Here is a 233,490-nt window from a genome sequence, read left to right as displayed (position 1 = left end):
CTGTGTTGTACAATACATCCTTGAGCCTGTCGTACACCCAGTAGTTTACATCTCTCACTTCCCCACCCCTGTATTGCCCCCTCCTCCCCCTCCGCACTGGCAACCATTAGTTTGTTCTCTATATCGGTGACTCTCCTTCTTTTTTGTTATATTTATTCAATTGTTGTATGTTTTAGATTCCATATATAGGTGATATCCTACAGTGTTTCAGAGTTCAAAAGACTCTCACGACAGAAGCCAAAAGGTAAGAGCCACTTTACATTGATAAAAAGCATTTTAACTATGTAGAAGCAGAAAATGAAAAGAAAGAACTTTGCATTACATTTAATAAAAGCTTAGGGAGATCTTTGTGGTATATTAGTGAACTTATTTGTGGAAATTTAGCCATGTACATTGTGTTGGAGAGGCACCAAGAGTTCAAGGACTCTCACAATTTGAGTACACAATTGCCTTACTTGTAGGCATGGTGGCATCCATTTACATAACAATGATTTGGAGGATGTTGTGTTAGTCAGCTCTTGCTGTGATAATGCTTTGGAACAAATCGACCCAAAACTCAGTTCCATAAACAAGAATTTATTTTTCTTGGACCTATTGGCTAGCTGCAGTGGCTCTCTTTTAGACCTCTAGATGGCTGGTTTTGCTCCGTGTTTTGGGTCAGTTTGAGGTCTGTAACACACATGTTCCTCTGGAGCCCAACTGTGAGGCCGCAGCTCCCAGGCCCTGTCTTCTCACAGAGTTCACTGATACATAAGAGGTGAGCCCAACTGCACAAGCCCATTTAAGGCCTCTGCTGCTCATTGAAGGCCATCATGTCTGCTCACACTTCATTGGCCAAAACATGTCACAGATCTAAGCTGTATTTAGAATATGTGTATCTGTTTAAAGTTGGGTGCCCTCACAGAAGAATATTGCCTTTTGGACAGTGTCACCTTAGCATTTTCATTGGCATTTGCAAACGTGATAAACGCCGTGTGCACTTTTTCACCTTTGAGAACTTTCTGAAATTGTGGGACCATTTCTATTGGAAAAGAGGAAGGTACACTTTAGAACTCAACTCTAGTTATGGCATTGTTGGGAGAAGAATTATTGAGATAAGGTCAATACAAGTGAAAGATTTGGGATCACATTTTCATCATTAACATTAGCATTCTACAGAACATTCCTGGAGAATTGTGATGCTTGCTTTATGTGATTTCTATCATAAATCATTAGAATTTGACCAAGACACTTCAGTGAAACATACATCATACAGCACATCGCATTTTAGTTTTTCCTACCACTCCACAACTTATCATCAATACTTCACCATAACTCAGAAACAGAAACAGAAACTGAGTGAGTTCATTGTTAGCAGACGGGCTTCACAAGCAATACTAGTGGAAGTTCTTCAAATGATAGCAGACAGTTAACTCAAGCCATACAAACAAAACAAAGAATGCTGACTAGAGCAGTTGTGTAGGGAATTATAAAAGATACTGTAATTTCAAATTTCTTCTCCTTTCTTCTCTTAACTAATTTAAAAAGTAAGTGCCTAAACAATATGACTATATTTGGATTGTTCTCTATGTAAAATAAAAAAATATCATATATTTGATGATATGGCACAACGAAGGCAGTGAGAACAAAGCTGTGTTAGAATAAAAATGACAGTAGATCATAAGCTGAATCCGCAGGAAGAAAGGAAGAGAACCAGAAATGGTAAATAGATTAACCCGACAAACTCAAAAATATTTATTTGCTCAACTTTCTTCTCTAAGCTCTTTGAAAAAATAAGCTTCTGAGAAGTAATTATTATAATAATATGTTGTTAAGTATGTAAAATATATAAATGTAATAAAAACAAAAAAGAGGGGAAGGCATACAGCTCTATAAAAGTACAGTTTCTGTTTCTATCTGGAATGAACCTAGTAAAAATCTGAAGAGATTCTGAGATGTATTACATAAGCCCTAGTGCAGCCATTACTCAAACAATGTGGTTAAAAATCATTAAAGGAATTACATGTTACAGTAGAAAATATCTACTTACTATAAAAGGAAAACGGAGGAACAATAACAAAAAAGCAAAAACATGAGACATGTAGAAAACCAAAGGTAAAATGATAGACATAAATAAATCCTACCATATCAATAATAAAAACTAAATGTAAATGAATTAAACAGTACAATCAAAAGGCAGATATTGTCGAACTGGGTATTAAAAAATGTTTTCTATAGGAGACACTGCTTGGATTCAAAAGTCTAATGTGTACAAAGTAAAAGGATGAAAAAATATACATCATGCAAATAGCAACCGTAAGCATTGCTGAAGTGGCTATACTAATACCAGAAAAAATAGACTTTAAAACAAACAAAAAAGTTACTAGATATGAAAAGGGACATTTTATGATAAAGAGAGGGAAGATACAAAAATCTTTAACATATTTGCCCTGAATAAGGTAAAACCAAAATACACGAAGAAGAAAATACCAAAATCCATGAAGAATTGAAGGAAGAAATAGATAATTGCACAACATTAGGTAGAGGCTTCAGTACTCCACAGTCAATAATGGATAGAACAGTTAGGCAGAAGATCAACAACGATATAGAAGAGTTGGACGAGACTATGAATTAACAAGACCTAATAAATGTTTACAGAACACTCAACCAAACAGTAAAATACTCATCCTGCTCAACTACATGTGAAACGTTTTCCAGCATAGATGACATGCTAGGCTGTAAGAGAAGAGATTGAACCCCACATACATTGCTGGTGGGAATGTAAAATGGTGCGGCCATTTTACAAAACAGCTTGAGAGTTCCTGCAAGTGTTAAACATAGAGTTACCCTATGACCCAGCAGTTCCACTACTAAATATATACCTAAGAGAAATAAAAACTTATGTCTGCACAAAAGCTTGTACGTGCATGTTCATAGAAGCGTATTTCTAAAAACAAAAGGTGGAAATAATTCGAATGACAACTGGATAAATGAATAAACAAAATGTGGAATATCCATACAATAGAATAGCATTCAGCTATAGAAAGGAATGATCTATTGATCCATGTTACAACATGGACGAACCATGAAAGCATTATGTAAAGTAAAAGCAGCCACTCACAAAACATCACATATTGTACGGTCCCATTTATATGAAATGCCCAGAATAGCAAATCTGTAGAGACAGGAAGTAGATGAGTGGTTGCCTAGGGCTGAGAGGGTTGAGGAGATTGAAAAAAGCTTGTTAATGTGTAATGGGTTTTTTGTGGGGGGACAGAAATCTAAAATTGGATTGTTGTGATGCTTACACAAGTCTTTTAGTGGTTACACTGAGAACCACTGAATTGTATACATTAAAGTGTTGAAATTATGGTATGTAAATTCCATCCCAATAAAGCTGTTAAAATTATGATAATTTTATATTTATAAATTTGAAAATTCATCGAAAATGACAAGTTCTTTAAAAATGCAAGCTAACAAGACTAACCCAAGAAAGAAAAAATATCTCAAAAACCTATATCTACTGCAAAAGTTGTTTGTATAATTAAGTACCTTTACAGAAAATGATTTCCAGGGATAAATGGCTTTCAAGTAAATTGTTCCAAATATTTAGGGAAGAAATATTGGTAATCTTACATAAAAATCTTCCAGGAGACAGAAAAGTATATATTGCTCAAAATATTTATAAGGCCAACATAAGCTTCAGATCAAAACTAAAAAGAATATTACAAGAATAGAATCACAGGCCAGTTTCTCTTTTGAACATGCATGCAAAATGTGTAAACAGAAGCACAAACTGTATCCATGGTATGTAAAACAATCATATATCACAATCAAAGTAGCTTTATTCTAGTAGTGCAAGGTTGGTTTAATGTTCAAACATGAAACTGATCCCAGGAATGAATTAGAGTGGGGAAAAAGTCATTTAAAACAGAAGTCTTGGGACTTCCCTGGTGGTCCAGTGGTTAGAACTTGGCGCTTTCACTGCTGGGGCCCTAGGGTCTAATTTCTGGTCAGGGAACTAAGATCCTGCAAGCCATGAGGCAGCGCCCCCCCCCCCCCCAAATAAAAAAGAAGAAAAAGAAGACAACCAGGAGAAGCACAAGATCGAATAAACATAACAGATAACACCTTATGAAAAGTAGGTGAAGATTATGGAATATGCTAAAATTTTAAAACAAAAAGAAACATTTAAAGATTCAAGAGGATGTGACAAATATTGTACATAGGCAAAAAATAAAATAAAATAAAATATACGGATGATGGGAGCCCAAAAATCCAGATGCCCATGTCCTGTCTCTGAAGATTCCCATTCGATGGGTTATGGATTTCCTCTATGTTTAAAAACCTACAGGTGTTATAAAGCAGAAACTAACACACCATTGTAAAGCAATTATACTCCAATAAATATGTTAAAACACAACCAAACAAACCTACAGGTGATTCTGATATGATTCACAGACAATGTAAAGCTTCTGCTTTACAGGAAATAATACTTTTTATTATTTTGTTATTTTATAGTTATATTAACAGTTTGTACTATTGACCGGTAAGTCTGATGTCAAAATGCACTCCCCACTAGGGATATAAAAGGAACTAACAGTCTCTGCGGCTGCTTGGTGGCAGCATGCATGTATTGCCAGGGCAATTATTGTAGGAATCCAAATGAGTGGAACATTTTAGAATTGGAAGACTACATAGAGATCATCTAGTCAAGCTTCCAACTATTATAGTTGTGAAAACTAAGGCCCATATAAAAGAAATGATTTATCTCCAAAGAGCGTTAGTGAAAGAGTATGAAATTAAAAATATCTCTGAACTTTTAATTTAGTGCTGTTTTTATTAATCTCATGTATTAGCTTAAACTTCAGTGTGACAGATTTGGGATTGAATTCTTGCTCAGATTTACTGATTGCGTGCCTTTTAGTAAGTTACTAAAACATTTTTTAAAAAAAAGATTTATTTATTTATTTTTGGCTGCGTTGGCTCTTCCTTGCTATGCGCGGGCTTTCTCTAGTTGCGGTGAGCGGGGGCTACTCTCTGTTACGGTGCGCGGGCTTCTCATTGTGGTGGCTTCTCTTTGTTGCTGAGCGCGGGGTCTAGGTGTGTGGGCTTCAGTAGTTGTGGTTCACGGGCTCTAGAGTGCAGGCTCAGTAGTTGTGGCGCATGCTCTTAGTTGCTCCATGGCATGTGGGAGCTTCCCGGACCAGGGCTCAAACCCGCGTCCCCTGCACTGGCAGGCAGATTCTTAACCACTACGCCACCAGGGAAGCCCTACTAAAACACTTTTAACTTCACTTTTCACATATGTAAAATGGTGAGCCTTGGCTGATATAGAATATGAGATAACCTAGCACTGTTCTTAACACATACACGTAGTTAACATTTTTTGGCTCTCATCCCTCTTAAACAGCCTCTATCCTCTTAACAATGAAAGTGTGTTTCAGCTAGCAAAGCACCCCAGAGCTGACCACATTCTGGCAAGAGATATAGGATTCTTTTTCTTGCTGGTGGTTCTTTATACCTGATATTTGAACTGCACTGAAACATGAACATCTCTTGTTTATACTGTATTAATGGATTTGATAGATGAATTTTAAAAAGTAATATGCAGGAAAAAAAATAGTAATATGCAGGAATTGAGCTGCCTTACTCTCAAGAAATATAATTCGATAGTGGTGGCTAAAACAATAAACAGTGTTTGGACAGGGAGTCCATATTGGATGTGAACTACTTGTACTCCCATTCGTCTATTAAGAATAAATAGAATCCTTTCAAAATCTGTTTTAAAGCGCAGTTATTTCCTTCTGACTCATTTAAGTTACCTGCAAGAAAAAGACAATCTCCTGAATCCTTGCTTAAAAGGCTTGTAATATAAAGCAGATAATTTTTTGCAACGTTTCCCAAACTTTTCATTATCAAATTGGCTGAGGCTTCTCAACGATTATCATTTCACAACAATATCTCCCTTTTCACCTTTTTTAAAAGAGTTGGCCTCGTAGATGTGCCCTTAAAACAGAGCTTCACTCTCAACTTATTTTAAATTTTGTATTCAAACAGTATGAAGAAAACAGGATCAGGGAATTTAGCCATAGAAGTGAATGGATTACTGATACATGCTACATCATGGATGCAACTAAGTGAAAGAAGTCAGGCACGAAAGGCTCTATATTGTATGGTTCCATTTATATGAAATGTCCAGCAGTGGCAAATCCATACACACGGAAAATACTATACATTAGTGGTTTCCAGGGGTTTGGAAGAGAGGGAAATAGGGAATGACTCCTCAAAATGGGTGTATGTTTCCTCTTGGGGTGATGAAAATGTTTTGTAGTTGGACAGTGGTGATAGTTGCACAACATTGTGACAGTAGTAAATTCCACTGAATGGTACAGTGAATTGTAAAATGATCAAAATGGTGAATTTTGTGTTATGTTCATTTTACTACAATAAAAAGGAGAAAGAATTAGGGAAAGACTTAGAGTTTGGGAAACTAAGGTGAACTGGTCAAGAAAAAGACAGCTCTACTGTTCAGTGTTCTCTCAGCTCTCCCAGTGCATTAATCCTCAGCAAAAAGTAGCCTGAACTTGTCGATGATAGTCATTCAACACAGTCCAGGGAAAAGTAAATAAAATAAAACCCAACTGTTCTTCTTTAGCACATCTATGAAAGGTTAACTTGCTGCTCAGCCACGTGGACATTCATGAAGACGTTTCACTTTAGGTGTCCTCTACTTCAGTACTTTACTCACAGCTCATTCACACATGTAGGCAACAGCATTCATTAATTGGATGGAATCTGCAGTGCTGGTTGTGATGGGTCTCATGAAAAGAAAAGGGAAGGAGGAAAAAGCTTCCACATTGACTTGGTGGTCTTGACGAAATGGATGCAGAAGACAGCTTGAGTGTCAAACTGGAAACTGTTATTTTCCTTTTCCTTTTCTTTTTATCTTTCCTATCAGGTCGTCTGCCCACTTCCCACCCCCTTCTTTCAAACAGGAAAGACACTAATTAGCTGCTTTTTTGTGTTTTTGGTAAAACACCTATTGTTTTGCGTTTCTTGTTGTTCGGTGAACATTATTGTTTTTACTGCCAAATGAGCTTCAGTGGTTGATGTAGGGGGTCTCTTGGGAACTTAACTTTTTCCAGTTTAAGTGGAAAAGCTTTTTTGTTTGAATTGGCTTTTACTGGGTGCTTCAAGGTTTGCTCTTGGCTCTTTGAAGGGGGACTGAATAGCACTGTGTTTCCTTTGAGGTTCCAATGAATAAAGGATCCTATGTCCTGGGCACTTTTTGTTGATTTTGCTGTGTGTCCTCTCTAGTAGCCAGATGCAGATTCCAGGAAAATGACATATAAATGAATATAAGTAATCTAATATTTTTACAATTTGCATTAGCCATACTCCTGGTCTTATTCTACTTGTAGCAGATGGCTTTAAAGAGTATTAGCTATGTATATATTAAAAATAATATAAATATACCAATATTAAATATTATATTGATGTATAAGTGTAATATACTAATATTTATATTAGTGTATAACAATTATGTATTATATTAATATATATTTTTGCCTAGCATATATTATATACAAAATATATGAGTAATGAAATGTATTTCTATGGTTAATATGTTCATAATATTAATATGATATATCCTGTAATATTGATTATAAAACAATTATATCATAATATATAAATATATAATATTATTATCTGATATAATACACTATAGTTAATATATTCTATATAACAATATATAATGTATTAGTATAATTGTATTATATAATATAAATATAATACATATATAAAACTATATATCTTCTAGTTATACATTACACATACGAGCATGTATAGCTATTTATAATTTTATTGACATAGGAATCTGGTCATCATAACAATTGATGTAAAAATATGCAATATTTTCAATCAAATGGGCCTTAACCTCACTACCTACACATAAGTACTTTTAAAATCTTGAACCCTGTCTAACTCATGCTTCCATATCTCTCAACCCGCTTTTCTACACATGCACGTAGACACACATTTATACACGATATATATGTATACTACCAGTTTTCAGTTGAATGTATATAAATATATAATATATAATTATATTCCTGTGTATGTATACAAATATAAATCAAAGGTATGTGTATAGGTATGTATTTCATATGTTTCTATAAATATACAAATAATGTATGTGTATATAAATACATGACTGTATACATACATACACAGAAATATACTTATTTAAACAAAAGGGACCTAAATATAGTTCTTTAAGAATAAAAAGTTATGTCTCACTGTTTCAATAACAGTTTATAGTTTTCTACTGTATGTGCTTCTATAATTGTTATGAACATTTCGCATTTTTGTTGAATGTTGTTTTAATTTTTTGCCGTTTTTTGTTTTTTGTTTGTTTTTTTTTTGGTACGTAAGCCTCTCGCTGTTGCGGCCTCTCCCGTTGCGGAGCACAGGCTCCGGACGCACAGGCTCAGCGGCCATGGCTCACAGGCCGAGCCGCTCTGCGGCATATGGGACCTTCCCGGACCGGGGCACGAACCCGTGTCCCCTGCATCGGCAGGCGGACTCTCAACCACCGTGCCACCAGGTAAGCCCAGTTTTTTGCCATTATTAATGAAGTTCTGAAGAATACGGTGGGCAAGATTACTTGAAAAACTCTCCTAAAAGAAATGGGTTAGGTATGCTAGGTTAAATGTACACAACTTATTTTTAAGTGCGTGGTTGATTTTGGAAGTGTGCAGTCGAAATGTCCAGGACCCATGAAGGAAGGGTGGTCCATGTGTGAGAGTGATAGCTCTATTAAGAGTGGATTGAAGATCTTGACAGCTTAGAACAGAAGCTGGAAATCCTGTTTTTATGGAGCCAAATGGCAAATATTTTAGGCTTTGTAGACCAAAGAGGCAAAATTGAGGATATTATTTAGGTACTTAGGTAACCATTTAAAATTTAAAATGTTACCAGTTAAAACGTGAAAATTATTCATAGCTCATAGGCCATAAAAAATAGGCAGCTGTCTGGATTTGGAATACAGGCCGTAGTTGAATGACACACCTGGTATAGAGACTTGTTTTTAAATGGCCATGACCACATGGGAGGCAGGAGGTAAGACTCCATCCCTACTAGATGGGAAGTTAGAACTAAACCTACCTATCCCTGGCTTCACCTTGAATGAAAGGGTGTGCCAGGAGAAAAAAATATCTGCTGGCAAAGGGAGACTAAGAGCAAATTCTCTTGGCCTCTGCTCTGGGTAGGAAACAGGTAGGAAATCTTGAGAATTCTGAACCGAAGATCTGTGTTCACAGTGTTTGGGTTGCAAATTTATTTGCGGTCTTGCAAACAGAAGCTAAGAAATTAACTTAAAATGCTCCCAAATCGGTGGTATTCCAAACACAAAACTAAACCCTTTCTGGAGAGGTAGACCTTCAACACAGGCCTACAGCGTTCCCACAGATAAAGTTTAGCTAAATGTGAGCTCATGATCTAAATTTACACAATAATGAAGAAATCAGCTACAAGTGGAGAGAATCAGCAAAAACAATCAATACCAGAATTAAATTCCCAAGGCCATCCATCAGATGTTGGAATTATCAGGTGCCAGGCAGAAAATATACATAAAACTAGAACTGAAACAAGGAGCAAGGATGTTTTAAAAGACTGGGTAGGATCTTTCAAACATTTTTAAAGTACATGTCATTGATAAAGCTAAAAACTCGAAGGTCGTGTAATACAGCAGATTAATCGTGGAGAAGAGTGAAATTATGCTGTTTTTAAAAATATGGCAGATCAGATTTCCTGCCTAATTATATAAGTTGATTTATCTTAAAAAATACACAGTATTTTAAAGACTTATTGGCTGTAAAATAAGTTAAGGGTATTTCAAAGGGCTTCTCTGCAAAGAGAAGTGAGAAGTAGCAAAACACAGAAAGTCGAGGGGAAAAAATGTCAGTATATACATTGCTATAGGGTCAACTAAGCCTTAGGCCAGCAACTGTGAGGAGGAGCTGACCCTTAGATACGTGCAACTAAGCTGGAACCTTCAAAAAGTTCAACTATTTATAAGTAAAAAGATTTATTAAAATTAATAACCAAGTGTTTTAATTGACATCAGAAGAGTAAAACAATAAACCCTGAGAACATAGAAAAATAGACAATAAAGATATGAGCAGAACTTAATAAAACAGAAAGAAGTATAAAATTGAGGTGATTTAGTAAGTCAAAAGAATATTCTTTGAAAAGATTTAAAAAAACAAACTTTGATTAAGCAAAACAAAAATGTAAGTAAACAATATACAGAAAGAATCAGGACAGTGTTATAGCAGAGAGTACAAACAGAGAATATATGAAATGCCAGTAAATTTGAACATTTCTGTAAAGTGGACAATTTCCTAGCTCCTAAAGTTTACCAAAACTGACACAAGAGGAAATTTGTAGCTGGAGTTCTTGCACCAGTAAAGGAATTAAGTCAATAGTTTACAAGCTTTCACCAAGAAAATACCAGACCCGGCCAGATCGTTTGGGAGGTGAATTCTATCCAACTTCTGTTAAACAGATAACATCAATATTAACAAAGAAAAACTTCTAGGGAGTAGCAAAGGAAGAATGCTCCTTTATTCATCTTACGAAGTCTATATAATCCTAATACTGAAAATAGATTAGGACTGTAAGGAAAAAGAAATTTACAGGTCAAATTTACTTGTAAATATAAAAGGAAAAATTTTAAACTATGATATTAGCTACCCAAGTTCACTAGAGTAAGAAAAAGCACGAGCAAGTTAGGTCATCCAATGTAGTTTAATGTCAAGAATATATATCAATAGATTGAAATCACCACATTTTATTTCTTTCATGTGTCTCTTTAAAAAATTGCTATGTACTTATATTGATCTCTCTTGTACTAGGCACTGTGCTAAGTCACTTACATATTTACTCCTTTAAACCTTCTATCATCCCTGGGGGAAAGTTCTATTTTGCTTCCATTTCTTAGCTAAGACTCTAACCCCCAGGAAAGTAAAGCAGCATTTGTAAGTTTTTGTGGATGGTCAGTGACGGGACCAGTACAGGAACATCCAAAGTCTATGCTTGGAAACAGTGCCCCATGTTGACGCTCACATTACAGATGAAAGGAAAGGAACCATGCACTTACCATATAGATTAAATCTCACATTACAGGTTAAAGGAAAGGAACCATGCACTTACATTATAGATTAATACCCACATAACAGGTTAAAGGAAAAAGAAACATGTGCTTCTCTCAAAAGTTGTAAAGGAGGCATATCCATTTCTAAATATATTTCCCAATTTCTTTTGCTTGTTTTCTGACCTTTGTAGTGCATTTTGCCATGAGGAAAATTTTAATTCTTATATAATTAAATGTATCCTTTTTTCTTTGTATCTTAGAAAGGTATTCCTCATGAATAATTTATTTCAAGTCTCCCAGGTTTCTGATACTTTTACACTTTCATTATTTTTTCACTTTTAACTAGTTGCTGTGTCTAGAATTTAGTAATTCTATGATAGCCATATTTTCCCACTTTTGTTGAATAATTTTTGCTGCTGATCCAAAACGTGAATTTTATTTTAATCTCAATTCCCTTATGCTCTTGCATCTAATTTTAAGATGCTTCCTATTCCACTGGTTGTCTTGTCTATCTAAAACAAAATGCTACCTTAAAAATAATGTAATTATAATATAATAAATGTCATTAGTAAACATAATACAGTATATAATAAATAGCATAATATAAAATAACAAAATATAATTTACCATATAACAAGGTCAAAGGAGAGCAAAAGTATACAATCACTTGAAATATCCCCCAAAAGATATTTTATAAAATTCAATATTCATTTGTAATTTAAAAGAAAGAGTAAAATAGGGATTGATGAATGCTTCCAAAATAAGAAGAAATTATATGTCTAAAAGAGAAAGAGGTAAGTGATAGACTTTAGTAACACTGGCAATAAATGCAGGACAAGATGAGGATGCCTGATATAATGTTAAAGAAAAAGTATTATGTAACATTGTGTTTGCAGCACTGATGAGTTCAGTGAAAAGAGAATCTCATAGAAAAGAGTATCTCGTTCTTCTTAATGTATGTACACTTGTCCATTGCATGAACATAACAGCTTATTTAACCAATATGTTACTGATCTGCATCTGGATTTCTAGGTTTTCATGCAATTTTATTATGCACAGTTGTTTCAAACACTAGGACTTCCTCTTATGTTTATATCTTTTGAAAGAAACACTATCTCCACAGATGATTTATCTGTGCTGGCTGCTAGCTGACTTTGGGTACTTCTCAGTTCTTCCCTTTACCTTCCTAGTCAATATGAAAAGGGAAGGCAAGAAGGTCTCCTGTTTCGAGACTGTAAAGATAGGTCTTGGTGATAAAGTCTTGGTGGTAAAGGCTAAAAGTATTAACCCAGAACAAATGTTTTCCCAGCTGTAACTGTGTGTGATTCCCTTGGCTTGATTCCATAGAGGATGTAAGACAAGACTGTAGAACCTGCCCTCAAAGTGCTTCCAGTAGGATAAGCTAAGTCAAGTATGGTGGCATATCTAATTCAAGACAAAATATCACGTCTCCTTTTCTCTCCTGGCAAAACTTGGTGGAGTGAATGTAGAAGTCACTGTATGCTTTAAATTAAAGCAACACAATAAATCGTGTATTGGAAGGTGATTATTCTGGTCTCTTTGTGGAGACGAATTGGAAATTGTCTAGAAGAAGGAAAATTAGGTTAACCAAAGTTAAACTCATAAATAATTGAGCATTAATTAAATATCTGTGGTCTGTGTTTCTCTTTGATCATAATTTCTCCCAGTTTATAGACCTCTCTGATACCTGATTAATCCTTGTCAAAGATGCAGTTAACAATGATTATTACTGTGTATTAGGTTTTGCCTGGGCCCTGAAGAAACTATCCTAAATCACCAGCTATGATTGTCACTTGATTTCCTCACAGAGAACAATCAGAACTCCTTGTCTTACGTGGCTTGGGATGAGAAACTAGTTAGTCTCTTAGATACTGTTAGAGGACCCTACAGAGCCCATTGGTGAAAGTTTGGAAAACACTGGGCTTCTTAAAATTGATTCTTGTAGTGCTTCAGGAAAGATCACTGAACCAAAAGGATAACGGTGTTTCTGGTTCTGTTGTTAGTGTTCTCCATGGAAACATTGCTGAAGCTTCTGCACTCAATTTCCTTCCCCATGTGTGAATGTCACTGAAAATATCCAACTCCATTCTATCCCCATATAACTTCAGAAACAAAGCAAAATGAAGACTCAAAATTCATTTCAAATAATGAAATGAATATATAATGTAGAATGGAACTGGGAAAATACCTGGTTTAAATTCTGGAAAGTACCAACTATACAATTCTGGATAAGTTGCTTCATCTTGCTTAGTCTAATTTAATGCCCATCTCACAGGATGTTATGATGATTAATTTAATATCTTTGTATAACATACAGTGTTATGTAATTTCTTGTTTTTCTTGAGTAAATTCATATCCTTAAGCAACTCACTGTAAACAATAGTTACTTACTTGCTTAAATTACTCTTATCTTCTATTATCAGCTGAATTGTGTCCTGCTCAAGTTAATATGTGGAAGTCTTAACCCCCAATACCTCGTAATATGACTGTATTTGGAGATAAGGCCCTTAAGTAGGTAACTGAGGTCAAATGAGGTCAAATGGGTGGGCTCTAATCCAATATGACTGGTGTCCTTATAAAAAGAAAATATTAGGACACAGACATGCACAGAGAGAAGACCATGTGAAGACAAAAGGAAAACGTGGCATCTACAAACCAAGAAGGGATACTTGAGAAGAAATCAATCCTGCTGACACCTTATGTCAGCTTTCTAGCCTCTAGACCTGTGAGTGAGTAAATTTCTGTTGTTTAACCTCCTCAGTCTCTGGTACTTTGTCATGGCAGCTCTAGGAAATTCATACAACTTTTTATGGCCTCCTTGTCTCAAGTTGAAAGTTCAATATTTGGCATCATAGCTAGGAAACAAAAATATCATCTACATTCCTTGTTGTAGTCTTTCTTCCCCATTCTCATTGCTAGTAATTTCCATATTTGGGTCTGTTTTCTGTGCCTTGTAAACAGAGTGTTACGCTCATTTCTGCTCTTACTGCTAATATACAGTAAATGTGCAGATACCGAATAGATTTTGGAGAAGTGCAGCATATAGTTGGCACATGTGTGTATGTGTGTGTATTCATATAATTTATACTTTTTCTCTATTTTCTTCCTTTGGTGTGAGCTAAGATTCTCTGCTTTTGTGACGAGTACTCCTGAATACTAATCCCTGAATTTAATTCACCAAAAATTGCCAAAAATAATAATAATATGGGGAAAGAGAGAGTGATAGAGGGAGAAGAACAAACAATCAGGCAAGGGCAGTACTGTGAATTATTAGGGTCTTATTAATAAGATTATGTTAGTCTAGAGGAAATGACCGTAAATATCATCAGTGAGCCCAGTTGGTCTTTACTGACTGCTAGACACATCCCTGAGTTCTGTTCTTAGTCTCCAGCTGTATGATTACTACTGTCTGGAAGTATTATTTGAACAACTAAAGTCACTTAATGGAAAAGGAATATGTCTTTAGAGAATCAACAGTAAGTTTTCTATCTGATTAAAAAGGACTGTTGACTGTCTGGAAACCTCAGTCATATTTGTAAGCAGGAAAGCATTGGCTATTAAAAGTGGATGATGTAAAGAGATGAGCAGAAACTTGGGCGATAGGTTTACCTGGATTTAATTCTCACTTCTACCGCTTGGTAGCTGGATAGCCTTAGGCAGGTTTCATACCTCCCTGAAATTCACTTAATTCAGTCTGTAAAATGGCATAATAACTTATTATAGCATCCTTTTAGGAATTTTAAATCAATTCTTGAAATAAAAGTGCACAATATATAGACAAGTGTGGATTCCTCAATAGGTGTTTGACCTTTCATTTCTCCAGTATCCCACCCGCATCAAATAAAGAAAAATACTTTTTAAAATTTACGAATATTTCATTGTTGTAAAGTTAAAGCCATAAAAATAAGCAAATGGCCTACTATCATACCGTTAGAAGAAAAAAAAAAAAGGTGTTCATGAGAGTTCCATATTAGAATACAAGTTTTCCTTAGGCACCTGTTTATGTATGCTATTCTGCTCTTTACAATAAATAATTAAATTTAAAAGACTTAATTCCTCACTTTTAAGACCTTATTAGTTTACAAATTACATATTGACCTATGCTAAATTTTATACCGACCCATGCTAATGAATTCAGTACAGAAAACAAAAAACACTGCACTAAAGCAAATTATATATATATATATAAAATATATATATATATATATATATAATATATATATCTTAAATGCATTTATATCCTACCGTGTCTCATAAAGCATTGTGGTAACTCACTGGAATACAGACAATCAAATATAATGGCAAAAGCACTTAATATAAACAGTGCCAAGGAAACATAGAAGATGAAGAAAAGATGAGGGAAATGTGAACAGGAGGACATGTAGTTAATCGAGTTGTATGTTTTGACCTTAAGCTTCTCTGTGTGGGGACTTCCCTGGTGGCACAGTGGTTGGGAATCCTCCTGCCAGTGCAGGGGACATGGGTTCGGGCCCTGGTCTGGGAAGATCCCACATGCCGCGGAGCAACTAAGCCCGTGCGCCACAATTATTGAGCCTGTGCTCTAGGGCCAATGAGTCACAACTACTGAAGCCCACGTGCCACAACTACTGAAACCCCAGCTCCTAGAGCCCATGCTCTGCAACGAGAGAAGCCACAGCAATGAGGAGCCCGCACACCACAATGTAGAGTAGCCCCCACTCGCCCCAACTAGAGAAAGCCCATGTGCAGCAACAAAGACCCAACACAGCCAAAAATAAATAAATTTATTTAAAAAAGAAAAGATTCTCTGTGGATAAAACAACATGTAAATAATTGGTTACAAAGCCACATTATTTGAAGGTGCCAGACTGCACATTAACAGTCTGACACAAAGGGACAGCACAGGAAAACTATTCAAAGACAAAGATTTTTAAATCTTTGCAGTTTGAAACCTTTTAGAGCAAGTATAATGAGCTCGACACACATTTCAACACTCAACATGTTAATCGCATGTTCAAAGCATGTCTCAAAGTCATTGGAAATAGTTGCTGTCTCTGTCTCTGATATGTAAAACAGATCTGTGATGTGTAAAACTCAGGAGGTATTGATATCCACTTTTTGGCATCTGAACAGGGAACAAAGTTGTTTCGCAGTGATAATAAAGAATGAAGTAAATGCAACAGTCAAATAAAAGACAAAGTACTGAGGGAATGTATTAAGAAAACGAATCCAACTAAATTCTGGTGACCTGGGGCCTACGGTTGTACACACTGCATGGAAATACCCCAGCCTAAATACTGGCATAGGAGGAAGGGTACTGCTAAGCCCATCACAGTATAATCCTTTTAAATGTCCCTTTCAAGGTTGTCTCCACTCAACACTGAGTATAGGAAATCTTCCCATCAGGCAGAAACACTGGCTGCACAATGATTGACCAAGAAATTAACACACTAATGAATAAATGATGCTAATTTATTTCTATCTCTGACAACGGGAAACAGCACACACTCTGTGTCAATGATATGTCCTCTTTCCCACTTTTCTAAATGGTCAATTACGTTTTTCCCTTCATTGCTTTATATCATGTGTGGCAGGCATGATGGGAAATGGCTACCAATGGTTCTGTTATTGATTTCTACCTTCCTTTCACTGTGGCTAAAGAAGATACTTTGTATGATTTCAGTTTCTTAAAAATGTATTGGTACTTGTATTGTGGCGTAACATATGGTCTTTCCTGGAGAATGTTCCATGTGTACTTGAGAAAAATGTGTATTCTGCTGTTGTTGAGTGGAGTGATCTATATATGGCTGTTAGGTTTAGTTGGTTAAATGTGTTATTCAGTCCCCCTACCTCTCTACTGATCTTCTGTCTAGATGTGTTATCCATTATTGAAAGCAAGGTATTGATCTCCAACTGTTATTTTAGAACTATCTATTTCTTCCTTCAATTCTGTCAATGTCTGCTTCACATATTTGGGGGATGTTTGGTACATATATGTTTATAGTTGTTATATCTTCTTGATAGATTGAACTTGTTATCAACATATAGTGGCCTCCTTTTCCTCTTGTGATAGTTCTTGATTTAAAGTTTATTTTGTGTGATATTAATGTAGCCATCCCAGATCTATCTTCCTTCCTTCCTTCCTTCCTTTTTCTCTCTCTCTCTTTCTTTCTTTTTGTTACTATTTGCATGGGATATTTTATTCTGTGCTTTAACTTTCAACTAACTTGTGTCTCTTGAAATCAAGTGAGTTTTTTGCGGGCAGCATATACTTGGATTATGGATGTTTTTAAAGTCCATTCTGCCAATATTTATCTTTTTTTTTTTTTTTTTTTTTTTTTTTTTTTGTGGTACGCGGGCCTCTCACTGTTGTGGCCTCTCCCGTTGCGGAGCACAGGCTCCGGAATCGCAGGCTCAGCGGCCATGGCTCACGGGCCCAGCCGCTCCGCGGCATGTGGGATCCTCCACGAACCCGTGTCCCCTGCATCGGCAGGCGGACTCTCAACCACTGTGCCACCAGGGAAGCCCGCCAATTTTTATCTTTTTATTGGAGAGCTTAATCCACTTACTTTTTCAAAAATTACTGATGAGGAAGAACTTAATTCTGTCTGTTTCCTGGTTGTTTTCTGTATGTCTTATGCATTTTTTGCCCCTCATTTACTCCATTACTGACTTCTTCTGTGCTTAGCCGATTTTCTTGTAGTGAACTCCTGATTCCTTTTTCATTTCTTTTTGCATATAGTCTATTGATATTTTCTTTGTGGTTATCCAGAAGATTACATTTACCCTTCTAAAGTTCAACCAGTATCATTTGAATTGAAACCAACTTCAATAGCACACAGAAACTCTGTTCCTCTACAGTTCCATTCCTCCTCCTTACATTATTGTTGTCACAAAATTACACCTTTATACTTTGTGAGCCCAATAACATGGATTTATGATTATTTTATGCATTTGTTTTTTCAATCATGTAAGAAATAAAAAGTAGAGTTACAAGCCAGTAGCACAATACTGGCTTTAGTATCTGCCCATGTATTTATCTTTACTGGAGATTTCTATTTCCTTATACAGCTTCGAGTTGCTGGCTAGTGTCCTTTCATTTCAACCTGAAGGTTCAATTTAGCATTTGTCATAGGGCAGTGTTAGGAAGTTGTAAAACAAACGCCCTCAGCCTTTGTTCATCTGGGAATGTGTTAATTTCTCCCTAAGTTTTGAAACCAGTTTGGCCAAATATAGAATTCTTGGTGGACAGTTTTTTTCTTTCAGCACTTTAAATATGTCTGGCCTCTTGCCTCCATGGTTTCAGATAGGAAATTAGCTATGAATCTTTTTGAGGATCCCTGCTTTGTAACAAATTTGTTTTTTCTTTCTCCTTTGGGAGTAAAGATTCTTTCTCTGTCTTTTGGCATCTGAGAGTTTGATTATACTGTTTCTTGTTGTGGCGTTCCTTGAGTTTCTCTTAGTCCTGAAATCAGGCAAAGATTTACAGCAAGCAAACACATACTGAACCAGGGAAGAGGCAATTTGAAAATGGCAGGAAAGCTTTGTGGCATTTTTACTTGCCTTTGCCCCATCTACACTTAGTGTAGTGATGGTCTTAAAGTGGTGGGGTCTTAATGCAGTGATAGTCTTAAAGTAGCAGCAGACCATTCGTAGTATGGGGCCCTCAATCCTGCTTCAGGAGGGAGCAGAAGAGCCCATACTCTCGGATTATTATGTGTATCTGTTCTAACCTGTCTGGGAGCTACCTGAAGGACTGACACAAGATGCTTATCTCTGTCTTAGCTAACCTGGAACACAGTCTGGAAAAGCAGCGGTCATTGCTCAAAAAAAGTGCAAGGTGAACTGACAAAGCACAGATGGCTGGGGCAGAAGACTGTGCATTGAAATACAATAGACCACATAAGATGCAGGAGCAAAAGTTGGGGGAGATTCTTTGGGAACTTAGAACATACAAAAAGTACACATGTGTCCAGAGAAATTAAGAAAGCCACATGCATACTCAAGATAAGATGCATGCTCTGAAAACACCAGAGGAGTCTCTAAGCTTTTACCATGGGCTGAGCCCTGAACTCAGTGCAGGTCAGCTAAATGTTGAAGGAGTGATCCAGCAATCTGCACAATGGGGAGAGGTGTGTGGTTTTGAGTGTGCATGTGGATGTGCTTGTGTATATTTGTTTTTGTTTGTCTTAGGTGCAGGAATTCAAGGACATCTCTGTCAAAACAGTAGCTAAACATGAACTAAAGGAACAGAGACTTCAGTGCCTACATACGATAAGGAGTACACTCATTGCAAAACTAGTTTGGAAAGGTCCCTAAACAAACAGACTACTACAGCCTTCAACAATCCAAAGCCCAGAAAACCCTGGGAAAGTGGGAGAATCTGATTTCCATAGACACCACATTACAATATTTGAAAGCCAAATGTTCAACCAAAAAAATCACAAGGTATACAAAGACATGGAAAAGTATGGTCCATTTAAGAAAACAAATTAATTGATGAAACCATCCCTAAGGAAGCCCAGACTTTTCTCCATTGCATATTCTTGCCTCTTTTGTCATAGATTCATTGACCATAAGTGCATGGGTTTCTTTCTGGGCTCTCTATTCTGTTCCAGTGATGGATGTTTTTGTGCCGGTACCATACTGTTTTGATTACTGTAGGTTTGTAGCACAGTCTGAAGCCAGGGAGCATGATTCCTCCAGTTGTGTTCTTCTTTCTCAAGACTGTTTTAGCTATTCAGGATCTTTTGTGTTTCCATACAAATTTTAAAATTATTTGTTCTAGGTCTGTGGAAAATGCCCTTGATATGTTGATACAGACTGCATTGAATGCGTAGATTTCCTTGGGTATGATGGTCATTTTAACAATATTAATTCTTCCAATCCGTGACCATGGTATATCTTTCCAGCTGTTTGTGTCATCTTTCATTTCTTTTATGAGAGTCATATAGTTTCCTGGGTACAGGTCTTTTACCTCCTTAGGCAGGTTTATTCTTATGTATTTTATTCTTTTTTATGCGATTGTAAATGGGATTGTTTCCTTAATTTCTCTTTCTGATAGTTCACTGTGAGTGTATAAAAATACAAAATTTATATATAGAAATCTATTGTATCCTGCAAATTTACCAAGTTCATGTTTGAGCTCGAATAGTTTTTTGATGGTGTCTTTCAGATTTTCTATGTATCATGCCATCTGCAAACAGTGACAGTTTTACTTTTTCCTTTTCATTTTGGAGTCCTTTTATTTATTTATTTTTTCTTGTCTGATTGCTGTGGCTAGGACTTCCAAAACTCTGTTCAATAAAAGTGGTGAGAGTGGGCATCCTTGTCTTGTTCCTGATCTTAGGGGAAATGCTTTCAGCTTTTCACCATTGAGTATGTTAGCTGTGGGCTTGTCATATATGGCCTTTATTATGTTGAGGTATGTTCCCTCTGTGCCCACTTTCTGGAGAGTTTTTACCATGAATGGATATTGAATTTTTTCAAAAGCTTTTTCTGCACCTATTGAGATGATTGTATGGTTTTTAGTCTTCAGTTTGCTACTGTGATGATAAGAGACCTAAGACAGCTACAGAGGCTAAGTGACCTTTCCTTCCCTGAATGGGTAGGTATCCTTGTTCTGCCTTCTAATTGAGTTAGTATCTGAGTAAAGAACTGCCAGGTGTCATTTAGTTCACAATACACTGCTGTGGCAATATAGAAATGAATTTGCCTAAGTCATTTGGCTTTTCTCAATTATAGTAAATGAATATACTGAATGAATACTTCAACTTAAGGAAATGTTCTTAAAAATATATTAATGTAGGCAACTTCAGTGGAGAACTGAAATCAAAACAAAACATTCAGGTAAAGGGTTGAAATAAAAGTACACTCAGTTGTATCCAGTTTCCTCTTGTAAATCTCTCTTTTTAATTTGAGTGGACAGTCACTTGAGAATATCTGACTTGGGGCTAAGGAAATCTAAGCCTTCTTGGCCACACTGTATTCTCTTATGTCATTTACTAAAGACACCAGTTGGGTTGCTGAAAAAAGCGTGGGAAAAATCAATCCCTCACAACCAAAGGGTGGCTCTTGAAAATATGTGTGTTGTTGTAGTTATTTTGCTCTTCTGGCCTCAGAAGTTCTAATCTTAACCTTAGCCCCTCATGGAGAGAGACTTTGTAAACCAATTCCCACATGACTCATTATGTGACTGTTGAAAAAGAGAAACCTAGCTCTTTTCCTGTGCTTTCAACCAGTTATCTTCTTCAAAAATCTGTTTGGATTGTTATACCTTAATCTTGCCTGGCAAGGGACTTATGGGAAGGTTCTTATTGTTTGAAAGTTTGGTGCCAGTATCTGCAAAGAAAGAAGAAAGATGTGTTTATGAAACATCCCAATAGTGAAGGTGCGTGAAAGCAACTTTTGAAAAAGTTAATCTGTCAGAGTTTATCCGTATTATTACATTTTATTTTATTCATTGAAAATAAATAATTATCAATGAATCCTTTCTAGATTTTCTAGTTTCCCAAAGTTCCCTGTATTCACATTCTAAGAGGAAAAATGGTATTTTAAGTCACTGCTCTCCACCTTATATTATTTATAATCACTCCTCGTGACTCTTCCTTCCAAGAAACTTGATCCTGAGAAGTGTCCTTTGTTTGTCTTTGTGGAATAAGTGATGAGGATGCATCCTGGAGACCTGTGAGATGTTTAACTTGTGGCATAATGAAACTAGGATGGAGAGTTCTGGAAAGATCTGGAAAGGTGGCTGGTAGAGTGTGGCCAGATGTGGTGGGAGAAGAGAGACGTACAGAGAGAGGGAGAGGAAATTTTCAGAGGGAGAAAATGAAACAAAGAATTAAATAAGTTTTGTTGTGTGGTGTGGGACGCAAGCCTTTCTCTCCCCCTTTCCTTCACAATGTCTTTGTTAAAGACTGTGTTTTTCATTAGTTTTACTAAGATAGGATTTGCTGTTTTGTTTGGATACTGAGAATGGACCCATGGAAACAGTTACATTTGGGTTATCTCTGACTGTCTTTAATGAAGAACATAAATGTTGGCCACACTATCTATGCACATGCTATCACCATGCCTTTTTTGTTCTCTGTTCATATATCTAAGTCCTCTTCTTTCTTTAAGGTCAATCTCAAATCTCATCTGAAATGTACATTTATTGATAGATTCAACCCATAATGAACTGTCCCTTCTTTGTCCTCCTTAGGCTCTGATTATTTACAAAAACTCATTTTTGAACTTAGAAACTGTCCAATATGATATATTAGTTATTTCACCAGCATATGTTATATCCTCAACACAATTATACGCTTTTGTGGGGCTGGGATCATACATTCTGTAATTTTTCTCAGTACTTACACTTACTTTGATAAAAAGCGCATTCATTCATCTAAACATCATTTATTGGGTGTTAATTAAATATCTCAACTCAGTAAATATTGTTTGAATGAATGCATGCATGAATGAGGGAGTGTGCAATAGGTAGCCTAATGTACCGCCCAATGTGAGAAAACCAAAAACATAAACACAAAGGCAAGCCAAAAAGTGGACCAGGACTTTCTGTAAAATATCCTGCTTTTTGTTGGATGATGCCATGAAAATCAAGATGCTCCTGAAAGGTCTTAATAGCTGACCAAGAATAGTAAACAATTGAAATTCTCTCAGGCTTCTTCAACCCTATCACTGGACACATTTATACCTCTCAGGAGTGGTATTAAAAGAAGAGATTAATAAAGCTTTTATAGATGAGTTGATAAATCTCTAAAGATTTAAGTCTTCATTGCCTGCTAGGTTTTCTCTATTTTGGGTTTCCAAAAGATTTCAATAAACCACAGGATAATTAAAAATTAGACATTATCTTTCTTACCTTGATGTTTTTTGATGGTAAACACCTTTTTATTGTCTCCATAGTGCTGCCTAGTTTCCACCAGTACAGTACTTAAGTGAATTTTGCTCTGGATGTTGAATATTACTTAAATAACTAAAGTAACTTCCTCAGAATTATTATTCTATTCTGGTTAGGATACTATCTGCTCTGGTTTGTTAAAATTTCCCTTTAGAGTGGTTTTAATTTTGTTTCTGATAGGGTCCTAGGATTTATTGCCACACCCATCCTGCATCTGTTTTTCTTTGAATTACTCTCCTTGCAGTTTCTGATTCATACAGGGCCTTACAGGTTAGTGACAACCTGGCCATCACAACGCTGGGAAGGAGAGGCCTACTTTTCAGAGGTGTTGATGTTTTCTGTACCTGAAGGTTTTCAAGAGATATCAATCTTCCTCACCACCGCCCTTGGCCCTCTTAATGGACTAAGCAGTTCCTCATGAAATTTCTGTAGGATATCTGTACCAACTTCTCAATATTGTTCCATCCTGAGTCTATAAATTCCTGGCCTCAAGGTAATGTTAGATTTCTAGCTCCAGCCCCTATTTACATAAGGCCTATACTAAGGAACGGAACCCACAGACATCAGTCCGCTCTTCTTTCTCTGGATTTAATTTCTCTGTTACTTTCTGAAACATGCAGGTGTTCCTTTCTTTCTTTTAATCTCAGCTATGTCCTTTTAACTTTTTCAAAATTGACCCAGAATTTACGTGTGTCTCCAGTAAGAGTACATTAAATTGAGCTTAGTCTGCTATTCTACTGGCATATTTGAGATCCAGATAATTTGCTACTTCACTGGATTCAATGACCTGTATATTTCAGGCATCTAAAACTCACCATGTTCCACATTTCCCTCCTTATAGTTAGTAATTTTCTTGGGAATCTGGATGACATAAAATGGAATAAAGTTAGTGAGTGGCCCAGGAATGCCTGAAAGTTTGTTTGTCAGAGTGGCCAGGGAAAGTTAAGCAAGGAAGAAAAGCAAATGAAAAACAGAATCCCATTATTATGGCTGAGTTTACTCCCAGGATTCCATGCAGAGCTCTCTGTAGAGCTGGGTTGGGTTATAACTTATGCCAGAGCTCTACGTGGGGCTGACACCATCTCATGCCAAGCTCTCAGTTCTGGGCTCACGTCATCTCTGGTCCACTCTGTGGAGTGGAAACTTTGGAGGAATGGCCAATGTGTTCCGCGGCGTAGGAAGAGGGAAATTATGAATGTGACTTTCTAAATTGTGGAGGAACTAACCACTGTAAATGTGCCTTGAACTATGTTGTTTAATTTGACCAGTCAGATCAATGACTTTCCCCTTGAATGAAATGCTGCTACGTATATGAGCAGAAAAACAAAACTGGTATAAGGAATAGATAGCTAGTGGGAAGCTTCCGCATAGCACAGGGAGATGCGCTCGGTGCTTTGTGACCACCTAGAGGGGTGGGATAGGGAGGGTGGGAGGGAGGGAGATGCAAGAGGGAGGAGATATGGGGACATATGTATAACTGATTTACTTTGTTATAAAGCAGAAACTAACACACCATTGTAAAGCAGTTATACTCCGATAAAGATGTTACAAAAAAAACTGGTATAAGGAGATGGAGAGACTGGGAGTCTTATTTTCCCACCAATTAACTTTGCCTCTGACCATGACCTTCCCTTTGAGTCTCCTAGACCTTGGGGATGATCGCAGCCCCTTGGGTTGGGTGACGGCAACCCCATCTTCACTAGAACCTCTATAGTTAACTTTGATTTTTCCCACTCCGTCTATCCATCCCGTGTATGCAGTCAGACATTTGATCATGGACTTTTCCTGACAAAATATGCTTAAATATAACCATTTCTTTTCACTCCCACTGCTACTGCTCTTGTCACTGCCTTAACTAGGGCTTTATCTTTAAGTTCTTTATATAAATATATAAATATCTCTATATAAATACAATATACAAATAAATAAAATATAATATTAATTCTGATGATTTTAAAGTCTTTTCTTGATAAAGACTTTTCCTGATAAAGACACACAATATCTTATATAAATATTTTTGTATTATCTGTTCTTTTCTTAGAATTTTAGCCATATGATTCTATCTCTTGGTTTGTCTAGAACTTTTTGATTGAATGCTGGCTATTTTATTTGGCTTTTTTTGTTTTTCTCAGTGCAAACGTTGTTTTGCTTCAAAATATTTTATTCTACCTGGAAGTAGCAAATCTTCAAATTACAATTTTTTAAATGCTTTCAAATATCAATACTATAGGTGTCACAAAATCTAGAAAAATGACATTTAAAAATGAACTACTGCCAGATGTGTCTCTATAAACCTTTTCCCCCACTCTTTTAGCTATATATTCTTTAACTGCCTCCTCATACGACAGTTTATGTATTTTCGAAATAAAATTTTAAGAAATAAACTTTGTAGTTTTTAGACATAGATTTCTTGTAGCATGGTTGATTAGAATTTCCTTCTAGTTATTAATAGTTTAGAAAAGTTTATTTCAGCTTCACAATTTATTATTGATAATGTCACATTAATTTTCATTGTTAACTTTGAGAAAACCTCTATGGATTACTTCCTCATAAGTATTTACTATTATAAATGCATTACTGATTTCAGTACTGCTATAGGTTTGTGCATTACAGGGATTCTGATAAAATACTCATTCATACCATTCCATTACACACATTGTTGATGGAGTATATTCATTCATTCATTCATTCATTCATTTATTTATTTTTGGCTGTGTTGGGTCTTCGTTGCTCTGCGCAGGCTTTCTCTACTTGCAGGGACTGGGGGCTACTCTTCGTTGCGGTGCACAGGCTTCTCATTGCGGTGGCTTCTCTTGTTGCAGAGCACGGGCGCTAGGCACGGAGGCTTTAGTAGTTGTGGCTCGCAGGCTCAATAGTCGTGGCTCACGGGCTCTAGAGTGCAGGTTCCGTAGTTGTGGCACACCGGCTTAGTTGCTCCGTGACATGTGGGATCTTCCCGGACCAGGATTCGAACCCTTGTCCCCTGCATTGGCAGGTGGCTTCTTAACCACTGCGCCATCAGGGAAGCCCCTGGAGTATATTCTTGACAGAAGAAAATTTCCGTTTTGACTAAGCATTGATGAGAACTGAATCTTTGACTTATCTTTCACATGCCTGATGATTGAAATAATTTTCCACAGATTAGCTTCTGGTTTTGTACTTTTCAGTTCTTTTTTTCTTCTTCAAACGCACATGCTTTGCGAGCTGTGAAGTGCAAGACATGGCTATATTGTAAGGTGGTTTTTGTCCTTATGCTTCTGTGTCTTGTGCTAGGTTAAGTCAGTAGAGTAGTCAGTATGAGTACTGGAAGTTATTCCTGTAATGCGATAGTATATAGTCAATTACATATGGCGGTGTCTGAAAATCACATAATAGCCTCACTTAAAACATCTCCTTAGGGCTTCCCTGGTGGCGCAGTGGTTGAGAGTCCACCTGCCGACACAGGGGACACAGGTTCGTGTCCCGGTCCGGGAAGATCCCACATGCCGCGGAGCGGCTAGGCCCGTGAGCCATGGCCGCTGAGCCTGTGCGTCCAGAGCCTGTGCTCCACAACGGGAGAGGCCACAACAGTGAGAGGCCCGCGTACCACAGAAAAAAGAAAATCTCCTTAGCCAGATTTCAAAAAAGCCTGTGGCCATTCCAATATGATCCAACATAGCGGAATATGATAGAAGGAAAATTGGCAAAGAAAGAGACGCTGGTCTTACCTGATGGAAGTTAAAATATCTCACTTTTGACAATTTTGCAAAAACTTATAATTCCATGAACTTATTTCTAGGGTTCTTCATAGGACCTAAAAAGGAACCCATAGAGTTGTGGAACAACAATAGAAGCTGCTGTGATGAGAAGCCCAGGCACCGCAACAAAGAGTAGCCCCCGCTCGCCACAACTAGAGAAAGTCTGCACGCAGCATTGAAGACCCAACGCAGCCAAAATAAAAATAAACAAATAAAGATAAATTTAATTTTAAAAAAGTAATACTCAGGTTTGAGGCATGAGAAGTATGATGAGGAGAAATTAGCTAATCCTTTCAGAACTTTTAAAATATCAAACTCAGTCTCTAAGATTTTAGCATTATATACAACATTGGTTACTTATTAGTGGTTTGGGAAGGCCAATTTAAAATTTTCTGATCTTACTGTATTGAAATTCACGGCCCTAATGTTTTCCACATTGACTATATGAATGATGAAGTAAAGTCAATCATGTATTTCCTTTCCAACTGGACAGAAAACAAAATTTTAAAAAGTGTTTGGACTACTGACTTTTGATTTCTTCTAAGGCAAGTGTATAGGTAATTTTTATTCCCTGGTTAGGAGAAAAATGGTGGAAGAGGGCAGGGTTAAGAATTAAGATTTCAAGAGCGTGAGAGGTAGATGGCCAACCAGAGTTCCTAAGGTTCGGTGCCTGGAACTGTTGCCGCCGCTTAAGCCTGCCAAAGCAGTGGTATGGGTGCTGCCCTCGTATTTGCTACCTCTAGAAACATTCTTGCCAGTAGTGGCAGCAGCGGGACTCAATTACCCCCTTTTCTCACTCTCTCCAGAAGCTCCAGATGGCGTCTTCTGTGGGCAACGTGGCCGACAGCACAGAACCAACGAAACGTATGCTTTCCTTCCAAGGGTTAGCTGAGTTGGTACATCGAGAGTATCAGGCAGGAGATTTTGAGGCAGCTGAGAGACACTGCATGCAGCTGTGGAGACAAGAGCCAGACAATACTGGAGTACTTTTATTACTTTCATCTCTACACTTCCAGTGTCGAAGGCTGGACAGATCTGCCCACTTTAGTACTCTGGCAATTAAACAGAACCCTCTTCTGGCAGAAGCCTATTCGAATTTGGGGAATGTGTACAAGGAAAGAGGGCAGTTGCAGGAGGCAATTGAGCATTACCGGCAGGCATTGCATCTCAAACCAGATTTCATCGATGGTTATATTAACCTGGCAGCCGCTTTGGTAGCAGCAGGCGACATGGAAGGGGCAGTACAAGCTTACGTCTCTGCTCTTCAGTGCAATCCTGATTTGTACTGTGTTCGCAGTGACCTGGGGAACCTGCTCAAAGCCCTGGGTCGCTTGGAAGGAGCCAAGGCATGTTATTTGAAAGCAATGGAGACGCAACCGAACTTTGCAGTAGCTTGGAGTAATCTTGGCTGTGTTTTCAATGCACAAGGGGAGATTTGGCTTGCAATTCATCACTTTGAAAAGGCTGTCACCCTTGACCCCAATTTTCTGGATGCTTATATCAATTTAGGAAATGTCTTGAAAGAGGCACGGATTTTTGACAGAGCTGTGGCAGCTTACCTTTGTGCCCTAAGCTTGAGCCCAAATCATGCAGTGGTACATGCCAACCTGGCTTGTGTATACTATGAGCAAGGCCTGATGGATCTGGCAGTAGACACCTACAGGCGAGCTATTGAATTGCAACCACATTTCCCTGATGCTTACTGCAACCTAGCCAACGCTCTGGAAGAGAAGGGCAGTGTTGCCGAAGCAGAAGAGTGTTATAATACAGCTCTGCGGCTGTGTCCCACCCATGCAGACTCTCTGAATAACCTAGCCAATATCAAAGGAGACCAGGGAAACTTTGAAGAGGCAGTTCGCTTGTATTGTAAAGCATTAGAAGTCTTCCCAGAGTTTGCTGTTGCCCATTCAAATTTAGCAAGTGTATTGCAGCAGCAGGGAAAACTGCAGGAAGCTCTGATGCATTATAAGGAGGCTGTTCGAATCAGTCCTACCTTTGCTGATGCCTACTGTAACATGGGAGACACTCTAAAGGAGATGCAGGATGTTCAGGGAGCCTTGCAGTGTTATACTCGTGCCATTCAGATTAACCCTGCACTTGCGGATGCCCACAGCAATCTGGCTTCCATTCACAAGTATTCAGGGAATATTCCAGAAGCAATTGCTTCTTATCGCACTGCTCTGAAGCTTGAACCTGATTTTCCTGACGCTTATTGTGATTTGGCTCATTGCCTGCAGATTGTCTGTGATTGGACAGACTATGATGAGCGAATGAAGAAGTTGGTCAGCATTGTGGCTGACCAGCTGGAGAAGAATAGGTTGCCTTCTGTGCAGCCTCATCATAGTATGCTCTATCCTCTTTCTCATGTCTTCAGGAAGGCTATTGCTGAGAGCCATGGGAACCTCTGCTTGGATGAGATCAGTGTCCTTCATAAACCACCGTACGAACATCCAAAAGACTTGAAGCTCAGTGATGGTCGACTGCGTGTAGGATACGTGAGTTCTGACTTTGGGAATCATCCTACTTCTCATCTTATGCAGTCTATTCCAGGCATGCACAATCCTGATAAATTTGAGGTATTCTGTTATGCCCTGAGCCCAGATGATGGCACAAACTTCCGAGCAAAGGTGATGGCAGAAGCCCATCATTTCATTGATCTTTCTCAGATTCCATGCAATGGGAAAGCAGCTGATCGCATCCATCAAGATGGTATACACATCCTTGTAAATATGAATGGTTATACCAGGGGTGCTCGAAATGAACTCTTTGCTCTCAGGCCAGCTCCTATTCAGGCAATGTGGCTGGGCTACCCTGGGACCAGTGGCATGCTTTTCATGGATTATATCATCACTGATCAGGAAACTTCACCTGCTGAAGTTGCTGAGCAGTATTCTGAGAAACTGGCTTATATGCCCCATACTTTCTTTATTGGTGATCATGCTAATATGTTCCCTCACCTGAAGAAGAAGGCAGTCATCGATTTTAAGTCCAATGGGCACATTTATGACAATCGGATTGTGCTGAATGGCATCGACCTCAAAGCATTTCTTGATAGTCTCCCAGATGTGCAGATTGTCAAGATGAAATGTCCTGATGGAGGAGACAACGCAGACAGCAGTAATACGGCTCTTAATATGCCTGTCATTCCTATGAATACTATTGCAGAGGCAGTTATTGAAATGATTAACAGAGGACAAATTCAGATAACAATTAATGGATTCAGTCTTAGCAATGGACTGGCAACTACCCAGATCAACATTAAGGCTGCCGCTGGAGAGGAGGTTCCCCGTACCATTATTGTAACCACACGTTCTCAGTACGGGTTACCGGAAGATGCCATTGTGTACTGTAACTTCAATCAGTTATATAAAATTGACCCATCTACTTTGCAGATGTGGGCAAATATTCTGAAGCGTGTTCCCAATAGTGTACTGTGGCTGTTGCGTTTTCCAGCAGTAGGAGAACCTAATATTCAACAGTATGCACAAAATATGGGCCTTCCCCAGAACCGTATCATTTTTTCACCTGTTGCTCCTAAAGAGGAACATGTTCGGAGAGGCCAGCTGGCTGATGTCTGCTTGGACACTCCACTCTGTAATGGACACACCACAGGGATGGATGTCCTTTGGTCAGGGACACCCGTGGTGACTATGCCAGGAGAGACTCTTGCTTCCCGAGTTGCAGCTTCCCAGCTCACTTGTTTAGGCTGTCTTGAGCTTATTGCTCAAAATAGACAAGAATATGAAGACATAGCTGTGAAACTGGGAACTGATCTAGAATACCTGAAGAAAATTCGTGGCAAAGTCTGGAAGCAAAGAACATCTAGCCCTCTGTTCAACACCAAACAATACACAATGGACCTAGAGCGGCTCTATCTACAGATGTGGGAGCATTACGCAGCTGGCAACAAACCTGATCACATGATTAAGCCTGTTGAAGTCACTGAGTCGGCCTAAATAATGACAGTGTGCACAGGAGAATTACCCTGTACCTGAGCCTCAACCTTCTGGGGGAAAGGGAACTACTTTTTCCTTATCTGTACAATACCGTGCTGCAGATGGGTGACAGACAATGATAAGAAATAGCACAGCCAGACTTGCTTCCTGCATGATCATGATCACGATAGGGAGAGACACAAGAGATGGGAAACTGCTGTTCCACAAGGAGTCTCCATAGAATTTTGCAGCAGCCAGGTGTCTGGAAGGTCTGGAAGGTAAGTCTGGAAGGTCTGATCTCCCTTGGTCTTCCATGGGATGGATGGTTAGTGTGGAAGGGAGATAGAGGTTGCCCAGCCGTTTTGTGATTATCATGGATTGATTGAGTCTTCTGAATTAATATTTTTCTTTATATTTTGGGTATTGGAGCTTTTAAAAATGTTTGGTTTCAGGTATTTTTATTCATGTGAAGTGTGTATGATTCTCTTGAGATAAGCTTTTAAGCTAAAATATTCCTTGTTTTAGTTTCTGAACTCTACAGATAAATGGGGACTTTGCTGGTGTAGTCTTTTTATAGGTTTTGTAAACCACTTGAGCCTATATCAGTCATTTTAGTGTCTGACATAATGTTCGGAACTATCAGTGCTTTGTTGGTTTATAGATGATGGCTTAAATTCTTTTCCTGGTCCGTTTCCTTCTTCCCTTCCCCCCACTTTAAAAATTCTCCTGTAACTTGGCTAACAAAAAACCAAGTCTGATTCAAAACCTCCCAGAGTGTTTCTCTTAACCGCATCATCTGGTGCCAAATGAAGATTCTTAGGAGTGATTATTAATTCTGAAGGGCACAGTTGTGGTACTGTCACTGATGATAATAATAATGGATTTTTGGCCTAGAGTTTTGACCTATTTCACCAGTGTTTTACCGTTGACTGCCCCTCTATGCTGCTTCCAAAAGTCATAGTGTGTGTTAAGATTTTTACTTTCATTTCTAATGTTTGTTTGTTTGTTTTAGTGAGTCCTGTTCTACCTTTTTCTTTCAGCAGAAATGAAATCCCAGGTAAGTATAAGTATTCAAATATTTGATCAGTAAGTCACAGTTATCTCCAGTACATTAAATAACTTTCATCAAAAAACATGTTATAGGTAAAAAGCTCTGAAGGACCAGCTATGTATATGATAATTATGTTTCAGACCTTCTAGGGTATTATATATAATAACTTGTCTTCTGGACGTGGTCTTGAAGTCTTTATGGATTCAGTCTCAGTAGTAGCGAACTGCACTGCTACTTGGTTTGGAGTACAAATTAGACTTTAGCCCTCCTGGAGGTTGAGTTTTTGGTATTGAAAACCATAGGAATGAAATTATTGTATTTCAACAAAGGATCGAGGGCTTGAGGCTTAAACAAGGCAACATACGTGTGGGAAGCAGTCAGCCTTGAGGGCAGGTAAGGACATGCCAGGCATGCGGCCGCTGCTCGAAGGGACTGTCCCTACTTGTTCCCCTCCTTGTTCCATTCCATGGGAGATAAATCACCAGAGCCCAGAGATCAGAAAGAATGTAAAATGAGACAAGCAAAGCTGTCTCCCCCCTGCACATGCAGGTTATTTTTGATGCTTCTGGGTTTATGGGTTTCCTCCCAGGGAAGTTAACCTTGAGCCGAGACAGTCTGTAGATAATGTAAACCACCATCTGGCAACCTTCCGATTTCTAGTCTATATAATCTGCAACTGTAGCATAATAAAATTTGCCTTGCAACCATCAGTTGTCTTGGTCCTTCTGACCCCATCCGTCGGTGCTACTTCAGTTCCTTACCCCTTCCCTTCTGACCCTGGGCGGTGAGATCCTCTTTCTCCGGCTGGTCCGCGGCAAGTGGCACTCGAACAGGGACCTGAAGCGTGAAGGCAATTAAAAGAAAAAGAAAGTGCAGGTAAGAGAACCCTTATGCAAAATATGTGTGGCCACCAGTAAAAGTGAAACGAATAGAGGCATAAGGCAATAGTCAGAAGTAAAATAAGATGGGGCAAAAGGGCTCAAAGATGTATGAATTATTTGCTCAGGTTTTACTTTTGATGCTTAGAGCTCGGGGTAATAAAGTTTCTGAACTTTATTGTTGACTGAATTTTTACAGCATATCCATGGTGTATCTCCCTGGTTTCCTGATGGCGGCTCTGTTGACATAGAAATCTGGCAGAAAGTTGGAGAAGATTTAAAGAATTATTACGAGTCTCGAGGGCCTACTCATACTCCTGTTGTTACATATAGTTTGTGGAATCTGATAAAAATATGTTTAGATTCTTCTCATGATAGTGTTGATTTGAATGTAAAGTCAGAAAAACATAAGCCTCTGACAGAAGGAAAGACTGTATTATCAACTACTGTGTCGCCACTTCCTAAACCGAAAGAGCTAATTAATTTAAATATTTTAGATGAAGAGGAACATTTTGACTTAACAGATGAGGCTTGTAAACATAAAAGAGAGAAATATCCTGAGGATGATTTTCTAATGGCTGTGATAGGTAAGTCAGTGAAAAAGCTGCAGGTTAATAAGGACTGTCTTCCTCAAAAATCTACGTCTGTAAAAATGCTCAGTCCCTTGCAGCGCGCTGTACAAGGAGCAATAAAACGAGGAGAAGATCCTATTTTCTGTTGTCCCGTCATAGAAAAACCTGATCCTAATAATCCTCAACAAGCTACTAGGGGGCATCAGGCTCTCCCTTTGAAAGTTTTGAAAGATTGAAAATCTGCCTGTGCTCAATACGGGCCCACTGCTCCTTTTACTACTGCTGTGGTTGACAGGAGAAGCTCTTCCCCCCGCTGATTGGAAGTCTATTGCACGAGCTTGTTTAAATGGTGGAGATTATTTAATATGGAAGTTTGATTTTTATGAACGGGCTGCTGAACAAGCAGAAAAGAATGCTGCCCATAATATTCCAGTTGATTATCATATGCTGATTGGGGAAGGACAATATCTTTCTTTACAAGATCAATTAACTTATCCCTTTGTTGCTTATCCTCAAATAAATCATTTGGCATTACAAGCCTGGAGGAAATGTCCTTCTACACACAAAACTGAAGATCTTTCAAAACTTAGACGGGGACCTGATGAACCATATGCTGATTTTGTAGATAGGTTGTCACAGGCGGTGGGGAGACTCATTGTGGACGGACTCACTGGTACAATTGTAGTTAAGCAACTTGCTTTTGAAAATGCTAATAATGAGTGTCAGGCTGCGATTCGACCTTGGAGAAAACGGGGAACATTGGAGGATTATATTCACCTTTGTGCAGACATTGGGCCTACTTATATACAGGGTGCTGCTGTGGCTGCAGCATTAACTAAAGTGGGGTTTAAAAACAATCAAAAGAAAACAAAGACTTGTTTTAAATGCGGAAAGGCAGGTCCTTTTGCTAGAGAATGTAGGTCTTTTAATTCTAACCCTAGTCCTTCCTTCCCTACTCAGAAACCTCCAGATGGTCAGAAAATCCCTGGTTTATGCCCTAAATGCAATAGGGGAAAACATTGGGCACAAGATTGTTGCTCAGTGGCCCACAAGGATGGGCCACCACTGTCGGGAAACTCCTCCCGGGGCCTTCCCCGGCCCCAACAAATAATAAGGGCAATGTCTGTGTATCCTCCTCAAATTATCAATCAGACATTAACCAAAAACAAAAACATACAATATCCTCGCTCTCCAGAGCAACACCAGGAAGCGCAGGACTGGAGCTCAGTACCTCCGCCCGATATGTATTAACTCCTGAAATGGGTCCTCAGGCCCTCTCTACGGGCATCTGTGGACCTTTACCCAAGCGTTTGATGGGACTATTATTGGGAAGAAGTAGTGTCACCATGAAAGGTTTAACTGTTATGCCAGGAGTCACAGATTCTGACTACGAAGGAGAAATAAAAGTCATGGCACAAACTATTAAAAATATAATAACTATTTCTCCTGGTGATAAAATTGGACAATTGCTACTTTTGCCCTTTGTACCTCATGGACAAAGTTTACAACATCAAAAGAGAGAAACAAAGGCTTTTGGATCGTCTAATGCTGCCTACTGGATTCAGAAGATAGGGAAAGAACGTCCAGAAATGAAATGAACCATTAATGGAAAGGTTTTTTCAGGTTTGTTAGACACTGGAGCTGATGTCTCTGTTATGACGCAGATACACTGGCCTAAACGTTGGCCCATTAGTCCTACTATTACAGAACTTCACGGAATAGGACAAAGTTCTTCTCCTATGCAAAGTAGTCAGTTTTTTTTTATGGCAAGATAGTGAGGGCCATTCAGGATATTTCCAGCCTTATGTCTTGCCTGGGCTGCCTTTAAACCTCTGGGGCCGAGATATATTAAAAGAAATGGGAGTATTACTTTATAGTCCAAACTCTCAAGTCTCTAATATGATGTTGGATCAAGGATTTCTTCCCACAAAAGGGCTGGGAACAAATCAACAAGGAACTGTCTATCCTATTGATGTGAAAATAAAAAATGATAGACAAGGTTTGGGTTTTTCTTAGGGGCCTTGGATTCTCCACTCACTGCTGATCCAATTACTTGGCTGACTGATGACCCTGTATGGGTGGACCAATGGCCCCTCACAAAGGAGAAATGAGAAGCTGCAGAGCAATTAGTGCTGGAACAATTAGGGCATTTAGAAATTTCCAGTAGTCCTTGGAATACTCCTATTTTTATTATCAAGAAAAAATCTGGAAAATACAGGTTATTACAGGATCTAAGAGCTGTTAATAAAACTATGCTAATAATGGGAGCTCTTCAACCAGGCCTACCCTCTCCAACAGCCATACCACACAATTATCATCTTTTAGTTGTAGATTTAAAAGATTGTTTTTTCACTATTCCTTTGTTTCCTGAAGATAGAAAACATTTTGCTTTTAGCTTGCCTGCCTTAATTTTTAAGGAACCCATGAGGAGATTTCAATGGAAAGTATTGCCTCAGGGCATGGCAAATAGTCCTACATTATGCCAAAAATATGTGGCTCAGGCCTTGACTCCTGTGAGAAAAAGGTTTCCATCGTTATATCGCATACATTATATGGATGATATACTTTTAGCCACTGATAATATTTCTTTATTAGAGACTGCTTTTCAATTTTTACAACAGTCCTTACAATCATTTGGCTTGGTCATTGCCTCAAAAAAACTTCAAAGACAATCTCCATTTTTGTATTTGGGAAAATATATTGATTACACTACTATTAGGCCTCAAAAACTGCAAATTCGAGTTGATAATTTAAAAACATTAAATGCTTTTCAAAAATTACTTGGAGATATTAATTGGCTAAGGCCTTCCTTAAAACTTACTACTGCTCAATTACAGCCTTTGTTTGATATTCTTAAAGGTGACTCAGATCCTTCTGCTTCACGCTCTATGACTCCAGAAGGATTTCAAGCTTTACAAATAGTCAATAGATCTATCAGTTCTACACAATTAACTAGAATTCATACTCACCTTCCAATTTTCTTAATAATTTGTCCAACTCCTCATGTGCCTACTGCCGTCTTATGGCAAACTGTTGGAATTATTGAATAGATTCATATGAAATCTACACCCTCTAAAGTTATTAACCCTTATTATGAACTTATTAGTAATTTAATAATGCAAGGTAGAACTAGATGCTTACAACCTATAAGTATAGAACCTTCTCAAATTATTATCCCTGATTCAGTTAGTCCACAAAATTGGCTTTTTCAACATAGTAATGAATGGGGTCTTGCTCTTGCAGGATTTTCAGGTACCTTGGAATGCCATTACCCTGCTGATAAATTGATCCAATTCGGCAAACTTAACTCATATCTTTCCTTCTATAATTAGGCAACAGCCTGTACCTTTGGTTTTTACGGACGGTTCTTCTTCAGGAGTGGCTACTGTAATCATTGACGACGGAACAAACCTCGTTAAAGAAAATTCCTTGACTTCAGCTCAACGTGTTGAACTGTGTGCTGTTATTATGTCTTCTAAACATTTGCCTTCTATATCTTTTAATTTGTTTTCTGATAGTAAGTATCTTATTAGCTTGTGATTTCTTCTGGAGACTGCGAGCATAGGACATACTAATGACCCTGAATTACCATCCTCTTTTCGTTTGCTTCAACAGCTTATTCGTTCCCATGATGGTCCTGTTGCAGGTCTGTATATCCGTGCTCATTCTAACTTGCCTGGTCCATTGACTAAACTTAATGCGACTGCAGATGTTTTAACTCGATCTAAACGTGATCTTTATCCTGTACATTTTCCTCCCAAGAATAGAGTTGAAGTTACTCCTCCTCCTCAATCTCTTTTCCCTAAAGCAGGACATGTCCCAATTTACCGTACTCCTCCTTTCCGTTCGTCATGCTGTCAAGAATGGTTAATATACTGCATTCATTATCTCCATACTCTTGATACTCATGGTCCATGTCCTGGACACCCTCATATTATGGTAAGTTATGATCAAACTGCTTCACAAGCAGCACAGCAGTTGCACGCTTTACACCGTCAGTCAGCGGCTACATTACACACACAATTTTCCCTTACTGGTGAAGCCGCCCCACAAATTGTTAAGCAGTGCCCACAATGCTTACCTCACCTTCCTGTTCCACATTATGTTGTTAATCGTCGTGGATTATTACCTAGACATTTATGGCAAATGGATGTTACTCATATCCCGTCTTTTGGGAAATTACAGTTTGTTCATGTCACTATTGATACTTATTCTGGTTTCCTCTGTGCTACAGCACAGACCGGAGAAGCTACTAAACATGTTACCACTCATTTATTACACTGTTTTGCTTTCATGAACCTTCCCAAAATTATTAAAACAGATAATGGGCCCGCTGCTTTTGCAACATTTTGTAATTCATTACAAAATTACCCGTATTACAGGCATTCCATATAACCCTCAAGGACAAGGTATTATAGAATGTGCAAATAGATCTTTAAAGCTAACTATTGAAAAAATAAAAAGGGGGGAATTGTATAGAACAATGCCACATAACCTTATAAATGATGCTCTGTTTATTTTAAATGTTCTCACTGTTGACAAATTCGGCTGCTCTGCAGGGGGAAGGTTGGTGGCTGAGCCAGGATTGGCCTCTCAATCTCCGGAGGTCCTCTGGAAAGATCCGTTAACCAGCACTTGGCGTGGTCCTGATCCTGTGTTGATTTGGGGACGTGGTCACGTGTGTATCTTTCCCAGATCAGCGCCTGGACCTTGCTGGCTTCCTGAGCGCTTAGTCAAGCAAATAGATGGCTCGCCACAGCTCACCTAGTTCAGAAGATGAAGAAGCTCTGCACCTCTCCGGAAAATTTGACAGTGTTGATTGAGAAAAAGAAGAAGAAGGGGAGACCACTTGCCAGGACGACTCAAAGGAGTGATGTTCCAACTTGGGGACAAATTAAACAACTGGTTTCATGAGCTCAAGAGTCAGTGAAACAACAGAATAATCCTGTTACACCTGTAACTTTATTTTTGGTTATGTTGGCAACCATTTCATGTGTTCCCTCTGTTAATGCAGCAACTTACTGGGCCTATGTACCTTATCCTCCACTATTACAACCCATATCTTGGTCTGAAGCAGAGTTTCCTGTATTTTACAATGATAAGTGTTTATGGGCCTCTTATTGGGAATATAAAACAAATCAATATGTCTGTAAATTATACTAACTGGTTTAGTACCCATCCTGTCTGTCTTAGCCCATTGAATCTGGAAACGGGGTGTGTAAAGGCTATTAGTTATGAGCATACAGATGTTTATGAGGGAACGGATCAATCAATTAGTTTGTCAGGCTCTCCAGGCATCCTTCGTTTTACAGGAACCAACATTACTCTTACATGCCCGGCTACCAGCCGACGAGAGGATCTTAAGGATACCATCATTTGGTATAAAATGGGCAAGCTATTAATATTAGAGGTCAAGTCTCATACGCCTCACCACTTAGGGATTCCACTATTACTATAGCCAAGGTTACAGGTGAAGATTCAGGAAATTATTTCTGTATGAAGCATTTACCTGGAGGACAAGGGATATTTATAGCTGGACATAAGGTTACTATTCTTAACAGAAAATCAAAAAATCAATTTCCTCCTTTTATGACCGTTAACTTTCCTGGATCCACTTTTGAACGTTGCAATGCATCTTGGAATAATAACCAAATATGGTGTAGTATAGATTATACCAAGGTGTCAATTCTTATCTCTTCTTTTCCCATCATAGATAGGTTTATCACATTTCAAAAGAACTGGGATATATGGAAACTAGCTCTAACTTATTCCAATACACCTGTTATAACTTGTGTTGCTCCTCCATATACACGTTTGTGTGGTTCTATTAACATTGGTAATTCTTCCAAAGGAGGATAATATTAGCTGTGTTAATTGTATTTTTAGCAGTTGTATGTTCCCTTCTGCAGGAACGCAATCTGTGCTTATACTAAAGCAACCCATGTATGTTATGGTGCCTGTACATCTGAGAGAACCTTGGTATGAAGATACTGGAGTACAGGCATGGGTGGAAGTCTCTAAAGCCTTGCAGAGGAGACACTTTCTTGGGTGGCTAATAGTAAGTTTACTTGCGTCGGCTGCTCTGTCTGCTACTGTGGCTACTGCCGGTCTTGCTCTTTCACAGAGTATTAATCATGCTCACTTTGCTAATCAGTTATCTCAACATACCAGTCTTGCTTTATCTTTACAAAGTCACATATATTTACGGATTAAAAACAAGTTAGATGAATTTAAAAACGCAATTTTGGGGATTGGAGATCAGATGGCAGCATTAAAATTGAGGATGCGTTTAGCTTGTCATGCAAAGTATACATGGATGTGTGTTACTCCTTAAAGGTACAGTGACTGTATTTGGGAATGGGAAAAAGTAAAAATGCATCTGCTGAATGTTTGGTCAGATAATAATATTAGTCTTGATCTTAAGAAATTAAATGCTGAAATTCAGGATATACAAAATACACATCTTGATGATGTTTCGCCAGAAGATGTAATTCAAACTTTACTGGATCATTTAAAGTGGTTAAACCCTCAGTCTTGGATTACTGGAAGGTTGTCAGGATTTATTACCCTGGCCATAATTTGCCTATTATTGATAATAATCTTCTCATGTCTGTTTCGTATCCTCATGCAGCAGTACACTACTCTCGGCACTAAACTTCATGGAATTATTTTGCAGCAAAAGTTAAAAAATAAAAAAGGGGGACCTGTGGGAAGCAGTCAGCCTTGAGGGCAGGTAAGGACATGCCAGGCATGCCACCGCTGCTCGAAGGGACTGTCCCTACTTGTTCCCCTCCTTGTTCCATTCCATGGGAGATAAATTATCACCAGGGCCCAGAGATCAGAAAGAATGTAAAATGAGACAAGCAAAGCTGTCTTCCCCCTGCACATGCAGGTTATTTTTGATGCTTCTGGGTTTATGGGTTTCCTCCCAGGGAAGTTAACCTTGAGCCGAGACAGTCTGTAGATAATGTAAACCACCATCTGGCAACCTTCCTTTTTCTAGTCTAGATAATCTGCAACTGTAGTGCAATAAAATTTGCCTTGCAACCATCAATTGTCTTGGTCCTTCTGACCCCATCCGTCGGTGCTACTTCAGTTCCTTACCCCTTCCCTTCTGACCCTGGGCGGTGAAATCCTCTTTCTCCGGCTGGTCCGCGGCACACATGGATATATGTTTTTGTCTTGCTGTACTGCACCTGTGCTGTCTAGTAACAGATATTTTGTCTGCTAGTAGTGTTCTAGATTATGTCTTTCCAAAGCGCTGAGGCAGTGCACCTATTCTGTAGTTGCAGCTGATGCCTGAATGTAGCCTAGCTGACAAATTATTGATTAATAAGAACTTGAATTTCTCAAAGGTTTGTACTGTTAACCAAAATCTGAGCAAGGAGTCTCAAATGTAATTCTTAGCCAGAATTACATGCTAATGAACCATTTAACAGTGTGAATCAAGGAACATCAGTGTAAGGATTTCTTTTATTTTTTACCTGCTTGAAATATCAGTTAAAGTTTGCCAGCTTGGTTGCAGATGAACGGGCGTTTGAAGTTCACCAAACTACTTAATGTGGGATAGGATAATAGACTTCCAGCGCCCTCAAGGCTGTGACCTTGCAGCCATTTTACATAGCACATCCTCCTCCTATAGGAATGAACCTTTCCCTGGCCCGAAAAGTAGCAGCTCTGTTGAAGCTTTGCTTATTGTAACAGGCTTTTGTTTCCAGGTTACATGTCTGTGGAAGACTTAATTCTGAATAGAGATATAGATATTACTGGAAACTAATTGTTTTTTCTATTATACTCTGATTTATCAAAAAAGTAAAACATTTAAACTGTGCTACAGAAATTCAGAAGTTGTCTTGCAATCTTTAAACAATAAATGAATGAGTTGCCCTTAAAAAAAAAAAAGGATTAAGCAGTTAAGCTGTTGGTCCCACATCAGACAAATTTTCCTATACCTTCTGTCAATATTGTTAACAGAGACTGTTATTTTATTAATCCTTATGATCCCGTGATTCTTTCTTTCATGTTTCAGGGCACAGCAGGTGAGAGAGTGGATTTGTTAAGCTGGGTGGGTTTATCCTTCTTTTATGCGTTCATTCAATTTTATGTTCATTTACTTATTGTACACACATGGCAATAGAAGCTGCTAAAGCAATCATTGCTATTCTGCAAAACAACAAGGCACAGAAGCAGATGTCTTATTTCTGAGATTTCTCCCCCCAGGATTATTATGATTAAAGATCCTTTCCCCCCACTCCCTGGAGAGGACAAGGGGCTGCTCGCTGGAGGTTTTTTAATGACTTGGGGAAAGGCTCAAATATCCCCCCATTATGGTAATCCACCCCAGGGGCAAACCACACAAGAATATTATGAATTTATTTTATTTTTCTATCCTTGCAAAGGTAATACTCGGCTCATTAGAATATGAAAACTATACTGTCAAATTTCAGAATTACATGGATGAAGAAAATCACCAAAGTGGCATCATATCACGTGTGTTATAGTTGTATTTACTATATTGACTATATTAACTATGCTGTGTTAACAATATATTGTATAACTATATATTGAAAAGGCAAAATGCTGTAACTTATTTCAGAAAAAATAATTACGTTGGCAAACCCCAAATTGTACACTGTAGACAGGTCCTAGGAAAAGAAGATTTAATTCATAGTGGACAAGAGGTTAGCTTCTGTTTTCAGCCATGTGCTATTTCAAGAATTAAACGTCATGAATAATACAGGATATAAGAGGAATAGTCTAAAGACGGAAAAGCACATTTTGATTAGGAAAGAGAATTTAAGGCTTAAGTCTTTTTTTTTTTAAGGAAAACTGCCTTATTACTATGAGATAAGAAAATTGTTTCCTTCTTTTCTTCCTTGCTTTCTTCTTTTTCTTTTTTTTAACCTTTTTAATTTTGGATATTTGACCTCTAAGCTGAGATGACTGAAAATGCCTCCTCTGGGCATCAACCTTTTTGAAAGACTTTTTCCCCGTCCCTAAGGGCTATTTGTCTCTTGGAGGCATTGCCTGCATTACTCACCAAGAGGCAAGCATTTGTCCTTGTACTAAATGCTGACATCTCCTGATAAGAGGGAAGCTGCAAAGTAGAAGAATTGAAGGTCAATATGTTGATAGTGGTCTCAAGAGCATTGATGTACATTTGTGTATTGGGGAAGGGGAGAGAAGCTTGAGGGTGGGCCAGTGGGGAGGGGTAAATATTTTGTGATGCTGTCTACCTATGGGCTTATAAAGTTTACAGCTGCATTAGGAGGACAAGCATTACCATTAGCATGAAAAGTAGGGCAGACCTCAGTTGCAAAAGCTTCTAGCCATACACATAGGGCAATACGTAAATGATACACCTTATTGCATTCACCCATTCACCCTCCCCTGTTCATGCTAATTGGAAATTTCAGTCCATTTCAGAGAAGTAACACAACTATCGATCATTTTCCCTGGCACGAATCTTCCTAGAGCTCACGCACTAGCCCATGTGTCTTAGATTTAATATCTGATCACTAGCTGGATTGAAGCCAAGAGGTGGTTCCCAAAGTTGCTGCACATGAGAATCACCTGGGGAACTCTGAGACCTCCCTGTGCCCAGGCTCCTCCCTAGACCTACTGAATCAAAATCTCTGGGGCTGGGACCCAGACACCAATGTTTTTCTTAAAAGCTCTTTAGGTAATTCAAATGAGCAGCAAAGCTTGAGAAGCAGCCCAATAACGGGAACAAACTTATTTCACACAGATAAAGTGGGGCAATTCATATGTTAAAAGAACATGAATATATGTCCATGCCTCTCTCACGCTTTGTCACAGTTTACCCTTCCCCCTCCCCATATCCTCAAGTCCGTTCTCTAGTAAGTCTGTGTCTTTATTCCTGTTTTACCCCTAGGTTCTTCATGACATTTTTTTTCTTAAATTCTATATATATGTGTTAGCATACGGTATTTGTCTCTCTCTTTCTGACTGACTTCTACACTGTTGGTGGGGATGTAAATTGGTGCAACCACTATGGAAAACACTATGGCAGTTCCTCAAAAAGCTAAAAATAGAGCTACCATATGATCCAGCAATCTTACTCCTGGGCATATATCTGGACAAAACTATAATTCGAAAACATACATGCACCCCTATGTTCACAGCAGCACTATTTATAATAGCCAAGACATGCAAACAACCTAAATGTCCACTCACAGATGAATGGATAAAGAAGATGTGATATATATAAAATGGAATACTACTCAGCTATAAAAAAGAATGAAATAATGCCATTTGCAGCAACATGGCTGGACCTAGAGACTATTATACTAAATGAAGTAAGTGAGAAGGAGAAAGACAAATACCATATGATATCACTTATATGTGGAATCTAGAATATGATACAAATGAACTTATCCATGAAACAGAAACAGACTCACAGACATAGCACACAAACTTGTGGTTCCCGAGGGGAAGGGGGAGGTGGGGGAGTGATGGATTGGGAGTTTGGGATTAGCAGAGGTAACCTATTATATATATGATGGATAAACAACAAGGTCCTACTGTATAGTACAGGGAACTATAGTCAATGTCCTGTAATTAACCATAATGGAAAAGAATATGAAAAATTGTATATATGTATAACTGAATCACTTAGTTGTACAGCATAAACTAACACAACATTGTATATCAACTATACTTCAGTAAAATAAATTTTTAAAAAAAGGAAAAGAAACATGAATATATATATATATACATATATATATATATATATTTCTTTTTTTCCTCTTTATTCTGTTTGTGTTTCAAATAGGCTTTTTTTTTCCTTCTGCAAAAAGCGTTATTGTTTCCATTTGGTCCAAGGCTTGGGAGAGGGCTCCAGGGCGGTTACAAAGCTGCCTAGTAGCTGCAGAGTTCAGGCAGAAGCTCTGATGCCAGAGGGGCTCCTCAGAGGCCGCTGGACTTCAGAGACTCCTGTTTGTGCTCGAGGGTGAGCCTTTCAAAGAGATACTCGCCCAGCACAGCCTGCGGACCAGCCAGCCTGCGGAGGTTGGTCAGGTGGTCGCCCATCTTCTTGATGAGTTTCACCTGCTCCTCCAGGAAGCGGCTCTCCAGGAAGTCACAGAGGTGGGAGCCTGCGCGGGCGGAACCCAGGGCGCGCAGATCTGACAGTGCCTGGTGCAGGCTCTTCTCCCTAAGAATGGCGGCTTCCACAGCGTCCTGGGTTTTACCCCACTCATCTTGAGAAGGCTTCCGCGCATCCTGGAAGAGGGCGCGGCCACAGCAGTGGTTTTGCATTTTCAAGAGATGCTGGGCGCCCTCACACTTCTCCTCAGCCAGTTGGCGAAAAATGTGGCCCGCACTGTCCAGAGTCCCATTGTTGCTGTCGAAATAGAAGCTCAGAGAGAGGTAAGTGTCCCCAGATGCATGTTGAACAGGCGGTGGACGGCGGCCTCCACCTCGATGGAATAATTCTGACGAACCTGGGAACTCGTGGTTGATCAGTGAGAAGGAGCTAAGCTCAAAAAACGGTGTTGGCCTGTCCTGGAGGCTGAGGATAGCTGAGTGGCTGATTCCAAAGGTTGCGACAGGAAGAAAGGTTGGAGGGTGGTCGGGGGCTGGAGCAAGGAGCGTCCCTGGGTCTGTTCATTCCAAACACTGTTGAAGCAAAAGACAGAACTGCAGGACTGCCGAGCGCACTGCCTCAAATAGGCTTTGATATAAATGAACAAGAAGTCCAAGCAAGGACAAAACTTACCCTTCCCCCCACCAAAATAGCTGGCGATACTAGAATCTAGACCTGGGAAGGGATTCTTCCATTACCTTCTGAACATTCCAAGCCACTAGAGCAGTGGTTCTCAAAGTATGGTCACCTTGTAACCAAGCAGTACCCTATGGGGCCTTCCTAGGACAGACCCATCCCCCATATCCTCTGCTGTAGTTCCTCTCTGAAGTACTCAGATAATAGTATCTCAGGCATATTTCTTGAGTTTTCAGATGCTAAAAACCACCACCCAATGGAAGAAATTAACTCCTTGATGATCATGAGCACGTAGCCCCCAGACCTTCTGGTACCTAAGGATGGATAATGTTACCTGCCCTGTGGCCTCCACATCAACCAATCAGAGGATTGTGCACGAGCTGATCACATTCCCTGGGACGTCCCTCCCTCACCTGGCCTTTAAAAATGCTTTGCTGAAATCCTTTGGAGATTTCAGGGTGTTTTGGAACTCGGGCCACCCCTCTCCTTGCTCGATCCTTCAATAAACCTTTCTCTGCTCCAGACTCCAACCTTTAGGTTTGTTTGGCCTCACTGTGCTTCAGACACACGAACCTGCATTCGGTAACAACCTGACCAGTTTTACCAGCGTCCCCTGATAATGTGTCAGATATTCAAGTTTTAGGGCCCTGTCCCAGCCCTATGGAATCAGCAACTCTAGTGGGGCTCAGTGATCTCTGTTATAACAGGCCCTCCAGATGATTTTTATTCACCTTAAAGTTTGAAAATATCTGCATTGTCAGCTGGCCAAAGCGTCCACCAGCAGGTGAAGGGGAGTGGTGCCTGGAAAAGATAGGGACCAGCCAAGGCAAATACAGCAGCATTTGCCGTGGTAGTAATGGAGAATGCCTTTTCTCCACTGGTTGGCACAGACTAGGATCTGGGAGCAGTGGCAGGGTTATTTAGGATGCTTTACATTTCAATGTAGAGGGACCGCTGTCCTGGTTTACCAGGGACTTCCCCTGTGTGAGCACTTAAACTCTCATCCTGGCAAACCCCTTAGCCCTGGGTTTGAAAAACGTAGGGAATAACATGAAATTTAGGGGAAACATGATCTAGGTTTTGGGCGAGTCACAAGTGCTAATTAAAGCTAAGCAAGTATGGACAACACTAGCGTTCTTTAGCCCTTTGCGGGGAGGTAAATCTGATTGGGTGAAAGGACTTATTGTTAAGAGATCTTTGTAGAAACATCCCCTTCTGCTTAGTCCGCTGGTTCTCAGTTCTGGCTAGACATTGGCATCGTCTGAGGAGATTTAAAATGATTTTATTGGTCTACGATGACCAACCGTCAGTGTGAGGGTTTTTAAAAAGTGCTTCAGATGATTCTAATGCACAACCAAATTTAGGTGCCACTGCTTAAGCTTTTGAACCGCTGCTGCATATTTTCACCTCATCTTCCTATGAGAATATCCAACTGTACTTGAGGTTTGTTTTTTTTTCTTTTTCTTTTTTTAACTGTCTTATTATAAGATTTACTGTCTTAAATAAGGTTGAATGTACAGAAAATCTTGCTAGTCCATCTGGTATAGCTGGATACTTAGAATAATATAGTTAAGATATATACCATCTAAGTATTGTGACTGGCCTTTTTTTTGAAATTAACATATGCATTGAATTAGTATGTTCTCTTTTGAAGTTGTTCTGTTGGGGAGCTATACCTCTAATCTGCCATTGCTAAATATCTGGACACCTCTTATTAGGAATTGCTTTTAGAAATCTTTAGGGATTAAAACCAAGATTGCTGTATTATTTGTACTGGAACCACAAAAACCTCACAGAGTTCCCCCGCTGTACCTTCTACCCCCATCTCTAACCCTTGGCAACTTCTAATCTGTTCTCCATCTCCACGGTTTTGTTATTTTAAGAATAATATGTAAACATAATCATGAATTACTTAATCTTCGAAGATCGGCTTTTCAGAATTTTTCCCTCGGCATCATTCCCTTGAAGTTCATTTCAATTTTTGCATATATTAATAATTTGTTCCTTTTTGTTGCTCGGTAGTATTCTATCATAAGATTTTATCACAATTTGTTTCAACATTCATCCACTGAAAGACATTTGGGTAGTTGCCAGTTTTTGGCTATTATAAATAAAACTGCTATGAACATTTATGTGTAAGTTTCTGTGGGAACTTAATTAAGTTTTTGTTTCTTTTGGATAAATGCTCAAGAGTACAATTACTGCGTTGTAGGGTGAATCTACTTTTAGGATTAAAAGAGACTGTCAAGCTGTTGATCAGAGTGGCTAAACCATTTTATTTTCCCACCAGTGATGTGATATAATTTTTCTATGTACTCGCCAGCATTTGATGTTGTCACTATACTTTAATTTTAGTTACTCTCTGACATCTCATTATGGTCTTAATTTGCATTTCCCTAATGGCTAATGATGCTGAGCATCTTTTCATGTGCTCCTTTGCCGTGTGTATATTCTCTTCCATGAAATGTCTGTTCCTGTCTTCTGCCTATTTTCTAGTTGGATTTTTTTAAGTTGTTTGGAGAGTTCTTTGTATATTATAGATACAAGTCATTTGTCTCATATGGGATTTTCAAATATGTTTTCCTACTGTGTAATTTGAGTTTTCATCCACTTAAAAGGATCTTCTATGAAGCATTTTTAACTCATTTTGATGAGATCCAATTTATCAGTTTTTGCCTTTATTGATCATACTTTTGGTGTCAAGTCTAAGAATTATTCCCCTAGTTCTAGATGCCAAACATTTTCTCCTATTTTTTTTCTAAAAATGCCCTGCTTTTACATTTAAGATTATGATCCACTTTGATTTAATTTTTGTGTAAGGTGTGGAGGTTAAGGTTCATTTTTTGTTTGTTTTTGTCGAGGGATGTCCAACTGTTTCAGTACCATTTTTTGAAAAGTCTATTCTTCCTTGATAGCTTTTGCACTGCTGTCAAAAACAAGTTATATGTATTTATGTCAGTCTATTTCTGGGTTCTCTATTCCATTCCATTGATCTATGTATCTACCCTCCATCATTACTGCAAAATCTTGAAATTGGGTAGATTAATTCCTCCCATTTTCACCTTCCTTTACAAGTTGTTTTAGCTATTCTTCAGCCTCTTCTTACCATATAAATCTTAGAATAAGCTTGTCTATGTCCACAAAAACCTTGAGGGCATTTTAAGAGTAATTGTGTTAAGCCTCTTAACTTGGGGAGAATTGACATCTTTATCATGTTGTGTTTTCTAATCCATGAACAAGGTGTGTCTCCCTATTTGTTTGGGACTTAAAAATTTTTCTTCATCAGCATTTTGTAATTTTCAGTCTAGAGGTCCTATAAATGTCTTATTGGGCTTATATTTAAGTATTTATTTAGGTCAGTTGTAAATGGCATCACATAGTTTTATTTAAGCTTCTACACATTTGTTATTAATATATAATTTGATAAAATTGTGGTGATCTTGTACTCTAAATCATTTACAAACTAATATTATTTCTCAAGCTTTTTGTGGATTCCTTGGTATTTTCTCCATTTAGATTATCATCTCATCTTCAGATACAGACAGTTTTACTTTTCCTTATTCAGTATAATAGGATATATTGCTATTCAACATTCAGTAGGATATGTTCCTTCCTATGCAACGTAGTAGGAATAGTCCTTTTATCTTTTAAATAAACTTTTAAAAAATTTAACTTTTAAATTTATGTATTTATTTATTTTTGCTTTATTTTCTTACTAGAACCTCCAGTGATATATTTAATAAAAGTGGTGAGAGCAGATATCGGTGCCTTGTTTCTGAGCTTACAGAGAAAGCATCCAGTCTTTCACAGTTAAATATAATGTCGGTATAGGTTGTTTGTAGATCATCTTTATGAGTTTCAGTATGCTCCTTTTCTATTCCTAGTTTGCTTGGAGTTTTTTTTCTTCTTTTTTTAAAATCATGAATGGGATTGGATTTTGTCAGATGCTTTCTCTGCATTAATGGATAGGATCACATGACTTTTCCCCCTTAATCTATTGGATATGGTGGATTACACTGTTTAATTTTCCAATATTTAACCAACTTTGCATAACTGGAATAAATCCCACTTGGTCATGGTATATTATTCTTTTCATATATTTCTGGATTTAATTTGCTAATATTTGGCCGAGGGTTTTTCAGCCAATTTCATAAAAAATATTGGTCTGTAGGTTTCTTCTTTCTATACTATCCCTGTCTGGTTTTGGTATCAAGGTAATACTGGCTTCATAAAATTAATTAGAAACTGTTCCCTCTACTTCTATTTCTTATCAAATCATGTAAAATTGGTGTTAATTCTTTAAGTCTTGGGTAAAAGTGAAACATCTAAGCCTGAACATTTCTTTTGGGAGTTTTTAAATGAAAAACCAGTATTTCTAATGGTTACAGGAAAATTGAGATTATCTATTTCATCTTGGCTGAGTTTTGGTAGTTTTGGGTGTAGAAACATTGGCCCATTTCATCTACATTTTTGAATTTCTAGTGTAGACTTGTTCATAGTAACTTGTCCCTCATTAACCTGCAGGATATGTCATGGTATCCCTGGTTGCATTTCTGATATCTGTGATTTGTGCCATCTCTCTGTTTAATCTTTGTCAGTCTTTCTAGATCTTTATTGGTTAGATTGCTTATTTCAAAGAACCAGCCTTTTGTTTCATTGATTTCCCCCCCTATTTTCCTGTTTTCAGTTTCATGGATTTCTGTTTCATTTTTATTATTTCCTTCTTTCTGCTTGTTTAGTGTTTTTTTCCTCTTCCTTTTTTACTATTTTAATATAGAAAATTAGATTATTGCTTTGAAATATTTTCTTTCCCAATTTAGTGCTATAAACTTCCCTTTCAGCATTGCTTTCACTTCATTCCGCAAACTTTGATCTGTTATATCTCCATTTTCTTTCATTCTATGCATTTAAAATTTTTTTCCTTGATGCTGTCTTTTTTACCCATGAGTTATTTGGAAGTGTGATGTTTAGTTTTCATGTGATTGAAGATTTTCCTGTTGTCTTTCTCTTATTGATTTCTAGTCTGATTCCATTATGGCTAGAGAACATACTCTCTATGATTTTAATTCTTTTAAATCTGCTAATGTTTTTTTATCGCCCAGTATATGGTATATGAGTGAATGTTCCATGGACACTTGAATATGTATTCTGCTCTTACTGAGTGTGTTCTTTAAATGTCAGTTATATCCTGTTGATTGATGATGTTTTCAGTTCTTCCATATCCTTGCTGATTTTTCTCTCTGGTAGTTGTATAAATTGCTGTGTTGAAGTCTCAAATAATAATTGTGGATTTAAAACTTTCTCCTTTTACCTTTTTCAGTGTTTGCTTCATGCATTTTGAAGTTCTGTTGTTTGGTGCACACACATTTAGTATCACTAGGTCATCTAGGTGGATTATTCCTGTTATCTTTATGTAATGACCCTCTTTGCCCCTAATAATTTCCTTTGCGCTGAAGTCTACTTTATCTGATATTAATATAGCCATTCCTGCTTTTTCTGATTAATGTTCACATGATATATCATTTTCATCCTTTTACTTTGAACTACCTATATCATGATGTTTAAAGTAAGCTTCTTATAGACAGTATATAGTTGGATCATGCTTGCGATTTTTTAATCTACTCTTCCAATCTCTGTCTTTGACTTGGTTATTTAGATCATTTACCGTTAATGTAATTATTGCCATGTCAAAGATTTGGTCTACCATGTTATTTTTTGTTTTGTCTTTTACCTTAGTTTCTCAATCCTGTGTTTCCCTTATTTTTCCTTCTTGTGGGTTACTTAAACATTTTTTAATAAGTCCATTTTAATTTAATTCATTTATAATCATTTGTGTATACTGTTTGTATAGTTTTCTTAGTGGTTGCTTTTGGCATTACAGTATACATATGTAACTTATCATAGCCTACTGGAATCAGTGTTTCATTACTTCAAGTGAAGTTTCAAAATTTTACTTCCATTTAGGTCTCTTAATATTCCCCAGTTTTAAAGTATGATTTTCTGTAGTATTTCCTTTCTCTACATTGAGAACCCCATCAGATGGTGTCATCATTTTTGCTTTGACCATCATATAGAATTTAAGAAACTCATGAGGCTAATGATAGTCTCTTATATTTACCCCATTTGTTTTCACCCATTCCATTGTTCCCCTTTTCTTTCTGAAGTTCCCAGTCTTCTGTTATTGTTTATGTTTTCATAACAGTAGGTGATATCTTGGATTTCCAGTGCAACTGGATATGAGTTTCAGGAAACACTGAGCCTGGCTCACTTAATGCTACTGAGTTGGGGGGTTTGTATATGTTGGGCCTGTTGGCACAGCAGATGCTAGCAGATTAGACTAATGTTGATGGGACTAGTGCCACAGGAGGATGGGTTCCCATTCAGGCTATACTGCTGCTACAGTAGATCAAGTCCCCCTCTACCCCAAGTGTGGGGCAGTGACCTGCTGCTGTCACTGCTTTGTATTAGGCTCCTTTTGCCTCAGGTGTGTGGTGGGATCCCTTGGAAGCTGCTGCTGCTGCTGCTGTCAATCACAAGGTTAAATTCATTTCAGAAATACTTAAGTATAAATATATAGCCTGGCTCTTGTAGGACCTCTGTATTTTTTTTTTATTGCTTTCATACAAATTATCCCAAATTTAGTGACTCAAATCAATGTAAATTTACGACCTTACAAGTCTGAATTTGGTCTCAATTGAGTAAAAGTGTTGGCAGGATCGACAGATGAATGGATAAAGATGTGGCACATATATACAATGGAATATTACTCAGCCATAAAAAGAAATGAAATTGAGTTATTTGTAGTGAGGTGGATTGACCTAGAGACTGTCATACAGAGTGAAGTAAGTCAGAAAGAGAAAAACAAATACCATATGCTAACACATATATATGGAATCTAAAAAAAAAAAGAAAAAATGGTTATGAAGAACCTAGGGGCAGGGCAGGAATAAAGATGCAGCCATAGAGAGTGGACTTGAGGACACAGGGATGGGGAAGGGTAATCTGGGATGAAGTGAGAGAGTGGCATGGACATATATACACTACCAAATGTAAAAGAGCTAGCTAGTGGGAAGCAGCCACAAAGCACAGGGAGATCAGCTCTGTGCTTTGTGTCCACCTAGATGTGTGGGATAGGGAAGGGAGGGTGGGAGGGAGATGCAAGAGGGAGGAGATATAGGGATATATGTATATGTATAGCTGATTCACTTTGTTATGAAGCAGAAACTAACACGCCATTGTAAAGCAATTATACTCCAATAAAGATGGTTAAAAAAGAAAAAAAAGTGTTGGCAGAGCTACATTCTTTTCTGGAGGCTCTTAGGGGTGTTTCTGTTCCCTGGACTTTATCCGCTTCCAGTGGTCACTTGTAGTCCTTGACTCAGAGTCCCCTTTCTCCACCTACAAACCCCAAAATGTTGCATCTCTCTGATTCTGCTTCTATTAGGACATCTCTCTCTTTCTCTTTCTACAGTTGGGAATGGTTTTCTGCTTTTAAGGACTCATGCAATTAGATTTGTTCCATGAGGTAAACCAGGATAATCTTTCTATCTCAAGGCCTATAACTTCAGTCATATCTGCAAAGTCCTCTTTACCATGTAAGGTAACATATTATTGGGTTCTAGGGATTAGGGTGAGGGCATTTTTAGGAGCCATTATGCTGCCTACCACACCCTTAACAAGTGACCTTGAGAAAATTACTGAGACTTTAAAGCCTTACTTTCCTCAAACATAAAATGGAAAGAAAGATAACTAGTTAATATCATGAAAGTGAAACAGTATATATGAAATCAACTAATTCAAAAAATAAGATTTCTTCTTTTTCTTTATAATTGGCATGATTCTCAGAGTTCAGTTACTTGAAGAGTTCCTTTTTTTTAAACAGAACTAAGGAATTTCAGGGTTCAGGTGCTGTAAGATTGTCTGAATTATCTGAGTAGCAATTAGCTAAGCACAGGTGTAAAGCATTTGATTTACTCCCTGGTGTCCTTTATCTTCTCATCCAACTAAATCCATATCCCTTGTCTAGCTCCAGCCAGTAGAGTCAGAGCTCGTTTTACTATTTAACTAAAGTTCAATTTAAGTTTGCTCTACATCTCCAGATTCTCAGCCCTGGTTGCATATTATAATCACCTGGGGAGATTTCAAGACCTACTTGATGCCAGAGTTTTACCTATCATGGATATTTGAAGAGGGACCTGGAATGAAATGCTCTAGCTTATGGTTTGGGGAGCCAAATCATAGTCTACACTGAGCCAAATCATTTGCGAAATCACCTCTAAAAAGCAATTTATCTGTGGTGACTGATGCTCTTCCTTTGTCAGTATGCTTGTCCCTCTTTGGGGGAAAAGAAGAAGGGGAAAAAAACCCCAGCGGTTGGGCTCCCTGAATTATAACCTGATGCTGTGGAATTAGTGTTGGCTCAGAGCACACATCTTCGGATACCCATTCTCTCGCCTGCTTCCTTGCATGAGCTTATATCCTTGGGCAGTTTTTCATCCACCACCCTCTTTTGCTTCTAATCTTAGCAAGTAAAGTCTCTCCTTAATGAAACAGCATTTCATGAGACTTACTGGGAGCATAGGTCTATCCTATGTTAGCTAAAGCAGATATAAGTGATGTATTTTTGGCGTTCATCCTTGTGGGTTGGAGAGAGAAGACAGAATTTTATCCTTTAGGTGTCATATGACTGGGCAAATGGGCTCATTCCCTCTACTGCCTACCATGTAAAATACTGAGGGTGTTACCTCTAGAAGGTATCTTCTAGGTATCAAAATAGCTCAGATAAGTCATATTTCTCAGTAAAAGGTGACAAAACTATGGCTTAGGTGGTGAATTTTCCATGTCAATTTGTCTGGGCCACCATGCCCAGTTATTTGGTCAAATATTATTCTGGATATTTCTGTGATGGTGTTTTTGTGTTTTTAAAAATTTTTATGTTTTATTTATTTATGATTTTCGGCTGCATTGGGTCTTCGTTGCTACACGTGGGCTTTCTCTATTTGCAGCAAGTGAGGGCTACTCTTTGTTGTGGTGTGCGGGCTTCTCATTGCGGTGGCTTCTCTTGTTGCAGAGCATGGGCGCTAGGTGCACGGGCTCAGTAGCTGTGGTGCATGGGCTTAGTTGCTCCACGGCATGTGAGATCTTCCCAGACCAGGGCTCAATCCCGTGTCCCCTGCATTGGCAGGCGGATTCTTAACCACTGTGCCACCAGGGTAGTCCCTATGATGGTGTTTTGGGATGAAATTCATAACTAAATTTGTGGTGGACTTTGAGTAAAGCAGATTATCCTCCATAATATGCATGGGCTTCATCCAATCAGGTGAAGCTCTTAATAAAGACTGACCTCCCTGTCGCAAAAAGGAATTCTGCCAGAAGACTTACAGAAATTGAACTGCAACTCTTCCTAGAGTTTCTAGACAGCCTAATCTGCAGCTTTTGAATTTACCAAGCCTCTATTATTGTGTGAACCAATTGTTTAAAATCTCTCTCTCTCTTTCTCTATCTTTATATAGATATGGATATAGATCTAGATATCAATATCGATATCTAGATCTATATCTGTCAGTATATATGGGCACATTGTATACACATGCTGTTGGTTCTGTTTTTCTGGAGAACCTTGACTAATACAGTGGCCCATATAAATAAAAGGATGAACCCAAGTTCACCCAGGTAGAAAGTAGTACAATGAGAACTGGAACTTAAGGCCTCATGACTCATTCAGCTGTGAACACTGACCCAGAACTGGCGTCCGCACACTCTGGCCCACTGATCAGATCTTGCTTGACTCCTGGTTTTGTACATAACGTTTGGCTTGAACACACCGCATCCATTCATTAACGTATTGTGCATGGCTGTTTCTGTGCTACAGCAGCAGATGGGCAGTTGTAATGCAGACGTATGGTACAGAAAATCCAAAATATTTACTATCTGACCCTTTACAAAAAAGATCTGCTGACCCCTGCTCTAGGATGCCATCTGATTTCTGATAGCACCGAGGAGAATAATTCATGCACATTGGGATAGATTGTTAATCTCATGTCCTCCTTAGGTCAAAGATCTCTTAAATGCTCACCCTTGCAATAGCCAGCTTGGGGAGCATTGTCTGAGGATGCAGAAATTTTTCTTGCCAGGTCTTTCCAATCCACACTGCTCCCTGACTATGGTTCTTAAAACCTATTTTTTAAAAAAATTTTTATTGGAGTATAGTTGATGTACAGTGTTGTGTTAGTTTCAGGTGTACAGCAAAGTGAATCAGTTATACATGTATATATATCCACTTTTTTGTTTTCTTTTTTCAGTACGCGGGCCTCTCACTGTTGTGGCCTTTCCCGTTGTGGAGCACAGGCTCCAGACGCGCAGGCTCAGCGGCCATGGCTCACGGGCCCAGCCGCTCCGCGGCATGTGGGATCTTCACGGACCGGGGCACGAACCCGTGTCCCCTGCATCAGCAGGCAGACTCTCAACCACTGTGCCACCAGGGAAGCCCCACTTTTATTTTTTTTTTTGGAGTCTTTTCCAAATAGCCCATTACAGAGTACTGAATGGAGTTCCCTGGGCTAATAAGAAGAGCAGGTTCTTACTAGTTATCTATTTCATGTATAGTAGTGTGTATATTTCAGTCCCAATCTCCCAATTTAGCCTCCCTGCCACAATCCCCTGGTAACCCTAAGTTTGTTTTCTACATCCGTGCCTCTACTTCTAAAACCTGTCTATTTTAACCAACTACCACTCATTGCTTACTGTCTCTGGCTTCATGTACTTGATAATAAATCTACTTCTTGTTCTATCCTGGATGACATGTTCCAAGGACTGAGATAATATCTTATTCTACATAATTTGTCCTTGATATTGTCTATCTTGGGGTCTTCATCTATGTCCCAAAGAAGACAGTCACTCTGTCTTCTAGTACTACTACTAATACCACATTTTATGGCATGAATTTGACCCAATGCACTGAACTATCCCTTTAGAAGCTGTATGCAACCTGTCACTGGGTTTTAGCACAGGGGTAGAACTCAGATTAGTGATCATATATAAACAAATCTACTTGACCAGAAACTTTTTGTCTCACCGTTTATTACACAAGTAACTTCTGTCTTTGCATCTATGATGTAAATATTTTTAATTTCCTAAATTATCTGAAAAATTATTTAGAGCTTCCATTTCAGTAGGCATTGGAATTGCTGTGTTATGACTATTTCATTATTTTATTTCCAAGTGTTAAATTAGGCTTCAAGCTTTGGCCAAGAGTAGACAGGAAAGGGTTTCAAAGAAATGAAGAGTGGGAAAAACTTCTGATGCAAGGGAGACTTAATAAAGATTTGATTTTGAATCAATAATTTATAATAAAGGTTTGAGTTTGAATCAATAATTTATGTCATTGCAAAATAGCTCCCTGGTAAAAGTCCATTCTTTGGTAATCATTAAGTACAGAAATTAACAATCAAAATATGCAGTGATCTTCTTCATTTTCTAAAAACAAACCTATATCTAGATGAGAGGAGAATTCATCTCATAACTCAGCCTCTGGACTTATGACTCCAAGTCCTGTCTTCTTTCAACCATACCTGCTAAGTTTCTGTCTAACTTCTTGAGCATGAGGTAATGGCGTCAGCTTTCATCCCCTTCCTCAGTATATAGCTTGGTGAGCATGAGTAAGGGATCTAAAACTTGAGAACCTGGGTTCAAATGTTGACTCTAAAATTTACTTGTTGAGTACTCTTGAGCATGTTATCTGTTTTTGCCTCAGTTTTCTCATCTATAAAATAGAGATACCATTACTTCTCTCAGGGAGTTGCTATGAGGGTGAAAGAGAAAATTCATACAATGCAAGAATTTATCAGTTCTTGGAACACAATAAATACCGAAAAATAATGTTAGCCATTATCAAGGCCCCCTCATTTTATGGATAATACAGATTAGTTTATATAGGTCTAATATTTACATATACATAAACATTTTGTACCTATGTGTGTGTATACGTTCTTCTTAGAAATTGAGCAGTCAACATTCACATCTAAAAATCTGTGCTCTGTGAAATGTAGAAATCCTGTGTACAGACACAGTGCTATAGTTATCTATTGCTACATAATAAAGAAGTCCAAACTTAGTGGTGAAATAAACAAAAATTTTAATATGTGCCCAGATTTTGTGGGTCAGCAATTCAAACAGTACACAGAGGAGATGGCTTGTCTTTACTCCATGACTGATATCTGAAACCTCAGCTCATGAGGATTCGGATGGCTGGGGCTGGAATCTAGATAATTTTAATTCACATGTCTGGCCCTTGAAGACTGGGCCCAAAAAGGACTGTTGACTGGAGTGCCTATAGATGGCTGCCCAGGTGGCTTGGACTTCTCATAACGTGGTAGTTAGGATTCAAGATACAGTATTCCAGAGAATGAGTGTCCAGGGTTGAAGCATTCCACGAGAATCATGCAAAAGCTGCATGACCTTTTATGACCTAGTCTTAGATGTTACATAGCATCAATTTCATTATATACTATTGCAGGCGTTGGAGACCTTTTTCCATAAAGTGTCAGACAGTCAATATTTTAGGCTTTACAAGCCATACAGTCTCTTTTGCAACTACTTAGCTCTGCTGCTGTGATGTGAAAACAGACACAAACAATACATATACTAAGGAACATGGCTGTGTTCCAATAAAGCTTCATTTATAAAAGCTGGTAGAGGCCTAGACTTGGCCCACCAGCCATAATTTACTGACCCCTGCTGTATTGTTTGAAGCCATGGAAAGCCTGCCCAAATTCAAGGGAAAATGCCCACATCTGGATGCGAAGAATGGCAATGAATCTGAGACCCTGTATTAAAACCATGACATATGGGATATTTATAAGAGGATCTGTCTGCATACCTAGTTTCTCCCATGTATGCTGGATATGAGGTATTGGGACATCTTACATCTCTGTAAGCCTGGGTCAGGGTCAAAGTTGGAATCTGAACTCAATGACCTTGATTTCTGGAATAATCGGTAACTCTAATTATGATTTGCTTACACTCCTTACCCCAATAAATATACCACAAAAGATAGATTTCAAGTAAACAATTGCTTTATGGCAGATTTTTATTAAGCCTCCATTGACAGAATTATTCCATTTTGGTTGGAAAGCATGAGTTTTGTTTCTTTCCTAAAGAGATCTGCAACTTTTCAGATGTGGCATTTCATTCTACTGAGAGGATGATGTAGGTTTTTATAAACGGAAAAAGCAGGGCAGGCTGAGTTCACTCAGATCGTACTAATGCTTACAGGAATAACCGAAACTGGAACACAGGCTTCCAGGTTTTCCTGTCCTGTGCTCTTTCCGGTAGGTGCCATTGTCTGCTGGGTCTGGCAGTAATAATTTCTGACCTTTACCTCTCTACGCTATTGTGAAGTGGTTTGGGGCTTTGTTAGCTTTTTTATGAGTTTGTACTAAATTGTGTCCATAAAGTAGGCTGAATTCCTCAGGGAAGGATGATAGCTGTTACTGTGTTATTACTGCAAATGTTGTGTTGGTTACCTTTTTTTCTTTTCTTTTGTCCAGTTGTATCCTGAACTTAAAAGTTATATTATCCGAAATGAAAGATGTGCATCTGGTAGAAAAGACTAATTTAAGGGATGAAAATTCCTGATGATTGCTTCAGTCAACCCTTAATACACACTGAGCTTCATTAGTAAATAGACAACTCTCAGACCATTCCCTTGGAAGAGGTCGCATAATCAGCCTTTGTGTTGATTTCGCATTCTGTTCCGTAGAGACAGAACAAATTAGAATAATTAGCTGGTACAGGAAAGCACAAAGAACTTTCTTCTGTTTTTGTAATGCATCCCGTAATAAGGGTTGAAAATGAGACTGGAGGAGCAAAGGACAGAGGATATTGTTTCTTTGAAAATATTCTTTTAGTGTTGGCCCAGAAGAAATATGAAGCTGAGGAAATTTTTTTTTTAATGATGATTTTTGTGTTGATGATGTGAGTGTGGAATTAGTAAGAATCAGGAAGCAAGCATCCTTTTCCACCAAGGACTTGGGAGCAAATGAAACCATAAATACTCCCTGCTCTTGGAAACCCTTTTGGAGCAGTAATCAGAGAAGGGTAAAGGCAAAGCCTCAGGGCAGAGGTGTTCAGAGCAAAGGATAGGAGGAGAACAAAAGAAGAGTGGATATGTTTAGAGCTGTCATTTTGAAATTTACCTGCTTCTGATTCAGTGCTGCTTTGCTGCTGTGTTGGTCCAGTGGAAATCCTCAAAGCAGGAGCAGCCGGATTTTAAAATAATGTTAGTACAAGTGACTTTAATCCAGGTCTCTTTAGCTCAAAAGCACAGAGGAGAGTGTGAGGTAAGAGTGAGGCCACAAGGAATTGTTCACTGGGTACCTTTTCCCCAAACCTCACTAACTGGGAGAAACTGACCAGTGGATTATGTGCCTTGAAGGAAAGCAAAAATGTTGAAAGGAAGGAGTGTGGAGCTTGTTTAGAAAGCAAGCTCTATCCTTTGGTCACCTGCTGATGATAATAGCATTGGCTGAGACCTGACCATTTACAATGAAGGCACTTCTGTAGGTAACAAGTTCCAGGAGGGCCCGAACTGAGTATATCTGTTTCAGCATTTAGCATGGTTTAGCATCTGAGAGGCTGGTACATTATTGGCATATAGTAGACTTAAAAATGAATATTTGTGGATTGTCTGAATGAGTGGATGTGTGTGATTCACATCGTATTTGCAGGTCGTATGCCCTGCAATGGATTTTCAGTGTCAGGTTGTGAAAGTATTTATGACGGGGATTGGCATTGTTCCCTATCTAATGGATAAAGATTACACATGAAAGGACTTTACATTGACATCCCAAAAGCCTCATAGGAATTACTTAACAAAAAAATAAAATTGGATTCTGTATAATTTCCGATTTGTAAGCTGGCCAGAACACTGGTATTTCAGCCAGTCCTCTGGTAGTTCCGATGACGTCCCCATGATCACCCAGGCATAATCAGAATGGCTTTAGGATTTGGGAGCCAAAATGTTCCTCAGTATTTACGGCTTTGCTCGTCCATTTAAGAAAATGGACTATTGAAAAAATAGCTTCAGACACAATATGGCATTATATGATTTAGCATGAAATCTGAGAAATATAGATGTTATCTGAAGCCTGCAATGGTAACGTTCCCTCTGCTATTGAAATTATTGTCTTTAAACAAAGAATCTACATCAGTAATGCTATATATATATATTTTTTAATGATATTCAGGTTAATTTCCTATTCCCTCTAAGGAAGTAATTGGTTGGTTGGTATGAGAGACGGTGTGGTTTCCAAAGGTGGAAAGTATTATTTTGTTGTAATTTCCAGCTACCTAAGGATGGGAGAGGCCCAGGACACTGCAGTCAGTATATTATGTGGAACAGGTTATATTGTGGTTTATTTATGAACTTTTACATGTTTATTTTCTTCTTTGCGGTATGCGGGCCTCTCACTGTTGCGGCCTCTCCCGTTGAGGAGCACAGGCTCCGGACGCGCAGGCTCAGCGGCCATGGCTCACGGGCCTAGCCACTCCGCGGCATGTGGGATCTTCCCCGACTGGGGCACGAACCCGTGTCCCCTGCATCGGCAGGCAGACTCTCAACCACTGCGCCACAAGGGAAGCCCACATGTTTATTTTCTATGCAAGTTTGTGTGCTCCTTTTTGAGTTTTGGTAGATAAGTGTTTTGTAACTTTGGAATACTTGGAGTTTTTTATATATATATATTTTTAATGTAGTAGTTAAAGCCGTGGAGAGTGTACTAGTCTACCTAGGTTCAAATTCTGGCTTTACCCTATGACTTCCCTGTGGCTTCCTCTGCTCACCTATTAAAAAGGAGGATAATAAGAATGCTGTGGTGAGTTATATACTAAGTGCTATTTAAGCATTTGCTATAATGATCATGTATACTCGAAGGCAAGGAACTTGCCCCTTGATCGTCTCTGTATTCCTAGTGCTTAAGAATTCCTAGTGCTTTCCTAATGCATTGTCTTAGGATAGCGATAGCTCAGTATAGTTCTTCTCACTACAAAGTACTGTTACGTTGAAAGTCTTTGCTTGTGTACTAATAATCTATGACATATCTGCTGAGGACAAGGAAAGGAATAGTTTTAAAACTGCAATGGATAACAAAAGATTGTATGATGTAATGCCTTCATTATGTAATTATAAAACTAACAAATGATCATGGTAGAAAATTTGAAAAACTCCTAGACAAAAGAGAGATCAACAACATTTGGAGTAACTTTCAGAGTGTAGAGCTGTCCATGAATATTAGTGCTTTCATATTTTCCAGGACTTTCAGTAGACTCTGCTTCTTAAGAGTCTATTCATGATATTTTACTTTAATGATGTCTTCATCGTGGGGACACACACACACACAGAAATCTGTTAAAAAAAAAAAGAAAGACATGTAAATCACTGATGTTTCAGATAGCCACATGAAATAAAGTGAGAAAGGTCAACAAGCTGAAAGGATGTGGAGTAGCATCTCCTTAATTGCTTACATAATTCTGATAATTACCTCTTTGTGGATAAAGTAATTAATGGGGAATCTAATTCAAGAAAAAGATATGAACTGCAAGCCTTCTTGAAGCCCAGTATTTCTTTCCACAAAAGGTTACTTTCCTTGGCCGTGCTTCCTTATTACCTGACAGGGGAAGAGTATTGTATGGCAAAGGATCTTCCTGAAGGAGGGTGCTTCCCACACTGATTGTCATAAGTGACTTCGCGATTACTGTTGCTGTATTACCAAAATCTTAAACTAGGATATTTTTGACAAACGCGGTCCTTAGTTAATTTTTAGAGCTACAAACTGTCAGATGGCTCTGAAATATCAATTGTCTGGCTATTCTTCAGGGTGATCACAATATGGAAATGACCTTGAGGTATCACTAAAAAACAGGAAGGTGTGAGTCTTCCTTTGGTTCCAGAGTGAAATGCGAGTTGGAGTTGGAGTTGGAAAAGAGGCCCACAACCAAGTGATAGAGAAGGAAATGTGAGGTCATCAGTGAAAAACCAGGTTTAAGTTAAGGTGAAGAGGCATGAGGAAATGGTCAACTGTTACAGTATTACAAAGATCATCAAGAAGCATATCCATGAATGTGGTTTGTATTGCAATCTGCTGAAAAAGAGACAAATATCCTGGCCTGGCCTTCATGGAGATTGTATTTTATTGATTCTGATAATAGATTATTGTTGAAAAGGGCCTCCTCTAAATTATAACCATGCAAAGGCAGCAAGATAATTTTTTTTCTTTATGTATGTGTTTCTCATTCCTACTCACTTCTATCTTAGAGGAAGAGAAAATCACAAAAAGCAAAAATGTCAATTCTCAGCTATTCATTTTCAAAATAATTTTTTTTGCAAATTCCAGTGGAGGCAATAGGTTAACTGTTAAGATTTGTAAGGCTCAAAAAGCTAGATTTTTACAAAGTGTCGCCAAATTTTATTCTATAAATAATAGCTTTGCAAAGAATATATGGTGATGCAAAGTTGGAAAAAGCTGGTTTTTCTTCCGTGAATGGCTTCACTGTGTTGGGAGAAGAGGCACAGAAGAAATCAAAGAAATTAAACATGGGGTGAGTTTTCCTGATAGGGGACTCTAGCGCTTTAAAATAGACTAGATAATCTATCTAGGGATAATCTGAGGGTAGAACAGACCAATGCCTCATTTCCAATCTGGTACCCTGGAAGAAAACAGTGTATTTTCTTTAAGGTCTTGAGAGGTTTTTCTTCTGCTTTGTTTTGGTTCACTTTGTAATCAACCTTATTAAGGTATCATTTACATACAATAAAATGCAGACATTTTTAGTCAACGGCTCAGTGACTTTTAATTAATGTATACATTTGTATAACTACCACCCCCATAAAGATAGATAACAATTCTAAAACCCTAGAAAGTTTCCTCGCAGGCTTTTGCAAAAGTATCCCCATCTCCCACCCCAAGGCAACCACGGATCTGTTTTTTATCTTTAGAGATGACTTTTGTCGAGTTTAGAATTTCATGTAAGTTGAATAATACAGTGGGTGCCCTTTTGATCTGGCTTCACTTGCTCAGCATATAGTTTTTGAGATTCATTCATGTTGGGATGTTTTAAACCAGGACTTTAGCCTGGGTGGCTGATGTTGTCTGAAGGCACCTATAGGTACATCTGAGTCTCTGGCATTGTCACTGTCTGTTCTTGGCTCAGTATTTTCAACTTTATAAGAAGCACAAGGTTGAAGTAAGGAAGATCATTGTCAGTATAATGGAGGTGAAGTGGGTTCTGTTATATAATATTCTCAGCATAAATTGATCTGCTTGGAATCATTGTGTTGATAATGGACAAGGATACTCCTCCTCCAAAAACCCTGATACTATAAAACTACTAAAGGACGCTGTCCTAGGACTCTTTTAATTTTCATGTTTTGGGAAACATTTCTGGAGAATTCAAATGCTCGCAACCTGAAAGAAACAATTATTCACCTGAAAGCTGACTCTGCTAAAGTTGAGTTGTCTGACCTTTACATGCTGATAGAACCCAAATAGCCTTGCAAAACAATGCTCTCTTGTTGGATATAAGCATATAGATTGTTTAAGATGGACGTGTATATGCAGTAAAGTGAAAAAGCAAAGAATCTTTGAGTTTCCCTTGCTGGGTTTTTTTATTTTTTCATTTAAGTTTCTATAGCATATGCTAATAATTCAGGGAAACCTCAGGTTAGTTTTAGGTCCACTCTACATAAATGTTGAAGTACTCTATATCCACCTTTTTTCTACCTTCCTTCTTTTCTTCCATCTTTCCTTTCTAACTTCTTATAATCCATTATACTTAATCCTGCATTTGCTGAGGTGGCAATTAGTGTAGGAAAATACTGTGAAATTTTGCTGTTCAGAATGCATGTTGACCAAATTCTATATTGAGAAAAGGTCTGAATTTACCCAGAGTAACCCTTTCTCAGCGTCTTTGAATAAAGGGCATAGAAACTGGGCTATATATAATATCCTGACAGGTATGTAGAACTCATAGCAATTGCCCTAAAGAGCTTACCTAGCGTAGATGCATATGCATGCATTTAATAATTGCTTTATTGGCAGCAGTGCCAACCTACACAGTCTGTTTGGTTTTATATCATTCTCATTACCTGCTGTTTACCACTGTATACATTGCTAATGGTGTGGTTTCTATGGCTTGTGAATTTCTCGGCCAAATAATATGTAATTTATTGCACACTCTAGTGTAGAAGATGGAGACTCCATAACTTTTCGTGTGCTCTTTGCCCCTTTGGAATGTATTACACTGAGATCAGGCAAAGTAATAAATTTATTTCAAATGTGCGTGATAGCTAAACATCAATTAGGACTGATGGGCAATATTTCTGCTTCCAGCAACATAACAGTTTTTAAAGACTAAGCCATTGAACGTGGAGTCACTGAACATGGGACTCAGTTCACTGGGATCCTTCTTAGATAAATAAAGGACAACTTGAATTGGATTTGTGTGGCTTATTCAAGTAGTAACTAATCACCTACATCTTGGTGAACTTAATTTGTCACAATCGTTTGGTATTTTATTAACTCTCTTCCCCTTCTTCCCCGACTCTCACGAGAACGGATCATGAGTATCTTAAAACATACTAAGTCGTCTTCCATCCCTGTTAATCTAACTACAAATGCACACTTTCCTTATCCAATGTAACTTACTGTCTTTTAGAGTGGCTGGGGTTTTAATTCTCTACAAAATTAAAACCAGCAAAGAGAAACATTTTCAAGGAGCCAGCACATTGTAGCGCTTTAGAAAGAAGACTTTAGAATTAAGGGCAACTATATCATTTTATAGCTAAAGCACCTGAGGCCTAAAGTAGGCAGGTAACCATCGAGGTCAGGGAAAGGGGTTGAAGATCAGGTTTCCAGAAAGAGTCTAGAGGGACTCAATCTGAGCAGGTTAAAAACTGAATGGAGGCCACGAATGTTCTGGGAAGGGTGGCATCTGGCCTCAAGTGTGGGATTCAGACAGGGAGCGGACCCGGGGGGAACTGAGCTTCTGCAGTAGGCAGAGAAGTCCACGTCCTCTCTGGAAAGTACCACTGACATCAGGGAGTTGAGGGGAAAGAGCAGAATTCCAGTCCACCTGAGAAAGCAGGCCAGTCTGATTAACTCTGAATTTAGGCTTATTTCAGATACTTCTTGAGAAAGAACTTGGACAAGAGCAAGTCCCACGCAGCCTCTTTTAAATCCATGCCCAGTATTTTCTGGTGGAGCTGCTTAAACCCTCCAAGTGACTCCAGTATTTTAATTTCACTCTGTATTTAATTCCAACAGTTCTATGATTGATTATTTAATGGGCAAATAAGTAGGGTCACAAAAGAGTGTGAATGTATTTTACAGGATGAGGATGGGCGGAGTGGAGCAGTTTGGAATAGGACACCAATAAAAAGGGATCTTGGTAAAGAAGAACGTCTATTAGAAATGGAGAGGAATTCGCAAGGAAATTAGTGCCTGACACCACGCCCTTCTCTCTGCATGTTTAGAAGCTAGTTTCTAATTTTATTTTCATAGGAGATGTGCCTGTGATGAATTGTCTTTTACCTCCACACTATTTATCACATGGACATATTGTGAAGTTTGTGTGAGAGAAAGCAGTATTAGAATTTGTCTTGGAAGGAGCTATAAACACTTCCTGGAACAATCTAGGGTAGAAGGAAAAGGAAAGGAAGGTGGAAACAAAGGAGAAAGACAGCTAATGATGCTGGAGTCTCTTGCTGGGATTTGTGGTATCTCTTTTTGAAACTAAGTACAGAAAGTCAGAACTTGACTGATTGTTTCCAATCATGGTTTGTTTTAAGTTTTGCTTTTTTCTTGCTCTCTCATCAGTTATTCCAGCCATTGCTATGTCATTTTCAGTTTCAGTAAGCATGCCTGTCTTGTTTCCATTTGCATTATTCATGCAAACGTTGATTGAACTGATGACCCCGAGTTATCAAGGAAACATTAGATACACCAGTAGATACATTTCTTAATTTTAGAAAAACATTACCGAGTGAAGGTTAAAATAACTCCTCTTCAATTTGTCATTTTAAAAAAACTTCTCCTAACATACAATACCTCATTGCCTAACAATGCCAGATAAATGAAGAATTCCTATGTATTCATGAATGCAGGCTAGTCTGTATATTTTTTGGCAGGTATGACCGTTACCGAGGGTAACGGCCTGGTTTGCTGGCCATGTCCTGTCTCCTAGATAGTTGTAGTTTCTGTTGTCTTTCAGTTGGTCCATTGGATATCAGAGCGGAATTTATAAAACTATACTTCCCTTTACACTTAGTTTTTTGTTTTGTTTTGTTTTACTTGAAGTATAGTTGATTGACAATGTTGTGTTTCAGGTGTACAGCCAAGTGATTCAGATATATGTATTTCTTCTTCAGATCCTTCTCCATTATAGGTTATTACAAGGTATTGAATATAGTTGCCTGTGCTATACAGTAGGACCTCGTAGTCTATCTACTTTATATATAGTATACACTTACTTTGTGTGATCCACGCTGGTCAGACCACATGATTATTTTCACTTCTGATATAATTTTTTCAGGTCCAACCTCAAATCTTTGATAAGAAGATATTTTTTAGCATGTGTGTGCTCTAAATCCAACAGTAGTTAGCAGAGATATGGTTTTGCACGAGGTATTCTTCGCTTTTTTGTTCTCGGCCAACCAACTGAAAATTAGCTTTTATTTTCTGGTTGGTTTGCTAGATGTTTATGACTATAATAAAAGTCTTACATTTTGTCTCATATCTTAAAACACAATCTGAATTAGCAATGGGTATTGTGCTATACATAGGCGCTGTGATATAAATATTGTATAAGTGAGATGTAATGCTTGGTGTACATAAGGGTTCAATAGTCCACCGTGAGAGTGCAGCCTTTTGAACAACCTCAGTGATAAGTGGGAACCACTTGTCCAAGACTTTTATTTAAGATGCAATACTCATTTCTATCCCCTTCAATACATTTTAAGTACCCCAAGCTAGAATAATGGGGCTAGAGGTGCAAGAAGAATATTATACCAAACAGGGGCAATATAAAAAAACATTACAATCAATCAAATTTTCCTTATTAAAAATATAAGTCAAAAACCTAAATACACTATTATTCCACAGAGTTTTAAGGTATATTAAAAACATTGTGATAGGATGTTTCAAAAATTATGGTACAATCCCCTTTGACACCCTCATTCCTGAGTCACCACTTCAGCAGGACTGGGCTTTGGCATACTCAACCCACATGATGAGACAATAGCAAAAGAGCTTGATGGCTCAGTTGCCGAGGACTAGCCCACTAGGTTCTGAAGACAAGTGGACCAGGTGCTCCCACTGTCCAAGCCAACCACCGAACCTGTGAGTGAGGCTGTCTCAGACCAGCTCTCACTCAGCTGATCCATCAGTTGACTAAAACTGCATGAAGGAGCCCAGATAAAACCAAAAGTAAAACACTACCCAGATGAATCCAGTCCCAAATGGCCAAGTAATTGCTATTTTAAGCCACTAAGTTTTTTGTTGTTTTTTTGTTTTTTATATCTTTATTGGAGTATAATTTCTTTACAATGGTTTGTTAGTTTCTGCTTTATAACAAAGTGAATCAGTTAGTTATACATATGTTCCCATATCTCTTCCCTCTTGTGTCTCCCTCCCTCCCACCCTCCCTATCCCACTCCTCTAGGTGGTCACAAAGCACCAAGCTGATCTCCCTAAGCCACTCAGTTTTGAGGTGGTTTGTAATACAGCAAAAGCTAATCTATACTATAATACAATTTGGTCAAGTGGGTTTATCCTTGAGAATGCAAGGTTGGTTCAGTATCAGCCAATCAATTCATGTGATTCACTGTATTAGTTAAATAAAAGGAGAAAATCATATCATCATTCTTTTTAGATAGAAGAGATAAAAAGCATCCCATGAGGTTCAAAATCTATTGGGTAAATTTTATAAAACTAGATCCAAATAATAACTATCTTTCCTTGATAAAGGCTATATACCAAAAATACATGGCACATGTATACACTAACAAAAATTATTATACTACTAATTTTTTTAAAAAATTAGCATTTCCTTTAAGGAGAGAATTGAGATGAAGATTTCTAACATTACTGGTCTGTTGGAACCGACCTTTTTGGAGCTGTGTATTGAGAGAAATAGAAAGAGAGAAGGTTTAGAAGAATATAGATAAAAATGTCATATTTATAGATTGTTTTGATTATTTTATTGGAAACACAGGAAAATCAATAAACTATTAAATCTAAGAAAAGAGCTCAACATAGGGGCTGGAAAAAAATTAATACACCAAGATCAATTGTGTTCCTCCATAGCATCAGTATCTAGATACAATACAAGATGAATTTACCACAGTAACAAAACGTATAGAGAGTATGGGGTTTCACCTAATAAATTATGCAGAAAATCTTCATAATGAAAACTTTATTAGAGGACACATGAGTAAAAGAAATTTATATCACAGGTATGGATGAGATGACTTACTATAATAATATAAATGTCCTTATATTAATCTATAAAATTAAATGCAACTGTAATAAAAGGCCAAGCTCTTTTTTTTTTTTGAGGGACAGCATAAAAAAGTGATTCTAAAATGTATCTGGGGGACTTCCCTGGTGGCACATTGGTTGAGAATCCGCCTGCCAATGGAGGGAACATGGGTTCAATCCCTGGTCCAGGAAGATCCCACATGCCACGGAGCAACTAAGCTGGTGCACCACAACTGCTGAGCCTGCACTCTAGAGCCCACGAGCCACAACTACTGAAGCCCACGAGCCTGGAGCCTGTGCTCTGCAACAAGGGAAGACACTGCAATGACAAGCCTGTGCACCACAACAAAGAGTAGCCTCCTGCCCCACGGCTCGCTGCAACTAGACAAAGCTCACACGCAGCAATGAAGATCCAATGCAGCCAAAAAAAAAGAAAAAAAAAAAGAGCAGATTGCTCTATCTCCTATAAAAAAATTAAAATAAAATAAAGTAAAATAAAATGTATCTGGAAGAATAAAGTTCTCCATACAGCTAAGGTAGTTTTGAAAAATAAGCTCAAAATGGAGAATGTGCCCTACACATTAAGATATATTGGGAAGTCATGATAGATAAGACCTGTGATGCCCTTGGAAGAAACAGCAAATAAGAAAACAAATCAAACAGGTGGCCTAGAAATAGAGCTATATACAGATAGAAAGTTGGCACATGAAAGAGATGGAATCATAGTCCAATGGAGGAAGTTGAATTACAGCTTTTGGGGAAACAGTCTCATTTTAAAAAGAGAGATGAGACTGGATCTTAACCTAGTGATATCACTTATGTTGTACCCAGTCCTATATAGCTCACCTAATCTTCACAAAAAAATCCACAAGGCATAAACTATTATCCTCATTTTACAGGTGGAAAAACTGAGGTATGAGAGATAAAATGACTAGCCTAGGAAGTACATGGTGGAGCTGGAACTTAAACCCCACAGAAATCATTCTATTAACCATTATGTTATATAATTCCACCTAATGTACAAAACTAAAATACAATAGTTTTAATACTTAAATGTGAAAAATAAAATCTAGAGAGAATAAAAGAAATTGCAAGGTAATATATTTGTGATTTCAGGGTAAGAGATGAAATAGATCTTTGAAAAATAAAGAAGCATACATTGTATGAAGCAAAAGTGATGAATTTAACTATATTAAAATTATAAATTTATTAATATAAAAAATCTGATTTAAAAGAATAGGCAGAAGAGCTGAATAGACATTTTTCCAAAGAAAACATACAGATGGCCAACAGGCACATGAAAAGATGCTCAACATCACTAGCCATCAGGGAAATGCAAATCAAAACCACAATGAGAGATCACCTCACACATGTCAGAATGGCTATCATAAAAAAGAACAAAACTAACAAGCCTTGGCGAGGATGTGGAGAAAAGGGAACCCTGGTACACTGTTGGTGGGAATGTTAACTGATGTAGCCACTAGAGGGGTGGGATAGGGAGGGTGGAAGGGAGACACAAGAGGAAGAAGATATGGGGACACATGTATATGTATAGCTGACTCACTTTGTTATAAAGCAGATACTAACACATCATTGTAAAGCAACTATACTCCAATAAAGATGTTAATAAAAACAAAAACAAAACAGAACAACCATATAATCCAGTAATTCCACTCCTAGGTATATATCTGAAGAAAACAGAAACACTGATTTGAAAAGATGCATGCACCCACATCCAGTGTTTATAACAGCATTGTTTACAATAGCCAAGATATGGAAGCAACGTAAGTGTCCATCAACAGATGAATGAACAAAGAATACGTGCCATATGTACACAATGGAACACTGCTCAGCCATAAAAAATGATTAAATTGTGCCATTTACAACAATATAGATGGACCTGGAGGGTATTATGCTTAGTGAAATAAGTCAGACAAAGACCAATACTGTAATGATATCACTTATAAGTAGAATCTAAAAAATAAGACGAATGAATACAACAAAACAGAAAGAGATTCACAGATATAGAAAACAATTTAGTGGTTACCAGTGGGGAGAGGGAAGCGAGAGGGGCAAGATACAGACTGGGAATTAGGAAGTGCAGACAACTATGTATAAAATAAATGAGATACAAGGATATATTGTAGGGCATGGGGAATATAGCCAATATTTTATAGTAACTTTCAATGGAGCATAATCTATAAAAATATTGAATCACCATGTTGTACACCTGAAATTAACATAATATTGTAAATCAATTATACTTTAATAAAAAATTAGAATTTTATGTACAATAAAGGATACCAAAGTCAGACTGAAAAACAGTTGATGGGTAGAAGACACATACATTATCTAAAACCCAACAAAGGACTCAACATCTGAATACAAAAACTTCTACATCTCTAAAGACACACAATACTCAATAAGAAAAATGAGCGAAGTCATGATAGGCAATTCACAGAATGGAAAACATGAATAGCAAGAAAGTATATGAAGACCTAACTTTTCTAGAATCAGAGCAATGCAGAATTAAAACACCTTACTTCATATGAATCCACACATGCCAAATTTCCAGAAGTTAAAATGCAAATTATGCTGTGGAGCAACTACGCCTGCGCACCACAACTACTGAGCCTGCGCTCTAGAGCCTGGGAGCCACACTACTGAGCCCGCGCGCCTAGAGCCTGTGCTCCGCAACAAGAGAAGCCACTGCAATGAGAAGCCTGCGCACCACAACGAAGAGTAGACCCCGCTCGCTGCAACTAGAGAGAGCCTGAGTGTAGCAACGAAGACCCAATGCAGCCAAAAATTAATTAATTAATTTTTAAAAATGCAGAAAAACAGCGTGTGGTGACAAAGGATATGGCAAGAGAGAAATTCCAAGTATTGCTGGTGAGGGGAAAATGGTACAGCTATTCCAGGGAGGAATCTGTGAAATAAGGCATATATATGACTTCTACCTCAGCCATTCCACAGCTGCACTGTTACTCTGCACTGTTACTCAAGGGGACATGTGGAAAGAGTGTATTAATGCTTTATGGTGGACATAAAGTGTTGAAAATAGCCTAAGTATGTATCACCAGGGTAATGGATAAGCAAAATATGGTATTAACATATGGTGGAATATTAGACAGTGGCCAGAAGCAATAATTTCTATGGAGCAACACAAATTTTAAAACAATAATTTTGTGTAGAAAAAATAAAAGAATAGGATGTGATTTTTAGTCGATACTACTTTTGCAAAAATTAGAAAATACAAAACAATTCGGTATTTCAAATAGATACACATGTTTAAAATAACTATGAAAGGTGAGTTGGGAAATTATTTATTAAATGGCCCAAATGGTGCTATATAGGGGAAAATAAAGGAAATAAATCTGGCAGAGGAATGTCGGGGCCAAAACCAATCTTAAAAGTATTAGAAAACAGAGTGACCATACACACTGATGATAGAGTGACATGAACTGAGGCATATGGTCCCTTTTGAGTAAATGCCTGAAATACAAACTAAAAAAATAATGTCATAAGATTTACAAGCACTATAAAAATATTTAGCAATATTGCAGTAGATAGTAGAAATATATAACCTTTCAACTTAAATAAAAACAAGACTGATGAAATATCATCTTTGTTCCCATGTCATCCATGCTAAGGAAGAAATAATAAATCAGCTTTTAAGATAGAATTTTTTACATGCGAGATAAAAAAACAAACAAAAAGAAACCCTAACTGTTTATCCCATGAAGGGAGAAAAAAACAATTTGAAAAGTCAGAGTAGAACTCTCTGAGGACAATATTTAACATCAATTTTTGTAAAACAGAATTTTAAGAAGCTGGTTTTGAATTGTTTATAGAGTTTCTAATTAGCATGCTGAGGAAATACAGGGTCCATCTTAATCCAGAAGCAAATAAAAAGTTCTGACTCTTACAATTCTAGGCTCTAGAGTAGGTGCGTGCTGGTGTGCTGGTGTGTATGTGTGTGTGTGTGCACATTTGCTGTGTCTTTTCAATAAACTCAAGAGTACATAAGGGTGTATGTTATTACATTGTAACAATTCTTGAGCAAGTCTAAATGAAGGTCAGTAGCAAACAAGTAGATGCCGCTTGGGTGGCCCCCCAAACTCTCAGGTAATGCGCAGATCTGGCTTGGCAATCATATTCTGCTTTTAGACATAATGCATTTTTATGTTCTTGTTAGCATTGAAAGACTAACTTGAATATTCTGCAACTGATGAAATGGACAACAGAGCAGTAACCCAGAGTTTACAAGTATTGGGGGCAGTAAAACTTTAGTTCTAGATTTAACTTGGATTTTAGTCCTAATTTAACTTGGATTTTCTACAACGCATTTTTTTCCTATAAACTGGAGGTATATACCACCATAATCCTAAAAAACCTGTGACTTTGGGCTTCAGGGGTCTAAGCCTTCTCTCTAAGTGACTGAAAGGTACAACTGGATATTAGACCTGTCTAAAAATTGTCCTTTTCTGTCCTCACATGCAAGGGTTCAGCTTGATTTTTGGATAGCTGTCATTAAAAAAAAAAAAAAAAAGTGCCAAGAGCTAACGCCTTTTGCTACAAGACAAAACAATTTCTCCTGGACATGCAGGAATAGGAGGCAATGCCATGTGTTGGAAGCATGCACATATTTTATGATAGATATTAATCTGGACGTTAACAGCTAGATGCTCTGGTTGAAGTAGTTTATTTCAAACATACATATAATGTTAACCCACTTTGTAACAAAGCCTTCAACATTTCATAAGCAAATTCGTTTTTCTTTCTAGTTTAAGCCCAAGGAAATCCCTATAAGTCTTGTCTCCAAAGAGTAAATATAAAGAATTCATAAGATTAAAGAGTTCTTATCAATTGTATAAAAAACTAGAAATGTACTAACTAGACAAAAATGTAGACGTCTAAGAGAACGTCCAACAAATAGAAAAGTAGAGGACTGCACTGAGATTGCAATCCTGAGAAAAATACATTATTTCTAAATGAAAAAGTAAAAGGAGATAGTATAAATTAAAGCCAGAAGAAAATTTAAAACCTACAAAAATACGAGTCAATACAAAGTTAAAAACCCATGAATTTTACTATATACCCAAAGGCTTCACAAAAGATCTCATGAATATCACAAATTAAAATAAAACAAACAAAAGCCAGAAATATTGTTTTCCCCAAATTGTACTACTACCTGCTTATTGCTTCAGTGGTAAGAAGAAAAATTATCTTCAAATAGTTAAATTGTATACCTACTTATATTTTAACTCTTAGGTGGATCTTGTTATATAATATATATGATCTCTAAAGAAAACTTGTTGATTATTTTGGCATCTGTTAGGAAATTCCTATTTAATTAGATAAATCTCCTTAGATAACTCTTAAATAAAAATAGATGCAAATACAGTATGTTTCATATCATTCATTTTAGACCTCTAAGAGTTGGAAAGGCTCAACCTGGAGAAGAAACTAGTTTTATTGAGGGAAGAAACTACTTTCCAGTTTAGAAGAGGAGGGATTATCCCATTTCTGTAGAGGAAGCAATCAGGAAGATACAAAAAGAATGATCCTTGCCTCGTGCTAAGGCCAGAACTACTGTGAATATTGTACCAGATCTTGTAAAAACAGCCACTGTGCTGGCACTCACAGGCCTGGGTCATGGTGTGTTCAACAATAAAACTTTGTTCCAAAGGATGGAACTCCTTCGGGCCAAAAAGCTTTCACCTGCATTATTCCATTAACCTCACTGTTTTGTTATGGGAAATGTGTTTATTTTTTGAAATGACATTGAAATGTATCCTTAAAAGAACACTTTAGGTCTCAACAAGATTCTCTTCTCTTTCAGCCAACACATTACCTTTTAGAAATCAACAGTCTACTTCTTTCTTTAAATCATCACATTTCAAAGCTGTAGCAGCTAATAAATGTTAATGTAAGTTTTCCAAAACTGCAATCTCCCTAAATTTCTATGCTGTCTTCTTTATCCTGTCTTTTCAAGGTAAAGGTATCTTTCCAGTTTTCTTAGCATTATCAGGATTATGGATTTTGTTCATTGTTAAAGTTCGTTATTTATGGACATAAGTTAATGTAAATGCAAAAATATCTCGTATTCTTCACAAGCTGGCTGACTTAAATCACTCGCTCTTAAAACAACTTTACTGCTCTCCAATCTGTTCAAATGCACGGAAATATAAATTCAGGATGATGTGGCTTTTCTGCAATGCTTTCTTTTCAGGCTGCAGTCTACATGACAGCGTTATATTTTATCCTTGCTGCTGTTGTTGTTCAATCTATAAAATCTCTCTTGAAGACCCCCAAAACAGCTTGTAATTTACTTTTACTTTTGGTGACTCACTGTTTTCAAATTGCCATCTCTGACCATATCCCCCTTCCAGGGGAATTTATGCAGACTTTTTTTTTTTTCTTCTACATACTGATATACGCTAACCTGAACAATTTACCACTTCTACATCCATGTAGTAGCTCAAATAAAATGAGTTCCTGTGTTAATCCCACAGTAAACCTCGGTAATTCTCACATCGCAGGAGTTGTAAACGTTTGTTAACAGAAAAAGAATGTTTTTCCCAAAATAGCTACATAACTCTTAAGACTACTCAAATTCCTAAACAATCCTTTTTACAAGACTCCCGCCAACTTTATTTTGATACATTAAACATGTGAAGCCTATTTTAAAAGGTATTTAACAGTGACTTCATCAAAACAGCTTCCTAGTTGTTCTCATAATGTCTTTTTTCTAAAGTTTTCAAACTGTTTTTAAGCCAACTTGAATAGTGATGAATGTGAGCCGCTATCAAAACGCTTAAGAAGCATTCTGCCAAACAGGATGGGCAAAAATGTTCTAGATCTGCTCAATCTGACATTAGAGGTCATGCAACTTGAAAAATGAAATAACTATTTCCAACACTCATTGAGCCCTTCATTTTAAAAATAACTTCAGGGCTATTTCCACACTCTACATTTAATAATACAATTTTTTAAAAAGGATGCTAGGCTCGGTGAAATCAGAAACTGATCTGCCACTTAAAGCTGGTGAGTCTATTCTTAATGGGCCTCTGGTAGATCTGGGATACTGACGATAGCAGTTTCATTTAAGAACTTCACTAGTAAAAAGAATGACATCCGAAAAGGACTGCTGGGGAAGACAGGGAAGAGAAGACCAGAGTCTCCTGAGAAGAAAAAGAGAAACGTTTAAATAAAGTCGCTAAGGAGGAAGGAGGTGGTGAGAGGCGTAGACAGAAGAGCGAGAAAGAAGATTTAACGAGGAAGTGAAATGGAGCGCAGAGAAAGGCAGAAGCTAATGAGGAAACAAATGGGAAAGGTAGTGTTTTCAAACAGGCATGCACCAGGAAGTGACGAGTTACGGCCTGGAGTAGCCCCAGTGCTTTCAGGTGAAAGAGATGCTCGCAGAGAACAGGGACAAGCAGTTTACTTCCAGGCTTTGGAGCAAACTAAAATTTCCTGCCCCGAGCCTCTCCCAGCCTCGGCCGAGCGCGGAGGCGGCGGCTGGGGAAGGGGCCTAGCCAGGAGCCAGGCCCGGCGTCCCGCTCCTCTGGGCTCCTCTGGGCTCCGCGGCCGAGGGAAAGAGGCGAGGATTAAGCGGGGAGAGGTCCCGGCCGCAGCTCGGTGGCACCCCGAAAACGGTCCGGGGCTTCGCGAGCCGTTCCCCCTGCGGCGGGGCGCCCAGCGGTCTTACCTGGGGCGAGGGAGGGAGGCGAGGTCTAGGACGTCCGCTCGCGCCCGCCGCAGAACCCCTCTGCTGCACTCAGCCCAGGCTTCCAACGGAGGCGCGACCCTGGCTCAGCCGCCGCTTCCCCCTCGGGGTCTTGGCCACCGCCTCCGCCGCCTCCGGGGCTGTTTACACCGTTGGGCCCCGCACGCCGCCGCCGCCTTCTCTCCACCCTAGCGCCGTTGCCGATTCGGCCGCCGCCACCTCCTCCGCCGCAGCCTCGTCTCTCTGGAGCATCTTCCAGCCACCGAACCCTGAGAAACAGAGACTCCAGCCGCGCCGGCAGGAAACTCCCCCGCAACTGCTAGGGCGACGAATTGGTCAGAACACCGGCGGCTTTTCTGCCATTGAGCAGCAGCCGCTCCGCTCCTTCTGCCTATGCAGACTCTTAACCCATAATTGCTTTACTCTTTACCTCTATTTCTGGGTTCTTAAATTAACTCTTACATCAGTGTTCTTCATTACTCAAATTATTTTTTCTTAGGAACTTTTCTTGGAAGTAAGTTCATCCTATTTTTGACAAGAAAACATTTGACTTCTGAAAGAATTCTTACGGAAATGGGTTTATATCCCAAATGCACCACCAAAAATCTTTGTGACCTTGCATAAACGTCCCTTACCATTTCAGGTGCTATCTTTGCTTGACTCCAAAGGGAACTGATTAAAACTATGAGCATCTAGGTGTTATGCACTTTTGTCTCAGTTTGGTCAATGAAACTCTCAAAAATCCATCAGATTTCCATTATTTTTATCATTAGCCTGTTTGTGTAAAATAAGTTACCATTTGTGGAGCCAGTGTTCTCCTTTATCCCGGCATCCAATCATTGTAAATATTTCTCATGGACACATTCTTAGAAGGCCTATGAATAACCTGGCCTCTTACTGATTCTCCCTTTTGGAGTCTTACTAGCCAGACTTCCCCAATAACTTTGAGAGAGTTTTCCCCCTTTCCGGGTCTTCTTTTTGACTTCTATACGCCATAGAACTTTCAAAAGTCATCACACCAATACTAATATTACCACATACCCTCCAAAAAGCTCCAAGCTGTTTATGCCTATTCATTAAGTTAATACTTTATCAAAACTTGTCCAATTGAGTAGTTTTAGCACAGATATTTTACACATTTTAGCACAGACATGCTCTGTTTAAGGCTGACAGATCCATTAGGAATTAACTTTCTGGTACATTTTCCCTCTGACATTTTCCTCACAACTGCGTTTCCTCATAACTGAGCCATCAGTTATCTCTTGCCTATACAAAGGCAGATAAGAGAAAAGAAAGCTAAGTGAGAAAAGATATGTAAATAGACTAGCACAATATTGGACACATAATAAGTATTCAATAAATGATAGCAAGTATTCTTACCCTTATCCTCACATTAGTTTATATGTATTAAAAACTGATTACTGGACTCAACTCTTACTTCCATTTCTCACTAGATCCTCACAGAAACCTTGGAGGAAGTGAGGTTTTATCCCCATTTTACAGGTTGGGAGACTGCAGCCTAGAGGGCTTAAGTACCTTAACTGAAGTCATATAGTCAAGAAATAAGCCTATATTTGTCACAATCACTTGCCCATGCTTTGACGTGACACCACCACCCATCATTTACCCAGCTTCACCAAGGTACTACTAATTTTTTTACTCTTATTCTCCTCTCTTTGCTTCATACTGCCATTGTCACCAACCCAGTCAAATTCACTTTTAATTTTCCAATGTTAGTGAAGGGAGTAGAAGGTGGAAATTGAGGTTAAAGGAGGAAACTTTAATGTTATTCAAGGATGACTTCATCTTAACTTCCAGCCTTCGTCTACCCATTCTCTGCTCCAGTCACACGCAGAGTATTTGCTATCTCTTCCGTAAGTCTTGACTTTTCTTATCTTTATGCCACTTTTCTTTTCTCCATTTGCAATGAATCTCCCTTTCCCTTGGTTCTTCACCATTTCTTACTCCATACTCTCCATTAAAATTCAAATCTACCTTTAAAGCCCAACTCATATACCAGTTCTGTCCTGCAGTCTCCTGGATCTGCCAAGTCAGAACTAACCACTTGCTCCTCCGTGCTCCTGCAATGGCAATGATGTTAGAAGGGCGAGTGATTTTACAGCTCGCTTACCACCTACGGGAAATATGTCCTATTTGCCCTTCCACATCCTTTCTCCACCCAACTCTATATGGATGGCTTGCATGGCCTATCTTAGTAAGTGTCCTTGCTCTGGCTTCCGTTTGGCTCACCAATGAAAAGTACCAATAGAAGATTGTAGGGAACGAAGGACGGGAGTGAAGTTAGGGTATTAATTCTTGCCAAATTGCTGGGAGTTGGCTGCATCCCCCAACTAACATATAGTGCTTCTCTGTGGGGCATCACAGCATCTTTGGGGAGGACTCTCTCTCCAGCAAGGCTTCCTTTCTCTTTCATCTCCTATAAAGTAGCCACACTTTTACTGAACCCAGGGCACTACACTATCTCTTGATTCTCTACATTGGGCTCAATTTATCCTTATTGATGTACCCCTGATTTCCTGCTGAGACCCTGTCTGATGAACTTTGTAATATGCTCTTCTAAGCTGTTAATTTTACAAACCATATTATTACACTTATTAGAAGAATGTCTTCAGGATGTGTCAGTAAGCTCTGATTGATGATAATCGTAAACAGCTAGAATTTATGGAACATAAAGTATGCTTTGGTTACTCTCTTGAGTACACTGTGTGCATTATTCTAATTAATTAAAATCACTATTAGCTAAGCAAGGCACACAGATGCTAAGAGGTTCCCAGAAGTAACTTGCTCATGGTCACTCCAGTGTCTCAGTAGTTTAGAACTCAGATCTGTCCAAAGCCTAAACCTTAAGTTCTAGGTCTAAGCAGTGGCTCTCAAACTTAAGTATGCATCAGCATCACCAAGAGAGCTTGCTGAAACAGGTAGTGGGCCCCACCCCCAGAGTGTCTGAGTCTGTAGGTCTGGAGCAGGGCCCAAGACTTTCATTTCTAAAAATTCCTACGTGCAGCTGATGTGCTGGTCTGGATACCAGACTTTGAGAACCACTAGTCCAGGCATTTTAGGTCCAGAATTTCAGGTGTTAGAATAATTTTCTGGTGATAAATGTCCAAAAAAAAAAAAAACAGCACTGCATTTTTCTGTTTGTAAGGAGGTAATAAATTCAATCTTAAAGAGTCAATAATGGGACTAAGTATTTAAGAAAGAAGAGTTATTCTCCAGGAAGATGGGAGGAGATGGACATTCTAAGGACAGGAATGCCCTTTCAGGAAACTTGCAAAGGGAACAGAAAAATAACATAGTAAGATTCTGCTATCTAGTGTTCACAGAACATGAGTGGGATACTCTTGACTGTAAAATGGGAAGCCAACTTTTGCTCACCATGTACATACCTTATTCAGTACAAATGTTTATTAAGAATCTCCAAAAGCTAGACACTAGGCATCAGGGCTACACTGATAGAGCAGATAAAGTGCCTGGCCTCAGAGAGCTTGTGTTTCAGAGGATGTACATCAGCTAGATAGACTGAATGATGGATACTATATTGGGTTCACACTTCGTCTCAAGAAAAAAATATATCCATACACGTGATCCAGGAGTCAAATGGCAAAAGACCTAGCCTCAAAGTGAGTGTTAATTTCATTAAATGGTAGGTAAAAAATATTTTATATGCTGAGATAGGCTCTGCTTAAAAGACACAATATTCCTCCAAACGTATTATACAAGCCAGCTTATAAACCTGTGACTTTTTCTAGGAGAAATGTTGCCTTCTTTCCCAAGAAGGGAGCAGTAGGGGTCGGGGTGGAAATAGTTTCATCATCAGAGGCACAGTCTCACTACTACTGCTCAGCTCCAATTCGCAACCTTCTGAATGGTTTCCAGACTAAACAATTTAGCAAAGTGATGAAGAAAAAATGGCCCATTAATCTTACGATGCGTGTTATAACTTAACTCTGGGTTTAGCATAGGAAAAACATTATTTGCATTGATTAGAAATATGCTTTATGGCTGCATATATTATTCACTCTGAAGATTCTAAAATTATTAGCTGGGTTGACATGATGAACTGCACAGGAGTACTTCTAGATGACATCTCAATGTCATCTGTTACTCACATCATATAGGTCTAGGAATCAATATGTATTTTACTCAATATGAGATCTTATTCCAAAGACCAAAATATGCCTGTTTTTATTCGATGGTTATCATCATGAAACTACCAGCTAAATATCATTTAGAAAATTCAAAGCAAGTAAATTACTGTATTAACTGTCCAACTATGATTATGACTTTCCTCCACTTATAGCTGAACCTAACATAATGATCTGGTCAGTCTGACTAGGAGGATTTATTCATTAATTTACTCAAATGTTCTGAGGTATATTTTCAAGGACTTAAATTATGGTCTGGTTTGTAGGATCCAACAGTAAGGGTGCAGGTTTATCTCCTACAAGCTCTGTGACCTTGCCCAAGTGACTTAGCATCTCTGAGCCTCACTTTCCTAATCTGCAAAATGGAAACAATAATAGAACCCAAGTTGTAAAGCTGAAGGAAAAAAAGTAATATGGTAATGTATTTTGGCACAAAAGAGCAGTTACGCTGATGGTCATTATTTGTGAATATTGTTGCTAAGATTATTGAAAACCTGTTTTGTGTTAGGTGCTGTTCAAGGACTAGAATTTTAAGACTGTTCTTCACCTTTATCCCAGTTTTACCTGCAAAGTTCTGCCATGCACTGGAAAAGCATACTGGTATTTCTAGGGAAGGGGACCACCCAGGTGACATTTTTGTTTCACCAGGTATATAAAGTATACAAAGGTTATAGTGTATCTTTTGAGTCCTTTGGATGTCTAGTTACCTTTCATTAGAATGATTCTAGTAGATCCTGATAGATACCTGAGACAAGGTCAGGTCAGTGATGTTGGTACCTTTTCTGGCTTAAGAGCATAGGGCAGAAACACAGGAAGAGAGGTCTTCCTTTTCCACTCCTGTTACTAAGAACCCTCTCGAATAATGACAATCTGAAACAGATCACTACATTGTTGCATGCTGTAGAATCAAAGCAGTGTACAAAGCAAAGAGCACTGGCCTCCATTATACGTGCATTTCACTTGAGATTCACTTTTCTAGACCGTGGTGAAAGCAGATGTTTCAACACTTTCCAGCTACTGGAATATTACAATCTGGCCATCACCAGCACTGCATGTTTGATCACACTATTCCCTGCAAACGGAATGCTGTTCCATCAAGGTCAGATTGACCAGTGCAAATACCTCATTTTATCGTACGGTCAGAACCAAATTAACTTACTGAACTTCTGCCCAGCTCAGGGTCTACCTTCTCTGTGAAACCTCCTGTGAGATCCCAAGTTACAAACAACTCTATCTTCTTCAGAAGACATTGTATACTATATAAATAGTAATTGACATATAAATATATGTATATGTGTGTGTATTTCTTTGTTACATTAAGTTATAACTCCTGTGGTTTCTCTTCTTAACTAAACTGGACCCCTTATCATCACAGTGGCCATGTACATCATTGTATCCTCCAAAACATCCAGAATAATATCATGGATTCAGTATAAAGTTGTTTAATAGAAAACAATTAACTAACCACTGCAGAATACTAGTGTCTCTCAAGGTGTGTTCAGTGGATCATAAATCCTGTGAGACAGTCCATGAAGGAAAAGATTTCAAATAAATTTGGGATCTGTTGTCCACTACATCTCCTTATCAGAGACTCAATTTCACAAGACTCGTGAAAAGCCCTGTAGCAAAGAAACTGTTGACTTAGTTTGACCCAGTATTTCTCTTACAAGCGTATCAGTTCTGGAGGTCAAGGACATTTTCCACCTCTAATACAACATCTCTACTGCCTAGTAGAGTGCCTGGCACTTAGTAGACACCTAATAAATATTTGAATAAGTTTCAACATACATTCCCCTTTTAAGCTATAGAAGAAAAACATAGTATATAGTATATTTTGATTTACTTGGGGAGAATAATAATATGAATAGATAAATTTACACAAATCATTTTAAAGTATATATATTTGATAATACTTTTTTCCACAAATCTACACAACTGCACATTTAGTGGTGATAGTAAACGAACTACACTTGCTTCTGAAAACTTGCTAAGAAGGATGGCTACTAAAAACTACAACTTGAACCCAAAACAATTGATTTAGTTCATTGGTCCCCACTCCTTAGCAGTTTTAATATAGAAGAAAATAGACGCATATATTTCTTTTCTGCCATAATATGACATCATATAAGGAATGCTATGTTATTAGCTAGAAATAAGATTTGCTTTTGTTATTTTAGTACATTTGATCACATAAGAATAATTCTAGATTTTTTCCCCTCCTGTGACTCTCACAGCATCCCCATCTAAAATAGACTTTGGTGATTTAGATCAAATGTCATATCAATTGTCCTAGACTGCTTACTATGTGCTTTCACTATAGATTTTAATGTCAATAGAGAAAGGAGAAGGAAAAGTCAGAGGGAAATGAAACAGGTGTATGCAACACCTCTTTCTACTACTGACATTTCTCAGAATTCTGGGGGAAGTTGCATCTATAAGCGGAAAGTTTTTCACCATGGAACTCACGGTGGTTGAACGTCTCATGAATTGTTTTTTCACTACTGAAGAAAACTATGTTTGATTTTACCATAACTGAAAAGTTCTCCTGTTTCTACTTCTGAGGTTTGCCCTCAAGACTACTGTTTACCTAATGGAAGTGACTCCTATGCATGGAGGAAAAAGTGCACCATTTGAAGGAAAAGCTAAAGGAGTGATATTCAGGTAGCTCCTCATTCCACCAATGAAAATGTACACATAGATTTTCCACTTTACACCTCATTTTACACCTTATTTTCATGATTTTGAAATTAATATGTAGGGTCTGATGAGTTTGTTAATAGTCTATAATTATTAGTGTTATTAAAATAGAATACAAATGATAAGCCATATGTAAACTTGCTGTGCGAATAAACTGCTATACCCCAAATAATACAAATGAGTGAATGGCAGTAAATACTAAGAGGGATTAACAACATAAAGGATATTAAAAACACACATAAAGGATATTAAAAAAATGATGACTGTATTTCATATTTATGTGTCTTTTTCTCTCTCACTCTTTTTTTTTTTGCGGTACGCAGGCCTCTCACTGTTGTGGCCTCTCCCGTTGTGGAGCACAGGCTCCGGACGCGCAGGCTCAGCGGCCATGGCTCACGGGCCCAGCCACTCCATGCCATGTGGGATCTTCCCGGACCGGGGCACGAACCCCCGTCCCCTGCCTCGGCAGGCAGACACTCAAGCACTGCACCACCAGGGAAGCCCTTCTCTCTCACTCTTACTCAACTCCTAAATAACTACGAGAATATGCTCACAAATGGTAAGCATGTTTTGGATGTTCGATGTGTGTTTGTGGGGAAGAACAAAAAAAAAACTGCCTCAATTAGGTCAAATATCATACAAGAGATGAATGAGATTAGAGATGGGATTGGGATTTGTGTTAGTTTACTCAATAGCTAACCAATCACAGATATGACAGTGTAGTGCAATATGCAAATATACTTTTAAACAACTTCTCTTAAGTTATCTACTGTCTGTAAAGACAATCACACTCAACTGCTCTGCACTTAACCCCAGAGCTTCTGAGTTAGAATCTCTTAGAAATAGGTACACGTTTCATTGCTTTGGCAACATTTACATGGCTCTGCATCAGGCAATACAACTGCTAAGATCACACCCTGGGAATTCAGGAAAGGCTAGTGTCCAGTTCTGATCGTTCTACCACCCAACTGTGATCTAGGGTAAATTCCCGATTTAAAAAAAAAACAAAAAACCCTGAAGATGCTGAAACAGTATTTCCTACTTCACAGGGTCGTCATGGGGATAAAAGGTCATTAGGATAAAGTGCCTCTCACCCAGGAAACACTGATAAATGCTACTGATGCTACCATCATCATCATGACCGATCAAGGACATATTGCCACATGGAAATTCAACATTGCCTGGGCCATTCACAACTTTCCTTTGAAGGACTCATATTCTATGTGGGGTCTTAACACCTTCAAATAACAGAAAATACAAGTCTTTACGCCTTTTTTTCTGTAGCTAATTTTGGCATCTTTCAACTCTGTCCACTTAAGTGTCGGTTTAGCATATTCTTGTCACACAAAGAAGCTACTTCCCAAAGAGAGGAACAATGTGTCAAGTGACAAAGACATTGAGTGAATTCTTTCACATCCTAGATTGTCCACGGTACAGCTCAGCTGGTCTCTGGGTTGGAAGGCCTGGGTCTACTTTGCTCGTCTAGTCCTTAGCACGTGGTCTGTGAAACAGAGGTAGCTGCTGGTAGAATTATAACACAAGCAGAACTGGCTTCAATTCTTCCTTCTTAGGTCTTTTTCTTCTTGTTCAGCTGTTCAAGGAACTTGCCTGCCCTCTGTTCCTGCCAGGACGATGTTACATCTACCTGGATAAGTAGGTCACCATTGTATATCAGGAAAGGTCTTATTTGTAATCATCAGGAACCAGATATGGCTAATTTGAGCAGAAAAGGAAACTTTTGGAAGTTTATGGTTAGGTCTCAGTAACTAGAAGCAGACTAAACAACCGAAAGCCAAGCCTATGCTATTGCAATTATAGGATCAGGCCAAAGTAATGTTATAAGTCCTAGCTGGCCTTGCTACCCAGCAGGAACAGGAAACAGAAGATTGACCCAACACTGCTGGCCTTGCTTCTTTACATCATTTATTTGTAATTCAAAATCCAAGAGAGGGGCTTCCCTGGTGGCGCAGTGGTTGAGAGTCCGCCTGCCGATGCAGGGGACACGGGTTCGTGCCCCAGTCCAGGAAGATCCCACATGCCGCGGAGCGGCTAGGCCCATGTGCCATGGCTGCTGAGCCTGCGCGTCCGGAGCCTGTGCTCCGCAACGGGAGACGCCGCAACAGTGAGGCCCGTGTACCGCAAAAAAAAAAAAAAAAAAAAAAAAACCAAGAGGGGGTGCAGTTGGCCAACCCGAGGTCGCCCGACTGTTTTCCATCTGTAAGGGAGACTGAGCATGTGAGTAAACAGTGTATCTGACATGTTCAGCTTGTATAACGAGAGGAAGGCTCTGTTTCTCACCAAGACCCACAAAGTGGAAAATTCCCCAAAGAGAAAGGAATTTCAGATCAGATGCTTGGAAAGTTAAAAACAACAACAACAAACAAATGCAGATGTGGAATTAAAGACATGAAATTATTAAGAACCTATATGTGGAGTGATTCAGACCTGAGTTCACATCTGGAGCAAGCTACTCAATCTTGCTGAGCTTCAATTTTCTCTAAAGGAAACAACATGGAAGATGATGTCCACATGTAACTTGTGGTACAAATGAAGGAGGGTAGCACAGGATATGATGCCTGGCACATCCTATGCATTTTCTAAAACTACTACTAGTACCATTATTATTGTTACTTATTATACAATTTATTGTAGAAATTAACAGGGAGAGTATTAATAAATGTTAATACAGTGCTAAGTGTCACATTTATGATCAACTAATTATTTGTTGATTCAACAAACATTCCACATATCAGAAAATAACCTGTTAGTATATATATATATTTTTTTTTTAAAGAAAAGAAACCGTGAGGCTTAGAAAGTGTAAACAATGTACCAAAAGTCACTCATTTAAGAGGTAATGGAATATTATTCAGCCTTAAAAAATGAAGGAGATCCTTTCATTTGTGACAATATAGATGAAACAGGAGTGCATTATGCTAATGGAATAAGCCAGACAAGATAAATACAAATGATATCATTTATATATGGAATCTAAAAAGAAAAAAAGCCACACTCATAGAAACAGAGAGTAGAAAACTGGTTGCCAGGGGCTGGGGTGTGGGTGGGGAAAAGAGGGGAAGACTGGTAAAAGGGTACAAACTTTCAGCTGCAGGATGAATAAGGTCTGAGGATCTACTGTGTAACATAGTTACTACAGTCAATAACACTGTATTGTATAACATTTTCTGAGAGAATAGAACTTAAGTGTTCTCACCAAAAAAAGAAAAAAAGGAAAAAGGTGTCATGAGCTGTTAGATGTATTAATTAACGTGATGGGAAGGATCCTTTTGCAACGCATATGTATATTAAATCATCATGATATACTCTTTGACTATCTTACAATTTTGTCAATTATACCTCGATAAAACAGGAAAAAAAGAGGTAATAAAGATGAGATTCCAATCCAGGATTATCTAGCTCAAAAAACTACACTCTTAACCATTACAATATAGTATCCATCCATATGTTGTAACTGTAAAATGCTTAACACAAAGGAAACGTTAAATAAATGGTATTTATTCTAACTCTAATGCTTACTAGATATTACTTATGTGGTATGCTTTACTTCTAATTACAAGGGTATAAGGTGCAAATTCTTGCTACAGAACATAAAAGCCCCTGTGGTACCCTGTAGGATAAACACAGTACCTGTAAATCTCTCATCTCTCAACCCAGAGTCTCCTCAAGTTGGAGGTTTTTACCCCATTTATAATGTGGGAATAATGCCTTTCCCACATTTGCACTGGGCATGAAAATCCATACTTCCAGGTGTATACTGAACCTCCACTTAGCTCCTCGTCACCTTGGAATCACCAGACCAAAGATCATTTATTCCATTAATATAAATGATGTAGGGATAGAAGTACAGAATATACAGAGTGTGTTGGAGGAATCCAAACAACAAGTCCTCCACTCTCAAAACAAATTTTAGAGTTCCAAAAGTAAAGAGCAATGTTTGGAAATAAAACTAAAAATGAAACATCTACAATTAGCCAAGTATTTATTATGGGTCAGGCTACTTACTAGGCAGTTGATAAACATTACAGCTCATCTTCCTGCAGTCCTTCAAAGCATATAATATTGTTTCCATTTCATAGAGAAGAAAATTGTATCTAAGCAGGTTAGTGATTAGCCCAAGACCACAGGGCTAGGCTGTAAGAAAAGAAGGCCAAGTTTCAGTGGTCAAAATGGTGATGGATGTTATAACTAGAAGATTATGGCTAATCAAATAAAAATATTCAAAACGGTCCTAATGTATTATTAGGATTTCTTTAGAATAACTTGGGTGCCTTAGTGAATACAGTAGTGGTAGGCACTATAGTCTCTTTAATTTGCTAATCATACAAATCTACTTTAATATTCTTGGTGACAAGGAGCTAACTACCGATAAGACAGCTTCTTCAGTTTTGGGGCTACTCCAGGGTGAAATGCCGGAACGTCTTACTGCCTGCAATGTTACCTAGATCTACCAGGGAGAATAAAGCAGAACAAGTAGCCACTGTTCTTGACAAATGGATACAGTTTCAGTTTTCAAAATGTGAGTGTCAGATTCATTCACTGTATCAGATAGATCTGTCAAATGGCTTTGCCCATTTACTAATGGATGGCACACTGCAGACACACGTTGGGTCAAAGGACTCAATGTCACCTCATTGATACTGTCATCAATATAATTTGTATTGGCACTTTGTCTCACCCTGACTTTAAGGACTATGTGGGGAGATCCAAGTCTCCAGACCATGGACTGATCACCTCTGCTTGACACAGTATTCTCTGCTCATTTCCAGAGGGGACCAAGGATGAGCTCTTGTACTTCTGAGTCTATTCACCCTACCTGGCAACACACACTAGCTGGGCTGACTGGATCAAGCAGGAGCCCCAGAGTTTAAATTTCCAGCTGCATTGGAGGAAACAGAGGCTATGCCCCAATCCCATAACCCCTCACTTCTTACTGCTAGCCTATCCTAGGCTGTTCTTACTGATAGGAGTATTTCATGCTAAAAATTAATTTTGCTTACCTGATGGCAGTCACACAACCTCAAATGCCATTTTTATAAATAAGGCAACCACCAATGGAGTGTGATTTAGGGTTTTTTCTTCTGTAGACCCTGCCTACCCTATAAAATCTCCTATTACTGCATCATGGAGACTATAATCCCTTTCCGAGGGAATAGATTCTTTCCAACCATAAGATGAAATAAGAACCTACATTTCCATACTGCCCAAAAGGAAATACATTGATTACAAAATGCAGGAGAATGACTGATTTTCCACATTTGTTGTGTTCATTAAAGAGTTTTTGAATAGACTTGACAGTATTAAAGAAGTTCAACACACACAAAATAAAAATTAATAAATGAAGAGAAAAAAATTGCATTTACAACAAACAACAAAATAAACACATTGATATATAAAAGGTTGTTATACATCGATGAAAAATGGATGTCATAAAGTCACAAACTAAAAAGTATTAACAGCCAATAAAGATATGAAAATATGTTCAACCTTGCTATTATTAATCAAAGAAATACAAATAAAATAATTCAGGTGTCATATTTTACTGACTAGAATGACAAAGTTTTAAAAAACTTGATAATACTGGTATTGATATTGATAATACTGGTACTGATGAGTGTGTGTAAGAAACCACACTGGATGTTAAATTCTTGGTAGAAATAAAAAGCACGGTAACCTTTCTGGAAGAAAATATGTCAGTATGTACCAGAACTGACAAACAGCCATTCAAGTTCTAGAAGTCCATTCTAAGGAAATAAACAAATGCTCAAAGACATATGAACAAGGATGCTTGTCTCATTGTTTAGCAGAGCAAAACAGGAATAATCTAAATGTTGAACAGTAGGGACTGGTTAAATAAATAACAGAATGCTGTTCAACCATTAAAAATGATGCTGCAGATTTTTATTAGGTGATGAGTAATCATACTTATATTACTAAATAAAAATGTTATAGAACTGTTTTGTAGTTTGATATAATAATTAAAGGTATTTTATACTTGCATTGTATTTATATGCACCCCGTCACAAAAAAGTTTCAAAAGATACCCTCAAAAATGTTACAGAGATGACTTATCAGAAATGGGATTTTGAGTTATTTTTCCTTTTTTCTTTAAATCCTTTCAATTTTGGAGTTTCTGCAATGAGCCTGTATTATTTTTACAATTAAAAATATTTAAATTTACAACAAAAGGATCTAAATTCCTCCAGTTTTCCATTTATTTTCTACCCTGGCTCAGGGTATTTGTGTAAAAGAAAAAAAATCAGCTTATTTTCTCTTTTGTATCAATCTAAATTTACTTTTCATAAGTTAACTATTTTAGTCTGGCAAAAGGTTCACACAGGAAAATTGTTAAGGTCTGAGTATTCTATTACCTTTAAAAGCACTGGAAACTTTGAAATTATTTCTTTCAGAATTTTCATATAATACTGAAAGGCGGGGAGGAGGTAGCAAAATGAAGGGAAATAGATAGTAGTAGTCAACTTCAATTAAGAAAAAGCAACAAGAGGCAGTTTGTACTCTTTTGATACGGCAGAAGCTCCATGTGTCAACTCATGCTAAAAAATGTATATATACACACACATATATTAATCCACACATAATTAATCCAGTCTTAGGCTAATCACTCATTGTGGCAGAAACAACGAGCTGTTGACTACACTTTAATTAGCTCCTCCAGCCTGTAGAGGCATCACTAGGATCAAGATAGGAACAACATTCTCCATCTCCGCTTGCATCTGGGTATGGTTCTATCCCAAAGAATGTGACCAGAGGTGACCTGAAGAGTTTATGTCTGAAGGATAACGAGTTGATAATTGTAGCTTGCAGCTTCCTCTCTCCTTTCCTTTTTAGGACAAACGTAGAGCCACTTGATGAAGGTGGTGGGTCCCTGAGTAACTGAGCAGAAAACTGACCCGCAGACCACCAAAGTCCATACTACACTCCTGAGTGAGTGAGAAATGAACTGTCCATGTGTTGCTCCACTGAGGTTTAAGGTTTATTATTTAGTGTTTAACTAACACATTTTTTCTTTAAACCTCAGTTGCCTTCTCTGTAAAATAAAGTCTTTGAAAAGGATCCACTGTAAGTTTTTTCCATTGCTTATGTTTTTATCTTAGTTTTTAATTCTCAGAAATACTGCGCGCATTTTACCTTTTACGTTAGTAAGTCTACTTTTTTTCCCACAAAGACGGGTTCTTCAAGTTATGGAGAAGTCATAGCAGACTGTTGCTTCAGTTTAAGATACGCATTCACATATGAGATGAGAAGGGTGAGGACCCAGAGAAACGCCTTTGACAGAGGGGAGTGAGAGCATACTGAAGAATGTTTAGTAATAAAGAATTCAGATGGGAGAAACGGATGGGTTACATCTAACAGATTTGCTCAAAGGAATTCTGGAAAGGCAAATATGTGAAAATGTATAGCAAAGACATGAAATGCCTTTTGGTCCCTAAATGGATTTCATTTCAAAGACGTGCATATTGCAAATACATGTACCATAACACTTCTCTGTCCACTTCTAGAATCTTCTAAAGCCTGACAGAACATCTGCAGAGAGAGGATGTCATTCCAAGATAATCGACTGCAAGTGACTAAATTAAGATAAAAATGTCCTTAACCTTGAACAGTTTTTAAAGAGATTTTAGAAGAAAGGAGCCCTCCAGGGGGTTGTATAACTATATAATTGTACCCTTTCTAAAAGGCTATTTACAGATACATAATGTTTCCCCTCCATTCTTTAAAGTAAAATATAGGATAAAAAAAATAGTTTGGGGATAATATTTGATTGGGACAGCAGGCACTGCTAATCAGTACCACTCTCTCCTTATTCCTTACTATCAGAGCCCTGGTTAGGAGACCCCATTATCCTTAAGGCTAAGGTGGCCAGTTTAAAATCCGAGCTGATGAGATCTAAGTACAAGTCTGCTGACCATCTGTGGTAAAAAAATTTGCTCTCTGAGTTAGACACTGCCTTTTTTTTCTTACTTAATTCCTTTTTTTTATCCTTTTCTTTCTTCCTGCCCAAATTGTTGGAACACTATTGGAGATTCTGGGGTCACTTTGAACCTATGTGGACGTGCTAGAGATGTGGAAGCTGGAAGAGCGAAGCAACCCAGTCCCCTGGTGATGCCCTTCAGCAGCTAGAGGGACTATCTCCAAACTTCCTGCTACCCGTGGAAAGTAAGGTAAATCACTCATTCACTTTCTGTTACCTACTAACTGATCCAGAACTCTAACCTCAGGGTTCTAGAACCCTTCTCAGTATCCCATAGTCATACTCATGTTCCGGACTCCTGATCATCAGACTTGCTTATAGCAGATGTATGGGGAGGGCGGGCTCTTCTGGAAGCCCTCATACTTCCTCCCCTACCCCCACCACACACAAATAATGATCTTTATGTCCACTCATCCTTCTATTTAAAGTAAGAGGCCAGGGCCCCCAGGAAGGCTTCACTGACAACCCTTTACTCCTCTCTACATGCAGAAAGGGTAGAGGTGTGGGCTCTGGAATCAGACTTCCTAGACTTGAATTCTTAATCTGTTACTTACCAGTTTAGGACGTGGGCAAAGTTGTTACCTTCTCTGGACACCCCTGTAAAAGAGGAACACTAAGTAGCACCTACGTACCTTACTGAAAGGATTAAATGAGCAAATGCAGGTAAAGTTCTTACAATTTTTTCTTGGGTCAATCAATTGTAGCTGCTATTGTTACCTTTGGCTAATTTAGGGCAGAGTCCCTTTGCCCTCCTTTGGTTCTCTGGGCCCGTCTCATTCACAACACACACAACCGCATACTGCATTCACAACACACACAACCGCATACTGCAGAGTTTTGAAAGGTGGTTCTCAAAATGTGGTCCCTGGGCCAGCAATATCAGCCACACCTGGGAACTGGTTAGAACGCTGGCACTGGAGCCCAGCAATCTGTGTTTTAACAATATTCTCAGGCATATCTGATGCACACTAAAGGTTGACGACAACTGAGAACATCTGTCTCACACTCTCCTGGAGGCATTCACCAAAAATAGAGGTACAGGACCTTACACCTTACCAGTTGGAGAAGGGGTCTAGTAATTGCCCTGGTTATCATGCTTGTCATGATTTTTCAGCACATAAATGTTTGAGAATCACTGCCATTTTGAATGTGTGTTTCACTTGTCTGTTTTTCCAGTAGACTTTACTTCCTTGCAAGGAAGGTTTGTGAAGATTTGTTGTTGTTGTTTGCATTATTAGTTTTACTATGCTAATTCTAGAATCTCTGGTGCATAGTGCAATCTCAGGCAGGAAGTAGTGGCTCATTAAAACAGGTATCCCAAAAGTCTTAGTAGAACTTCAAGATTAATTCCTTCAAGAAGAGGTAAAATTGTCATTAGATGCAGATGATATGATACTATATATAGAAAACCCTAGAAACTCCACATGAAAACTACTACAACTGATAAACGAATTCAGCAAGGTAGCAGAATACAAGATTAACATACAGAAATTGGTTGCATTTCTTTATACCAACAATGAAATATCGGAAAGGGAACGTAAAAAAACAATGCCTTTTAAAAGCACAACCCTCAAAATAAAATACTTAGGAATAAACCTCACCAAGAAGGCAAAAGACTTATACACTGAGAACTGTAAGACATTAATAAAGGAAAGTGAAGATGATTCAAAGAAATGGAAAGACATCTCATGTTCTTGGGTTGGAGGAATTAACATTGTTAAAATGCTCATACTACCCAAAGCAATCTACAGATCTAATGCGATCCCTATCAAATTACCCATGACATTTTTCACGCAATTAGAACAAATAATCCTAAGATTCATACAGAACCATAAAAGACCCAGAATTGCCAAAGCAATCCTGAAGAAAAAGAACAACGTTGGAGGCGTAGCCACCCCAGACTCAGACAGTACTCCAAAGTCACAGTAATCAAAACAGCGTGGTATTGGCACAAAAACAGACATATGGATCAATGGAACAGAATACAGAGCCAAGAAATAAAACCACATCTCAGTTAATCTTTGACAATTAATCTTTGACAAAGGAGGCAAGAATATATAATGGGAAAGAGACAGGCTCTTCCGCAAGTGGTGTTGGTAAAGTTGGACAGCCTTATATAAACCAGTGAAGTTAGAACACATCCTTTTACCATACACGAAAATAAACTCAAAATGTCTTAAAGACTTAAACATAAGACATGACACCATAAAACTTCTAGAAGAGAACACAGGCAAAATATTCTCTGACATAAATCATACCAATGTTTTCTTAGGTCAGTCTCCCAAGACAATAGAAATAAAAATGAAAATAAACAAAGGGGACCTAATCAAACTTACAAGCTTTTGCACAGCAAAGGAAACCATAAACAAAATGAAAAGACAATCTACAGAATGGGAGAAAATATTTGCAAATGATGCGACCAGCAAGGGCTTAATTTCCAAAATATACAAACAGCTCATATAACTTGATGACAATAAAAGCAAACAACCCAATCAAAAAAAATAGGCAGAAGACTTAAAAAGACATTTCTCCAAAAAAGAAATACAGATGGCCAATAGGCACATGAAAAGAGGCTCAACACTGCCAATTATTAAAGAAATGCAAATCAAAACTACCATGAGGTACCACCTCACACCAGTCAGAATGGCCATCATTAAAAAGTCTACAAATAACATATGCTGGAGAGGGTGTGGAGAAAAGGGAACCCTCCTACAACACTGTTGGTGGAAATGTAAGTTGGTGCAGCCACTGTGGAAAACAGTATGGAGGTTCCTCAGAAAACTAAAAATAGACCTACCATATGATCCAGCAATCCCACTCCTGGGCGTATATCCAGACCAAACTATAATTCAAAAAGACACATTCACCCTGATCTTCACAGCAGCAATATTCACAACAGCCAAGACATGGAAACAACCTAAATGTCCATCAACAGATGAATGGATAAAGACGATGTGGTACATATATACAATGAAATACTACTCAGCCATAAATAAACAATGAAATAATGCCATTTGCAGCAGCAACATGGATGCAACTAGAGATTATCATACTAAGCAAAGTAAGTCAGAAAGAGAAAGACAAATATCATGATACCACTTATATGTGGAATCTAAAATATGACACAAATGAACCTATCTATGAAACAGAATCAGAGACATAGAGAACAGACTGGTGGCTGCCAAGGGGGAAGCAGGTGGGAGAGGGATGAACTGGGAGTTTGGGATTAGCAGATGCAAACTGGTATATATAGATTGGCTAAACAACAAGGTCCTACTGTATAGCACAGGGGACTATATTCAATATCCTGTGATAAACCATAATGGAAAAGAATATGAAAAAGAATGTATATACATATGTATAACAGAGTCACTTTGCTGTGCAGCAGTAATTAACACAATGCTGTAAACCAAGTATACTTAAATAAAAAATAAGTTAATTAAATTTTTAAAAAGATTAATTCCTTCAGAAGAACAAGTACTACACATTCACAGAAAAAGCACCCTTTGAAAGTTTAAATTTTTGAATTTCTTTGCCACTTCCTTAGTTTTGATCATCTTGGACAATATAGTTTTAATATTGACTTTTAAAAGAATTGTGTTTCAGTGTTTGCTATCCTTAGAGAGACAGAAACAGATAAGTACAACTAAATACTTATTTTTGAAAAGTCTGAAAAGTATAAGGGAAATGAAAGTAATTATATCTTCAAATGATTTTGGGGTATGTTTCTAATTTCATACTTCTGATGCGATTCAAGATTAAAACTGTATTAAGACATTTGAGACATGCCGCATTGGTATTAAATGAATTTAATTTTGTGTAAAGTGGTAGAAATATTTTCTTCAGCAAACATACCTGCAGATATAAAATCACAACCATAAATCTACAAAAAAGCAAGCTATTGAATGAAATCTGATTGGTTATTTCCCTGCAGTATGGATCTGCTAATAATTTAATTTACTACTTGCTAACAGAAGCCAAAATTTAAATATACATATATATATGTGTGTGTATATATGTATCTCTCTTCAATTTTAAATCATTCATATGTATGAACAAGTATACATACACATATATAACAATTGTTCATATATATATATATATATATATATATATATATATATATATATAGAATTTAAATTAAAGAAAGTACATCTGGTGGCCTATTTTTTCCCCCCGATTTCTAAAGAACAGCATATTCTATTCTAGGCAGTGGAATGTCAATCCACCTTAAGGGTTGTTCAATGAGCATATCTGAGAAACCACTGGTTTAGCCAATGATGTACTTATTGAGGGAGGCCCTAGTGCCACTGTCAAGAGCTTATCCACAGGAGAGATAAGAAGGTACCTGTTTGGTTTGTGAAAAGAAGGAGTAGTGAGGAATGGCAGGTAGCTGCAGGCTGATGACACGTGATGTCCGTATATATGTAGAACCAACACACCCATAATTGCATCCATTTTCCATACCCAAATCCAAAGCCTTCATATCATTAATCCCAGGCAAAAATGGTAAGATTCATGTGTGTTACTACTCCACAGCTTCAAGATGCCTCTAAACTCATATGAGTATGTCTTAGTTTTATCAGTGGAGGACAAACCAGGCTTCTATCACCAAGCCCCATTCCATAACAGGCAAACCAGTCCAAGACTTCTCTGAGTGCTGCAGGAGAGTCTATGGAAGGGGCGCTCACTCCACTGTGATGCCTAAAATGCCTTTGCACAGAGCAAACATTCAATACATGCTGAGTGAATGAATGAGTGAACCGGTGTCATAAAACAGGCTTATTTCAGGGAAATTCCATTCAACAGGCTGGCATTCCTTCCTACCCATCTTAACTGTTAAGCTTGCCATCAGACAAAAATTTAATTATAAAATGTTAGAGCTGAGGAAATTTTAGAAACTATCTACTCTCCAGAGGTATACAACTTTAATTCAGTGGTAAAAATCACTAGGAGTGATTTAGGAGTCTATCAGACCTGAGTCCAAATTCTACATCTACCATATTTTGGTGAGCAAATAACTACTTCTGAGGCTCTGTTCCATGTATGCATTATGGGATATCATAATAATACATACATTAATTGTATGACTATCAGGGGATGAAATGACACAACCCATTTGCCATGGTCAGCTAAGTAATTTGCACCAAGTAAGCACTCAAGACATTAGCCAATATTCATAGCGGAGAGATGAAAACAAAACTCTGGGACTGATGCCTACCCTAGTGGCCCCAGTGGTCATAATGACTTTCTTCCATTCACCCTGCTCTCTTCTCACTAAGACTAAGGAAGAGAAGATGAACAAATTAGGAATAACAATTTGAAAATGGTTTTATACTCCCTGAATGAATGGAATTAAAATAAAATGATTCATGAGTTCTGCAGAAATATGATGAGACTTTAGATCTTTATGTTAGTTCTCTGCAAAACCAATTGATGGCCCTAAGATGTACCTTCCCACCCAGCCCCATCCTTACCAGGATCAAACATCATTGTAAATGGAAAAGTCAGTAACACATAATCAACAAGCTAAGTTACAAGCCAGTGAAGTCTCGGAGCTTTGATAAGAGAAAATTCAGATTTATCATTATATGTAAAAATAAGATGATATGAAGAACTCAATCTAAAAAATATTATCTGGAGATCTATAATCTCTACAATAGTGCTATAAAAAGTAAAGAGCTAGAAATCTATTTAGATGGTTTTCCTTATAAGAAAGCACTTTCTGTATAACTTTTAATGTACTTACTATTGATGAGAACAATTCAACAAAATTCAAATAAATATCTGCAGATGTCCTACAAGAAGAAAAGAACAGAGTTAGATGTGACAGGGGATAACTGGACTTCAGGATGAGTAAGACCCTATACTTGACCTCAATAAATTAACATGAAATACAGTGGATGAGTCATGTACAGAATGTCAGAATTCTAAAAGGCCAAGCTAAGTACCAAAAGGAACATGTGGGGACTCTTAAGAAGGAAATAAAATATTGGTTAGTTGATTACGAAAAGGCAGAAGGGAGTAGGTTCCCTTTGGCTGCTCTTTGAAGAGATCACTTCCTTTCCCACCTAGTCCTGAGGCTAGGGTGGCATGGGCAATAGAGGAATGTGGGGACTGAGAATCATTTCTCCTCTCACCAGAGTGGCTAGAAGCAGATTTTCTTACCAAGATGTAGTAGTATGCTAATATTTAAGGGTTCTTGAGGTCAGAGAGAAGGGTTTGAATACTCTGGCTCCATCTCTTGCTGTGGGTCAAGTTTCTTACCTTTCCAACACCTCAGTGTCTTTATCTGAAAATTGGGGATGATGATAATGTCTCCCACCTGAGTGTGAGAACTACATGATATAGTGCATACGCAGGGCTAAATTTGGTGCCTGGCAAACAGAAAGTGCTCAGTACGGCAGGCGAGTGTAGTGACAATAAAGGCAAAGATGACGGGGGTAGTGCCGGTGTTGCTTCTGCCCCCAGAACAGGCTCTGACTGGGACAGAGTTAAAGCACCTTTGGGTTCATGGGGGTTTATATATAAGCAACGGTTGATCAATGTGAGCTGGTTGTCCAAATGATTATGTGCAATCTAAGAAAAAAATGGGCCTCGGATCTGCTCAGCTACTTAATAATATTAGCAGCGGTAGCAGTCAAAGAAGCTAAATTTTATTACGTGTTTATATGCCAAACAACGTGCTGAACGTTTTAAAAGGATTTACTCACTTATTACAAGGAGGCTATACGCTAGGTCCTGATAACGTTATTCGTCTCTTTCAGATGTTGACTGAGCCTCAGAGGGGTTACAAAAGCACCTAAGATCCCGTTGTCAGTACATGACGGAAATGAGTTCAAATCCAGCCTGCCTGACTTGTTCTTAATCACTAAGGTATGAGATTAAGCATGTTGCCCTTTGCCTGATTCTCCTTCTGAGGCCTGAATATTTCACTTAGCTGAGTGCAGAAGAGAGAAAATTCTCTCTCCTTGACCCAACTTGGCATCAATATCCAACTCCCCTTCTCAAAATGGGTTGCTTCAACGAGCAGCAATGAATGCCGTGTTGTGGACCAGTCACCTTGATGACTAAGAGTCAGACACTAGGGAAAGAAAATGCTCTGTGACAAACCTACCCTTGTACAGAAACAAGACAGAAATGGGGGGACAAGCCAGAAGATAATGGAATAAGGCATAGGAAAAATAGCAACTGGCATCGTGACAGTAATAATAATAGTAGTAGTAGTAGTAGTAGTAATAATAATAGACTTTACTGTGCTCTAGGCATTGTATTAAGTGCTTAATGTAAGTGACTTCATTTTAACATTGAAAACAAGTCTACGGGGATGAAATATTATTAACATCATTTTATAGGCAGGAGTATTGAGGTTCAGGTAATCAGGTAAATTGCCCAAGCTCATATGGTTAGCAATTGGAAAACAGAGATTTGAACCAGCACCTACACTCCTAACCATTATTCTATAACCATTATGCTGAAGACATAAGAATTCCAATGGTCTTTCCCCATAACCCACTCCTGCACTCCAGACTTAAATAGTCCAAGATCAAGAGAGAGCAAGCTTGGAGTTGCCACTCTTCAGTGAGTGTCAATCATTTCAAAACAGTGTATTTGCTAACAAGATGCACTTCCTGTGATAATCTTCTCAACCAGCTATCAAGAAACAGGAAGCAAAGATTCAAGTAACAGTAGATTCCTACTTACGAGGAAGGTGGGACAGCATGGTTGACACTGGGCTTAACTGTTCTGGAAAACGTGGTCCCAGTAGGCATACACGCTGGTACATTTTCCCCACCTACCAAATACAAAAGAAGTATTTCATTTCCATGTTGCTCTTCAAAGTTCCACCTCATTCGTGCCTGTCATTCATCCTCTGGCCTCTTCCTGTCTCCATTTCTGTATAGAAAGGTGCTGAGTCTCTGCTCTCGGATATGAAAAGGGTGTGTTAGGAGAGGGAGCCATGGTACCTCAATGTCTTTTTTTTTTTTCATCTTAATTCTATTATGCCAACTCCACTGAACTTAATTAGAGTGAATACAGAATTACACAATTACCCTCTGTTCTAGTCTTCAGATGTTATATTTTGATAAAATTTACGACATGCTGCTCTCCCCTTGAACACCAGATGAACACTAGAAATAGATGTGTGTTGACATAAAATCTGTTATAATTACAATTAAAGTGTAGCTTACATAATGATAGTGTTAACATAAAATTATAGATGGGTAGAGACAACGTGGTCATGCATTTTTTAGTATAAGTACATGCTTAGAGCAATATCTGTTAGCGGAATGAAGATGGAAGAGAATTTTGGTTAAGCCACAAAGGCTGTTTAAGGACTTGCAGATAGCTAAGGGGAACTCAAAGACCAGTAAGATAATATTTCCCCTGCCATGTTTGCAATTGCAAAGTGAAGGGGAGATGTGAAAGTAAGTACCCCTATGGAAATTACAAGACAAGTACATTTTTTTTCCTTGAATACCTGGGTAAATGCTTAAATTCTAATGTATATCAGTGATGCAAATTTTCAACTGAGTTTGATAAATCATAAAATAATAATTATACATATATGTATATAAAACGGCATGGAACTAGGCAGTTCAGAATTACTTCTAATTAAAGAGGTACCCTATGACAACTTACTTAAACCTTACAAAATATGGTTCCAACTACCCTATCAGAGTGAAAAGCAGGAGACTGAAAGGTTTATTGTAAATGTTTGTAGTCATGGTATCTTAACTAAAACTACTGTGTCACAAATACTATTAAAATAATTGTGACATTTTATTCACTTTTACTGCAAACAACAAAACAAACTATAGGTATTTTTTCATTTCAGGTAATTATTTTAGCTAACAGTTATTAAATGTTTTGAGAAGACAGAGTGCTAATTGCATTACTTCATTTTATCTTTAAAATAGCGCTTCCATGTAATTATTCTTAATATCTCCATTGTATTAAAGTGTATCTCTAGTTTAGACCTTTCTTCAGAACTGCAGACTTGTGTATCCAACTGTGTACTCAGCATCTCTACTTGGACGTCACAAAAACATCTCAAATCTTATACCTCCAAAACTGGTCTTTAATCCCCCAAACATGCTCTACCCCAAACTTTTTCCATCTTAGGTGACAGTAACCACACCTTTCCAGTTCCCCAGGCCCTACATCTCGAATTCACCCTTGACCCCCTCTTCCTTTCCATTCTTGCATTCAATCTACCACGAAATGCTGTCACAACCTTCCCAATGTGCCACTTCTGAGAATTACCAGCCACTAGCAGCCTGGTGCAGGCCAACAACATAGACCTTGAGGATCCTGTAGTCGCCTCCTGAGATTCTCCCTGACTCCACTCTCTCCCCACATCCTCAAGACCACAGATAGAGTTATGCTTTTCAAACAAGAGACAGTTCATGCCACACCTCGGCTAAAATCCTGTCCCTGGCTGCCTACATTTAGAGTAAAAGACACAATGCATGTGATGGCCTCCCAGGACTTACCCAATCCATCCCATCACATATCCGACCTCCAGCCCTCCTGCTGTCTCTTCCTCCCCACTGACTAAGTCAGCCAGGGTGGCCTCCTTGATATTCCTCCAAGCTGCCCGGCATATTTCTGCCTTAGAGTGTTGGGACTGGTTATTCTTGCTCCCAGGGAGTGGTCTCCCCATCATACATTCTGACAACTCCCTCACTTCAAGTCTTTGCTCAAATGTCAACTTATAAAATCCACCCTGACTACCCTATTTAAAAACAGAACCTACCTGTACACTCCTCCAGCACTCCCAACCCAAGCCTCTTCAGTGAGCTTCACATCCTTTTCCTTATCCCGTAGCACCCATCAACTTGTGACAAAGCATAGAATTTATTTATAACATCCGTTTCCACACGAGAGTGTAAGGAGGGAGAGAGCATGCAAGAAGGAGCACGCAGGCAAAGGCTCTTGTCTAATTTATTCATTGATACATCCAAGCATAGAGAACAGGAAGATGCTTGATAAATAGTCCTGAAAAAGATACAGATGAGGAAACTAGTAGTAAAGCTCAGAAAGTTTAAGTAACTTCCTCAAGGTTTTAGAGCTAGAAGAGGGTCACAGTAGAATTCACACTTGAGGATGTCTAACTTCAAATCTCTTAGCCTCTCTGCTTTTTTTTTTTTTTTTTTCTTTGCGGTACGCAGGCCTCTCAGTGTTGCGGCCTCTTCCGTTGCGGAGCACAGGCTCCGGAGGCGCAGGCTCAGCAGCCATGGCTCACGGACCCAGCCGCTCCGCGGCATGTGGGATCTTTCGGACCGGGGCACGAACCCGTGTCCCCTGCATCGGCCGGTGGACTCTCAACCACTGCGCCACCGGGGAAGCCCCTCTCTGCTATCTTAAGTCCATGCAATTCAGGATTTGTTTTAATCAGTGCCATGGAAATTCTCACTCCACTGAATAGGATCACTAAAGTCTTCTCTGTCTAGATTTATATATATATTTTGCATTTAAACAAAGGAAACAGAAGAGGGGAATTCATCATGGGTTATTGCAGTAGTTTTACAGCAATTTTAGCAATAATGACATTTAAGTAATAGTGATATTTAATGATAGCATAATAATAATAAAATAATAGCTCTTAAATGTATTGAAGACGAATCGCATGCTAAACTCGGTGCTAAAATATTTCCATGTATATTTTGTGCAAAATCCTTATGAATATTCTATCAGATGAGCTTGATGTGTAACTCCACCAGGCATACTTCTCTTATTCTGCTTTCAAAGATAAGGAAATTGATGAGAAGTGTGGTAACCGTTTGATCAAGATGAGACTGGTAATAAGTTGTGAGTATGAATTTATATTCAGGTCTAACTCCAGAATTTGATTCTCAATCCATACATGAAAATTCTGATAATTTCTTTGATAAGGGTATGTTCTCTCCTGGAAAACACCCCCATTATGTCTGCCTGTGCTCATACCTTCAGAACACAGTCAAGTTTAAAACATGATAAAAATGTTTAAATAGTGTGCTTTAATAAATGGAAATATCTTCATCTAAACAATAACACAAAAAGGCAGGCTGAGCCCTTTGAAGTGGCTTCGTTGCTATCTTCCATCCAGAACAAGAGAAGGAATCAACAGCTGCAGAGTAAAGAAAGCATGAAACCCAGAGATGGAGGATTCTGTAAATGACCAATTAGAAGACTACTAAGCCACACTTTCATAGCAAGAGGCAAAATATTCCATTAAACTGAAAATTCTTCTACCCCTCACTCCAAGGCCCACACAAACATTAATGTTGCATTTATTAGGATGTATTTCCTGTGCTCTATCAACTTGACTTTCAGCAACTGTATTAATACAGTCCTTTCGCTTTGCACATATATCTGAATGATGAATTCCATTACTGGAGTTTTGTAGAAAGAGTGGAGTGAATGAAGTAAAGTTTGGGAAGAGCCATCATAATCCATAATGATGGGCACTGAATCAGGACAAGAAGAAGCCTCTCTTCTCACTTATTTGAATGAAAATTCTACTATATATTTATTGCCTCTGTACAGGGCCATCTGTTGAATAATGGAAAACAAGCATCTTTCATTTGGAGGTAGGATTTGTGGGCTCAAGTTTCGATGGGCCTGCAGAATTAATCTTGTTTTAGAAATGAAATAAAATGTAATTTCTTACTGTAAGTAGATGTGGTTAAGGAACTGGCAACTTTGATGTCTTTAAATCACTGCAGTTTCGGGGTAGGCAAATCTATAATTATTTCAAGCACTTCTTTATTGGTGCAACAATTGAGCAGTGTACATAGTGGTCAACAACCTGGGCATTGTCAGACGACTCTAAGTTTGAATCTAGACTTTGCCACTCACCAGCTATGTGACTTTCAGCTATGAGAATCACTTTCTTCAGCTTTACACTGTGGATTATTATATGCCCTTTGCAGAACTACTGTAAGAACTAAATGTATATGGGCACAGTGGCTCATAGTAAGGGCTCAAATTAGTACTGTGGTCACTACTAGTAGTACTGAAAAGAAATTAGAACTTCTATTCTCATAAAGTGGGATATGTGTCCCTTTATCATTGTAATTTCATATCATTTTACTTTTGACCTTATAATTTAATAGCTTGATCCAAGAAACATTTAGCAGTAAATATAATTGAAAGAAGGTTACTTGTCAAGCATGAAATACTGTAGTATCAAGTGTGCTGGCACAATGCTCTTCTCAGATAATTAACCTGTAAAAATATGTTATTGTCTTCTTTTTAATTAACCACATTGAACATATATATTTACTGTGCCAATTGGCGAAAGGTCCATTAATTAATCAGTCTAACTATATGTTGCATAAACGTCTTCTAAACATAATCGTATATGTATTTTACTTGTTGGGAAAATGTGTTTGAGAGTGTTCTTTTCTGCCTATTTAAAGTAAAAGAGGGTGAGAAGTAGAGTTAGGCTTAATGTACTTTGTACTCCATTATGCCATGAAAATGCTTCTGTGCCCTGGAGACAACAACAAAAGATTTGCTTTAATGACAAGAATCAAGTATGTTCTAAAGCTTCCAGGTAGGAGGCGTATAGGTTGCAGTTTATGTCAGAAGTCTTTGCTCTCTCTCTCAACTGCATCTAGATGGGAAAGATGTGGTCACAAATGCTTCAAGGTGATACAGTAAATGTTGGAAAAAGGGGGGTAGGAGGCAGAGTTTTGAATATCTCAAACCTGAGCTAGAAGGATTTTATTTAAAGAAAATAGCGGATATGATTTTTCACTTAAGGAATGCCAGTCAGCAAACCTGACATTAATGTAGGAAATTAGCTCTTTTAGCTATGATGCTTTCAAATGCACATGGCTGAAAACAAATTCAAAATAGTCAAAGGAAATTTAAAAACAAAAACCAAACAACAACAACAACCTCAACAAACAAGTACTAGAAATTCAGGGATGCAGCCATATTCAGATACAGTTGGATCTGGACGTTCCAGAGTATCAGCAGGGTTCCAGCTCTCTCTCCATCCCTCAGCCCTGCTTACCTCTGCAAGACTTTATTTTACAGAAAGTCTCTCCTTGTGCTGGATGGTTACTGGGAGTCCCAGAGTCATATCTCCCCAGCTTAGAAATTCCAGAGAGAAAAGACAATTCTTCCATTTTGCTCTGAGACAAAAGTCCTGGGGAGCAGTCTGATAGACTTAGCCGAGGTCAGATGCCTACCCATGAGCCAATCACCTGCTTTACTGGAGTTCAGTCCCTGGGCGACTCATCCCCGGGGCCCGTCAGGAGGCAGGATGGCATTATCTGGCAGCTCTCCAAGAAAAGCCTGCTGTTTTTTTGGTAACACGAAAGGGGAGAGGACATGGATAATGAAACCTGTATCTGCTTCTGTAAAATCCACTGAATCTTACTCCCTGCCCTGTGTCGATGACCATGCAGTAAGCTGACCCAGGAGGTCATTTTTCCCACAACAGTCTTTATATATATGACTAAGGAACACACTGGTAAAAGAATATGGGAGAAAGTCTGAGTATGACAAGTCAGCTAGACTGATATTAACTAAAAAAGCTGTGTGAAAATATCCTTAAAAAGTTGCCCCCAACTCACTCAAAGTCCAAAGTTGGAGCTGGAAATACAATGTCATGGAGTTTGGATAAGAACAGGTTTTCTCCAAGCTGAACTATGACACAGAGATTAGCGACTTCTAGAAACTATACTTTTCCAAAGAAAAAACATCACGTGAGAAAAATGAGGCCTAGAAAAATTAAATGACTTAAGGTAACATAGCTAATTAATGGCAGGACTGAGACTAGAGTATATACTTTGTGTAACTGGCTATGGTTTTTTTGTTTGTTTTGTTATCACTTCAAAACGAGACAAACTTAAAGAAAAGAAACACAACCAAAACTCAGTGGTTGGAAAAGAGATGGATGTGAACGCCCACTTGTTTCTTACATATAAAGTTACCCCTCGCACTGTTTTGGAGGCGAAAACGCTGGCTCTTCCCAACGTTGGTTACATACACAAAGATTCCAAAGACAAGACAAGTGCTTTGCAAACACAGTAACTAGAACCAGCTCAGGCTTCCCCGCGCCGGGTCCTACGTTCCACGGTCAGAACCACCAACTGTATCCCCCCGGGGAACAAGGTGATTCAGAAAAGCTGGCGTCTTCAGAGAAGGCAGAAAACTTAGCCGGGAAGAGAGTCAGGAGAAAACTTGCTCAGCTTCTTGCTGGGGTCTGAAACGATCCCAACAGAGTCCTTAAACCCCTCAGGTTTCCCCAATCAAGCACCCTCGCCTCCAACCTGGGCCACCCCAGATCTGACTATCAGACGACAGAAGTCTGCGGACGCACGAAGAACTGACCACCCCACGAGAGGGACCTACGCGCGGCCGCGCCCACTCACCCGCCGCTCCCCGGGAGACGGGAGACCAGCTCGGGGTCCAAGTCCTGGGCGTGGCTGACTGACCCCTCTCCGGGCCCAGCTCCAGCTCACCTCAGCGCGGCCCGCCTGGGCGCCGCCATCTTGACCACAAAGGGGGCCTCGCGCCGGAGGCCCCTGAGCGGGCGCCCTGAGCGGAGCCGGAGCGCCGGGGAGCCCCAGGTCGGCGCCTTACGTCCCCTGCGCGCTCGCGCAGCGTCCACTCACGACAAGACTCCCGCACGCAGCCCCCGACCCAGGCTTCCGTGGACCCGGGGCCCGAGCAGCCCGCACCGCGGCTCAGGCGGCGCCGAGGGCGGCCCGGGCGGAAGAGCGGGCGCGGGGCACGCGCTCGGTAACCTGGCAACGCGGAGCAACCCGGCGTCTCTGGCGAACCCCAGCCTTCCACCGCGAGGAAGCACGGACCCCCGCACCCGCCGCCCAGCCCGCGCCGCCCCTCGGTCGCTCCGCCCGCCGCTGCCCGCTGGCTATGGTCTTTTAAATCCATGGTACAACGTCTATATGTAACAAATCTGTTAAACCCTAAATGTTTATGATATTCAAGTAATCCAGTATCTGAATTATTCTTGAAGATAAAACATCCAAAGACTTCTTAATTGTATGGGTATACATACATAAAATACACGTGGAGGTAACTTCAAATATAGTATGTGCCTGTCTCTATTCCTTCCCTCTCCGCTCTTTTAAAAAATGCCTCTTTAAAAATTGCCCACTCACCATCTGTTAGGTAAATTTGCTGAAACACAGTAAATGTGGGGACAGAAATTGTTATAGAGACTATTCCAAATGGCACTGACATCTGTATTTATGAGTTACTATTTTTATTATTATCGTAATTGTAGACAAGAAATTATTGTAATAGCTAACACTTATCTGGAACTTACTATGCCCCAGGTACTGCTTGAATGGTTTACACATGTTGATTTATTTAATCCTCATAATAAACTAAGGATTTATCTCATCCCCAACATATAAAAGGCAGGTATTATTATTCATCACCCCTATTTTTCAGATGAAGAAATTGAGGTACAGTGTTCTTAAGAGACTTGCCAAGGACATAAAGCTAGGAAGCACAGAGCTCAATTTGAAGTCAGGAACTCTATCTTCAAAATCTCTGTTTCAACCCCTCTGCCACCTAGCTCTTGGGTGCAGAAACAGAGCTCATACCCATGTCTAATCTCAGCAACAACACTTTTAACTATTGTACTCTGTTGTCTGTCTATGTATTAGACACTAATCCCTATCAGCAGTGTTTCCAGAACTATTCCTCTTGGATGAATCACGTTCTGGGTATGTCCAGTGAACAACTGAACATAAAATGTTTAAATTATTGGAAAGATCTCTCTGGGGAATGTCTTACGAGACCATCTACCATGCTTAATTCCACTAATCGAATTAAATGGAATTTTAGACCATCTATCATTTTTTAATATTCACATCTCATTTAATATTCAAACAATATTCCTTAGGGTAATTACGTATATTCTTTGCATATCTTGATTCTTTGTGATGTGGGCCCATTTCTCATGATCGTATCTGCTTTGAAATTATTTAACGTAAGTTGATACTAGTATCTTCCCCATGCAAGTTATTTATCTTACAATGATTAAAAAAATTTTTTTATCATTGTGTTGTGAATTCACAGCATTTTAAAAATTATTTTTTATTTTATTTATTTTTGACTGTGTTGGGTCTTCGTTGCTGTGTGCAGGCTTTCTCTAGTTACGGCAAGCAGGGGCTACTCTCCATTGCAGTGTGCTGGCTTCTCATTGCGGTGGCTTCTTTTGTTGTGGAGCACGGGCTCTACGTGTGCGGGCTTCAGTAGTTGCGGCTCACGGGCTCTAGAGCACAGGCTCAGTAGTTGCGGCGCACGGGCTTAGTTGCTCCAGGGCATGTGGGATCTTCCTGGACCAGGGATCGAACCAGTGTCTCCTGCATTGGCAGGTGGATTCTTAACCACTGCGCCACCAGGGAAATCCCTATCCTATAATGAGTTTGATTCTTCAGTTCCTCAACCCTCCACCCCATTAAAATAAAATCAGAAGTGGGATCAAGTCTCATTTCTGTGGGGAGAAGGTAGCAGGTAAGCACTTGTAGACATTCATTCAGTCAATCAATCTCAGTTGAGGACTCCTGCTTCTAGCCATTATGGAGTAATTGGCCCCAGAATTTTCCTCTCAAAGCTAATCATTAGAAAATTAGAATAACTTAAACAACACTTTTAAGACACTGGGCAGCTAAGAGCTCAGGACTGTGTTCCCCAAAGGAGGGGCAACAAATGAGGCAAGACCTATGAATGTTCCTGCCTGGTGCCACTTTTCAGACCCAAGCTGAGCATGGTCAATGGGCTAATTTGAGAAAACAGAGATCAGAGTTCAGAGAGACTCAGGAAGCTGCAACTTGCAGGCAAGAGTACAAGATAGACAGGAGGCACACAGAGAAAGAGGGCTAGAAATATGTATGGTAGTCCCTCGAATTTTGGCTCAACACTAAACTGGGAAAACATAGGATGAGGATATGGGACCCTAGGAAAATAACAACTATTAGGGAACTGTAACAGCTCACACAGCACTGGGAGACACTGAAGTGCTAACCCTCTGGAGGGGAGAAATCTTTCTGAAGACTTGGACAAATTAGTAGAGACCCAGAAAGGTTACACTTCAATAGCAGGGCTAAATACCCACTGGAAAAAGTCTTAAAAACCAACCTGGAAAGGATCTAGCTGACCTGCAAGTAACCTAACATCTGCTAAAACAAGATTCAATGCTTTTTAAAGGAAGAGAGTGAAATGAAGACACAACCACATTATTTTTACACTGTACAGAATCCAATAAAAATTATAAGGCATGTGAAAAGGCAGGAGGAAAAACTAGTCGATAAAAACAGATCTAGAAATGACAGATTTTAGAATCAGCACAAATACAAAAAAAAACCAGTGTGACAGAATTCTAAAATAGCCCCCATAATTATATAGTGAATGGGATTTTGCAGGTGTAGTTGAGGTTATTAATCGGTTGGCTTTGAGAGAGATTCTCCAGGTGAGCCTAACCTAATCATGTAAGTCCTTAAAATAAGACTTTTCTTTGGCTGGTCACAAAAGAGTATGTCAGAGAGATCCTAAGTGTGAGAAGGATTCAACATGAAGGAGGTTCTCTATTGCTGAGAGGGAAGGAGCCATCTGGAAGGGTCTGAAAGTGGCCCTAGAAGCTGTCTGGCCCCTGGATAACGGCAAGAGAAGACAAGGACATCGTCCCTACAGTTGTAAGTAACTGAATTCTACTGACAAGGTAAATAACCTTGGACATGGATTTTTCCCAGAGCTTCCAGATAACAGCTCAGCCTGGCTGACACTCTGACTTCAGTTCTGTAAGAAGAGCCTCAGGAGAGATCCCAGCCAAGCCGCCCATACTTGAGTACCTAAAGATCTGTGAGATAAATGAGTATTGTTTTAAGTCACTAAATGTGTGGTAGTTGTGTCACAGCAATAGGAAATAAATATAAACAGCTAGTGTAAATATGTTCAAGAATTTGAGGGAAACATGAACCCAATGAGGAGAGAAGTGAAAAATATAAAAATAAATGGAATGTGTAGGGCTGAAAAATACATTGCTTGAAATTCACTGTATCTGTGTAACAGCAGTCGCATACTGCAGAAGACAAATTTGAACATTGTTCAAGATAGACCACATATTGTTCCATAAACAAGTTTCAATACACTTAAAATTATTGAACTCATTCTGATAACAATGGTATTAACTTGAAAATCAATAACAAAATATCTAGAAAATCCCCTAATATTTGATATTTAAACACACTTAACTCACAATTTTTAAAAAAATCCAGGTAGGGGCTTCCCTGGTGGCGCGGTGGTTGAGAGTCCACCTGCCAATGCAGGGGACACAGGTTCATGCCCCGGTCCAGGGAGATCCCACATGCCATGGAGTGGCTAGACCCATGAGCCATGGCCCCTGAGCCTGCGCGTCCGGAGCCCGTGCTCCGCAACGGGAGAGGCCACAACAGGGAGAGGCCCGCGTACAGCAAAAAAAAAAAAAAAAAAAAAAAAAAAAAAAAAAAAATCCAGATAAATTAGAATATATTTTTAATGACTGATAACAATAACAGCCTGTCAAAATCTGTTGACTCTATCTAAAGCAGTTCTTAGGGAGAGATTTATAGCTTAAAGCCATATAGTAGAAAAGAAAATATACATTTAATTCAATCATCTAAACTTTGCATTCGAAACTAAAAAAGTAAAATACATTAAACTCAAAGTAAAAAGAAAGAATAAAAAGTATAAATCAATAAAATAGAAAAGAGCAAAAAGAGATAAAACCCAATAATACCAAAAGCTGTTCCTTGTAAAGACCAGTAAAACTGAAAATGTCTAAGCTGGACAGATTAAGAAAAAAAGAAAGAAGAGAGAAATGACCAATATAAAAAGAAAAAGCATCACTCTAGACCCTAGACTCATGGAAAGGAAAATAAGGAAATGTCATGAAAATTTTATATCAAAAAATTGATAACTAAGTGAAATGGACAAATTCATTGAAAGGCACAACTTACCAAAATTGACTCAAAAAGAAAGAAAAAAATCTAAAAGCTTTATGTTTGTTACATTTCCTTTACAGTGAAAAACCTTCCCATGCCTGGGGCTGGTGGTGGGAATGGGGATAAACTGGAAATGGGCATGAGAGATCTTATTAGGGTAATAAAAATGTTCTAAAACTGATTCATGTTGATGGTTGTATAATTTGGTAGTTACTAAAAATGACTAAATTGTATCCTTGAAATTAGTGGATTTTATAAGTAAAATTCATCTCAACAAAGCTGTTTGAATAAGATAAACAAAGTAACTATAAAAAATCCTTCCCACAAAGAAAATTCTAGGTCCAGATGGCATTCCTTGGTGAATGTGATCAACAATCTAAGGAAAAATGTCAATCTTACAGAGACTCGTTCAGAAAATAGGGGAGAAGGAAGCAGAAATGGTGAAAATTTCACAAAACATATATTTTACAAAGAACTTGTACATAAGGAAGGTTATATACTACACACACATACAGAAAAAGTATATGTTCACTAAAGAAGATACACAAAAGGCAGTAGGCACGTGAAGAGATGTTCAGCACCATTAGTTTTCAGGGATAAGCAAATTAAAACCAAAATGAGATCCCACTACCTATTACAAAGGTTAAAATGAAAAAGACTGACCATTGTGAGTGTTAGAAAGGATACAGCAGAACTAGTACTTTTATACACTGCTGGTCAGAATGCAAAATGGTGCAACCACTTTAGAAAAGTCTTTCTCAGTCTCTCATAAAGGTAAACATACACTTACCATTCAACCCAACATTTCCACTTCTACCCAAGGAAATAACAATCCACAGGTATTTCTGTATAAATGTTTATAGTGGTGTTATTCAAAATAACTATAAAATGGAAACAACCCAAATGCCCATCAAAAGGATAAATACAAGTGGTATATCCATACAATGGAATACAACTCAGCTATAAAAGGGAACAACTAATATACACTAAACAGATATATCTCAAAAATGTTATAGGAAGTAAAGGAAGAAAGACAAAAGACAGTGTATGCAATATGACATCTTTTATATGAAATTCTAGAAAAGTCAAAGTTAATATGTAGTGAGAGCAGATCAGCCTGGGTCTGAGAATAGGGGATGGATTGAGTAAACAGGGGTATAAGGTACCTTTCCAGGGTGATGAAAATGTTATATATCTAATTTGTGGTGGTTTTTAGTATATAAAGTTTTATGCTTAGTTTATATTTTATAAGCTCATCAATCATATATTTAATATGCATATACTTCTGTTTATGTAAACTATACCACAATAAAGTTTATATATAAGGTTAAGATCCAATTATCTGGGCAAATTTTTCAACTCATCCATTTTTATTATCTATAAACTGAAGAGTTTTTTTTTTTTTGTGGCTCTCTGAGATTTAACATTTCTTTCAGCTCTAATTATATGCCATGATTTTTATATAAGTTTTGATAAAATAACTTGCATGATGCCGCCTCATGAACTTTTACACTTATATTTATGTTGCTTCTTGTAAAACATTATTTCCCTATAAATCCAACAGTGATTAATATTATAACTAATACTTTAAAAAAGGAATTGATAAAAGTGCTTTAGAAACCTCTTTCGAATACTGATAATGTCTTACTTAGGATGTTAAGACCATACCTGTCTTGCTCCTACTTCAGGTCCACTCTTAGAAATCTCTGAATATAAAATGCGGTGGTATCCCATGATATTATCCACAATAGTCTTCTTTAAGCCAGATTTGTCACAGTCATGTCAGCCTTCTTCACATCCTGTCACACTTTAGCAGTTATAAAGATTGGTTCCTTGTGATTTTTCGTTAAGTCTCCCTTTCTGAGGCTTGTTCATCCTGGTGTTCTTACCTATAGGACAAGGTTTCAAGTCCATGGGATGGTAAGTCTGCATTACCTAGTTATTCTAGTCAGGAAAGATATATGGAGAGATGGCCAGTCTATAAAAGGTAACCTGATAGAGTCAAACATAGTTAAGAATCTGGTTATTTATTTTGAGAGCAGCTCAAAATTGTGATATGTCTGCTAAGAGTTGGGGCACTTCTGACTCAATCATAACTGAAAGGATTCTTTAGGGACTCTATGAAATCAAAAGATTAAATTAAGACAAGTTAAAACAACTTTAGAAGGCCGACAGAAATATTCTACATCTTGAAAGAGATAGTGGTTACACGGGTAAATATATCTGTCAAAAGTCATGGATTCACACACTTAAAATGTGTGCATGTTCTCCATATAAACATAATTTGAAAAGGTTAACAACCATTTTACAAGAGTAACTTTACAATGGAGAAACACGTCAAACACTACCTCAGCCAGGAGATCCAGGTTAATATCAACAATGATAAGCCACATTGATAGTATATACCCTTGATGTTATGTGATAAAATTGGCACTTTACCTCTGTGATCTCCTCCCCCAAACCCATAACCCCATTATAATTGTGAGGAAAACATCAGAGAAATCCCAGTTGGGAGACATTCTACAAAACACCTGGCCAGTACTTTGCAAAAGGGCCAATGTCATCAAAAACAAGGAAAGCCTGAGAAACTGTCACAGTTAAGAGGAGCCTAAGGAGACATGATGACTAAACATAATGTGATATCCTGGATGGGATCCTGTAACAGAAAAAATACACTACGTGAAAACTAAGGAAATATGAATAAAGTATGAACTTTAGTTAATAATAATGTATCAATATTGTCATTAATTGTGACAAATTAATATAAGGTGCTAATAATAAGGGAAAGTGGGTGTGGGGATATCAGAACTCTCTGTACTATCTTTGCACCTTCTTTGTAAATATGAAGCTCTTCTCCTAAAATAAAAGATTATTAAAATCATTCTGAATGAAAGACAAGTATATAAAATACATGGGAGTTCAAACATATCCATGAAGGAGGCAGTGTTCATGTTATATAATTTATTGTCAAAATCTGAACATGTTTTGAAGTAGAAGGGGATGCAATTAACAATTGTATCAGGACAAGAGGCATAAACTGAGATGTATGGTCCCCCTAAGTACAAAGTCGTATTAAATATCCAAGCTCTTGTTTCACACTTCCTGTGTTTCAATCCAAACTCTACCACTTGCTAATTAAGTAAATTATTTCACCTCGCTGAGCATTATTTGCAATTTGAGAAAGAGAGTAATATTCACCTTGTAAAATTTGGGAGAATTAAATGAGATGATCAAATTAAAGAGCTTACTTAGCAAATGCCTGGCACATAATCAGTACTCAATAAATGGTAGATGACAATTTGTGTATATTTGGACATTAGTGAATTTTGCTAAAGCATGCCTGCATAATTACACTGAATCCTCTACACTAATGCATCCTCTTGTTTTTCATCCTAACCAACAGTAGTCATACAAATACTTACTCTTTAATAGTTAGCTCAGATGTGACATGACAACTTCTAGGTCCCACCCAGGATGTGTTAGGAGACTGAATGTCGTCTAGAATAATGATGATGATGGTTATCATCATAACCATCATCATCATAAATGATACTGACTACATAGCTTCTTTTCCTTTCAGTAACTCTCACTTCACCTTATCTTGGTGGGTCTGTCAGTATCATGGTCCCAGCACCCAGCTGCAGAAGTGGTACATGGACAAGGCTGAGGCACATCCTCTTAGATACAGAGATTGCTCCAGAAATGGGCCTAAGACTAAAGTAGAGTCAATAAATGTCATGTGAGGAAAAGAGGTAACTTTACCTTTGGAGTCATGACCTCTAATGACATTAACCCAGATCTGCTAATTGTCTTCTTTGCAACAATGTGGAAAGACAACTCAGAAGCAAACAAAATTAAGAGGTAGAGAAGGAGATAGAATTCAGGTGCCATGGTTTGAACTCCTGAGTCCAGCTGTGCATGGACTCAGGAGTTCAACCCTGAATGCAACCTCATGCAAATTTTTTTTCCTACTTAAGCTAGTTTGAATTCCTTTTTCTGTCACTTACAATTGAAGAAGCCATAAGTAATAGAGTGAATTGTCTGTCTCACTCTGCACTTGCCTACAATAGCTTTTATACTATTCATGGTTTCTTGAATTTTTTTTCCCCTCCCTAGACTTACATCTCGGATAAAGACTGAAGTTCAGAGACTTGGTGTTTAACAACTTGGAATCCTTCCCTCTTGGTTGATAATTTGTAAATGTTGGCTGAATAAATGAATTATACAGTTCTTACACAGGTGAGCTCAATTACTGGTCCTCCATCATTAGAATTTGCAAACAGTATGTGAATAGAAGGACACACTCTCTGGTTTGATGCTGGACATTTTCTTCCTCCATTATCATCTCTATTTCAATCTGTTATGAGGTCATTTTTCTCTGATGCCTTGCTTCTCCTTGAAGAACAGGTTTTTGTGAGATAGCTCACACATACTCTTTATTTGTTCATTATTCCTGCATTAAAGTTCAAGGGGCTTTTCTTGTTGTTTCGTGTTAGTCTTTCATCTGTATAGCTGTCATTTTATTTCTATGCATTTGCAATTCCTTGCTCACATTTGCTCAATGGGAATATTCTCCATACTCAGCAGACCTCTTTCAACTGTAAGTGATGGAAACCTAACACAAACTAGATGAAGCCAAAAAAAAAAAAAAAAAGTTACTTTGTTGACTCATGTAGCTCGATGTCCAAGGGGCAACTGAGCTTCAGATACGGCTGGATCCAGGTGATTAAAGAAGTCTTGAGGTGCTTTATCGTTCAGGGTCTGTTTGCCTTTGTATCTTTTTGCTTGGTGGCTTAGTTCTCTCCTGTTGTGGCTAGGCTCTTTGCATTGACAGGCAAGATAATCACTGTCCCAGCTACTTTATAAAATCATTACAGGTCAAAATGCTAAAGTAATAGTTACCTCTATGCCAATGACCATAGAACAAGTACAGAAAATAGCATGAAAGTAATCTAGTTGGGCAAAGCTGAGTCATGCTTTACACCAGGAAGTGATCAGACACTGTGTTGAGAGACTCAAGAGAACTATGTGGGTGATAGAGGAACAATTCCACACTGGGATTAATAGCTGTTCACTAATACAAAGTAAAAAAAACAACAAAAAAACAAAAAATAATTCCCTTGTATTGTAACTAGGGAAAGCTAGTCCTCAAGATAGCCCTTTCTTCATGACTTTTTCCATCTTCCATTCTAAGACACATCTGGACATCAAAGTGGCAAGCTTAAAATCCCCATCACCATCACCATACTCTACTCTAGAGTCTGACTGCCTTGTCCAGCCATCAAAGACAAATATTTAACTCTTTTTGCCTATTACATGTAGGGTCACATAATACAAAAAGTTAACAAGAACTGAGTTCAATTATATTAGAATATTAAATATTTTTGTGGACTCTCCACACCCACCAAGCACATAGTCAAAGCTCATGCAGCCCACTTCACCTGCTTGCATTAAGGCTTGACTCCCACACCTGCCTCACTTCTTACAGCCATGATTGTTTTCCTTAGAATTTCTAAAATATCACAATGGACTGCTTAAAATCTTGGAACAAATGTCTACTCACAATAGCTAACATATGGTAAGATTATCTTCAGTTTGGTGTCTCAGTTTGGATCTAGACTGTACATTATTTAGATCAATCGTTCTCAACCAGGGGTAGTATTGTCTCTGGTGGATATTTGGCATTCTCTGAGACATTTCTGATTATCATGACTGAGTAAAAGACTGTCATATCTCCATGTATCTGGTGGGTTGAGGCCAAGGATGCTGCTAAACATTATACAATGCATAGGACAGCAAACAACAAAAAAATGTGTCACTCCAAAATTTTAGTGCTGAGGTTGAGAAACCCTGATCGAGATGAATACATTTTGGGGAAATTTTTATTTTATTATTTAAATTCTTTATCACATACAGTATGAAGAATATAAACAGGTGAAGAAATAATTATTTGAAGGAAAAATGCAGTAGGCAAGAATAATTATCGATGATTTTAATTCTCTTTATAACTCTTTTCTTTCATTCTTTCTCTTTTTTTTAAGCCATCATGTCCTATTATGGAATTCCAATTGGGTTCTTAGATCTTTAATAGAACAAAAACATGAAATAAAAATCAAAAAGCACTAAAACACAAGAAACCATGGTCCTAGTTCCCATTGTATCTTTTAGTAGAGTTATGACCTGGGAAAATCATTTAATCCCTTAAAAACTAATTTTCCAACTTTTCAATATGAAATATTTATATTAAATTATTGTTTTAAAATAAAATGTTAATCTACTAAAGAAGAACACAATGTAAAAAGAAACTCAAAGAAATGCTATGAGGGGAGAAAACCAAGGAACCAAAAACCCTAATTTAGCTTACCTTCTTTCTCCACAATGGTACTGAAACAGAAATTCTTCTAGAGTCATCTCACTAATCACTGAATTCAATGAACTCTATTTTCCTTTCCAGCTCTAATGTTTAATTACTAAATCAAACATTATCTGTCCTAGGCTCCGTTTTTAAAATATTTTGCTCTCTATCAAGGATTAAAGTTTGACCTAATAAAATAACCAAATCTATCCTCTTAGAAACCATCGGGGAGTAATATTTCTGAGATAAACAGAGAGGAATCTTAGAGCATTATTCGAATACTTATAATCTCAAGAATAATGCCAATCTAGAGCAGGTGACATTTTACATGAGGATGCCATTTTGCTTCTGCCAAATTATGTGAGAAGATGGTTTATTCAAGACTTGTCTAAAAGGGACAGCTCCAAAATGCCAAGCCACAGAGCAAGCCACGTTCCAGAAACAGGAACAAGTGATGGAAGATCACTCCCGACAGCATTCACTTGGTATAAGAAAACAATATGTCTCACATACAGAAAACCAGTTATGAATTGAAAAGAAAATTTTAAGTATGAAACAAAATTTTCTTTGTTAACCAGTGGATTCTTCTAAGAATGTTTATGTCCAAAATTTCAAATAAGATTTTGGAATGCCAGAAAATGAGCAGGAATGTAAGACCAGTAGAAGTACTTACTAAGAATGTGTTCATCTCTTCTAGTTTGTCCATTTGTTGGTGCATAATTGTTCATAGTAGTTTCTCATATTCCTTTCCATTTGTGTGGTATCTAGGTGTAATGTACCCTCTTTCATTTATAATTTTGTTTATTTGAATCCTCTTTTATTGTCTTGATAAGTCTAGCTAAAGGTCTGTGTGTTTTTTTTATCTTTTCAAAAAAACTCAAGTTTCAGGGATCTTTTCTATTTTCTTTTTAGTCTCTCATTCATTCATTTCTGCTCTGATCTTTATTTCTTTCCTCCCACTAACTTTGGTCATAGTTTGTTCTTCTTTTTCTAGTTCTTTGAGTTGTAAAATTAGGTTGTTTATTTGAGATCTTTCTTTTTTCTTTATGTAGGTATTTATCACAAAAAACTTCCCTCTTAGAACTGCTTTAGATGCATTTGATAAGTTTTGGTATATTGTATGTTCATTTTTATTTGTCTCAAGAAATGGTTTTGATTTCTCTTTTGATTTCTTCCTTGACCCACTGGTTGTTCAGTAGCATGCTGTTTAATCTCCACATATTGGTTAATTTTTCAGTTTTCTCCTGGTAAACTAGGAGAAACTAGGAAACTAGGAAAACTTTTAGTTTTATGCAACTGTGGTGCGAAAAGGCTTTTGATATGATTTCAATCTTCTTTATTTTTTTCAAAGAAGACAGTCAAACAGGTACCTGAAAAAGTCCTCAACATCAGTAATCACCAGAAAAATGCAAAACCACAATGAGATACCATCTCATACCTGTCAAAATGACTATTATCAGAAAGACGAGAAACAACAAGTGTTGGCGAAGATGTAGAGAAAAGGAACTCTCCTGCACCATTGGTGAGAATGTAACTTGGTGCAGCCACTATGGAAAATTAAGAGGGTTCCTCAAAACATTAAAAATAAAACTACTACACGATCCAGCAATCCCATTTCTGGCTATACATACAAAGGAAATGAGAACAGGATCGTGGGAGAGATATCTGCACTCTCATGTTCATTGCAGCATTATTCACAATAACCAAGATATGGAAACAACCTAAGTGTTCCTCAGCAGATGAATGAATAAAGGTGAGGTGGGGGGGTGTATATACATACGTACATATTATTCAGCCATGAGAAAGACACCTTGCCATTTGTGACAACATGGATAGAACTTGAGGGCACTATGCTAAATGAAATAAGCCTGACACTGAAAGACAAATATTGTATGATCTCATTTACATATGGAATCTAAAAAAAACCAAACAAACAAAACCCAAAATTCATAAAACTTGTAGAAACAGAGAAAAAAAGGGTGGTTACCAGGAGCTGGGAGGTGGCAGAGAAGTGATATGTTGGTCAAAGGTTATAAACTTCTTGTTATAAGATAAATAGGTTCTGGGGAATCTAATGTACAGTATAGTAATTTACGTTAATAATACTGTATTATATACTTGAAAGTTGCTAAGAGAGTATATCTTAAATATTCTCACCACAAAAAATAAATCGAAATTATGCTACATGATTCAGGTATTAGCTAATGTTATGGTAGTAATTACTTTGCAATATATACGTGTATCAAATCAACATGTTGTACACCCTAAATTTACCCAATGTTATATATCATTTATATCGAAATAAAGCTGGAAAAAAGTACTAAGTTTCTTTGCTTCATGCTTTCTCCTCTCTTAATCAGCCTTACCAATTATTTTGGTTTAAGATTTTCTGCTAGGTTTTCCCTTTGATGCATCTTTCCTGGATGTCTTTGTGAAGAAAACCCAAACAAATAGAAATTCTGTTGCATGGCTCTGTCACTATCTGAGTGTACACTTGACTTCAGAAGGTCTTTATTTGCACTGAACCTTTAAAGAAATTCCAATATTTGGGCTTTCAAATCTAATCAAACTTATCCTGGAGTAGAAGGGATTCATACCTCAACACAAACAAGGTTTCTTTCAACCTATCACATGGGTGGACTTTGAGGGCATCATGCTAACTGAAGTAAGTTGGAGAAAGACAAATTCTGTAGGATATCACTTATATGTGGAATTTTTAAGAAGTCAAATTCATAGAAACAGAGACTAGAATGGTGGTTACTAGAGGCAGGGGGTTGGGGGTAATCAGGAGATGTCAGCCAAAGAGTACAAACTTCCAGTTTTAAGATGAATAAGTTCTCTGGGTCTAATTACTTTATGGTGATTTTAGCTAATAAAACTGTTTAATATACTTGAAAGTTGCTAAGAGTAGACCTTAAATGTTCTCACCACAAAAAAGAAATGGTAGTTACGTGACATGATGGAGGTGTCAGCTAGTACTATGGTAGTGATCATTTTGCAATATATAAATGTATCATATCAACATATTGTATACCTTAAACTTACACAATGTTATATGTCAATTATATCTTAATAAAGCTGGAGAATTTTCTTTGAATTCCTGTTGTTTCTTTCCCTTCTTTCTTTTTCTATTAGTGTTAAATATCTTGGCTTTTTCTTTTTATTCCAAAGCAAAATTTCCCAAGTGACTAATATAGAATAGTAATCCCAAAAAGTGTTTTTTTTTTTTAAAGAAAATAGATGACCAAATATACCCTCTTTTGGATATTCTCCATTCCCATTTGCCAAATAAATTTTCTGAAATCCTGCAGCAAAATTAACTTTTTAAATTGTTTCCTCAAGATATCTCACAAGTGAACTCTCTACCCCAACGCTCTCCTTTATATTTTTCAAGTAATAGCTACTAAAACCTGTGAAGATAGCAGAACTCATTCTGGAAAATGCTGGTCTTTTATTTGTATTATTTCTTTCCTCCTCTTTCCTTCTTTCCAAGAATTTGCAATCTTCATTGTGGCTCATATGTTACTCCCTTTGTAGCAAAGCACTTTTGCAAGAATCCCCAGTGATGCTGAATGTCTGATTTTAATAGTGTCTTTTAAGTCTTCATCATAATTGAGTTTTCTGCAAGGTACAAGAAACCTCCCATCATTTACTACCTGGTTCTCTTTGTCCCTTGATTTTCAAGGAACCATTTATCATCTGATTCTCACTCCTTTTACATGTCTCTTTTCCCCCTTGATTCTCTTTGTATCATCTTATAAATACGTCTTCACCAGGAATCCACTAGTTCTACTATTTCTTTTGTTTTATTTCCTCTTCTTGTGTGATCTCATTCACTGCATGCGTTCAATTACAAGTGTATACTAATGACTCTCAAATCAGTAACTCCCGCCCAGACTCCAGTCCTGAGCCTAAGAATCAAATTTCAGTGGTTCCCAAATACTAGTCCGTAGTTTACAAACTTTGGGTAGGAATTTCGTGTTTCTTTTTTTTTTTTTAAGCTTGGCGTTCATTAGAGTGCCTTCATCATTACACATACTTAATACATGTTGGTTAAATCAAAACTTTGAACCAAATTAACTACATGGCTTAATAATACATCTGAAAGTTTGAAGTCTATTTAACTTACCATTGGTTAAATCACTTAATTGCTTTGTCAGCTCCATCTGAAAATTGGAGAAGATAGACGAGATAATTGCTATGATTCCTATTAACATTACCTTTCAGTTTCTAAAGTCTCTATTGTCTCTTTTAAAATGAAAAGAATCTTGTAAAAAAACACCTAAAACAAGAGAAGCCTTAACTAAGCAGTTACGTTATTTCAGTTTGAATGCATTCATTTAATACACTTTTCTGAGTGCCAAATATGTGTTAGGCACTGGGCTCACAATTTTATTCTGATAACTAAGAAATACTAGGTATAAACAGAAAGATAATTCTAAAGAATGTGACTTACATTTCCTTTTTAAGCCTTATATTTTCCTATATGAGTTTAAAAAATATTCCACCAAATCTTAATTGAAACTAAAATGAGTTTGAAAAGTGGCCTAAAAAACTCATAAATTCACTGTTAAGGGTACCACTAAATAAATATTTATGCTAAAATATTTTCATAATTTTTTAAACTTGTAATAAAGTCAATCCTAGTTGCAAGGACTTAGAGGGCAGTCAAAAAAAAAACTGTACTGTGTTAAACATTAAATAATTACTTCATTTTGTGTTTGCTATAAATTTTGAAAATATGAAGGAAAATCAGAGAGAAAATAATATTAGCCTGATATTGATCAGAAGTGCTGGAAGGCAAAATAATGACATCTACTCATTATCAGAGTTAAGAGATGTTATGAATGGGGCATCTGGTACATAGCAGTTCACGAGCAAAAAAAAAAAAAAAACTCCATAAAAGCATTGAATGGCACCCTGCTCACAGTATTTCAGAGCTACATATATGAATCAGAAATCACAGGAGACTGAGAAATATTTAAATGTAACCCTCCTCACACTGGAATGAAGTACTTTAAAATAAATAGTAGCTGATGTAGACTGACAATTAGTGATAAGGGCACATACTTTTATCCAGATATTTTTACATCTTTAAAACTTGATCTAAATTATCAAGTAAAATTTTACATAAAATACTGAAGAAAAACTGGCATAAGAATAAATGACATAGGGGCCTATTTTTAATATGTGAAACGATGTACTTTTAGTTTTTGTGCTTGGTGGGATTTACTACGTAAAACATGGATGAGTGTTTGTTATCTCCCTTTTAGACCCTCACTGCATTCAGAGTCCAGTCCTTATTCACCTTGGTCTTCCCAACACATAGTTGAGTAGGTGTCCAGGAGAAGGGGCTCCAGAAGGCTACTGAATTCAACCAAGCTAAAAGACAAAAGAAAAGAAATACAAAATACATGCATGATTGATATGATTATATAAAATGTGTGTAAACATGGGAGAAGCCCTTTTAACTGGTCTCAATTTAACTAACCTATTGGGTTAACTAAGAATCCCAATTTTCTTTGCAAGACTTAAAACATAGGTTCATCAACAAAGGACTGCACCAGGATACTAAATTATGGTCTAATACTCTCCCATTTCTGCCACCACCACATAAGCTGCATGTTTATCAAGAATAATTTGTGCTTTCTCTCAATTTTTTTTCCCCCAGTGTCCTTTTTATTACTTCTTTGTTATTTATATAACCTAATGGAATATGAGCATGGAAAGAGCAGTTCTTTTGAAGTCTGTGCTTAATGGTTTCAAAAATACTTAAGCAGGTTACAAACAAAGTCTTGAATTATGTATAGAAAAACATAAATTTAAAAAATTAGGCAGAGGAATATAAAATCTATGAGGATTATAGTCTTGGATCATTTTACAAATACATTTACGTTCTCATTTCACTTAAAAAAGACAAACAACATGGAAATAAAAGACAATGCATTATAAATACAGTTTATACAAGATAAGTAAATTCATGTTAAGAAACAAAATAAAACAAAAACCAAATAACAGTAAATGTAGCCCTGCTTCAAATTATTATAAAGTGAATGACAGTTAAAATAGTACATCTACATCAAACATTTTTAAATGAGTCCCCTCTTTAAATTATTTCTGTCATTAATTGACCAGTGAGGCCAGTTATAGTGAATAAAAAAAGACTACTCTGTCCAAACTAAACATAATATATGATACCAGATGTCAAAATTTAAAACACTTTCCTAGTACCTCTTCTTACTGGTAAGCCAATTTCTTTCTTTGTGCCCATTCTACCATGAAGGCTTGGTCATGAAGTTTGTTACCTCAGGTAAAAATAGAGCAAGTTCAGCACAGAATAACACAGTCACTATTCAGCTTCAAGTCTCAATGCTGACTTATTTTTTTTCCTATTAGAAAAAACTTATCTAATACCCTATGTCAACAACAATATCAGAATCTCAAAATTCCAAGGGATCTTGTACCTAACAAGGTAGAAGGCAGTGTTGGATTAAAAAAAATATATTAATTAGATGTGTATTTTAGTTAGTGGTCTCACAGTCATTTATATATAACTTTTAAAAAACCTCTTCTTGCAAGAGAGGTACCTAGAAAATTATTTTGCTTTGAAGGTCTGCTTTTTAAATTGCATGGTGATGCCTCTTCACTTGCTAAATACCCTGAAAGTTCTTCCCTCTGAAAAGGATTTGCTAGCTGTTGTTTATAGCTAAGGAAAGAGAGCCGCTTGATATGTTTAAGAAGAGAGTAGACATGAGATACTGTCAGGTCTGCACAGGATTGGAGAGGGATCTAGAAGGCCTGGTACACCCCCAGTGGAATTGCTGAGGATTGAGAGCTAAACTTCCTGGGGAGGCTGAGACCACCATGGTAAGGGAATATGTAGCCATGGGATGGATGCCTTGACATGAATAGTCTATGCCAGGACCTGGAAAGCAGGCATTTCAGATGCTCTCAGAGCATCTGAAGCAAAGAAAATCAAGATGGAGCCAAGTTACTGCAGAAAGGGAACCACTGTACTCTGAAAAGACCATGAATTATACCAGCTTTAAGCTACTTCAGCAGCAGGTAGAGCAAGATGTGAAACCATGACTCAGAGTCTAGTTAAGATCACTTATGGGTAATCTAGAATTTATTATAAGTTAGGAAGAGAAGAACATGCAGACCATAGGCCCCTTTGTCAAATCTCTGGGCACAGATAGGTATCCCTGTGCACCTAGAGGGGGCCTACATTGGGAAGGAAACGATGGAACACCCTTTGAGATGGGATGAATAACCTTGATAGTAAGTGTGAACTATGACTTCACTGAGTATTCACCTCATAATGAATTACATTCCCTTAGGAAGTTTAAGTTTTTCTGAAGTACACTTATGGAGGAATAAAGCATCATATTTTATTCTTTCCACATTTGAGTGGGAGCAAATACAGTTTTTACATATATATATATATATATATATATATATGTATATATATATACACACACACATACACACTCAAAGATATATACATACAAATCTAAGAATAGAAAATTAAAGTATCTGGGAGGGAAACCATCTTGATCTCTCTGCAGAGAAAAAAACATTTGTTCGATTGATTCTATGGAAATTGGAATGAATGAAAATGTGTAGTTCTTGTCTTCGTTTTACTTATTAAAATGATTCATGAACAGTTTTGAAAAATAGAAACTCTTTAGTATACACCCTCAGAATGTTTTCAGACAGTCATAAGAATTCATGTCCCAGAGTTAAATTATTCTGATAGATGTAAATATCAATATCAAAGGAGTGCAGAATAAAAAAATTCTTATTTTAATACTTCTTAAGTGAAAATGAGATATTGAGGCAGTTAACAGCTGAGGGTAATATGGGGGAACCCATCTTAGATGACGTGCACAGGAAAAGTATCTCCAAGTAAGAAACATGTCAGGCAGGACAGAAACATGAGAAGGGACTAATTACAAAAGGAGCTGAGAGACAAAATAAAGAAAAAGAAAAGAGAAAGGAAGACAGAAAGGCTGATAGGAAGGCATGCAGGTTAAAGAAAGGAAAGGAAGGAAAGAAAGGGAAAGAAAGAAAGAGAAAGATTCTCCCTCTGGGGGAAAGTGTGAGGCTAGGTGTTGGAAAAGAGATCGGAGCACAGAACTAAAATAAGAACAGAGTAGCTGCAGTGAGACGAGCAAGGTGGAAAGTGACACCAGATGACGCTGGAGCAAAGGTCAGCAGCCAGGACATGGCAGTCATGAGAAGTCCTTGCTGTAACTGCAAAAATGTAAGAGCTGTTCATTTTTGAAATATCAAATGTCTGACAGGGAAAAAAGAAATGAGTTCTTTGCCATGATTTAAGAATTCTGTGATCACACTCGCTTTCTAAAGTACTAAAATCCTTTCTATCACAAACACTTCTCACAAACACTTCTCCACTCTGTCGAGCTATGATGCTCTTCCTACCATCAATTCCTAATAATGCAAAGATGCCCAGTGTACGAGCACTGTACAGTGTGTGTGTGTGTGTGGTTTCAGAAAATAATAGTGTTTTTTTTTTCCAATAGGAACGAGAATGTTTTGAGGCTCAAGAGTCTAGGCACACACAGTTCAACGGATTTACTTTGGGTCATACGCCTGGTCTACCACCTAGATCTACTTTACCATTCTCCTAACTGTGGTCCAGAATAGCCACAGGCCATGAGTTCTAACAGATGTGATTTCCTCCTGTACTTATAACGACTGCTTCCATATTTCTTCCTCTTCTCTTACAAACTCTGAGTCCACAGTCTAATCCCTTACCCTCCTTGGGGTCAACTAACAAACCTGTTTCATACTCTATTAATGATTCTTTCTTTTTTCATTTTTCCAAATATCTTTTCCAAAGCAGAGATTATTAAATAATTTCCCAGAACACTCAGAAATGATTGAATTAATCAGAAAGTTTTAAGTAGAATTCATTTCTGAGGAATACACGAATTTCTGGAAGGGGGCAAATCATGATGAGTTCCTAGACTCTTTTGCAAAATTTGGCAGTTCATAAAATAAATTAGAGGTTTCAGGTTGTTTCAATCTGTTTTCTGAGGAAACCTGTTTTCTGAGGTTTCAGAGGTTTCAACCTGTTTTCTGAGGAAAATAAAACAAAACAAAACATAGTAACTGCAAGCACTATAAACTCTTACAATTAATAAAGGTTCCAAGGTTTTTTTATCTTTATTTTATTTCTATTATAAATAATTATAAAATATAATGTACTATGAAAGTCCTTTTGTATTCATTAATTGTATTTATACTTAATAACCACTGGAGTTCCCTGATATTTAATTAGATTATTTATTTTTCATTTTGTTAGGTCAGATTTCAGTATCTAAAAGATGAGTGCGGTAGCTGTAACTTCTACTAATGAAGACATTGAGTTTTTGGAGACATTTTCTCTAATCCGTTTTCCCTCAAGTGCTTTGCTTAAACTATTTTTCCAAAGTAAGATCAACTTTTTCAAAGCCTGAATTAGGGTAAGTTGAGACAAAAGTATTTCATTTCAGATATCCAATGAAGAATATATTCTTAAAATTGCCAGCAGCAGTAAATGACATACAAACAGAGCAAACAGCACGCTGAGCCCCAGCAAGTCCACCTGTCCTTTGTGTGCATTCTTTTCATCTTTCCCACAGTCTTTAGGTGTCGCTAAAGAGGCTCCTAATACATTGTTATATAGTCTTAGTATTCCAAAAATTGCAAGGAGGAATCATCGATGTCAAGAATTCTTTGAAAAAGCTACGTAAGAACCGAAGGTTGACACACTCTCTCTCTCTCTCTGAGTGTGGTTCCCAACAGGAAGCCAATGTGTACTGCATGCCTAGGCTTGAGTCTAAGCAATTATCTCTTGGCTAGAGTCAGGATGAGCAGAGATCCAAGTGTCATGGCTATATGACACTGAGAAGAAAGTGGCATTTGGTGGCTGAATCAAGCAAAACTCTGATCTTTGATTCATGGTGCTGTCTTGTATCCTGGGATGAGCTAAGAAATTAGTGTGTTCCCTTTCATTTGTTGAAAGGAGCAGCCAAGTCTCTGTGGGTGATATTCTGTTAGGAACTGGAAAATTCACTACACCAGAAATGGGCAGCCATCCTAAATTTTCTATAAGATAAATTAACTTGGACAATATCATTGGAACTTCTACCTGGGGTGATCCAAAAGTAATGATAATTTCGATCAAAAAGTATAAATTCAAGTGTATTTGAGTTAAGAGGGCTCATAATCACTAATAGAAAAACATCAAAAATATTTTCCTTCAGACTATACTACAAAGCTACAGTAATCAAGACAGTATGGTACTCGCACAAAAACAGGAATATACATCAATGGAACAGGACAGAAAGCCCAGAGATAAACCCACCCACATATGGTCACCTTATCTTTGATAAAGGAGGTGAGAATATACAATGGAGAAAAGACAGCCTCTTCAATAAGTGCTGCTGGGAAAACTGAACAGCTACATGTAAAAGAATGAAATTAGAGCACTCCTTAACACCACACACAAAAATAAACTCAAAATAGATTAAAGACCTAAATGTAAGACCAGACGCTATAAAACTCTTAGAGGAAAATATAGGCAGAACGCTCCATGACATAAATCACAGCAAGATCCTTTTTGACCCACCTCCTAGAGAAATGGAAATAAAAACAACCAAATGGGACCTAATGAAACTTAAAAGCTTTTGCACAGCAAAGGAAACGATAAACAAGAGAAAAAGACAACCGTCAGAATGGGAGAAAACATTTGCAAACAAAGCAACTGCCAAAGGATTAATCTCCAAAATATACAAGCAGCTCATGCAGCTCAATATCAATGAAACAAAGAACCCAATCCAAAAATGGGCAGAAGACCTAAATAGACATTTCTCCAAAGAAGATATACAGATTGCCAACAAACACATGAAAGGATGCTCAACATCACTAATCATTAGAGAAATGCAAATCAAAACTACAATGAGGTATCACCTCACACCAGTCAGAATGGCCATCATCAAAATATCTACAAACAAGAAATGCTGGAGAGGGTGTGGAGAAAGGGAACCCTCTTGCACTGTTGGTGGGAATGTAAATTGATACAGCCACTATGGAGAACAGTATGGAGGTTCCTTAAAAAACTAAAAATAGAACTACCATACGACCCAGCAATCCCACTACTGGGCATATACCCTGAGAAAACCATAATTCAAAAAGAGTCATGTACCACAATGTTCATTGCAGCTCTACTTACAATAGCCAGGACATGGAAGCAACCTAAATGTCCACTGACAGAAGAATGGATAAATAAGATTTGGCACATATATACAATGGAATATTACTCAGCCATAAAAAGAAACAAAATTGAGTTATTTGTAGCGAGGTGGATGGACCTAGAGACTGTCATACAGAGTGAAGTCAGAAAGAGAGAAACAAATACTGTACGCTAACACATATATATGGAATCTAAAAAAAAAAACAAAAAATTGTTCTGAAGAACCTAGGGGCAGGACAGGAATAAAGACACAGACATAGCGAATGGACTTGAGGACATAGGAAGGGTGAAGGGTAAGCTGGGAAAAAGTGAGAGAGTGGCATGGACATATATACACTACCAAATGTAAAATAGATAGCCAGTAGGAAGCAGCCACAGAGCACAGGGAGATCAGCTCGATGCTTTGTGTCCACCTAGAGGGGTGGGAAAGGGAGGGTGGGACGGAGATGCAAGAGGGAGGAGATATGGGAATATATGTATATGTATAGCTGATTCCCTTTGTTATACAGCAGAAGCTAACACATCAGTATAAAACAGTTGTACTCCAATAAAGATGTGAAAAAAATTTTTTTTCTTCTTGCAAGAAAGGTGCCTAGAAGATTCTGTGTTTCTTTTTAATCAGGTTGTAACGCCCCATCTCCTGTTAAATACCCTGAAAATGCTTCCCTCTGAAAATGATTTGCTAGCAGCCATTTACACCTTATAGTGAATTAAAGTCATCATATCTTTCCAGCCAAGGGAATACATGCTTGTATTGAGAATGCATTTAAGAATTTGTCTTCTAATGAGGAAACCACAGAGAATGGAAAAGATGAAGTAAAATGTAAAAAGGAAATAGAAAAAAAGAGAAGGAATAGGGTGGGGTGGGAGGGTAAACGGAACTCAGGATAAGAAAAACAATTTGTTTTTTGAACATGAAATCAGTGGCAAGTGCTATTAACTTTCAAGGTCCTAATGCCCTTTAGTTCCCCAGCTGCAGTCGTTATCTCAGATGAATTCTGAGAGTGTCCTGAGACTTCTACCCTGAATTGTCTTGTTGCCTTGGGATCCTTCAACATTTGCATCAGCAAAATATATGGAATTAGAGACTCAGCTGATAATATCAAGGTAGGTAGGACATCAACTGCTATTTTTGAGCTTCCTAGTACTTTTTTGATTCCATTGTGCAAACACTAACTTTCAGAGAAAAGACTTTTGTGAATCAAGAGTCAATTCCTGGCATAAACAAGAGACTTAGAATATTGACCTAATCTGCTTTAATCACTAGCACAATAGAACAAGGAGTCCTTTTTAGTTCTAGAAAACATTAGAATTAGTTGCTGGGTTGGATCTCGTGCTGATAAATGAACCCACTATCCTCCAGCCCTGTGCCAACCTCAAGCAAGAAGGGGGTGGAAAAATGTGCAAATAAGATTTATCATTTAATCAGCACAAGCTATTATTAATTATAATAACATTTTAGGTTGTCCTTGATTTCAGTCTGCATAAAAACTGCAGTGCTATTAACAGGCAATTATACCAAAAAACACCATTGAGTTTTACTATTATGCATTTAGAAATTATGGATATAATTATAAGGGAAACATAATGATATTTATAATGTTTTTCATTTGAGAATTCTGAAGCACATGATAAATTATTGCTATTGTCCAATGTAAAACAATGCAACTTAAAAGGATTATAAGTAATTCATCTAAGTCATATTCTCATTTTAGAAACACCTAACTTGAAAACAAATTCAAAGCATTTTCTAAATAATCTTATTTGCCTTCATAACACACCTGTGAAATTTTTCTATTTTACAGAGAAGAGAAATGCTCTCATCTTTATAACCCTTAGATTTGCAAATTTTCCTCACTTCTATAATCTAATTTTATCTTCATAACATCCACGCACTAGGTTGAACAGGTGTTAATATTTCCACCTTGTATAGATAAAAACAAGGCTAACTTTGTATGCTGTTCTCAAAGGCACATGAGAAAGTGGCAGATTCACATTTAGATTGTGGATCTCCCCATCTCCAAGAACAAAGGTTTTGGGTTTTTTTGTTTTGTTTTCATCAAATAACAAAGCACAAAAAGGTTATATGACTTGCTCAAGGCAACTGGCAGAGCAGGAACAAGGAAAAAATCTGCAGGTTTCAAACTTAAGTGTGTGTAACAATCACTGGGTTCTATTGAAAAATACAACTTGCCAAGCCTTATCCCCAGGGATTCCAATTTGATAGTTTTGCTTGGGGCCTAGGAATCTGCTTATTTAACAAGATTCAACTGTTTCTGATGGTGATGGACTACAGACTGCACGCTGAGACAAATGGCCCTGCCACCAAAGTCACAGTTTATAGTTTATGAAGCAGAGAAGCAAATTTGTCGTGGACCCTAGAAAGTTGCCATGGGTGCCCTATACAGTTTACTCCACAGAGGATTTTCCTCTTGTAAGACATCAATATCCGTATCTATATCCTTATCTGTATATCAGTATCTATATCTTACTTTTATATATATCTTACTTATTGTAAAGTATATATGTAATAAGTACAGTAAATATATATCTATTATAAAATATTTTATATAGTATAAACATGTTAATACATTTATTTATAAATATACTTCATTTATATGTAATATATGTGCATATTTATAAATATTTAATACATTTATAATATATTCATATTAAATATATTTGCTGAAAGCAGGTAATGCCTTCTTTTTAGAATACAAGTTAACATGATCTAAGCATTATGTGCTTTATAAATATTTTGTACTATATATAAATGTTTGCAGTATTTAATTCTTAAACAGCCTTCTAAGGTCTGTGCTAAAATTATCCTCATTTTACAGATGAGGACACCAATGCACAGAAAGTTTAAATGACTTGCCTAGGCTTACACAGCTTGATACTGGAGGAGCTTAGATTTAAGCCAAACTGCTTAGCCGTTAGGAGTAAAAGAGTGTTTATATGGACCTAATAAACTGTCAATAAAATGCAAGGAGTTATAGTAAAAGAGGAAAACTCCACAAATCAGAAACATTTCCACTTAAGGTTCACTTTAAATTGAAATGAATAGGGCCTACCCTTTGCCTCTTGGCTTATAGTGAGTTCACTGCACTACTAAATAGCAACAACAACAACAACAACAACAACTGATAGAGGTGCACTGTATTTCAAGAATGAGGGAAACAACACCATTGCTTATTTTTAACTTAGAAATTCGACAAGGCTGAAATCTTAAACTATTACACAGGGGAAAGAGGTGGGAGAAAAACACCAATTTCATCATTGTAACGAAAGATAGAAAGTTCTCTGGACTTGAAATCAATGCTATGGCTTTGGACACCCTTGTTTGCCAGATTTCCGCACTTCAGCAAGACACTTTTATTTCTTTGAGTCTCATACATGGAGGTTTTAAGCACATTTCTACCAGATTTGGGTACTGGTTGAAATAACATATACAAAATTTCTGGTAACAGAGCTCATGTTCAGCAAGTGTTTTTTTTTTTTTTTTAATCTTTATTGGAGTATAATTACTTTACAATGGTGTGTTAGATTCTGCTGCATCACAAAGTGAATCAGCTATATGTATACATATATCCTCATATCCCCTCGCTCTTGCGTCTCCCTCCCAATCTCCCCATTCCACCTTTCTAGGAGATCACAAAACACTGAGCTGATCTCCCTGTGCTTTGAGGCTGCTTCCCACTCGCTATGTTACCTTTGGTACTGTATATATGTCCATGCCAATCTCTCACTTCGTCCCAGCTTCCCCTTCCCCTTCCCCATGTCCTCAAGCCCATTCTCTACATCTGTGTCTTTATTCCTGTCCTGCCCCTAGGTTAATCAGAACCATTATTGTTTTTAGATTCCATATATATGTGTTAGCATATGGTATTTGTTATTCTCTTTCTGACTAACTTCACTCTGTCAGACTCTAGGTCCAGCCACCTCACTTCAAATAACTCAATTTCGGGTTTTTTATGGCTGAGTAATATTCCATTGTATATATGTGCCACATCTTCTTTCTCCCTTCATCTGGTGATCAACACTTAGGTTTGCTTGCATGCCCTACCTATTGTAAATCGTGCTGCAGTGAACATTGTGGTACATGACTTTTTCTGAATTGTGGTTTTCTCCAGGTATATGCCCAGTAGTGGGATTGCTGGGTTGTATGGTAGTTCTATTTTTAGTTTTTTAAGGAACCTCCATACTGTTCTCCATAGTGGCCATATCAATTTACATTCCCATCAGCAGTGCAAGAGGGTCCCCTTTCTCCACACCCTCTCCAGCATTTCTTGTTTGTAGATATTTTGATGATGCCCATTCTTAACTGGTGTGAGGTGATACCTCATTGTAGTTTTCACTTACATTTCTCTAATGATTAGTGATGTTGAGCATCCTTTCATGGATTTGTCGTCAATCTGTATATCTTCTTTGGAGAAATGTCTATTTATGTCTTCTGCCCATTTTTGGATTGGGTTCTTTGTTGTTTTGATATTGAGCTGCATGAGAAGCTTGTATATTTTGGAGATTAATCCTTTGGCAGTTGCTTCATTTGCAAATACTTTCTTCCATTCTGCGGGTTGCCTTTTCATCTTGTTTAGGGTTTCCTTTGCTGTGCAAAAGCTTGTAAGTTTCATTAGGTCTCATTTGTCTATTTTTGTTTTTATTTCCCTTGCTCGAGAGAAGGGTCAAAAAGGATCTTGCAGTGATTTATGTCATAGAGTATTCTGCCTATGTTTTCCTCTAAGAGTTTTATACTATCTGGCCTTACATTTAGTTTCTTTAATCCATTTTGAGTTTATTTTTGTGTATGGTGTTAGGAAGTGTTCTAATTTCTTTCTTTTACATGTAGCCGTCCAGTTTTCCCAGCAGCACTTATTGAAGAGGCTGTCTTTTCTCCATTGTATATTCTCACCTCCTTTATCAAAGATAAGGTGACCATATGTGGGTGGGTTTATCTCTGGGCTTTCTGTCCTGTTCCATTGATGTATATTTCTGTTTTTGTGCCAGTACCATACTGTCTTGATTACTGTAGCTTTGTAGTATAGTCTGAAGTCAGGGAACCTGATTCCTCCAGCTCTGTTTTTGTTTCTCAACATCTCTTTGGCTATTTGGGGTCTTTTGTGTTTCCACACAAATTGTGAAATTTTTTGTTCTAGTTGTCTGAAAAATGCCATTGGTAGTTTGATAGGGATTGTATTGAATCTGTAGATTGCTTTGGGTAGTATAGTCATTTTCAAAATGTTGATTCTTCCAATCCAAGAAGATGGTATATCTCTCCATCTCTTTGTATCATCTTTAATTACTTTCATCAGTGTCTTATAATTTTCTGTATACAGGTCTTTCGTCTCCTTAGGTAGGTTTATCCCTAGGTATTTTATTCTTTTAGTTCCAGTGGTAAATGGGAGTGTTTCCTTAATTTGTGTTTCAGATTTTTCATCATTAGTGTATAGGAATGCAAGAGATTTCTGCACATTCATTTTGTACCCTGCTACTTTACCAAATTTGTTCAACAGCTATAGTAGTTATCTGGTAGCTTCTTTAGGATTCTCAATGTATAGTATCATGCCATCTGCAAACAGTGATAGTTTTACTTCTTCTTTTCTGATTTGGTTTCCTTTTATTTCCTTTTCTTCTCTGACTGCTGTGGCTAAAACTTCCAAAACTATTTTGAATAAGAGTGGTAAGAGTGGGCAACCTTGCCTTGTTCCTGATCTCAGTGGAAATGGTTTCAGTTGTTCACCATTGAGAACGGTGTTGGCTGTGGGTTTGTCATATATGGCCTTTATTATGTTGAGGTGAACTTCCCTCTATGCCTACTTTCTGGAGGGTTTTTATCATAAATGGTTGTTGAATTTTGTTGAAAGCTTTTTCTGCATCTATTGAGATGATCATACGGTTTTTCTCCTTCAGTTTGTTAATATGGTTTATCGCATTGATTGATTTGCATATATTGAAGAATCCTTGCATTCCTGGGATAAACCCCACTTGATCATGGTGTAGGAACCTTTTAATGTGCTGTTGGATTCTGTGTGCTAGTATTTTGTTGAAGATTTTTGCATCTATTTTTATCAGTGATATTGGCCTGTAGCTTTCTTTCTTTGTGACATCTTTGTCTGGTTTTGGTGTCAGGATAATGGTAGCCTCGTAGAATGAGTTTGGGAGTGTTCCTCCCTCTGCTATATTTTGGAAGAGTTTGAGAAAGATAGGTGTTAGCTCTTCTCTAAATGTTTGATAGAATTCGCCTGTGAAGCCATCTGGTCCTGGCCCTTTGTTTGTTGGAAGATTTTTAATTACAGTTTCAATTTCAGTGCTTGGGATTTGACTGTTTATATTGTCTATTTCTTCCAGGTTCAGTCTCAGAAGGTTGTGCTTTTCTACGAATTTGTCCCTTTCTTCCAGGTTGCCCATTTTATTGACATTTAGTTGCTTGTAGTAATCTCTCATGATCCTTTGTGTTTCTGCAGTGTCAGTTGTTACTTCTTCTTCATTTCTAATTCTATTGATTTGAGTCTTCTCCCTTTTTTTTTTGATGAGTCTGGCTAATGGTTTATCAATTTTGTTTATCTTCTCAAAGAACCAGCTTTCAGTGTTATTGATCTTTGCTCTCGTTTCGTTCACTTATTTTTCATTTATTTCTGATCTGATCTTTATGATTTCTTTCCATCTGCTAACTTTATTTTTGTTGTTGTTGTTGTTCTTCTCTCTCTAATTGCTTTAGGTGTAAGATTAGATTGTTTATTTGAGATGTTTCTTGTTTCTTGAGGTAGGATTGTATTGCTATAAACGTCCCTCTTAGAACTGCTTTTGCTACATCTCATAGGTTTTGGGTCATCATGTTTTCATTCTCATTTGTTTCCAGGTATTTTTTGAGTTCCTCTTTGATTTCTTCAGTGATCTTATGGTTATTTAGCAGTGTATTGTTTAGCCTCCATGTGTTTTGATTTTTTACAGTTTCTTTCCCTGTAATTGATATCTAACCTTATAGTGTTGTGGTCAGAAAAGATACTTGATATGAGTTCAATTTTCTTAAATTTACCAAGGCTTGATCTGTGACCCAAGATATGATCTATCCTGGAGAATGTTCCATGAGCACTTGAGAGGAATGTGTCTTTTGTTGGTTTAGGATGGAATGTCCTATAAATATCAATTAAGTCCATCTTGCCTAATGTGTCATTTATAGCTTTGTGTTTCCTTACTTATTTTTATTTTGGATGATCTGTTCATTGGTGAAAGCAGGGTGCTACTGTCGATATCCCGTTTTATGGCTGTTAGCATTTGCCTCATGTACTGAGGTGCTCCTAGGTTGGATGGGTGCATAAATATTTACAATTGTTATATCTTCTTCTTTGATTGATCCCTTGATCATTGTGCAGTGTCCTTCTTTTTCTCTTGTAATAGTCTTTATTTTAAAGTCTATTTTGTCTGATATGAGAGTTGCTACTCCAGCTTTCTTTTGATTTCCATTTGCATGGAATATCTTTTTCCATTCCCTCACTTTCAGTCTGTAAGTGTCCCTAGGTCTGAAGTGGGTCTCTTGTAGACAGTATACATATGGGTCTTGTTTTTGTATCCATTCAGCCAGTCTATGTCTTTTGGTGGGAGCATTTAATCTATCTACATTTAAGGTAATTATCAATATGTATATTACCATTTTCTTAATTGTTTGGGGTTTGTTATTGTAGGTGTTTTCCTTCTCTTGTGCTCCCTGCCTAGAGAAGTTCCCTTAGAATTTGTTGTAAAGCTGGTTTGGTGGTGCTGAATTCTCTTAGCTTTTGCTTGTCTGTAAAGGTTTTAATTTCTCCGTTGAATCTGAATGAGATCCTTGCTGGGTAGAGTAATCTCAGTTATATGTTTTTCCCTTTCATCACTTTAAATATGTCATGCCACTGCCTTCTGGATTGCAGAGTTTCTGCTGAAAGATCAGCTGCTAACCTTATGGGGATTCCCTTGTATGTTATTTGTTGCTTTTCCCTTGCTGCTTTTATTATTTTTAATATGTATTTAATTTTTGGTAGTTTGATTAATACGTGTCTTGGCGTGTTTCTCCTTGGCATTATCCTGTATGGGACTCTCTGTGCTTCCTGGACTTGATTGACTATTTCCTTTCCCATGTTAGGGAAGTTTTCCAGTATAATCACTTCAAATATTTTCTCAGTCCCTTTCTTTTTCTGTTCTTCTTTTGGGACCACTATAATTCTACTGTTGTTGTGTTTAATGTTGTCCCAGAGGTCTCTGAGACTGTGCTCAATTCTTTTCATTCTTTTTTCTTTATTCTGTTCTGCCTTAGTTATTTCCACTATTTTATCTTCCAGGTCACTTTTCTGTTCTTCTGCCTCAGTTATTCTGCTATTGATTCCTTACAGAGAATTTTTAATTTCATTATTGTGTTCTTCATCATTGTTTGTTTGCTCTTTAGTTCTTCTAGGTCCTTGTTAAACGTTTATTGTATTTTCTCCATTCTATTTCCAAGCTTTTGGCTCATCTTTACTATCATTACTCTGAATTCTTTTTCAGGTGGACTGCCTATTTCCTCTTCATTTGTTTGGTCTGGTGGGTTTTTACCTTGTTCCTTCATCTGCTGTGTATTTCTCTGTCTTCTCATTTTGCTTAACTTACTGTGTCTGGGGTCTCCTTTTCACAGGCTGCAGGTTTGTACTTCCCATTGTTTTTGGTGTCTGCCCCCAGTGGCTAAGGTAGGTTCAGTGGGTTGTGTAGGCTTCCTGGTGGATGGGACTGGTGACTGTATTCTGGTGGATGAGGCTGCATCTTGTCTTACTAGTGGGCAGGACCGCAACCTGTGGTGTGTTTTGGGGTGTCTGTGACCTTATTATGATTTTAGGCAGCCTCTCTGCTAATGGGTGGGGTTGTGTTCCTGTATTGCTAGTGGTTTGGCAGGGGGTGTCCAGCACTGTAGCTTGCCGGTCGTTGAGTGGAGCTGGGTGTTAGCGTTGTGATGGAGACCTCAGATCTCTGGGAGAGCTCTGGCCAATTTATGAGGGGCCGGGTGGTCTCTGGTGGACCAATATCCTGAACTCAGCTCTCCCACCTCAGAGGTTAAGTCCTGATACCCAGCCAGAGCACCAAGACCCTGTCAGCCACACAGAGTTCTGAAGGCTGGAAGTCCAAGATCCAGGAGTCAGCTGATTCTGTTCCTGTTGATCTCTCTTCCTGGCTTGTAGAATGTCATCTTTTTGCTCTGTCCTCAGTGGGGTGCCCTGTCTCAGCGGCTCCGGAGATGACTCCCAGGAACTTCCCAAGGACCTGGACTCCGCAGGCTCTGGCATGCAAGGGGGTGGGGGGATCGAAGTGGGAAAGAGGGGAGTTTGGTGTCAGGAGAACCCAGGGCAGCAGGCGCTAAGCTCGGCCGGAGAGGTGTTCATCCCCCAGCAGCCCCATCGGTTTGGGTCTTCCTTCCCTTCAACTCCCTATTGACACTGTCAAAGCCTGGAAGGCGGCTAGGCATCCTTTAAGGGCTCTTCCCATAACTCACTTTGCTGTGTTTAAACTCCCTTTTCTGGATTCACAGGAGTTTGTGAGGGGAAATCCAAGCCTGCCATCTCGTTGCTTCTCTCGTCCCTAAAACAGGTGTCAGAGCTCAGGCCCCAGCTGACCAAAATTGAGCAAGTGTTTCCTAATGGTGATTTCTACCCTAGGATTCCATTGACTAAGAAATTACCTTTTAGGAGTAGAGAAAACTACATTGGAGGTAGAAGATAATGTTCCAAGGTAGACCTTTTCCCAGAAGCAGATTTTTGTCAGAAAGAAAGAGATTTGTAATCCACTGCTTATGAAATAAAGTTGGTTTACTTTTTATTTTCTCTGAAAATTGGTATGACTCTTTTATTTTGATTTTTTCAAGACGTTCTTAGGTTGTAGGGACTGTATGCAGCTCTATTTCTCCTACCAGATATAGCACTTCCAACCTGATGATTATCACACCACTTCATTCTCGCTCTTAACATGTGAGATAATTATTATTATCCCAATTTTCATAATTTAAAAAACTGAGATTCAGCAAAGCAAAGCGACTTTCTGCCACCAAATTTAAGCCCTTTCCGCTATCCCATATATCCAGGATTCTGAAGCTCATGCCACAGAAACCTTTTCTGGTTAAATAAGTGGGGCATGATTTATTAAGAGGCTGTTAGGTGTCTTCCAGGACTTCTAGGATGTTGGCAATCCAGGCCAGGAATGATATGTAAAGTCAGGCTTCCCTCCCTCTGGCTGAAAAGTAAGTTGGGAAAGCTAGCGTTTGGATATTTTAGCTGCAATAGTGAAGGGCAGGCTCTGCCTCATAAGGGAGGTGGTATCCCTAAGTCTAGGAAGGAGGTATAGATATTGAACGTCTAAAAAGAATGATAAGATGTACCATATATCCTGTTTGAAATGAAGAGTATCTGCAAAGATGAAACAAATTAATGCTAGATGTTTACATTAATAAACTCTCCTACATTTAAGTATTAAAAGTCAATTATATACAATAACTATATGTATGTGTGTGCTTATTCCTGTGTATATATGTATATGTGTACATATGTATAAAATATCAATGTCCAGTCAGTTACTGGTTAAATCTGTATAGATTATGACAAAGCAAACAAATTTTGGCATTTGAAGAACTTAGGTTTGAGAAGTGACACCTCTACTTGCTCTGTGGTCTTGTTCAGGTTACTAGATCTCTCTGAGACTCAGTTTCCATCTGTAAAATGGGGGTGTAAATGCATACACCAAAGATAGGTATAAGGATAAAATTACAATGCCCCAATACTTAGTACATAAAGTGTTCAAAATTTGGAAGCTTAAAAGAATAAAGCCAAACAGGACCATGAATTTTTGTTTTCAGCCAACAAATGTATAATAAATATAATAATTCAAGTACCATCACATTCAAAATGCTTTGGGAGAGATGGGAAAGACTAGGCAAGGCTCTACGGAAAAAAGAAAATTGATATTTGGGCTCAACCTTGGAAAGGTGACTGAAAAAATTGTTAACAGATTTTGAAATAATCAAAAAGAAGCCATGATTGCATGTCCCAAACCTGGAAAGACTTATGAAGACTTGGAATATTGTCCTCTCTGTGTGTGCCTTTTAGGTCTCTCAAACATGTAATAAGTCTTGAGACATTATAACTTCTAGGTCCATTCCAACTCTGACCTCCTATTATTCCTATTTAGTCTTAGGCTTTAGTTCATCTACCTTTGACCCCTTGAATCTGTATAATTTTACTCTCAGGCCAGAAACAAGTATCCAATGCCGAAAGTGGCCATTTGGGTTTTATTTTTATAATGCTAAACTTCCTTCTATCAGTTGCATAGCTCCAAGAAAGTTGCCTTTTCTTAGCATCATAAACATTTCTTCCTCCTCCCAGCACCACTTCTGGTAATGCTCTGTGACCACCACTCAGTAAATATTTACTGAGAATGACAGGAATGCTTTTTAGTCAAACCATGAATGGGAGAGTCATTGTTAAATACATAGCTCATCTTGCGGAAAATGCCTGGCACTTGTAGTCACTCAATAAATAATAGTTGAGTAAATGAGTGAATATGTTAATTTAGGTGTGTATGTTGGGGAGGAGAGAGATGGGAGGGTAAAGAAAACTGCAACCAGCTACACTGACTGCAAAGGCTGCAGAGAAGGGAAAAAGAAAAGGACTCTTTGTGTGGACGTGAGGTAAACAGAGAAAGGAAGCTGGAAGAAAATCTGGATAACTTCATGAAGTCTAGCCATATGGTGTCTGATATAGATTGTCTTTCATGGGTCTTCATGAGATAGTCAGTAAAAATATCAATTCCTCTTTAATATAATGTAGAGTTGGGTGTTCCTAAGGTATGTCAAAATGCTGAGGTTTGCTTCTCTGAAGGTGGTGAGAGCAAAGGTTGTCACATTCTGGTTATGGATTCTAACAGCACTATTTGCTTCAGGCAATCCCACAGAAACCAAGTTCACATGCCTTTTATATCAGCTTTTTTGATTTTTAATGCTCTTCAACAGGGAAATAAAAAGTACTAAATTAACCTCCCTCCCCGCACCCACCTCTCCCATTCCACACACACAAATCTCAGCACACCGTAATACTAAACCAATGCATCCCTAGAGGGTCCAGGCTGGTCAGATACCACAATCAGAGTTTTCACCTAAAATCTGCTGAATGTCAAAGAAACTTTAAATAAAATGAGGTGGAGGTGGAAGAGAATCATCTGAAGGGAGTGTTTGCTTTGAGATTTGCACTTATATTTTAAGCTTTTGTGCACGTCTCAACAAAATATTATAACTATTTGACTTGGAATCTGAATGTTTTGCTGAAGAAGGGATGAGTAGTTTACACACTTTGAAAATAAAAGTATACTGAAAAGAGAATTGTAATAAATATTTGAGTACTACATTTAAGCATGTGTGAATCAGCAGCTTAAAGACAAAATGTAAATATGATAACTACAATAAATTCAAATCAAGTCCACCTGTATAGTTGCTAGCTGATGGTCAATGTGGTTAAGCATTCTGAACTGTTTAAAAACATCTAGGGACTTCCCTGGTGGTGCAGTGGTTGTGAGTCCACCTGCCAATGCAGGGGGTATGGGTTCGAGCCCTAGCTCGGGAAGATCCCACATGCTGCGGAGCAGCTAAGCCCATGTGCCACAACTACTGAGACTGCGATCTAGAGCCTGCAAGCCACAACTGCTGAGCCCACATGCCACAACTACTGAAGCCCGTGCGCCTAAAGCCTGTGCTCTGCAACAAGATAAGCCACCACAACGAGAAGCCCACGCACCGCAACAAAGAGTAGCCCTCGCTCACCGCAACTAGAGAAAGCCCATGCACGGCAAAGAAGACCCAACACAGCCAAAAATAAACAAATAAATAAATAAATTTATAAAAATGTCTAAAATAGGATGGATGACAGTTATTTAAGGTCTAAGATAAGGATAATAAGGTTTTTTTTTTTTTTTTTTTTTTTTTTTTTTTTTTTTTATTAACATCTTTATTGGGGTATAATTACTTTACAATGGTGTGTTAGTTTCTGCTTTATAACAAAGTGAATCAGTTATACATATACATAAGTTCCCATATCTCTTCCCTCTTGCGTCTCCCTCCCTCCCACCCTCCCTATCCCACCCCTCCAGGCTGTCACAGAGCACCGAGCCAATATCCCTGTGCCATGCGGCTGTTTCCCTCTAGCTATCTACCTTACTACGTTTGTTAGTGTGTATATGTCCATGACTCTCTCTCGCCCCGTCACAGCTCACCCTTCCCCCTCCCCATAACCTCAAGTCCGTTCTCTAGGGGGTCTGCGTCTTTATTCCTGCCTTACCCCTAGGTTCTTCATGACATTTTTTTTTCCCTTAAATTCCATATATATGTGTTAGCATACTGTATTTGTCTTTTTCGTTCTGACTTACTTCACTGTGTATGACAGACTCTAGGTCTATCCACCTCATTACAAATAGCTCAGTTTCGTTTCTTTTTATGGCTGAGTAATATTCCATTGTATATATGTGCCACATCTTCTTTATCCATTCATCCGATGATGGGCACTTAGGTTGTTTCCATCTCCGGGCTATTGTAAATAGAGCTGCGATGAACATTTTGGTACATGACTCTTTTTGAATTTCGGTTTTATCAGGGTATATGCCCAGTAGTGGGATTGCTGGGTCATATGGTAGTTCTATTTGTAGTTTTTTAAGGAACCTCCATACTGTTCTCCATAGTGGCTGAACCAATTCACATTCCCACCAGCAGTGCAAGAGGGTTCCCTTTTCTCCACACCCTCTCCAGCATTTATTGTTTCTAGATTTATTGATGATGGCCATTCTGACTGGTGTGAGATGATATCTCATTGTAGTTTTGATTTGCATTTCTCTAATGATTAATGATGTTGAGCATTCTTTCATGTGTTTGTTGGCAGTCTGTATATCTTCTTTGGAGAAATGTCTATTTAGGTCTTCTGCCCATTTTTGGATTGGGTTGTTTGTTTTTTTGTTGTTGAGCTGCATGAGCTGCTTGTAAATTTTGGAGATTAATCCTTTGTCAGTTGCTTCATTTGCAAATATTTTCTCCCATTCTGAGGGTTGTCTTTTGGTCTTGTTTATGGTTTCCTTTGCTGTGCAAAAGCTTTGAAGTTTCATTAGGTCCCATTTGTTTATTTTTGTTTTTATTTCCATTACTCTAGGGGGTGGGTCAGAAAGAATCTTGCTGTGATTTATGTCATAGAGTGTTCTGCCTATGTTTTCCTCTAATAGTTTGATAGTTTCTGGCCTTATATTTAGGTCTTTAATCCATTTTGAGCTTATTTTTGTGTATGGTGTTAGGGAGTGTTCTAATTTCATTCTTTTACATGTACCTGTCCAGTTTTCCCAGCACCATTTATTGAAGAGGCTGTCCTTTTTCCACTGTACATTCCTGCCACCTTTATCAAAGATAAGGTGTCCATATGTGCATGGGTTTATCTCTGGGCTTTCTATCCTGTTCCATTGATCTATCTTTCTGTTTTTGTGCCAGTACCATACTGTCTTGATAACTGTAGCTTTGTAGTATAGTCTGAAGTCAGGGAGCCTGATTCCTCCAGTTCCTTTTTTTGTTCTCAAGATTGCTTTGGCTATTCGGGGTCTTTTGTGTTTCCATACAAATTGCGAAATTTTTTGTTCTAGTTCTGTGAAAAATGCCAGTGGTAGTTTGATAGGGATTGCATTGAATCTATAGATTGCTTTGGGTAGTAGAGTCATTTTCACAATGTTGATTCTTCCAATCCAAGAACATGGTATATGTCTCCATCTATTTGTATCATCTTTAATTTCTTTCATCAGTGTCTTATAGTTTTCTGCATACAGGTCTTTTGTCTCCTTAGGTAGGTTTATTCCTAGATATTTTATTCTTTTTGTTGCAATGGTAAATGGGAGTGTTTTCTTGATTTCACTTTCAGATTTTTCATCATTAGTATATAGGAATGCCAGAGATTTCTGTGCATTAATTTTGTATCCTGCTACTTTACCAAATTCATTGATTAGCTCTAGTAGTTTTCTGGTAGCATCTTTAGGCTTCTCTATGTATAGGATCATGTCATCTGCAAACAGTGACAGCTTTACTTCTTCTTTTCCGATTTGTATTCCTTTTATTTCCTTCTCTTCTCTGATTGCTGTGGCTAAAACTTCCAAAACTATGTTGAATAAGAGTGGTGAGAGTGGGCACCCTTGTCTTGTTCCTGATCTTAGTGGAAATGCTTTCAGTTTTTCACCATTGAGGATGATGTTTGCTGTGGGCTTGTCGTATATGGCCTTTATTATGTTGAGGAAAGTTCCCTCTATGCCTACTTTCTGCAGGGTTTTTATCATAAATGGGTGTTGAATTTTGTCAAAAGCTTTCTCTGCATCTATTGAGATGATCATATGGTTTTTCTCCTTCAGTTTGTTAATATGGTTTATCACATTGATAGATTTGCGTATATTGAAGAATCCTTGCATTCCTGGAACAAACCCCACCTGATCATGGTGTATGATCCTTTTAATGTGCTGTTGGATTCTGTTTGCTAGTATTTTGTTGAGGATTTTTGCATCTATGTTCATCAGTGATATTGGTCTGTAGTTTTCTTTCTTTGTGACATCCTTGCCTGGTTTTGGTATCAAGGTGATGGTGGCCTCGTAGAATGAGTTTGGGAGTGTTCCTCCCTCTGCTATATTTTGGAAGAGTTTGAGAAGGATAGGTGTTAGCTCTTCTCTAAATGTTTGATAGAATTCGCCTGTGAAGCCATCTGGTCCTGGGCTTTTCTTTGTTGGAAGATTTTTAATCACAGTTTCAATTTCAGTGCTTGTGATTGGTCTGTTCATATTTTCTATTTCTTCCTGATTCAGTCTTGGCAGGTTGTGCATTTCTAAGAATTTGTCCATTTCTTCCAGATTGTCCATTTTATTGGCATAGAGTTGCTTGTAGTAATCTCTCATGATCTCTTTTATTTCTGCAGTGTCAGTTGTTACCTCTCCTTTTTCATTTCTAATTCTATTGATTTGAGTCTTCTCCCTTTTTTTCTTGATAAGTCTGGCTAGTGGTTTATCTATTTTGTTTATCTTCTCAAAGAACCAGCTTTTAGTTTCATTGATCTTTGCTATTGTTTCCTTCATTTCTTTTTCATTTATTTCTGATCTGATTTTTATGATTTCTTTCCTTCTGCTAGCTTTGGGGTTTTTTTGTTCTTCTTTCTCTAATTGCTTGAGGTGCAAGGTTAGGTTGTTTATTCTAGATGTCTCCTGCTTCTTAAGGTGGGCTTGTATTGCTATAAACTTTCCCCTTAGAACTGCTTTTGCTGCATCCCACAGGTTTTGGGTCGTTGTGTCTCCATTGTCATTTGTTTCTAGGTATTTTTTGATTTCCTCTTTGATTTCTTCAGTGATCACTTCATTATTAAGTAGTGTATTGTTTAGCCTCCATGTGTTTGTATTTTTTACAGATCTTTTCCTGTAATTGATATCTAGTCTCATGGCGTTGTGGTCAGAAAAGATACTTGATACAATTTCAATTTTCTTAAATTTGCCAAGGCTTGATTTGTGACCCAAGATATGATCTATCCTGGAGAATGTTCCGTGAGCACTTGAGAAAAATGTGTATTCTGTTGTTTTTGGATGGAGTGTCCTATAAATATCAATTAAGTCCATCTTGTTTAATGTATCATTTAAAGCTTGTGTTTCCTTATTTATTTTCATTTTGGATGATCTGTCCATGGGTGAAAGTGGGGTGTTTAAGTCCCCTACTATGAATGTGTTACTGTCAATTTCCCCTTTTATGGCTGTTAGTATTTGCCTTATGTATTGAGGTGCTCCTATGTTGGGTGCATAAATATTTACAATTGTTATATCTTCTTCTTGGATCGATCCCTTGATCATTATGTAGTGTCCTTCTTTGTCTCTTTTAATAGTCCTTATTTTAAAGTCTATTTTGTCTGATATGAGAATTGCTACTCCAGCTTTCTTTTGGTTTCCATTTGCATGGAATATCTTTTTCCATCCCCTTACTTTTAGTCTGTATGTGTCTCTAGGTCTGAAGTGGGTCTCTTGTAGACAGCATATGTAAGGGTCTTGTTTTTGTATCCATTCAGCTAATCTGTGTCTTTTGGTGGGAGCATTTAGTCCATTTACATTTAAGGTAATTATCGATATGTATGTTCCTATTCCCATTTTCTATATTGTTTTGGGTTCGTTATTTTAGGTCTTTTCCTTCTCTTGTGTTTCTTGCCTAGAGAAGATCCTTTAGCATTTGTTGTAAAGCTGGTTTGGTGGTGCTGAACTCTCTCAGCTTTTGCTTTTCTGTAAAGGTTTTTATTTCTCCATCAAATCTGAATGAGATCCTTGCTGGGTAGAGTAGTCTTGGTTGCAGGTTTTTCTCCTTCATCACTTTCAGTATGTCCTGCCACTCCCTTCTGGCTTGTAGGGTTTCTGCTGAAAGATCAGCAGTTAACCTTATGGGGATTCCCTTATGTGTTATTTGTTGTTTTTCCCTTGCTGCTTTTAATATGCTTTCTTTGTATTTAATTTTTGACAGTTTGATTAATATGTGTCTTGGCGTATTTCTCCTTATATTTATCCTGTATGGGACTCTCTGTGCTTCCTGGACTTGATTAACTATTTCCTTTCCCATATTAGGGAAGTTTTCAACTATAATCTCTTCAAATATTTTCTCAGTCCCTTTCTTTTTCTCTTCTTCTTCTGGAACCCCTATAATTCGAATGTTGGTGCGTTTAATGTTGTCCCAGAGGTCTCTGAGACTGTCCTCAGTTCTTTTCATTCTTTTTTCTTTATTCTGCTCTGCAGTAGTTATTTCCACTATTTTATCTTCCAGGTCACTTATCCGTTCTTCTGCCTCAGTTATTCTGCTATTGATCCCATCTAGAGTATTTTTAATTTCATTTATTGTGTTGTTCATCATTGCTTGTTTCATCTTTAGTTCTTCTAGGTCCTTGTTAACTGATTCTTGCATTTTGTCCATTCTATTGTCCATTCTATCTCCAAGATTTCGGATCAACCTTACTATCATTATTCTGAATTCTTTTTCAGGTAGACTGCCTATTTCCTCTTCATTTGTTAGGTCTGGTGCATTTTTATCTTGCTCCTTTATCTGCTGTGTGTTTTTCTGTTTTCTCATTTTGCTTATCTTACTGTGTTTGGGGTCTCCTTTTTGCAGGCTGCAGGTTCGTAGTTCCTCCTGTTTTTGATGTCTGTCTCCAGTGGCTAAGGTTGGTTCAGTGGGTTGTGTAGGCTTCCTGGTGAAGGGGACTAGTGCCTGTGTTGTGGTGGAAGGGGCTGGATCTTGTCTCTCTAGTGGGCAGGTTCACGTCTGGTGGTGTGTTTTGGGGTGTCTGTGGCCTTATTATGATTTTAGGCAGCCTCTCTGCTAATGGGTGGGGTTGTGTTCCTGTTTTGCTAGTTGTTTGGCACAGGTTGTCCAGCACTGTGGCTTGCTGGTGGTTGAGTGAAGCTGGGTGCTGGTGTTAAGATGGAGATCTCTGGGAGATTTTCGCCGTTTGATATTATCTGGAGCTGGGAGGTCTCTTGTGAACCAGTGTCTTGAAGTTGGCTCTCCTACCTCAGAGGGAGAGCCCTGCCTCCTGGCTGGAGCACCAAGAGCCTTTCATCCACACGGCTCAGAATAAAAGGGAGAAAAAGTAGAGGGAATTAGTAGACGTATGAGGAAAGAAAGAAGGAAAGGAGGGAAGGAAGGAGGGAAGGAAGGAAGGAAGGAAGGAAGAAAGAAAGAAAGAAGCAAAGAAGGAAAGAAGGCAAGAAGGAACGAAAGGAGGGAGGGAGGGAGGGAGGAAGGAAGGAGGGAAAGAAGTAAAAACAAAAAGAAAGAAGATACAGTAAAAATAAAATAAAGTATAATAAAGTTATTGAATTAAAAAATTCTTAATTAGAAAAAAAAAAAAAAAAAGGACGGATAGAACCTTAGGACAAATGTTGGAAGCAATGCTGTACAGACAAAGTCTTACACAGAAGCGTACACATACACCCTCACAAAAAGAGGTAAAGGGGGAAAAATCATAAATCTTGCTGTCAGAGACCACCTCCTCAATTTGGGATAATTCGTTGTCTAAAGGAGGGAAGGAAGGAGGGAAGGAAGGAAGGAAGGAAGGAAGAAAGAAAGAAGCAAGGAAGGAAAGAAGGCAAGAAGGAACGAAAGGAGGGAGGGAGGAAGGAAGGAAGGAGGGAAAGAAGGGAAAACAGAAAGAAGATACAGTAAAAATAAAATAGAGTATAATAAAGTTATTGAATTAAAAAATTCTTAATTAGAAAAAAAAAAAAAAAAAAAAAAGGACGGATAGAACCTTAGGACAAATGTTGGAAGCAAAGCTGTACAGACAAAGTCTTACACAGAAGCGTACACATACACCCTCACAAAAAGAGGTAAAGGGGGAAAAATCATAAATCTTGCTGTCAGAGACCACCTCCTCAATTTGGGATAATTCGTTGTCTAAAGGAGGGAAGGAAGGAGGGAAGGAAGGAAGGAAGGAAGAAAGAAAGAAGCAAGGAAGGAAAGAAGGCAAGAAGGAACGAAAGGAGGGAGGGAGGAAGGAAGGGAGGAGGGAAAGAAGGGAAAACAGAAAGAAGATACAGTAAAAATAAAATAGAGTATAATAAAGTTATTGAATTAAAAAATTCTTAATTAGAAAAAAAAAAAAAAAAAAAAAAAAAAAAGGGACGGATAGAACCTTAGGACAAATGTTGGAAGCAAAGCTATACAGACAAAGTCTTACACAGAAGCGTACACATACACCCTCACAAAAAGAGGTAAAGGGGGAAAAATCATAAATCTTGCTGTCAGAGACCACCTCCTCAATTTGGGATGATTCGTTGTCTAAAGGAGGGAAGGAAGGAAGGAAAGAAAGAAAGAAAGAAAGGACGAAGGTAAAGTATAATAACGTTCTTAAAATTAAAATTGATTATTAAGAAAAAAAATTTTAAGAAAAAACCATGGACGGATAGAACCTAGGACAAATGGTGGAAGCAAGACTATACAGACAAGATCTCACACAGAAGCATACACATACACATTCACAAAAAGAGGAATAGGGAGAAAAATCATAGATCTTGCTCCCAAAGTCCACCTCCTTAATTTGGGATGATTGGCTGTCTATTCATGTATTCCACAGATGCAGGGTACATCAAGTTGATTGTGGAGCTTTAATCCGCTGCTTCTGAGGCTGCTGGGAGAGATTTCCCTTTCTCTTCTTTGTTCTCACAGCTCCCAGGGGCTCAGCTTTGGATTTGGCCCTGCCTCTGCGTGTAGGTCGCTGGAGGGCGTCTGTTTTTTGCTCAGACAGGACGGGGTTAAAGGAGCCGCTGATTCGGGGGTTCTGGCGTACGGAGGCCGGCGGCGGGGAGGGAGGGGCACGGAATGCGGGGCGGGCCTGCGGCGGCAAAGTCCGGCGTGACTCTGCACCAGCCCGAGGCCCGCCGTGCGCTCTCCCGGGGAAGTCGTCTCCGGATCCCGGGAACCCGGCAGTGGCGGGCTGCACAGGCTCCGCGGAAGAGGGGAGTGGAGAGCGACCTGCGCTCGCGCACAGGCCCCTTGGTGGCGGCAGCAGCAGCCCCAACGTCTCCCGCCCGCCTTGGGGTCCGCGCCTCCAGCCGCGGCTTGCGCCCGTCTCTGGAGTCAGCGCCCTCAGCCGCGGCTCGCGCCTGTCTCTGGGGTCCGCGCCCTCAGCCGCGGCTCGCGCCCGTCTCTGGGGTCCGCGCCCTCAGCCGCGGCTCGCGCCCGTCTCTGGGGTCCGCGCTTTCAGCCGCGGCTCGCGCCCGTCTCTGGAGTCCGCGCTTTCAGCCGCGGCTCGCGCCCGTCTCTGGGGTCCGCGCTTTCAGCCGCGGCTCGCGCCCGTCACTGGGGTTCGCGCTTTTAGCCGCGGCTCGCGCCCGTCTCTGGAGTTCCTTTAAGCAGCGTTCTTAAACCCCTCTCCTCACGCACCAGGAAACAAAGAGGGAAGAAAAAGTCTCTTGCCTCTTCGGCAGGTGCCGGCTTTTCCCCGGACTCCCTCCCGGCTAGCTGTGGTGCACTAACCCCTTCAGGCTATGTTCAAGCCGCCAACCCCAGTCCTCTCCCTGCGCTCCGTCCGAAACCGAAACCCTAGCCTCAGAGCCTCAGCTCGCAGCCCCGCCCGTCCCGGCGGGTGAGCAAACAAGCCTCTCGGGCTGGTGAGTGCCGGTCGGCACCGATCCTCTGTGCGGGAATCTCCCCGCTTTGCCCTCCGCACCCGTTGCTGTGCACTCCTCCGCGGCTTCGAAGCTCCCCCCTCCGCCTCCCGCAGTCTCCGCCCGCGAAGGGGCTTCCTAGTGTGTGGAAACTTTTCCTCCTTCACAGCTCCCTCCCACTGGTGCAGGTGCCGTCCCTATTCTTTTGTCTCTGTTTATTCTTTTTTCCTTTTGCCCTACCCAGGTACGTGGGGAGTTTCTTGCCTTTTGGGAGGTCTGAGGTCTTCTGCCAGCCTTCAGTAGGTGTTCTGCAGGAGTTGTTCCACGTGTAGATGTATTTCTGGTGTATCTGTGGAGAGGAAGGTGATCTCCGCGTCTTACTCTTCCGCCATCTTCCCTTCGACCCCCGATAATAAGGTTTTAATAGCAGATTTATTGGATAATCTCTGAGAGCTTCACTCCATTTCACAAATGGACAGGCAAATTTCTGCACGTAAAGTATTCATTTCGAGAAAGAATATCTTTTGGGTGATAGTGTTAGCTTTGTTACATTTATGCGAACTTAAATAAAATGATTTATTTGAAAAACATATTTCAGTTCAACCTTTTCAGTTATTCAGATTTGCCCTGTATTCTTTTTTTTTTTTTAGGCAAGATATATTTAATTGATAATTATAGGACATTCCATCCAAAAACAGCAGAATACATTATCTTCTCAAGTGCACCCAGCAACCAGAAATTTATTATGACTCAGACCAGTTCAGTTTAAGGAGAATACAGTCAATATCGGAGGAAACAAATTAAACTTACAGTAAAAATATATTTATGAAGCAGTTTCAAGGCAACAGATTTAGCTAGATTAGCATTACTAATAAATTCCTTGTTTAATGTGCAAAATAGGGTCAAAGAGAGTAAACCCAAGGAGGAAAAGTTGAGAAAGCTAGAATCGGTAAGCAAACCAACACTGGAAAACTCTGTGTGAATTCACTGTGAATGGTGGAAAATACATAACTACTTAAAAGATATGCTTAACCATTTCATTAAACTCATGTCTCCACCAACACACACATTACCCTCTCCGATCATCTCAGAAGTTCTGTACCAAGGTTACTTGGCCCCACAGGGGACACTTAGGGATGCCATGCAGCATCTGCAGTGCACAGTCCACCCCAACAGCACAGGATGACCCACGCCCATGGCAGTAGCACCATGGTGTCAGGGAGGACCATCTGCTGCCTCACTTGATCTGCTGGGTTCACAGCGGAGCACACACTGGCAAGCTGGTCAGCTAGAAGCACCTCTTCTGCAATTTGTAACGAGGGATGGAATATTCCAGAGTATGAAGCTACTGAACTGCTTGCAGACATGAATATGAAAATTCCAGAATGTTCAGACTCACAGAAATAATTCGCAGTCCGTGGATCAATTTTAGTAAAAAGACAGTTGCTGACAAAAAACAATAAAGAACAGGTTCAAAGTATTTGAAACTTGGGAGTTCTTTGACCTATTTCTGCATGACATCATTTTAACAAGTCAAAATCGATGAAGAACACACCTTTCCACACAGTACTGTGGTAATCATTTCACAGTATGTACGTGTATCAAATCATCATCATGTACACCTTAGACTTGGGTCAGTTATATCTCAATAAATCTAGGGGAGAAAAAGGCTTTCCATATTTGAACAAACAGAGAAATAATGGGTTATGCTCTCAGTTCTCAAGGCATCTAATCCCAGTCTGGAATGCCACTGACATCAGAGCTGCAGACACATGTGACTGTTAGGAAACAACCAGGCTTCTGTTCTCTCCAGGCAGCCATGTACTCACAGGCTCGGTTCCAGGTTCTGTAAGTGCAGGTGTAGAGGCTGAAGGGCCTTGCTAGCATGGACCTCGGAATCTGGAACCTTCTCCACTGTGCCTTGCATGGAGAGGCTTGAAGAATGACCCTCAGGCGACTCATCATCACCATCTTTAGCTTGAAGTCTTGATCAGCTCCCAAGTAACTTGCAGGAACGTCACTTGCGTCCCATACGCTACTCCGTGGCCCCGCTTCATCATCGGCGTCCACGCCCCTGATCCGAGTCCTTTCACATTCCTTTTATCCTCTGGGCCACGCTCGTTTCTGTCCACCTCTCCCGCAGTCTCGACCAAGCCTGTCTTGCCTTTACGAGCGGCTACGCACCGATTGAGTCCCACATTTTCACGTCAAGCCTCTGTGTTCCGCCTAGGCCACGCTCTTCCCGAAGTGGCCGTCGCTGACGCTCCTTCTGCCCTGTATTCTTCATAATTAGCTCAAGTTAGTGAAAACCTACTATTCCTTTCAGTTACTCATTCATCAAATATTTATCTGCATGCTACTGCTGAGGCATATTGCTTAGCACCAATACAACACAAACAGAACAGAACTCTCTCACCTCTTAAACTCACTAGATACCAGGGTAGATGGACATGTAAAAAACAAACAAACAAATGAAAAACTGACAAATATTTATCTTATACCTTCTATGTGCCAGATACGTAACAACCCAGGTCCATCCATGTTGTCAAAAATGGCAAGATCTAACTCTTTTTTATGGCTGAGTAATATTCCATTATATATATATATGTATATATAAACACATATGTATCCATTCCAACAACTGAATGAATACAACAGAACAGAAACAGAAATACAGATAATTACAGAGAAATACTGGTTACCACAGGGGGGAGGGGTAGGTAGGGGCAAAAGACATGAAGGGGATTAAGAGATACAAACTAGCAGTTATAAAATAAATAAGTCTCATGGATATCATGTAGCGCACAAGGAATATAGTCAGTATTTTATAATAACTTTGTATAGTGTATAGTCTATAAAAATATCAAATCACTATATTGTACACCTGAAATTCAAATAATATTATAAGCCAATTATACTTTAATTAAAAAAGATGCACTTGAAGTTGGGCCTGCAGGTGACTTGCTTAGGCCTATAATATGTGAGCAGGAACCTTTATGAGTTGGCACACAATTCATTATTTTTCCTTGCCCCTGATAAGGTGATAAACGATATTCCAAGTAATGGAGGGTTCACCAACCTGTATCCCTGAGTGAAGACAATGAGAAGCAGAGACCCAAGATGGATTATGGCCCAGGTAAGATCTTTGTTGTTTTCAGCCACTGAGCTTTGGGGAATTTTGTTAACACAACATAACTGTACCCATCCTAACTGACATGGGGACTGTATTAGCAAAATGACTGCATTGCCAATAGGTCTGTTCTTGTCTTCATTCTTCTTCCTATATAAAGCTCAAAATGTTTACTCTCACCAATTTATGGCTATTACCAAAAAGGGAGAGAGATATTTGATCATATTCTATACACAGTTTGCTAGGGGCTTATTAAGATTTTCAAACTGAAAACTGAATGTTCTTTTATCCCTCACTCTTATACTAAATTTGGTTGATTTGGGTAAATTTTGTGAGCAGTATCACTTAAACATACTTAAAGGATGTAACATGGATTGTAAAAACTCAGCAGAGATTAATTGTAGATGCTGGACCTAGCATTCCTGTTTTGATTCCCTTTTCCTGCCATGAAGACTACATTACCTCTTCATAATACTTTTCAGCCCAATTAGAGATCCTTCTAGATGTAATAATCCTAAGGTCCTTGAGTGTTAGAGTTATCAAGTCATTATCTTCCAGAAGTTTCTTCAGCCATGTGAAAATGCCAAGCCTGTATCAGGCTGAGTCATTCAGAACCTGTCTGTACGTATATCACCCACCCCTAACATGTGGAACTCCAACACCAAGCTGGAGGCTCTCACACATCAAATCCTGGTTAACAAAATCCAACCCACAATATAACACCTGCCAGTGATAATATTATGACTGTAACTCACATTGTTCAAGTGCTGACCACAGCACAAAGAGAAGATTTTAGTTTGTGATATTTTTATGACTTATTTTGAAGCCCAGGAGGAGGAGCAAAAAAAAACCCATGGATGGTCACAAATTGCTAGTAACTAGCCTTTTCTGATTTGCTTCCAGCCTTCAGACCTGAGACACAATGCGCTAACCTGAACGGAAAGAAATAATGATCCCATTCATCAGTCCTAAGTAATAATTCATAAACTCTGAACTATGTTACTGACTGTGTGCCTTTTTATGCCAGCTTTACTACTGCTGGTAAATAATAATCAATTTAATTACAGAAATAAATCTGCTATGCCATCACCATGAACTTGAAAGTGATAAGAAAGTTTAATAAAATAAAATAAGCCCCAGAAACAGAGAACTCAATTAGATGCCATTCTTTGGCCTCAATACTGTTTTATTTTAGTTCTTAAAAGACCTCCTGACTCCCCTGAACATGGCTGCCCAGTGAAGATAATTGCTAGTCCTTCATATTAGTAGTTACCTTTCTGAGTTGTCTTTGTTATAACTAGTTTCTTATTAGTCCCAGGGTCTTTGTCAGGCAAGCTGAACGCTTATCTGTATTGTATATTCTTTTCCTCTTGCCATTTTTTTCCTCTTTTTTTGCTGTGATCTTCCTGTCCTAGAAAAGGTAATTTCACACACACTGAATTACTGCAATGTAGGTCAGAGAGACCAGGCACCGTGAAAATAAATCTTTATTTAGAAAAAAAAAAGTTTCTGATCTATTTCTCCTGTTAAGCTTGTGAGAGTTTCACCTTCTCTCCTGTTACAGATGTTGTGAAAAAGACACTTTTAAAGCACCCTTTTAAAAACTCCTGAGAGGTACAAATATGCTAGTGTCTTTCCGTAATCTGTTCAGGGTAAGACCACATCTTAGGAAACAAAGGTTTCTGATTTGGATCCTTCTTTTGATGTCATTGTTAAATCCTCTGTGACTTGGTTCAAACCAGATCTGATCTTTTACCTTTTTATGCTAAAGTCCATGGGGGGTTAACATACTATAACTATTTTGGTTTTTGAAGTTTGTGAAGGCTTAGGGGATTATTTTGAAGGGTTAAATTTTATTTTGCATTTGCTACTAAATATCCATTTATTATCTGTGGGAGAGTATGCATATATCCTCATACACTGTGCTGGCATTCTTCCAAGAGCTTTGCAAAGATTATATCATTTTGACAAACACAGCAATCTTATTTTATAAATGAAGAAACTAAGACTTTGAGAGTTCAAGCAACTTGACCAAGGTTACATAGCTCAGAAGTGCTGCTGTCAGCACTAAATCCTCAAGGTTGGAGAGCACAAAGTTCTAACTGCATTACTCCTTGTTTTGTCCACCTCTACCATGCCCTGCCACCAAATGACTACACAGAGGGACTGAGTTCAAGTCCACAAATACTGCTGAAGGCCTTTAATGGACAAACTGCAAGACCAGATGCTGTAGGGCATGCACAGAGGGATTAAAAAGAAACCCACTGTAGTCAAAAGTCTCTAAAGAAAGAAAAATGAAGTGGACAGAAAAAGCCATTTTCCTTCTTTTTTGACTGACAACCTGGTCCAGCCAATGTTTACTCTTTACCCTGGAGGGATATTCCACTAACTGAAAGATGAGGTGGTTTGCTAGATTTTATTTATTTTTTTGCAAGATTTTAGTCATATCTTTCCACCAGATGCCTCAAGACTCTATCAAGGAATTTACAGCATGCTAGTCACCTTAAAATATCTAGAGGAGTAACAGCTCTATGGCATATGTAAAAATAAGATGGAAAGGAAACACAAAAGACCCCGAATAGCCAAAGCAATCTTGAGAACGAAAAACGGAGCTGGAGGAATCAGGCTACCTGACTTCAGACTATACTACAAAGCTACAACTAATCAAGACAGTATGGTACTGGCACAAAAACAGAAAGATAGATCAATGGAACAGGATAGAAAGCCCAGAGATAAACCCACGCACATATGGTCACCTTATCTTTGATAAAGGAGGCAGGAATGTACAGTGGAGAAAGGACAGCCTCTTCAATAAATGGTGCTGGGAAAACTGGACAGGTACATGTAAAAGTATGAGATTAGATCACTCCCTAACACCATACACAAAAATAAGCTCAAAATGGATTAAAGACCTAAATGTAAGGCCAGAAACTATCAAACTCTTAGAGGAAAACATAGGCGGGACACTCTATGACATAAATCACAGCAAGATCCTTTTTGACCCACCTCCTAGAGAAATGGAAAAAAAAATAAGCAAATGGAACCTAATGAAACTTCAAAGCTTTTGCACAGCAAAAGAAACCATAAACAAGACCAAAAGACAACCCTCAGAATGGGAGAAAACATTTGCAAATGAAGCAACTGACAAAGAATTAATCTCCAAAATTTATAAGCAGCTCATGCAGCTCAATAACAAAAAAACAAACAACCCAATCCAAAAATGGGCAGAAGACCTAAATAGACATTTCTCCAAAGAAGATATACAGACTGCCAACAAACACATGAAAGAATGCTCAACATAACAAATCATTAGAGAAATGCAAATCAAAACTACAATGAGATATCATCTCACACCGGTCAGAATGGCCATCATCAAAAAATCTAGAAACAATAAATGCTGGAGAGAGTGTGGAGAAAAGGGAACCCTCTTGCACTGTTAGTGGGAATGTAAATTGATACAGCCACTGTGGAGAACAGTATGGAGGCTCCTTAAAAAACTACAAATAGCACTACCATATGACCCAGCAATCCCACTACTGGGCATATACCCTGAGAAAACCATAATTCAAAAAGAGTCACGTACCAAAATGTTCATTGCAGCTCTATTTACAATAGCCCGGAGATGGAAACAACCTAAGTGTCCATCATCGGATGAATGGATAAAGAAGATGTGGCACATATATACAATGGAATATTACTCAGCCATAAAAAGAAACAAAATTGAGCTATTTATAATGAGGTGGATAGACCTAGAGTCTGTCATACAGAGTGAAGTCAGTCAGAAAGAGAGAGACAAATACCGTATGCTAACACATATATATGGAATTTAAGGGAAAAAAATGTCATGAAGAACCTAGGGGTAAGACAGGAATAAAGACACAGACCTACTAGAGAATGGACTTGAGGATATGGGGAGGGGGAAGGGTAAGCTGTGACAAAGTGAGAGAGTGGCATGGACGTATATACACTACCAAACGTAAAATAGCTAGTGGGAAGCAGCCACACAGCACAGGGAGATCAGCTCGGTGCTTTGTGACCGCCTGGAGTGGTGGAACAGGGAGGGTGGGAGGGAGGGAGACGCAAGAGGGAAGAGATATGGGAACATATGTATATATATAACTGATTCATTTTGTTGTAAAGCGGAAACTAACACACCATTGTAAAGCAATTATGCTCCAATAAAGATGTTAAAAAAAAAAAAAAAGAAAACAGATCCTGAATTAAACGCATGTGACTCTGTTGCCTGAGAGAAGGCAGTGCTGATGATTTCACATATATATGAATGTTACCTGAGACTCTAAACTCTATGCCTGGGACCAATCCTGATGCTGCTCTGATTAAGGTTAAATGAGAAATCTCTTTCCCAAAATGGCATCTTTTAACATTTAATAAAAATTAACTGAAGTGCCTACTATACGTGATGTCCTATACTAAGTACCAGGGATTCAGAGGGAAACACAAATTACCCATAGTCTTTCCATCAAGGGTATCCCCTGTCTGAGGGAGGCAGACAGTAAGCATGTTAAGGCACAAATAAAAATCTAATTATAGGTGGCCATTAGGACTCTACTGAAAGGTGCTGGTGGGAAGTGAGGAGCTAGTGAGAACAAAGAAGTGGAAGTACTGTAGCTTGGGGCGGCAGTGTCTCACTGTGTAGCCAAAGCCCCACCTGAATTTTTTCTCCCTCTTATATGATCACCTTAACAAACTATGCAGCGACGTTTGGTGTGTTTTGAAGGCATAGCTGGTGTCTTTGTATGCAATGTTTTAATCTGCCGTAGGGTTTTGCCATATCTGTAAACTCCACTACTAGGTCAAAGGTTCCTGACCAGCCTGCTTCAGATACCTTAATCCGAGTGTCTAAAGAGCCGATGAAAATATTTACTTTTTAATTTTGATATATTTATACACAGCAAAACCAAATTAATGTTCTGCTTAGCAAGAAACATCAACTCAAGCATAATTTAAAGTTTATGAGAACTTTTAAATAATGTCTTTGACTACTCAGCTTTAGAATTCGGCACAAATTATATTTTAAAACTCTCATAGCAAATCTAAACTTAATTAAAAGAATATTCTAAGTGTTTTTTAAAGCCAGTGATGACATTATGATGTCCAAATCCTATACCATTAATATGTAAATAACTGTAAATGTAGTCACATACTTGAAGTATGTTTTCTGTCAAACCCATTCAGCTGCAACATGCATTTATTGTAGTACAGTGAAATAAGAAAAAAAACGTAATTATTGGTCATTCCCACCACGACAGTAGGAATCAGAGATATGGGAATAATACTGCTCTCTTGTTAATTCATAACACTCAGAAGCCTGATAGCTAAATCCCTGTGTGCCTCTTTTCCTACAACAAAATTTTAGAAAAGGATGATAAAAAGGAAATAAAAAGGGAATACAGTTTTCCCTTAACTTCAATCAAAGTTGGGTAAATGTCAACATTCCAGAAGAATCCAAGAAACACTTGACAATGGCAAAATGATCAAGAGTGACATAATCAACAAAATTCTATTTTTTTTTCTGTTCTGAAGTTTGAGGAGTTGCACTTACTAATAAGATTACACACTCTTTCGTTTTCATTAAAAAAATAAAAATAATCATGGATGTTACAGAGGAGAAATTTACAATCTGTACCTTTTATCCTAAGTTACACAGTTCAAGTTGCAACTGTCAGCTCCAAATATATTTTATAATAAGGGCACAGAGTTAAAATCTTGATGGACAATAATATATCAGGTTGCTATGGACAAAGAATAAGACATTTCCACTATGGCTTCTGGAAACAACCATTATATTGGTGGTCTTCCCTATTCCCCAAGATTAATCAAAAATGACTGTCTTATGTTTGCTTTACACAGGCAGACAAAATCTTTTAAATTCATGATTCAATGTTCAACATTCTAGTTGATTATTTTAATCACATCACACACAGAAGTACTTCAGGCATCCAATATTTCCCAGGAGGCACAGCCTCGAGTGCTATCTCTAATCTTTTTAGAGCACCCTCTTCTGCTGCCGTTCATTAATTAAACAGAGTTTTGCTGATGATTCTTTTGGCTGCTGTTCCCCTAGAAGCTGCCCGATCTCTTGTCATCATATTGTTTCCTTCATCGCAACCACGCTGGTTCATCATCAATTATTTTCCTCCTTCAGAACTATTTTCCTCTCTTTGACGACTTGATAAATCTTTACAACCAAATTCCACCTCACTTATTCAAATTACTTTTCTTCAAAGGCACTACCCCTCTGTCTTTGTAATCATTTCCTTATTCCCCAAAGGAGTTTAAGACTCCAACATCAACTATAGACATACAAAAGTAAGTGCCCAGATTAAAGAGCAAGATTTCAAGCCAGGAGCCAAGTTTGATACTAATATCCGTGTCATTCAGAAAGGCTCAGGAACTAGGGTAACAATACTAATTTATTCATTTATTTTCATTCACTCAATGTATTCAGTGCTATAATTCATTCAGAGCTATATTTATTAAGTACCCGTGTTGTGTCACCACTGTTCTGGACACTCTGGTGGGCAAAACGGAAATGGCATTTTTGGCAGATTGTGTTTCTCAACAGAGTCATACCCACATGTACCTCTCATCATGTAACTTTGACATTTCCACCATAGAGGGATGAGGGCCTATGTTCTTTCCCCCTGAATGTGGATGCACTTGCAACTATGGCAGAAGTAACGTTATTTGACTCCTGAAGCTAGATTTACAAAGCCACACAGTCTCTGCCTGGTACTATTGCCACTCACGAGTGGCAATAAGTTACTATGTAAGTAGTCTGACTGCTCTGAGGTGGTAGCCATGCTGTAAGGAGACACAAATAAGCAGCCAGCAAGAAATGAATACTCCAGTTTTGATTGAGTTCACTACCGAAAGTCATCACCACCTTGCCAGCCACATGAGTGAGCCATCTAGAAAGTGGATCTCAGCCTCAAGTCAAGCATGGAGCAGAACAAGTCATCCCCACAGAGCCCTGCCCGAAATGCAAATTCCATAACTACTGTTGTTTCAGTCACTAAAACAGTCACTACGTTTTGGAGTGGTTTGTTACTCAGCAATAGATAACTGCTACATCCCAGACCTCAGAATACTTACAGCCTACAGTGGAAGATACAAAATGTTACCAACTTACATCTCTATGACATACTGTGATATACACCCTGTTGTCATATAGTTCACTCTGTTTGGGTCAGTGGGGTAAGAACAAACACCCTAGGAAGCCACACTTCCAACTGAAACTTCACCTTTGTATGAAAGAGAAAGAGCTGTTTCTTCCTCATAAACTTCACTGCCATTTTCTGGAACACATGGCATATAAACCCAGGATCATCACTAGCATGAGAGTTATGTTTGCAATTCAGTTACAGCTCTAGCCAAAACCTTGACATTCAGAAAGCTCCACAAAGTCAAAGTCCAGGAAACCAGAAAATAATTTAACCCCTTTTGCCAGAACACTCTTCCTAAACCTTAATATAATCATGGACTATTAATCCCACTGCTGGAAAGCTTTCTTTTTAAACTACCACACCTGGAATCTAATGATAATGATGATGTTACTACTCTATTGCACCTACTACTAATAATAATACATTTATTGATCCATTACTACTACTAAATATTTTACTAAGCATTGAGTATATATTTTCTCACTTAATCATCAAGTAACCCTATAAGATAAATGCTAATGCTATCAACATTTCATGGAAAAGGAAATTGGAGCATAGTAAAGTGAACTCAGTTGCCCAAGGCCACCCAACATGTGAGCAGTGGTATTGTGTTTGAACTCAGATAGCTTCAACCCACAGCCTGTACTCTTAACCACTGTGTACACTGTCCTCTTTTGTACTACGGCAATGCCTTTCTCAGTTTACTCATCTTAACTGCCCAATTGATAGCAAGTTCCTGAGGGCAAGAATCAAGTCTTAGTCATATTTTATCTGTATAACCAATAATGAAGTGCCTGGTACAAGTATGTTTGGTGCTATGTAAAGAGACATTACATAAACGCATGATGGGATGAACTGTATAAGTCACTTCTCCTTCCTGGTAATATCCTTAACAGGAAGGTGAGGTGATTATAGTAGGTAGTCAGAAATATCCGTTTCAGCTCTGAAATTCAATTATTCTCTGACCTGTACTACCTTTTTTTTTTTTTAAAAAAAAAACAACCCTTCACCCTTAACATTTTTTGAAATTTATTTTATTTATTTTTGGCTGTGTTGGGTCTTCGTTGCTGTGGGTGGGCTTTCCCTAGTTGGGGCGAGTGGGAGTTACTCTGCCTTGCAGTGCACGGGCTGCTCATTGCAGTGGCTTCTCTTGTTGAGGAGCATGGGCTCTAGGTATGTGGGCTTCAGCAGTTGTGGCACGTGGGCTCAGTAGTTGTGGCTCATGGGCTCTAGAGCACAGGCTCAGTAGTTGTGGTGCACGGGCTTAGTTGCTCCACAGCATGTGGGATCTTCCCGGACCAGGGACCGAATCCATGTCCCCTGCATGGGTAGGCGGATTCTTAAACACTGCACCACCACGGAAGTCCTGACCTGTACTACCTTTAAGTGAGGCAGGAACTGAGAATTTTCTTTGCCTTACCCCTAGACTAGAAAATAATATGTTTCATAGGGTTGTACTGAGACTGGCTTCTCCTCTTAGCATTGGGATTTCCTGTGCTACTTTAATGAAAGAGTTCATTCTCTACAGATCCTTGAGAGTCTCAGTTGAAAGAGTCAGTCACACCTTTGTTCCTAGAGATTGGGGGAGAAACAGAAAAATCCTCAAGGCCCACAGGGCTTGGCAGTTCTTAGGGGAGACAGAGGTCAAAGTTGGGATGCCATTATCACTCTTTGGGTCTCTTTGGTCCTCAGGAACGACCCATTCAAGGCCTCCTCATCACAAGGTAAGAGAAATGAGAAGCTGAAGCTCCTTTTGCAAGGTGGCAAAATGAACTCCACATTTTCTAGCCTAGTTCTTGGAATTTGATATATAAATGCTGTGGAATGCTGAGTCGGCTTTAGGAGGGAGATGATCCAGCTCTGTTACCTAGTTTAATTTTGCTGTTTCTTTTTAATTGGGGTAAGAGGAGGGAGGTATTAAGTTCATTGCCAAGCAAAATTACTCAGCACAACCCTCCCCATTCGAGCTCTCACAAATGAGAGGCATGGATCTCTGCCTCAGATTCTCTGCTCCACTTAGGTGTCAGAGACATCACATCAAAGCCTTTTATTTTTCCTCTCAGAAATGCTTGTATTTTTCCCCTGTGACATCTACTGACTACTCTCTCATATAATTTACCTGGACTTCCTGGGTTGTAATGTTTTACTAGTTCCCCAGCAATGACTTTAGAAAAACATTTTGTTACCTACAGGACACAGTCATGCCCTCCTTTTCTTTCTTATAGTCTTGCCAAGTTGTCTGTAAAATGAGTCATTTCCCTTACTCACTAACATGGTAAAATGAAAGTTGCCATCTTTGGCAGGGAAGGAAAATAGTCTAAATGGGTAGGAACTGTGTTTGACTGAAGGGTTAATATATGGCAGTTTGACACTACAGATATTTAAACATTTTCCCTGTCTGTAACCACAAGTATTATATTACATTCCTATTGGATCTGCCTACGTAGTACTTGGCTCTCTTTTCTTCCTGTGTTAAATATACATTTCCTTTATAGCTAACAGTTTGGTCAACTCCTGGAATTTATATCTCTTCTATGAGCCTCACTGCTCTGTGATTTCCTGGGGACCACTCCTAGACTCATCTTACTACTCATCCTAGTGGACCCTTGTAAATATTGACCCTTGGTATCTGTCATTACAGTGATGATTGACACAAGCAAGCACTTCTGCAGAGCCTGCCAAGACGACTCATTCTCCCAGGGTTACCCAACTGCCTTGCTCACATTGGATGTTGGCCAATTTCCTCCAAATCAATGTGGGAGAGCACCAAACTTCTATTTTTTGTCCCTCCTTTGTTCTTTGACAACAGCATCTAATGACCACACTCTCCCTCCTCTGTTTCCATGGCTAGTAACCCTGAGGTCACTTTGACTCAGATTCTTTCTTTGAGATGAACATTAGTCAGACTGTTAGGAATTCATGTATGTATAGCTTGGCAAAGAGATATATAGAACATTGGAATGACAGTCATACACCGTCCTGGGCTTTTGGTTTCCCTTATTGCTTTCAGTCTGCCTCACTGTGTGGAAACACTGAGCTCCCTGCTTCCTTCTAACCTTCAATGGTTTGGTATCTTTGATTGCTTAGTCTCCTTATAAGATCTGAATCCACAAATCTCCTCTTTTACACCTGTCATGAAGAATTACAGCATTTTTAAAACATGCAAATAGTCTCTTTACTGCTTGGCCTCCTTCCAAACCTCTACCTTCCTTTCTTCCATTTATTCATTAGACATTTATTGAGCACCTATTATGAACTGGTATTGTTCCACATACTGTAGCTAACTTGTTCTACAAAAGAAATGAGATTCCTGGTGCTTATATTTCTGGAAGGCAGGGAAAGGAGGGACCAGAAAAAAGAATAAACTATAAACAAGATAACCATTGACGAGATGAATTAACTAACAGCAATTATAAGGGGTAAATGTAATAGAGAGTGACTGGGGGCAGTAGGACTATCAAAGAAGATTTCCGAGTTCAGATGAAATGATCCTGAGAAGGAAGGGAGGAGTTCCATATTTGAAAGAAGCTAAGATAGTAAATCTTAGAAGTTCTTATCACAAGAAAAAAAAATTGTTTGTAACTGTGTAAGGTGACAGAGGGTAACTAGACTTATTGTAGTGATCACTTAGAGGTGTATACAAATACTGAACTATTAGGTCATACACTTGCAACTAACACTGTATGTCAGCTTTACCTCAATAACAAAAGGAGTTAGTCATGCGACCAAAGTTTTACAATAAGAACATATTTCAGGCAAAGGGAACAGCATATTCTGTGATGGGAAAAACTTAGCTAGACAAAAGAACAGAAATAATGCAATAAAAATGGTTGAACCAAGCATAAGAGCAGGAAGGCATTGCATCTCACCCATATTACCAAAGGTTAAACAAAGAATTAGTAACGATAAAGATGACACTGATCATTTACTTCTTCTATTCATTTGTTTCAGTGACACGTGAAGGAACTCAGCTTAACCCATTAGATACTGAACCAAAAATCTGTGAGACTGCAATCAGGCAACCAATTCAGTACATCTGGTTCTATTATGTTACCTCAGCCTGTCCTTCCTTTCCAACTTTCTTTCATAAGAATATATCTTTGAATTCTACAGAAACATGAGGGTGGGATATAGCATAACATCAAATTTTGAGAATTAGGAGATAGAAATATATGCACATGTGTTCCAAGAAACAAGCACAAGACTATTTAGAGTTATGCTATTCATATCAGTCAGACGAACAAATGCCATTTATTCTAAAATGGATTAATTTTAGAATACTTACAGTAGAATAAATTGTGATACATTCATACAATAGAATGAAAATGACCAAGGTAATGCTACAAAAAAGAACATGAATTACTATCACAAATGTTGAGTTGTGTGAAAGAAGACAGACATAAAGGCATATACACTACTACAATTCAGTTTATCTGAAGTTAAAAGTACATTTAAAAACATCATTTTTGTTTGTTGTTTTTGCGGTACGCGGGCCTCTCACTGCCGTGGCCTCTCCTGCCACGGAGCACAGGCTCTGGACGCGCAGGCTCAGCAGCCGTGGCTCACGGGCCCAGCCGCTCTGTGGCACGCGGGATCCCCCCGGACCGGGGAACGAACCCACGCCCCCCGCATAAGCAGACGGACCCCCAACCACTGCGCCACCAGGGAAGCCCTAAAAACATCATTTTTGAATGCATGTGAATGTGGTAAAACTATAAAGAAAAACTAAATAATAATCATGACCCTCAGAAGAAGGGCAGTAGGGAGGGGGGAAGGAATGGAGTCAGAAGTGGGCTGGGCTGCTCAGCAAATCTGGGAAGCAAGCAATTATCCATTTCTTGACCTGAGTGGCATTATATACGTGTCTTTTTTCTTTTTTTTTTGATTAATCAGTGACCTACATATCTTTTATTATAGACTCATCCTTAAGGATACTAAATTTCACAATAAAAATTGGTTAAAAGTAGAGAATAACATAGTTCCTAGCATACACTAAATATTCCATTCATTAAAAACGATGGTATTATTAGTTTGGATAAGACATTTCTCCTTACCTGGAGAAGGATTAGGTGAAATGTTTTCTAAATACCCTGATAGCTCAAAGGAAAAAAAAAAACCACCTATTTTAAGAAACAGTTTAGGGACTTCCCTTGTGGCATAGAGGTTAAGAATCTGCCTGCTAATGCAGGGGACATGGGTTCCATCCCTGGTCCAGGAAGATCCCACATGCCGTGGAGCAACTAAGCCCATGCACCACAACTACCGAGCCTGCGCCCTAGAGCCCGTGAGCCACAACTACTGAAGCCCGTGCACCTAGAGCCCGTGCTGCACAACAAGAGAAGCCACCGCAATGAGAAGCACGCACACCGCAACGAAGAGTAGCCCCTGCTCGCTGCAGCTAGAGAAAGCCTGCGCGTAGCAATGAAGACCCAATGCAGCCACACATACATACATAAATACATAAATATACATATATATATATAAAAGAAAGAAACAGTTTAACCTACTGAGTCTACTAGCCTACTCTGTACTCAGTTCCCCCGGTGTAACATGAAATCCAGATTTATGCTTATACAAACTAACATTTGGAAATAAGCATTAATAAATAAAAAAATACATTCATCATTGCTAGAGTAGTTTAGATCTTACTGTGTGTTCCATAGCCATTGAATTTCTATTTTGCCTTTCTTTACATGTGCATAACTAATAGACTCATTGCAATAGTTTATGCCTGTTTTCCCTGCTACTTTAACAACTGAACGGAGGTAGGGCCCTTTCTTGTTTTAATGACTGTAGAATCCTTGGAATCTGCAGTACTATGTGGCACACGGCGGGCAGTGAAGAGTGTTCTGTGGTTCTACTGATGGAAGTTATCCTATCACAGGGCTCACGGTACTTTTAGAAGTGAAAATTAATACTAGCTGTTAGAACAGATGCACGCAAATTCTCAGTGATGGATAGTAGCTTTACTGGCAGGGTCTGGAACAGTGGTGCTCCTGTGTCACTAGTGATGGGGGCACAGTGAGAAATCCTGGCAGAGCCTCCATCACCAGCGACACACAGGAGCACCCCCGTTCCAGACCCTGCCAGTAAAACTATTATTAACTATTACAGTTCTGTTGAGCCTGCAAAAATTATCAATTGACTTTTTTCACCCAGCCTTATACACCCTTCCCCACCAGAAAGCAGGTGAAGGAAAGATACTGAATCGGCATTTGAAAGGATTTCACTTCTCTCCTTTCCAAGCCACCCTTCAGTGTGACCAATATCAGTGATTACTTTATGTTATGAAACTAGAGAGTAAACATTTAATTTACGTTTTTGTTTGGTTGTGAAGACGTAGATGTACACACACACACACATACACACACACAAAGAGAAAGAGAAAGAGAAAGACAGAGCGAGAGAGTACTTGCAAGTGTTTTAGAGAATGTCTCAAAACATTCAACATTCAAAACAGAGAACAGTTCTGCTGGAAGATTAATATTCATTCTCACATAGTGCTGGGTAAATTTGAAATTAAAACCTCAATTCCTTGATTCATATCAATAAAGGGATATTTCCAAGAACCTCTTTTTCACATCAAAACATTAATTTGTCAAAGCAAACAATGTCCTTCTTTTTGCAAATGCTTATTACCTTTTCAGACTATTCCTAAACTGCACGTTCTTTCTTATTAAAATTCAGCTATAGATATGTTGGCCATTCAAGACAGATGCTGAAATTTTTAATTTTCTAATAGGTTACCTTCAAGTGCTGAGTGATCACCAAGAACTGGAAATGGTGGATAATCTGCCTCTGTGATTCCAGAATAGAGCTCACAGAACCTTTGGGTAATCAACGTATAGAACAGCATCACAGCACTGGGGTGGTTTAAACATGGACAAACTGGTATAGGTAATGTGGTTGAGAATCAAATCACTGAAGTACTGAAGATTAAACAGAATTAATGAATATTATGCTGCAGTCTCCATAAATGAGCCAACAAATATGCAGCAAAATCCTGAACTGCAGCCTTGAAATAAGGAGCTTAATGTAATTCAATGTTTATTGGTTGCCTAGAAACTAACTTAGAAGGGGGTTGGGCAGGCAGGACTACAAAACATGAAGGGTTCATAGGTTTAATAAGGAAATTATTAACTCTGAACTGTGTGGCGATGTGAGATATAAGTTCTCCAGTGGTCTCCTCTTCCACAAGCCCCTTAATATATTAGAAGGCAAGGTTAGGGGGCATGCAGAGAGGTTGCTATACAATGACAGAGCAGTGGTTAGGGCTCCAGGCAATCATGGACAGCAAACGTCATCATATTCAAACCTGCCGTCATTGCAACCAGAGATTATCTCCCCTTCTTGACAAACTGCATCTGTGGGTAAAGCTTGCTTATTGATTTTTCCTAAAATATCTTTCTCGAAACATACCGCTTAGGACTTGGTTATTACATGAGAAATTTCACCAGTTAGTTAGATTACTAAGGATGCTAAACATTTAAAAAAGGACAGGTAGGGGATGGGAGAGAGAGTTAGAAGACAGTTGAATAGCTTTTATGATAAGAAAATTAACAGGCTGTGAAATGGGGCATGCGACTTCATTCAAGAGCCTTTTGGAAGAGGAGGGACTAGTTTTTAAGTTTTAATTGCAAACCACAATGTCTTAAGGAGTCACTGATATCACTCGTGTCAGAATCCCTGTCATTAGTTCAGCTTCTTGTTTTTATTCAGATATAGAAACTGAAGAGCTGATGCCCAGGTGGCAATTGAAGAGGTATCATTTTAGCATTTCCTCTAAAACCATTAAGTAAATAGCCCTCTCACTTTTAGCACAGTGCCCACGCAGTGCACATGCAGTGCACACACAGGAGACATCGTGCTTTAGCATCTTAGCTTGAAAGAGCTGCTCAGGGAGGACATATTTTCTCCTAATTATTCTTGACAGGAATTAGGTCAGATTAATTAGTTTAAAATTCACCTGAACAACAGTGTCTTTGCTAATTACTTCAGGGCATATACATAATTCATTTACAACAGGGAAAAAAAGGAAAAGACTAGGGGAGAATTCAAACCCTGACCCCTTTGGTGGACAATTCATAAAAAGAGGTCCCTTTGTGACCTAAAAGGGGGCATAGGGAGCAGAGAGTATCTGGAGCCTTTAATTCAGAACGAGGATAAATGTTTCTTTATATAACTATCCCTATTTATATATTTATGTGTTTTAAAGTATCCATATTTAAATTATTTTTAAAGATACATTTAAAACTAGTTTAGAATATATATGTCAGAGTAAGACAGTGAGTGGTTAAGAACATGAATTTTAGAGAAAAGATTTTCCCAGCTCAACCCCTTGCAAGCTTTGAGACCTTGGGCAACGTACATACCGCTTGAAGGTTCAGGTTGTCCTTGTTAAACTAATAATAGCATTTAGCACCCACCTTATGGCTTGTTGTAAGAATTAAAATATGAGATATGTAAACCACAGCATGTGACAAAGAGTAAGTAATATTTGTTAGGTATTATCACTTCTACAGAAACATAGGAAATTAAATAAATGTTTGCCTAGACACTTTTAAGCTAGTCCTAAAAATTACCTTTAAAATGAATTATACCTGTTGGCTTGAACTGCATTAGAAAAGCCCCTTTAAATTTAGGTTCAAATTTCTACAGGGAAAGATGGATTAAAATATTTCAGTAGACTAAATATCCACTGATATTAAGCAAAAGTCAAAACTGTCCAGGGGCTCTCAGGCTGATAGGAGAGTGTTAGTGCGTATTACTTGTCCAGGGTCCTACTCAGGTCTCTGAAAGCATTTCGAAACCATTGATTTGTCAGAGAAGCCCAAATGAAGATTTTTTATATGAAATCTCCTAATATTTAAATGCTTGCTCAGAGGTTTTTTAATAATCATATGAGACAAACTTATTCTCACATCGGTTTTTATTAACTGAAGAATTCTAGGATAAATTATGGATTTGGGAACGCATAATCCAGCATTTAGATACATATAAACTGAAGACTAATTTTGCTGAGAAAACAAACTAGGTTCAGCCTCTGTTACAAAGGATCGTTTTGATTTCCTTCTCAAATACTAGAATATATTTACAGCTTAAAAATTAGATGGAATAGAAGCCATTAAAATTGATGACATTGAAGGAAGGAAATAGAAATATTTTCCAAATGCAGACCCAAGTTGAAAATACAACTTGTAACACCATCTGCATCAGCGCCATCTATTTTGTTGCCTAACACATATGTTAACATCATTGTCACTACTTTAATTTACACATCTCTCTTGAAAAACAACTGGATACTGAAGAGAATGCACGCCTCACCAGGCATGTGAGGCAGGAGTCTGGATGGTGCTAATCACATGTGGCCAAGAAGACGCTTTCTTATTTGCCATGAAGGAACTGTGTGTCTTAACACTATCATTAATCTACAAGGACAAAATGTGAATAGAATCCTTTGACTATTTTAGGGTGAAACTCAGCTATTACAGTGAAAAAAAAAAAAGGAAACAAATGTGCTTAGGGTGGGGTGGGAAAAAGAATGTAACTATCTTAAATTGCCAAATGGCTGATTGGAATAATCATCAGGTACTGGTCATTCCTGGTGTTGTGTCTTCTCTTCTGCAGAGTAACAAATGCTCGTGAGATACTGAGTCTGAGGAGGTCACAGATGCCCACATTTCTCCTCATTGAGGAGGTAGCTGAGTTGGTTGGATGTGAATAAAATGCTCAGAAACAGAATAATTAAAACAATAACAAGACTTCCCTGGTGGTGCAATGGTTAAGAATCCACCTGCCAATTCTGCATTGGCAGAATGCACTTGCCAATGCAGGGGTTCGAGCCCTGGTCCGGGAAGATCCCACATGCCGCAGAGCAACTAAGCTCGTGTACCACAACTACTGAGCCTGCGCTCTAGAGCCCGCGAGCCACAACTACTGAAGCCCACAAGCCTGAAGCCCGTGCTCCACAACAAGAGAAGCCACCGCAATGAGAAACCCACACAACCGCAACGAAGAGTAACCCTGGCTCGCCACAACTAGAGAAAGCCTGCGTGCAGCAATGCAGACCCAACGCAGCCAAAGATAAATAGCTAAATTAATTAATTTTAAAAAATAAAATAAAATAACAACAGGCGCCCTATTATCTTTGCGGAAATGAAAGAGGCAAACAGATTTTCGCTCATTCTGTTTCTGTTTCTCACGGGTAAATAAGCGGTAGCTGGCTTTGGGTAAGAGCTAGCTTTCCAGAGTGAGGAGGCTCACCCGAGAAAAGGCTAAGCTTTTCAGTAAAAAGGAGATTAAGCTTCTTTTACTTCACAGCCTAATGTTTTTGTTAAACTCTATTACAGTACCTAGGTCCCAAAATAATTTTGGGTTGAGTTATAGGAGCAGAAGGGGTAATAGGTCAAGAGTTATGAGGGTGTTTTCTCATGTAAATGGTGGTTTGATATTGTTGATATGATACATATATTTACCTCATTGTGTTATGATTAATACAGAAAGAGTGTATAGGGCAGTAATACTGTCTTAGCCCCTATGAGGATAATGGTGATATTGGACTAGAAGAAAGATATTACTACAAATAGTTCTCTGATTAAGTTGATTGTGGGGGGCAGGGCTAGGTCTGTAAGATTTACTAGTAGTCATTATGTTGCCATTAGTGGAAGAAATGTTTGTAGACCACGGACTAAAATTATGTTTCAGCTATGAATACGCTGATAATTTGAATTTGCCAGGCAAAATAATATAGATGATGTGAGGCTGTGGGTGATTATTAGGGCCCTAGTTCCTATAGAACTTGAAGGTGTTTGGGTAAGAGCTACTATGACAAGTGACACGTGCTTAACGGAGGTGCATGTGATGAGCTATTTTAAGTCTGTTTGGTGCAAGCAGATTGAGCTCATTATAATTACTCCTTAGAAGGACAATATAAGGAATGGGTACCCCACATACTTTGCTATGGGTTTCAGGATTACTGTGATTCGTAGCCACCAAGTTTGCGTAGTAGGGCTGCAAGAATCATAGATCAGGCGATAAGGGCTTCTACGTGCATGTTTGACATCATAGGTGTAACCCATAAAGGGGTATTTTTACTATAAAAGCCACTTTACACACTAATCGTGTGAAAATATGGGATCAAAAGTTAGATATTGTTTGGGCTCAGTACTGCACTGTTAAAGTTTAGTGAGCCTGTAGTATTTTGGATAGACATTAGTGCAACTAGAAGTGGAAGGGATGCCACTAGTGAGTAAAATAAAAAAATAGAGTCCTGCATTAAGCCGTTCTGTTGGGTTTCCTCATCAAGTTATAATAACTAATGTTGGGACTTGTGTTGCTTCAAATAAGTTGTAGAATGGAATCATTTCCGTGGCCTTGAATGTTAAGATTAAGAATATATGTAGTATGATTAATATAGTAATAGACAGTTTGTTTGCTTTTTTCCCAAGCCAGTGATTCTTTAGGTAGCTGGAATTGCCTAGCTCTGAGTGTTAGTGGTAAGAGTCATGTAGTTCGAGTTGGTAAAGGTGCTGACAGAGGGTCAGAGAAGAATAAAGTTAAGGCTGTTGTTAGAAAGGTAAAGACTAACAAAACTAATTAGTATGCTGTAGGTTGTGGTGTGAATTCAAATTATATTGCTCTTTGATAAACATGTTAGTGGCATGAATATAATAGTTAGAACAGTAATTTTTAACACTGGAGAAGGTTTGTATTTTGTATGCAATCAATGCCATAGGTGTTTGATAATATTCCTAGCAGGGATAACCTAGTGCAGCTTTTCAGGTTATGAATGTTAGTCAGATGACGAGTATTATGCTAGCTAGAGTGAAATGGACATTTAGAATTATTAGGGTTGCTATAATGAATAATGATAATATTATTTCTTCCTGACATAGTAGAGAAGATATTAAGTGAGATCAATAAATTAAGAGCCCTATAAGGGAAACTGTGAATGCTGGAATAATATTTATGTAGACAAAAGATACTCAGTAATTATGAATTTAATCATAGTTTAACGAGACAAAATCATTTGTTTTCATTTAAACTAATTATCATATTTGTGTCATTCTGATCACTTTTGAGTTCACTCACAGGCTATACTTATTGCTAGTAGTGAGATCAGGATTAGTGCTATGATGAGTATTGTTTTTAGGTTGCTAGTTTGGACTGCTCAGGGCAGGGGCCGAAGGGGGGCAATTTCTCTCGATCAAGGGGAGAAATGTAACGGCTACCAGGAAAATCTTTATGGAAAATCCTATGGGGTCAGATCCGCATTTGTAAGGACTTGATTCTTCTGTATCTGTCTTTACTAGGGGAAGTCAGAATTCGCTAAGTACAAGTAGTGAAGCTAGTACTATGTTTGTGGTTAATGCTATAAGGTTTATTATTCTTTTCAGATTGTACTAATTGACTGGAAGACAACTAATTGATACTAAAAGAACACACCCTCAACTCCATTTCACTGTACAGTAGAAACTAACACAACATTGTAAAACAACTATACCCCAATAAAAGAAAAAACAGAATAGACCCTCATCAATAAATGGGGATGTAGAGAAACAGCCATACTATGTCTACAAAGTGTATCAGGCAGTGGCTTCAAATCTGAAATGATTTGAAACTGTAGTTGGCACAGGCAGCAGACAATGAGGAAAAGTAGAGCCAATGATCACGTGTAGGCCATGGAAACCTTTGGTTATGAAGACTGTTGACCTGTGTACTCCATCTGAGATTGTAAAAGCTGTTTCATAATATTCTGAGGCTTGCAGTAGTGTAAAGTAAACTAGGGAGATTGTAATAAAAAGAGCTTGAGGAATATGCTTACAATTTCCTTCTATCAAGCTGTCGTGAGCTTGGGTAATAGGTACTCCAGAGGCCAGTAAGACAGGTGTTGAAAAGTGGTACTTCTAATGGATTTAGGGGGTGAATGCCTGTTGGTGGTTAGCAACCACCTAGTTCAAGTGTAAGGGCAAGACTTGAGTGATGAAAACCTCAGAAGAAGCCTATAAAAAAGAGAACCTCTGAAATAATAAACAGAATTATGCCATATCAACATCCTTTTTGAATGAAACTGGTGTGTCATGGCCTTGAAAAGTGCTTTCCCTGGTGATGTCTCATCATCATTGACATATTGTTAACATACTAGTTAATCAGCCCGAGGATAATAAAAAAGTTGAGTTAAAATGGAATCATATGACTAGATGGGATGTTAAGAGAAGGGCTAAGAGGGCTCCTGTAAGAGGTCAGGGACGAGGATTTACTATATGATACGCATGGGTTTGGTGAGTCATTAGGTGTCATTGTGTAGGTAGAGGCTCACTCACAGGGTGAGCACGTTAGCTTGAATAAGGGCTACTGCATACTCGAGAAAAGTGAGAAGAACAAGACTAATAAATATAATGAGGGCTGTGGGAGGATTCATGCTTAATAGGGAAAGGGATGCTCCTCTGATTAGGTGAATTAACAGGTGACTGGCTGTGATACTGTCTGTTAGTCGTAGGGCTAGGGCTATTGGTTGGATAAATAAGCTAATAGTTTCAATAATTACTAGCATCGGGATAAGAGGGATTGGTGCCCCAGGTGATAGAAAGCGGCCTACAGATGCTTTTGCTTTATGGCAGAAGCCAGTGATCACAGTGCCTGCTCATAAAGGGACCACTGTGCCTAAGGTTATTGAAAGTTGCGTAGGGAGGCAAATGAGTTCAGTAAGAGGCCTAGTAAGTTTGTTGGCCAATGAATAAGGGACATAAGGATTAGTGTTCTGGTTTGTCCTTTATAGTTCTGGATGTTCATTATTTGTTCTGACATAAGCTGAAGAAGTCATTGTTAAAGAGAAATTATGTGGTTATTAATCAGTCGGTTGAGTGCGGGGGAAAAATACCTGGAAACATAATAATTAAAAATAACAACAGTCAGTCCTAGTATCGTTGGGGTAATAAAAGAAGCAAATAGATTTTTGTTCATTCTGTTTTTGTTTCTCAAGGGTTAAATAAGAGGTAGCTTTTTTTTCTCGGTGAGAGCTAGCTATCTAGAACAGAAAAGCTCTAAGAGAAGAAAGCTAGCTTTATCAATATCAGTATCAATATCAATACTTTGTACATAATCTTTGTATTTCTTGTATCAACCAGCTGTAACCGATATTATCATTGCCACTGGCAGGGCCAGCACATCAAGGAGTCAAGATGTGGGGTCTGGGTGAAAAAGATACAGATGAAAATCTTTAACATAGACCATCTGAGATCTTTGCCTACCTCATAAAACTGTTTCAGCATTAAATTTTACATAAGAAATATTTTAGCAATGTCTTGATATACAGTTACTCTAAAATAATAGAGGATGTTATTGTTGGTATGGTTGTGGCTTTTATCTTTATCAAATAAAACCTAGTCCTAAATTTAAAGAGGTTCCAATTGAAATAGAGAACATTAACATGGAATGCAAGCAAATGAGAACCAGAAAAAAAATATCATGAATAAAATTTCATTGTAGTATTTGACTACATTATTGATTGTTTTTATCGTTATGAAATATGAACACCTGCTCTTTCGTGAATGTCAACTCTGGGTTGAACTGTGTTAGGTGCTTTACATACACAATCTCATTTAATCATCCTAACATCACTCTAAGGTAGGCATTACTATAATCCTCGTTGTAAATATGAGGAAATTGAGCTTAAGTGAAGTTCAATATTGTTCTCAAAGTCCCCTGGATGGTGGTGATGCTTAAGCTATGATAGCAGATATTGATCTCAAGCAGGTAGCAGGATGTAAGGACTTCCATCCTTCTGCCCCACTGGACCCCACAGTACACCATCTAAATTTGTTTGGGCATATTTACACCATCTCTCTACTGTTATGTGTTTGCAAGAAACGATGGAGGTGGAGTGGCAGCTCATGTGATGGAAAGGGTAGAAAAAACTCAGTTCCACGTTTAGCCCCATGGATGTGGATCACCACTAGGGGTCAGGCTAATATTCAGGCATATTTCAGTATTTTTTGGCATAACCAAAATGCACAAAACACAAAGCAGCACCTTAATTTGCTCCCCAATATCCAAATGTAAAACAGAACAGCTCTTTGGAAAAGTATTTGGTAGTTTCTTAGAAATTTCGACATAAACTTAACACACAACCCATTCTTTTTATTGCTGAATTGTATAATATAACGATTCATAAGTTGATAAGATGAAAAGCTCCACAAAAATTAGAGATAAGAGCAGGCCAAGGGTGAGATAAGACTTTGACTCACGCTGTTTCCTTCCTAAAACATTCACCCCTACCCATATCCTGCTGTAGCAACCTCCTCCATCCCTTCTAACTTCTTTTAAAAGATTTTGTCTCTGCTTCATGTCTCTTCATCCTCATATCATATTCAACCCTCAATCCACTGCAATCTGGCTTCAGCCCACATTATTCTACTAAAACTATTCTTGCCAACTTTGTTATGACCTCCCTTTTGTTACATGTAGTAGGTGTATTCCAGCCTTCATCTTTACTTCCTGTCTCAACACTTCTGGCCCCGTCGATGATTCCTTCTCTTATACTGATTCTCTTTCCATGTAATTAGTGATATTTTATACTTTTAATTTTCCTTCCACACCTATAGTTACTTCTTCACCAGCCTTATTTCCGGGTTCCTCCTCCTCTGTCCATCTTTTATGTGCTGATACTACTTAGGCTCCTATGCAAGATCCACTTTTCCTTTTACTTGAAAGTGGGGTCAGAGGATCATCTGCATCAAAATCATGGTAAGGGACTCTATTTGTCAAGCGTGTAGATTTGTGAGCTACATCCTATACCTACTCAGTAAGACTCTGGAGTTGGTGCCCAGGATTCTGAATTTTATCACACCTCCTGGGTAATTCATCTGACCCCAAAGTTTGAGAATCTCTTCAACATCTTCCCTGGGTAATATCGTCCATTCCTAAATGCTCAATTACCATCCACCTGATAAAAGTTCTAAACTTTATATCTCTAGGTCACATCTCATTCCTGAGCTTCAAAATCCACAGGCCCAAATTTCTGCTAGCCATTTCATTTAGAGTCCTACAGAAACATAAAACTTTCTATGCCCCAAATGATCTCACTGCCTTCACTTGCAGACTTCTGTGTTTTCTATCTTTGGAAGTGGAACCAGCCACCACTGCTGCAGATTCCAGAAATCTAATTAGCTTCCCTGACCTCATATCCTCACCCTCCTCTACTTCCAAACAGCTGCGAAGCTCTCTCAATTTAATCTTCTAAAAAATGATGATTCCAGCTACTTCTCTCCATCAACACTTAGTGCTATTCTAGTTGAGGCCAGCATCATGTATCATCTGGAACCACTATAGCAGATTCCAAAAGAGTCCCTCAGCCTCTAGACTTAGGCTCTCACCTAACCGTGATCTTTTCTTCACACTGAAATGACTTTTCTAAAATGTGAACCTGACCAGGCAGCTTCCTTATTTAAAACCTTACTACAGAATCCCAATGCTCTTAGAAGGATGGTCATGCTTCCATGGTACAACCTCAGCTTACTGTCTCAGTCTTATTTATTATCCCCAGTTCCTCTTTTATCTTTTAAGAATTCTACCTTTTAGTTAAATTTAACTTCTCTTCTTCGAAGAATACCACATCCTCTTTTGTCTCCATACTTTCACATATTATGCTCACTGTGACTGAAAGATTCTTCTCCATCTCTTTGCTTGGCTGAATTCTACTAATACTTCAGGTATCACCTTCCATATCACTTTCCCTGGGAACTCTCTCTGACCAGCCCCCCCACCAAATTCAAATAAGAGGATCCTGCGGTGTGTGATTATAATACGCTGTACCAACCCCATCGTAGCACTTATTATCGTGCATTTTAAGCTTCAGTTTACTTAACCTTTCCTGCACTAGACTATAAGTCTAATGGAGGCTGGAACCACGTGACCACAACTTGGAATGTGCCACTATATATCTACGGAATGATTCAACAGGTGAATGACTTTTTAAAAAACAACCACAATCTAAAAAAAAGTGTTACAATCTTATATTTTCAGCTTTCATATAATCGAATTAAAATCAAGACTGGGAAATTACATTCTAGATCTTTAAATGATAATATGAACATTATTTTAATATAATATTTGAATTTTTAAGAATATATACGTATAAATTTATTAATATTTTAGGGAAAAGTATTAGACAGTGTTCACAATTCATAATTTCAGAGCCACCTCAGGATGAGCCATAATAAATTATATAAAATTCTTTTCACATATTTGGATATAAGAAATACAACTATAAATTTTAAGCTATTAATATTGTATTCCTATTTAATAGTACCACAAATTGAATAAAGTTCTTATTTAAATAGACATGAAAAGGAGTCTTGTTCAAGGTCTTTTATCCCTGTTTATTCACTTTCTCTGAATGAATGGAATTTGAAAAGCTATAATATACATTCCCTTATTTGAAAACATATTTTCCTCCTCTAAAACTCATTTTTTTACTCTGTAGATTTCACGACGACCTCTTCACTGGCAATTTCAAGGTACTTCACTTACTTTTGCATGTGGGCTTTTTAAATAGAACCTGACCGCTTTGAACTTTTGTATTTGAAATCCAGAAAGCAAATTCTCCTAGGGTTCCACATTAGGATTCTTCAGCTAGAAGCTAAGACTGGATATGCATAAAATCAAATATTCAAGCCCTAGAAGTCTGTTCTCATGCCTCCTCACTCAGTGGCCATTCCATAGCAAACTCAGCTCTGGACAGCTCCCTCAGAAATTCATCAAGGTGGGGGAATTCATCATAGATCCAATTCAAGGTGTTGTTACATTGCCACCTCATGACAAATCAGAGCTACGCAACTTCAGAGGACATTGGTATATCCACTGGGATATAGAAATTGATAACAGAGCTGGAAGGTTAATTTTTGCCTTCATATAAATGCTAAACAATTTTTAAAGATGCAAATAATGGAGTTTGGAAGACTAGTTCCTTCACTTACTAGTTGTGTGACCCTAAAGCAAGTAAGATAATGTTTTTTAATGAGCATATATCAAATTAAAAATAAAGTGTGGCTTAAGTATACCACAAATGACATCACACAGGTCCGAAATTGAGTTCTTTTAAAGGGCTGGTTTGTGAATTACATAAGAATATGAGATATAACTCAATATACTAGCATACTCCCTGGTACTGTACACCATTCTGGTTAGCACCAATGGCTCCCAATGACAGGACACTGCACTGCCTGGAAGAAAGTGTCATGATATCAAACAATAGGGCAGAACTCCACCAAGTAATACTGAATACTTTTATTAAGGAAACAGAAAAAGAAAAGAAAATATGAAATAGTGGCAGTTTCTTTGCACAAAAGCTGAGTAAAACTTGTTACCCTCAGGGGAGAAGTTTCTTGAATTGGGAAATCATACCCTGAGCTGAGAGTTTGGAACATTTGTTCACAAACCTATTATCCTTTCTATAGCTTCACATTAAACATCGCAACTAGTTTATTCCCTTACCATCTGGGCCAGTAGGCCAAATTCTACCCTGAATTTTTCATTCCTATATTCCCTGTGGCTGTTTTTACTGATCTGCACGCCCTTTCTCAACAAAAAGTGGCTTTACTCCTCCCTTTCTAATTTTCAGAAACATCTTTGTCATCCTTATGACCTTTCAGTGAGGGACATTCAGCATAAAGGGGAAAAAATATGTAAAAGCATCTTTGTGATGGTTGGCAGAAGATATAAGAGCTGATATCTGTGCCCTTGGGTGATTATGTACCCACTGGGGCTCCAGGTTTCTCATCTGCTCATCTGTGAGATCAGGAGAGTGATCATAAATACTATTATAAGTTTTTTTTTCTCTAACAAAGTAACTTTCATATACATTATCTCATTTAATCCTTATAATATCCTTATATCCCTATGAGGCAGATAACACACCCAGCAACATTTCATAATGGTATTATACAAATCCGCAGAGGTGAATATGAATCACTGCGCCAGTCAAAAACTCTCATTTAAGGCTGGAGGGAAGATTACTTGTTAACATGCAACAAATATTTCCTGAACACCTACTGTGTGTTTACCACTGTATCTACACAATAAGGATGGAGTAATGAACAAGTTAGAACACACCCCTGTCCTTAGCAAGCTTACATACGAGAGTGGAGAAAGACTATAAAGTAGGAAACCAAATAATAAACTAGATGATTTAGAGAGGGACATAGCACCATGAAGATAATAAAGCAATATACAACTTGGAATGGATTTGAGGCAAATTGTGCCAGAAGCAGATTTTCTTTAAGTGGCTAAAACAAAGTAATAAGCAAGTAACAATAAAAGAAAATGTTTCCGGTACAGGACCAGCAGTACAAAAAAATAGTTTTCAAGTACCTGGATAAAACACCCGTTTTGCAATAGTGCAACTTTTAAGTACATATTGTTGACTGTCCACAGTCTACGCAGAGTTACAACTCCACACTTCAACAACAACATGCTGACAGTTCCTAAAGAAAACTACGTAAAAAAAAAGGCATAACCCAGATGTTCCCTCATTTGACCAACTCCATCTAAGTTTAGATGTGCAGAAGGGCCTATTAGAGATATCCAGAGTAAGCCACATGCAACATGTTACTTGATCAATTTTTCTAAAATAAGGTTTCAGGACAATGACAGAAAGATAAGGGAAGAAAACATGGAGGAATGAAGTCCTAATTACTATACATGCATATTTTTTTGACAATAGGGGGAAACCTTTTACAGATAAGTTACAAAGAAAAGTCAAATAAACAATTTTGTACAAGAAATTTAACATGTTCTGTACAATGTCTTCACTTTGCTGTTATCATTTGTACAAACTCTTCATAGTTTACTTGATCATCACCATCAATATCTGCTTCCCTGATGATTTCATCAACCTCTTCATCTGTTAACTTCTCTCCAAGGTTTGTCATCACATGGCGGAGCTCTGCTGCACTAATATAGCCATTACCATCCTTATCAAACACAAGGAATGCTTCTCTAATTTCTTCTTCACTGTCTGTGTCTTTCATTTTTCTTGCCATCATTGTCAGAAATTCCGGGAAGTCAATTGTGCCGTTACCATCAGCATCCACCTCATTAATCATGTCCTGTAACTCTGCTTCTGTGGGATTCTGCCCAAGAGACCTCATTACAGTTCCCAACTCCTTTGTTGTTATAGTTCCATCACCATCCTTGTCAAATAGTGAAAAAGCTTCTTTGAATTCTGCAATCTGCTCTTCAGTCAGCTGGTCAGCCATGCTGCAAGCGCTACCGGTCTCCGGGACTCGACTACTCAACCACTCAGCTCGTTTGCTCCACTCGGACTAATTCTGTTCTGCTACTTTAATAGACTTATTTTATGCCTAACAGAAACTCAATACATGGTTGATGAGTAAATCTCCAATCAGAATTCATCCCTCCGTTACCTCTATGCCTAAGGAACGGAGTCTGAATCTGTTGTAACAATACTCCCTGTGTGGAAGTCTGGAAAGAAAGTAGAAAGATTTTTGACAAGGACAGTGATTGAAGAAAGAAACAGATTTGAGAGATTCCAGAGAAAGAAGCAAGGACCACGATGACGAGGGGGAGGTGAAATTTTGGGGAGATTCTGGGTGGGTGCAATGAGGAAGGAGGAAAGCTCCAGAATGATGGCCAGGTTTGGCGTGAATAAATGGCTAAACTATCAGTTCTCCCAAAAGAGGGTTACCTGATTTATAATGTTTGACACATCCCTTATCACACAAAAGTGCTCGATTGCTTGAATTGTTTTGAATAGTATGTTTTCATTAGTGCTAATAATGAAAACATAATTAAAAGCATGTTTGTAGTGAGAGGCAATAAGTTCATTTTTGCACATGACAAATTTAAAGTTCTTATGGGACCACTAAGCAAAGAGGTCCCATTGCTTGCTGGATGTATACGAATGGAGCAGATGGGAAATAGGGTCTAGATTTGTAGATGTGATGCTGATGAGGTTATTGAAAGCAACACAGTATAAAGAGAATATGTAACCTGAGAAGAGAAGTCAGACATTGGAATATCAACATTTAGTGAAGCGATAGGTAACTATGATGAGAGAGGGGTGGAATAGCCAAAGGTGTAGGAGAAAGACCAGGGCAAACTGGTTTCACAGAATTCAAGGTGGAAAAAAAATCATGTAGAAGAGAGTACTCAACTGTGCATTTCACTGGATATAAATTTTATATCAATTAAAAAAAACCACTTACCCTCAGACATCCTTTACTAATTTGTTTTGGCCTAGATTGTTTTGTTCTAGAGATTCACTGCCTCTGTTGGTATGTTGAAACAGCAGCCTCCAGTGGTTATGGTCATGGAGAACTAGGATTTATGGACTAGGTACGGTTTTTTCATATAGTACATGCTCAACAAAGTGAGTTCAACTAAATTAATTGTTCTTCAGTCACAAAGAAACAAATGCTTTGTGTGACGCTTTCTTAGGGCAAAGAACATTGGCTTAAAGTGAAGGTCCTGGGATTATGCTGGTAAAACAGTCAAGACTGTTTGCTTGAAATACTGATCCACGGTCCAATCGTTGTTTGCTGGCTGCTGTGGCAATCTGAAGCTCCCAAGATCAGCATCTTTGCTCTCCCTTCCCCTCAATTTTTGGTTGTTATGGTAGGGACAGCAAGCCAATAGTTATGCTTAGCTCTGAGTATATGATCAATTATTTCTTTCTTCATGGTATGCTTTCTTAAAAAGCCAAAAAGTGCATTTTTACCCTAACAAGCCTTTTAAAAGTTGCTCATAGTGTGCCGCTGACAACAATAGTCCTAAATTTCAATTTCTACTCCACCTCTCAGACTTGCTTTATCTTTTTTAGATCTTTTCTTCTCATCTGACGAGAACATGTTTTTCCAGACCTCAAGAATACTGAGAACTCCACTGAGTCCACAACACCAGGCACTGGGGTCTTGCAGAGGCGCACAGTTACTAAACAGTTGCTGACCCTTCCTTATAGCTCTCTATCACTTTCTTGTTTCCACTCGTCCGACTTCGGAGCTCTCTTGAAAGCCCATCTCCCTTACGCTACATTAAGCCCCTCTCAATTCCACCCAACATTTTTCAATGGCTCCCTGCTTCCTTAATCTCTACTTCCCATCTATTCCCCTGGTAAAATTTAGCTTCTCTAAATTCTTCACTTATGTTTTGCATTGACATGCCTTATGTCCAGTCATTTCAGTGAAAGGAAATATCCTAAAAGGGAAGGATTCACCAAGAAGAATGAGGACCATTGATGGATTATAATTTTGCGTGTGACTTTGAAATTCCAAATTCATCTTCATTTTCAGCACGTGGTTATATCATATGATGAAGTGAAATATCAATATGTTTAAAAATATAATTTTGTATTTGTGACGAAATCTAATTTATTGAAGTTATATTTCTATACACACACACACACACACACACACACACAAATGGCTATGTTCACAGTTCCCTAAATCTACCATATTTTAGAAATGTAAACATTTTTATATTGGTAGCTACATTACCCCACTGTTTTACTTATTTTACTTAAAAAAAAAAAAGAAAATATTTGCCTTCTTGTTAAAGGAAAGCTAAGTAAGGAAAAAAAAGTTACTTTAAAAGTATAAAAAGATATATCAGAAGAAAAAAAAGTATGAGACGCATCTAGGAATTTCAGAGTTTTCTCATGGGCATGGTGAAGTGAACACTAGAATCAAGTTAGAGTTCTACCACATACTATTCCTATGTTTCTGGAAAAGTCATGGAGTCTATATTCATGATCCATAGGGATGCTGTCAGAACCAACAAGATAACCTACTTAAAATTGCTGTGTGCTCTTGTGTTCTCCCAGAATTGTAGTGAATGGGAATTATTTGGATTGTGTGGAAACAAGTATATAAAGCAAGCTCCAGAAGAATTCCGTTTTCTTTGTTTTTCTGATCAGGTTCGATACTATGATCAGATGCATTATATAACCTCTAAATGCTCTTGTTCACTGTAGAATATAACTAAGTACTTCTATTCAAAACCAAGTCATGTTACCCATCTGACTATAAGAACTCACACACTGGGTTGGCCAAAAGTTCCTTCGGGTTTTTCCGTGGATGTTACAAAAAACCCAAAGGAACTTTCTGGCCAACCCAATATTTTGAATTCAAAAATCTTTGGATTAGAATGCCTACGTGCCAATAACTCTAGCCATTGGTGTTGACATATAAAATGAAGGTAAATGCAGCATCTTTCTTACACATTTCACTACTGCTTAGCAAATGGCCCACAAAAGGAGTATAATACATATACTAAATTTGATGGCATAAATCAATGGATAAATGAATGACCGAATGAATGACATACAGAAGCTACGGCACGTTGAGGCAATGAATGCACTGAGTGACAGACGGGAGTCACGGGGTTGTGAAGTTGCTGGGAAGCCCACCTCACACTTCACATCTGGCAAACCATCACTCATTTTTGAAGCCCCAACAACGAAAAAAATCTTCCAGCTACACAGCTTCTGAACCTCAGGCAGGATTGCTCACTCAGAACTATGTCTAGCCCTCCTTAAGATCACCTGCCATGCTGCATGACAACTGGCACTGGCATTTGGCCTGTTAGACCACAGACCCCCTGGAGGAGGAGCTGTGCATTTCTGAACACACAGAGCCTGGGACCGTGCCTGACACACACAGAAGGTCTTAACAAGAAAGTAAAGAGCTAGTTGAATAAAAGAGTACTTTACATTTCACTTGAACTCCTTACTGAATAAAGACAATAATTTACTCTTCAGGGAAAAAAAAAGAAAACGAAAAACCCATCAATCAAGTAATAAGCTCAGTAGAGTCAGGAAGGAAAAAGAGTAAAACAGGCAGTCATAGCACAGCTGAAAAGCAGACTCGACCATTTATTCTTCTTCTGCACTTAAAACATTTGAGAATGCCATTCTCAGAAAATTACTATAAACGTTCTCATTTATATAATAGGAGAAGCCAGTGCGTGTTTTCCTTCTGTAATTACGGTTATCCAAGAAATCCCATTCAGTGCACTCCCCCCACCCCTTTCCTTCCCCACACCACAAAGATTCTCAATTACCATTTAGTAGGTTTCCTTGTATATGGGCACTAGATGATGAGAAAGTAAGTTCTACCCCTTCCTCCTTCGAGCACAAATAAAATGACGGCAGGGGTTTCTCATTTACTTTGTTCTCTGCTCCTTCCTCAGCACTTCGAACTGTACCTGCCACAGAGCAGATACTCAATAACTAACTGTTGCTTGAATGACTGACTACATATTTGATAATAAAGTCATAAATCCTCTCAGCTGAAAAATCTTTGTTTTCCATTCTTAGTACTTGCTTTCTTTTTGGCATGATATCTAAATGTAACCAAAGAAAACTAATAGAAAAAATTTTAAAGATACCTATTAATTTTTTATACATATTCTTCATTCATTCTCTTTACTCCAATTTAAATCTGAAAATTCATATTAAGCAGCCAGAAGTGTCCTAACTAAACTCAAGAAAATGGAGGCAATGTCTTCAGATTTAATGATTTTAAAATCAGTGTGTGAGTTGACTAAATTTGTTTATAGCATTTTTTGTTGAGCAGGAAGTTTTAAGCATATTTCTTAAGGCTTTCATTGTGCAACTTAACTTTTTTCCACTGTAAACATATAAAAATGTAAATATGCAGTGAATCCATAGATGATCTGAGTCCTCTTAGTTCATTCTGCCTTCCCACAGGTGTGTATTCCTCTAGCACTAATCGTTGAATTATATTCAAAGCAATGCTGATCAATATAGAAGTCCTGAACTTAACTACTTCATTACTGCAGAGTTTACAGAGGTGAATTCTGGGCGAAATTTCTAAATAATGCCTTGTTACCACTGGAGATATTAAGTATAGGGCAATTTACCCTGTGTTGCCATACATTTCACAAAGCTGCTAAGTTAAACACACTGCAAAAATAACTGCAATGGCAATTTTAAAATTTCTAAACATTTAGAATATTTCAAATAGACTAAAACTTACCTAGGGGAACAAGTAATGTATATTCATATATTCACCACACCACAGATTCAGTTTGCCAAATTTGCCTCAAAACTTTTTGTTTTTAATGGACTAGGTCTTCACAGATATAGAGATATAGCTAAAGCTTTCTGTGAACTGCTGCTCAATCTCCCACATCCTCCCCCACCAGCCCTTTCCCAGTCACTCCCTCTAATGACTTTGGTGATTATCATTACTGTCCATATTATTCTTTTACAAAATATTTCTCCCTAAACAATATTTGCAATATTTTCCCTGTTACTTTAAACTTTATATAAACTGTATTTACAACATGCTCAACATAGAATAACACCCGATAAATGCTGTTAGTCTTTTTGTCTTTTTGCCATGGCATGTCTTTTTGCCATGTCTTTTTGCTTTTTTTTATTTTTCTCTTGACACTGCATTTGAGATTTACTATGTTGAGACATGGAATTATGATTAACTCCCTTTAGCTGTGTCACTGGGCTCTAATCAAACCACTCCTGTCTGAAAGCATCTTTTTCCTTCTTTCGCCCAGCAGCTCCTGGGATCTAGCCACCAGCTCAGGAATGCCTCTCCCCCAAGACTACTTCCTTTGACCTTGGTTTTTTAAAACACTTTGTTGGTATAGAGTGATTTTTTCTTGTAATTTAAACAGGCCTAGCATTACTGTTTCCATTTAATGGACATGAGATAATTTAGAGGTTTTAAAGTGATTTTATGTATAGACCATGTAAACTGAATAAATAAATACATGAAAAAACAAGAAAGACCTTGTAATAAACATTATGTACTGTATTTAATTTTTTAATGCAAATGATTCCATAATTAAGTCTGTATATGTTTCCCTGCACATATACTAGGGAGTTTTTCTAAAATCACAGCTAGTAACAGAACTGCTAGGTTAAAAATGGGTATAATTTTACTTACTAGATACTACACAATTGTTCTGCAAATTAGGCTTATCAAGCTATGCAAAAGACAATAGGGTCTAAAAATGTCCCTTTCTAAACACCCTTACCAACATTTGGTATTGTAAGAATTTAAAATATTTTACCGATTTCCTAGATCTCCTTGTTTCTCATATATTTCACCAATTTCTAGTGAAGTTGAACATCTTATCAATTCTTTATCCATCAGTCCAGTATGGTCCCTTCTAGAAATTGCCTCCTTCGATCCTCATTTGTCCATTTTCCTATTAGTTACTGTCCTGCTAATTTATAGAAATGCTTTATAACTATGAAATATTGATCCTACATTGTTTACATGTGTTGCAAACATCTACTCCCAGTTTGTGACTTGGCTGTTTATAGTGATTTTTATTGAACAGGATATTTTTATGTGGATCAATATGTCAACTCTTTTATTCAAGGTTCGAATTTTACATTTCATTAAAGAAACTCATTCTTATTTTAAGTTTATAAGAAATCATCTTACATTTTATTTTTTAAATTTTATTTACATAATTAGGTATTTAACCTAAATGCAACAGATTTTTTTTATATTTGAATGGTATAGATTTTTTTTTTCTATATGGATAACATAGTACTTCCAGGTTAGTTATTTACCAGTCCATTTTTTTCTTCAGTGATCTGTAATGTCATCTCTATTATGTATCACGTTTACATTCACATGCAGGCAACAGCATTCTTTCCCTGGTTTAAAAAATCCAGATCAAGAGGACAGTAAGTTGTTTTAGTCAGCTCAGCCTGCCATAACAAAATGCCACAGGCCAGGTGTCTTAAACAACAGACATTTATTTCTCACAGTTCTGAAGGCTGGAAAGTCCAAGATCAAAGTGCCAGCAGATTCAGTGTCTGGTGAGAGCTGATTCCTGGCTACAGAGGGCCTCCTTCCAGCTTGTGCGTACATAGCCTTTCCTCCATGTGTGCTTGTGGGGAGGGAGTTGAGTCTCCTGTCTCTTCTTCTTATGAGGACACGAATCTCATCATGAGGGCATCACCCTAAACCTAACTACATCCCAAAGGCCCTCCAACCATCACACTGGGGGTTAGGGTTTCAATATATGCATTTCGAGGGGGCACACAAAACACTGAGTCCGTAACATAGGTGCTCAATAAGTGTTCTTTGATGCATCAGAAAGTAATTTAGGGCTTCCCTGGTGGCGCAGTGGTTGAGAGTCTGCCTGCCGATGCAGGGGACACGGGTTCGTGCCCTGGTCCGGGAAGATCCCACATGCCGCGGAGCGGCTGGGCCTGTGAGCCATGGCCACTGAGCCTGTGCTCCATAACGGGAGAGGCCACAACAGTGAGAGGCCCTAGTACCGCAAAAAAAAAAAAAAAAAAGTAATTTAAACTGATTCTCTGCAGCAGCCGATTACTGAAACATCTTTTAAATCATCTTTCCCCTCTATGAATATAGAGCTAACCCTAGCTATAGAGGAGCCACATCATTTGGGTATTTAGCTTATAATATTCTAATTGTACACATCTAGGGAGATAAAGAGAGAAGGAGAGGAACAAGAATTTAAGTAGCCTGAGTGAGTCTGCCTGCCCTTCCATGCACTAAATATAACCAGGAGGGTAGTGAACAGGGAGACACAAATTAACTGTGCCTACAAGGGGTGTCGGTCCCTGGGAACCTCTCTCAGAGTAATCAGCTTGCAGTGTGTGCAGTGTGGTTCTAGTTTGAAGATATGCATTTTTCACATACGTATTTTACTTCATAGAATTGTACACAAATCTACTTACGCTGCACTTTATGTCAAACTTAACGGATTTCTAAAGGCATTTTTTTACTATACATGGTTTTTGCCCTAAGTGCTGACTAAACCCTAATTGCTGAGTCAGACACTACTCCACCGTAATCAGTGTGTCAACAGAACATCAAAATACTCTTCTTTAAACAAGAGGTCAGATAAAAAGAGAAGTTTCTAGTCTTCACTCACAGGTGAACCAAGATGTGCAGGGATAAGAGTGATTTCTGAGATAAAGCCAGCATGAAATAGAAAACTAGTGAGGATGTGCTGCATAGCAAGGGGAACTCTACTTGGTGCTTTCTGGTGACCTGGATGGGAGGGAAATCCAAAAAGGAGGGGAATATGTGTATACATGTGGCGGGTTCACTTCACTGTGCCGCAGGAGCTAGCACAACATTGTAAAGCAACTATACCCCTGATTAAAAAACAAAAATAAAAACAAAAAACCCCCGCATGTCTTAGTTTCCAAGGTAAACACAGGTATACCAGGACCCTGAAAACCTGGAAACAGAGCCTCTGTCCACCAGCAACAACTGGGCAACAACAACCTGGCCCTTTCCTCCTGGATGAAGAAATGAGTTTGCTGACACTGTGTTTGTTTCAAGACCCAGAAAGTGCCAAATACTATGAAGTCACAGAAATGAACATGACACGTTATGGTGGAAGCTCTTCTCAAAAGATGGCAGACACATTGAATAGAAAAGCGTTTGGCTGTACCAAGAAGTGAGTTTCTCAAAGCTACAGAGAGAATGACTTTGCAGGGACAGTGGCATTGCTGAGAAGGTGATTCCTTTAGGAACACTGTTGACAGACAAAGCTTTGCTGATAGTGGCTACACCTGCCAATTCTCTGTGTGGCTAACTCACTTCTGATAACCTTTTATATCAGCTTGTTATGTCAGGAACTTAATCCAGCCCAGCAGTGGTTTTGTGGTGCTGTCCAGACAACCTATTCTCACCTGAAATGCTTCAATGGCTGTATCTATCCAATGGCAAGGAAAATTAGAATAATTTTCCCAACAATTTATTATACCATAATAATAGTTTACCTGAGGAACTAGGAGCAGAATTCATTCCCCATTCTTTAAAGCATGATTCCTTTCTGAATCAATCACAGGATATTAGCTCTTCTAGGTATCTCAGAGATTACCAAGTCCCATAATTTGGATAAGAATCTGAAAAGTAGAGGCACTGAGTAGTCCACAGTCACAACGCTAAGAGGCAGAGCTGGTCTTAAACACCGCTTTCCTAGATCTTTGCATCCTAAATCTTTGCTCAGCATTTGCATCCACAAAGCCAAATGCCAATAAGCTAATCAGGATCCTATCAATGCAGCTATTTTCTTGCTTAAACAATTTACTACTTTAAGAGACTAGAGACCTAAAACTTTGTGCTCCTAAGAGCTTAAATGGAATGAAACAAGAAAAAAATCTGTATAACTGGGGTTATCTGTAATGCTCTTTTTTTAAAGTTAAAAAAAAAAAGGAAAGAAAATGGCCGTAATTCTTCTCCACTGACTAGGTTTACTTGGGGTTGGTTATTATTTCAGAGTAGCAGGTTTTAAAGGGACAGTCAGGTCTCAACGGCATGAAGAAAGGTGCACAATTTTTTCTGAAGCTCATCAAATTAATAATGACAATAATAATAAGACTAATAATATGATAGCTAGCTTTTATTGAGTCTGTGGGTTTTTTTTTTTTTTTTGGCCACACCACACAGCATGCGGGATCTTAGTTCCCAGACCAGGGATTGAACCTGTGGCCCTTGCAGTAGAAGCACAGAGTCCTAACCACTGGACTGACAGGGAATTCCCTATTGAGTTCTTATTAGTATCTAAGTTCTATCTATCATTTAATCCTCATAATAAACTATATGGTAGATATTATTTACCTATGAGAAAACTGAGGCATAGAGGAATTTTAAACCTTATGGAGGAAGGAATTGAATCTAGGAATGCCTCCTTAAAAATCACAACCTTAATCATTCCTTACTGAGATGATCCTCTTACAAAGATAGGGAGATGGACTTCAGAACTCTCATCGTCTTTTCTGGATTTAGAATTTTAGTTCACAAAAGGTGAATCTGCTACCTGATTTGCTGGTACCCTCAAAGAGTTAATGATCCTTCCAAGGCAGAAATTCCTTGGAAGGGAGTAATTCACAGCCTGGGGAAATGCAGACCAATATATATAACATGGTAAGCAAATGAGTTCTTTCTATTGCAGTGTCGAGGGTGACACATTACATAGGATCCTCTCTGCATCCTGTGGATAGCGGCATCTATATAATGTACTCAAAATAAATAAGGCTTTGAGTGTATGGGAAAGATAATCACAATTCAATTTACACAGAGACATGAATCGTCTACTGTATGTTACAGTGACGGCTCAACTTCTCAAAGAAAACATTCGTTCTTCTTCTTTCCCAAAGAGCATCTTGCTCATCTACTAACTTCATATTTTCAAATACAGCTGTTTCCCTCTCAGATGTCAGAAATGCCACCACACATACTGGATCCCCTTGAAGGGATCAAGAGAGAGTCAAGTTCTCAAAAGTGCCTCATGAGCACAAGAAGAAGGTCCAAGTAGTGTGTGAAGGGGAATGAGACAGTTTCCATTCTCTTGAAAGATGGCTAATCTCAACTGTAATGGATGGTCAGAGAGTTGCTGGTGAAGAGGGACCGACACACTGCTGTGGCAAGGCACACAGGTGCAGAGTTTTGGAGTATCTACAGGAGAGCCTTCCATTCCTCAGAGCCAACAGTATGGCAGTGATTCCAAACACACAGGCAACGCTCCACCCTCAAGGCCGTATTACACGTACGTGGCTAAAAATGGAAACTTTCCTACTGTCCCAAAATGGGGATGCTGTTAAACACATATGGTGCATTCTCGTTAAGGAATACTATGTAGTCACCAAAGACCACACTTAAAAAGCACAAACAGTAAAAGATAACAATAAATATTAGATTCTACTACTTTTATAAGTTTTGTAGTTTTAACTCATTCTCTCCTTTTTTTCTCTCTCTTACTTTCCTTTCCTTTTCTTCCCCATTAATTCAAACGAAAAACTACATTGGAGAAAGTGTGGTAGGGAATATACCAAAACGATGAAAGGAGTTCTCTGTGAACTGGTCATCCTTATTTCACTTTAAAGAGGGGAAATGTAAGGATCAAAGTGGTCCAATGTCTTTGACCCTGGTATACAGTACTGGTAAATTGGGGTGATATAATACCATGCTGCTTCACACCTACCCACTGAAGTTAACACCCCCCACCCATTCCTCAGTTGTGAAATGATGACCTTTCTGATCTCTTCAAATGCTGGTGTAAAGGGGTCCAGACACATATGACTGTGAGACTTGCATGTTCTTACTATAAAAAGTTCACCAAGTTAAACGTATTATAATTTCAGAAGTCATATTATTAGAATTAGAATTATCAGGTCTTTAATGTGTATATTATAAGAACAAGTTCTAGTTGAAATGAATTATTTTAAATTAATGAGCAGACCTGAAAATCCATTTTCATTCAGTCATTCATTCACTCATTTGCCATATATTTATTGAGCACCTTTGGTGTCCCAGGTCTTGTGCCTGACTCCAGGAATATAAAAATTAATAACATAGGCCCTACTTTCAAGAAGATCAATGTCAAGTGAAACATGATATACACACACACTAAAGTTGCACACACATGCTATGGTAATTATAATGATAGGGATAGTCCCAGGTATGAGTTAGAGAGGCATGAAGAAAAGTAACAGCCTGTAAAGGATTCCTGAAGAAAAGAAGGGAATGCCTTAGTCAAATTATATAGTATTAATAGAGATATCTAGGGGGACAGGGATAAGAAAGAACATGCCAAAGAGCTGGAAAACACTGAGTTCAAAGCAAAGAGAGACAAAGGATGAATTTTTCCACCTGGAGCAGATGACAGCAAAACTTGTTCACCAGTTATAGTTCAGATGGGAACCACTACAGGGAATTGACAAGATAATCAAATTAATGCTTATATTCATCTTTACCATGTATTTTCCATAGCTGCTAGAGCTCTCCAATGGTTATATAAAAGATGGCTTTAGTGGGACAAGCCATGTCCCCCCCGCCCAAGTACAACAAACCAATTTGTGTAAGACATGCTGAAGCCTTGAATTAGGGAAGTGGTGGCAGGGATAGAGAAGGAAGAACAAATTCAGAAATTAAGTAGATTAATCTATATGATCAAGGTATGGACCATCCCAATATACACACAACCTCAGGATTTGCATACTATTTCAGGGAGTCAAATAATTTAAAGCTCATCCTAAGTGTCTACGAATACTCAATTAAGAATGCTTCATCTATAATAAGTAAAACTGTGATGAATACCTGTGGAAATTAATTTTCACTTCAAATTATCAAACTACCACTGCTGTTAAACACCTACAATGAAGACTGGCCTACTTCTCAAACTGATTCAGTGAAGTTTTATTTTAGATATGGTTTATTAGGGGGTTTCCCTGGTGGTGCAGTGGTTGAGAGTCCGCCTGCTGATGCAGGGGACACGGATTTGTGCCCCGGTCCAGGAAGATCCCACATGCCGCGGAGTGGCTGGGCCCGTGAGCCATGGCTGCTGAGCCTGTGCGTCCAGAGCCTGTGCTCTGCAACGGGAGAGGCCACAACAGTGAGAGGCCCGCGTATCGCAAAAAACAAACAAACAAACAAACAAAAAATGCACACGCCTTTTGACTCAGAAATTCCGCCTCTAGGAATTTTATTCTAAGGAAAAATTGGAAATTGGCACAAAGATATTAAACACAGATAAATTCATTTTTGCAGAATTATGGAAAGAGGGGTAAGATGACTAGATAAAAAGCCAGAAAACTGCAACAGGAGTTAGAAAGCTAAATCATGGTACATCTGTGGGATGGAATACCTTGCAGCTTTTTAAATTGTGGAAGAATATTTTTAATGACATGCAACGTCTCTAATGTTGGATTACATTTCTGCATGACTGTTATACTTCAAAGAAAAGGTTACTCTAAAAAAATTAATAATATATCTGGCCATTCTCACTTAGTATGTGGTTTTATCATTTAGATGTGTGGTTCAGATTTTCAGAATATGGAATGCTAGTAAAAACCAACAGTCAAAGAATTAAACTGTAGAATATGATAACTTCAATATTTTATTATTTGGCCTTTGTCTACACTCCCCTCAGCTCCATATACATCTCTAAACTATGGCTAAGGAAGTGAGAATTAATATAATTAACAAAGGAGGCCAACACTATGAGAATCATGAAGGAAGAAAATAAGAGAAAAACTGACAATTAAAAAAACTGTCTAAATATTTCTTGAATAAACCAAAATTTACTCAGTGAAACTTTAGATTTAATCACATAAAAAAAACAGAAAGAACCTAAAAATCTACTCTTTTAAAAACATTAATTACTCAATAAATACAATTATAGCAAAGGATATTCTGTTTCTTGACTTTAGTTAGGGTCCATGTATGGGTTCACTTTGACATGATTTACTGAGCTATAGGCGCTTTTCTTTATGTTAACTTCATATGTTTTCTTTATGTTAACTTCAACGAAAACATTTAAAATCTAAGTATTGAGAAGTAAATATGGCTGCAAATGCTTTGTATGTTGTGGATCCCATGCGAAGAAGAAAACTTGGAAGGAATTCATATCTAGCTAAGACAAAAAGAATTGAAATTCAAAGATTGAACACTTTAAGTACAATAGCAAAAGAAAAACTTGTCTGAATGGGTATATGACAAATAACATCTATTTAGAGAACTTAACAGAAATGACTTTACTGTAATTAATGCAACTGCCAGTCCTTTCCAAGATAACACTCTATGATGATGGAAATGTCCAAATCTCCATTGCCCAATACAGTAGCCACTAGCCACATGTAGCTGTTGAGCATCTGAAGTGTGGCTGGTATGACTAAGAAACTGAGTTTTCAAATCAATTTAAGTTAATTGAATTTTAATAGTCATATTTGGCAAGTGGCTACAGCACAGCTAAGAGTAAGCAATGTGAAACCAACTATTTAGCTTTAATATTCAAGTTAATAAGATTGTATGTACTGGAGAAAATAAAATGAAACCCCACTCTTCGGTCTCTACGTCCCCTAGTCTGAAGTGCCTCGTTACTGCTGATAACACCTGCATGGCTGACCATTTACTCCCTAAGAGAAGAAAACTGACACTGCTTATAAGTTCCAAATGACACTGCCAGTGAGCTTTATTTTCTAATGGAACAACTGCTTTCTAGTTAAACGGGTTTCTCAAAAGGTCTAATGATTTGCTGTCATGAAAATATATGTTTTGTCACCATCTTTCTCTTTTCTTTATTTTTTAAGTCAATAATAGGCTACAACTACTAGAAAATTATTTACTTTTTCTTGAAAATACTGGGACAATCACAGTGTCCCTGTTTATGGCTCTATGAAGCTAGAAATTTGGTTATAAATGTCCAGCTTTCCAATCATGCACTGTATCATTTTCACTCTAGAATGGACCATTTCTCTACAACCCTGGAACCTTACATAAACTTCCTCTCCCTATATTTCTCCTACATTTGGACAATTTCAAGTAGGCCTTCAGAATGCAGAGTTCAAGTTCTCCAAATGCCTTCCATAGTATTCACCATTTGATTTTGTCTCTCTACTATGACCTGCTCTACGTTATGTAGTAGTACTGAATATTTTGATAAGGGATTGTGATGCCTATTTAATTTTCTGTCTTCACAAACTATAAGCATGTGAGGTCAGGGGCTGTACCTTATTTGCTGTACACATATATAGTTTATTAATATTTTCTGGGTAAAATGAATGAAATAAATCAAATATTACTAAATTAACTACATCACCAGAGGGGTGAAAAACAAAGGACCTATGTTAATTGTATTATTATTATTATTTTTTTGCAGTACACAGGCCTCTCACTGTTGTGGCCTCTCCGGTTGTGGAGCACAGGCTCCAGACGCACAGGCTCAGCAGCCATGGCTCATGGGCCCAGCCACTCCGCGGCATGTGGGATCTTCCCGGACTGGGGCATGAACCCGTGTCCCCTGCATCGGCAGGCGGACTCTCAACCACTGCACCACCAGGGAAGCCCTGTTAATTGTATTTAAATTCATTTGATTACACACATGAGCAACAACACACTCTTCTCTAGTGCCTATGGCATATGAAACAAGAGGAGGGTAATAGGCTGCAAGCCTAAGGAAAAAATGTAAGAGCTGAAAATGAGAGATTTAACAAAAGAGGAACATGTTGTATGTTTGCATATATAAATGCCGTCAGATATAACAGGGATCTGCCAATTTTTTTTTCTTAAATGGCCAGATAGTAAATAGTAAATATTTTACGCTTTGCATGGCATAAGGTCGCCATCACAGATTCTTTTTTTGGGGGGTAACCACCTTGTAAAAATGTAAAAACAATTCTTAGCCTACAGGTTATAGAAAAATAAACTGCAGCCTTCATTTGGCTGACAGGTTATAGTTTGACTACTCCTGACATAGAGGATTAGCACTCCTAATGTGAACACTTAAATGATTTGTCATGCTTTGCCTCAAAGAAGAAAATTGCCACATATGGATGATAAATGTTACGTTAGTACGAATCTGAGGCTTCACATCCCATGTTTAAAAAGGAAAGATAAAGAAAGAAAAATAGTCATGGTAATTTAATCAGAACAACGTTGACCCAGTTACAGATGTGTTTGCAGATGGCAATCTGTATAAAATGGTCTGATTAATAAGGCCTGACATATGATAACACCAGGAACCCACACTCCATAGGATGTTGAAAATATCTAAAAATGCAAGTTGCAGAAAAGGGCTCTTCCCCATAGGCTCATGGAGCTTCACTGAACTAGATGAATCCTTCTTTGGAAAGTCTTATCACCATTGCTGGTTATGAAAGATATTGTATCCCATATCTACATTGTGTTTTTCTTTGGATTTTACTTAATCAGAGAAGTAAATATTTTAAAAGGGAGGCAATGTACCTTTTCTTTGTTCTGCCTCTAGAATTAGTGTATTATTCTCCAAATGATGCCAATTATTAGATTTTAAAAAGTGAACACAGTGTTATACTTACTAAATGCCTAAAAAGAGAATTCTCTCTCTTCTTATAACTGAGCAGGACCTTGTGGGGCCTTCCCAGGACAAACGTCCCCACCACCCCCACCCCGGCCACATGTCCTCCGCCTGTCTCTTGTTTGTAGAAAATATTTATTCCCCCAGGCCTCCACTGAGTCATAAAAGCCTGGCTCAAGAATTAATGATTGAAAGAATGTGAACACGTAGTAACAAAAAATAGTAGTTGGACCAGGAGAAATGGTAACAATTTACAGTCGCAGAATCTTTAGTTCCTCCCTGAAGGACATAGATAACAGCATCTGACACATACTCTTGAGTTGTTTTGCATATACTAAAACCCCCACTAGACAGAAGAAGCTAACTGCATGATGACTATAAGCACGTAGGTCCCAGACCAGCTGGGGTCTGAGGACTGATGATGTTAATTCCTTGACGCCATCCTGTTAACTCACCATCAACCAATCAGAGAATTATGCAGGAGCTTACCAGGCACCCTGCAACTATCATCTCCCTCATCTTGCCTTTAAAAACCCTTCCCTGAAATCCATGGGAGAGTTCAGGTCCTTACTTGGCCTTTCAATAAAGGCTGCACTTTCCTTCACAAGAGCTTGGCTTTACTGTGTGTGGGCAAGTGGACCCAAAGGTCTAGTTTGGTAACACTCTTTCTGGCTTATTGAGTGAATTCTCCATTTACATCTTCTTTGTAGCTGCATCTTACGGGCTTAAGAACAATAACTCACTACAAAGCACGTAAACAGAATGTATCTATTATCTCAATACCTTCAGACATGGTTAGTACTTACATATTCAAGTACAGAACAGACAGTCTCCTAGAGAACTTTAGTTTTTCAAGAAACACGGTAAAATGGTTCTAAAATAACCCCTTAATTTTGAGGGAGAGAAATGTCTAGGAAAAAAAAAAATAGTGTTACCCACAGAATAAAAAAAAAACAGGCTAAACAGAAATCAATCTTTTTTTTTTCCTTTTAGATTGCAAAAATTGCTAAAGTGGTTAAGGTAGCATACGATTTTTCTTTCTGAAGAACTTTGTCCAGTCTGACAAGTAAATAAATGTGTAACTCTCTCTCTCCTTTTATTGCTGCTGAAACAAGAAATGGAAAATAACTGCAGCGCATTTATGACATACTAGTTTCTTTCTCTACATGAAACACACAATGACAACACTTTATAGATGAACTGTACCTTTGATTGAACACAGAATGGTGGACTAGCTTCACTTTTGTGGAAATGGATAATCTGTCATAGTTTCTGCCCCTGGAAAAAATTACAACCAAAAGGAAAACTACTGGAAAGCTTTTTTTTCTAACAGTGATAAAATATGAAACTGGTATTTTTGGTGTACATAAAATATTTTTTAAAAATTCCTAAGGAATGCTATCATCATCAAAGAATGCTTGAAGAATTTCGTGTTTCAACACATACCACTTCTCATACGTCAAACCATATTATTTACCAAAAAATCATTTTGAGATTGCTTCATGGTTATCATACTCTTGTCTGATCATCAATTCCTTATTATTACTTACTATTACCATTACTATTACTTTTGAAATAAATATGTATTATTAATGAAAATCTGCTTTATATATGGTATATATGTAAACTTAATTTTCCTCTCATACCCTGTAACCTGTAATATGCCAGATCAGTTAAAAGAGCATTTAAATGTTAAATGCTCCTATCACAGGAGTATAAAGTAGAAGAGGTAAATTTTCCCCAACCTCAGAAGAAAAGCATGATCAACTGATGTCCTTTTATGGAATTATAGCAACAAATTCCAGCCAATAATGCCAAAAATCATACTGATTTTTTCTTCTTTAAATAATAGTGAAGTTCCATTGAAACTGTTTTTTAAAGATTAAAAAAATACTTCTAAAAATACATGATTTTACTTTCAATACCAGTTTAGCTGGTCAAGAAATTTTGGTGAATTTTGGTATGAGAGTCTTTCTATTTCCCCTGCTCCAAAAAATCAGTAAAATAACAGGTTACAAAATCTGAAAAGTCTGGGTTTAATAAGCCAAGGTTTCTAGATTTAATTTACTCTGAAAAATAATTGTGCCTATAATACACTGGGATTTTCCAAAAACTTCTGGAGTTGCCATTTGGGAAATTATTAGAAGAATATAATTTTTCTCAATCCAGTTGAAATTTGAAGACTAGGTATATATACTTTTGATAATTATTCTTTGCTTTTTTTGGGGTCTCTGTCTCCTATGCTAACACAAGCTGATTAAAAGTATACCGATCTTAAAGGAAAAACTGATATTCTACAATTTCTTCAATACTCTTTGTATACAACTCGTTGTCTAATTTTCTCCTTGCTAAAAATAACCCTGGGCCACATCACTGCTATGAAGATTAAAATTACTTTTAAATATATTCATTAGGTATTTTCTATACTTAGGATAGTCAAAATCATTATTTTTCATATTTACAAGTTGTCCTTAAGTATATATTGGTTCGAGTTATAAATCTAAATGATTAATCTCCAAAATATACAAAGAGCTAATGGAGATCAATATCAAAAAACAAACAACTCAATTAAAAAATGGGTGGAAGACCTAAATAGACATTTCACCAAAGAAGACATACAGATAGCCAAGAGGCACATGAAAAGATGCTCAATATCACTAATTATTAGAGAAATGCAAATCAAAACTACAATGAGGTATCACCTCACACCAGTCAGAATGGCCACCATCAGAGTATCTAGAAACAATAAATGCTGGAAAGGGTACGGTGCAAAGGGAACCCTCCTACACTGTTGGTGGGAATGTAAATTGATACAACCACTATGGACAAGAGTATGGAGTTTCCTTAAAAAACTAAAATTAGAACTACCATATGACCCAGCAATCCCACTATTGGGCATATACCCTAAGAAAACCATTTTGAAAAAATTCAAAAAGAGATATGTACCACAATATTCATTGCAGCACTATTTATAATAGCCAGGACATGTAAGCAACCTAAATGTCCACTGACAGATGAATGGATAAAGAAGATGTGGCACATATATACAATGGAATATTACTCAGCCATGAAAAGAAATGAAATTGAGTTATTTGTAGTGAGGAGGATAGACCTAGAGTCTGTCATACAGAGTGAAGTAAGTCAGAAAGAGAAAAACAAATATCGTATGCTAACACATATATATGGAATCTAAAAAAAAAGTGGTACTGATGAACCTAGTGGCTGGGCAGGAATAAAAATGCAGACATAGTGAATGGACTTGAGGACATGGGGAGGGGGAAGGGTAAGCTGGGATGAAGTGAGAGAGTGGCATGGACATATATACACTACCAAATGTAAAATAGCTAGCTAGTCGGAAGCAGCCACATAGCACAGGGAGATCAGCTCGGTGCTTTTCGAAGACCTAGAGGGGTGGGACAGGGAGGGTGGGAGGGAGACTCAAGAGGGAGGGGATGTGGGGATATATGTATGCATATGGCTGATTCAGTTTGTTGTACAACAGAAACTAACATAGCATTGTAAAGCAATTATACTCCAAATAAGATGTATTAAAAAAATAAATAGGGGACCTGGTCCGAGGAGCAGGGGCGGGAGCTGCGAGACCAGGGTGGTGCAAAAGGAAGTGGAGTTTCTAAGTTATCATTAAAGTGAAGAAACGTTATTATTTATTTGAACCTTCTTCTTGTCATAATCTTTGGAAAGATAGGTGTTTCAAGTAAGGGATCAGGACTCCCTCTTGCCAGAACACCAGAATCACAACTAATTGCTGAACAATCATCGACAGGAAGACACTGGAACTGACCAAAAAGGATACGCCACTACCACAGATAAAGGAGAAACCACAATGAGATGGTAGGAGGGGTGCAATCACAATAAAATCAAATCCCATAACTGCTGGGTGGATGACTCACAAACTGGAGAACTATACCACAAAAGTCCACGCAATGGAGTGAAGGTTCTGAGCCCAACGTCAGGCTTCCCAAACTGGGGGTCCAGCAATGGGAGGAGAAATTCCTAGAGAATCAGATTTTCAAGGCTAGCGGGATTTGATTAGAGGACTTCGACAGGACTGGGGGAAACAGAGACTCCACTCTTGGAGGGCACACACAAAGTAGTGTGCACATCGGGACCCAGGGGAAGGAGCAGTGACCCCAGAGGAGACTGAACCAGACCTACCTGCTAGTGTTGGGGGCTCTCCTGCAGAGGCATGGGGTGGCTGTGGCTCACCGTGAGGAGAAGGACACTGGCAGCAGAAGTAGTCCTTGGTGTGAGCCCTCCCAGAGTCCGCCATTAGCCCCACCAAAGAGTCCAGGTGGGCTCCAGTGTTGGGTTGCCTCAGGCCAAACAACCAACAGGGAGGGAACCCAGCCACACCCATCAGCAGAAAAGCAGGTTAAAGTTTTACTGAGCTCTGCCCACCAGAGCAACAGCCAGCTCTACCCACCACCAGTCCCTCCCATCAGGAAACTAGCACAAGCCACTCAGATAGCCTCATCCACCAGAGGGCACACAGCGGAAGCAAGAAGAACTACAATCCTGCAGCCTGTGGGAAAAAAACCACATTCACAGAAAGAGGGACAAGATGAAAAGGCAGAGGGCTATGTACCAGATGAAGGAACAAGTTAAAACCCCAGAAAAAAAACTAAATGAAGGAGAGATAGGCAACCTTCCACAAAAAGAATTCAGAATAATGATAGTGAAGATGATCCAGGACCTTGGAAAAAAATGGAGGCAAAGATCGAGAAGATGCAAGAAATGTTTAACAAAAACCTAAAAGAATTAAAGAACAAACAAACAGAGATGAACAATACAATAACTGAAACGCAAACTACACTAGAAGGAATCAATAGCAGAATAACCGAGGCAGAAGAATGGATAAGTGACCTGGAAGATCGAATGGTGGAATTCACTGCTGCGGAACAGAATAAAGAAAAAAGAATGAAAAGAAATGAAGACAGCCTAAGATACCTCTGGGACAACATTAAACGCAACAACACTCGCATTATAGGGGTCCCAGAAGGAGAAGAGAGACAGAAAGGACCCGAGAAAATATTTGAAGAGATTATAGTCGAACACTTCCCTAACATAGGAAAGGAAATAGCCACCCAAGTCCAGGAAGAGCAGAGAGTCCCATACAGGATAAACCCAAGGAGAAACACGCTGAGACACATAGTAATCAAATTGGCAAAAATTAAAGACATAGAAAACTTACTGAAAGCAACAAGGGAAAAACAACAAATAACATACAAGGGAACTCCCATAAGGTGAACATCTGATTTCTCATCAGAAACTCTACCAGCCACAAGGGAGTGACATGATATACTTAAAGTGATGAAAGGGAAGAACCTACAACCAAGATTACTCTACCTGGCAAGGATCTAATTCAGATTCAATGGAGAAATCAAAAGCTTTACAGACAAGCAAAAGCCAAGAGAATTCAGCACCACCAAACCAGCTCTACAACAAATGCTACAGGAACTTCTCTAAGTGGGAAACACAAGAGAAGAAAAGGACCTACAGAAACAAACGTAAAACAATTAAGAAAATGGTCATAGGAACATACATATTGATAATTACCTTAAACGTGAATGGATTAAATGCTCCAACCAAAACACACAGCCTTGCTGAATGGATACAAAAACAAGACCCATATATACGTTGTCTACAAGAGACCCACTTCAGACATAGGGACACATACAGACTGAAAGTGAGGGGATGGAAAAGATATTCCATGCAAATGGAAATCAAAGAAAGCTGGAGTAGCAATACTCATATCAGATAAAATAGACTTTAAAATAAAGCATGTTACAAGAGACAAGGAAGGACACTACATAATGATCAAGGGATCAATCCAAGAGGAAGATACAACAATTATAAATATATATGCACCCAACAAAGGAGCACCGCAATACATCAGGCAACTGCTAACAGCCATAAAAGAGGAAATCAACAGTAACACACTAGTGGGGGACTTTAACACCTCACTTACACCAATGGACAGATCATCCAAAATGAAAATAAATAAGGAAACAGAAGCTTTAAATGACACAATAGACAAGATAGATTTAATTGATATTTATAGGATGTTCTATCCAAAAACAGCAGATTACACTTTCTTCTCAAGTGCACACGGAACATTCTCCAGGATAGATCACATCTTGGGTCACATATCAAGTCTCAGTAAAGTTAAGAAAATTGAAATCATATCAAGCATCTTTTCTAACCACAATGCTATGAGATTAGAGATGAAGTACAGGGAAAAACAAACACATGGAGGTTAAACAATACGTTACTAAATAAGAGATCACTGAAGAAATCAAAGCGGAAATCAAAAAATACCTAGACACAAATGACAACGAAAACAAGATGATCCAAAACCTATCGGATGCAGCAAAAGCAGTTCTAAAAGTGAAGTTTATATCTATACAAGCCTACTTCAAGTACCAAGAAAAATCTCAAATAAACAATCTAACCTTACACCTAAAGGAACTACAGAAAGAAGAACAAACAAAACCCAAAGTTAGCAGAAGGAAAGAAATCATAAAGATCAGAGCAGAAATAAATGAAATAGAGACAAAACAATAGCAAAGATCAATAAAACTAAAAGCTGGTTCTTTGAGAAGATAAACAAAATTGATAAACCATTAGCCAGACTCATCAAGAAAAAGAGGGAGAGGACTCAAATCAATAAAATTAGAAATGAAAAAGGAGAAGTTACAACAGACACTGCAGAAATACAAAGCATCCTAAGAGACTACTACAAGCAACTCTATGCCAATAAAATGGGCAACCTGGAAGAAATGGACAAATTTTTAGAAAGGTATAACCTTCCAAGACTGAACCATATAGAAAATATGAACAGACCAATCACAAGTAATGAAATTGAAACTGTGATTAAAAATCTTCCAAAAAACAAAAGTCCAGGACCAGATGGCTTCACAGGTGAATTCTATGAAACATTTAGAGAAGAGCTAACACCCGTCCTTCTCAAACTCTTGCAAAACATTGCGAGGAAGGAATACTCCCAAACTCACTCTATGAGGCCACCATCACCCTGATACCAAAACCAGACAAAGATACTACAAACAAGGAGAATTACAGACCAATATCACTGATGAATATAGATGCAAAAATCCTCAACAAACTACTAGCAAACAGAATCCAACAACACATTAAAAGGATCATACACAATGACCAAGTGGGATTTATCTCAGGGATGCAAGGATACTTCAATATACGCAAATCAATCAATGTGATACACCATATTAACACACTGAGAAGAAAAACCATATGATCATCTCAATAGATGCAGAAAATTTTTTTGACAAAATTCAACACCCATTTATGACAAAAACTCTCCAGAAAGTGGGCATAGAGGGAACCTACCTCAACATAATAAAGGCCGTATATGACAAACCCACAGCAAACATCATTCTCAATGGTGAAAAACTGAAAGCATTTCCAGTAAGATCAGGAACAAGACAAGCGTGTCCACTCTCACCACTATTATTCAACATAGTTTTGGAAGTTTTAGCCACAGCAATCAGAGAAGAAAAAGAAATAAAAGGAATACAAACTGGAAAAGAAGAAGTAACACTGTCACTGTTTACAGACGACATGATACTATACATAGAGAATCCTAAAGATGCCACCAGAAAACTATTAGAGGTAATCAATGAATTTGGTAAAGTTGCAGGATACAAAATTAATGCACAGAAATCTCTTGCATTCCTATATACTAATGATGAAAAATCTGAAAGAGAAATTAAGGAAACACTCCCATTTACCATTGCAACAAAAAGAATAAAATACCTAGGAATAAACCTACTTAGGGAGAGGAAAGACCTGTATGCAGAAAACTATAAGACACTGATGACAGAAATTAAAGATGATACCAACAGATGGAAAGATATACCCTGTTCTTGGATTGGAAGAATCAATATTGTGAAGATGACTATCCTACCCAAAGCAATCTACAGATTCAATGCAATCCCTATCAAATTACCAATGGCATTTTTTACAGAACTGGAACAAAAAATCTTAAAATTTGTATGGAGACACAAAGGACCCTGAATAGCCAAAGCAATCTTGAGGGAAAAAAACAGAGCTGGAAGAAACAGACTCCCTGACTTCAGACAATACTACAAACCTACAGTAATCAAGACAATATGGTACTGGCACAAAAACAGAAATATAGATCAATGGAACAGGATAGAAATCCCAGAGATAAACCCACGTTCCTATGGTAAACTAATCTATGACAAAGGAGACAAGGATATACAATGGAGAAAAGACAGTCTCTTCAATAAGTGGTGCTGGGAAAACTGGACCGCTACATGTAAAAGAATGAAATTAGAACACTCCCTAACACCATACACAAAAATAACCTCACAATGGATTAGAGACCTAAATGTAAAACTACACACTATAAAACTCTTAGAGGAAAACATAGGAAGAACACTCTTTGACAGCAAGATCTTTTTTGATCCACCTCCTAGAGTAATGGAAATTAAAAAAAATAAATAAACAAATGGGACCTGCCGGGAGCCGTATAGGAAGTGCCTTTGAGTCTCAGCACGGACGAGCCTTTGAGTCTCAGCACGGACGAGACCCATAGTGCCAAGCAAAGCTAGTACTGGAAGGTACAAAATGGGAAAGCAAAGCTTCCCGAGAGGTGGTTCCCCTCAAGATTTCCCCAAGCAATTCCCTGGTTGTAAAATGATGCTCTTTGGGGTATTTTTGCTATGCAACATATTATGTTGTAATGCAGGATTTAAATTTAGACCACAGTATAGAGTAAAATGGAAATATTTGGTTTTGGTATAGGGGAAGATTTTTTGTAGATTGGGTATATAAGAAATTATATTGGGTTATAAAGAAAATAGCTAGAATTAAAATGATCATGGGATATGTAAAATTTAAAGATGCAGATAAAGCTATGCAAAGAAATAGATATAAAGCTTATTGCAGATATTTTAAGAATAGGTTAGGTTTTGCAGTACGGTGTTTTCCAAGATGGCCAACAATAGGAAGAGATACGATCTGGAAGTGGAACGGCAGGCCTGTGAAAGCAGAACATGGAGCACCTGGTGGGACTTGGACCGCTTGGTACTGACCTATGAAGAAAACAGCTTACGTGAGTCACAAAATTACCGAGATGTAAAAAACCAAAGGGATTGTGCCTAATTTTATCGAAGCACAAAGAGACCATCGAAACTGTGACCAGGATATGCTCAACCACAGGAGACTGTGTGGGGAAAACATTAATGAAACCATTGTGTGAGCCGCTTATGTCAGCGGGTATTTTTGTTAAGGTGGTTAATGTGTTATTGCCTGTGCAAGATTTTTGACTCAAGAACAAAAGGTTGTGAAAGGTTAAATGATGTTATGAAAAATAAGAATAAGGAACTGTAGAATTATAAATGCTGCAGCTTTTTGCTAATAAAAGGTCAGATCCTTGCACCCAAGAAGAGGTGTCTTGAGTTCTGTCCACGCCGACTCCGTCTTCCCCTTTGGGTGAATCCTGTTCAGCTGGGGCTGGTCCCCGGCAAGTGGCGCCCGAACAGGGACCTGAAGGGGTAAGTATAATTTTCGGACGGATAGGAGTCTCACCGTAGGGTGCTGCAGACCCCCAGTTAAAGGAGAACTGGTTAGGAAGGTGAGTAAGGCGGTGTCAAGATGGGACATGCTGAGTCCAGAGAGAGGCTCTTATTTATTGATATAGTTAAACATATGATAAATGGAAGAGGAATTAAGGTAACTAATAAGCAATTAACTCAATTTTTTCAGTTTGTGCAAGAACAATGCCCTTGGTTTCCTGAACAGGGTTCGGTAAATCTAGAGACCTGGCAGAAGGTGGGACAAACTTTGCAGATATATTATACCCATTTTGGGCCTGAAAAAGTTCCTGTAGACACTTTTGCTTTGTGGAACTTAATTAGGGAAAGTATTGCTCCCCTGCCTGAGGGTCAAAAAAACCCTTATAAATACCCTCCTTTATGCAAGGAATAGCTATTGCTATTATTATTGCTATTATTATATTGTAATGGTAATTGTAATTATTATAATTATATGTATTTATATGTAATATATATATATAAAATATATATATAATAAATAAATAATAATAAAATAAATAAAATTAATAAATAAATAAATAAAATATATATAAAATATGTATATGTTTATATAAATATATATATATTAAATATAATATAATAATAAAATAATTATAATAATAATTATATTATAATTGCTATTATTACCAACGTTATCAATGGAAGGTTTTACCTCAAGGGATGAAAAATAGTCCCACCTTATGTCAGAAATATGTTGACCAAGCTATATGTTCAATTAGACAAAAATATAAAGAGATATATATTATACATTATATGGATGATATTTTATTAGCTGGAGAGGATAGAGCTGTTTTACATGATATATTGCAAGAATTGATAGAGGCTTTAGAAATATATGGATTAAAGGTAGCCCCTGAAAAAATTCAAACTGAACCTCCTTATAATTATTTAGGGAGAATAATACAGGAGTTTATTATTCATCATATACCTTTCCAGTTAAGAATTGATAATTTAAAGACCTTGAATGATTTTCAAAAATTTTTGGGAGATAGTAATTGGATCAGACCCCTGTTAAAAATATCAACCATGGAATTAAAACCCTTGTTTCAAATTTTACAAGGGGATTCTGATCCTTTGTCTCCCAGAGAATTAACTGAAGAGGGAAAATTAGTTATACAAAAAGTAGAGGAAGCTTTACAGAATACCTTTTTACAAAAAATAGATTATAAAAAGCCATGGGAATTGGTAATATTGTCCACTCCTGTAATACCTACGGGAATATTATGGCAGGATGGTCCCTTGGAGTGGGTACACTTAGCAGCTAATCCTAAAAAAATTGTTGCTTCATACCCGTTTATGGTAAGTTTAATTATCATAAAAGGAAGGAAAAGGAGTAGAGAATTGTTCGGGAAAGATGTGGATAATATTATTGTTCCCTATAATAAAGAACAATTAGAAGCCTTGTTAATGTTTGAAGATTATTTGGGAATTGCTTTAATGGCTTATACAGGACAAATATTGTATCATTTGCCAAAGAATAATTTATTACAGTTTTTTAAAGATAATGCTGTTATATTTCCAGTATGGTATAGAAAAGAACCTTTGGAGGAGGCTGTATTAGTGTTTACTGATGGCTCTTCAACAGGTAAGGCAGCTTATATTATTGGAAAAGAAAAATATAGTTTAAAAACAGAAGGATGTTCTGCACAGCAATCTGAAATAATGGCAGTAATTGAAGTATTGAAGAAAACACGAAATTGTAAAATTAATTTATATACGGATTCATTATATATAGTTAAATTGTTTCCAGCTATAGAAACAGCAACTTTTCCTGATAATAAAAGTAATATTATATTATTACTTAAGTTACTGCAAGAAAATCTTTGGTTGAGACAACAACCCTATTTTATAGGACATGTAAGAGCTCATTCTGGACTACCTGGATCCATATCTATTGGAAATGCAATGGCAGATGCTTTGACAAAGGTTTATGTGATAGAAGAAGATAAATTAAAACAAGCTATAGATTCTCATAAATTACATCATCAAAATGCAGCCGCTTTAAGGTATCAGTTTGGCTTGACTCGAGAAGCTGCAAGAGAAATTGTTAAAAATTGTAATGCTTGCCCTACTCATATTACTGTGTTACAACAGGGAGTAAATCCCCGTGGATTACGTGCAAATGATTTGTGGCAGATGGATGTTACTCATGTTTCTAGCTTTGGGAAATTATCCTATGTACATGTGTGTGTGGATACTTATTCTCATGTTATAATAGCAACGGCTAGAACTGGCGAAGCTTATAAAGATGTGTGTCAGCATTTAATGTTTTGCTTTGGATATTTGGGAATTCCCCGAAGAATTAAAACTGATAATGGTCCGGCTTATGCCTCCAAAGCCTTCTATCATTTTTGTCAACAATTTGGAATTTCTCACAGTATGGGAATTCCCTATAACCCACAGGGACAAGCTATAGTTGAAAGAAGTAATCAAATGCTAAAAGTAATGTTAGCAAAGCTACAAGAGGGAGAGATGAAATATTTCTCTCCTCATCAAAGATTGAATCATGCTATGTTTGTGTTAAATTATTTAAATATGAATAGCATTGGGAAAACCCCCATGATGGTACATTGGGAAAGAAAAGAAGGTTTAAAAAGACCTATGGTATTTTGGAAAGATGTTTTAACAGGAAAATGGAATGGGCCAGATACATTATTAACTAGTGGTAGAGGATATGCTTGTATTTTTCCCCAGAATTTTGATTCACCAATTTGGATTCCTGATCGATTAATCAGACACCCTGAGGTGGGGAACTTATTGAAGCGTTTTTCAGAAAAGAAATTACACTGCCGAGATGGCGGAATCACATCCCCAGGAAGTAAAACCAAATAGCCCTATGGCTACGGCGTTAGTTCCCCAGATAAAACAATTGTCACTTAAATCATTCTGTGATGAAGAAGTACAAGATAAAGAAGTACAAGTTTCTCCAGAACTTTTGGAGAAAAAACCTTCATTGCCTTCTCGTTCACGAAAGAGAAGGTACGCTGTCTCCACCACTGAAGCGGCTCCAATAACCTGGGGAGCAATTAAAAAGCTTTGCCTGACTGCTGAAAATGCTGTGAATGCTCAAGAATTGCCTTTGACGACTGCTAATTTTTTTGTGGCTATGCTTAGCTTACTTTCCGTTCAGGATCAAGATCCGATCTGGGTGCCATCAAGACTGACGAGAATTGTTGAAGAAAACTTCGGAGATTAGTTGGAATTCCACAAAGGATTATTCAGATTGTGCAACTGAGTGCTGCCGGGCTGGAGCCCGTTGCCTTTGGAGATTTTGCCTCTTGGCTCTCTTCTGCCTTTTCCTTCTTTGGGGAGTGGGTGGGGGTAGGAATCTTTGGAGTCTGCTGTGTATTTGAGATTATGCTGTGTCTCTGGTTGGTCTGTCGTGTGCGCATCAGGGCACATCGAGATAGGGTCCTGCTCACTCAGGCACTTCTGGCTATTAATGAAGGAGATTCTCCCGCAGCCTGGCTCTCCGCCCTGAATAATTCGAAATGATTGCCCTTGCACAGAGAGGCCTTGTTGCCATTGCACCTCTATAGGGAATCATCCATTGTCCTGATTGCCCTTGCACAGAGAGGCCTTGTCGCCATCGCACCTCTATAGGGAATCAGCCATTATTCTGAGGCAGCCCTTGCACCCTGCGGCCCTTGTTGGCATTGCACGCAGGAGGGTGCCTCAGACATGCCAACAGAAAACTGCCCTCGTACGGGCTATGTTCTGTTTGGTGTTCTAATAAATAAAAAAGGGGGAGATGCCGGGAGCCGTATAGGAAGTGCCTTTGAGTCTCAGCACGGACGAGCCTTTGAGTCTCAGCACGGACGAGACCCATAGTGCCAAGCAAAGCTAGTACTGGAAGGTACAAAATGGGAAAGCAAAGCTTCCCGAGAGGTGGTTCCCCTCAAGATTTCCCCAAGCAATTCCCTGGTTGTAAAATGATGCTCTTTGGGGTATTTTTGCTATGCAACATATTATGTTGTAATGCAGGATTTAAATTTAGACCACAGTATAGAGTAAAATGGAAATATTTGGTTTTGGTATAGGGGAAGATTTTTTGTAGATTGGGTATATAAGAAATTATATTGGGTTATAAAGAAAATAGCTAGAATTAAAATGATCATGGGATATGTAAAATTTAAAGATGCAGATAAAGCTATGCAAAGAAATAGATATAAAGCTTATTGCAGATATTTTAAGAATAGGTTAGGTTTTGCAGTACGGTGTTTTCCAAGATGGCCAACAATAGGAAGAGATACGATCTGGAAGTGGAACGGCAGGCCTGTGAAAGCAGAACATGGAGCACCTGGTGGGACTTGGACCGCTTGGTACTGACCTATGAAGAAAACAGCTTACGTGAGTCACAAAATTACCGAGATGTAAAAAACCAAAGGGATTGTGCCTAATTTTATCGAAGCACAAAGAGACCATCGAAACTGTGACCAGGATATGCTCAACCACAGGAGACTGTGTGGGGAAAACATTAATGAAACCATTGTGTGAGCCGCTTATGTCAGCGGGTATTTTTGTTAAGGTGGTTAATGTGTTATTGCCTGTGCAAGATTTTTGACTCAAGAACAAAAGGTTGTGAAAGGTTAAATGATGTTATGAAAAATAAGAATAAGGAACTGTAGAATTATAAATGCTGCAGCTTTTTGCTAATAAAATGTCAGATCCTTGCACCCAAGAAGAGGTGTCTTGAGTTCTGTCCACGCCGACTCCGTCTTCCCCTTTGGGTGAATCCTGTTCAGCTGGGGCTGGTCCCCGGCAGGGACCTAATGAAACTTAAATGCTTTTGCCCAGCAAAGCAAACCATAAACAAGACGAAAAGACAACCGTCAGAATGGGAGAAAATATTTGCAAACAAATCAATGGACAAAGGATTAATCTCCAAAATATATAAACAGCTCATGCAGCTCAATATTAAAAAAACAAACAACCCAATCCAAAAATGGGCAGAAGACCTAAATAGACATTTCTCCGAAGAAGACATACACATGGCTAAGAAGCACATGAAAAGCTTCTCAACATCACTATTAGAGAAATGCAAATTAAAACTACAATGAGGTATCACCTCACACCAGTTAGAATGGGCAGCATCAGAAAATCTACAAACAACAAATGCTGGAGAGGGTGTGGAGAAAAGGGAACCCTCTTACACTTTTGGTGGGAATGTAAATTGATACAGCCACTATGGAGAACAGTATGGAGGTTCCTTAAAAAACTAAAAATAGAATTACCATATGATGCAGCAATCCCACTACTGGGCATATACCCAAAGAAAACCATTATTCAAAAAGACACATGTACCCCAATGTTCATTGCAGCACTATTTACAATAGGCAGGTCATGGAAGCAACCTAAATGCCCATCGACAGATGAATGGATAAAGAAGATGTGGTACATATATATTACTCAGCCATAAAATGGAACGTAATTGGGTCATTTGTTGAGACATGGATGATCTAGAGACTGTCATACAGAGTGAAGTAAGTCAGAAAGAGAAAAACAAATATCGTATATTAATGCATATATGTGGAACCTAGAAAAATGGTAGACTTGAACTGGTTTGCAGGGCAGAAGCTGAGACAAAGATGTAGAGAACAAACGTATGGACATCAAGGGGGGAAAGCAGCGGGGGTGTGGGGGTGGTGGTGTGATGAATTGAGCGACTGGGATTGACATGTATACACTGGTGAAAAAAAAATAATAAATCTAACCACTTATGCTTTAAATAATGTCAAGGGAAAAAATTGCTTAAAAATATTCATTTAGAGCAGCAGTAATTGACCTATCGCCATTTGCTGGGTACCAGGGAAGCTGATATCTAGCCTTTCCAAGAATGTAATAGATAACTAATATCACAAACCAGACATCTATTCTATTCTGGCAGTAGCACCAAGGGTTTTATCCTGCAGAAATCTTGGACCAGCTTCCCTCCAAGTTTTCAGTCTCAAAATTTTAGGCTGGATAAGCTACCTCTCTCCCAGAGAAGTCATTGGCTCTGAGACTGCCACAGAAACAAAGCATACTTTTCTCTACTCGCCTATTTGCCATCCAGACTGTCCTGAAACTTGAGATCACTGCGGGGAACAAGTGAGAAAAAGGGTGTAAAAACTTCTTATTCCTCCCTCTTCCCAAATCCATCAAACATAAAATCTTTGTTATACTGCTTTAGTCAACTTATGTTACCCCTATTTGTGCAATGGGTTAAAAATAAATATGGTAGAGATTATTGAAATAAAATCATAAACTAAACATTAATCTTCAATTATGAGAAAATTTCCATAAAATACTCATCATGAGCTTGAGACTCTCTGGACACTCTAAGAAATGAGTTAATTTTTCCTTATGGGAAGTAAAGAGGATTGACCAAACATGAATTTTTCCTTTTAAGGAAGAAGCACATGATTTGATATGTGTGTACCTTTCCAGAAGGTAGATCTTATGTACTACCCCAAAGGAAAAGAACATGTACATTTTGAAGAATTCCTTTGAAAAACATCTCTTTGATTAGAAATGATGTTTGCTTCTTTTCAAAATATTTCTTGGGCTTCCCTGGTGCTGCAGTAGATGAGAGTCCGCCTGCCGATGCAGGAGACACGGGTTCGTGCTCCGGTCCAGGAGGATCCCATATGCCGCGGAGCAGCTGGGCCTGTGAGCCATGGCCGCTGGGCCTGCGCGTCCAGAGCCTGTGCTCCGCAACGGGAGAGGCCACAACAGTGAGAGGTCGTGTACCGCAAAAATAAAATAAAATAAAATAAAGTAATAAATAAAAATATTTCTTATACAGAATAAACAGAAATCTACCTCTTAGGGTACCAAATGTGGTAAGAGAGTTGTGATTCTCTATCATCACGGGTCCTTGAGAAATGTTAGGGATAGAGTCAATCACTTTCCTTTTGACCTTAGAATTGTACCTTATAAGCCATACAAAGACTCCCCAGTAAGGCAAAGACACCTCTATGAGATCTACCCTCAACCATCAACAATGTAGGTTCTGGAGCTAAAATGGTGAATACTACAAGGGATCTCTCCTTCAAGAAGAGAGCTTATAGAAGTATGAAAATATCCATTTATTGCTTGTTGCTTTATTTGAAGGAACTCTAAGGCCAATTCAAAATGTAGTCTAACATAAAGAGGGGGGAGGCAGCCCCAAGTTTCCCGAAACTAAATACTTTCTCTTTCACAAATGAGGAAACGTAAATGAGAGGCCTCATCAGGGTAGCCCCCACATTTCTCCAAGTCTAGTGTATAATCTCTCAATTACAAGTGAAATATTTTGTCTTAGAACTGTTAAAAATATACCAAAAATGTCAACCCAGTATGGATAAAAGTAAGTTCAACTCAGATTTTTAAAGTAAGCATTTTACAGATGGTAATCTAAGGAAGATGCATAGTTTTCCATGCAACACATCTTTCTTTTCCACACATGACTGCTAAACAAACAACTGAACCTGAGACTGATATAACAGAAATAAAGGCTCAAGTCCCAGGAAGACTACAGTCACCCTCTACTGCATGCGAGTAAAAACACATCTACAATAAAATGTGAATTCTAGAAGTAAGTTTGTTACAAACAGAACTATCCATTCTTACCCCAGCCCCAAGACCTTCCCCCTCACCATAAGTCTTTCCTATTTCAGGTCAGGACAACAGTGTCCACCCAGCTACTGAAATCCCCAAAATAGAAAGCATCTAATTATTCTTTTTCAATAACCATCCACCCCAACTCAAAGAATAAGTTTTGTGTAACATTTGAGTTTTTATTTTCATAACGTCAGAACAAAATTGGTAATCATCAACCCATCTCACAGTCTACCTGTATACGTGGCTCTCACAGATGCCATAAACATATTAGTTATATCAATCAATAAATCTATGCTTCTTTCTTTGTGAAGTTTTCAATTTGTCAACCAAAACTCTGTTTTCATCTATAATTCCTCTAAAATAGTCACATTCAAAAAATGATTTATAAGAAATTAAAACATTTGTTAAAGTTTGCCAGGCCTGGCATAATATTTTTTAAAAAGTCTTACAAAATAAACGTTAGATGAACTTATTTTTTGTAAATTAATTGTGTCATTTAATCTTCATGATTTATATTTTCAATGTTAATAATAACTTATACAAATGATACCCTAAAATCAATTAATGTTATATGAGTACAAAAAGTGCTTGCACAGATACAGCTCTGGAAATGATATTATATCGTTACCTTTTTTGACTTATGAATCACAATTTTCTAAATATTTAAACTGCACCTTTGCCAAAGATGCAATGTTTATTTTTCCTTGTCAGTGAAGTACGTTTTCTTCTTCCTTGACAAGACAAAAAATGAACCACTCCAATTTATGAGTCATGAGCTAATCTTTTTTAAAAGACAGTTTTAGAATATAACTTCAAGTAAGTTTCCTCTAAGAATTAATGAATTACAATCTCTCAGAACCTTAGTCACTGAAGTATACACTTCTGAGAATAGAGGCAATGTATGAATTTACTTAGAAACACTCAATGATATCTTTCATTATTGACAAACTAATTCTGTTGTACACAAAGTGTCTAAAATTTTACTAAATGGCTTGTGGAAGCTCAAAGACTGATCATTAGAAATTCTCCCTTCCACTAGGAGGATGTAACGTTCTTCGGGCTGAGGTATAAAATGAATCATTTGACATTTGAATTCATAATTGTACTGGCAAAATTGATTCTGGGTATTTCACATGAGAGTCCAGAATTTTTCTGGGAAATTGGCATCATATGAAATGAAATGTGTTAATGTCACATTATTAAATACAGAATTCGGGAGCACAACTTTACAGTAGTTTGTGTGAAAACATATGGGTGTTCATCTGCCCAGGAGAGCAATATGAGCCATTGGTGAGAACTGTGCTAAAAGATCATTTTTAGGAAAAAGTAAAGCTATGATTCTCATACAGATATAAAAAGGAATGCACATTAAAGATTTTACTTTACTTAGATGAGGAAATCAAGCGGATGTTGTAACTGAATGAAGGGAAAAGGAAGAAAAATTCATATGGAGTAAAGGAATGTTGAAATTAATTGCAAATGTGGACAAAACCAGTTTTCCACAGAAAAAAGGTACTCAATTAAAATCACTACTGCACAGAGAAGAGTTTATATATCTATTAGTTACCTGCAACTTACAAAGAGTTGCAAAATAGCTCAGAGACAATAAACAGAGCTAGAATCTGATAACCAAGAAGGGAAATCTAAGAAGCCTGCATTAAAAAAAAGTACGTGTGTGTGTGTATGTGTATATATATATATAGAGAGAGAGAGAGAGAGAGAGAGAGAGAGAGGGAGAGAGAGAGAGAGAGAGAGGGAGGGAGAGGGAGAGAGAGAGAGAGAGAGAGAGAGAGAGAGAAAGGATGCATAGTTTTTCACTGAATACATTTTTTTCTACACATGACTGCTTAATAAACAACTACAACCTGAGGCTGATATAATAGAAATAACAGCTCAAATTCAGGGGAAACTACTGTTACCCTGTACTGCATATAAGTGAGAACACATCTAAAACAAAATATAAATTCCAGACATAATTTTTTTAAAACCAGAACTACCCATTTGTCCCCAGCCCCAAGACCTTTTCTCTCACCCTAAGTCTTTCCTACTTCAAGTGAGGACAGCGTTGTCCACCCAGCTACTCAAATCCCCAACTAGGAAGTGTCCAATTCTTCCCTTTCAATCACCATCCGCCCCAACTCTAAGACAAGACAATGCATCATCAAGTCCTTGTTTGAACATGATAATCTCTTGTGGTTTACTGGAAGCCTCTCACTAGTCCCCAGACTCTACTCTTGCCTCCCCACAATTCATTTTTCTTAAAACAGCCAGCGTACTCTTTTAAAAATGATATCAGATCAAGTCTCTCCACACTCAAAACCAATAGATAGCACTAGGATTTAGAATAAAATCCAAATCCCTTTTATGGGGCATCCTAAGGCCCCAGAATATCTGTCCCTGCCTATGTCCCTAACTTCAATTTTTCTCATTTGCCCCCTTATTCAACTTAGTCCTTATTTATTGGAATCCTCTTGATCCTTTGATCACACCAGCCTGGCTCCCATCTTTGCACTAACATTTTCCTTTATTTGGCGCTCTCTTGTCCCAGATTTTTGAATGCCTGCCTCCTTTTTTGTCTTTCAAAGGCAATTTCCTCAGGGATAACTTCTTGCTCCATTCAATATAATATAATGCTCAAGAACACTGTTTTTTATTTTATTTTTTTCATGGCAACTTACTGCTGAATAAAATTTTAAATTATTTCATGAATATCACCTATGTCCCTGCTCTAATAAGCAAATTACCTAATTTCAAGGACTGTATCTTTTTTGTTCATGACTGTACATAAACACAATAAGATTCTAATACTGTTGGCCATCAGTCAATATTAGCTGGGTGAATTATACTTTTTTTCTTTCTTCAAGGAAGTGGATAAAGTACATTTTTCTTAAGTATGATGAAAGTTCTAGAATTTGTGATAGATAAGTTCAGACTACTGAGGGAAGTCTGATTTAGAGAAAAGAGTAACTTAGAAGATCTGCAGGTATGTTAGCTTTAGGGCTAATGGGGAAGAGGAATTAGACTCATTTTCTTAGGTCTATCAGCATCTAATTCAAGAAAGACTAGCAGGAGTTTATTTATTTATTTATTTTTTGTGATACGCGGGCCTCTCACTGTTGTGGCCTCTCCTGTTGCAGAGCACAGGCTCCGGACGCGCAGGCTCAGCGGCCGTGGCTCACGGACCCAGCTGCTCCACGGCATGTGGGATCTTCCCGGACCTGGGCACGAACCCATGTTCCCCGCATCAGCAGGCGGACTCTTAACCACTGAGCCACCGGGGAAGCCCAGGAGTTTATTTTTAAAGAAATCAGAATAAAGTCAATGCTGGGGAAATGCTGTAGGTTTAACAATGATAGCAAGAAAAGCTCCCCTACATAACAGTTAGAGCTGGAATCGGTGTTTCCAGTTTAGCCTGAGTATACATCTGAGAGAGAAACATCAGCTTTCTAATTTGTTATACGGAGATAACAGTCTTATATTCTTGTTGCTATTCTATTTAGTTGTATAGATCCAAGGAGATTATTTATGAGGATATACTTTGAAAAATGAAATACTGTACTAACATGAAGTACCACTGTCATTAAACCCATCATTTAACCTCTAAATCTCCATTTCCCTATTTAAACTATCTCAGAATACCTCTCCCTCTGCTTTTTGAGTCAGAGGTAAATGGAAAAGATTTTATTTTGCTGCTTATGGTAGCAATACAGGTTGCATTAGAAATGAATGGGATGGAAGGACTCTGTTGATTTTGTTTAACCCTGCAATCGGATCCACAAATGCACAGGGCATTCACAGAGTGGAAATTTATGCCTCCAACTAACAGTAATAAGGTAAGTTTACTTTAAAAATGATATTTTGGGAGCGTTCAATTACTGTGAAGTTATGCCCCCAACCAAAACGTCATCCAGTTCCCTAGAATCATCCACATGTCTTCTGAAAAGGTTTCCTCATTTGCCTCATCCTTCCGGCTTGACTGATGGCTCCCACCCAGCCTAATCACTATCACAAAGCATATGTTGGTTTAGGCAATAACAGACCTTCATAGATCATTTACTGGATTCTCCCTTGCCATAAATTGTTATTTTTCTTTGTTTCTAGCAATAATAATACGGGGCATTGTGTAAAAACTAGCTACCATTGACTGAATGATTGCCAGGTTTTCAAGCACTGAGCTAAAAGCTCAGTGTGCATTAACAATGATAATAACATTTGAGACAGACACTGTCACAAGTGCTTTGCAGTCATTATTAGTAACTCATTTCTTTCTCAAAAAACCCTGTGAAGCAGATACAATCTTCCCAAATTTACAAAACAGAAAAGTGAGGCACGATAATATTCCAGAACATGACAGCATTCACAGAACTGGTTAAGTGGTTAAGTTGCGCTGGAGCTGTGATGGAAGCTCTTAAATGTCTTGCCACAATGCTGGAAAGCAGTTATTGTCTTCAGTAGAAAGATACTGAGATCAATTCTCAAAATTCTGAAGTGACTGGCCCTATTTGCATAGTAAAGACTATGTGATAGGCCAAGGACTCTGTCAAAGTAACCAGATTAGGTCCAAGATGGAATCACTCATGCTAAGCCCCACATCAGCAAACCAAAATTTATCTAAGTTTCCCTACCTGGGCTCTCCAAGCAAAGGAAGGCCCAGGTCAACCAACCAATCATGCTTGCCTGCTTACCAAACCCTTATCCAGCTCCTTGTTCCATATAAGGAAAGGAACTCTCATTAACCCACTAGCAAATGACCAGTACATCATCCTTGACCCTGCTCACTTTGGTCTATAAAAAGCTCTCACCTTGTACTGCTCTTCAGAGCTCCTTTCTACCTGTTAGATTAAACAGTACCCAAGTCATGAATCACTGAATAGAAGTCAACTAGATCAGTAAGTTATCTGTGGAAAATTTTATTTTAACAACTCTACGGCGATCCTTTCCAAATCCATGATCTCAGCTCTTCCACATACCTCATGAGCTTTATATCGTGAGAGAACACTGTGACCTCAGTTTCCTCAGGAAAGTGACTCCTCTCTGCCTAATCATATCATAAGGGAAACCAGGGCTAGAATCAGTAAATGTTTCCCAACAAATAGAACTAAACAGTAAAGTGTTTTAATCCCAGCACATCATTCATTCTAATCACTATATTCTCAGGGGCAAGTACTCAGCAAGCTGTGTGGGAATGACATGCACTGTTTCCATTAAAGTCATAACAGAATCTGTGCACAACACTCCTTCTCACTCCTTTGAAAACAGCTCCCTTGCTCCTCTTCCAGTGAATATTAGCATCTACAATGTGTTCTGCTTTGCCTCTGCATTCCTGGTCTGAAACTCTTTTCTGGAAAAAAGGCTTACAAAGAGTTCCTGGAAGTAAGAATTATGGACCCCCAGGGTACCTAAGGAATAGGACACTCACAAATTAATCCAATATGTAATTAGTTTTTTCCTTTTTCTCAGAGATAATAAAAATTAAGTGTTCTCACAAATATAGTAACTGAATATCCAAAACAATATTACTGAATCATATTGGCTTAAAATATACATGATAGAAGACTCACTTGATTTTTGTCATCAACTAAAAGTTATTAAGTATTAAGGAAATTATATTTTATTTTTTTGGTCTGAACATGTTTTATGATTCCTACCTAATCACATCTCCTTCTAAAAAAATTATTTACCTTTTTTAGAGACAAGAGCTAACAAGTCCATGTTTTATTTTATAATCATAGCTGATACCTTGTGAATCATAGTTGTTCAGGTTGGACTAAGGAACCTGAACCCTTGGACTGGCAGAAGTCTGTGCTTTGTGGAGCCTAGTTCAAAAATAGGCTTCACCATTCATATCTTTCCCTGGGAATCTGGAAGGGTGTAATTGAGAGATTAGATAGTTAGAAATGGTAATAAAATAGTTTTTGAATAAAAAGGCAATAATTAATCTCAAACCCTTTACTTCTCGTATGGCAGAAGTTTTCAACTTTGGCACTACTGATATTTGGGGCTAGAAAAAATTTTTTTAATTTTTACTTTATATTGGAGTATAGTTGATTAACAATACTGTGTTAGCTTCAGGTGTACAGCAAAGTGACTCAGTTGTACATATACATGTATCTACTCTTCATCGAATTTTTTTTCCCATATAAGTTATTACAGAGTATTGAGCAGAGTTCCTGGTGCTATACAGTAGCTCCTTGTTGGTTATCTATTTTAAATATAGCAGTATTATTATTGTTATTTTTAACGCGGGTTGTTACCTGGGGCATTGAATGATGTTTGGCAGCATCCTTGAACTCTAATGACCAGAAGCCAGTAGAATCTCCTTCTTCAGTCCTGACAATCACAAATGTTTTCTGACATTGTCAAATGTCCCCTGACAAAATCACTTGCAGTTGAGAATCACTGCCCTATGGATCTTGAACCAGTAGATCAATATACATAGAAATCAAAAGGGAAAATTTAATAGCTGTCATTCTGGTAAAGCCAGAATACAGCTTGGAATTTAAAATCAAGACTTCTTTCAGGACTTTCCTGGTGGTCCAGCAGTTAAGACTATGCACTTCCACTGTGGGTTCAATCCCTGGTTGGGGAACTAAGATCCCCCATGCTGCGTGGTGCGGCCAAGAAAAAAAAAAAAGGATTTCTTTCTTTCCCTCTGAAGTGAAACTAGTGAGAAACAGAAAGAACAAGAGAATGAGAATAAGAACGAGTGGTAAATTCTTGGCAGCCCAGGTCCCAATTCCCTCAATCATATTAGTTACATATTCCCAAATGAAGGAGTTGCTCTGAGGAGAAAAGAGGAAAATGCTTTCCTTACGCCAACAGAGGCAAGGCTTCCTATGTTATACATGAGATTAAAATACAAGTTAGAGAAAAAAATGTGTGCTGTAGAAAGGGGACAAAGATAATCTAGAAGAAGTAACCTACGCAAATACGCAAGCTGGACAATGAAGATGTAGAAAACCAGCGTCAGCAGATAAGTTCCAGAGGCTGGAATGGGGAATACAGCAGATGGACACAGAGCACCAAAGACTCAGAGAGGGAGCAAAATATTTCTCTCTATGCCTAAGCTTCCAGGTCCAGTCAGAGACCATATGTAATTATAACAACCATTTGTCCACTGCAATAATCTGACTGAATTCTTCCTCGTAACCAAATGGGCCAGATTCAAACACTGATACTGCTATCATTTGTATGAAAAGAAGAGTAACTAGTCAATAATGTCATTCCAAATCTGAACCCATGTCATTTTTTTAAAATTCAATTTTAATAGCTAAAAGGCAGGCTTGATGTCTTCGTGGATTTTTTTTTTTTTTTTTTTGGCGGTACGCGGGCCTCTCACTGCTGTGGCCTCTCCCGTTGCGGAACAAAGCCTCCGAACGTGCAGGCTCAGCGGTCACGGCTCACGGGCCCAGCCGCTCCGCGGCATGTGGGATCCTCCCGGACCGGGGCACGAACCCGCGTCCCCTGCATCGGGAGGCAGACTCCCAACCACTGCGCCACCAGGGAAGCCCTTTTCCGTGGATTTTTAAAGCAGTTTTGAGAGAGAAAGAAAAAGAATACATGGCATTTTGCATCTTTCCTGGCATCTACCAAGACCTTAAACAGCTTAAGACTAGGAGATAACTTCCTTTCCTCTACTGATTTTTCCCTTTTAGTTAGGTGCATTTATAATAAGTTCAGTTATCTTTCTCTATTATATTTTTGTGAAAACTGCTTTTCTCTGCCAGAGATTGTATCTACTTCCTACACCCTTAAGAGATTCTATTTTCTTCTACATTTTTCAGTTCCTCAGAGTGCCTTTTCTAAATTTTCTAAATGTAGCACTGTAATCAAGGTTTCTAACTGTAAAAAAACAAAAACAACAACAACAAACAGGCCTCAAGTTTCATATTTTTAGAACAATGACCAGGTATTACTATGAAAAACCAGTTTCAGTTTGTCACTGATAAGACAAACTAAACTAAGAGGACTTTTTTCTTTACCCTCCCAAATGCGTTAAATGTACTATCCTCACCTCTATTTTTTTTCTTCCTTGCATTGCTTAATTCACCTTTTATGATGGCAAGCATCAGGCAAGTCTTAAAAAAAAAACAAAAAACAACTTCATCGTTTGCTCTCATATGCCTTAAACAATGAGTCATCTAAAGAAGTGAACATTCTTGTTATTTCAAATCATTACTGAAAATTAGAAGCAAATGAAGCTAGAATATAAGTCTCAGAATTTTAAAAACTTGAGAAACATTAAAGAAAACGCAGTTCATCTCCCACTGTAGCTGGAACAAATAAACCCCAGAAAACTTTGCTCAAGGCCAAACAATAAGTAGGTCTGAGAGTTGAACCTAGATCATTTTACTCTAAATATTGTTCACCACTCTCTGGCCCTACCATTATAACACACTGTCTCTATGTCTTTCTCTACTGTGTCATATGTAGCCACCATGTAACTAAAAAGTATACTGAGGATTTAATTTTTCTATCAGGTAGGTTCACATTGAACCACCCTAGGCATTATGAGGGGAAAAATAGAAGCTAATATTTATTATTCACTCTGTGCCAGGCATTTGGCTAAGGAAACTATATGCAAGTATCCCATTTAATCACCAAAATGTTTGCAATCTATGAAGTAGGCACCAAGGCAGACTTACTCAGGGTTCAGCTGTAGAGCATAGAATCTTTCCTAGATACCTGAAGTAGAAAAGCTTATAATTAGAGAGAAGGGAAGCAACAGACCCTAGACTGAGGTTCTGGCCGCACCAGGCTGCCACAACAGCTACTGCCTCTGCAATGGTGAGGGAGCAGATTCTCAAATCAGGAAATACCGCTGAAGCTGGTGACTCCAGCAACTGAGAACCTCTGCCACCATCTGCACCAGAAAATTCCAAATCCATGTCCCCGTGAGAATGTGTGACTTGCAGAACTAAAATCACATCCAGAACCATAGCTGTAAAGGAGCTGGGGAACATCCTGAAGAGACTGGAAAGGGAAGAAGTATAGGAAGGCACACAAGAAAGCAGTTGGAGTGGATACTGCAAAAGTCAATATAAACAAATTTATAGAAAACTCCAAATGCCTTCTGAACAATTTCTGATCCTCAGGATCAAAATCCCAAAAAGTATAATAACATCACTTTTATAATAAAATAATGAAAATTAATTTGAAGACAATATTAGATTGAAAGTCACTGTAGGAGAGAAAGGGTTCCCTAAAAGAAAATTGTAATCTGGAAAAAAAAAAGAAGAAAGTGTTTCTTTTCTGTGTTAATGTCATGTTAATATAAGTCTAACTTCTAGAAGTAACTTGTAATTACAATCATTTATTTTATTTATTATTTTCTGCTTTTATTAAAATGAATTTAGTACATAGTTAGGTTTTGGATAGCTGCCATCGACACTAAAATGAACAGTAATGAAACTTGCTATTAGTGCTTTTAAGAGCACGCTAATGTTACTCATTAAACCCTGGATGGATTGTTTCTCAGCCCATGTTCCATGGTGGCTGCATTTGATTATGTATATGTTGGCCGAAATGCTGGCAAATGACATGGACTGTCCTCCCAGAACACGCATGGAAATGAAATGTGTGCATCCTGAGGTAAGCTGGGTGAGAAAAGTTCGGCACTTAATGAAATCAACAAAGAGCCTGTTTGTCAAGGGTGACTTGAAGTGTGTGTAAATGATCCTTGCCTCCATAAGCATGATGAGGTGATTTTACCATCAGTGATTTTAGGTGATTAAACACCTCTGGTCTGCTGCTCCCATTAAGGGAGATTATCATCCTTGCAACAAAGCTAAGGTTTATGCTTTATTAGGGAGTCTGTGGTGACTAGATATGTCATTATCTGTCCTACCACCCACCACTGGGTTTAGAATTTTTACTTCAAAATGACCACCGTTCACTCTTTCAGATTACTTCTAGTTTACTATTTAATGTGTGCTTTTTCTGCACTATTCTCGATGGAGCTCATGCTGTTTATGTTTCCAGAGCTTTTTAAGACTCATCCTTGAATAAAGATTAGGAAAAAGTCATTTGCATTTCCTCCAAAGAGCAGCTATTAGATGGGTAATGGATCCTGGAGCTCAGATTATTAAATATTCAACTGTTCTTCTGGATCATCAGGAGGTGCATACCCCAGTTTGACAGGGACAAAGTTAGCCTATAAAAGGACCCAATTTCTCTGGTTAAGGGCTGTGAATCTTATTTTATAGGGTATGCAAGAATGATCAATGATTTTATTTTCATTTAATCAAATTATATTCAGCCTCAAAAGCCTATTGGGCTGCTAGGAAATTCTGATCTCTGCCATTGCTGGGTGTATCACCTTCAGGGTTCACCCATAATTTAGGACATTCTAGAGAAAGGGCTTCATCTTGCAGTCTTCTGCGGCCACAGCAGAAATCCTCATTATGCAAGTCTATAATCTAAAAGCTATTTGATTTTACGCCATGTATGTACCTGGGGATGTACGCTGAGACTAGGAGCCTCTAGAATCTCACCTTCAAACTGCTTCCCATTCCTTCCCAAATCCTGTCACCATCAATGTGCATCCTCCAAAATTCCAATCCTAAACATAGGCACTTAGTATCATCTTTTCAGGATGCTCAGCCTTTAAAGATCAAAACCCAGGAGAGGAATATATCTTCCAGGAAATTTCTGCAAGTTAGCACTGAAATACAAGCCTGCCCTGAGACAAAAGAGCACAAAAGGTGCTAAGATACTTTTGTGAAATGTGGCTGGGGAGGATTCAGACGAGGAGAAAAAAATTAAGAAGAATCATTTCCATAAATTATTCTGAATACTTACTGTGTGCCAGGCACTGTTTTAAGTGCTATATTTGAATGGTGTTTTACTAAGCTCTCAAGATAAGTCCCAAGTGAGGATTAAATGAAACATCACTAATACATGCCAAACAACTATTTTAAGCACATTCGAAATATCATTACCTCATATAATCACATAACAACTCTATCAGGTAGGAACTACTGTTATCACCAAATGAAGAACTAAGGCATAGAAAGATAAGTAAGGTGCTGAAAAGGGGTCACTGGACCTGTATGGAAGAATGTTTTTTAAACGGGACATTGGCCTTAAGCACTTAGAAATCTAAGATAAGCATTTAAAGTTATTCCAAACAGGGCTACATGAATGGTCAGAGTGGACAGCTTCTCTGTGCCAAAAGATACATAATCATAGATCAAAAAACAATTACCACTTTCAGTGTGTAAGATATTTTAACAGCTATTTTGTTCTAACAGTTATTAAAGTGAATACAGAACTGACTTATATCAGTGGTTTCACTTTTCTTACTTAATTACACAGTTACCCTTATAAAGCACTAAAGAAAATATGGGGGAGTCAAGATGGCAGACTAGGAGGGCATGGAATTCGCATCTTGGCACAACTAGGGCACCTACCAGGCACCGGTAGGGGACCACGGACGCCTAAGGGGACGGGAGGAACCCCCAGCAACCGAGTACGACATGGGGCGTGGGGAGAGTGAGTGGGGAGGAGAAGTGGAGGTGGGACTGGACTGGCGCCCCTGAGGGGCAGCTGGGGGAGAGGAAGAGATCCCACACCTGGAGGGGGAAATTGGGGGACCACTGAGAGGGCAGAGGATCAAAAGGGAGGGTGGCTAGGTTTCCCCTACCCTCTTGGGCCCCAGAAGCCTGATGAAATCCCGGACCTGATCCTCTGCCCACCTAAACCCCTCCAGCTGCGTGGGTCCTGAGGGAGTGGGAGGGAGGAAAGGGGGAGCAGAAGTAAAGGCCAGACCCCTGGGACCTGCACCCCTGAGGGGCAAATGGGTGGGGGGAGGAGTTCCTACACTCAGTGGGACCAGCCCACAGTTAGGGGTCCAGCGGCGACTGTGGAGACCCTGGGGGAGACCATGGGGGAGGACGTAGAGGAACAGAAAGGAACACGGCCAGCGCTTTCCCTGCCCACTTAGGCATCGGGGAGCCTGCTGGGCTCCCAGGCTTAATCCTCTGTCCTGGGAGCCTCCCTCCTACCAGGTAGAGCCCAAGCGCTGCCCCTACACCCCCACCCAGGGCCCCACCTCTACACTCGGAGACCCCTTCTGAGACCCCCTCCAAACACCCTGGGCCTAAACCCCGCACACACACCCTCACCCATGGCCCTACCTCCAAACTCCCGAAACCACACTCCTGAGAACCCCTTTGGATGTGCTGCCTCTCCCATTCTGTGTAGGTCCTAGGCAGAGGCCCAGTCCCACACTCAAACTTCACCACCCTGGCTAGGACCCACCCAACCCTAAACCCTGCCCCTGCCTAAGTTCCACCCCCCCCCCACCTAAACTCCACCCCCAATAGCCAAGGCCTTTATTTTTTTTTTTTCCTTTTCTCTTCTTTTAGGTCAGGGTGCTGTTTTACCTTCTTCTTGTTAATTCATTAATATAATTATTTTTTCTAATAAACCTTTTATTTTTCTAATTTTATTTTATTCTCTATACTTTGTTATTGTTCTGCTCCTTTTGGGTTGTTCCCCGCCACCACTTTTTTTTCTTTTTTCTGGTGTGGTTTTGTTTTCCCTTGTTGCAGTTGCAGTTGTTTCAATTATATATTTATTTTTCCTAATACATTTTTTATTGTTCTAATTTTATATTTATTCTTTGTTATTGTACTGCTCCTTTTATTCTTTTTTATTCTTTTTTTTTTAATGATGCCATGCAGCTTGCGGGTTCTTGGTTCCCAGGCCAGAGGTCAGGCCCGAGCTCCTGTGGTGGGAGCACCAAGTCCAAGCTGCTGGACTAACAAAGAACCTCAGATGCAGGAAATATTAATTGAGGTGAGGCCTCCTGGAGGTCCTCATCTCGGCACCAAGGTCCGGCTCTACCTAACTTCCTGCAAACTCCATTGAAGGAAGCCTCAGGCCAAACAACCAGTAAGACAGGAATATAGCCCCTCCCATCAAAAAAAAAATGAAACAACAAAAAAATATGTTACAGATGAAGGAGCAAGGTAAAAACCTACAAGACCAAATAAATGAAGACAAAATATGCAACCTACCTGAAAAGGAATTCAGAGTAAGGACAGTAAAGATGATCCAAAATCTCAGAAACAGAATGGAGAAAAACACAAACATTTAACAAGGATCTAAAGGAACTAAAGAGCAAACAAACAGTGATGAACAATGTAATAACTGATATTAAAAATACTATAGAAGGAATCAATAGCAGAATAACTGAGGCAGAAGAATGGATGAATGAGCTGGAAGATAAAATGGTGAAAACAACTGCCAGGGAGCAGAATAAAGAAAAAAAAATGAAAAGAACTGAGAACAGTCTCAGAGACTTCTGGGACAACATTAAACACACCAACATTCGAATTATAGTGGTCCCAGAAGAAAAAGAAAAAGAAAGGATCTGAGAAAATATTTGAAGAGATTAGAGTCAAAAACTTCCCTAACAAGGGAAAGGAAATAGTCGATCAAGTCCAGGAAGTGCAGAGAGTTCCATATAGGAAAAACCCAAAGAGAAACACACCAAGACACATATTAATCAAACTATCAAAAATTAAATACAAAGAAAAATATTAAAAGCAGTGATGGAAAAGCAACAAATAACACACAAGGGAATCCCCATAAGGTTAACAGCTGATCTTTCAGCAGAAGCTCTGCAAGCCAGAAGCGAATGGCAGGACATATTTAAAGTGATGAAAGGGAAAAACCTACAACCAACATGACTCTACCCAGCAAGGATCTCATTCAGATTTGACAGAGAAATTAAAACCTTTACAGACAAGCAAAAGCTAAGAGAATTTAGCACCATCAAACCAGCTTTACAACAAATGATAAAGGAATTTCTCTAGGCAGGAAACACAAGAGAAGGAAAAGACCTACAATAATAAACCCAAAACAATTAAGAAAATGGTAATAGGAACATATATATCAATAACTACCATAAATGTAAATGGATTAAATGCTCCAACAAAAAGACACAGACTGGCTGAATGGATACAAAAACAAGACCCATATTTATGCTGTCTACAAGAGACCCACTTCAGACCTAGGGACACATACCGACTGAAAGTGAGGGAATGGAAAAAGATATTCCATGCAAATGGAAATCAAAAGAAAGCTGGAGTAGCAATTCTCATATCAGACAAAAGAGACTTTAAAACAAAGACAAGAGACAAAGAAGGACACTACATAATGATCAAGGGATCAACCCAAGTAAAATATATAACAATTGTAAATATTTATGCACCCAACAAAGGAGCACCTCAATACATAAAACAAATACTAACAGCCATAAAAGGGGAAATCGACAGTAACACAATCATAGTAGGGGACTTTAACACTCCACTTTCACCAATGGACAGATCATCCAAAATGAAAATAAATAACGAAACACAAGCTTTAAATGATATATTAAACAAGATGGACTTAATTGGTATTTATAGGACATTCCATTCAAAAACAAGAGAATAAACATTCTTCTCAAGTGCTCATGGAACATTCTCCAGGGTAGATCATATCTTGGGTCACAAATCGAGCCTTGGTAAACTTAAGAACATTCAGATTGTATCAAGTATCTTTTCCAACTACAACGCTATGAGACTAAATATCAAATGCAGGAAAAAATGTGCAAAAAATAGAGACACATGGACGCTAAACAATACACTACTAAATAACCAAGATATCATTGAAGAAATCAAAGAGGAAATAAAAAAATACCTTGAAAGAAATGACAATGAAAACATGATGACACAAAAACCTATGGGATGCAGCAAAATCAGTTCTAAGAGGGAAGTTTCTATCAATACAATCCTACCTTAAAAAACAAGAAACATCTCAAATAAACAACCTACATGTAAATGAATGAAATTAGAACACTCCCTAAAACCATACACAAAAATAAACTCAAAATGGATTAAATACCTAAATGTAAGGCCAGACACCATCAAACTCTTAGAGGAAAACATAGGCAGAACACTCTATGACATAAATCACAGCAAGATCCCTTTTGACCCACCTCCTAGAGAAATGGAAACAAAAACAAAAATAAACCAGTGGGACCTAATGAAACTTCAAAGCTTTTGCACAGCAAAGGAAAACATAAACAAGACGAAAAGACAACCCTCAGAATGGGAGAAAATATTTGCAAATGAAGCAACTGACAAAGGATTAATCTCCAAATCATACAAACAACTCATGCAGCTCAATATCAAAAAAACAAGCAACCCAATCCAAAAATAGGCAGAAGACCTAAATAGACATTTCTCCAAAGAAGATATACAGATTGACAACAAACACATGAAAGGATGCTCAACATCACTAATCATTAGAGAAATGTAAATCAAAACCACAAGGAGTATCACATCACACTGGTCAGAATGGCCATCATCAAAAAATCTACAAACAATAAATGCTGGAGAGGGTGTGCAGAAAAGGGAATCCTCTTGTACTACTGGTGGGAATGTAAATTGATACAGCCACTATGGAGAACAGTATGGAGGTTCCTTAAAAAACTAAAAATAGAACTACCATACGACCCAGCAATCCCACTACTGGGTATATACCCTGAGAAAACCATAATTCAAAAAGAGTCATGTACCAAAATGTTCATTGCAGCTCTATTTACAATAGTGAGGATATGGAAGCAACCTAAGTGTCCATCAACAGATAAATGGATAAAGAAGATATGGCGCACATATATATACACGGAATATTACTCCACCATAGAAAGGAATGAAATTGAGTTATTTGTAGTGAGGTGGATGGACCTAGAATCCATCATGCAGAGTGAAGCAAGTCAGAAAGAGAAAAACAAATACCGTACGCTAACACATATATATAGAATTTTAAAAAGCCGTACTGATGAACCTAGTGGCAGGGCAGGAATAAACACGTAGACATAGAGAATGGATTTGAGGGCACAGGGGAGGGGGCAGGCGATGCTGGGATGAAGTGAAAGAGTAGCACTGACATATATACACTACCAAACGTAAAATGGATGGCTAGTAGGAAGCTGCTGCATAGCACAAGGCGGTCAGCTTGGTGCTTTGTGATGACCTAGAGGGGTGGGATAGGGAGGGTGGGAGGGAGGCTCAAGAGGGAGGGGATATGGGGATATATAGCTGATTCACTTTGTTGTACAGCAGAAACTAACACAACATTGTAAAGCATTTATACTCCAACAAACATGTGAAAAGAAAAGAAAACATGGGGCAATCTAAATAAATTATGTAAATTACAGGTTGCACAGGGATCTGGAGAAAACAATGGCAGTGGTACACAATCCCTGTCGTTCAGACAATTCTGCTCTTGGTATCGGTAGGCAGGAGTGTTAGGTATGTGAAAACATGATGGAAGAACACATGCTAGCATGTAAAGGAGTCCAGGATTCCTCCCTGTGAATGGAGGTGTTCAGAGACGTTACTATACACTCACATGAGGCATATTCAGGAAAAGGGAGATTGCTTTGGCCAAAACAGAGTTAGTAAACCAGAAGCAAACTGCAACTGATCCTAACAAAGTGAACAGTAATGGTGGAAATATCAGCAGAGGCTAAATTATGAGGAGCTTTGAATATTAACTTTAGACTTGCTTATATAGTTACAAACGTTCATGGTATATGTCATTTTTTTCTTTCAATGTTGCATATAAAAGTGATACAAGCTCCTAATGAAAATTTCAATCAGTAATTAAATGTATAAATTTTTAAAAATCTATTTACATTTACTTCTAAGAGGTAAATGTTTTTTAATAAAATAGGGTATAGCCTTCCAAACTTTGTCTGTACATACATATGTACATATGTAAACACATACTTATTTTCTCAACTAAATTGTGTATCTACTCTAAAATCCCTCATAGCTTGCTTTCTTATTTGACAATCCATCTTGGGGATTTTTCTCTGTTAAGCCAGGTAGATTTATCTCTTTTAATAGTTACATAGTTTTCTACTTTGCAGATACAGCATTATTGATTCAACCAAGCCCCTGTTGATTGGCATTTGAGTTCACTGATGATTTTGAATAGACAACAAAAACTTTAAAGAAAAGAAACTGTTTAAATATAACCATTAAAATATCTCACATACTAAGAGTGGTAATTGTTCTTTGATCTAGAATAAAACATCCTATTGCACAGATGAGCTGTCCACTCTGAACATCCATACAGACTTGTATAGAATAGTGTTAAAAATTTAAAGCAATGTGCCAGAAGATGATTTACAGAAGGAATCTTTAACTTTTCTCTAATCATAGATTTCCTCTAAAAATCAGATCAAAATCTGATTGTAGTATTTTGCATTCAACGTCAGGGGCTGAACCTTTGAAATTTATAAGTGGAGAACATCATGTATTATAGAGAGCCAGGACTCCAGATAGTGAAAATAGCTGATTATTGCAAGTGCTTAATTATGGTAGCAACAATTAGAATAAGGGGGAAAAGACTGATGAGATATCAAGGAAAACTATCAATACAGCTTGATAACTAATTGCACAAGAAGAGTAAAGGGGAGTGTATACTTAAAAGTAGTTTCAAGGTTCTGATTTGGGGTGAAATAATGATGGTTTTAATTGTCACTTGACAACTTTTTCACATCAGAAAGAAGATAGAAAGAAAGAGAGACAGGAAAAGGAAGGAAGGGTGGAAGGAAGGGAGGGAGGGGAGGAGGAAGGAAGGGAGGGAGGAAGAAAGGGAAAGAAAGAAAGAAAGAAAAAGAAAGAAAGAAAGAAAGAAAGAAAGAAAGAAAGAAAAAGGAAAGAAGGGAGGGTGGGAGGGAGGGAGGGGGGAAGGAAGGAAGGAAGGAAGGAAGGAAGGAAGGAAGAAAAGAAAAAAATACCTCTAATGTCACTTGGTCAAGAAAAGTGGGAAAGGTTGTTACATGATTAAGGCAAATTCATATTAAAAGAACCAGGACCCTACAAGAATCTGATACAAAGGGGTAATACTACTACACTGAACGGAAAGACTTTCCTTCCAAGGAGACACTTTTATTTACCTAAAATATCAAGATGCAATAGAATCCTCTTCTAACAAGTACTGTGAACCATTAGGTTTCAGGGAAGTCAAACAAAGACAGTCCTACAAACAAAACCTGCATTCTTTGAAGGAAGTGTAAATTGAGACAAGCTGAAAAGAAACCATTTCACTGATCTCAGGGTATCAATAATTCACAGGTAATGATCAATAACTGGCCACCCTAGTTGATCTGTAAATCAAAGCTGTACCACACAGCACTCCATTGCTCTTCATCAGCATTTTTATACATTATAATGCAACTTTTACTCTGTGCTTTCAATAATCAAATCTGCTGATATGAGATCTGGTTGCAGTTTCTAAGAACAGAAACCCATGGTGGTTCTAAATTATTAAATGCAATAATGCAAAATGTTCATTTTTCTTCGTCCAAAAAAACTCTTACATATCGTGTTGATAGCAAAATGGATGGTATTAAAGTTACAAACTAATGATTAAAATCACAAAAGCAGATAGAATGGACCTGATTCTGGTTGTTATGAGGAGAATGTTAAGGAGATGGGGCATGGAGGGCTTTAGAGTTTATGGCTCATCACCATTTGTTGGAAACAAGCAATCAATAGGATATATGACTCTGACAAAGATGGGAACCATCTTCAGCCATTATTTTCACCCTCTCTCACAGATGAACGGGATATGAGCAAAGAAGTGTGGGCTTGTATATTTTCCAATGATTTACAAATTTAATAAAAAAGAAAGAACATCCATTGATCCTTTTTATGGGTCCTAAAATATGGATGTTCATAGAAAGAATTGTAAGAAATAAAGCATCACATCTTTACTCACTACTTTAACTGCATGCTTCTAATGGCACATTTGTTTGAATCAATTTTTAGACTGCTATTCCTTTTAGTAGTATTTCCCTCCCTCACTAGCAAGATTCACTATGGAAAAATATTAACTATTTCTCAAGTACGTGCTATATTATAGTATGAAAAGTCTCCAAAGGTGTTTTGGGGGGTAGAAATTGGTTTAAACCCAGCATGTCTTATCCTATCGAATTGCTCTTCCTTACCTCCCACTAACTCATAAAATCAGCAATGAGGTAACAAGAGCTGCACCCAGAAAGCTTTCTCCCAAAACTGTCATTAGGCTATCTAGTAGAGCAGGTCATATGGTACATGTCCTCACATCTTTTGGAGACAACTATTAAAATACCCTCAGAACAAAAGCAATAGGCTTGTGTTTTGAGAGCAATCTTTTGTTTGAGATTAAATTACAGAACCCACCCAGTAAAGGCAATTTCAGTGTAAGCAAACTTAAGTTTGGTGACCTTTTCCAGGTGTCTGAGGTACCACAGGGCACTTCTGATAGTTGGGGCAGGTCAATGTAATACTGTGATGCTAGAGAACTGTCCACAATACCGCCCTTTCTTCTGACACCATCTAAAGAGTCTGGGCATTTCCCTAATCACTCTCACTTTTGACACAAATTACAAGTTCAGAGATCCCCAAGACCACCCGCAAGTTTGATAATTTTCTAGAAAAACTGACAAATATCACTGAAAGCTATTATACTCATGGCTATAGCCTATTACAATGAAAGAATACCAATTAAAATCAGACAAAGGAAAAAATGCAATTGGTAGACTTTAGAAGGTCTCCAAACACGGATCATCCAGCTGTCCCTTCCTGGTGAAGTCATGGACAGTGTTAACTCCTCTCATCAATGACGTGTGCTAATAGACATGAAGAATTTGCATTCAGGAAAGCTCACCTAAGCTTTGGTTTCTAGACTTTTAACTGGAGCTTAGTCACAGACCCAGTTGACTGTCTCCTGGAGGAGTTGGTTGGGGTTATTCTATAAAGACATTATTAAGAAACTGACAAAATTGAAAGATGCACTGTAGGTTAAAGGATTATATTCATGTAAATTTATGAAGTTGATAACTGTACTATGATGTGAAAATGTAAGAGGAAAACCCTATTCTTAGGAAACACACACTGACATATTTAGGGATAAAGGGTCAAACTATTATACATGTGTAACTTACCCTAAAATAGCTCAAAATATTATGTGCATATGTATATATGTATATATATAATTACTTACATATATACTCTGTGTGTTTATATAGAGACACATATATACATATATGTGTGTGTATATGTGAGTGATCAGTCTGTTCAAATAATCTATTTCTTCCTGATTCAGTTTTGGTGGACTGTAAATGTTTAGAATTTTGTCCATTTCTTCAAGGCTGTCCAATTGTTGGCATACAATTGTTCATAGTATTCTCTTATGGTTTATGTAGTTCTGTGGTATTGGTTATTATTTCTGCTTTTTCATTTTTTATTTTGTTTATTTGGATTATTTATCTTTTCTTCTTGGTGAGCCTGCTCAGAAGTTGGTCAATTTTGTTTACCCTTTCAAAGAAACAGCTATTGGTTTTATTGATTTCTCTTTCTATTGCTTTTTAAATATCTTTTATTTCCTCTGATTTTTATTATTTCCTTCTTTCTGCTAAATTTAGGTTTTGTTTGTTCTTCTTTTTGTAATTATTTTAGGAGGTAGGTTAGGTTGTTTATTTGAGATTTTGCTTGTTTTCTGAGGAAGACCTGTATCACTATGAACATCCATCTAAGAACTGCGTTTGCTGCATTCCGCAAATTTTTGTATGGTTGTGTATTCACTGTCATTTATCTCAAGGTATTGTTAAATTTATTCTTTGGTTTCATCGTTGGCCCTTTGGTCTTTTAGTAGCATGTTGTTTAGTTTCCATGTAATCATTTTGTTTTGTTTTCTCATTTACTTTTCTGTGGTTGATTTCTAGCTTCATGCCACTGCGGTAAAAAAAAATGCTTGAAATAATTTCTATACTCTTAAATTGGCTGAGGTTTTTTCTGTACCCTAGTATGTGGTCAGTCCTAGAAAATGTTCCATGTGCACTTGAAAACAATGTGTATTCTGCTTTTTTGGGGATGTAATGTTCCAAAAATATCAGTTAAGTCTAATTGTTCTATTGCATCATTTAGGATCTCTGTTGCCATATTGATTTTCTGTCTAGAAGTTCTGCCACTGATGTGAGTGGGGTGTTAAAGTCTCCTACTATTATTGTATTTCCATCAATTTCTCCCTTTATATCAGTTAGTATTTGTTTTATGTATTTGGGTGCTCCTATATTGGGTGCATATATATATGTTGACAAGTGTAATATCCTCTTCTTGTACTGATCCTTTTATCACTATATAGTGTCCTTCTTTTTCTTTCTTAATGGCCTTTGTTTCGAAGTTTATTTTGTATCATATGAGTATTTCAACCCCCAATTTATCG

The 233,490-nt window shown here is 38.2% G+C and overlaps 3 protein-coding genes, 3 long non-coding RNA genes and 1 pseudogene across 9 annotated transcripts; 3 read left to right on the top strand and 4 right to left on the bottom strand.

The window, feature by feature from the left end:
- The first annotated feature begins 222 nt into the window (after window positions 1–222).
- Window positions 223–30,794, top strand: LOC307175784 (UDP-N-acetylglucosamine--peptide N-acetylglucosaminyltransferase 110 kDa subunit-like). Its single transcript, XM_079901268.1, has 3 exons — window positions 223–244; window positions 8,419–8,590; window positions 27,589–30,794. The coding sequence occupies exons 2-3, from the start codon at window positions 8,483–8,485 to the stop codon at window positions 30,736–30,738; spliced, it is 3,258 nt and encodes a 1,085-aa protein (XP_079757394.1). The 5' UTR covers window positions 223–244; window positions 8,419–8,482; the 3' UTR covers window positions 30,739–30,794.
- Window positions 30,795–32,406: 1,612 nt separating this feature from the next.
- On the top strand, window positions 32,407–37,703 carry LOC307176095. Its single transcript, XR_013824600.1, has 3 exons — window positions 32,407–32,644; window positions 36,551–36,735; window positions 36,834–37,703. It is a non-coding gene; the product is annotated as an uncharacterized lncRNA (long non-coding RNA).
- Window positions 37,704–44,147: 6,444 nt separating this feature from the next.
- On the bottom strand, window positions 44,148–45,034 carry LOC307176374 (ferritin light chain-like; annotated as a pseudogene). The gene is made up of 2 exons: window positions 45,024–45,034; window positions 44,148–44,690 (listed from the first exon to the last, which is right to left on the bottom strand). The product of its transcript is annotated as a ferritin light chain-like (transcript).
- A 12,839-nt stretch (window positions 45,035–57,873) lies between these two features.
- LOC307175918 lies at window positions 57,874–105,593 on the bottom strand. 3 transcript variants are annotated; one of them, XR_013824544.1, is made up of 7 exons: window positions 105,474–105,593; window positions 98,803–98,893; window positions 96,848–96,896; window positions 96,320–96,375; window positions 91,653–91,695; window positions 60,547–61,363; window positions 57,874–58,892 (listed from the first exon to the last, which is right to left on the bottom strand). It is a non-coding gene; the product is annotated as an uncharacterized lncRNA (long non-coding RNA). The 3 variants fall into 3 exon arrangements; XR_013824545.1 differs by lacking the exon at window positions 91,653–91,695; XR_013824546.1 differs by lacking the exon at window positions 96,320–96,375.
- A 5,923-nt stretch (window positions 105,594–111,516) lies between these two features.
- Window positions 111,517–121,971, bottom strand: LOC307175921. The gene is made up of 3 exons (XR_013824551.1): window positions 121,721–121,971; window positions 120,542–120,578; window positions 111,517–111,946 (listed from the first exon to the last, which is right to left on the bottom strand). It is a non-coding gene; the product is annotated as an uncharacterized lncRNA (long non-coding RNA).
- Window positions 121,972–125,765: 3,794 nt separating this feature from the next.
- Window positions 125,766–149,239, top strand: LOC307176373 (uncharacterized protein; the record flags this gene model as incomplete). Its single annotated transcript, XM_079902410.1, has 3 exons — window positions 125,766–125,871; window positions 147,858–148,660; window positions 149,085–149,239. 2 exons carry the CDS (start codon window positions 125,766–125,768, stop codon window positions 148,583–148,585), a joined length of 834 nt encoding a protein of 277 aa, XP_079758536.1. The 3' UTR covers window positions 148,586–148,660; window positions 149,085–149,239.
- Window positions 149,240–178,962: 29,723 nt separating this feature from the next.
- Window positions 178,963–179,497, bottom strand: LOC307176015 (calmodulin-alpha; the record flags this gene model as incomplete). The annotated part of the gene is made up of 1 exon (XM_079901777.1): window positions 178,963–179,497. Exon 1 carries the CDS (start codon window positions 179,410–179,412, stop codon window positions 178,963–178,965), a length of 450 nt encoding a protein of 149 aa, XP_079757903.1. The 5' UTR covers window positions 179,413–179,497.
- Between the last annotated feature and the right edge of the window lie 53,993 nt (window positions 179,498–233,490).

The sequence above is a fragment of the Stenella coeruleoalba genome (assembly GCF_951394435.1).
Source record: "Stenella coeruleoalba genome assembly, chromosome: 17".
Lineage (NCBI taxonomy): Eukaryota > Metazoa > Chordata > Mammalia > Artiodactyla > Delphinidae > Stenella > Stenella coeruleoalba.
This window is presented reverse-complemented; position numbering and strand designations above follow the sequence as displayed.

Bases quoted from the DNA above. Each gene is read 5' to 3' on its own strand.
- LOC307175784 (XM_079901268.1), top strand. From the start codon at position 8,483: ATGGCTCACAGGCCGAGCCGCTCTGCGGCATATGGGACCTTCCCGGAC. The intron at 8,591-27,588 runs GTAAGCCCAGTT...CACTCTCTCCAG, and splicing joins CTCAACCACCGTGCCACCAG to AAGCTCCAGATGGCGTCTTC.